At 50.5% G+C, this 282,928-nt stretch overlaps 10 protein-coding genes across 19 annotated transcripts; 5 read left to right on the top strand and 5 right to left on the bottom strand.

The window, feature by feature from the left end:
* Positions 1-28,630: 28,630 nt before the first annotated feature.
* On the top strand, positions 28,631-33,205 carry LOC144247569 (complement C1q-like protein 4). Its single transcript, XM_077788601.1, has 2 exons — positions 28,631-29,149; positions 33,026-33,205. The coding sequence occupies exons 1-2, from the start codon at positions 28,634-28,636 to the stop codon at positions 33,203-33,205; spliced, it is 696 nt and encodes a 231-aa protein (XP_077644727.1). The 5' UTR covers positions 28,631-28,633.
* A 2,230-nt stretch (positions 33,206-35,435) lies between these two features.
* On the bottom strand, positions 35,436-39,851 carry PFDN5 (prefoldin subunit 5). 2 transcript variants are annotated; one of them, XM_077788599.1, is made up of 6 exons: positions 39,745-39,851; positions 38,543-38,645; positions 37,564-37,595; positions 37,322-37,396; positions 36,728-36,833; positions 35,436-35,677 (listed from the first exon to the last, which is right to left on the bottom strand). In XM_077788599.1, the coding sequence occupies exons 1-6, from the start codon at positions 39,814-39,816 to the stop codon at positions 35,610-35,612; spliced, it is 456 nt and encodes a 151-aa protein (XP_077644725.1). In that variant the 5' UTR covers positions 39,817-39,851; the 3' UTR covers positions 35,436-35,609. The 2 variants fall into 2 exon arrangements, with proteins under 2 accessions (XP_077644725.1, XP_077644726.1); XM_077788600.1 differs by having other exon boundaries at positions 35,436-35,463.
* Positions 39,852-42,013: 2,162 nt separating this feature from the next.
* ESPL1 (extra spindle pole bodies like 1, separase) lies at positions 42,014-82,845 on the bottom strand. The gene is made up of 35 exons (XM_077788585.1): positions 82,726-82,845; positions 80,944-81,524; positions 78,799-79,876; positions 78,235-78,339; positions 77,858-77,978; positions 76,278-76,414; positions 74,579-74,697; positions 73,643-73,723; positions 72,737-73,063; positions 71,394-71,553; positions 70,583-70,728; positions 70,022-70,229; positions 68,875-69,009; positions 68,142-68,239; positions 67,291-67,300; positions 66,384-66,555; positions 64,342-64,473; positions 62,677-62,833; positions 61,630-61,739; positions 60,395-60,891; positions 58,715-59,530; positions 57,496-57,702; positions 56,913-57,204; positions 56,761-56,832; positions 55,443-55,692; positions 53,586-53,794; positions 52,215-52,321; positions 50,654-50,776; positions 49,857-50,018; positions 48,678-48,839; positions 47,777-47,881; positions 47,441-47,553; positions 46,044-46,127; positions 43,861-44,025; positions 42,014-42,215 (listed from the first exon to the last, which is right to left on the bottom strand). Exons 1-35 carry the CDS (start codon positions 82,843-82,845, stop codon positions 42,014-42,016), a joined length of 7,563 nt encoding a protein of 2,520 aa, XP_077644711.1.
* A 4,742-nt stretch (positions 82,846-87,587) lies between these two features.
* FIGNL2 (fidgetin like 2) lies at positions 87,588-99,076 on the top strand. The gene is made up of 2 exons (XM_021545201.2): positions 87,588-87,688; positions 96,874-99,076. Exon 2 carries the CDS (start codon positions 96,885-96,887, stop codon positions 99,042-99,044), a length of 2,160 nt encoding a protein of 719 aa, XP_021400876.2. The 5' UTR covers positions 87,588-87,688; positions 96,874-96,884; the 3' UTR covers positions 99,045-99,076.
* A 5,753-nt stretch (positions 99,077-104,829) lies between these two features.
* On the top strand, positions 104,830-105,627 carry TMDD1 (transmembrane and death domain 1). The gene has a single exon (XM_077788584.1). The coding sequence runs from the start codon at positions 104,830-104,832 to the stop codon at positions 105,625-105,627; it is 798 nt and encodes a 265-aa protein (XP_077644710.1).
* A 4,770-nt stretch (positions 105,628-110,397) lies between these two features.
* SCN8A (sodium voltage-gated channel alpha subunit 8) lies at positions 110,398-179,489 on the bottom strand. Of its 4 annotated transcripts, none has more exons than XM_077788686.1 (27): positions 179,374-179,489; positions 169,576-169,908; positions 158,749-158,866; positions 156,535-156,625; positions 155,472-155,600; positions 151,410-151,501; positions 146,567-146,788; positions 146,118-146,181; positions 145,501-145,642; positions 144,680-144,886; positions 144,151-144,438; positions 142,322-142,681; positions 140,305-140,440; positions 138,078-138,316; positions 137,733-137,906; positions 136,615-136,971; positions 134,163-134,633; positions 132,045-132,162; positions 130,807-130,961; positions 129,131-129,304; positions 124,104-124,226; positions 118,488-118,772; positions 116,460-116,513; positions 115,338-115,475; positions 114,510-114,614; positions 112,774-113,044; positions 110,398-111,636 (listed from the first exon to the last, which is right to left on the bottom strand). In XM_077788686.1, exons 2-27 carry the CDS (start codon positions 169,849-169,851, stop codon positions 110,492-110,494), a joined length of 5,934 nt encoding a protein of 1,977 aa, XP_077644812.1. In that variant the 5' UTR covers positions 169,852-169,908; positions 179,374-179,489; the 3' UTR covers positions 110,398-110,491. The 4 variants fall into 4 exon arrangements, with proteins under 4 accessions (XP_077644812.1, XP_077644814.1, XP_077644811.1 ...); XM_077788688.1 differs by lacking the exon at positions 124,104-124,226 and adding an exon at positions 124,806-124,875 and having other exon boundaries at positions 118,488-118,633; positions 169,576-169,905; XM_077788685.1 differs by having other exon boundaries at positions 169,576-169,905.
* A 2,733-nt stretch (positions 179,490-182,222) lies between these two features.
* Positions 182,223-184,437, top strand: TMT1A (thiol methyltransferase 1A). Its single transcript, XM_021545209.2, has 2 exons — positions 182,223-182,985; positions 183,718-184,437. The coding sequence occupies exons 1-2, from the start codon at positions 182,476-182,478 to the stop codon at positions 183,952-183,954; spliced, it is 747 nt and encodes a 248-aa protein (XP_021400884.1). The 5' UTR covers positions 182,223-182,475; the 3' UTR covers positions 183,955-184,437.
* A 1,541-nt stretch (positions 184,438-185,978) lies between these two features.
* Positions 185,979-196,558, top strand: TMPRSS12 (transmembrane serine protease 12). The gene is made up of 5 exons (XM_077788583.1): positions 185,979-186,036; positions 187,491-187,761; positions 190,825-191,096; positions 193,081-193,223; positions 195,709-196,558. Exons 1-5 carry the CDS (start codon positions 185,979-185,981, stop codon positions 195,955-195,957), a joined length of 993 nt encoding a protein of 330 aa, XP_077644709.1. The 3' UTR covers positions 195,958-196,558.
* A 2,436-nt stretch (positions 196,559-198,994) lies between these two features.
* ATF1 (activating transcription factor 1) lies at positions 198,995-211,173 on the bottom strand. 4 transcript variants are annotated; one of them, XM_021545211.2, is made up of 9 exons: positions 211,014-211,173; positions 205,924-205,993; positions 204,358-204,486; positions 202,663-202,763; positions 202,225-202,355; positions 201,439-201,618; positions 201,202-201,361; positions 200,248-200,388; positions 198,995-200,128 (listed from the first exon to the last, which is right to left on the bottom strand). In XM_021545211.2, exons 3-9 carry the CDS (start codon positions 204,484-204,486, stop codon positions 199,963-199,965), a joined length of 1,008 nt encoding a protein of 335 aa, XP_021400886.1. In that variant the 5' UTR covers positions 205,924-205,993; positions 211,014-211,173; the 3' UTR covers positions 198,995-199,962. The 4 variants fall into 4 exon arrangements, with proteins under 4 accessions (XP_021400886.1, XP_021400885.1, XP_021400888.1 ...); XM_021545210.2 differs by having other exon boundaries at positions 205,880-205,993; positions 211,014-211,145; XM_021545213.2 differs by having other exon boundaries at positions 200,031-200,128; positions 200,235-200,388; positions 205,880-205,993; positions 211,014-211,138.
* A 2,055-nt stretch (positions 211,174-213,228) lies between these two features.
* DIP2B (disco interacting protein 2 homolog B) lies at positions 213,229-280,466 on the bottom strand. 3 transcript variants are annotated; one of them, XM_021545214.3, is made up of 38 exons: positions 280,354-280,466; positions 252,702-252,773; positions 248,276-248,422; positions 247,897-248,022; positions 244,982-245,194; positions 242,579-242,722; positions 241,314-241,433; positions 239,958-240,155; positions 238,980-239,071; positions 238,495-238,605; positions 237,183-237,306; positions 236,574-236,683; positions 235,486-235,588; positions 234,478-234,542; positions 233,870-233,963; positions 233,034-233,153; positions 232,515-232,629; positions 231,827-231,966; positions 231,486-231,622; positions 231,114-231,194; positions 230,871-230,998; positions 230,035-230,149; positions 228,881-229,082; positions 228,451-228,560; positions 228,266-228,346; positions 227,592-227,715; positions 227,125-227,246; positions 226,049-226,160; positions 225,503-225,612; positions 224,072-224,202; positions 223,249-223,417; positions 222,130-222,300; positions 221,055-221,116; positions 220,868-220,925; positions 220,306-220,380; positions 219,015-219,192; positions 217,301-217,424; positions 213,229-216,627 (listed from the first exon to the last, which is right to left on the bottom strand). In XM_021545214.3, the coding sequence occupies exons 1-38, from the start codon at positions 280,433-280,435 to the stop codon at positions 216,375-216,377; spliced, it is 4,719 nt and encodes a 1,572-aa protein (XP_021400889.1). In that variant the 5' UTR covers positions 280,436-280,466; the 3' UTR covers positions 213,229-216,374. The 3 variants fall into 3 exon arrangements, with proteins under 3 accessions (XP_021400889.1, XP_077644815.1, XP_021400890.1); XM_077788689.1 differs by having other exon boundaries at positions 238,513-238,605; XM_021545215.3 differs by lacking the exon at positions 244,982-245,194.
* Between the last annotated feature and the right edge of the window lie 2,462 nt (positions 280,467-282,928).

Raw genomic sequence — 282,928 nt, 5'->3', positions numbered from 1 at the left:
CCAAACTCGATCCTGATCCCAATCCCGATTCCGGTCCTGATCCTGATCCTGATCCTGATCCTGATCCTGATCCTGATCCCGATCCTTATCCCGATCCTGATCCTGATCCCAAACCTGATCCCAAACCTGATCCTGATCCCAAACCTAATCCTGATCCCAAACCCGATTCCGATCCTGATCCCAAACCTAATCCTGATCCCAAACCCGATTCCGATCCTGATCCCAAACCTAATCCTGATCCCAAACCCGATTCCGATCCTGATCCCAATCCTGATCCCATCCCGATCCCAAACCCCATCCCAGTCTCAATCCTGAGCCTGATCCCAATCCCAATCCTAAACCTCATCCTGATCCCAAATCCCATCCCTGATCCCGATCCCAATCCCAAATCCCATCCGCATCCCAATCCTGATCCCATCCCGATCCCAAATCCCATCCCAATCCTGATCCCATCCCGATCCCAAATCCCATCCCAATCCCAAATCCCATCCTGATCCTGAACCTGCTCCTGATCCCAATCCCAAATCCCCATCCCGATCCTGAACCTGCTTTTTACTCCAATTCTGATCCCAATTCCCAATCCCGCTCCCATCCCGCTCCCCATCCCGATCCCAAACCCCGATCCCAAATCCCGATCCTGATCCCAAATCCCGATCCCAAACCCCATCCCAAATCCTGATCCCAAACCCCATTCCCAAATCCCCATCCCGATCCCGTTCCCACTCCGATCCCAAATCCCGATCCCAAACCCCATTCCCAAATCCCGATCCCAAACCCCATTCCCAAATCCCCATCCCGATCCCGTTCCCACTCCGATCCCAAACCCCGATCCCAAACCCCATTCCCAAATCCCGATCCCAAACCCCATTCCCAAATCCCGATCCCAAACCCCATTCCCAAATCCCGATCCCAAATCCCGATCCCAAATCCTGATCCCAAACCCCGATCCCAAATCCTGATCCCAAATCCCGATCCCAAATCCCGTTCCCACCCCGATCCCAAATCCCGATCCCAAATCCCGATCCCAAATCCCGTTCCCACCCCGATCCCAAATCCCGATCCCATTCCCGCTGTTCCAGCCCCACCTGTGGGGCCGGGGGTGGCTCCGCTGGGGCGGCGCCGTCCTGGGGGGATCCCGGGAATTCCGGGGGGGATCCCGGAGCCGATCCCGTGGTTGATCCCGAGGATTTTGGGGCTGATCCCGTCGGGAATTCGGGGGCTGATCCCGTGGTTGATCCCGAGGATTTTGGGGCTGATCCCGAGGATTTTGGGGCTGATCCCGTCGGGAATTCGGGGGCTGATCCCGGGGCCGATCCCATTGGGAATGCCGGGGCTGATCCCGTGGTTGATCCCGAGGATTTTGGGGTTGATCCCAGGGTTGATCCCGAGGATTTTGGGGCTGATCCCGTTGTTGATCCCGAGGATTTTGGGGCTGATCCCATTGGGAATGCCGGGGCTGATCCCGTGGTTGATCCCGAGGATTTTGGGGCTGATCCCGTGGTTGATCCCGAGGATTTTGGGGCTGATCCCGAGGATTTTGGGGCTGATCCCGTGGTTGATCCCGAGGATTTTGGGGCTGATCCCGGTGGTGTGGATCCCGTTGTTGTCGATCCCGCGGATCCGGGGCCGGAGCTGCAGCGGGAGCGGCTGGAATAGCTCGGCCGGGGGTGGGAAACTGCGGAGAGAGGGACTGGGAGCACTGGGAGCACTGGGAATGGACTGGGAGCACTGGGAATGGGACTGGGAGCACTGGGAGCACTGGGAATGGACTGGGAGCACTGGGAATGGGACTGGGAATGGCACTGGGAGCACTGGGAATGGCACTGGGAATGGCACTGGGAATGGCACTGGAGCACTGGGAATGGCACTGGAGCACTGGGAATGGCACTGGAGCACTGGGAGCACTGGGAATGGCACTGGAGCACTGGGAATGGCACTGGGAATGGCACTGGGAGCACTGTGAGCACTGGGAATGGACTGGGAATGGACTGGGAGCACTGGGAGCACTGGGAATGGCACTGGGAGCACTGGGAATGAGACTGGGAATGGACTGGGAGCACTGGGAGCACTGGGAATGGACTGGGAGCACTGGGAATGGCACTGGAGCACTGGGAATGGCACTGGGAATGGCACTGGGAGCACTGGGAATGGCACTGGGAGCACTGGGAATGGCACTGGGAATGGGACTGGGAGCACTGGGAGCACTGGGAATGGGACTGGGAGCACTGGGAATGGCACTGGGAATGGCACTGGGAATGGGACTGGGAGCACTGGGAGCACTGGGAATGGACTGGGAGCACTGGGAATGGGACTGGGAGCACTGGGAATGGACTGGGAGCACTGGGAATGGGACTGGGAGCACTGGGAATGGACTGGGAGCACTGGGAATGGCACTGGGAATGGACTGGGAATGGACTGGGAGCACTGGGAATGGCACTGGGAGCACTGGGAATGGCACTGGGAATGGCACTGGGAGCACTGGGAATGGCACTGGGAGCACTGGGAGCACTGGGAATGGACTGGGAATGGACTGGGAGCACTGGGAATGGCACTGGGAGCACTGGGAATTCTGGACCCACCTTGCCTGAAGCCTGGGCAGATTCCCGAGGGTTTTTCCCAGGGTATTTCCCAGGTTTTTCCTTGGAATTTTCCCGTGTTTTTCCCAGGGTATTTCCCGTGTTTTTCCCAGGGTATTTCCCATGTTTTTCCCAGGGTATTTCCCATGGTTTTCCCGGGTTTTTCCCAGGGTATTTCCCGTGTTTTTCCCAGGGTATTTCCCAGGTTTTTCCTTGGAATTTTCCCGGGTTTTTCCCAGGGTATTTCCCGTGTTTTTCCCAGGGTATTTCCCAGGTTTTTCCTTGGAATTTTCCCGTGTTTTTCCCAGGGTATTTCCCATGGTTTTCCCGTGTTTTTCCCAGGGTATTTCCCGTGTTTTTCCCGTGTTTTCCCGTGTTTTTCCCGGAATTCCGGACCCACCTGTGCCGAAGGCGCCGATGCTGCCCCGCAGCCCCTCCAGGTCGCAGCCGAAGCGCCCGGCCCGGCCCAGCTCCTCATCGAACTTCCGCTCGCTCACAAAGTGCTGGAAAAACGGGAATTCCGGCAATTCCAGAGGGAATTCCCACCGGAATTCCCACCCGGAATGGGCTTGGGAACAATGGGAATTCCCACCGGCCCGGCCCAGCTCCTCATCGAACTTCCGCTCGCTCACAAAGTGCTGGAAAAACGGGAATTCCGGCAATTCCAGAGGGAATTCCCACCGGAATAGGGCAGGGAAAATGGGAATTCTCCATGGGAATGGGGCTGGGTACAATGGGAATTCTCCATGGGAATGGGGCTGGGAACAATGGGAATTCCCACTGGCCCGGCCCAGCTCCTCATCGAACTTCCACTCGCTCACAAAGTGCTGGAAAAACGGGAATTCCGGCAATTCCAGAGGGAATTCCCACCGGAATTCCCACCCGGAATGGGCTTGGGAACAATGGGAATTCCCACTGGCCCGGCCCAGCTCCTCATCGAACTTCCACTCGCTCACAAAGTGCTGGAAAAACGGGAATTCCGGCAATTCCAGAGGGAATTCCCACCGGAATTCCCACTTGGAATGGGGCTGGGAACAATGGGAATTCTCACCAGGATTCCCACCCAGAATGGGGTAGAGAAAAATGGGAATTCTCCCTGGGAATGGGGCTTGAATTCCCACAGGATTTGGGCCAGAATTCCCACTGAATTGGGATCAGGAATTCCCACAGGATTCAGGAATTCCCACAGGATTGGGGCCAGAATTCCCACAGGATTTGGGCCAGAATTCCCATGGATTTGGATCAGGAATTCCCACAGGATTGGAGCCAGAATTCCCATAGAATTGGAATCAGGAATTCCCACAGGATTGGGACCAGGAATTCCAACGGGATTGGGGCCAGAATTCCCAGAGAATTTGGGCTTGAATTCCCACAGGATTGGGATCAGGAATTCCAAGGGGATTTGGATCAGGAATTCCCATGGATTTGGATCAGGAATTCCCACAGGATTGGGATCAGGAATTCCAAGGGAATTTGGGCTGGAATTCCCACAGGATTGGGATCAGGAATTCCAAGGGGATTGGGGCTGGAATTCCCACAGGATTGGGATCAGGAATTCCCACAGGATTGGGGCCAGAATTTCCATGGAATTGGGATCAGGAATTCCCACAGGATTGGGACCAGGAATTCCAAGGGGATTGGGGCTGGAATTCCCACAGGATTCAGGAATTCCCATGGGACTGGAGCCAGAATATTCACGGGATTGGGATCAGCAATTCCAATGGGATTGAGGCTGGAATTCCCAGTGGATTTGGGGCCATAATTCCCAAAGGATCGGGGTCGGGAATTCCGGGAATTCCGGGAATTCCGGGCTGACCTTGATGTCGGCTCGCAGCTCCTGCAGCTGCTCCTCCGACATGGCCGGGGCGGCCTCGGTGAGAGCGCGCAGAGCCTCGGCCCGGCGCTGCCGCAGGGAGAGCAGATCCACTGGAAAAATGGGAATAAAAACCGGGAATTGGGATAAAACAGCAGAGCCTCGGCCCGGCGCTGCCGCAGGGAGAGCAGATCCACTGAAAAACGGGAATAAAAACCGGGAATGTGGGATAAAACATCGGGAATGTGGGAAAAAACACCGGGAATGTGGGATAAAACATCGGGAATGTGGGAATAAACATCGGGAATGTGGGATGAAACAGCAGAGCCTCGGCCCGGCGCTGCCGCAGGGAGAGCAGATCCACTGAAAAACGGGAATAAAAACCGGGAATTTGGGATAAAACATCGGGAATGTGGGAATAAACATCGGGAATGTGGAAAAAATGGGAAAAAACACCGGGGATTTGGGATAAAACAGCAGAGCCTCAGCCCGGCGCTGCCGCAGGGAGAGCAGATCCACTGGAAAACGGGAATAAAAACCGGGAATTTGGGATAAAACATCGGGAATGTGGGATAAAACACCGGGGATTTGGGATAAAACATCGGGAATGTGGGAATAAACATCGGGAATGTGGAAAAAATGGGAAAAAACACCGGGGATTTGGGATAAAACAGCAGAGCCTCAGCCCGGCGCTGCCGCAGGGAGAGCAGATCCACTGGAAAATGGGAATAAAAACCGGGAATTGGGATAAAACACCGGGAATGTGGGATAAAACACCGGGAATGTGGGATAAAACACCGGGAATGTGGGATAAAACATCGGGAATTTGGGATAAAACATCGGGGATTTGGGATAAAACATCGGGAATTTGGGATAAAACACCGGGAATGTGGGATAAAACACCGGGGATTTGGGATAAAACACCGGGGATTTGGGATAAAACATCGGGAATTTGGGATAAAACACCGGGAATGTGGGATAAAACACCGGGGATTTGGGATAAAACATCGGGAATTTGGGATAAAACACCGGGAATTTGGGATAAAACAGCAGAGCCTCGGCCCGGCGCTGCCGCAGGGAGAGCAGATCCACTGGAAAAACGGGAATAAAAACCGGGAATTTGGGATAAAACACCGGGAATGTGGGATAAAACACCAGGAATTTGGGATAAAACATCAGGAATTTGGGATGAAACATCGGGGATTTGGGATAAAACATCGGGGATTTGGGATAAAACATCGGGAATGTGGGATAAAACACCAGGGATTTGGGATAAAACATCGGGATTTGGGATAAAACACCGGGAATTTGGGATGAAACAGCAGAGCCTCGGCCCGGCGCTGCCGCAGGGAGAGCAGATCCACTGGAAAATGGGAATAAAAACCGGGAATTTGGGATAAAACACCGGGAATTTGGGAATAAACACCGGGAATGTGGGATAAAACACCGGGAATTTGGGATAAAACATCGGGAATGTGGGATAAAACATCGGGGATTTGGGATAAAACACCGGGGATTTGGGATAAAACATCGGGAATGTGGGATAAAACACCGGGAATTTGGGATAAAACACCGGGAATTTGGGATAAAACAGCAGAGCCTCGGCCCGGCGCTGCCGCAGGGAGAGCAGATCCACTGGAAAATGGGAATAAAAACCGGGAATTGGGATAAAACATCGGGAATGTGGGATAAAACACCGGGAATGTGGGAATAAACACCGGGAATGTGGGATAAAACACCGGGGATTTGGGATAAAACATCGGGAATGTGGGATAAAACACCAGGGATTTGGGATAAAACACCGGGAATTTGGGATGAAACACCGGGAATTTGGGATAAAACACTGGGAATTTGGGAAAAAACACCAGGGATTTGGGATAAAACACCGGGAATTTGGGATGAAACAGCAGAGCCTCGGCCCGGCGCTGCCGCAGGGAGAGCAGATCCACTGGAAAAACGGGAATAAAAACCGGGAATGTGGGATAAAACATCGGGAATGTGGGAATAAACACCGGGGATTTGGGATAAAACATCGGGAATGTGGGATAAAACATCGGGAATGTGGGAATAAACACCGGGGATTTGGGATAAAACATCGGGAATGTGGGATAAAACATCGGGAATGTGGGATAAAACACCGGGAATTTGGGATAAAACATCAGGGATTTGGGATAAAACACCGGGAATTTGGGATGAAGCAGCAGAGCCTCGGCCCGGCGCTGCCGCAGGGAGAGCAGATCCAGTGGAAAATGGGAATTTGGGAATAAAAAGTGGGAATTTGGGATAAAAATCAGGAATTTGGGGAATTTTCCTCACTTGCTTCTGCCTTGACTTTGTCCATCTCGGCCAGGAGAGCCACCTCCCGATCCATGAGGCTGCAGGGGAATGGAAAAATGGGAAAAATGGGAAAAAAACAGGGAAAATGGGGAAAAATGGGGGGAAATGGGGAAAATAGAGGAAAAAATGGGGAAATACGGGAAAAAAAACAGGGAAAATGGGGGAAAATGGGGGGAAAACGGGAAAAATGGGGGGAAATGGGGAAAAATGGGGAAAATGGGGAAAATAGAGGAAAAATGGGGAAATACGGGGGAAAAAACAGGGAAAATGGGGAAAAACAGGGAAAATGGGGGGAGAAAAGGAAAAAAATTGATGGAAAAAGGGGGGAAGGGGAAAATGGGGACAAAACAAGGAAAAATGGGGCAAAAAAATAGGGAAAAAAGGGAGAAGGGGGGAAAAGGAGGGAAAGAAGGGAAAAATAAGGGGGGGAAAGAGGAAAAGAGGAGAAAATGGAAAAAAGAGGGAAAAAAGAGGGAAAAATGAGGGAAAAATGAGGGAAAAATGAGGGAAAAATGAGGGAAAAAAGGAAAAACTGGGTCGGGAAAGCGCCGCAGGAATTTCGGGAATCGCCGCCAGGGGGCGCCGGAGCCGCGGGAAAATCGGGAATTGCGGCCGGGAAGGAGCAGGAGGAATTCCCAAAAAATCACCCCAGAATTCCCAAAATGCTCCAAAAAATCCCCCCCAAATTCCCCAAAAAATCCCCCCCAAATTCCCCAAAAAATCCCCCCCACATTCTCCAAACCCCCCCAAAATCTCCCAAAAACTCCCCAAAATACCCCCAAAATTCCCCCACATCCCCCATAATCCCCAAATTTCCCCCAAATCCCCCCCAAATTCCCGATTTTCCGGGATTTTGGGAATTCTTGACCAGCTCTGGATCTCTCTGAAAGCCACCTTGACCCTTCTCAGGGAGCCTCAATCCCAAAACCTCCAAAATTCCCATTTTTCCCCCAAAATCCCCATTTCCCCCCAGAATTCCCACATGCCCAGAATTCCCAAATTCCCCTTTTCCCCGGATTTTGGGAATTCCTGTTGCTCCCCGTTGGAATTCTCCATCCCAAACCCCCCAAAATTCCCATTTTTCCCCCTTGAATCCCTGCTTTTCCCCCCTAAAATTCCCATTTACGCCCCCAAAATTCCCGTTTTTTCCCCCAAAATCCAATTTTTTCGCCCGGAATTCCCGTTTTCCTCCCCAGAATTCCCGTTTTTCCGGGATTTTGGGAATCCTGACCAGCTCTGGATCTCTCCAAAGGCCACCCGGACCCTCCTCAGGGAGGTCTCGACCTCCTCCCGCAGCAGCGCCCGGAACCGCGCCAGGGCCACGGAGCAGCGCTGCAGATCCTTCAGGGAGCGCTCCAGGCTGCAGCCTGAGGGAAAATTGGGATAAAAACATGGAAAAATGGGAATAAAGAGAGTAAAACATGGAAAAACATGGAATAAATGGGAATAAATGGGAATAAATGGGAATAAATGGGAATAAATGGGAATAAATGGGAATAAATGGAAATAAAGGGGAACGGCGGCAGGGCCACGGGGCAGCGCTGCAGATCCTTCAGGGAACGCTCCAGGCTGCAGCCTGAGGGGAAAATTGGGATAAAAACTTGGAAAAATGGGAATAAAAATTAGGAAAATGGGAATAAAATGGGAATTTGGGAGTAAAAACATGGAATAAATGGGAATAAATGGGAATAAATGGGAATAAATGGGAACGGCGTCAGGGCCACGGAGCAGCGCTGCAGATCCTTCAGGGAACGCTCCAGGCTGCAGCCTGAGGGGAAAATTGGGATAAAAACATGGAAAAATGGGAATAAGAACTGGGAAAATGGGAAAAAATAATGGAAAAATTGGAAAAATGAGAAAAAGAGACAGGAAATCATGGAAAAATGGGAATAAATGGGAATGAACTGGAATGAGCCTTCAGCAAGCGCTCCAGGCTGCAGCCTGGGAAAAATGGGAATAAAAACTGGGAATGAATGGGAAAAACATGGAAAAACATGGAATAAATGTGAAAAAATGAGAATAAATGGTAATAAATGGGGAAAAGCATGGAATAAATGGGAATCAATGGGAATCAATGGGAATAAACAGGGAATGAATGGGAATGAATGAGGAAAAACAGGAATAAACAGGGAAAAATGTGGGAAAACATGGAATAAATGGGGATAAATGGGAATAAACATGGGGAAAATGGGAATAAATAGGAAAAAATGGAAAAAAGGGGAAAAATAGGAATAATTTCCCCCTGATTCTCCCCATTTTCCCCCTTTTTATTCCAATTTTTTTCTCATTTCCCCACATTTTCCCCCCATTTATTCCCATTTTTCCCCATTTATTCTCATTTTTTACCTTTTTTTTCCCTTTTTTCCCCATTTTTCCCGTTTTTCCCATTTTCTCACCCATTTTCCTGCCGCCAGGGTCACTCCGGGCTGGGGTTGGGGGCTGGGCTGGGGCAGGAAAAGCCGAAATTCCGTTCCCGAGGCCTGGGAAAAGCCAAAATTCCCAGAAAATTTCACCCCCAAATCCTGCATTTCATCCAGAATCCCAACATTTCCCCAAAAATTCCCAAACTTCCCCCAAAATACACAGATTTTACCCCAAAATTCCCAAATTCCCCCCAGAATTCCCAAATTCCTCCCCAGATTCTGAAATTTCCCCGAAATTCCTGAACTTCCCCCAAAATCCCCAAATTCCCCCAAAAATCTCCAAATTTCCTCCCAAAATCCACAAATTCACCCCCAAATCCCAGATTTCCCCCGAATTTCCCCCGAATTTCCCCAAAATTTCCTGATTTCCCCCCAAAACCCCCAAATTCCCGAATTTCATTCCAAAATTCCAAATTTTAACCAAAATCCCCACAAATCCTGAATTTTTTCCTCCAAAATTCCCAAATTTACCCTGAAATCCCCAAAATTCCCCCTAATATTCCCAATTTTTCCCTCAAAATCCCAAATTTCCCCCAGAATCCCCAAATTACCCCTAAAATTCCCAAATTATCCCCAAAATTCCCGAATTTCCAGGACCTGGCAGCGACTCCAGGGAGGGGCAGCGGTTGCTATGGAAACCGTTGATGGAAATTCCCAATTTTCCCAGGTTTTTTTCCAGGTTTTTTTCCAGGTTTTCCAATTTTTCCTCCTGCCCGGGGCCGGGCGGGGCCTTGGCTTTGGGTTTCTTCTTCTTGTTCTGGGGGGAAAAAAGGGGAAAATGGGAAAAATGGGTGAAAAATTGGAAAATCGGGAAAAAATGGGAATAAAAGGGAAAAAAATGGGAAAAAAAGGGAGAATAATGGGAAAAATGGGGGATTTCTAGGGGGATTTTTTTCGGATTTTAGGGGAATTTTGGGGGGATTTTTTTGGGGATTTTTTAAATTTTTTTGTGGAAATTTTTAGGGGTTTTTTGGGAATTTTTGGAGGATTTTTGGGAGATATTTTGGGGTTTTTTTTGGCAGATTTTTTGGGGGATTTTTTGGGAATTTTTCAGGGGATTTTTCGAGGGATTTTGGGGGAATTTTTTGGAGGATTTTTGGGGGGATTTTTTTGGGTAATTTTTGGGGATTTTTCTGGGGAATTATTGGGGAATTATTTGGAGGTTTTTTGGGATTTTTGGGAATTACCTTTTTTTTCCCAGTCACCGTCCATTCCTTGAGCACTTCGCTGGCATTCCCTGAAAAAAAACGGAAAAATTGGGAATGAGGGGGAGGAAAAAAAGGAGAATTCCCAAAATTCCACCCCAAATTCTCTTGAATCCCAAAAATTCCTCCCCCAGATTCCCTCCCCAGCTCCCCAAACCTCTGAATTTCATGCCCAAACCCTGGAATTCCCTCTCAGAATTCCAAAAATTCCCAGATTTTCCAGGAATTCCCAAATTTTCAAGGAATTCCCACCCTCCACGAAACCCTGCACAGTTTCATCCCAGAATCCCCTCCAAAATTCCCTCCCAAATCCCCCCCAGACTCCCTCAAATTCCCTCTCCAGCCCCTCAGCGCCTGGATTTCCCTCTCAGCATTCCCAGAATTCCCGGAATTCCTGGATTTTTTGGGAATTCCCACCCTCCATGAAGGCCTGCAGAGTTTATCTCAAAATCCCCTCCAAAATTCCCTCTCAAATCTCCCTAAATCCCCCCAAACCTCCCCAAATTCCCTCTCCAGCCCCTCAAATCCCAGAATTTTCTATCCCAAAGCCCAGAATTCCCAGATTTCCTTCTCGTAATTCCCGGATTTTTGGGAATTCCCACCCTCCATGAAGGCGTGCACAGGTTTATCCCCAAAATTTCCCCTCAAATCCCCCCTGAACCCCCCCAAAACCCCCTTAAACCCCCCCAAATTCCCTCCCCAGCCCCCCAAACTCCGGAATTCCCTCTCAGCATTCCGGGAATTCCCGGAATTCCGGGATTTTTTGGGAATTCCCACCCTCCATGAAGGCCTGCACGGCTCTGTCCACGGCGTTGTCGAAGTGCTGCAGCACCAGCACGATCTCGGTGTTGCTGCGGTTGGGAACCACGGCCCGCACGGCCTGCACCTGGAAAAACAGGGAAAAATGGGAAAAAAACATGGAAAAATGGGAAAAACAGGGGAGATCCGGGGAGAAATGGGAAAAAAAACAGGGAAAAACGGGGAAAAAATATGGGAAAATGGGGAAACAGGGGAGATCCGGGGAGAAATGGGAAAAAAAACAGGGAAAAACAGGGAAAAAACATGGAAAATGGGAAAAAAAACAGGGAAAAATGGGAAAAAACATGGAAAAATGGGGAAAACAGGGGAGATCCGGGGAGAAATGGGAAAAAAAGCAGGGAAAAACAGGGAAAAAACATGGAAAAATGGGTAAAACAGGGGAGATCCGGGGAGAAATGGGAAAAAAAACCAGGGAAAAACAGGGAAAAAACATGGGAAAATGGGAAAAAAAACAGGGGAAAATGGGAAAATAGGGGAGATCCGGGGAGAAATGGGAAAAAATACAGGGAAAAACAGGGAAAAAGCATGGAAAAATGGGAAAAAAAACAGGGGAAAATGGGAAAAATAGGAAAAAAACATGGAAAAATGGGAAAAACAGGAAATCCAGGGGAAAATGGGAAAACAGGGGAAAGAAACATGGGAAAAATGGGAAAACCAGGGGAAATCCAGGATAAAATGGGGAAAATAGAGAAAAAAACAGGGAAAAAAACATGGGGAAAATGGGAAAACCATGGGAAAAACCATGGGAAAAACCATGGGAAAAACCATGGGAAAAAACATGGGAAAAAACATGGGAAAAAACATGGGAAAAACAGGGAAAAGACATGGAAAAAAATATGGAAAAATGGGAGAAATAGGGGAAATCCATGGGAAAATCCATAGGAAATCCATGGGAAACTGGGAAGATCTATAGGAAATCCATGGAAAATCCATGGGAAATCCATGGAAAAATGGGAAAATCCATGGGAAATCCATGGAAAAATACAGGGAAAATCAGGGGAAAATCCATGGAAAAACAGGGATAAAACATGCGAAAAATCCACAGGGAAAACATGGGGAAAACATGGAAAAACAGGAGAAAAATCAGGGAAGAACACGGGAAAATTAGGAGGAAAACCATGAGGATAATTCCTGGGGAAAATCCCTGGGAAATTTATGGAAAATCCCGGAAAAGGAGATGCTTGGCACCTTCTCCTTCATGTTCTCGCAGGCGCCGCCGTGCGCCCTCACGGCCCCGGAGCGAGCGTCGAACAGCACGGCACAGCAGGGACCTGCGGGAAAGGGAATGTGGCAATTCCCAAAATTCCATGGGAAAGAACTCCCAAAAATCCCCAGGATTCCCCGGGAATGCTGAGGAAAATTCCTACAAAATTCCCAAAAATTCCCTGGGAATGCTGAGCCCAAAACTCAGCACGGCCCCGGAGCGAGCGTCGAACAGCACGGCACAGCAGGGACCTGCGGGAAAGGGAATGTGGCAATTCCCAAAATTCCATGGGAATGCTGAGAAAAATTCCCAAAAATCCCCTGGGAATGCTGAGCACAAAATTCCCACAATCCCAAATTCCCACAAAATCCGAATTTCTCTTCCCAAATCCAATTTTCCCTAAAAATTCCCTTTTTTTCCCCCGTAATTCCCAAAAAAATCCAATTTTCATCCAAATTTTCCCCCGTAATTGCCCCCAAAATTCCCATTTTCCCCCAATTCCCCCCAAATTTCCCATTTTTTTCCCCCAAAATTCACATTTTTCCCTGTTTTTCCCCCAAAATTCCAATTTTCCCCCTAATTCTCCTCAAAAGTCCCATTATTCCCCCTAATTCCCAAAAAATCCAATTTTTCCCCCAATTCCCCTCAAAATTTCCAATTTTTCTCCCATTTCCCCCAAAAATTCTGTTTTTCCCCCTAATTCCCCCTTTCCTCCCCCAAAATTCCAATTTTTTTTTTTTGGGATCATCCCTTAGGCTCCATCTGGTGAAGCAAATGGGAAAATGATCCCAGAAAATCCCAAATTTCCCCTCGGGAAAAGGGCTGGAATTGCCTCTCAATAATTCATTGAAAAGCAAATAAAGACAAACGAGGCCCCTCCAGGGAAATCTTCCCCAAATCCCATAAAAAAAAAAATGGAAAAAGCTCCTGGAAAAAAAAGGGAAAATCCAGGGAGAAAAGGGAAAATCCAGAGGAAAAAAAGGGGAAAATCCTGGGAAAAAAAGGGGGAAAATCCTGGGAAAAAAAGGGAAAATTCCCTGGAAAAAGCTCCTGGAAAAAAAGAAAAAATCCCTGGAAAAAAGGGGGAAAATTCCCTGGGAAAAAGGAAAAAAATCCCTGGAAACAAAATGGGGAAAATCCAGGGAGAAAGGGAAAAATTCCCTGGAAAAAAGAAAAGGGAAAAATCCCTGGAAAAAAAGCAGGAAAATTCCATGGAAACTCTGGGGTTCAAAAAGGGGATTTGGGGGATTTTTTGCCTTTAAATTTGGGTTTTTCAGGGTAATTTTGTCTCAAAATTGGGGAATTTTCCCAATTTCCCCCCTTTTCCCTCTTTATATCCTAAATTTTCCCCCATTTTTCCCTGATTTTTCCAATTGTCTTCATTTTGCCCCATTTTTCCCTATTTATTTCCAAATTTCCCCCCATTTTTTACCAAAATTTCTCCCAATTTTTCCCCTTCCAGCTCTGAAAATTCCCCCCTCCCCTTTAACCCTTTCCCAACTCCATTAAAAATTCACATATTTGGGATTTTTTTTGGGCTCAAATTCCAAATTTTGGGGTTTCTGGGAGCTCCTACCTTTGGGTTGCTGCTTCTTGGACATCTTTGGGTGCAATTCCAGAGGTTTTGGAGGAGAAATTTGGGATTTTTGGGGATTTTTGGGATGTCCAAATGAGATATCCTGGGAAAAAAAGAAAAAAAAAAGAAAAAAAAAGAATAAAAATGAAATGTGAGAAAGAGAAAAGAATAAAAAATTGGGAATGAAACAAAAAAGTCCTGGAATTTTAAAGTCTTGGAATAAAAAAATCCTGAAATTAGGAAAAAAAATGGATTTAAAGAGAATCCAGAAACTCCTCAGATCCCACAAAATAAAAACTCAGAGAGCCTTAAAATGCCTCAGATCCCAAAAAAAGAGCCCCAAAACCCCAAAGAAATCCCAAAAAAACCCTCAGAGAGCCCAAAAATGCCTCAGAGATCCCAAAAAACTCCTCAAGAGACCCCAAAAATTCCTCAGACTTCATCAAAAAAACCCTCAAAGAACCCCAAAAACTCCTCAGACCCCCAAAAAAACCCCTCAAAGAGCCCTAAAATTCCTCAGAGACCCCAAATCCCCTCACAAATCCCCTCAGCCTCCCCAAATCCCCTCAGTGCCCCAAAATCCCCTCAGAGCCCCCAAATTCCCTCACAAAACCCCTCAGAGCCCCCAAATCCCCACATAAAACCCTTCAGACTCTCCCAAATTCCCTCAGCAGCCCCAAACTCCCTCTTAAAATCCATCAGAACCCCTAAATCTCCTCACAAAACCCCTCAGAGCCTCAAATTCCCTCACAAAACTCCTCAGATCCTCCCAAATCTTCACCAGCACCCCCAAATCCCCTCAGACACCACAAATCCACCCCTTAAAACTGCTTAGATCCCCCGAATCCCCTCAGCACCCCAAAATCCTCACAAAACCCTTCAGACCCCCACAAATCCCCTCACAAATCCCCTCAGAGCCCTCAAATCCCCTCACAAAACTTCTCAAACCCCCCCAAATTCCCTCAAAAAACCCCTCAGAGGCCCCTAAATCCTCACCAGGACCCCCCCAAAATCCCCTCAGCACCCCCAAATCCCCTCACAGAACCCCTCAGAACCCCCAAATCTCCTCACAAACCCCCTGAACTCCCCCTCACCCCCTCACAAAACCCCCTAAACCCCCCCAAATCCTCTCCAGACCCCCCCCAAACCCCCTCACAAAACCCCTCAGACTCCCCCACATCCCCTCAGCACCCCAAAATTCCCTCACAGAACCCCTCAGAGACCCCTAAATCCTCACCAGGAGCCCCCAGATCCCCTCAGCACCCCCAAAACCCCCTCACAAACCCCCTAAACTCCCCCTCACCCTCTCACAAAACCCCTCAGAACCCCAAAATCCCTTCACAAAACCCCTCAAACCCCCTCAAATCCTCTCCAGGACCCCCCAGATCCCCTCAGCCCCCCCTCCCCCTCACGAGACCCCGCAGTTCCGCCCGCCCCTTCCATCCCATCCCCTCGGCCGGGCTCGCCCAGGTGACCGCCGGCCCTCCGGGGCTCCCGGGGGTCCCGCCCTCACCGGGGGCTCCGGGGGTGTCCCGGGGGTCCCTCACGTCCCCCCCGGCCTCACCCGCGACGTTCCGGGCGGGCGCCGCGGCCCGGCAGAGCCCTCAGAGCTCGCCAGCCAATCAGAACTCGGGTTTCACCCTCCAGCCAATCAGAAAGCGTCACCCTCAGGATTTTCACCAATCAGCGCGCGGAAAAGCTCGGTTTGTCCCGCCCTCCTCCCGCCGCCATTCAGAGCGAAGAAAGGAGGAGGCGCGAGGCAGCCGTTAGCCAATGGCAGAGCGGTTCTGCCGCTAAGCCACGCCCATTCATTACAGACAACCAATCATATCACCGGATTTCTAAACCACGCCTTTTATGGGTGGAGCGGCGGATGCCGAACGTGGACGGAAATTGCCGAGAGTGACGGAAATGCCCGAGCGCACTCCGGAAATGGCCGAAGCCGCTCGCGACGCGAAGATCCGAAGGTCGCGGGTTCGAATCCGCGGCCGGGAACGGCGACATCGGGGACACCCCAAAAAATGGGGGGACACCCCAAAAACTGAGGGGACACCCCAAAAACGGGAAGGGATCGGGGTGGAATGTGGGGCCTGCAGTGGTCAGACCCCCCCTCAATGCGCCCCCAGCTTCATAAACGACCCCCAAACCCCCTCCCCACATGAGCCCCCCAAGTACCCCCCCATTTTTTGGGGTTCCTTCCCATTTTTGGGGTTCCCCCCATTTTTGGGGTTCCTCCCATTTTTGGGGTTCCCCCATTTTTTTGGTTCCTCCCGTTTTTGGGGTCCGATTCCCCCAGTTTTTGGGATCCAATTCCCCCCAGTTTTTAGAGTCCAATTCCCGATTTTTTGGGGTCCAAGCCCCCACAATTTTTGGGATCCAATTCCTCATTTTTGGGGACCCAACACCCCCCATTTTTTAGGGTTCAAGTCCCCATTTTCAGACCCCAACCCCCCTCAATTTTTGGGGTCACATTCTCCATTTCTGGCACCCGAACCCCCTGATTTTTGGGGATTGATTCCCGATTTTTAGGACCCAACCCCCCCAGTTTTTGGGGTCCCATTCCCCATTTCTGGGACACAACCCCCCCCCAATTTTTAAGACCCAAACCCCCCCCCCATTTTTGGGGTTCAATTCGCCGTTTTTAGGACCCAACCCTCCCCCACTTTTTGGAACCCCAATCCCCCCCAGATGTGTCCGAGCCCCCCAAAATGTGTCTGGACCCCCCCAAAATGGCTCCGAGCCCCCCAAAATGTGTCTGGACCCCCCCCAAAATTACTCAGCCCCCCCCAAGCTGTGTCCGAGCCCCCCCAAATCCCACCCCCCCGTCCCTGACATGTCAGGAAAGATGCGCCCCCCCCCCCAAAATGTGTCTGGACCCCCCAAAAATGGCTCTGAAACCCCCCAGATGTGTCTGGACCCCCCAAAATGTGTCTGGACCCCCCCAAATGACTCAGACCCCCCCAAAAATGGCTCAAACTCCCCCAAAATGTGTCTGGACCCCGCCCCAATGACTCAGGCCCCCCCAAAATGTGTCTGCACCCCCCCAAAAATGACTCAGACCCCCCCAAAAATGACTCAAACTCCCCCAAAATGTGTCTGGACCCCCCCCAAAATGACTCAGACCCCCCAAAAATGACTCAGAACCCCCCCAAAATGTGTCTGGACCCCCCCAAAATGCCCATCCCCCCCCCTGTGGCTGCCGTGTCGGGATTGATGCGCCCCCTCCCCAGTGCCCACAGCCCCCCCAAAATGTGTCCGGGCTCCCCAAAAATGGCTCAAACTCCCCCAAAATGACTCTGATCCCCCCCCCACTGACTCAGGCCCCCCCAAAATGTGTCTGGACCCCCCCAAAATGCCCATCCCCCCCCCCGTGGCTGCCGTGTCGGGATTGATGCGCCCCCAAAATGTGTCTGCACCCCCCAAAAATGACTCAGACTCCCCAAAAATGGCTCAAACTCCCCCAAAATGACTCTGATCCCCCCCCCACTGACTCAGGCCCCCCCAAAATGTGTCTGGACCCCCCCAAAATGCCCATCCCCCCCCCCGTGGCTGCCGTGTCGGGATTGATGCGCCCCCTCCCCCCGGCCCAGCCGAGCGCGCCCGGGGGTCCCGCGGGACCGGGGGGAGGGGAGGGAGGGGGAGGGGCAGGAAACGGGGGGGGGCGAAATAGGGGGAGGGGGACCCCGAAAATGGGGGGAGGACGGGAAAATGGGGGGGGTTGGGTGGGAAAAGTGGGGGGTTGGACCCCAAAAATGGGGATGGGAGGGTAAAAATGGGGGGGGGGGACACAAAAATGGGGGTTTGGGTCTCAAAAATGGGGAATGGGACCCCAAAAATGGGGGGGGGAGACATAAAAATGGGGGGGGGCACAGAAATGAGGAATGGGACCCCAAAAATGGGGGGTTTGGGTCCCAAAAATGGGGGGTTGGACCCCAAAAAATGGGTATGGGAGGGCAAAAATGGGGGGGGGTGTCCTAGAAATGGGGGGGGGGCACAAAAATGGGGAATGGGACCCCAAAAATGGGGATGGGACCCCAAAAATGGGGGGGGGGGATCCCAAAAATGGGGATGGGACCCCAAGAATGGGAATGGGACCCCAAAAATTGGGGATGGAGCAGAAAGTGGGGAGGGGAGCACCCAAAAAATGGGAAAAGACACCCAAAAAATGGGAATGGAGCCCCAAAAACGGGGACGGACCCCCAAAAATGGGGAGGGGAGCACCCAAACTCGAGTTTTTGGTGATCCCCTCCCCATTTTTGGGGGTTCTTTCCCATTTTTGGGGTTTCTTTCCCATTTTTGGGGTCCAGCCCCATTTTGGGTGGGTCCATCCCCATTTTTTCTGGTCCCCTCCCCATTTTTTCTGGTCCCTTCCCCATTTTTGGGGAGTTTTCCCCCCATTTTTTGGCTTTTCCCCCCATTTTTTGGTCCTTTCGACCCATTTTTGGGGGGTCCTTTCCCGTTTTTTTGGGGTTCCATCCCCATTTTGGGGTCCCTGCAGCCCATCCCCCAATCTCCCCTCCCCCTCCCCTCCCCCCCCCGATCGATCGGGAGCGAATCCCGGGATTTGGAAATGTCAGGATTTGCCTCGATCGATTTTGGGGGGGCGGGACCCTCCCCCTGCCCCTCCCCCACCCCCAGCCCCGCCTGGGGCGATTTGGGGCGATTTTGGGCGATTTTGGGGCGATTTTGGGGCGATTTGGGGCGGATTTTAGGACAATTTGGGGGGTTTTTGGGGGAATTTGGGGGCGATTTTAGGACAATTTGGGGGGATTTTTTGGGGGGAATTTGGGGGCGATTTTGGGGACAGGATGGGGAAATTTGGGACATTTTAGGGCGATTTTAGGGGGATTTTGGGACGATTTTCGGGCGATTTTAGGGCAACTTGGATTTTGGGGGGAATTTAGGGGGATTTGGGGGGGATTGGGACACTGCCCGAATCCCAAAAAATTCCATCCCAAATATTCCAAATAATCCATCCTGAATCCCAAATATTCCAAACATCCCACCCCAAAATCCCAAATAACCCATCCCAAATATCCCAAATAACCCATCTTGACATCCCAATTAACCCATCCCAAAATCCCAAATATCCCAAATCCCAAAATCCCAAATATCACGCCCCAAATAAATGGAATTTAACCAGTTTTTGGCGGGGGGCAAAAATCCTAAAAAAAAAAAAAAAAAAACAAAACCCGGGAACCCCCCCGCCCTAAAAAATTCCATATCCCAAATAAAAAAATCCCAAATATTCCATCCTAAATCCCCAATAAATTGGATTTAAATCGGATTTTTGATGGTGGGGGGGGGGGGCAAAAATCCTTAAAAACCCCCAAAACCGGGACCCCCCCCCCGCCTTAAAAAATTCCTGAATCCCAAATCCCCAAATCCCAAAGAACGAGCGGAGAATCCCAAATGAACTTTGGGATTTCACCCGACCCCATTTATCTCCCGCCGTCGAAATAAATCCTAAAATTCCCCCCCGGGACCTCCCCCCCCCCGCCCTAATTGGAGCTGTCGACACCTCCTGAATCCCAAAATCCCAAAGAATGAATCCCAAATCCCAAAATCCCAAAGAATGAATCGCAAATAATGAAATTATAAAGAATAAATTTCAAATAAACGGCGCTGTCCGCGGGTTTAACCCGATCGTGACCGCGGAAATCCCAAAAAAAAACCCCAAAAATCGGGACCCCCCCCCCAGTCCTAATTGGGGTTTCCGGATCCCAAAATCCCAAATCCCAAAAAACCAATTCCAAATCCCAAAGAATGCATCGCAAATAATGAAATTATAAATAATAAATTCAAAATAAACGGCGCTGTCTGGGAGGTTTAACCCCATCGTGACCGCGGAAATCCCAAAAAAACCCCAAAAATCGGGACCCCCCCCCCGCTTTAATTTGGGATCCCAAAGAATAAATCCCAAAATCCCAAAGAATGAATCCTAATCAATAAATCCCAAATAATGAAATTATAAATAATAAATCTTAAATAAACGGCGCTGTCCGCGGGTTTAACCCGATCGTGACCGCGGAAATCCCAAAAAAAACCCCCAAAAATCGGGACCCCCCCCCCCCCGCTTTAATTTGGGATCCCAAAGAATAAATCCCAAAATCCCAAAGAATGAATCCTAATTAATAAATCCCAAATAATGAAATTATAAATAATAAATTCAAAATAAACGGCGCTGTCTGGGAGGTTTAACCCCATCGTGACCGCGGAAATCCCAAAAAAAAACCCAAAAATCGGGACCCCCCCCCCCGCTTTAATTTGGGATTCCGACACCTCCTGAATCCCAAATCCCCAAAAACCAATCCCAAAATCCCAAAGGATGAATCGCAAATAATGAAATTATAAATAATAAATCTTAAACAAACGGCGCTGTCTGAGGGATTTAACCCCATCCTGACCGCGGAAATCCCAAAAAAAACCCCCAAAATCGGGACCCCCCCCGCTTTAATTTGGGGTTCCCGAATCCCAAATCCCAAAAAACCAACCCCCCAAAAAAAGAAGGAATCCCAAATATTGAATCCCAAATATTGAATCCTAAATATTGAATCCCAAATTTCGAATAAAATGGGATTTAACCACGGGGGCGCGGGGGGGTGGCGGGAATCCTAAATCCAGTGACCCCCCCCAGTGTCCCCAAATTGTGCCAAAATTGTGCCAAAATTGTGTCACAATTGTGCCCAAATTGTGCCAAAATTGTCCCCAAATTGTGCCCAAATTGTCCCCCCCAATGTCCCCATTGTCCCCCCAATGTCCCCCAATGTCCCCCCAATGTCCCCCCAATGTCCCCCCAATGTCTCCCCAATGTCCCCCCATTGTCCCCCAATGTCCCCCATTGTCCCCTCCAATGTCCCCCAATGTCCCCCAATGTCCCCATTGTCCCCCAATGTCCCCCCAATGTCCCCATTGTCCCCCAATGTCCCCCAATGTCCCCATTGTCCCCCAATGTCCCCCAATGTCCCCAATGTCCCCAATGTCCCCCCAATGTCTCCCCAATGTCCCCCAATGTCCCCCAATGTCCCCATTGTCCCCCAATGTCCCCCAATGTCCCCATTGTCCCCCAATGTCCCCCAATGTCCCCCAATGTCTCCCCAATGTCCCCCAATGTCTCCCCAATGTCCCCAATGTCCCCCAATGTCCCCCAATGTCCCCCAATGTCCCCATTGTCCCCCATTGTCCCCCAATGTCCCCCAATGTCCCCCCAATGTCCCCCCAATGTCCCCAATGTCCCCCAATGTCACCCCACTGTCCCCCCATTGTCCCCCCAATGTCCCCCCCATTGTCCCCATTGTCCCTTTGTCCCCCATTTTCCCCCTGGTGCCCCCCCCGAGCTGTCACTGTCCCCCCTCCCCGAATTGTCACCCCCCGATCTGTCCCCTCGTGTCCCCCTCCCCGAATTGTCACCCCCCGATCTGTCCCCTCGTGTCCCCCCCCCGATCTGTCACCCCCGAATTGTCCCCCCGTGTCCCCCTCCCCGAATTGTCCCCCCCTCGATCTGTCCCCCCCGAATTGTCACCCCGGATCTGTCCCCCCCGTGTCCCCCTCCCCGAATTGTCCTTGTCCCCCCTCGATCTGTCCCCCCCGAATTGTCACCCCGGATCTGTCCCCCCCATGTCCCCCTCCCCGAATTGTCCTTGTCCCCCCCCGATCTGTCCCCCCCGAATCGTCCCCCCGTGCCCCCCGCTCAGTCCCGGGGGCCCGGCGGTGGCAGCTGCGGACCGAGGAGGCGGCGCGGCCACCGCGGGGGGACACGGGGGGGACACGGGGGGACTCGGGGGGACACGGGGGGACACGGGGGGACTCGGGGGGGCCGCGGCCGATGCGTTATTCATGGGCTGGGCCGGTGCCACCCCCGGGGGGACACGAGTGTCGCCTGTCCCCAACCCCCCCGGGGCTCTGGGGGGGGGGCAGAGGTGACGAAAGGGGGAGGGAAACTGAGGCAGGGATGGGAGAGGGAAACTGAGGCAGGGATGGGGAGGAGGGAAACTGAGGCAGGGATGGGGAGGAGGGAAACTGAGGCAGGGATGGGAGGGGGAAACTGAGGCAGGGATGGGAGGGGGAAAATGAGGCAGGGATGGGAGGGGGGAGGGAAACTGAGGCAGGGATGGGGAGGAGGGAAACTGAGGCAGGGATGGGAGGGGGAAACTGAGGCAGGGATGGGAGGGGGAAAATGAGGCAGGGATGGGAGGGGGGAGGGAAACTGAGGCAGGGATGGGAGAGGGGGAGGGAAACTGAGGCAGGGATGGGGGGAGGGAAACTGAGGCAGGGATGGGAGAGGGGGAGGGAAACTGAGGCAGGGATGGGAGCGACCCCCCCCCAGGTGGGGGTGAGACCCCCCCGGGCCTGGTGGCATCAATTGAGGGACCCCAAAAATGGGGCTGAGTCACCCCAAACCCTGATGCCACCAAATCTGGGACCCCAAAACTGTCCCCAAAATCCCCAAACCCCGGTGCCACCAAATCTGGGACCCCAAAACTGTCCCCAAACCCCCCAAATCTGGTGTCACCAAATGAGGGACCCCAAAACTGTCCCCAAACTCCCCAAAACTGGTGTCACCAACCCAGGGACACCAAAACTGTCCCCAAAATCCCCAAATCTGGTGCCACCAACCCAGGGACACCAAAACTGTCCCCAAAATCCCCAAATCTGGTGCCACCAACCCAGGGACCCCAAAACTGTCCCCAAAATCCCCAAATCTGGTGCCACCAACCCAGGGACACCAAAACTGTCCCCAAAATCCCCAAATCTGGTGCCACCAACCCAGGGACCCCAAAACTGTCCCCAAAATCCCCAAATCTGCGATGTCACCAACCCAGGGACCCCAAAAATGGGACTGAACCCGAGTGCCACCAAATCAGGAACCCCAAAATTGTCCCCAAACCCCCAAATCTGGTGCCACCAAATCTGGGACCCCAAAACTGTCCCCAAAATCCCCAAACCCCGATGCCACCAAATCTGGGACCCCAAAAGTGTCCCCAAACCCCCCAAAACTGGTGCCACCAAATCAGGAACCCCAAAATTGTCCCCAAACCCCCAAATCTGGTGCCACCACCCCCAGCCCCCCCTCGGGGGACAGCGACAAAACCGGGACCCTCCCCCCCCCCCCGTCCCCACCCCCCTAATTAGCGCTGCCCTTTCTCCTCCCCGCTAATTAATCCCCCAATTAAGGCCGGGGTGGCTCGGGGGGGGCGGGGTCACCGCTGTCCCCAACCCCCCGGGGCGACGGATCGGCCCGAGGGACGGGAAATGGGGAAAAAATGGGAAAAATGGGAAAAAATATGGGGGAAAAATGGGGGGAAAATGGGGAAAAATATGGGGAAAAAATTGGAAAAAATATGGGGGAAAAATGGGGGGGAAATGGGGGGAAAATGGGGAAAAATATGGGGGAAAAATGGGGGGAAAATGGGAAAAAATATGGGGAAAAAATGGGGAAAAATATGGGGAAAAATGGGGGGAAAATGGGAAAAATATGGGGAAAAAATGGGGGGAAAATGGGAAAAAATATGGGGAAAAAATGGGGGAAAAATGGGAAAAAATATGGGGAAAAATGGGGAAAACTGGGGGGAAAATGGGAAAAAATATGGGGAAAAAATTGTAAAAAATATGGGGAAAAATGGGGGAAAATGGGGAAAAATATGGGTAAAAATGGGAAAAATATGGGGGAAAAAATTGGGAAAAATGGGTAAAAAATGGGTAAAAAATGGGCAAAATATGGGAAAAATATGGGTAAAAATGGGGAAAATATTGGTAAAAAATGGGGAAAAAATGTGTAAAAATAGGAAATTTATGGGTAAAAAATGGGGAAAATATGGGTAAAAATGGTAAAAATATGGGTAAAAAATAGATAAAGATATGGGTAAAAATATGGGTAAAGATATGGATTAAAATGGGTTAAAAATGGGTAAAAAAATCGGTAAAAATGGGTAAAACAATGGGTAAAAATATGGGTAAAAATGGGTAAAAATATGGGTAGAAAATGGGGAAAAAATGGGGAAATAAAGGGAAAAAATGGGTAAACAATGGGTAAAAATATGGGTAAAAAAGGTAACAAAATGGGTTAAAAAAAGGTAAAAAATGGGTAAAAAAATGGGGAACAAATGGGGGAAATATGGGTAAAAATATGGGTAAAAAATGGATGGGAAAAATAGAAACTAGGTAAAGAAATAATAAGAAATAGAAAAAATGGGTAAAAAATTAATGGGAAATAGAGAATGGTTGAAAAAATAAGAAAAAAATCAGAAAATGGGTAAAAATATACATGGGAAATAGAGAAAATGGGTAAAAATGGGTGGGGAAGACAGAAAATCAGTGAAAAAAATTAGAAGAAATAGAGAAATTGGGTAAAAAAATTAGTGGGAAATAGAGAATGGATGAAAAATAAGAAGAAATTGGGTAAAACATGGGAAAAATAGAAAATGGGTAAAAATATATATGGGAAAAGAGGAAATGGGTAAAAAAAGTAATAGGAAAATAGAGAATGGGTAAAAAAATAAAAATAAATACAGAAAATGGGTAAAAATGTACATGGGAAATATAGAAATGGGTAAAAATGGGTGGGGAAAATAGAAAATGGGTAAAAAAATAAAAATAAATACAGAATTTGGGTAAAAATGTACATGGGAAACATAGAAATGGGTAAAAATGGGTGGGGAAATAGAAAATGGGTAAAAAAATAAAAATAAATACAGAAAATGGGTAAAAATGGACATGGGAAACATAGAAATGGGTAAAAATGGGTGGGGAAATAGAAAATGAGTAAAAAAATAAAAATAAATACAGAAAATGGGTAAAAATGTACATGGGAAACATAGAAATGGGTAAAAATGGGTGGGAAAAATAGGAAAATGGTACAAAAATGAATGGGAAATCCAGGATTGGGTTAAAAAAATTGGGAAATTTAGGAATGGGTAAAAATGCAGGGAAACACAGAAAATTCAATCAAGAGCGCGTGAAAAATGCAGAGAATGATTAAAACCACAGGAAACGCATCAAAAAGCCGCAGAAAACACGGAAAAACACGCGGAAAACACGGAAATTTAACGAAAAACAGAAAATTCATTAAAAATTACGTGGAAACGGAGAAAGATGAAATAAAGCCCCAGAAAATTCCTAAAAAACACCAAAATTTGCATGTGAGTAACTGGGAAGTGCAGGAAATGCGCAGGAAATGCAGGAAATCAACAGGAAGTGCAGGGAATGAACAGGAAGTGCAGGGAATGGACAGGAAGTGCAGGGAATGGACAGGAAGTGCAGAAAATGTGGGGAAATAAACAGGAAGTGCAGGAAATAATGAACAAGAAGTGCAGGGAATGAACAGGAAGTGCAGGAAATAAGGAACAGGAAGTGCAGGGAATGGACAGGAAGTGCAGGAAATGTGGGGAAATTAAACAGGAAGTGCAGGAAATAATGAACAGGAAGTGCAGGGAATGGACAGGAAGTGCAGGAAATAAACAGGAAGTGCAGGAAATAAACAGGAAGTGCAGGGATTGCACCCAAAAAGGGCCCGCGGGGAACTCGCAGGGTGAGCACACTCAGAGCTTACACACGGGATCACACACGTGTACAGAGCTCACACACGTGTACAGAGCTCACACTCACACGGGATCACACACGTGTACAGAGCTCACACACGTGTACAGAGCTCACACTCACACGGGATCACACACGTGTACAGAGCTCACACTCACACGGGATCACACACAGAGCTCACACAGCTCACACGGGATCACACACGTGTACAGAGCTCACACTCACACGGGATCACACACAGAGCTCACACTTACACAGAGCTCACACACAGGATCACACACACGAGATCACAGAGCTCACACTCACAGCTCACACACGGGATCACACACGTGTACAGAGCTCACACTCACACGGGATCACTCACAGGATCACACACAGATCACACACAGAGCTCACACTCACAGCTCACACGTGGCATCACAGTCACAGCTCACACACACAGCTCACACTCACACAGGATCACACGCAGAGCTCACACACACAGAGCTCACACACGGGATCACACACACACAGGATCACACGCAGAGCTCACACTCACAGCTCACACACGGGATCACACACACACGAGATCACACGCAGAGCTCACACTCACAGCTCACACACGGGATCACACACACACAGGATCACACGCAGAGCTCACACACACACAGAGCTCACACACGGGATCACACACACACAGGATCACACGCAGAGCTCACACTCACAGCTCACACACCTGTGCACACTCACACCTGCACACTCCCCATGCACACTCCCCCCGTTTGCACACACCCCCCTTTCCACACTCCCCCCCTTTGCACACTCCCCCCCCGTTTGCACCCTCACCCCCCCTTTGCACACTCCCCCCTTTGCACACTCCCCCCGTTTGCACACTCCCCCCTTTGCACACTCCCCCCCCCTTTGCACACTCCCCCCTTTGCACACTCCCCCCTTTGCACACTCCCCCCTTTGCACACCCGCCGCGCCCCCGCGCCGGCCGCCCCCGCCCCCGCCGTGCCCGGGGCCGTCGGGCGGAGCGGGGCTCGCGGCGGGCGGCGGCACCGGCCGCAGGTACCGGGGGGGCCGCGACCACCGGGGGAGGGGGCCGGATTGGGGGGTCCGGTATTGGGGGGGGGGGGTCCGGTATTGGGGGGGGGGGTCCGGGATTGAGGGAGGGGGTCCGGGACAATCCCGGGACAATCCCGGGGGAACCGGGGGGACAATCCCGGGACAATCCCGGGGGAACCGGGGGGACAATCCCGGGGGACAATCCCGGGGGAACCGGGGGGACAATCCCGGGGGACAATCCCGGGGGACAATCCCGGGGGACAATCCCGGGGGACAATCCCGGGGGACAATCCCGGGGGACAATCCCAGGGGACAATCCCGGGGGACAATCCCGGGGGACAATCCCGGGGGGACAATCCCGGTGTTGGGGGGGGACAATCCCGAGACAATCCCGGGACAATCCCGGGACAATCCCGGGGGACAATCCCGGGGGTGCCGCTCCCCGCGTGTCGCTCACGGGAACTTGGGGAGAAGTTGCCCCGCGCGTCGCGGCGGGGCCATCGCGGCTCCATCCCGGTTCTCTCCCCGTTCTTTCCCGGCTCCATCCCGGTTCTCTCCCCGTTCTTTCCCGGCTCCATCCCGGCTCCGGTCGTGGCTCCTTACCGGCTCAGGTGGCGGTTCCTTCCCGGTTCCTTCCCGGCTTCGGTGGCGGCTCCATCCAGACTCCGGTGCCGGTTCCATCCCGATTCCGGCTCCCTGGCGGCTCCATCCCGGCTCCGGTTACATCACCGGCTCCCACCCCGGCTCCGGTCCTGGCTGCTGCAGGAGCTCCGCTCCGACTCCGTGTCCGGCCGCGCTCCCGGTGCCGCTCTCGCCCCTCCGGCACCACCGGCTCCGGCTCCGTCCCCTCCGCCAGCGCCGCTGCCGGTCCCGTCCTCGGCCGCAGCCCCGGCCCCGCTGCCGGTGCCGCCGCCGGCTCCGCCCGCAGCTCCGGCCCCGCTCCCGATCCCATTCCCGATCCCATTCCTGGCTCCTGATCTCATTCCGGGCTCCTGATCCCATTCCCGATCCCATTCCCGGGCTCATCCCAGCTCCCGATCCTATTCTGGGCTCCTGATCCCATTCTGGGCTCCTGATCCCATTCCCAATCCCATTCCCGGCTCCTGATCCCATTCCCGGCCCCGGCCCCTCTCTGGGTTTCACCCGCAGCTGCAGCCGCTGTCCCCATCCCTGTCCCTGTCCTTGTCCCCATCTCCAGCTCCATTCCCAGCCCCATTCCCTGACCACATCCCCATCCCCATCCCTTTTCCCATCTCCATCCCCTTTCCCATTCCCATTCCCTGTCCCTGATCCCATTCCCATTCCCTTTCCCTTTCCCATCCCCGTTTCCATCCCCATCCCCTCCATCTCCAGCCCCATCCCGTTTCCATTCCCAGCCCCATTCCCTTTTACCAGCCCCATCCCTGTCCCTGATCCCATTCCCAGCCCCATCCCTGTCTCTTTTCCCATCCCCATCCCCGTCCCCGTGCCCTCCGCACCCCCGGCCCCATCCCCATCCCTGATCCCATTCCCAGCTCCATTCCCTGTCGTCTCTGATCCCATTCTCTGTCCCTGATCCCATCCCCATCCCCATCCCCGTTCCGGTGCCCTCCCCGTCCCCTGCTCACCCCCGGCCCCATTCCCTGTCTCTAATCCCATTCCCTGTCTCTGATCCCATCCCCATCCCTGTCCCTTTCCCCATCCCCGTCCCCATCCCCGTCTCCTGCTCACCCCCGGCCCCATCCCCATCCCTGATCCCATTCCCGGCCCCATTCCCATCCCTGATCCCTTTCCCCATCCCCGATCCCATTCCCCGTCCCTTCCCCGTCCCCGTCCCCTGCTCCCCCCGGCCCCATTCCCATCCCTGATCCCATTCCCATCCCCATCCCCATCCCCATTCCCATCCCTGATCCCATTCCCATCCCTGATCCCATCCCCATTCCCATCCCCATCCCCATCCCCGTCCCCGTCCCCTGCTCCCCCCGGCTCCCCGGGCGGCCTCTCGCCGCCGCCGCCGCTCGCCACCATCGCCGCCAAGGGCGAGCGGGCGCTGCTGGCGCTGGCCGCGCCGGGGCTGAGCCGCGGCAGGCGGGTGGCCGGCGTGGCCATCGGCGTGGCCATGCTGCTGCTGCTGCTCGTGGCCATCCCGCTGCTGGTGCACGGCTCCAGGGCGGCCGCGCACTACGAGATGCTGGGCAGCTGCCGCATGGTCTGCGACCCGTACCCCGAGCCGCCCGCCGCCTCCGCCGCTCCGTTCCTGCCGGGAGCCAAGGGCGAGCCGGGCCGCAAGGGCCGCTCCGGGCTCCGCGGGCCGCCGGGGCCGCCGGGCCCGCGGGGACCCCCGGGAGAACCGGGCCGGCCGGGTCCGCCGGGCCCGCCGGGCCCGGGGCCGGGCGGGTACATCCCGTCCTTCTACAGCCCCAAAATCGCTTTTTACGCCGGCTTGAGGAAACCGCACGAGGGTTACGAGGTGCTGCGCTTCGACGACGTGGTGACCAACGTGGGCAACTACTACGAGCCCTCGAGTGGCAAATTCACCTGCCCGCTGCCCGGCATTTATTTCTTCACCTACCACGTCCTGATGCGCGGCGGGGACGGCACCAGCATGTGGGCCGACCTGATGAAGAACGGGCAGGTAACGGGAGCCCGCGGGACCCCCGAGCCGCCACAGCGCTCTGCAGTCCGGCTTTGCAGCCCGCCGGGTTTTAGCCCCGGTTTGCAGCCCCCGGTTTTTAGCCCCGGTTTGCAGTCCCGGTTTTTAGCCCCGGTTTTTAGCCCCCCGGGTTTTAGCCCCGGGTTTTAGCCCCGGTTTTCAGCCCCCGGTTTTCAGCCCCCGGTTTTTAGCCCCGGTTTGCAGCCCCCCGGGTTTTAGCCCCGGCTTGCAGCCCCGGTTTTTAGCCCCGGTTTGCAGTCCCGGTTTTTAGCCCCCCGGGTTTTAGCCCCCCGGGTTTTAGCCCCGGTTTTCAGCCCCCGGTTTTTAGCCCCGGTTTGCAGCCCCCCGGGTTTTAGCCCCGGCTTGCAGCCCCGGTTTTTAGCCCCGGCTTTTAGCCCCGGTTTGCAGCCCCTCCGGGTTTTTAGCTCCGGTTTTCAGCCCCCCGAGCCCCCAGCCCGGTTTGCAGCCCCGGTTTTCAGTCCCCCGGGTTTTTAAGCCCCGGTTTTCACCGCCCAGGCTCCCAGCCCGTTTTTAGCCCCGGTTTTTAGCCCCGGTTTGCAGCCCCCGCTTTGCAGCCCCCGCTTTGCAGCCCCCCAGGTTTTAGCCCCGGTTTTTACCCCCCGAGCCCCCAGCCCGGTTTGCAGCCCCGGTTTTCAGTCCCCCGGGTTTTTAAGCCCCGGTTTTCACCGCCCAGGCTCCCAGCCCGTTTTTAGCCCCGGTTTTTAGCCCCGGTTTGCAGCCCCCGCTTTGCAGCCCCCGCTTTGCAGCCCCCCAGGTTTTAGCCCCGGTTTTTACCCCCCGAGCCCCCAGCCCGGTTTGCAGCCCCGGTTTTCAGTCCCCCGGGTTTTTAAGCCCCGGTTTTCACCGCCCAGGCTCCCAGCCCGATTTTCAGCCCCGGTTTGCAGCCCCCGGTTTGCAGCCCCCCAGGTTTTAGCCCCGGTTTTTACCCCCCGAGCCCCCAGCCCGTTTTGCATTCCCGGTTTTCATCCCCCCGGTTTGCATCCCCCGGTGTTTAGCCCCGGTTTTCACCCCCCCTGTTTTTTTACCCCCCGGTTTTTACCCCCCGGTTTTCACTCCCAGGTTTTCACCCCTCGATTTTCACTCCCAGGTTTTCACCCCTCGGTTTTCTTCCCCGGTTTTTACTCCCCGGTTTTCACCTCTTGTTTTCACTCCCCGGTTTTCACCTCTTGTTTTCACCCCCCGGTTTTCATCTCCGGTTTTTAACCGCTCTCTTTCCAGCCCCTGGTTTCACCCCCCGGTTTTCAGCCCCGGTTTCTTTCCCGATTTTCACCCCCCGATTTTCATCCTCGGTTTTCACCCCTTGGTTTTCACCCCCCGGTTTTTAACCCCGGTTTTCACCCCCCGGTTTTTGATCCCGGTTTTTACACCCCGGTTTTCACCCCCCGGTTTTTAATCCCGGTTTTTACACCCCGGTTTTTAACCCCGGTTTTCACCCCCCGGTTTTTGATCCCGGTTTTTACACCCCGGTTTTCACCCCCCGGTTTTTAATCCCGGTTTTTACACCCGGTTTTTAATCCCGGTTTTTACCCCCCGGTTTTTAATCCCGGTTTTTACACCCGGTTTTTAATCCCGGTTTTTACCCCCCGGTGTTTAATCCCGGTTTTTACACCCGGTTTTCAGTCCCGGATTTTTCAGCCGCCTCGGGGTTGCAGTTTTGGCCCACCGTGGTTTCCCTGTTTGGCTTTGGGTGATTTCAGATTCTCATCCGGGTTCGATCCGTTCCTGATTTCCCATCCTCGGTTCTGCTCCATCCCAAATCCCCAAATTCCCATCCCATTTCCCCCATCCCAAATCCCCAAATTCCCATCCCATTTCCCCATCCCAAATCCCCAAATTCCCATCCCATTTCCCCATCCCAAATCCCCAAATTCCCATCCCAAATCCCCATCCCAAATCCCCAAATTCCCATCCCAAATCCCCAAATTCCCATCCTGCTCCCCCCATCCCTGATTTTCCATCCCCAGTTCCTCCACCCTGCCCAGTCCCCACGTCCCATTTCCCCCATCCAATCCTGCCCAAAATTCCCATTATTTCCCCAATCCCTATTTCCTATCCCCAGATCCCATTTCCCCATCCAATCCTGCCCAAAATTCCCATTATTTCCCCCATTCCTGATTCCTCAGATCCCATTTCCCACACCTAATCCTGCCCAAAGTCCCATTATTTCCCCCCAAATTCCCATTTCCTCCATCCAATCCTGCCCAAAATTCCATTATTTCCCCCATTCCCTATTTTCCCACTCCCATATCCCATTTCCCACACCTAATCCTGCCCAAAATTCCCATTATTTCCCCCAAATTCCCTATTTCCCATTTCCTCCATCCAATCCTGCCCAAAATTCCATTATTTCCCCCATTCCCTATTTTCCCATCCCTACATCCCATTCCCCCCAAATCCTGCCCCAAATTCCATAATTTCCCCCCCAAAATTCCATAATTTCCCTCACAAATTCCATCATTCCCCCCCCCAAATTCCATCATTTTTCCCATCCCAGGGGAGGCACAAGGGCTGTGCCCCCCCCGCTCCCTTTGTTCGCTCATCCCGGATTTTTCCATCCATTTATTCCCAAAAAAAAAAAAAAAAAACCAAACCGGGAAAACCAAAGCGAGACTGACCCGGGCTGGTCCCGGGGGGCTCCGGGCTCGCGGCCAGCGACCCCCCCGAGGGGAAAGGGAGGGGAAAATGGGAATTTGGGGGGAAAAATGGGAATTTTGGGGAAAAAATGGGGGGAAAATTTGGGGAAAATGGGGGGGGGGAAATGGGAATTTTGGGGGAAAAAAAGAGGGAAATGGGGGGAAAAATGGGGGGGAAATGGAAATTTTGGGGAAAAAATGGGGGGAAAATTTTGGGGAAATGGGGGGAAATGGGAATTTTGGGGGGAATTGGGGGAAAAATGGGAATTTGGGGGGGGAAATGGGAATTTGGGGGGAAAAATGGGGAAAATGGGAATTTGGGGGACAATGGGGGGGAAAATGAGAATTTTGGGGGAAAAATGGAGGGAAATGGGGGGAAAATGGGGGGAAATGGGGGAAAAATTGGAATTTGGTGGGAAAAATGGGGGGAAAAATGGAAATTTGGGGAGGAAATGGGGGAAAAATGGGAATTTGGGGGGATGGGATGGGGAAATGGGAGTTTTGGGGGGAAATGGGAATTTTGGGGCGATGGGATGGGGGGTGCCAGCCCTGTGCCCCTGCCAGTGGGTGCCAGGTGAGGTGGGTGCCAGGCGGGGTTGGTGACAGGGTGTGTCGGTGCCAGGTGAGGTGGGTGCCACCCCCGTCTGTGCCTGTGCCAGGTGCGTGCCAGGTGTCAGGTGAGGTGGGTGCCAGGCAGTCCCAGTGCCCTGTGCCCGTGCCAGGTGAGGTGGGTGTCAGGAGTGTTGGGTGCCACCCCCGTGCCCCCCGTGCCAGGTGCGTGCCAGGCGGTGTCAGGGCCAGGTGCATTGGGTGCCAGGTGAGGTGGGTGCCAGGTGAGGTGGTGCCAGCCCCGTGCCCCCCGTGCCAGGCGGTGTCAGGTCCAGGTGTGCCGGGTTCCAGGTGAGGTGGTGCCAGCCCCGTGCCCCCTGTGCCAGGTGCGTGCCAGGCGGTGTCAGTACCAGGTGAGGTGGGTGCCAGGTGTGCCGGGTTCCAGGTGTGCCGGGTTCCAGGTGAGGTGGTGCCAGCCCCGTGCCCCCCGTGCCAGGTGGTGTCAGTTCCAGGTGTGTTGGGTGCCAGGTGAGGTGGGTGCCAGTCCCGTGCCCGTGCCAGGTGCGTGCCAGGCGGTGTCAGGGCCAGGTGCATTGGGTGCCAGGTGAGGTGGGTTCCAGGTGAGGTGGTGCCAGCCCCGTGCCCCCCGTGCCAGGTGCGTGCCAGCGCCATCGCGCAGGACGCGGACCAGAACTACGACTACGCCAGCAACAGCGCCATCCTGCACCTGGACGTGGGCGACGAGGTCTGCGTGCGCCTGGACGGCGGCAAAGTGCACGGCGGCAACACCAACAAGTACAGCACCTTCTCCGGCTTCATCGTCTACCCCGACTGAGCCCCGGGGCACCGGGATCCCACCGGGGCCACCAGGAACCGGGACCACCGGGAACCGGGACCCGCCCCCGGAACCGGGACAGCCCCGAGACCCCGCCAGAACCACCCCGGGACCCCGCCTGAGCCCCAAATCCAGCCCCTTCTCCGGCTTCATCGTCTACCCCGACTGAGCCCCGGGGCACCGGGACCACCGGGACCACCGGGACCACCGGGATCCCACCGGGAACCGGGACCCGCCCCCGGAACCGGGACAGCCCCGAGACCCCGCCAGAACCGCCCCAGAACCTCCCTGGAACCGGGACAGCCCCAGGACCACCGGGAACCGGGACCCCGCCTGAGCCCCAAGCCCAGCCCCTGCTCCGGCTTCAGCATCGACCCCGAGCGACCCCGGGACCCCCCTGGAACCGAGACACCCCCGGGACCCCCCTGGAACCGAGACACCCCCGGGACACCCCCGGGACCCTCCCCGGGACCCCCCCCAGGACCCCCCGGCCCCGCCACCGCCGGTGACAGCGGTGACATCCCCGCCCCCAGTGTGACACCGGACACGCGACACCCGCCCCGCACGGCAGCACCCCGAGGGGTCGCGGTGTCCCAGTCTGTGCCAGTCTGTCCCAGTCTGTCCCAGTTTGTCCCGGTTTGTCCCGGTTTGTCCCAGTCTGTCCCATTCTGTCCCCAATAAAAGCATCGGGGTGGCTCAGCCTCTGCCGGGGGGTGACACAGGGGACAAGGGGGGGACCCAGGGGACCCAGGGGTGACACAAGGTTCAGCCGGGGGAGGGGACCCGGGGGTGACACAAGGTTCAGCCAGCCAGGCGGCTGGTGGCACCTCCAGGCTGGCCAGAGATGTCCCCGCAGCTTTTGTGTCACCTCCGCAGTGTCACGCCTTGTCACCTCCCCCCTGCAGTGACAGCGGCGGTGACAGCGGCGGTGACAGTGACAGTGACAGTGACAGACACCCCCCGGCTGTGCAGGGACAATGCCACCCCCGTGGGGACACCGCTGCCACGGGGGGGGGTGGCAGCGCCGCCCTGAGCCGGGTGGGACACAGGAACCCCCCGGCCCTGTCCCCAAGTGCCACCAGCCCTGTCCCCAAGTGCCACCAGCCCTGTCCCCAAGTGTCACCAGCCCTGGCCCCAGCTTGTCCCCACCCTCATCCCCAGCCCTGTCGCCTCCTGTCCCCATCCCTGTCCCCTTCCTCGTCCCTTTGTCCCCCCATCCTTGGCTCTGTCCCCATCCCATTTTCACACCTGTCCCCGTCCCCTCCTGTCCCCATCTTTGTCCCTTTGTCCCCCATCCCTGTCCCCGTCCCATTTCCATCCCCGTCCCCTCCTGTCCCCCATCCCCAATCCTGTCCCCTCCTGTCCCTGTCCCCAACCCTGTCCCCGTCCTTGTCCCTTTGTCCCCATCCCATTTTCATCCCTGTTCCCAATCCTGTCCCCTCCTGTCCCTGTCCCCAATCCTGTCCCCATCTTTGTCCCCATCCCTGTCCCCTCTGTCCCTGTCCCCTCTGTCCCTGTCCCTGTCCCCAATCCTGTCCCTGTCCCCAATCCTGTCCCCATCTTTGTCCCCAATCCCGTCCCTGTCCCCATCTTTGTCCCCATCCCTGTCCCCTCTGTCCCTGTCCCCTCTGTCCCTGTCCCCAATCCTGTCCCCATCCCTGTCCCCATCTTTGTCCCTGTCCCCTTTGTCCCTGTCCCTGTCCCCATCCCTGTCCCCATCTCTGTCCCTGTCCCCTCTGTCCCTGTCCCCATCTTTGTCCCCAATCCCGTCCCTGTCCCCTCTGTCCCTGTCCCCTCTGTCCCTGTCCCCATCTTTGTCCCCGTCCCTGTCCCCTCTGTCCCTGTCCCCAATCCTGTCCCCATCCTTGTCCCTGTCCCCTCTGCCCCTGTCCCCATCTTTGTCCCCGTCCCTGTCCCCTCTGCCCCTGTCCCCATCTTTGTCCCTGTCCCCTCTGTCCCCGTCCCTGTCCCCATCTTTGTCCCTGTCCCTGTCCCCTCTGTCCCTGTCCCCAATCCCGTCCCTGTCCCCTCTGTCCCCTCCCGTCCGTGTCGCTGTCGCCACCTCGTGGCCGCTGCCGGAAGGACGCGGCTGCCGCGGGGAGGTTGGGGGGTCTCCAGGCCCCCCCCCAATATTTTGGGGTATCCCCCCCAAATTTGGGGTCCCCCCATATTTTGGTGTCCCTCCCATATTTTGGGTGTCCCCAGGCCCCCCCAAGAACCCCCAGACCCCTCGGAGCCGTCTCTCCTTTATTCCAGGGCTGCTACAAAACAGAGGGGGCGGATCGGGATTTTGGGGGGGCTGCACCCCCAAATCCCGGATTTTTTTGGGGGGCCGCACCCCCAAATCCCCAGCGCAGTTTTGGGGGGGCTGCACCCCGAAATGTCAGGATTTTTTGGGGGGGGGTTAGGCCTTGGCTGCTCCCGGAGCCGCCGTCAGCGCCTGCAGCTTCTGCGCCAGCATCTCCAGCACGGCTGGGGGGGGCAGCGTCAGGGACACCCCAAAAACGGGGGGACCCCCAAATCGGGCACCCCGAAACCGGGGCACCCCGAAAACAGGCACCCCAAAAACGGGGAGGGGTCAGGGGGACGTGAGGAGAAGCCCCGGGAGCGCGTCAGGGACACCCCGAAAACGGGGAGGGGAAAGGGAAACCCCAAAAACGGGGAGGGGAAAGGGACACCCCAAAAACGGGGAGGGGAAAGGGAAACCCCAAAAACGGGGAGGGGAAAGGGAAACCCCAAAAACGGGGAGGGGAAAGGGAAACCCCAAAAACGGGGAGGGGAAAGGGACACCCCAAAAACGGGGCACCCCGAAAACGGGAGGGACCCCAAAACCAGGGAAGGGTCAGGGGGACCCCAAAACCAAGAGGGGTTGGGGGGTGGGGGGGAAATGGGGTCAGGAGGGAACCCCAAAAATGGGGAGGGGGAAAGGGGGGGGACCCCGGGGGTTTCCTGGGGTGTTTTGGGGGGTCAGGGAGGATTTGGGGGGTCCCTGAGGGGTTTTGGGGGCTCAGGGAGAATTTTGGGGGGGGGGTTCCTGGGCAGTTTTGGGGCTCAGGGAGGATTTGGGGGGTCCCTGAGGGGTTTTGGGGGCTCAGGGAGAATTTTGGGGGGGGGGTTCCTGAGCAGTTTTGGGGCTCAGGGAGGATTTGGGGGGGTCCCTGGGCAGTTTTAGGGGGTTTGGGGGGTCCCTGGGCAGTTTTGGAGGCTCAGGGAGGATTTTTGGGGGGTCCCTGAGGGGTTTTGGGGGGTCAGGGAGGATTTTGGGGGGTCAGGGAGGATTTTGCGGGGGATCTCTGGGGGTTTTGGGGGGTCCCTGAGGGGTTTTGGGGGGTCAGGGAGGATTTTGTGGGGGATCTCTGGGGGTTTTGGGGGGTCCCTGAGGGGTTTTGGGGGGTCAGGGAGGATTCTGGGAGGCTCAGAGAGGATTTGAGGATCCCTGAGGGGTTTTGGGGGGTCCCTGAGGGGTTTTGGGGGGTCCCTGAGGGGTTTTGGGGGCTCAGGGGGGATTTTTGGGGTGCCCACCCTGCTTCATGGCGTGCTTCTCCTGCAGGGCCGGCTGGATTTTCTCCATCTGCCGCGTCAGGAATTCGATTTTGCGCTTGAAAAACGCCCGGGCGTCCTCAGCAGACTGGGGAAAAACGGGAAAAATTGAGAAAATTTGGGAAAAGTTGGGGAAAAATGGGGAAATTGGAATGAAAATGGGGGAAAATAGGGAAAAAATTGGGGGAAATGGGGAAAATTAGGGGAGAATGGGGGAAAATGCGAAAATTGGGGGGAAATTTGAGAAAATTGGGGAAAATAGAGAAAAATGGGGGGGAATGGGAAAACTGAAGAAAAATTGGGGGAAAATGGGGAAATTGGGGAAAAATAGTGGGAAAATGGGGGAATTGGGGAAAAATAGTGGGAAAATGGGGGAATTGGGATGCAAATGGGGAAAATGGGGTGGGAAATGGGGAAAATTTAGTTGAAAAAGGGGAAAACGGGAAAAATGTGGGGAAAGAGGGGTTGGAAAGGGGGTGGGCAAATGGAGGAGGGAGGAAAGGGGATGGAGGGGTGGAAATGGGGGTCCCCAGCCCCCCAAATCCCCCCAAATTTCCCCAAATTTCCCTTGCTCACCTTCTCCACGTAGTAGCCGGTGCCGACGTCCACCAGGACCGTGCGCACGTCCTGCAGCTTGCCCGGCACGTACATCTGGGGGGGTCATGGAAAACGGGGGGCCACGGGGGGCTGGGCGGGTTTTGGGGGGCTCCCGACCCCCCCCAGGGGTTTGGGGGCGTTCAGAGCCCGGTTCAGGGGGGTCTGGGGGGGTTCGGAGCCCCCCAGAGGGGTTTGGGGGAGCAGGAGGAGCACAAGGATACGGAGCTGGTGAGCGGCACAAGGAGGTCCTTGCCTGAGGAAAGGGGAGCAGGGTGGCAAAAGCAGCCCAAAATCCCCAAATCTGAGCCCAAACCAGCCCAAAATCCCCAAATCTGAGCCCAAAATCCCAAAATCTGAGCCCAAACCAGCCCAAAATCCCCAAATCTGAGCCCAAAGCAGCCCAAAATCCTCAAATCTGAGTCCAAATCAGCCCAAAATCCCCAAATCTGAGCCCAAACCAGCCCAAAATCCCAAAATCTGAGTCCAAACCAGCCCCAAATCCCAAAATCTGAGCCCAAACCAGCCCAAAATCCCCAAATCTGAGCCCAAACCAGCCCAAAATCCCCAAATCTGAGCCCAAAATCCCCAAATCTGAGCCCAAACCAGCCCAAAATCCCCAAATCTGAGCCCAAAGCAGCCCAAAATCCCCAAATCTGAGCCCAAACCAGCCCAAAATCCCAACATCTGAACCCAAATCAGCCCCAAATCCCCAAATCTGAACCCAAATCAGCCCAAAATCCCCAAATCTGAGCCCAAAGCAGCCCAAAATCCCAAAATCTGAGTCCAAACCAGCCCAAAATCCCAAAATCTGAGCCCAAATCAGCCCAAAATCCCAAAATCTGAGCCCAAACCAGCCCAAAATCCGACCCCAAAATCCAATCCCAAAATCCAACCCCAGAATCCCACCAGGGTCTGTGGGGGTTTGGGGACCCCCCTCCGGGATTTTGGGGACCCCCCAGAAGATTTGAAGACCCTCCTGAAGATTTGGGGACCCTCCTGAAGATTTGGGGACCCCCCAAAATTCGTGACCAGCCCACAGCATTCACAACTCCCCATCCCAAAGTGGGATTTCGACACCCTGGATCCAGATCTGGGGACCCCTCCCCAGGATTTTGGGGACCCCCCTCCGGATTTTGGGGACCCCCCGGGATTTGGGGGACCCCCTGGCGTGGGGATTTGGGGTTTTTGGGGTGCCCTCACCCTCGTTGCCCTTGTGAAGGACGTTCAGGCACTCCTTGGCCTCCACGAACTTGGTCTGCACCACCTTGAGCTGCGCCAGGGACGAGGACAGGAACTCCACCTCCTGCGGGATTTGGGGGGATCCCCAAAATTTTGGGGGGTCCCCGAATTGTTGTGGGGGTCCCCGAGTTGTTGTGGGGGTCCCCAAATTGTTGGGAGACCCCCGGGGTTGGAATTTAGGGGAGGGGGTCCAAGGGATGAGACCCCAAAAGGATGAGGAGGAAGAAATGAGATTTTTTTTGGGGGGGGTCCTCAAATTTTTTGGGGGGGTCCCCAAATTGTGGGAGGGGGCACCCAGAGCCCCCCCAGACACCCCCAAATTCTCCTCCAGCCCCCCATGATCTGCCCCAGCTGTGATCCCCAAGCTTGGGACCCCCAAAAATCCCTCAGAATTCCCCAAAATCCCCTCAGGACCCTCCAGGACCCCCCAAAATCCCTCAAGACCACCAGGACCCCCTCAGACCCCCCCAGAATCCCCTCAGGACCTCCAAGGACGCCCCAAAATCCCCTCAAGATCCCCCAGAATCCCCCGAGATCCCCTCACGACCCCCCAAAACCCCTCAGAATTCCCCAGGACCCCCTCAGGACCCCCCAAAATCCCCTCAGGACCCTCCAGGATCCCCCAAAATCCCTCAAGACCATCAGGACCCCCTCAGACCCCCCAAAATCCCCTCAGGACCCTCCAGAACCCGCCGAAAATCCCTCAAGACCTCCTGAAATCCCCTCAAAACCCCCAGGACTTCCTCAGACCCCTCCAGAATCCCCTCAGGAGCCCCCAGAACCCCTCGAGATCCCCTCAGGACCCCCGAAATCCCCTCAGACCCTCCCCAGGACCCCCCAGAATCCCCTCAGGAGCCCCCAGGACCCCCCGAGACCCCTCAGAACCCCCCGATATCCTCTCAGAACCCCCAAAAGCCCCCCAGGACCCCTCAGAACCCCCCGATATCGTCTCAAAACCCCCCTAGGACCCCTCAGAACCCCCCAGTACCCCTCAGAACCCCCCAAAACCCCCCAGTACCCCCCAGTACCCCCCAGAACCCCCTCACGCCCCTCCCCACACCCCTCCCACCCCTTCCCCTTCCCCACCCGCGCCCCCCCCCACCCTCCCCCCCCCACGGGACCCCTCCCCACGACCCCCACGCCTCCCCCAGAGCCCGCTGAACCTGCTCCAGCTGCCCTTTGAGCAGCTCCAGCTGCGGCAGCCCCAGCTCGGCCACGCTCACGGCCTGCGCCATCTTGGCCCGCCCGCGCCGCCCTCAGCCGGGCCGCCGGCACAGCGCCCCCTGGCGGCGCGGAGGAGCCGCCGCCTTCCCGCCAAAACAGCGCCCCTGGCGGCGCTCCCGCCAGCACAGCGCCCCCTGGCGGCGCGGAGGAGCCGCGGCCTTCCCGCCAAAACAGCGCCCCCTGGCGGCGCGGAGGAGCCGCGGCCTTCCCGCCAAAACAGCGCCCCCTGGCGGCGCGGAGGACCCGGCTAGACAGCGCCCCCTGGCGGCGCGGAGGTTTTGGGGGGAGGTTCAGGGTGGAATTTTTTGGGGGGGCTCCAGGGAAAATTTGGGGGTTCAGGGGGATTTTTTGGGGGGCTCCAGTAGGGATTTGGGGTACTAGGAAAAATTTGAGGGGGTTCAGGGAGAATTTTTGGGGGGATCCAGGGGGATTTTTTGGGGGGCTCAGAAGAGATTTGGGGGGTCCAGGAAAAATTTGGGGGGTTCAGGGGGAATTTTTGGGGGGATCCAGGGGGATTTTTTGGGAGGATCTAGGAGGGATTTGGGGTACCAGGAGAGATTTGGGGAGTTCAGGAAAAATTTGGGGCTCCAGTAGAGATTTGGGGGGTTCAGGGGGAATTTCTGGGGGGCTCCAGGAGAGATCTGGGGAGTTCAGGAGAAATTTGGGGGTTCAGGGGGAATTTTTGGGGGGGGATCCAGGAGGGATTTGGGGTACCAGGAGAAATTTGGGGCTCCAGGGGGATTTTTTGGGGGAGTTCAGGAGAGATTTGGGGGGTTCATAGGGATTTTTTGGGGGCATCCAGGAGAAATTTGGGGCTCCAGAATAAATTTGGGGGTCCAGGAGAAATTTGGGGAGCTCATGAGAGATTTGGGGGGGGTCCAGGAAAAATTTGGGGGCATCCAGGAGAAATTTGAGGGGTTCAGGGGGAATTTTTTGGGCCTTCAGGAGATTTCAGGGTCCAAGAGAAATTTGGGGGATTCATGGGGATTTTTTTTGGGGGGGTTCAGCAGAAATTTGGGGGTGCAGCAGGAATTTGGGGGTGCAGCAGCTTTATTGTTGCGAAACGGGCGAATAAAAGCAAATTTTGGTACAAAATTTTGTTAAAATTTCAAAAAAATCCAAACTGATCCAACTCCTCCCTCCCAACCCCCCCCCCCCCGTTTCCCTTCAGACACCCCAAAAATCCCCAGGGGGTGGGGGAACCCCAAAAACAACCGGGGACCCCCCAAAATTCACATCAGGTAATGGGGAGACCCCAAAAATGCTGAAGGGACTCCAAAAGCATCAAAGGGACCCTAAAAGTGCCAAAGGGACCCCAAAAACACCAAAGGGACCCCAAAAGTGCCAAAGGGACCCCAAGGGAACCCAAATCCTCCCTCCAACCAATGGGGGGGACCCCAAAATTACCAAAAGGACCCCAAAACCAGCAAAGGGACCCCAAAATGCCAAAGGGACCCCAAAAGCACCAAAGGGACCCCAAAGGGACCCCAAAACTTCACTCCAGACAATGGGGGACCCCAAAGATGACAAAAGGACCCCAAAGGGACCCCAAAAATGCCAAAAGGGACCCCAAACCCTCGCTCCTGACAATGGGGGGACCCCAAAGATGCCAAAGGGACCCCAAAGATGACAAAAGGACCCCCAAAACACCAAAGGGACCCCAAAAGCACAAAAGGGACCCCAAAAGCACCAAGGGGACCCCAAAGATGCCAAAGGGACCCCAAAAGCATCAAAGGGACCCCAAAAGCACCAAAGGGACCCCAAAGATGCCAAAGGAACCCCAAAAGCCCCAAAGGGACCCTAAAAACACCAAAGGGACCCCAAAGATGCCAAAGGGACCCCAAAAGCCCCAAAGGGACCCCAAAGATGCCAAAGGGACCCCAAAAGCATCAAAGGGACCCCAAACCCTCGCTCCTGACAATGGGGGGACCCCAAAAGCCCCAAAGGGACCCCAAAAGCACCAAAGGGACCCCAAAGATGCCAAAGGGACCCCAAAAGCACCAAGGGGACCCCAAAGATGTCAAAGGGACCCCAAAAGCACCAAGGGGACCCCAAAGATGTCAAAGGGACCCCAAAAGCCCCAAAGGGACCCTAAAAACACCAAAGGGACCCCAAGGATGCCAAAGCACCAAAGGGACCCCAAAGATGCCAAAGGGACCCCAAACCCTCGCTCCTGACAATGGGGACACCCCAAAACCCCCGGACCCCTCAGCGGAGGCGCACCGGGAGCCCGTAGGCCACGGGCGCGGCCCCGATCAGGGATTTGAGTCTGGGGGCGCCCCGGGCCTGGGCCAGCTGGGCCAGCAGGGGGGTCCCGGGGCCGCCCCCCAGCCACCCCCGCAGCAGCGCCCGCGCCAGCCGGTCCAGGTCCCGGTCCGTGACGTCCCAGAGCGTGCCCAGCGCCAGCGGGCTGGGGAGCAAAGGGGTTAGAGACCCCAAAAACAGAGAGACCCCCAAAAAAGAGAGACCCCAGCGCCAGCGGGCTGGGGAGCAAAGGGGTTAGAGACCCCAAAAACAGAGAGACCCCAAAAAAGAGAGACCCCAGCGCCAGCGGGCTGGGGAGCAAAGGGGTTAGAGACCCCAAAAACAGAGAGACCCCAAAAAGAGACCCCAAATACAGAGAGAGACCCCAAATACAGAGAGCGTGCCCAGCGCCAGCGGGCTGGGGAGCAAAGGGGTTAGAGACCCCAAAAACAGAGAGACCCCCAAAAAAGAGAGACCCCAGCGCCAGCGGGCTGGGGAGCAAAGGGGTTAGAGACCCCCAAAAACAGAGAGACCCCCAAAAAAGAGAGACCCCAGCGCCAGCGGGCTGGGGAGCAAAGGGGTTAGAGACCCCAAAAACAGAGAGACCCCAAAAAGAGACCCCAAATACAGAGAGAGACCCCAAATACAGAGAGCGTGCCCAGCGCCAGCGGGCTGGGGAGCAAAGGGGTTAGAGACCCCAAAAACAGAGAGACCCCAAAAAGAGACCCCAGCGCCAGCGGGCTGGGGAGCAAAGGGGTTAGAGACCCCCAAAAACAGAGAGACCCCCAAAGAGAGACCCCAAAGAGAGAGAGAGACCCCAAAGAGAGACCACAAAGAGAGAGACCCCCAAAAAAGAGAGACCCCAAAGAGAGACCCCAAAACAGAGAGACCCCCAAAGAGAGACCCCAAAGAGAGACCCCAAAGAGAGACCCCAAAGAGAGAGACCCCAAAAAAGAGAGACCCCAAAGAGAGACCCCAGCGCCAGCGGGCTGGGGAGCAAAGGGGTTAGAGACCCCAAAACAGGGAGACCCCCAAAAAAGAGAGACCCCAAAGAGAGACCCCAAAACAGAGAGACCCCAAAGAGAGACCCCAAAGAGAGACCCCAAAGAGAGACCCCAGCGCCAGCGGGCTGGGGAGCAAAGGGGTTAGAGACCCCCAAAAACAGAGAGACCCCAAAGAGAGACCCCAAAGAGAGAGAGAGACCCCAAAGAGAGAGAGAGACCCCAAAGAGAGACCCCAAAGAGAGACCCCAAAGAGAGACCCCAAATACAGAGAGAGACCCCAAAGAGAGACCCCAGCGCCAGCGGGCTGGGGACCAAAAAACGGGTTAGAGACCCCCCAAAACCAGAGAGACCCCAAAGAGAGACCCCAAATACAGAGAGACCCCAAATACAGAGAGACCCCAAAGAGAGAGACCCCAAAGAGAGAGAGAAATCCCAAATACAGACCCCAAATAGAGAGAGAGAGGCCCCAAATAGGGACCCCAAATAGAGACCCCAAATAGAGATCCCAAAGAGAGACCCCAAATACAGAGACACCCCAAACCCCAAACCCCCAAACCCCAAACCCCCAAACCCCAACCCCCAAACCCCAAACCCCACACCCCACATCCCAAACCCCAAATCCCCAACCCCAAATCCCAAACCCCAAATCCCCAAACCCCAAACCCCAAACCCCAAACCCCAAACCCCCAAATCCCAAACCCCAAATCCCAAATCCCCAACCCCAAACCCCACATCCCACACCCCACATCCCAAACCCCAAATCCCAAACCCCAAATCCCTAACCCCACACCCCACAGCCGCACTCACCACCCGGCCAGGACGAAGCTGAGCACGGTGCCCGAGGGCTCCAGGAGCCCCCGCGGTGCCAACGCGGCGCTGGAGCAGCCGAAGAGCAGCGCCACGGCCCGGCACGGCCGGCGTGCCAGGCTGTGCCCGTCCAGCAGCCGCGCCCCCGCGCCGTGCCCGGCGTAGCTGGGGGAGAGAACCCCAAAATTTACCCCAAATCTGACCCCAAAACCAGCCAGGAGTCCTCAGAACAAACCTCGGAAATCTGACCCCAAAATCAGCCCCAAAATCAGCCCCAAATCTGACCCCAAACCCGGCCGTGCCAGGCTGTGCCCATCCAGCAGCCGCGCCCCCGCGCCGTGCCCGGTGTAGCTGGGGGAGAAAAACCCAAAAATTGCCCCAAATCTGACCCCAAAACCAGCCAGGAGTCCTCAGAACAAAGCTGAGAAATCTGACCCCAAAATCAGCCCCAAATCTGACCCCAAACCCGGCCGTGCCAGGCTGTGCCCGTCCAGCAGCCGCGCCCCCGCGCCGTGCCCGGCGTAGCTGGGGGAGAAAACCCAAAAATTGCCCCAAAACTGACCCTAAAACTGACCCTAAACACAGCACCCAAAACTGACCCAAAACCAGCCAGGTATCCTCAAAAAAAATCCTAAAAAACCCTCCCAAATCTGACCCCAAAACCAGCCCCAAAACTGACCCCAAATCAGCTCTGAACCCTGACCCAAGTCAGCCCCAAATCTCCCCAAAATTCCCCCCAAATCCAACCGGAAATCCCCCAAAATCCAGCCCCAAATCCCCCCAAAATCCAACTCCAAATCAGACCCAAATCCAACCCCAAATCAGCCTCAAAATCCAACCCCAAATCAGCCCCAAATGCCCCCAAAATCCAGCCCCAAATCAGACCCAAATCCAACCTCAAATCCCTCCAAAATCCAGCCCAAATCCCCCCAAAATCCAACCCCAAATCCTGAACCCAAATCAGCCCCAAATGCCTCCAAAATCCGACCCCAAATCAGCCCCAAAACTGACCCCAAATCAGCTCTGAACCCTGACCCAAGTCAGCCCCAAATCTCCCCCAAATCCCCCCCAAATCTCCCCAAAATCCAACTGGAAATCCCCCCAAAATCCAGCCCCAAATCCCCCCAAAATCCAACTCCAAATCAGACCCAAATCCAACCCCAAATCAGCCCCAAATGCCCCCAAAGTCCAGCCCAAATCCCCCAAAATTCAGCCTCAAATCAGCTCCAAAATCCAAACCTAAAATCCCCCCAAAATCCAACCCCAAATCAGATCCAAATCCCCCCAAAATCCGACCCCAAATCAGATCCAAACCCAACCCCAAAATCTCCCAAAATCCAACCCCAAATCAGCCCCAAATGCCCCCAAAATCCAGCCCCAAATCAGACCCAAATCCAACCCCAAATCCCTCCAAAATCCAGCCCAAATCCCCCCAAAATCCAACCCCAAATCCTGACCCCAAATCAGCCCCAAATGCCTCCAAAATCCGACCCCAAATCAGCCCCAAAACTGACCCCAAATCAGCTCTGAACCCTGACCCAAGTCAGCCCCAAATCTCCCCAAAATCCAACTGGAAATCCCCCCAAAATCCAGCCCCAAATCCCCCCAAAATCCAACTCCAAATCAGACCCAAATCCAACCCCAAATCAGCCCCAAATCCCCCAAAATCCAGCCCAAATCCCCCAAAATTCAGCCTCAAATCAGCCCCAAAATCCAAACCTAAAATCCCCCCAAAATCCAACCCCAAATCCCCCCAAAATCCAACCCCAAATCAGCCCCAAATCCCCCCAAAATCTGACCCCAAATCAGCCCCAAATCCCCCCAAAATCTGACCCCAAATCAGATCCAAATCCAACTCCAAATCCCCCAAAATCCGACCCCAAATCAGTCCCAAATGCCCCCAAAATCTGACCCCAAATCAGACCCAAATCCCCCAAAATCTGACCCCAAATCAGTCCCAAATCCCCCCCAAAATCCGACCCCAAATCAGTCCCAAAATCCGACCCCAAATCAGTCCCAAATGCCCCCAAAATCCAACCCCAAAATCCCCCCAAAATCTGACCCCAAATCAGCCCCAAATCCCCCAAAATCCGACCCCAAATCAGTCCCAAAATCCGACCCCAAATCCCCCCAAAATCCGACCCCAAATCCCCCAAATCCACCCCAAAATTTGGGGGTCTCACATGTAGAGGTCGCGCTCGCCCAGCGCCTCCTGCAGCTGCTGCGGGCTCGGCGCCGCCCCCGACACCCCGCGCCAGCCAGGCTGGCTGGAAATCCGGGAAAATCGGGAAAAAACGGGGAAAAATCAGGGAAAAACGGGAAAATGGGGAAAATGGGGATGGGAGAAGGGAAACGGGGGAAAATCCGGGGGGAAAAATGGAAAAACCCAGGAAAAAACAGGGAAAATCCAGGTCGTTTTTGGGTCCCCCCTGGGGTATTTTGGATTCCCAGGTTGGTTTTTGGGTGGATTGTTTTTGGGTTTTAGGTTAGTTTTTGGGATTTGGGGTTAATTTTGGGGTTCCCAGTTTGATTTTTGCATTCCCAGGTTGGTTTTTGGTGTTTTGGGTTAATTTTTGGGTTCCTACATGGATTTTTGGGCTCTCAGTTTGGTTTTTGGGGTTTTAGGTCGGTTTTGGGATCCCGGGTTAATTTTTGGTTTTCAGGGTTCCCAGGTTGGTTTTTGGGTTGATTTTCAGGGTTTTAGGTTAAGTTTTGGGGTTCCCAGGTTGGTTTTTGGGTGGATTTTGGGGGTTCGGGTCAGTTTTGGGGTCCCACCTCTGGAACCAGGCCCGGAACCGCTCCTCGGTGCCGCCCAGGTTTTTGGGTTGATTTTTTTGGGTTTTGGGTTAATTTTTGGGATTTTGGGTTATTTTTTGGCATTCCCATGTTGGTTTTTGGGTGGATTTTGGGGGTTCGGGTCAGTTTTGGGGTCCCACCTCTGGAAGCAGGCCCGGAACCGCTCCTCGGTGCCGCCCAGGTTTTTGGGTTGATTTTTTTGGGTTTTGGGTTAATTTTTGGGATTTTGGGTTATTTTTCGGGGTTCCCATGTTGGTTTTTGGGTGGATTTTGGGGGTTTGGGTCAGTTTTGGGGTCCCACCTCTGGAACCAGGCCCGGAACCGCTCCTCGGTGCCGCCCAGGTTTTTGGGTTGATTTTTTTGGAGTTTAGGTTAATTTTTGGGATTTTGGGTTATTTTTCGGGGTTCCCAGGTTGGTTTTTGGGTGGATTTTGGGGGTTCGGGTCAGTTTTGGGGTCCCACCTCTGGAACCAGGCCCGGAACCGCTCCTCGGTGCCGCCCAGGTTTTTGGGTTGATTTTTTTGGGTTTTGGGTTAATTTTTGGGATTTTGGGTTATTTTTCGGGGTTCCCATGTTGGTTTTTGGGTGGATTTTGGGGGTTCGGGTCAGTTTTGGGGTCCCACCTCTGGAACCAGGCCCGGAACCGCTCCTCGGTGCCGCCCAGGTTTTTGGGTTGATTTTTTTGGGTTTTGGGTTAATTTTTGGGATTTTGGGTTATTTTTCGGGGTTCCCATGTTGGTTTTTGGGTGGATTTTGGGGGTTCGGGTCAGTTTTGGGGTCCCACCTCTGGAACCAGGCCCGGAACCGCTCCTCGGTGCCGCCCAGGTCGCGCTGGGGGTTCAGCACGTAGAACGCGCGGCGGGGGTCCACGCCCCGGGCCAGCACCGCCCCCGCGCCCTGCGGGGACACACGTGTGGCACAGGTGTGGCACAGGTGTGACACAGGTGTGCCCAGGTGTGTCCCAGGTGTGCCCCAGGTGTGTCCCAGGTGTGCCCAGGTGTGTTACCTGCTCTCCCAGGCCGTATCTGAGCAGGAAGCGCAGCCCTGGCAGGGCCGTGTGCCCAACCCCAGGTGTGTGTACCTGTCCCAGGTGTGTCCCAGGTGTGCCCAGGTGTGTTACCTGCTCTCCCAGGCCGTATCTGAGCAGGAAGCGCAGCCCCGGCAGCCGCGTCACCGGAAGGTTCCGGAGCGTCCCGGAGCTCTCCCAGGGCAGCCGCTGCAGGTGCTGGAGACAGAACGGGGCCAGAGGAGGAGGAGGAGGAGGAAGGGGAGAGGAAATGGATGAGAATGGGAAGGAAAAGGAAAAGGAAAAGGAAAAGGAAGAGGAGGAGGAAGAAGGAAAAGGACGAGGAAGAGGAAGGAGAAATAAGGGAAAGGGAATTGGGAGTTGGGGGAGGAGGAGGAGGAGGAAGAGAAGGAGGAAGAAGGAAAAGAAAGAGGAGGAAAGGGAAGAGGAAGAGGAGGAGGAAGAAGGAAAAGGAAGGAGGAATAAGGGAAGTGGGAGTAGAGGAGGAAGAGGAAGGTGAGAGCAAAAGGATGAGGAGGAAAAGGAAAAGAAAAGGAAGAAGAGGAGCAGGAAGAGGATGAGGAAAGGGAGGAAAAGAAAGGGGAAAAAGAGGAAGAGGAGGAGGAAGAAGGAAGAGGAAGAAGGGAAAAGGAAGTGGGAGTAGGGAGAAGAGGAGGATGGAGGAAAAGGGGAAGGAAGAGGAGGAGGAAGAAGAAGGAAGAACAAGGAAAAGAGAAATGGGAGCAGGAGGAAGAGGAGGAAGAGGAGGAAGAGGAGGAAAGGGAAGAGGAAGAGGAGGAAGAGGAGGAAGAGGAGGAAAGGGAAGAGGAGGAAAGGGAAGAGGAAAAGGAGGAAGAAGAGGGGGAGGAAGAAGATGGAAGCATAAGGAAAAGGGGAGTGAGAGCAGGAGGAAGGGAGGAAAGGGAAGAGGGGGAGGAAGAGGAGGAGGACAAGGGAAGTGGGAGCAGGGAGAAGAGGAGGAGGAGGAGGAGGGAGGGGAGGAAGGCTGGCTCACCCTGTCCAGCAGCAGCAGCAGGGACCCCGCGCCGCCCTCGGGCTGCTCCCGGCGCCGCTCCAGGGCCTCGTCCAGCAGCAGCTGCGCCCGCAGCGGCCGCGCCGGACACAGCGCCGCGGCCAGCGGCCGGACAGCGGCCGGACACAGCCCCGCCAGCAGCGCCTGCCAACACAGGGACAGTCCCAAAAAATCCCGGATGGGAATTCCCAAAAAAAATCTGGGATCTGAACTCCAAAAAATGGGATCAGAACCCCAAAAAATGGGATTACAGCCCCACCGGACACAGCGCCGCGGCCAGCGGCCGGACAGCGGCCGGACACAGCCCTGCCAGCAGCGCCTGCCAACACAGCCACATTCCGTGGGAATTCCCAAAAAAATCCGGGATTGGAACCCCAAAAAATGGGATCTGAACTCCAAAAAATGGGATCTGAACTCCAAAAAATGGGATCTGAACTCAAAAAAATGGGATTACAGCCCCACTGGACACAGCGCCGCGGCCAGCGGCCGGACAGCGGCCGGACACAGCCCCGCCAGCAGCGCCTGCCAACACAGCCACATTCCGTGGGAATTCCCAAAAAATCCGGGATGGGAATCCCAAAAAATGGGATCAGAACTCCAAAAAATGGGATCTGAACTCCAAAAAATGGGATCAGAACCCCAAAAAATGGGATTACAGCCCCACTGGACACAGCGCCGTGGCCAGCAGCCGGACACAGCCCCGCCAGCAGCGCCTGCCAACACAGGGACATTCCATGGGAATTCCCAAAAAAATCCGGGATTGGAATCCCAAAAAATGGAATCAGTAACCCAAAATGTGGGGTTAACACCCGAAAACCCAGCTCCAAAATCCCAAACACCAAACCCTAACTCCCAAACCCCAATTCCCAAATTCCCAAACCCCAAATTCCAAACTACCAAACCCCAAACCCCAAATCCCAAATTCCCAAACCCCCGAATCCCAAACACCAAGCCCCAAATCCCAAACCTCAAACCCCCAAATTCCCAAACTCCCAAACCCCAAATCCCTAATTCCCAAACCCCTAACCTCAACCCCCAAATTCCCAAACTCCCAAACCCCAAACCCCTAAATCCCAAACCCCTAAATCCCAAACCCCTAAATCCCAAGCCCCTAAACCCCAAATCCCAAATTCCCAAACCCCAAATTCCCAAGGCCCGTACCCGGAGCAGGGCGGGCTCGGGTCTCTCCCAGCCGCATTCCCGGAGCTCCTGGAGCAGCTGAGCCAATTCCTGCTCGTCCAGGACGGAATTCCGGGGGTCCCGGGGCAGCAGCAGCCCCCGCCAGCACCCCAAAACCTCCTGGTCCAGCCTCTGGATCAGGCTCTGGAAAAGGGAAAAATGGGAATGGGATCCCCACCCCAAAAATTCCGGGAAAAGGGAAATGGGAACAGGACCCCCACCCCAAAAATTCCAGGAATGTCAGGGAAATCCCAAAAGGAATCCCTAGAGGAATCACAGAGGGAATCCCAGTAAAAATCCCAAAGGGAATACCAGCAAAAATCCCCAAAGAAATCCCAACAAAAATCCCAGGGAATGTCATGAGAAATCCCACAGGAATCCCTAAAGGAATCCCAGGAAAAATCCCAAAGGAATCCCAGGGAATGCCAGGGAAATCCCATGGGAATTCCTAAAGGAATCACAGGGGGAATCCCAGAAAAAAATCCCAAAAGGAATCCCAGCAAAAATCCCAAAGGGAATCCCAGGGAATGCCACGGGAAATCCCACAGGAATTCAAGGGAAAATCCCACAGGAATTCAAGGGAAAATCCCAGGCGAAATCCCCCAGGAATCCCAGGGGGTTTTGGGGCAGGCCAAACCCCCCATTCCCGAGGGATTTTCCTGGATTTTGGGGATTTTCCCGGATTTTGGGTCCCACCTGCATGCGCAGGTCCAGGCAGGAGCGGCATTCCCGAGGGATTTTCCCGGATTTTGGGGATTTTCCCGGATTTTGGGTCCCACCTGCATGCGCAGGTCCAGGCGGGAGCGGCGCTCCCACCACTCCTGGCGCTCGGTGCAGGCGTTGGCCTCGCGCTGCTCCCGCTGGATCCGCTCCAATTCCTGCAGGATCTCGCTCAGGGGGGCCTGGAATTGGAGAGGTGGGATTTGGGATCCAAATTTTGGGATACAGAGGGGTTTGGGGTCCAAATTCTGGGATGGGGAAGGGGTTTGGGATCCAAATTCTGGGATGGGGAAGGGGTTTGGGATCCAAATTCTGGGATGAGGAGGGGTTTGGGATCCAAATTCTGGGATGAGGAGGGGTTTGGGATCCAAATTTTGGGATGAGGAGGGGTTTGGGATCCAAATTTTGGGATGAGGAGGAGTTTGGGATCCAAATCCTGGGATGAGGAGGGGTTTGGGATCCAAATTCTGGGATGGGGAAGGGGTTTGGGATCCAAATTCTGGGATGAGGAGGGGTTTGGGATCCAAATTCTGGGATGAGGAGGGGTTTGGGATCCAAATTTTGGGATGAGGAGGGGTTTGGGATCCAAATTTTGGGATGAGGAGGAGTTTGGGATCCAAATCCTGGGATGAGGAGGGGTTTGGGATCCAAATTCTGGGATGGGGAAGGGGTTTGGGATCCAAATTTTGGGATGAGGAGGGGTTTGGGATCCAAATTTTGGGATGAGGAGGGGTTTGGGATCCAAATTTTGGGATGAGGAGGGGTTTGGGATCCCAGCCCTGGGATAAGGAGGAAGAAGATGAGGAAAAGGATGAAAACGAGGATGAAGATGAGAATGACGACGTGGATGAGGGTGAAGATGAGGAGGATGAGGAAGATGAGGACAAGGAGGATGATGGTGAGGACGAGGAGGATGGTGAGGACGAGGAGGATGATGAGGAGGATGAAGATGAGGACGAGGAGGATGATGGTGAGGAGGAGGATGACGGTGAGGAAGATGAGGACGAGGAGGATGACAGTGAGGATGATGACGGTGAGGATGAGGAGGATGGTGAGGAGGATGATGACGGTGAGGATGAGGAGGATGGTGAGGAGGATGATGACGGTGAGGAGGATGATGATGGTGAGGGTGAGGAGGATGGTGAGGAGGATGAGGATGAGGAGGATGGTGAGGATGATGACGGTGAGGATGAGGACAGTGAGGATGAGGATGGTGAGGAGGATGAGGAGGATGGTGAGGATGAGGAGGATGGTGAGGATGAGGAGGATGGTGAGGATGAGGAGGACGGTGAGTATGATGGTGAGGAGGAGGAGGATGGTGAGGAGGATGAGGAGGATGGTGAGGATGATGGTGAGGAGGAGGAGGATGGTGAGGAGGATGAGGAGGATGGTGAGGATGATGACGGTGAGGATGAGGAGGATGAGGAGGATGGTGAGGAGGATGAGGATGATGAGGATGGTGAGGATGAGGAGGATGGGGAGGATGATGACGGTGAGGATGAGGAGGACGGTGAGGAGGATGATGACGGTGAGGATGAGGAGGATGGTGAGGATGATGATGATGGTGAGGATGATGACGGTGAGGATGAGGATGAGGAGGAGGATGGGGAGGAAGCTGACCTGGCCGCGGCGGGTGTCGACGCGCACGCTCAGCGGCTCTGCGCCGCGCTCCAGCCGCGTCAGCAGCAGCGCGTCCCCGGCCAGGCACAGCTGGCACACGGTCACGCCTGCGGGGACACCCCAAATTCGGGGAAACTGCCCCAAAATTCCACCCCGTGGAATCCCCAAAACCCAAATTCCAACTATTGTCACCCCACGGAATCCCCAAAATCTAAAAAATCCCCAAAACCCAAATTCCAACCATTCCCGCCCCATGGAATCCCCAAAATCTAAAAAATCCCCAAAACCCAAATTCCAACCGTTCCCACCCCACGGAATCCCCAAAATCCCCGTGGCACCGGCCAGGCACAGCTGGCACACAGTCACACCTGCGGGGACACCCCAAATTCGGGGAAACTGCCCCAAAATTCCACCTCGTGGAATCCCCAAAACCCAAATTCCAACTATTGTCACCCCATGGAATCCCCAAAATCCCTGTGGCACCGGCCAGGCACAGCTGGCACACGGTCACACCTGCGGGGACACCCCAAATTCGGGGAAACTGCCCCAAAATTCCACCTCGTGGAATCCCCAAAACCCAAATTCCAACTATTGTCACCCCACGGAATCCCCAAAATCTAAAAAATCCCCAAAACCCAAATTCCAACCATTCCCGCCCCATGGAATCCCCAAAATCTAAAAAATCCCCAAAACCCAAATTCCAACCGTTCCCACCCCACGGAATCCCCAAAATCCCCGTGGCACCGGCCAGGCACAGCTGGCACACAGTCACACCTGCGGGGACACCCCAAATTCGGGGAAACTGCCCCAAAATTCCAACCCGTGGAATCCCCAAAACCCAAATTCCAACTATTGTCACCCCATGGAATCCCCAAAATCCCTGTGGCACCGGCCAGGCACAGCTGGCACACGGTCACGCCTGCGGGGACACCCCAAATTTGGGGAAACTGCCCCAAAATTCCAACCCGTGGAATCCCCAAAATCTGAATTCCAACCATAGCCACCCCACGGAATCCCCAAAATCGAAAAAATCCCCAAAATCTGAATTCCAGCCATTCCCACCCCATCCGAGGACACTAAATCCCCTAACTAGAAATACGGGATTTCCCAATCCCCAAACTGGGAATTTGGGATTTTATCCCCAAACTAGGAATTTCCAATCCCCAAACCGGGAATTTGGGATTTCCCAAACTGGGAATTTGGGATTTTATCCCCAAACTGAGAATTTCCAATCCCCAAACTGGGAATTTGGGATTTTATCCCCAAACTGAGAATTTCCAATCCCCAAACTGGGAATTTCCAATCCCCAAACTGGGAATTTCGGATTTCTCAATCCCCAAACCGGGAATTTTGGGGTTTCCCAGCACTGACCGCTGGGAATCTTCTGGAGCTGCTCCCGGAACCGTTCCCGCTCCGCCGGCCCCAAACCCGCGGAGCTGAACTGGAAAAGCTCCTCCAGCTCGGCCAGGTGGGACTGGGAATCCTGGGAATCCTCGGAATTCCGGGAATCCTGGGAATCCAGGGAGAGGCCCTGGAGCTGGTCCGAGATGTCGCCTCCGGCTGCCGCTTTCCTCTTCTTCCTGTGGAGTCATCCCAAAATCCCTCGGGATGGGGCCGGGGGCAGCGGGAGGGGGATTTGGGATTCGGGATGGGGATTTGGGATGGGGGATGTGGGATGGGGAAATGGGATGGGGATTTGGGATGTGGGATGTGGAATATGGGATGGGGTTTTAGGATGTGGGATTTGGGATGGGGATCTGGGATGGCGGATCTGGAATATGGGATATGGGATGGGGGGGCAGGATTTGGGATGTGGGATATGGGATTTGGGATGGGGATTTGGGAGATGGGTTTTGGGATAAGCCCCATTCCCTGTGGGATGCTGGGATGGGGATGTGGCACAGGGGACATCGGAATGGGGACATTGGAATGGGGACATTGGGAAGGGGATGGGGACACTGGACAGGGACGGGGACACTGGGATGGGACAGGGACACTGGACAGAACACTGGGACTGGGGAAGGGACACTGGACAGGGACAGGGACGCGGGACAGGGACATGGGACAGGGACACTGGACACTGGGATGGAGATGGGACACTGGACAGGGATGGGACACTGGACACTGGGATGGGACACTGGACAAGGACAGGGACACTGGACAGGGACACTGGGATGGGGATGGGACACTGGGCAGGGACAGGGGACAGGGAACACTGGACAGGGACAAGGACAGGGACACTGGGATGGGACACTGGGAAGGGACACTGGGAAGGGACAGGGACACTAGACAGGGATAGAGGACAGGGACATTGGACAGGGACAGAGGACAGAGGACAAGGACATGGGACAGGGGACACTGGGATGGGGATGGGACACTGGACAGGGACAGGGGACACTGGACACTGGGATGGGGATGGGACACTGGACAAGGACAAGGACAGGGGACACTGGACAGGAACACTGGGACAGGACACTGGACAGGGACGGGGACAGTGGGATAGGGCAGGGACACTGGACAGAACACTGGGATGGGGATGGGACACTGGACAGGGACAAGGACAGGGACACTGGACAGGGACACTGGGATGGGACACTGGGAAGGGACAGGGACACTAGACAGGGATAGAGGACAGGGACATTGGACAGGGACAGAGGACAAGGACACGGGACAGGGGACACTGGGATGGGACACTGGACAGGGACAGGGGACACTGGACACTGGGATGGGACACTGGACAGGGGACACTAGACACTGGGATGGAGATGGGACACTGGACAGGGACACTGGGATGGGACACTGGGAAGGGACAGGGACACTAGACAGGGATAGAGGACAGGGACATTGGACAGGGACAGAGGACAAGGACATGGGACAGGGGACACTGGGATGGGGATGGGACACTGGACAGGGACAGGGGACACTGGACACTGGGATGGGGATGGGACACTGGACAGGGACACTGGGATGGGACACTGGACAGGGATGGGACACTGGACATGGACAGGGGACACTGGACACTGGGATGGGGATGGGACACTGGACAGGGACAGGGGACACTGGGATGGGGAAGGGACACTGGACAGGGACACTGGGATGGGACACTGGACAGGGACAGGGGACACTGGACACTGGGATGGGGATGGGACACTGGACAGGGACACTGGGATGGGACACTGGACAAGGACAGGGCCCGGCAGGTGCCACCCCGAGGCGCCCCTGACCCACCGTGCCCGGGCGTGGACGATGGCCAGCAGCTGGTGGCGCAGGGTGACGCCCAGGGACTCGGCCAGCAGCCCCGCGGTGGCCAGCGGGTCCCTGTCCCCGAGGGCCACCGCCAGCAGCTGGCACAGGCGGCCGTAGAGAGAGCCCGGCGGGCAGTGAGCCACCCAGGCCAGCGCCTCGGCCAGCAGCGCCCGCACCGCGGCCAGGGAGGGCACAGCGGTCAGCGAGGGGTCAGCGGCCAGAGAGGGGTCACCTGTGAGGGGACAGAGGGGACAGTGGTCAGCAAGGGGTCACCTGTGAGGGGACAGAGGGGTCAGTGGTCAGAGAGGGGTCAGCGGCCAGAGAGGGGTCACCTGTGAGGGGACAGAGGGGACAGCGGTCAGTGAGGGGTCAGCGGCCAGAGAGGGGTCACCTGGGAACAGAAGGGACAGTGGTCAGCAAGGGGTCACCTGTGAGAGGACAGAGGGGTCAGCGGCCAGAGAGGGGTCACTTGTGAGGGGACAGAGGGGTCAGCGGTCAGCAAGGGGTCACCTGTGAGAGGACAGAGGGGTCAGCGGCCAGAGAGGGGTCACCTGTGAGGGGACAGAGGGGACAGTGCTCAGAGAGGGGTCACCTGTGAGGGGACAGAGGGGACAGTGGTCAGTGAGGGGTCACTTGTGAGGGGACAGAGGGGTCAGCGGTCAGTGAGGGGACAGTGGTCAGTGAGGGGTCCCCTGTGAGGGGACAGAGGGGTCAGCAGTCACAGAGGAGTCACCTGGGGACAGAGGGGACAGTGGTCAGTGAGGATAGAGGGGACAGAGGGGACAGTGGTCAGTGAGGGGTCACTTGTGAGGGGACAGAGGGGTCAGCAGTCAGTGAGGGGACAGTGGTCAGTGAGGATAGAGGGGACAGAGGGGACAGTGGTCAGTGGGGTCAGTGCCAGTGGTCAGTGAGGGGTCACCTGGGGGACAGAGGGGACAGTGGGGTCAGTGGGGACAGGAGGGGTCAGTGGTCAGTGGGGTCAGGAGGGGTCAGTGGTCATTTGGGACAGTGGGGTCAGTGGTCAGTGGGATGAGTGGGGTCAGGACAGGAGGGACAAAGTTTGGGGGCAAGAAAGGAAAAGTTTGTGAGGAAAAGTTTTGGGGAAGAAGAAGGGAAAATTTGGGGGGAGAAGGGAAAATTTGGGGATGAAGAGGTCAAGTTTTGGGGAAAGAAAAAGTTCAGGAGAGGAAACTCCTAAGAAGGAAAATTCCTGGAAAAGGAAGGGAAACTCCTGGAAAAGTCAGGCCAAGCCCCAAAATCCCAAAACCCCCCCAAAATCCCCCAAATCCCAGCTGCTCACCGGGCTGGGATCCCTCTGGATTTGGGGGATCCCCCTTGTCCCAAATTCCTGCCATTTCCTTGCTGGCTCCACCTGAAAAAGACGGGGCAGTTTTGGGGTGAAAAAAGACAATTTTGGGGTCCCCAAGGTGAAATTCCCCCCCCAGAATTCACCTGGGGGCAGCGGGGGGAGCTCGAAGCTCATTTCTTCCTCTTCCTCTTCCTCCTCCTCCTCCTCCACGGCCCTCAGGGGGTCCATCTCCTCAATCCCAGAGAATTCCCAATTCCTCTTTTCCTCCAAAATTCCACTTTTTGGGGTCCCCCTCTCCTTCCTTCCCCGGCGGGGACCCCTGTTTTCCTTCTTTTCCAGAGTTTTTTGGGATTTTCCCTTTTCCTTCTTTTCCACGTTTTCCGTTTTGGGATTTCTTGGTTTTTCTGCATTTTCCATTTTGGGATTTTTTGGATTTTCCACATTTTCCATTTTGGGATTTTTTGGTTTTTCCACATTTCCCACTTCGGGGTTTCCCCTTCTTTCCCTCTTTTCCATTTCAGGGTTTCCCCTTTCTTCCACGGTTTCCATTTTAGGATTTCCTGGTTTTTCCACCTTTTCCATTTTAGGATTTCCCCTTTTTTCCACCCTTTCCATTTTGGGATTTCCCATTTTTTCCACATTTTCCACTTTGGGTTTCCCCCTTTTTTCCCTCTTTTCCAGAGCCGTTTGGGGGCTGCCATTTTCCTGCTTTTCCACATTTTCCACCTGGTTGATTCCCCTTTTTTCCCTCTTTTTGGGGGTCCCCGGCTCCTTCCGGGGCCGCCCCCGCCGGGGCCGAGCTCCAATTCCTGGAGAATTCCCAGGGGATTTTTGGGGCTGAATCCTTCTCTGGGCACAGGAATTTTTCCGGGTGGTTTTGGGGGGATCTGGGGGAATTTGGGGCTCCTCGGGGTCGCTGTCACTGAATGTCACCTGAAAAAAGAGGGGGGGACAAAGGGGTTCAGCCTGGTATTTTCACCCCAAAATTTCCTTTCCCCCCCCAAAATTTTCCCTCCTCCTGATCTCCCCCCAAATTTCCCTTCCTAAACTTTTCCCCCCCAATCATTTCTCCCCCTAAATTTCCATCCCAAATTTCCCTCCTCCCTATTCCCCCCCTCCAAAATTTTCCCTTCTCCCATTTTTTCCCCCCCAATTTCCCATCCCGAACTTTTCCCCCCAATTTCCCTTCTCAAACTCTTCCCCCCAAATTTCCCATCCCAAACTTTCCCCAATAATTTTCCCCCCAAATTTCCATCCCCAATTTCTCTTCCCAAACTTTTCCCCCCCAGATTTCCCATCCCAAACTTTTCCTCCCCAAACTTCCCGAAATTTTCTCCCCAATCATTTCCCCCCCAATTTCCCTTCCCAAACTCTTCCCCCCAAATTTCCCATCCCGAACTTTTCACCCCCAAAATTTCCTGTCCCAAACTTTTGCCAATCATTTCCCCTGTAAATTTCCATCCCCAATTTCTCTTCCCAAACTTTTCCTCCCCAAATTTCCCATCCCAAACTTTTCCCCCCAAACTTCCCTTCCCGAAATTTTCCCCCCAATCATTTCCCCCCCAGTTTCCCTTCCCAAACTCTTTCCCCCAAATTTCCCTTCCCAAACTTTTCACCCCCAAAATTTCCTATCCCAAACTTTTGCCAATCATTTCCCCCCCAAACTTCCATCCCCAATTTCTCTTCCCAAACTTTTCCTCTCCAAATTTCCCTTCCCAAACTTTTCACCCCCAAAATTTCCTATCCCAAACTTTTGCCAATCTTTTCCCCCCCAAATTTCCCATCCTGAACTTTTCCCCCCCAAATTTCCCATCCCAAACTTTTCCTCCGCAAACTTCCACCCCCCAAATTTCCCATCCCAAACTTTTCCTCCCCAAACTTCCCTTCCCAAAATTTTCCCCCCAATCATTTCCCCCCAAATTTCCCCCCCAAACCCCAAACTCACCCTGATCCGGGACTTGACCCTCCCTGGGATTTTGGGGGCCCTGCGGAGCCGGGAGCTGCCCCCGGGGGGGGAGGGCTCCTCGCTGAAGATGGTGAAGGGGGTCCTGGGCCCCCCGAGCAGCGCTTTTGGGGGCGCCCCCGATTTGGGGTGAGGGGTGCAGGGCCCCCCCGGCCTCAGCACAATGGGGGGCACCTCGGGCTCCGAATCCCCCAGGGCGAAAACGTCCCCAATTTTGGGGGGTTTCGCTTTCGGGGTCTTCCCCACCTTGGCTTTGGCGGCTTTGGCTTTTTGGGGTCCGGTTTTTGGGGGTGCTTTGGGGGTTTTTTGGGGTTTTGGGGGCTCGGGGGTGGGTGGGGGACGGGGGGTCCAGGCCTGGGCTAGGATTTCGTCCGTGGAGCAGCCGCGGGCATCGGCCACGCGGCCGAGGGTGGCCACGGCTTTGGCCAGCAGCAGAGTGGCCACGGCCACGCCCAGGCCGGACACGGGGGGACATTGGGACCCCAAAAGGGTCAGGCCCCGCTCCAGCTCCTGGTCCCAAACTGGGAGGCACTGGGACGGACTGGTCAGGCTCTGCAGGGCCAGCGTGGAGTAGGTGGTGGCCACCAGCTCGGCCAGCGGGCCCAGGGCAGTGTCCCCAAAGGGGTCCCTGTCCCCAGTGGGGTCCCCATCTCCAAAAGGGTCCCCGTCCCCAAAGGGGTCCCTGTCCCCAGTGGGGTCCCCATCCCCAAAAGTGTCCCCGTCCCCAAGGGTGTCCCCGTCCCCAAAGGGGTCCCCATGGCCAGGGTGGCCCTGAAGCTCCCTGATCCCACAGGGGTCCTGCAGGTCCCTGTCCCCAAGGGTGTCCCCATTCCCAGAAATTCCCCTGTCCCTAAATGTGTCCCCAATCCCAGAGGGGTCCGGCAGATTCCTGTCCCTGCTGATGTCCCTATTCCCAGGAATTCTTTTGTCCCTAAAGGTGTTCCCATTCCCAGGGACATCTCCATTCCCAGGGACATCTCCATTCCCAGAAATTCCCCTGCCCTTAAAAGTGTCCCCATTCCCAAAGGGATTCGGCAGACTCCTGTCCCCATTCCCAAGGATACCCCCATCCCCAGTGACACCCCCACTCCCAGGAATGTCCCCATTCCCAGAAATTCCCCTGTCCCTGACCATGTCCCCATTCCCAGGGATTCTTTTGTTCCTAAAAGTGTCCCCATCCCCAGGGACACCCCCATTCCCAGGAATGTCCCTGACCGTGTCCCCATTCCCAGGGATGTCCCCATTCCCAGGAATGTCCCCATCCCCAGTGACACCCCTATTCCCAGTGACACCCCCATTCCCAGGAATGTCCCCATTCCCAGAGGGATTTGGCAGACTCCTGTCCCCATCCCCAGTGACACCCCCATTCCCAGGGATGTCCCCATGCCCAGGAATTCCCCTGTCCCTGACCATGTCCCCATTCCCGGGAATGTCCCCATCCCCAGGGACACCCCCAGTCCCAGGGATGTCCCCAGTCCCAGAAACTCCCCTGTCCCTGACCATGTCCCTATTCCCAGGAATGTCCCCATTCCCAGTGACACCCCCATTCCCAGTGACACCCCCATTCCCAGGGACACCCCCATTCCCAGGGACGCCCCCATTCCCAGGGACGCCCCCATTCCCAGGGACGCCCCCAGCCCCAGGAATTCCCCTGTCCCTGACCATGTCCCTATTCCCAGGAATGTCCCCGTCCCCAGGGACGTCCCCGCGCCGCAGCCCCGCCGCCCGGACGCAGCGCCAGGCCCGCCGCGCCAGCCGGGCCCCGGCGCCGGCGCACCGCGGCAGCGCCCGCCGTGCCAGCGCCAGCGCCGGCGCCGCCTCGCCGGCCGCCGCGCACGCCCGGGCTCGTGCCAGCTGCCAGCGCAGCCCCAGCGCCGCCAGCGCCGCGTCCGAGCAGCAGGAGCAGCCGCATCCCCGGGCGTGCCTCAGGAATTCCGGGCTCTTCCAGCATTTCCCGTCCTCCTTCAGCTCCGGCGAGGCCGTCAGGGCGTCCGGCGGCTCCGGGAGCGCGGGCGGAGGAGCCGCCAGGACGGGACCCTTCAGGAATTCCTCCTCGTCCTCCCCGTCGGGAAGGGGAGCCGCGGGTTTTCTCTTCTCCAGGCGGCCCTTCCGGAGCTGGATCTTGGCACGGCGATGAGATTCCCAGAGGGGTTTGGGTTCTGGAATGGGAATTTCGGGGAGGATTTGGGGCTTGGGGTTGTGCGGGGAATGGTTCCCGGTGGGGTTGGAAGCTGGAAGGGATGGAAGGGAAAATTTGGGATTTTCCAGCCTCAAAAGCTGGATCGGACTGTTCTCAATGGACTTTAACTCTGGAGGATAATTTGGGATTTTCCAGCCTCAAAAGCTGGATCGGACTGTTCTCAATGGACTTTAACTCTGGAGGATAATTTGGGATTTTCCAGCCTCAAAAGCTGGATCGGACTGTTCTCAATGGACTTTAACTGTGGAGGGGATGGAAGGGAAAATTTGGGATTTTCCAGCCCAAAAACCTCTTCTCAATGGACTTTAACTCTGGAGGGGATGTTTGGGACTCTCTTCCCAGTGGGATTTAACCCTGGAACGAATAATTTGGGATTTTCCAGCCCAAAACCCTGGATCGGACTGTTCTCAATGGACTTTAACTCTGGAGGGGATGGAAGGGATTTTCGGGATTCTCTTCCCAGTGGGATTTAACTCTGGAAGGGATTTTTGGGATTTTCCAGCCCAAAATCCTCTTCTTAATGGACTTTAACTCTGGAGGGGATGGAAGGGAAAATTTGGGATTTTCCAGCCCAAAAAAGGGGCCCAGAAACCCGGATCCAACAGTTCCCAGATGGATTTTAACTCTCTGCAAGAAGGATGGGAATATTTGGGAATATTCCCATTCCCAGACTGGGATTCCCCCTCCCAGTGCTCACCAGTTTGGGGCTGGAGCAGGAACTGGGCGTGCTGGAGGTGGGACTGGCTCAGCTCCAGTTCCCCCTGCTGCAGCTCCAGCTGCGACTGCAGCACCAGGAACCACGTGCACCTGCGGGGAAAAACGGGGGAAAAGTGGGAAAAAATAGGAAAAAATGGGGGAAAAAACAGGGGGAAAAATGGGGAAAAAATGGGGGGGAAAATGGAGGGAAAATGGAGGGAAAATGGAGGAAAGTGGAGGGGAAATGGAGGGAAATGGAAAAATGGGGGGAAAGGGTGGAAAATGGGGGAATCATGAGGGGAAATGGGGGAAAATGGGAGAAAAAGTAGGGGGAAAATAGGGGGAAAATGAGGGAATGAGGGGAAATTGGGGGGAAATGGGGAAAACTGGGGGGAAATGGGGGGAAAATTGGGGGGAAATGGGGGAAAATTGGGGGGAAATGGGGGGAAAATTGGGGGGAAATGGGGGGAAAATTGGGGGGAAATGAGCTCCTGCCCTGCCTGGGATGTTCACTCGGCTCCTGAGCCGCCAGTCCTAAAGGATCCTGATCCCAAACCCAGTGACCCCAAACCCAAACCCAGTGACCCCAGTGACCCCAATGACCCCAAACCCAAACCCAAACCCAGTGACCCCAGTGACCTCAATGACCCCAAACCCAGTGACCCCAGTGACCTCAATGACCCCAAACCCAAACCCAGTGACCCCAGTGACCTCAATGACCCCAAACCCAATCCCAGTGCCCCCAATCCCAATCCCAGTGACCCCAGTCCCAATCCCAGTGCCCCCAGTGCCCCAGACTGACCAGCGGGCGGCCTGCAGGTGTCCGGCCAGACTCAGCCCCTCACTGCTGGTCACCATTCCCTGGTGACCCCAATGATCCCAATGGATCCCAGTGACCCCAATGACCCCAAACCCAATTCCAGTGACCCCAATGACCCCAATCCCAATCCCAGTGACCCCAAACCCAATCCCAGTCACCCCAATCCCAATCCCAGTGCCCCCAGTGACCCCAATCCCAATCCCAGTGCCCCCAGTGCCCCAGACTGACCAGCGGGCGGCCTGCAGGTGTCCGGCCAGGCTCAGCCCCTCGTTGCAGAAGGCCCTGGCCCTGCTCAGCACCTCGCAGTGGCCCAGCAGCGTCACCAGGCGCCGGCAGCAGCCCAGAGCGTCCCCCAGCGCCTGCCACTTGTGCACCAGCGCCGGGCCTGCGGACAGCGCCGTACTGGGAGCACTGGGAGGGACTGGGAGCACTGGGAGGGACTGGGGACCTGGCACTGGGGGCATTGGGAGGGACTGGGAGCACTGGGAGGGACTGGGGACAGCGCCTGGCACTTGTGCACCAGCGCCGGGCCTGCAGACGGCACCGTACTGGGAGCACTGGGAGGGACTGGGAGCACTGGGAGGGACTGGGAGCACTGGGAGGGACTGGGAGGGACTGGGGACAGCGCCTGCCACTTGTACACCAGCACCGGGCCTGAGGACAGCGCCGTACTGGGAGCACTGGGAGGGACTGGGAGCACTGGGAGGGACTGGGAGGGAATGGGGACAGCGCCTGCCATTTGTGCACCAGCGCCGGGCCTGCGGACAGCGCCGTACTGGGAGCACTGGGAGGGACTGGGAGCACTGGGAGGGACTGGGAGGGACTGGGGACAGCGCCTGCCACTTGTGCACCAGCGCCGGGCCTGCGGACAGCGCCGTACTGGGAGCACTGGGAGGGACTGGGAGGGACTGGGAGGGACTGGGAGCACTGGGAGGGACTGGGGACCTGGCACTGGGGGCACTGGGAGGGACTGAGAGGGACTGGGGACCTGGCACTGGGAGCACTGGGGGGACTGGGAGCACTAGGAGGGACTGGGGACGTGGCACTGGGGGCACTGGGAGGGACTGGGGACAGCGGGGTACTGGGAGGGACTGGGGATGGGGAGGGGGGGATGGAGCAGGGAGGGGTCCTGGGGGGATGGAGCCATTCCCAGTGACCCCAGTCCCACCCCGGTGACCCCGATCCCACCCCAGTGACCCCCATCCCACCCCAGTGACCCCAGTCCCACCCCAGTGACCCCAGTGGCCCCGATCCCACCCCAGTGACCCCAATCCCACCCCAGTGACCCCAGTCCCACCCTGGTGACCCCGATCCCACCCCAGTGACCCCAGTCCCACCCCAATGATCCCGATCCCACCCCGGTGACCCCAGTCCCACCCTGCTGACCCCAGTCCCACCCCAATGACCCCCATCCCACCCCAGTGACCCCAGTCCCACCCCAATGATCCCGATCCCACCCCGGTGACCCCAGTCCCACCCCGGTGATCCCGATCCCACCCCAGTGACCCCAGTCCCACCCCGGTGACCCCAGTCCCACCCTGCTGACCCCAGTCCCACCCCAATGACCCCAATCCCACCCCAGTGACCCCAGTCCCACCCCAGTGGCCCCGATCCCACCCCGCTGACCCCAGTCCCACCCCGCTGACCCCAGTCCCACCCCGCTGACCCCAATCCCACCCCAGTGACCCCAGTCCCACCCCAATGATCCCGATCCCACCCCAATGACCCCAGTCCCACCCCAATGGCCCCAGTCCCACCCCGGTGACCCCAGTGACCCCGATCCCACCCCGGTGACCCCAGTCCCACCCCGCTGACCCCGATCCCACCCCGCTGGCCCCAGTCCCACCCCAATGGCCCCAGCCCCACCCCGGTGCCCCCGGTGCCCCCACTGACCGCCGTCGGGGCCGGGCTCCTCGGGCGGGCGGCCGCGGGCGCTGCCCAGGACGCGGCTGCCCAGCAGGGACACCAGGACGCTCCGCAGCAGCTTCTGCGCCTCCAGCAGGGCCACCTTGGGGCTGCTCCAGCCTGGAATGCCGCGGGATCAGCACGGAATTCCCGCCCGGAATTCCGACGGGGGGTCCCCAGCCCTTCCTCCTCTTCCTACAGAATTCCAGCCTGGAATTCCACTGGGGGGTCCCCTCCTCCTCCCCCAGAATTCCAGCCTGGAATTCCACTGCAGGATCCCTTTCCCATTTCCCCATTCCCGTTTCCCTGCCCTGTTCTCGTTTCCCCGTTCCCATTTCCCGTTCCCATGTTCCCGTTCCCATTCCCCTGCCCCATTCCCATTTCCCATTCCTGTTCCCATATTCCCGTTTCCCCATTCCCATATTCCCCGTTCCCGTTTCCCGTATTCCCGTTTCCCCATTTCCATTTCCCATTCCCATACTCCCGTTCCCATTCCCATTTCCCTGTTCCCATTCCCATATTCCTGTTTCCCACTCCCGTATTCCCGTTTCCCCATTTCCATTTCCCATTCCCATACTCCCGTTCCCATTCCCAAACTCCCGTTCCCATTCCCATATTCCTGTTTCCCACTCCCGTATTCCCGTTTCCCCATTTCCCGTTTCCCCATTTCCCAATTTCCATTCCCGTGTTCCTGTTTCCATATTCCCCATTCCCTTTCATGCATTCCCATTTCCTATTTCCCCATTCCCATTCCCATTCCCATTTCCCTGTTCCCATTCCCCCATTCCCATTTCCCCGTTCCCATTTCCCATTCCCATTCCCATTTCCCTGTTCCCATTCCCCCATTCCCATTTCCCCGTTCCCATTTCCCTGTTCCCATTCCCCCATTCCCATTTCCCCGTTCCCATTTCCCATTCCCCATTTCCCTGTTCCCATTCCCCGTTAACCGTTCCCATTTCCCATTCCCCCATTCCCATTTCCCATTTCCCCGTTCCTGTTCCCATTCCCCATTCCCCCGTTCCCATTTCCCCTGTTCCCATTCCCTGTTCCCTGTTCCCATTTCCCTGTTCCCCCGTTCCCATTCCCCCATTTCCCATATCCGCATTCCCATTCCCCCGTTCCCATTTTCCCCGTTCCCGTTCCCATTTCCCCGTTCCCATTTCCCCATTCCCATTTCCCATTTCCCCATTCCCATTCCCCATTCCCGTGTCCCTGTTTCCCATTCCCATTCCCCGTTCTCATTCACCGTTCCCATTTCCCATTCCCCATTCCCATTCCCCCGTTCCCATTTCCCCATTCCCATTTCCCATTCCCATTCCCCGTTCCCATTCCCCATTCCCGTGTCCCCATTTCCCCGTTCCCATTCCCCATTCCTATTTCCCCATTCCCATTTCCCATTTCCCCATTTCCCCATTTCCCCGTTCCCATTTCCCCATTCCCATTTCCCATTCCCATTCCCGTGTCCCCATTCCCCATTCCCCGTTCCCATTTCCCATTCCCCATTTCCCCGTTCCCATTCCCGTGTCCCCATTTCCCCATTCCCATTCCCCATTCCCATTCCCGTGTCCCCATTTCCCCATTCCCATTCCCCGTTCCCATTCCCCATTCCCGTGTCCCCATTTCCCCGTTCCCATTCCCATTCCCCATTCCCATTCCCCATTCCCTGTTCCCATTCCCATGTCCCCATTTCCCCGTTCCCATTCCCATTCCCCGTTCCCATTCCCCATTCCCCATTCCCGTGTCCCCATTTCCCCATTCCCATTTCCCGTTCCCATTCCCTGTTCCCGTGTCCCCATTTCCCCGTTCCCATTCCCATTCCCCATTCCCATTTCCCCGTTCCCATTCCCCATTCCCGTGTCCCCATTTCCCGTTCCCATTCCCATTCCCCCGTTCCCATTCCCCGTTCCCATTCCCCATTCCCGTGTCCCCATTTCCCCATTCCCATTCCCATTCCCCCGTTCCCATTCCCCGTTCCCATTCCCCGTTCCCATTCCCATTTCCCGTTCCCATTCCCATTTCCCCGTCCCCACCGTGCCGCCGGACGCGCTCCCGGAGCGGCGCCGCCAGCAGGGCCGGGGGCAGCTCCAGGACGGCGGCGGCCGCCTGCAGCGCCTGGGCCCGGGCCAGGAACCAGCCCCGCGTGGCCCGGCGGGCACGGGGCACCCGCAGCGCCTCCAGCAGCAGCGGCACGCCCTGCTCCGCCTGGGAAACGGGGGAAAAAATGGGGAAAATGGGAAAAAACGGGAAAAAGAACGGCGAAAATGGGATCTGGGGATCATAGGCAGTGATCGCATCCCAATCCCATCATCCCAGTCCTTTTATCCCATCCCAATCCCATCATCCCATCCCAATCCCCTTCCAGCAGCAGCGGCACGCCCTGCTCTGCCTGGAAAACGGGGGAAAACGGGGAAAAAAATGGGGAAAATGGGAAAAAACGGGAAAAAGAACGGCGAAAATGGGATTTGGGGATCATAGGGAGTGATCGCATCCCAATCCCATCCTAATCCCATCCGAATCCCCTTCCAGCAGCAGCGGCACGCCCTGCTCTGCCTGGAAACGGGGGAAAAAACAGGGAAATGGGAAAAAACACGGCGAAAATGGGAAAAAACGGGAAAAAGAATGGCGAAAATGGGATCTGGGGATCATAGGGAGTGATTGCATCCCAATCCCATCATCCCAGTCCTTTTATCCCATCCCAATCCTTATATCCCATCCCAATCCCCTTCCAGCAGCAGCGCCACGCCCTGCTCCGCCTGGCAAACGGGGGAAAACGGGGAAAAAAATTGGGAAAATGGGAAAAAACGGGGGGAAAAACGGCGAAAATGGGATCTGGGGATCATAGGCAATGATCGCATCCCAATCCCATCATCCCAGTCCTTTTATCCCATCCCAATCCCATCATCCCATCCCAATCCCCTTCCAGCAGCAGCGGCACGCCCTGCTCCGCCTGGAAAACAGGGGGAAAAACGGGGAAATGGGAAAAAACACGGCGAAAATGGGAAAAAACGGGAAAAAGAATGGCGAAAATGGGATTTGGGGATCATAGGGAGTGATTGCATCCCAATCCCATCATCCCAGTCCTTTTATCCCATCCCAATCCCATCATCCCATCCCAATCCCCTTCCAGCTGCAGTGGCACGCCCTGCTCCGCCTGGAAAACGGGGGAAAAACGGGGAAAATGGGAAAAAACACAGGGAAAATGGGAAAAAATGGCAAAAAATACGGGGAAAATGGGATTTGGGGTCATGGGGGTTGAGCCCATGCCAATTCCATCCCATCTCATCCCAATCCCAGTCCTTTTATCCCAATCCCAATCCCATTCCAGCAGCAGCGCCATGCCCTGCTCTGCCTGGAAACGGGGGAAAAAAATGGGGAAAATGGGAAAAAAACTGGGAAAAAATGGGGGAAAAGAAGAGGGAAAAACTGGGGGAAAAAAGAAGGCAGGGAAAAAACCCAGGAAAAAAAACAGGAAAAGAGCAGGGAAAAAGCAGGGGAAAAGCAGGGAAAAAACAAGAAAAAAGCAGGAAAAAAACAAGACAAAAGCAGGAAAAAAGCAGGAAAAAGGCAGGAAAAAAAGTAGGAAAAAACAGAGAAAAAGCAGGGAAAAACAGAGAAAAAAGCAGGAAAAAAAAAGGGGAAAAAAGCAACTGGGGGATAAAAAGCCTGGAAAAAAGCAGGATTAGGGATCCCAGGTGGCTCCCCTCCCCCCAAGCCCCCCAGCCCACCAATCCCGATTTTTTTTTTTGGGAAAATCCCGTTTTTTTGCCTTTTTCTGGAGGCAGCAGAGCTGGCTGCGCAGCAGGAGCCGCGAGTGGTGCAGGAGCAGCCGGGAATCCTCGGAGCCTTCGGCCTCATCCGGGCAGGATTCCAGCTCCTCCAGGAAAATCTGGGAATTCCGGCCGGGATCAGGGATTGGCAGCACCCCCAGAGACACCCCGGGGGGGTTTTCCCAGGATTTTCCCAGGATTTCTGGAGGTCCCAGGACTTGTGAAGGACATTCCCGGATTTTTCCCAGGATTTGGGAAGCACATTCCCAGATTTTTCCCAGGATTTGGGAAGCACATTCCCGGATTTCCCAGAATTTGGGAAGGATATTCCCAGGATTTGGGAAGCACATTCCCAGATAATTTCCCAGGGTTTGGGAAGTGCATTCCCAGATAATTTCCCAGGATTTGGGAAGGACATTCCCAGGATTTGGGAAGCACATTCCCGGATAATTTCCCAGAATTTGGGAAATTTGGGAATGCTGGCAGTACCTGGGCGGGGCCGGGGCAGCACAGCTCCAGCAGGATCCGGCACAGGGAATTCACCATTCCCAGATAATTTCCCAGTATTTGGGAAGCGAATTCCCAGAATTCCCAGATTTTGGGAATTCCAGCCGTACCTGGGCGGGGCCGGGGCAGCGCAGCTCCAGCAGGATCCGGTACAGGGAATTCACCATTCCCAGATAATTTCTCAGGATTTGGGAAGGACAATCCCAGAATTCCCAGAATTCCCAGATTTTGGGAATTCCAGCCGTACCTGGGCGGGGCCGGGGCAGCGCAGCTCCAGCAGGATCCGGCAGATCCGGCACAGGGAATTCGCCGTTGCCGCCGGATCGCCGAGGCGCCGGCACAGCGAGCGCAGCAGCAGGAAACTCTCCAGGGCCTGCAGGGGCTGGGAACGGGAAAATCCTTGGAAAAAGCCCAAAAGAATTCCAGGGAATCCCGGGAATCCCAGGAAAACGCTCCCTTGCTCTTCCTCAGCCTGAATTCTCTCTTCCTTCCTCCTCCTCCGCATCCCAAATTCCTCCTTTCTCCTCCTCATCCCAAATTTCTGTTTCCTTCTCCTCATCCCAAATTCCTCCTTCCTCCTAATCCCAAATTCCCTCTCTCCTTCCTCATCCCAAAACTCTCCTCCCTCCTCATCCCAAATTTCCTCTCTCCTTCCTCATCCCAAATCCTTTCTCCTCCTCCCTCCTCCTCATCCCAAATCTTTCTTCCTCCTAATCCCGAATTTCCTCCTCTTCATCCCAAATTCCCTCTCTTCCTCCTCATCCCAAATTCCTTCCTCCTCCTCATCCCAAATCTTTCTTCCTCCTAATCCCGAATTTCCTCTTCTTCATCCCAAATTCCCTCTCTTCCTCCTCATCCCAAATTCCTTCCTCCTCCTCATCCCAAATTCCCTCTCTTCCTCCTCATCCCAAATTCCTTCCTCCTCCTCATCCCAAATTCCCTCTCTTCCTCCTCATCCCAAATTCCTTCCTCCTCCTCTTCATCCCAAATTCCCTCCCTCTTCTTCCTCATCCCAAATTCCTTGTTCCTCCTCCTCATCCCAAATTTTTCCCTCTTCCTCCTCATCCCAAGCTCCTTTCCTCCTCTTCATCCCAAAACTCTCTCTTCTTCCTCTTCATCCTCCCAAACTTTTCCCCCTCTTCCTCCTCATCCCAAATTCCCTCCCTTTACCTCTTCGTCATCCCAAGTTTTTCCCTCTTCATCCTCATTCCAAAATTTTTCCCTCTTCCTCCTCATCCCAAGCTCCTTTCCTCCTCTTCATCCCAAAACTCTCTCCTCTTCCTCTTCATCCTCCCAACCTTTTCCCCTCCTCCTCATCCCAAACTCTCTCCCTCCCCCTCCTCCCCATCCCCCAGCCCCAGGAATTTCGGGAATTCCAGGAATTTCGGGATCACCTTGTCCTGGAGGCAGTAGAGCTCGGCCAGGAGCTGCAGGGAGCTCAGGGTTTGCTCGAGACTCCGAACCTCGGGAATTCCGGGATTTTCCAGCAGCTTTTTCCACAGGGAAAAGGCTTCATCCAAGGGTTTGGACAGAACTGGGGACACACGGGTCAGGCAGGGATGGGGATTCCCAAAAAAAAGCTGATCCCAAAGTGGGATCATCCTGGAGAAGTCGGTCCCAACCTCCCAGGATCCCAAAAAATCCCTTCCCAATCCAACAGGATCCCAAAAATCCCTTCCCAACCTTCCAGGATCCCAAAAATCCCTTCCCAACCTTCCAGGATCCCAAAAAACCTCTTCCCGATCTGCAGGATCCCAAAAAAATGCTTCCCAATCCAACAGGATCCCAAAAAAGCTCTTCCCAATTTAACAGCATCCCAAAAACCCCTTCCCAAACTTCCAGAATCCCACAAAATCCCTTCCCACCCCTCCAGGGTCTTCATCCATCCCAGAAAACCTCGTCATCCATCCCAAAAATCTCTTCCCACCCCTCCAGGGCCTCCATCCATCCCAGACCATCCCGAAATTCCGGGCTCACCGCGCTCGGAGCCGAGGGTGCAGCGGATCCCGAAATCCCGCGGCTCCGGCCGCTCTCCCTCGGGATCCGGATCCCGATCCCAGCCCGGCTCCGGAGCCCGGCCCCGCTGCTCCCGAGCCACGCTCTGCCACGGGAAATCCTGGGAATGCCCCAAATCCCAAAAAATCCCACCCGGGTAATGCCCCAAATCCCAAAAAATCCCACCCGGGTAATGCCCCAAATCCCAAAAAATCCCACCCGGGGAATGCCCCAAGTCCCAAAAAATCCCACCCGGGGAAAGGCAGGAATCCCAAAAATCCTGGGAAAATTGCACCCAGGGAAAGGCAGGAATCCCAAAAATCCTGGAAAAATCACACCTGGGGAAAGGCAGGAATCCCAAAAATCCTGGGAAAATTGCACCCAGGGAAAGGCAGGAATCCCAAAAATCCTGGAAAAATCACACCTGGGGAATGCCCCAAGTCCCAAAAAATCCCACCCGGGGAAAGGCAGGAATCCCAAAAATCCTGGGAAAATTGCACCCAGGGAAAGGCAGGAATCCCAAAAATCCTGGAAAAATCACACCTGGGGAACGCCCCAAATCCCAAAAAATCCGAGGAAAATTGCACCCAGGGAATGCCCCAAATCCCAAAAAATTTCCACCCAGGGAACGTCAGGAATGCCCCAAATCCCAAAAATCCTGGGAAAATCACCCCCAGGAAAGGTTTAGGACATAAAGGGAACTTTGGTATTTTCCCAAATTCCCCAAATCCCAGGAAAATTGCCAGAAAATTCCCGGAAAACCCCCGGCACCTTTTCCATCAGGGCCTCGAGGGTGCAGATGTGCAGCCAGAGCAGGGCCTGGGCGCGCTCGTCCAGGAGCCGATCCCGGATTTGGGAATTGCAGCTTTGGGAATTCTGGGCCAGCGCCTCCAGCAGCCTCAGCGCCTCCTGCACCGCGTCCAGGGCGGAGCTGCGGGGACAGGGATCCCCAAAATCCCGGGAATTCACCCCAAAATCACGGGAACAGAGCTCGGAATGGCAGGAGTGGGATGGGGGATTTGGGATAAAGGGAATGGGATTGGGATCAGCACTGGGATCAGGATTGATGAGGGATTGGGATCAGGATCAGGGCTGGGATCAGGACAGGATGGAGGAATGGGATCAGGATTGGGATCAGGATCAGGACTGGGATAGAGAATTGGGATCAGGATCAGGTCTGGGATGGAGGATCAGGATCAAGGTTGGGATCAGGATCAGGATTGGGATAGAGAATTGGGATCAGGATCAGGACTGGGATGGAGGATCAGGATCAAGGGTGGGATCAGGATCAGGACTGGGATCAGGATCTGGGATCAGGACTGGGATGGAGAATTGGGATCAGGACTGGGATGGAGAATTGGGATCAGGATTGGGATCACCAGGACTAAAATCAGGATTGGGATCAGGATCAGGACTGGGATGGAAGACTGAGATCAGGATCAGGGCTGGAATCAGGATTAAAATCAGGATTGGGATCAGGATCAGGGTTGGGATGAAAGATCAGGATCAGGGTTGGGATCGGGATCAGGATCAGGGTCGTGATCAGGATCAGGATCAGGATCAGCACCCACCAGTCGGTGTGGCCGCTGAAGCTCTGGCTGCACAGGAGCTGGGCTGGGATCAGGATCAGGGTTGGGATCAGGATCAGGGTGGGATCAGGATCAGGATTGGGATGAAGGATCAGGTTCAGGATCAGGATCAGGATCAGGATCAGGATCAGGATCAGGATCAGGATCAGCACCCACCAGTTGGTGTGGCCGCTGAAGCTCTGGCTGCACAGGAGCTGGGCTGGGATCAGGGTTGGGATGAAGGATCGGGATCAGGGTTGGGATCGGGATCAGGGTTGTGATCAGGATCAGGATTGGGATGAAGGATCAGGATCAGGATCAGGATCAGGATCAGGATCAGGATCAGGAGCAGCACCCACCAGTCGGTGTGGCCGCTGAAGCTCTGGCTGCACAGGAGCTGGGCTGGGATCAGGATCAGGGTTGGGATGAAGGATCGGGATCAGGGTTGGGATCGGGATCGGGGTTGTGATCAGGATCAGGATCAGGATCAGGGTTGTGATCAGGATCAGGATCAGGATCAGGATCAGGATCAGGAGCAGCACCCACCAGTCGGTGTGGCCGCTGAAGCTCTGGCTGCACAGGAGCTGCCCCAGCTCCAGCAGCGCCGCCGCCCTGGGCAGGCTCCGGCCGGGGTCCGGCATTCCCGGGGGGTCGCGGCCGCCCCCCGGATCCCGGAATCCCGGCGGATCCCAGGCTCCCTCGGGGTCCCAGAGGCCCAGCAGGTCACAGAGGACGTTGTAGCGCTCCGGCCCCGTGGGGCCTCGCAGGGATTTGTAGGCCTGGAGCTCGGCCAGCAGCAGGAGCAGCACGGTGTCCCCGGACAGGGCTCGGGAATGGGATCGGGATTGGGACTCCAGGGCGTCCCGCAGGGTCCTGGGGAACGGCGGGATTTGGGTGGGGTTACGGCCTGGGAGGGAGCTCCGACCCCATCCCACCCTCCCTGGCCTCGGGAGGATCCTGAGTCCCCCTCCCAATCCCATCCCATTCCCTCCATCCCATTCCAATCCCATTCCCCCATCCCAGCCCATCCCAATCCCACACCATTCCAATCCCATTCCAGCCTCGGGAGGATCCTGAGTCCCGCTCCCAATCCCATCCCATTCCCTCCATCCCATTCCAATCCCATTCCCCCATCCCAGCCCATCCCAATCCCAGCCCATCCCATCCCCTCCACCCTAATCCTCTCCTCCAAATCCCCAATCCTCATTCCCCCATCCCAAACCCCAAATTCCCATTCCCCATCCCAAATCCCCATTCCCCAATCCTCCCATCTAAGATCCCCATTTTCTGATGCCAAATCCCCATTCCCAAACCCCAAACCCCCAATCCCCCAGCCCCAATCCCAAACTCCAAACCCCCAATCCCCCACCCCAAACCCCCATCCCAAATCCTTATTCCCAAACCCCAAATCCGCATTCCCTGATCCCAAATCCCAATCCCAAACCCCCTCACCGCAGCCGCAGCTCCTCCGCTCCCTCTTTGGCCGCCTCCATCTTGATCCTGGCCCAGAGCGCCACCGGCTCGGCCACCAGGGAGCCGGGGATGGGCTGGGAATGGTGGGAGAGTGTCCCCAAATCCTTGGGAATTGTCCCCAGTCCCCAGAAACGTGTCCCCGCTCCCCAGGAATGTGTCCCTGGGAATTGTCCCCAATACCAGGAACGTGTCCCCAGTTCCCAGGAACGTGTCCCTGGGAACTGTCCCCAAACCCCAGGAATTGTCCCCAGGAACATGTCACAGGGAATTATCCCCAATCCCAGGGAATTGTCCCCAGTCCCAGGGAATTGTCCCCACCCCCAGGAACATGTCCCCAGTCCCCAGGGAAGTGTCCCCAATCCCCAGGAATGTGTCCCTGGGAATTGTCCCCACTCCCAGGAAGTGTCCCCAATGCCAGGAATTGTCCCCACCCCAGGGAATTGTCCCCAATGCCAGGAATTGTCCCCACTCCCAGGGAATTGTCCCCAATCCCACGAATTGTCCCCACCCCAGGGAAGTGTCCCCAATCCCCAGGAATGTGTCCCCAATCCCAGGGAATGTGTCCCCACACCTCAGGAACGTGTCCCTGGGAATTGTCCCAATCCCAGGAATTGTCCCCACTCCCAGGGAAGTGTCCCCAATCCCAGGAATTGTCCCCAGTCCCAGGGAAGTGTCCCCAGTCCCAGGGAACATGTCCCCAGCCCTCAGGAATGTGTCCCTGGGAATTGTCGCCACCCCAGGGAAGTGTCCCCAATCCCAGGAATTGCCCCAATCCCAGGAATTGCCCCAATCCCAGGAATTGCCCCAATCCCAGGAAGTGTCGCCACCCCAGGGAAGTGTCGCCACCCCAGGGAAGTGTCCCCAATCCCAGGGAAGTGTCCCCAATCCCAGGAATTGCCCCAATCCCAGGAAGTGTCCCCCACCTGGCCGTGTGTCCCCAGGGCCAGCAGCCACTGGGCCACGGCGTCCAGGGCGCGCTCGGGCCGGCCGCGGCAGCGCCAGGCCTCCACCTGCAGCCGGAAGCACCTGTGGAGCTGGGGGGGACGGAACGTCGGGAATCCGGAGCCTCGGGGGTCCCCGGGATCCCAGATCCCCAGGGATCCTGGCATTCCCAGTGATCCCAGTGTGCCCAGTGATCCCAGTATCCCCAGGGATCCCAGTACCCCCAGGGATCCCAGTACCCCCAGTGTGCCCAGGGATCCTGGCATTCCCAGTGATCCCAGTATGCCCAGTGATCCCAGTATCCTCAGGGATCCCAGTACCCCCAGTATCCCCAGGGATCCTGGCATTCCCAGTGATCCCAGTATGCCCAGTGATCCCAGTATCCTCAGGGATCCCAGTACCCCCAGTATGCCCAGGGATCCTGGCATTCCCAGTGATCCCAGTATGCCCAGTGATCCCAGTATCCTCAGGGATCCCAGTACCCCCAGTATGCCCAGGGATCCTGGCATTCCCAGTGATCCCAGTATGCCCAGTGATCCCAGTATCCTCAGGGATCCCAGTACCCCCAGTATCCCCAGGGATCCCGGATCCCCAGAGATCCCAGTGTGCCCAGGGATCCTGGCATTCCCAGTGATCCCAGTATGTCCAGTGATCCCAGTATCCTCAGGGATCCCAGTACCCCCAGTATGCCCAATGATCCCAGTACTCCCAGTGTGCTCAGGGATCCTGGCATTCCCAGTGATCCCAGTATGCCCAGTGATCCCAGTATCCTCAGGGATCCCAGTACCCCCAGTGTGCCCAGGGATCCTGGCATTCCCAGGGATCCCAGTATGCCCAGTGATCCCAGTATCCTCAGGGATCCCAGTACCCCCAGTATGCCCAATGATCCCAGTACTCCCAGTGTGCTCAGGGATCCTGGCATTCCCAGTGATCCCAGTATGCCCAGTGAGCCCAGTATGCCCAGGGATCCTGGGATCCCAGTATCCCCAGTACTCCCAGTGATCCCAGCATGCCCAGGGATCCCAATGTGCCCAGGGATCCCAGTAGCCCATACCAATACCCCCAGTAGCCCATCCCAGTACCCCCAGTAGCCCACCCCAGTAGCCCCAGTATCCCCCCCAGTACCCCATCCCAGTACCCCCAATATCCCCAGTGCCCCCTGTACCCCATCCCAGTACTCCCAGTACCCCATCTCAGTACCCCCAATATCCCCAGTGCCCCCTGTACCCTATCCCAGTACTCCCAGTGCTCCCAGTACCCACAGTAGCCCATCCCAGTATTCCTAGTGCCCATCCCAGTACTCCCAGTGCCCATCCCGGTACTCCCAGTGCTCCCAGTACCCACAGTAGCCCATCCCAGTGCCTCCAGTGCCCATCCCAATATCCACAGTGCCCATCCCAGTACCCCCAGTAACCCATCCCAGTACTCCCAGTGCCCATCCCAGTACTCCCAGTAACCCATCCCAGTACTCCCAGTGCCCATCCCAGTACTCCCAGTGCCCATCCCAGTACTCCCATTGCTCCCAGTACCCACAGTAGCCCATCCCAGTATTCCCAGTGCCCATCCCAGTGCCCCCGGTGCCCATCCCAATATCCACAGTGCCCATCCCAGTATCCCCAGTGCCCATCCCAGTGCCCCCAGTGCCCATCCCAGTATCCCCAGTGCCCCGTACCCGCTCCGGGCTGACCCCGGCCCAGCCGTAGCCGTGTCCGGCCAGCACCGCCCGGCACAGGGGCTCGCACACGGCTCCGGCCGCTTCCGGAACCTTCCGGGCCTGCAGGGCCTGGCCCAGGCGCAGCGCGGCCGCAGCTGCGTCCGGAGGGACAGAGTGACCACGGGGACAGCGAGGGGACACCGAGTGACCAACGCCCCCGGACACAGAGTGACCACGGGGACAGCAAGGGGACACCGAGTGACCACCACCACCCCCGGACACAGAGTGACCACGGGGACAGCGAGGGGACACAGAGTGACTACCACCACCCCCGGACACAGAGTGACCACGGGGACAGCGAGGGGACACAGAGTGACCACCACCACCCCCGGACACAGAGTGACCACGGGGACAGCGAGGGGACACAGAGTGACTACCACCACCCCCGGACACAGAGTGACCATGGGGACAGTGAGGGGACACAGAGTGACCACCCCCGGACACAGAGTGACCACGGGGACAGCGAGGGGACAGTGAGTGACCAACCCCGGACACAGAGTGACCACGGGGACAGCGAGGGGACACAGAGTGACCACCACCACCCCCGGACACAGAGTGACCATGGGGACAGTGAGGGGACACAGAGTGACCAACCCCGGACACAGAGTGACCACGGGGACAGCGAGGGGACACCGAGTGACCAACCCCGGACACAGAGTGACCACCACCACCCCCGGACACAGAGTGACCACGGGGACAGCGAGGGGACACCGAGTGACCAACCCCGGACACAGAGTGACCACCACCACCCCCGGACACAGAGTGACCACGGGGACAGCGAGGGGACACCGAGTGACCAACCCCGGACACAGAGTGACCACCACCACCCCCGGACACAGAGTGACCATGGGGACAGCGAGGGGGCACCGAGTGACCACCACCACCCCCGGACACAGAGTGACCACGGGGACAGCGAGGGGGCACCGAGTGACCACCACCACCCCCGGACACAGAGTGACCACGGAGACAGTGAGGGGACACTGAGTGACCCCTGGGGACACCGCAGTGACCACCCCCCAGACACAGAGTGACCCCCTGGACTTGAGAACCGTGGTGGCACTGACCACTGGGGACAGGGGGATGGGGACAGGGGGTGGCACTGACCACTGGGGACACAGGGATGGGGACAGGGGGTGGCACTGACCACATGGGACACAGGGATGGGGACAGGGGGTGGCACTGACCACTGAGGACGGGGACAGGGGGTGGCACTGACCACTGGGGACAGGGGGACGGGGACAGGGGGTGGCACTGACCACTGAGGACGGGGACAGGGGGTGGCACTGACCACTGGGGACAGGGGGTGGCACTGACCACTGGGGACGCGGGGACGGGGACAGGGGGTGGCACTGACCACTGGGGACAGGGGGACGGGGACAGGGGGTGGCACTGACCACTGAGGACGGGGACAAGGGGTGGCACTGACCACTGGGGACAGGGGGATGGAGACAGGGGGTGGCACTGACCACTGAGGACGGGGACAGGGGGTTGCACTGACCACTGGGGACAGGGGGACGGGGACAGGGGGTGGCACTGACCGGTGACATCGAGGAACTTGCCCCTCTCGGCCTCGGGCAGCCCCTCCAGCCCCTCCAGCATCCAGGTGACGCTCTGGACACAGCTGGAGGTCACCTGGGCCAGCTCCGGCCACTCCGAGGCCTGTGGGGACACCGAGGGTCAGCCGGGACCCCAGAGCCCCGGGGGACATGGCAGGACCCCCCAGCCCCCAAATTCTGACCCCACATCCCAGGGAAGAAACTTCCAGAACCCCCAAAAGAAGGCTCCATCCCCAATTTCCAGCCCCACATCCCATGGAAAAGGCTCCCAGAGTGGATCCACCCCAAAATTCCAGCCCCACACCCCCCGGGAGAAGCGCCATCCCAAAATTCCAGCCCCCAGGGATGCAGATCCATGCCTGGCAGCGCTGGAAGATTTCATGGATGGCGTTGGAGAAGAGCTGGAGGCCCTGGAACAGCAGCTGCGTCACCAGCACCTGATCCTGGATGGAGTCTGCAGGGACCTGGGAAAAACGGGGTTTGGGAATGCTGGGAATGGGGAAAATGGGATTTGGGAATGGGGGAAATGGGGAAAATGGGATTTGGGAATGCTGAGAATGGGAAAAATGGCATAAATGGCATTTGGGAATGGGGAAATGGGATTTGGGGTCCAGGAAAGGGGAAAAAGCAGGATGTAGGGATTCAGGAACTCCAGGAGCTGCTTCTGGGATGAAGAAAAATGGGATTTGGGACTCCCCAAACTCCAGGAGCTGCTGCTGGGATGGAGAAAAGTGGGATTTGGGGTGGAGGGAAGGGGAAAAGTGGGATTTGGTGTTCAGGAACTCTGTGAGCTGCTGCCAGGATGGAGAAAAGTGGGATTTGGGACTCCCCAAACTCCAGGAGCTGCTGGGAGCAGCACGGAGCGACCCAGAGGAGGAATTCCAGGGAATCCCAACCTTCCTCCTCTTCCTCCTCCTCCTCACCTGGGCCAGCAGCCGCCGCAGCGCCCGGGCGTGGCCCTGGCAGAAGCCACAAATCCCGGGAATCTCCTGGCGGCCGAGGGGCAGCTCCCGGCTCCGGCCCAGCACCTCCCCGAGCTGCGCCAGCACCAGCTGGGAACATTCCAGCAGCGCCCACAGGATCCTTCCGGAACATTCCCGAAATTCCAGCGCCGCCGCCGCCCGCCGCAGGGCCGGCCCCACGGCCGCCAGGCCGGCCGCGCCTTTGGTCAGCGCCCGGCTCAGCTGGATCCCGGCGGCCAGCAGCTCCAGAGGGGCTTCCAGGGCATTCCCAGTTCTCAGAGGATTCCCAGTTCCCAAAGAATTCCCAGCTCTCAGAGGATTCCCAGCTCCCAAGGAATTTTCAGCTTCCAGAGGATTTCCATCTCCCAGGGAATTCCCAGCTCTCAGAGTATTCCGATCTCCCAGGGAATTCCCAGCTCTCAGAGCATTCCCAGCTTCCAGAGGATTTCCATCTCCCAGGGAATTCCCACCTCCTAGAGAACTTTTAGCTCCCGGAGAATTCCCGGCTCTCAGAGGATTCCCAGCTTCCAGAACATTCCCATCTCCCAGAGTACTCCCACCTCCCAAGGAACTCTGATCTCCCAGACAATTCCCATCTCCCGTGGAATTCCCATCTCCCATGGAATTCCCAACTCCCAGGAAAGTTCTGGCTTCCTCCAGAGCCTCCAGGGCCTGGCGGTGCCGCCGGGCCTGGCAGAGGAGGCGGCAGCGCTGCAGGGAGAGCTCCAGGAAGCACAGGGAAAGCCGGAGATCCGGGGGATGATCCGGGGGATGATCCCGAGCCTCATCCCGCAGGGAATGCCGGAGATCCGGGGGATGATCCGGGGGATGATCCCGAGCCTCATCCCGCAGGGAATGCCGGAGATCCGGGGGATGATCCGGGGGATGATCCCGAGCCTCATCCCGCAGGGAATGCCGGAGATCCGGGGGATGATCCGGGGGATGATCCCGAGCCTCATCCCGCAGGGAATGCCGGAGATCCGGGGGATGATCCCGAGCCTCATCCCGCAGAGCATCCAGCAGGAATTCCTGCAGCTGCCTGAGGGACAGGGAAAATTTAACCCAGTGAAAATGTCATTTAACACAGTGAAAACTGCATTGGACAGAGCGAAAACTTTAACAGAGTGAAAATCTAGATTGAAAATTTAACAGAGTGGAAATTTAACACAGAGAAATTTTCACGGAACAGAGTGAAAATTGGACAGTGAAAATTTAACAGAGGGAAAATGTAAGAGTGAAAATTGGACACAGTGAGAATTTCATTGGACAGAGTGAAAAAGGAAAAGAGTGAAAATTTAACAGTTTTTCATTGAATTTTGAATTTTTTTGAGGTGAAATTTGAATTTTTTGGAGGTGAATTTTTTGGAGGTGAATTAACCAAATTTTCCCTGCTCACCTGGCCAGGAAGAATCCCTAAAGAGGGTGGATTTTTGAATTTTTTGGTGATGAATTTTTTTGAGCCGAATTTTTGAATTTTTTGGAGATGAATTTTGATATTTTTAGAGTTGAATTTTTTAATTTTTTGGGGGTGAATTTTTGAATTTGTTGGGGGTGAATTTTTGAATTTTTTTGGAGATGAATTTTGAATTTTTTGGGGGTGAATTTTTGGAGATGAATTTTTGAATTTTTTGGGGGTGAATTTTTGAATTTTTTTGAGCCAAATTTTCGAATTTTTTGGAGATGAATTTTGAATTTTTTGGGGGTGAATTTTTGAATTTTTTTTGAGCCAAATTTTTGAATTTTTTTGGAGATGAATTTTTCATTTTTTTGTGGTAAATTTTTGAATTTTTTGGAGGTGAATTTTTCATTTTGGAGATGAATTTTCAATTTTTTAGAGGTGGATTTTTGAATTTTTTTGGAGGTGGATTTATGAATTTTCTGGGGATGAATTTTGAATTTTTTTGTGGTAAATTTTTGAATTTTTTGAAGGCGAATTTTTCAATTTTTTGGAGATGAATTTTCAATATTTTGGAGATGAATTTTCAATTTTTTGGTGATGAATTTTTGAATTTTTTGAAGGTGAATTTTTGGAGGTGAATTTTTCAATTTTTTTGAGGCGAATTTTTTAATTTTTTGTCAATAAATTCACTGAATTTCCCCTCTCACCTGGCCAGGAAGATCGGGCACGCCGCCCGCTGACTCCGGTAGAGCGCGGCGGCCGTGGCCGCGTGCCGGGCGGTGTCCGAGGTGAGGAACGGCGGCCGGAACGATTCCGGCGTTGGCCATTCCCGATCCCGGCCTTCCAACAGCACCAGGAACCGCAGCGCTCTCATCCTGGCCGCCAGCACCGCCCTGCCTTCCTCCCGCGGCCGTTCCGGGCCGGCCAAATTCGGCGCAGCCCTCCACAGCACCCCGAAAGCGCCGCGGGCCACGGCGGCCCAATCGCCGTCGCGGCGGCCGCGCCGCAGCCGCGCCCGCAGCAGCTCGGCCGCGCCCCAGGCGTGGCGGCCCGCCCAGGGCGCGGCGTTCCGCAGCACGTGGAATAAAATCTTCTCCAGGTAGAGCTGCGGAGGGTCGGGCAGCAGCGCCAGGTACCCTTGGGCGGCCTCCTGGGCCAGGGCCAGCAGCCGGGCGCCCTGGGCCGGCGAGCCGCCGGGCCGGGCCAGCTCGGCCGTGCAGGCGCGGAGGGCGCGGTCGCAGGCGGCCAGGCGGCGGGAGCGGGGCGGGGAGGGGTTCCGGAGGCTTTCCTGGGGGAAAAAGAGGGAATTCGGGGTTATTTCCTGGGAAAAGAGGGGTTTGGGATCAGAGCTGGGATCCTCGGAGTGAATTTCCTGGGGAAAAAGGGATTTGGGATCAGGATAAAACCCTTCAGGGTTTATTTCCTTGGAAAAGAGGGATTTGGGATCAGAGCAGGGATCCTCAGAGTGAATTTCCTGGGAAAAGAGGGGTTTGGGATCAGAGCAGGGATCCTCAAAGTGAATTTCCTTCAAAAAGAGGGATTTGGAATGAGGATAAAACCCTTCAGGGGTAATTTCCCAGGAAAAGAGGGATTTGAGATCAGAGTAGGGATCCTCAGAGTGAATTTCCTGGGAAAAGAGGGGTTTGGGATCAGAGCTGGCATCCTCAGAGTGAATTTCCTGGGGAAAAAGGGATTTGGGATCAGAGATGGGATCCTCGGAGTGAATTTCCTGGGGAAAAAGGGATTTAGGATCACTGCAGAAACCGTCAGGGGCCATTCGCTAGGAAAAGAGGGATTTGGGATCAGAGCAGGGATCCTCAGAGTGAATTTCCTTCAAAAAGAGGGATTTGGGATCAGGATAAAACCCTTCAGGGGTAATTTCCCAGGAAAAGAGGGATTTGGGATCAGAGATGGGATCCTCAGAGTGAATTTCCTGGGGAAAAAGGGATTTGGGATCACTGCAGAAACTGTCAGGGATCATTCGCTAGGAAAAGAGGGATTTGGGATCAGGATAAAACCCTTCAGGGGTTATTTCCTTGGAAAAGAGGAATTTGGGATCAGAGCTGGCATCCTCAGAGTGAATTTCCCGAGAAAAGAGGGGTTTGGGATCAGAGCTGGGATCCTCAGAGTGAATTTTCTTTGAAAAGACTGATTTGGAATCGGGGCCGAGACCACCAGGGGTCATTTCCTTCAAAAAGAGGGATTTGGGATCACTGCAGGGATCCTCACGGGGTATTTCCGGGGAAAAGAGGGATTTGGGATCAGGATAGGGACCCTCAAGGGTTATTTCCTGGGAAAAAAAGGGATTTGGGATCAGAGCTAAAACCTTCAGGGGTTATTTCCTTGGGAAAGGGAAAACTGGGATCAGAGCTAAGAGCCTCAGGGGTCCCACAGTGGGATCCCGAGGTTTTCCTGAGGAAAAGCGGGATCAGAGCCCCGGATCCCGAGGTTTTCCTGAGGAAAAGCGGGATCAGCCCCTCCTGGCTCACCTGGATCTTCTCCAGGCGCTCCTCGATGCCGGCCCAGCCATCCGTGTCTCCGTCCTGTCCAGCATTCCCGTCTTTTCCATTATTCCCGTCTTTTCCATCTTGTCCATCTTTCCCGGCCATCCCGGGGGCTTCTTGTGTGTGATGTGGGGCTGGGGGTGCAAGGAGAGGTGTGGGACCCCCAGAACCCCCAAATCCAGAGCCCCAAATCCCCCAGACCCCCAAATCCACAGAACCCCAAAATCCCCCAGACCCCCAAATCCAGACCCCCCAAATCCCCCAAAACCAGACCCCCAAATCCAGAGCCCCAAATCCCCCAAATCCAGAGCCCCAAATCCCCCAAATCCAGAGCTCCCAAATCCCCCAGAATCCCAAAATCCACAGAACCCCCAAAACCCCTCAGACGCCCCAAACCAGACCCCCAAATCCCCCAGAGCCGCAAATCCAGAGCCCCCAAATCTCCCAGACCCCCCAAAACCAGACCCCCAAATCCAGAGCCCCCAGACCCCCCATCCCCACTTCCTGACGCCCCCAGCCCCATTTCCAGCCCCACTGAGGGTCCCCAGCCCCACCCCTCGCCCCCCATAGACCCCCAGCCCCCCCTTCCCTCACCCCACAGCCCTCCTGCCTCTCCCCGTCCTCACCGACCCTTCCCGGCTCCCTGAGGGGGTCTCGGCACCCCAAATTGCCCCAAAATTGGCCAAATTTGCCCCAAATTCCCCCCAGTCCGCCCCCCAACCCTCACGCTGCGCCGCTGCTCCGCCAGAGGGGGGAGCCTCCCGCGCGCGCGTTCAAACCGCGGCTGCAGCCAATCAGCGCGCGGCACCGCCCCGGCGCCCAATCAGCGCGCGGCACCCTCACGCAGCGTCCAATCAGTGTGCGGCACCCTCACGAAGCGCCCAATCAGCGTGCGGCACCTCCCCGCCGCGGGACCTCACGGGAGTTGTAGTCCGCGCTGGGGCATGCGCGGTTCTGGGCAATGGTGGGCGGGGTCAGCGCGGTGGGGCGTGGTCTGGGGGGAAGGCGGGGGTTTGGGGTGGTGACGTCACGCGGTGTCACACGGTGTCCCCTCAGTGTCACACGGTGTCACACGGTGTCACAGAGTGTCCCATAATGTCCCTCAGGGTCCCCGTGTCCCCTCGGGGGTGGCACCGTGTCCCTCAGTGTCCCTCTGTCCCCTCCATGTCCCCGTGTCCCTCTGTCCTTGTGTCCGTCTGTCTGTCTGTCCCCTCTCTGTCCCTCTCTGTCCCTCTGTGTCCCTCTGTCCCCTCTCTGTCCCTCTGTCCCTCTGTCCCCCCTGTCCCTCTGTCCCCCTGTCCCCTCTCTGTCCCTCTGTCCCTCTGTCCCTCTGTCCCTCTGTCCCTCTGTCCCCCTGCCCCCGTGCGCTGCAGTTCCCGCCGCTGCCGCCAGGCGGAGCTTTTGGGGCGCCCCCAAGAACAGAGGCCGGAATTGAGCGGATAAAATTTAAATAAACTGAAATAAATGAAAGTGTAAATCAATTAAATGAAAATGTAAATCAATTAAAATAAACGAAAATGTAAATAAATTAAATGAAAATGTAAGTAAATTAAAATAAATGAAAATGTAAACAATTAAAAATGTAAATAAATTAAAATAAATAAAAATGTAAATAAATTAAAATTATTCCTCTCGACTGAAGCGCCTCCAGGAACATTCCAGACAGGCAATGTTTAATTTAATTTAATTTAGGATCCATTCTCACCCTAATATCTCCCATTTAGTTCAATTTAATTTAATTTAATTTAACCTAATTTGATTTAATGTAATTTAATTAATCTAGGATCCATTCCCACCCCAATACCCCCCATTTAATTTAATTTAACCTAATTTGATTTAATGTAATTTAATTAATCTAGGATCCATTCCCACCCCAATACCCCCCATTTAATTTAATTTAACCTAATTTGATTTAATGTAATTTAATTAATCTAGGATCCATTCCCACCCCAATATCTCCCATTTATTTTAATTTAACTAAATTTAATTTAGGATCCATTCCCACCCCAAAATCTCAAAGGTTCCTTCCCAGGAGATCTCCAAGGTCCCTTCCAACCATTCCAGATTTGAGACTCAAACCAGGACACCTCCAAGGTTCCTTCCAAGGAGACCTCCAAGATCCCTTCCTTGGAGACCCCCAAGGTTCCTTCCAAGGAGACCTCCAAGGTCCCTTCCCAGGAGACCCCCAAGGTCCCTTCCCAGGAGACCCCCAAGGTCCCTTCCCAGGAGACCCCCAAGGTCCCTTCCCAGGACACCTCCAAGGTTCCTTCCCAGGAGATCTCCAAGGTCCCTTCCAACCATTCCAGGTTTGAGACTCAAACCAGGACACCTCCAAGGTCCCTTCCCAGGAGATCTCCAAGATCCCTTCCCAGGACACCTCCAAGGTTCCTTCCTGGGAGACCTCCACAGTCCCTTCCAACCCTTCCACCGCCCCAGGTGCCCTCAGTGGAGGTCAGCTCCTGCTCCTGGCGCCGTGGCCGCGCTCGCTCTGCTCCGCGCCACCATCCCGACCGTTCCACCCGTCTGGGCCTTCTCGAACTTGGATGAGTTGGAAACCCACCCAAAACCTCGCTGGGTCCTCTCGAACTTGGAATTTGGAAACCCACCCAAAACCTCGCTGGGCCTTCTCAAACTTGGACGAGTTGGAAACCCACCCAAGACCTCGCTGGGCCTTCTCGAATTTGGGCGAGTTGGAAACCCACCCAAGACCTCACTGGGCCTTCTCCAACTTGGAATTTGGAAACCCACCCAAGACCTCGCTGGGTCTTCTTGAACTTGGAATTTGGAAACCCACCCAAAACCTCTCTGGGTCTTCTCAAATTTGGGCGAGTTGGAAACCCACCCAAGACCTCGCTGGGCCTTCTCCAACTTGGAATTTGGAAACCCACCCAAGACCTCGCTGGGCCTTCTCCAACTTGGAGTTGGAAACCCACCCAAGACCTGCTCCGCTGTTGGCCGGGGGAGCGGGCCCGGCACATTCGCGGGGTCCAACGCCGGCGGCTGAGACGAGGGGGTTTGGGATGGATTTTGGAGTTACAGATGTGCTCTGGAGGTCACAGAGCCTCCATGAGGAGGATTCTGAAAATCGTTAAAAATCTCCCCTCCTAATGACAAAATTTGGGAAGATTTCTGAAATTAAAGCCATGGAGAGCCTCCACCAGGAGGATTCTCCGAATTTCTGAAGATTCACCCCATCTTAATGACAAAATTTGGGAAGATTTCTGAAATTAAAGCTCTGTTCTGGAGGCCAGAGATCCTCCATGAGGAGGATGCTTCAAATCTTTAAAATTCTCCCCTCCTAATGACAAAATTTGGGAAGATTTCTGAAATTAAAGCCATGGAGAGCCTCCAGCAGGAGGATTCTTCAAATCCTTAAAGATTCTCCCTTCTTAATGACAAAATTTGGGAAGATTTCTGAAATTAAAGCCATGGAGAACCTCCAGCAAGAGGATTCTGAAAATTCTCCCCTGCTAATGACAAAATTTGGGGACATTTCTGGAGTTAAAGTCCAGCTCTGGAGGCCGGAATTGGGATTGGGGATTGGAATTGGGATTGGAATTGGGATTGGAATTGGGATTTGGGAGTGGAATTGGGATTGGGGTTGGAGGTGGGATTGGGAATTGGTTTTGGGGTGCGGGGTCAGGCTGGGGGGCACAGGGATTTTGGGGTGCAAGGTGGGAGGGGACAGGGTCGGGGGTTTTGGGGTGCGGGGTGCAGGGGATGGGAGCACAGGGATGCGGAGATTGAGGTACAAAGATCCTGGGGTGCAGGGGATTTGGGGTACGGGGATGTGGGGGTGCAGGGGATGGGGGCACAGGAATGCAGGGGATTGGGGTACGGGGATCTCGGGGTGCCAGGGATGGGGCTACTGGGATGTGGGGGTGCAGGGGATTGGGGCACACGGATCCCGGGGTGCAGGGGATTTGGGGTACAGGGATTCTGGGGTGCAGGGGATTGGGGCACACGGATCCTGGGGTGCAGAGGATTGGGGCACACGGATCCCGGGGTGCAGAGGATTGGGGCACACGGATCCTGGGGTGCAGGGGATTTGGGGTACGGGGATCCCGGGGTGCAGAGGATTGGGGCACACGGATCCTGGGGTGCAGGGGATTTGGGGTACGGGGATCCCGGGGTGCTCAGGGGCTCCGGTGCCGCGGCTGCCGGGGATGCCGGGCTCCGCTCGGTGTCTGCCGGGGATGTTTGGGGCTCTCCGGGCTGGATCCGGGGCCGGGGATGTTTGGGGGTCTCTCCGGGCTGGATCCTGGGGGTCTGCTCGGTGTCTGCCGGGGATGTTTGGGGGTCTCTCCGGGCTGGATCCCGGGGATCCGCTCGGTGTCTGCCGGGGATATTTGGGGGTCTCTCCGGTCTGGATCCGGGGCCGGGGATGCTTGGGGCTCTCTCCGGGCTGGATCCCGGGGATCCGCTCGGTGTCTGCCGGGGATGTTTGGGGGTCTCTCCGGGCTGGATCCCGGGGGTCCGCTCGGTGTCTGCCGGGGATGTTTGGGGGTCTCTCCGGGCTGGATCCGGGGCCGGGGATGTTTGTGGCTCTCTCCGGGACGGATCCGGGGCCGGGGATGTTTGGGGGTCTCCGGGCTGGATCCGGGGCCGGGGATGTTTGGGGCTCTCTCCGGGCTGGATCCGGGGCCGGGGATGTCTGTGGCTCTCTCCGGGCTGGATCCCGGGCTCCGCTCGCCCCCCGCCATCCCCCGCTCCGCCCCGCCGCGCCTCGGGGGCGGGCTGCGGGGCCGGTGGGCGGTGGGAGGCGGGGGGCAGCCCCAAGCCAGGCCCCGGCCGCGGCCGCGGCCCCGGCCCCGGCCCCAGCCCGGCCCCAGCCCCCGCCGCCCGCCCGGGGCCGCCGCGCCGCCCCGCATTGTCCGGGCGGCAGCGCAGGATGCGGCGCCCGGTTCGGCCTCCCGGGCTGCGCTAACGGCCCCGCCGGCATGAGGAGGTGAGTGCGGGCCGGGCCGGGCCGGGCCACCCCGGGGCCACCCCGCGGACACCCCGCGGACACCCCGCGGACACCCCGCGGATGCGGCCCGGCCCGGCCGAGCATCCCCGGCGGCGCCGCGGGCGGAGCATCCCGAGAAGCGGCGAGCTCCGGGCGAAGCTCCGGCGAAACCGAGCGGGACCGCGGAGCCGCCAACGGGGAATTTTGGGGGTGCCTCGGCCCGCGGCCACCCCATTCCTCCTCCTTTTCCCCCCCAAAAAAAAATCTGCGCGTCCCGGGAGGTGCGGGGCGCGGCGGGGGCTGAGCCGGCGCTGGGTTTTAAAGCCGAGCGCGGCTCGGAGGTTGCGCGCATCGCGCTGTCCGTGTGTCCGTCCGTCCGTCCGTGCGGACATCCATCAGCCCTCCCCGGCTCCCCTCCCTCACCCCGGGAACAATGCCGCCTCCGCCGCCGCACGTCAAGCGCACGCCGGAGCGCTCGCCTTCAAAACACTCGCGCCTCTGAGGGGCTTTCAGCGGAATATTTCCCCGAAAATTCCCTTTTTTTTTTTTGGGGTGGTTTCGTTCTTTTTTAATTTTTTTGTTAGAAGCGGGAGTTTTTCACTCCGGGGGGGAATAACATGGGGGTGGGTTTAAAGAAATCGCTTTACGCTGTCGAGAAATCCGCCTGGGTTTGGAGGCGCCATGTGCCGCTTCACGTCGCTCCCGGCACCCCAAAATTGACTCCGGAACCCCAAAATTGACTCCGACATCCCAAAATTGACTCTGGCACCCCAAAATTGACTCCGACACCCCAAAACTGACTCCGACACCCCAAAATTGACTCCGGCATCCCAAAATTGACTCCGGAACCCCAAAATTGACTCAGATGCCCCAAAATTGACTCCGGAACCCCAAAAATGACTCCGGAACCCCAAAATTGACTCTGGCACCCCAAAATTGACATCGGAACCCCAAAATTTACACCGGCACCCCAAAATTTACACCGGTATCCCAAAATTGACTCCGGAACCCCAAAATTTACACCGGCACCCCAAAATTTACACCGGTATCCCAAAATTTACACCGGTATCCCAAAATTGACTCCGGCATCCCAAAATTGACTCTGGCACCCCAAAATTGACTCCAGCACCCCAAAATTTACACCGGTATCCCAAAATTTACACCGGTATCCCAAAATTGACTCCGGCATCCCAAAATTTTCCATCCCCGGCTGCTTTTGGGACAGAATTTCGGGCGCGGAAAGTGAATTTTTGGACAGAATTTGGGGGTTTGACGAGGACGTGGCTCTGATGGCTCCGGCTGGATTTCCTGGTGGGAATTTTGAGGAGGATTTTGGGAATTTGGAGGAGGTTTTTGGGAATTGAGGAAGTTTTTGGGAATTTTGAGGAGGTTTTGGCACATACTGGGCTGTGTTCCCTGCAAAGCTGTGGAAAGGGAATTTTAATTTTTTAAAATATATTTTTTAATTTTTCTTTTATTATTTTCTCTTTTATTTTGATTTTTTTTGTTTATCTTTTGTTTTTCTTTTTTTTTAAATATTTTATTTTTTAATCTTTTATTTTTTTCTCTTTTATTTTATTTCATTATCTTTTCTTTTTATTTAACCTGGTGGATTTTGGGGGTTTTTGGGGGAGCGGCCACCGGCTCTTTCCCAAAATTCCTCTGCAGCAGGGAAGGGAAAAACCTCTGGAATTCCTGGAGAAGGGAAGGGAAAAAAACCTCTGGAATTTCTGGAACAGGGAAGGGAAAAACCTCTGGAATTCCTGGAGCAGGGAAGGGAAAAACCTCTGGAATTCGTGGAGCAGGGAAGGGAAAAAACCTCTGGAATTTCTGGAGAAAGGAAAGGAAAAAAACTCTGGAATTCCTGGAAATAAAAAAGGATTTCAGCCTCTGGAATTCCTGGAGCAGGGAAAGGATTTCAGCTTTTCCATTTGGGAATTCCCAGAGCAGGAAAGGGATTTCAGCCTCTGGAATTCCTGGAGCAGGGAAAGGAAAAAACCTCTGGAATTCCTGGAGCAGGGAAAGTATTTCAGCTTTTCCAGTTGGGAATTCCTGGAAATAAAAAAGGATTTCAGCCTCTGGAATTCCTGGAGCAGGGAAGGGATTTCAGCTTTTTTCCATTTGGGAATTCCTGGAAATAAAAAAGGATTTCAGCCTCTGGAATTCCTGGAGCAGGGAAGGGATTTCAGCTTTTTTCCATTTGGGAATTCCTGGAAATAAAAAAGGATTTCAGCCTCTGGAATTCCTGGAGCAGGGAAAGGATTTCAGCTTTTTTCCAGCTGGGAATTCCTGGTGCAGAGGCAGCCGGGAGTCAGCTCCAGCTCTCCCCAGTGCCAGCAATTCCCAGCTCTGAAAATCGATTGATCCCCTTGCAAATTCTGCCACGCTGATTCCGGGAATTTCGGATTTCCCTTCGGAATTGGCTCACGAGAGAATTCCCTCCTTTTTTCTCCGGACTCCTGAGTGGGATCCTGGATCTTTTCCTGGCCCAGAGGCTGCCCGGGAGCTGGGAGTCAGTGCCAGCAATTCCCAGCTCTGAAAATCGATTGATCCCCTTGCAAATTCTGCCACGGTGGTTCCGGGAATTTTGGATTTCCCTTTGGAATTGGCTCATTGAGGCATTTTCCTCTTTTTTCTCCCGACTCCTGAGTGGGATCCTGGATCTTTTCCTGCCCAGGATGAGCCGGAGTCAGCTCCAGCTCTGAAGTTTCTCTTTGCTGGTTTTCCAGCTGAGGGTCCCCTGGGGTCGTGTCCCAGTTCAGCCAGTCCCGATGTCCCCAAAATCGGCGCTGGGGCAGCCCCGGATCTTTGTGGTGGCGCTGGCACGGAGGATGCCCAGCAGAGGTTTTGCCCCTGAGCTGCCCCTGAGCTGGGCAAGGGCAGAAATGTTCCTTTGGTGCCAGGGGTGCCAACCCTGGAGCAGGATGTTGGGGTGTCCCAGAGCAGGATGTTGGGGTGTCCTCCCCAGACAGGATGTTGGGGTGTCCCAGACAGGATTTTGGGGTGTCCCGGAGCAGGATGTTGGGGTGTCCTCCCCAGACATGATGTTGGGGTGTCCTCCCCAGACATGATGTTGGGGTGTCCCAGACAGGATTTTGGGGTGACCTCCCTGGAGCAGGATTTTGGGATGTTTCTGGAGCAGGATTTTGGGGTGTCCCAGAGCAGGATTTTGGGATGTGTTTCTGGACCAGGATTTTGCACTGTCTTCCCCAGACAGGATTTTGGGATGTTTCTGGACAAGGATTTTGGGATGTTTCTGGAGCAGGATTTTGGAGTGTCCCAGAGCAGGATTTTGGGGTGTCCTCCCCAGACAGGATTTTGGGGTGTCCCTGGAGCAGGATTTTGGGATGTGTTTCTGGACCAGGATTTTGGGGTGACCTCCCTGGAGCAGGATTTTGGGATATTTCTGGAGCAGGATTTTGCACTGTCTTCCCCAGACAGGATTTTGGGATGTTTCTGGACAAGGATTTTGGGGTGTCCCAGAGCAGGATGTTGGGGTGTCCCTGGAGCAGGATTTTGCACTGTCTTCCCCAGACAGGATTTTGGGATGTTTCTGGAGCAGGATTTTGGGGTCACGGGTGGGTTGTGTCACTCCCGGTGTCACGGGTGGGTTGTGACATGCCGGGTGTCACGGGTGGGTTGTGTCACTCTGGGTGTCACGGGTGGGTTGTGTCACCCCTGGGTCACGGGTGGGTTGTGTCACTCTGGGTGTCACGGGTGGGTTTTGTCACGGGTGGGTTGTGTCAATCCTGGTGTCACGGGTGGGTTGTGTCACTCTGGGTTGTGTCACTCTGGGTTGTGTCACTCTGGGTGTCACGGGTGGGTTTTGTCACTCTGGGTGTCACGTGTGGGTTGTGTCACTCCGGATGTCACGTGTGGGTTGTGTCACTCCCGGTGTCATGGGTGGGTTGTGTCACTCTGGGTTGTGTCACTCCCGGTGTCACGGGTGGGTTGTGTCACGTGTGGGTTGTGTCACTCCCGGTGTCACTCTGGGTTGTGTCACTCTGGGTTGTGTCACTCCGGGTGTCACAGGTGGGTTGTGTCACTCTGGGTTGTGTCACTCCCGGTGTCACAGGTGGGTTGTGTCACTCTGGGTTGTGTCACTCCCGGTGTCACGGGTGGGTTGTGTCACTCTGGGTTGTGTCACTCCCGGTGTCACAGGTGGGTTGTGTCACTCTGGGTTGTGTCACTCCCGGTGTCACGTGTGGGTTGTGTCACTCTGGGTTGTGTCACTCCCGGTGTCACGGGTGGGTTGTGTCACTCTGGGTTGTGTCACTCCGGGTGTCACGGGTGGGTTGTGTCACTCTGGGTTGTGTCACTCCCGGTGTCACGGGTGGGTTGTGTCACTCTGGGTGTCACGGGTGGGTTGTGTCACTCTGGGTTGTGTCACTCCGGGTGTCACGGGTGGGTTTCGTGAACACCAGGACGCAGCTCTGAGCTGTGCCGCGGGAAGTCTCGGTTGGATGTCAGGAGAAAGTTCTTTATGGGAGTGATGAAGTTCTGGAATGTTCTGCCCGGGGGTGGTGGCGTCACCGTCCCTGGGCTGTTCCAAAAACCTGGGCGTGGCACTGGGTGCCAGGCCTTGCTTGAGGTGTTGGGCTGGGCTGGACCCGATGACCTCGGAGGTCTCTTCCAGCCCAGAAATTCCCGGAATTCCAAGATTCCATGATTCCGTTTTGGAAAAATCCTCCAAGATCAGCAGAGGAGGAGCCAGCAGCAGCTAAGCTGGCGTGACAGTGGTGAGGTGACCACAGGGATGGGGGTGACCAACCATGGAGATGTGGGTGACCATGGAGCTGTGGGTGACCACGAAGCTATGGATGACCACAGACCCTGGGTGACCATGGAGAACTGTGGGTGACCATGGAGCTGGGGGTGACCACAGACCCTGGGTGACCATGGAGAACTGTGAGTGACCATGGACCCTGGATGACCATGGAGAACTGTGGGTGACCATGGAGCTGGGGGTGACCATGGAGCTGGGGGTGACCACGGAGCTGTGGATGACCATGGACCCTGGATGATCACAGAGCTGTGGATGACCATGGACCCTGGATGACCATGGAGAACCATGGATGACCACGGAGCTGTGGGTGACCATGGACCCTGCATGACCACGGAGCTGTGGGTGACCAGCCATGGAGCTGTGGATGACCATTGATCCTGGACCCATGGACCAAGGTTGCAGGAAGTTCTGGATGACCAGAGAGCTCCAGATGGCCCAAAGCTGTGGATGACCATGGAGAGCTGTGGATGACCATGGGGCTGTGGGTGACCACGGACCCTGGATGACCATGGAGAGCCATGGGTGACCATGAAGTGCGAGAGCCTTTTACACCGGTGTACAAACACGTAGTGAGTGTGTAACCCGCACACAAGGCCCGGGGACAAGCAGGAGAACCTTTTACACCAGCGTGCAAACCCTTAACGAGTGTGTAACCCACACGCAAGGCCCAGGAATGAGCAGGAGAACCTTTTACACCAGCGTGCAAACCCTTAACGAGTGTGTAACCCACACGCAAGGCCCAGGAATGAGCAGGAGAACCTTTTAAACCAGCGTGCAAACCCTTAACGAGTGTGTAACCCACACGCAAGGACCAGGAATGAGCAGGAGAACCTTTTACACCTGGGTGCAAACCCTTAACGAGTGTGTAACCCGCACACAAGGCCCGGGGACGAGCAGGAGAACCTTTTACACTCAGGTACAAATGTGTAACGGGTGTGTAACCCACACACAAGGCTTGGATGAGCAGGAGAACGTTTTACACCCAGGTACAGATGTGTAACGGGTGTGTAACCCACACGCAAAGCTCAGGGATGAGCAGGAGAACGTTTTACACCCAGGTACAGATGTGTAACGGGTGTGTAACCCACACGCAAAGCTCAGGGATGAGCAGGAGAACGTTTTACACCCAGGTACAAGCGTGTAACGGGTGTGTAACCCACACGCGAGGCCCCGCGGCTTTCCCCGCTGGGGCTCCACGCGGAGCCCTTGGACCCCCTCAGCAAAGCCCCACAAAAGGCCGGCTCCGACTCGCCGCTGAATTGATTAACGAGATTTCCATAATTAGGGCGGGCGGGAACAATGGGATTCTCCCTGCCCAGCCCCCCCGGCCGCCTTTGTCTTCTTCTGGGGAGAAGGGGCAGCAGCCGGGTGGGAACGGGCCCGGCCATTTGCTGCCTGGACAGTAATTTTCTCACCCTGCCAAGGGGAGCATTGAACCATCTGTCCCGCTCCGCCGCCCTGGCAACTCCTCCCTCCCCCCCTTCTCTGCGTTTTCCAGCTTTTCCCTGGATTTCCAGGTTTTTTTGGTTTTTTTCCTTCCTTCTCGGAGGGTTTCGAGCTTTCCAAGCTGCGCCCGTGCGTTCGCCCGAGAGGATCTGGGAGTTGGGGTTGGGGATGTTGGTTGTGGTGGGTTTCCAACCACACCTCGTGGAGTTGCCCGCGTTCCTCCAGGAGCTGGAGAAGCGATTCCACACCCCTGGGATTGTTTTTTTGCTGTGTGGGGCTCATCGCTGCTGCTCCCTGCCCCCAAAATCCTGGGAATGCCACTGGGGTTTGCTGGTCGTGCTGGTGGCCAGCCGTGGTCAGACACCTCAGCCACACACCCTGGTGTCCCCAAATCCCCCAGCGCTGGGCACTCGCAGCCTGACAGCTCCAGGGGACAGGAGCAGCAGCATTCGGCGAGGATTTGGGGTGGGATTCCATCCCCACGAGGATTTGGGGTGGGATTCCATCCCCATGAGGATTTGGGGTGGGATTCCATCCCCACGAGGATTTGGGGTGGGATTCCATCCCCGTGAGGATTTGGGGTGGGATTCCATCCCCATGAGGATTTGGGGTGGGATTCCATCCCCGTGAGGATTTGGGGTGGGATTCCATCCCCGTGAGGATTTGGGGTGGGATTCCATCCCCGTGAGGATTTGGGGTGGGATTCCATCCCCATGAGGATGGTGAGGGCCTGGGATGAGGATTTGGGGTGGGACTCCATCCCCGTGAGGATTTGAGTTAGAATTCCATCCCTATGAGGATTTGGGGTGGGATTCCATCCCCACGAGGATCTGGGGTGGGATTCCATCCCCATGAGGATTTGAGTTAGAATTCCATCCCCATGAGGATTTAGGGTGGAATTCCATCCCCATGAGGATTTGGGGTGGGATTTCATCCCCACCAAGATTTGGGGTGGGATTCCATCCCCATGAGGCTGGTGAATGAGGACCTGAGCGAGGATGAACACTCCTGGTGTTATAATTCCTTAAAAAAAATTTATAAATATCAAGGAAAACGCCTTGTTCACACCACAAATCCTCATTCTCATTCCTGGCAGAACCACCCAAATGCTCCTTTTCCCCTTTGGAGCTCTGGGGCACCTCCAGGAGGATCCCCTGTGCCTTTATCCACCGGGAGCACTTGGACAACGCCGGAAAATTCAGGAGGAGGAGGAGGAGGAGGAGGAGGAGAGATCAACCCACAGGGGGGCTGAATCCTCCAGTGGAAGCTCGATAGCCAAAGTGGAAGCACAAGTGCCCCGTAAATCAATTAAAGCATTAAATAATCTGATTGTGCAGAGCTGCGGGCAGCGAGGCAGCGGGGCAGGAGGTCCCCCCCCGACACTCCCCGAAATTATTGTCGTCGCTGCTAACGAAGGGATGGGAGCACGGCCAGGCTAGGGAGGATTTATTGCCCAGATAAACCTCGGGAGGTTTTAAAGGAGCGAGCGGTCGGTTGTAGCCACAGGTTTTGCATTTCGAAGCAATATGAAACTTTCTGGCTCGGCCAATAGATGCTGCAAGGTTTATTTTGGTTTTTTCTGTCACTTTTACTTATTTCTGCTCCAGTGAGGGTGCTTTTAGGCTAAGAGTCTGAAGTCTAATAGGCTTCTGTCTCTCGTGGTTTGTTTTTATTATAATTTTTTTATATGCACATTTGTTTTTATTATAACCTCTAAACTCTTATTTTAGAATAAACTTAGTTTCTTCTATACCACCACACCCCTACATTAAAAACATTTCACTATCTTATTAATAATTTCTCACTTACTTAAGGCATATTCTTACAAGAAATGTAGAAACATTATCAGAAACACAAGGTTATGATTTTTCTGCCTAATTGTACAATTGATTTTTCTGCTTAGTGGTGCAATTCTGCCAATTGTATTTTTATCAATCCGAACCTCTCTTCAAGGCTGCAAATCAAAACCTTCCGTGTCCGTGGGAGTTTTTGGTTGAAAATCAATCAAACCCTCCTGTGTCTGTGGAAAATTTTTTTTTTGAAAATCAATCAAAGCCTTCTGTGTCCGTGGAAGTTTTTGGTTTGAAAATTGATCAAATCCTTCCGTGTTTGTGGAAGTTTTGGTTTGAAAATCGACCAAACCCTCCCGTGTCTGTGGAAGTTTTTGGTTTGAAAATTGACCAAACCCTTCTGTGTCCGTGGAAGTTTTTGGTTTGAAAATCAATCAAACTCTTCCTTGTTTGTGGAAGTTTTTGGTTTGAAAATCGACCAAACCCTTCCGTGTCCGTGGAAGTTTTTGGTTTGAAAATCAATCAAACTCTTCCTTGTTTGTGGAAGTTTTTGTTTGAAAATTGACCAAACCCTTCCGTGTCCGTGGAAGTTTTTGGTTTGAAAATCAATCAAACTCTTCGATGTCTGTGGAAGTTTTTGGTTTGAAAATCAATCAAACTCTTCGTTGTCTGTGGAAGTTTTTGGTTTGAAAATCGACCAAACCCTTCCGTGTCCGTGGAAGTTTTTGGTTTTTTGGTTTTTCCCATTCTCACACCCCGAGGCGCTGCACGTGGGGCTGGGAGGGGACAGTGGGGTGGGGACAGGGGACACTGCCACCACCCTCAGGAACCCATGGAGCAGGAGGCAGAGACACCAACCTCAGCAGGAGGTGGCCAAGGGGGTTTTAGGGTGGAAGAATTCCTCGGCAGGAAGGAATTCCAACGCGGGAAGCGTTGGCTTGGACGTCAGGGACGCGTCGGTGCCACCACGCTCTGGTGCGGGTGACGAGGACTGCTCAAAGCCTGGGAGATGCTGGAGGTCCTTGCTGACCTCGGTGGTCCTGTGGTCACCCAGAGCCCGGGGGTGCGGTGGGCCCAGCGCCGGGCAGCACGGCGGGATGCGGGGACGCCGCGTGCGCCGCTGCCGTGGCGCTGCTCTCACCCGCGCTCTCCCGTCCCCGCAGGTCTGTCGAAGATGCACTGGTCACCAGATCATGCCCAGTCCCTGAACCAGTGGCCGGAGCAGCACCTGGACGTCTCGTCCACCACCTCCTCGCCGGCCCACAAGTCCGAGCTGTACCCCAGCACCCGCCAGCGCTTCAACTACGCCTGGGCCAACGACGACATCTCGGCGCTGACGGCCTCCAACCTCCTCAAGAGGTACGCCGAGAAGTACTCGGGGGTGCTGGACGCGCCCTACGAGCGCCCGCCGCTCGGCGCCTACGGCGATGGCGCCTTCGGCCCCGTTAACGGGCAGAAGGACGGCGAGCCCTGGCCGGGGGCGCACGGCTCCGACGGCTCCTACGCCCTGACCCCCATCCACGACGGCCTGGCGGGCGCCAAGGGCGTGGTGCCGCCCGCCGCCGGCGGGGCCGTCGGGCTGGGCGGCTCCGCGGCGGCGGCGGCCAACCTCGGCGACGCCGCCTACGCCGGGGGCTCCTGCGGGGCGGCGGCCGGCGGCTCCGGGGCGCTGGGGGCGTCTCAGGAGTACCCCTCCGGTTACGCCGGCACCTACCTGCCCTCGGGCTACTGCGCCCAGCCGGCGGCGGCGCTGCCCCCTCCGCACCCTGCCGGCCTCCACGGCTCCGGGCTCCTGCAGCCCCCGCACGCCTCGCCCGCCCTGGTGCCGGGCTACGGCTCCTCGGGCGCCGTGTACAACTACGCCGCCGGCGGCTACCCGCCCCAGCCGGGCTACGGGGGCATCCACCCGCCGCACCCCTCCGCCTCCTACCTGCCCTCGGGCATCGCCGCGCCCACCCCCATCCCGGCCCCGCCGCCCTGCGCCCGCCCGCCGGGGGTGCCCGGGTACGGCTACCAGGGCGCCGGGCTGGGCGCCCTGGCCGTGCCGCCCCTGGGCACCGAGGCGGCGGGCGCGCTGAAGAGGAAGGCATTCGACGGCGGCGGGGAGGACGACGGCGAGGGCAGGTACAGGAAATACGGCTACGAGCAGCCCAAGTCCCCCTACGCCCTGTCGGACAACGGCGAGTGCCGGGGCAACGGCTTCGGCAGCAGCGGCGAGTCGCCCCAGGTGGCCTTCAAAGCCGGCAAGCGGGCGGCGGGCGCCGGCGGCGCCGAGGAGCCCGGCGGCAAGTACGGCGGGCAGCAGATGAAGGGGATGGCGTCGCCGGCCTACGGCGCCAGGGACGCTGCCCTGCGGCCGGCGGAGCCCTTCGAGAAGTTCAGCCCCCCCGTCGCCAACGGGGAGCGGGCGGCCGAGCCGGGAGCCCCCTTCCCGCTGCGGCCGCCCCCCAAAGCTCTGGAGGAGCGGCCCAAGAGCGTCGACCCGCTGCTGCTGGAGCTGGTCAACGCCAAGGTGGTGGAGCGCGGCCCGCCGGTGCAGTGGGCGGACGTGGCCGGGCAGGCGTCGGTGAAGGCGGCCATCGAGGAGGAGCTGCTGTGGCCCATCCTGCGGCCTGGCTCCTACGGCGGCGCCGGGCACCCGCCGCGGACCCTGCTGCTCTTCGGGCCCCGTGGCACCGGGAAGACGCTGCTGAGCCGCTGCATCTCCACCCAGCTGGGCTCCACCCTGCTGCGCCTCAGCGGCGCCGCGCTGCTGTCCACCTGGAAGGCCGAAGCCGAGAAGATCCTCCAGACCGTGTTCTTGGTGGCCAACTGCCGGCAGCCCTCCGTGGTGCTCATCACCGAGGCCGAATCCTTGCTGGCGGCGCGGGCGGGCGAGGACGGCGGCCAGGCGAGCGGCCTCAAATCCCAGCTGCTCTCCTACCTGGACGACGTGGCCGCCTCGTCGGAGCGCGGCGTGGTGGTCATCGGCACCACGGCGCGGCCCGGCAGCATGGACGAGGCGTCGCGCCGCCGCTTCGGCACGCGGCTCTACGTGGCACCGCCGGACGGCGAGGCGCGGCGCCACATCCTGCGCCGGGCCCTGGCGCAGCAGAGCTGCCGCCTGAGCGAGCGCGAGCTGGCGGCCCTGGCGCAGCGCACCGAGAGCTTCTCCGGCGCCGAGCTGCTGCGCCTCTGCCAGCACGCCGGGGTCGCCGCGCGCCGCGCGCCGCCGGGACCCCCCGGGCCCTACCAGGAGCTGGAGAAGGCGTTCTGCAAGGTGCGCCCCGCCGTGTCCCAGAAGGAGCTGGACTTGTTCCTGGAGTGGGATAAGATGTACGGCACCAGGCACTGAGGGCGGTCGCACCCCGAGGCCGTGGGGGGACAGACCCCAGAGTTGCAGGGATGGACCCCGAGGCCATGGGGGACAGACCCCAAAACTGTGGGGACAAACCCCAAAGTTGCAGGGATGGACCCCGAGGCCATGGGGGACAGACCCCAAAACTGTGGGGACAAACCCCAAAGTTGCAGGGATGGACCCCGAGGCCATGGGGGACAGACCCCAAAACTGTGGGGAGAAACCCCAAAGTTGCAGGGATGGACCCCGAGGCCATGGGGGACAGACCCCAAAACTGTGGGGAGAAACCCCAAAGTTGCAGGGATGGACCCCGAGGCCATGGGGGACAGACCCCAAAACTGTGGGGACAAACCCCAAAGTTGCAGGGATGGACCCCGAGGCCATGGGGGACAGACCCCAAAACTGTGGGGACAAACCCCAAAGTTGCAGGGATGGACCCCGAGGCCATGGGGACAAACCCCAAAGATGAGAACAGACCCCAGAGCTGTGGGGACAAACCCCAAGGCTGAGGATGAACCCCAAGGCTGAGGATGAACCCCAAGGCTGAGGATGAACCCCAAGGCTGAGGATGAACCCCAAGGCTGAGGACAGACCCTGAGGCTGTGGGGACAGACCCCAAAGCTCTGGGGACCGACCCCAAGGCTGAGGACAGACCCCAAGGTTGCAGGGATGGACCCCAAAGCTGTAAGGACGGACCCCAAGGCTGTGGGGACAAACTCCAAGGCCACGGGGATGGACCCCAAAGTTGCAGGGATGGACCCCAAAGCTCCAGGTATGGACCCCAAAGCTGCAGGGATGGTCCCCAAGGCCATGGGGACAAATCCCACACCTGCAGGGATGGACCCCAAGGTTGCAGGGACAGACCCCAAAGCTGTGAGGACAGACCCCAAAGATGAGGACAAACCCCAAAGCTGCAGGGACGGCCCCAAACCTGTGGGGACAGACCCAAAGGCTGAGGACAAACCCCAGGGCCATAGGGACAGACCCCAAGGCCACAAGGACAAATCCCAAACCTTCAGAGATGGACCCCAAAGCTGCAGGGAAGGACCCCAAGGCCATGGGGACAGACCCCAAAGATGAGGACAAACCCCAAGGCCATGGGGACAAACCCCAAAGCCGCAGGGCCGGACCCCAGAGCTCCAGGTACGAACCCCAAGGCCATGGATAGACCCCAAAGCTTCAGGGATGGACCCCAAAGCTTCAGGGATGGACCCCAAAGATGAGGACAAACCCCAAGGCCATGGGGACAGACCCCAAAGCTACGGGGGCAGATGTGGGACGTGCACTGGGGTCCGTGGGGGCTCTGCCTCTCTCGGGGTGGCCGGATCCTCCCTCAGCTCCTCCTCCTCTCCTCTCCTCTCCTCTCCTCTCCTCTCCTCTCCTCTCCTCTCCTCTCCTCTCCTCTCCTCGGGGCGTTTCCCCACCACGCTCCTCCCGGCGCTCGGGATGAACGAATTTATTGTTCCTGCCCCTCCGGGCCCGGAGCGGCGGCGCTGGCGGCGTTTTGGAGGTGCTCCGGAATGTTCTGGGAAGTTCAGAGAAGGTCTGAGATGTTCTGAAATGTTCTGGGATGTTCAGAGAAGTTCTGAGATGTTCTGGGATGTTCAGGGACATTCCAGGACATTCAGGGATGTTCCAGAATGTTCCAGGACATCCAGGGACATTCCAGAATGTTCTGGGGCTTGCTGGGACATTCCAGGGATATTCCAGAGTGTTCCAGGACATTCAGGGATGTTCCAAAATGTTCTGGGAGGTTCAGGGACATTCCAGGACATTCAGGGATGTTCCAGAATGTTCCGGGACATCCAGGGACATTCCAGAATGTTCTGGGCCTTTTTGGGACATTCCAGAATGTTCCAGAAGGTCCAGGGGACATTCCGGAACATCCCAGGACATTCAGGGATGTTCCAGAATGTTCTGGGAAGTTCAGGGACATTCCAGAACGTTCGGGGACATTCAGGGACGTTCTGGGACATTCCAGAACGTTCCAGGACATTCAGGGACATTCCAGGACGTTCTGGGACATTCCAGGACGTTCCAGGACGTTCAGGGGACATTCCAGAACGTTCTGGGACATTCCAGGACGTTCAGGGGACATTCCAGAACGTTCCAGGACATTCAGGGACATTCCAGGACGTTCTGGGACATTCCAGGACGTTCCAGGACGTTCAGGGACATTCCAGAACGTTCCAGCACATTCAGGGACATTCCAGAACGTTCTGGGACATTCCAGGACCTTCCAGGACCTTCCGGAACCTTCCGGGACCTTCCCGCCGTCGGGATCCGCGCCAGGGCCCAATTCCGGAGCTCCCCAGAGCTTTATGGTGGATTTATAATTTTTGTTTTTTAATTGTTTGATTTTATTATTGCCAACAGGAATACCTCGGGCGTCTTCGGAGCCCCTTCGCGCCTCGGTCAGGGAAAGGGGGGGGAGAGACCCAAAATTGGGGAATTTCACCCCAAAAAGAAGGAAAACGCCCCCCAAACCCCGCGGGTTTGGGAGGAAAATGCTGTAGATTGTCGAATATCCTAGACTCGGGTTTTTCTTTTTGTGGGATTTTTTTGTGTCCGTTCGTTTTTCTTTTTTAACTACTCAGGAAAACAAGAATTACCTCAAAAAAAAAAAAACTGAAGAATGTTTTTTTTTTTTTGTTTAAAAACGCTTTTTATCTTCTCAGAAAATTAAAAAAAAAAGATTTTTTAAAAGAGTTTTTCCGACCTGGGACAAAGCTGCCTCCTGCGTTTGCTTGCAAAGGGGGTGAAGGAAGGAAGAAAGAAAAGAAAAATAAAAATTAAACTTGAAGCTGTAACAAAGATGAAATTTGAATGTATTTCAGGTGCTTTCCACGTATATTATGCCATAATTTTATTTGAATTTTTTTTTGTTTTCTCAACACCGTTTCTCGTAGCGTTTGGTGGAGTTACGTGTCTTCAACGGGAGCTGTCGCTGGCACCACTTTTTTGAGCAAATCGGGCAAATTCCTCCCTCGAAAAAATAAAATAAAAATAAAAAATAAGAATAAAAAAAAAAAAATTGAAAATAAAAACAAAAATAGAAAATAAAAATAAAAATTGAAAATAAAAATAAAAAAACAAAAATAAAAATAAAAATTGAAAATAAAAATAAAGATAAAAATAAAAATTGAAAATAAAAATAAAAAGGCAGCGGGGTTTTTAAATTTTAATTTTTATTATTTTTAATGCTCTAAAGCCCCCCCGAACCTCAGGGTCTGCGCGTGCAGAGAGAAAAAATCCCTCAGGGGGTTCCCCCCGAGGTGTCCGGCAGGTTTTTCCCAAATTTTCCCAATTTTTCCCTATTTTTCCAATTTTTCCCATTTTTTCCCAATTTTCCACCAATTTTTCCCAATTTTCCCAAAATTTTCCAAAATTTTCCCAATTTTCCCAATTTTTCCAATTCCCCCATTTTTTCCCAATTTTCCCCAATTTGCCCCAAAATGTCCCAATTTTTTCTCCAATTTTCTCCAAATTTTCCCAATCTTTCCAAATTTTTTCCAATTTTCCCCTATTTTTCCCAAATTTTCCCAGAATTTCCCAATTTTTCCAATTTCCCCCAGTTTTTCCCAATATTTCCCATTTCTTCCCAATTTTCCCAAATTTCCCCCTTTTTTTTTCCCAATTTTTTCCCAATTTCTCCCAAATTTACCCATTTTTTGGCCAAATTTTTCCCAATTTTTTCCCAATTTTTCCCAATTTCCCCCCATTTCCCCCACTTTCCTTTCTCATCCAGGGCATTACCCCTTTGCCCTCCACCTCCAAAAAGTGGTGCCGCCTTCCCGAAGCCTTTTCTTATTAATTATTATTAATTATTATTATTATTCCCCTCTTTGTACCTCTGTGTAACCATTTCTACCTCATTCTTTGCGAGGGATTGTACACGGAATATTTAATTCACGTCGGAGCTCCAGGGCTGGCATGGTCTACCTCAAGAAATGCTGTATTTTAAAAAAAAAAGGAAAAAAAAATACAAAATAGGAAAAAAAATAGAATATTTCACAGTATTAAAGAGAATTCCTGAAAAAAATTCCTGTCCTTGGGGTGCTGCGGGAATTTTTGGGGGGATTTTTGGGAATTCAGGGGGGTTTGGGGAGGGTGGGAATGGGGTGGGAAGGTGGGTGGGATGGGTGACCTCAAAAATCAGGAACATTTCTTTATTAAAAAAGAAAAAAAAATACACAAAAAATCGAATATTTCACATTATTAAAGAGAATTCCTGTCCTTGGGGGCTGTAGGAAATTCTGGGGGGATTTTTGGGAATTCAGGGGGGTTTGGGGAAGGGTGGGAATGAGGTGGCTGACTTCAAAAATCGGGAAAATTTCTTTATGAAAAAAGAAAAAACCCACAAAAATCAGAATATTTCACATTATTCACGAGAACTCCTGTCCTCGGGGGGCTGCGGGAATTTTGGGGGGAATTTTGGGGGGATTTTTGGAGACCCCAGAGGGGTTTGGGAAGGGTGGGGATGAGGTGGGAGTGGGGTTTGGGATGGGTGACATAAAGAAATCCAAAAACGCTTTGTGAAAAAAGAAAAAAAATACGCAAAAATTGGAATATTTCACATTTTCCAAGGGAATTCCCGTCCTTGAGGGGCTGCGGGAATTTGGGGGGGTGGGCGGGGCTACCGGGGTGGGCGGGGCTCCCGGGGTGGGCGGGGCTCCCGGGTGGGCGGGGCTATGGGGTGGGCGGGGCTCCCCGGGGGTGGGCGGGGCTCCCGGGTGGGCGGGGCTCCCCGGGGTGGGCGGGGCTCCCCGGTGGGCGGGGCTACCGGGTGGGCGGGGGTCCCGGGTGGGCGGGGGTCCCGGGTGGGCGGGGCTCCCGGGGGTCGCTGCGAGTTGGGGACCCCCGATAGGGCCCGGCTCTGCCGGGGGTCCCGCGGGGGAGTGTCCCACCGGGACCGGCACCGGCACCGGGACACGGGACACGGGAACGGGACACGGGAATGGGACATGGGACCGGGACACGGGAACGGGACACGGGACCGGGACACGGGACACGGGAACGGGACACGGGACCGGGACCGGGACACGGGACACGGGACATGGGAACGGGACACGGGATAGGGGACACGGGACCGGGACACGGCACCGGGACACGGGAACGGGACCGGGACACGGGACCGGGACACGGGAACGGGACACGGCACCGGGACACGGGACCGGGACATGGGACCGGGACATGGGAACGGGACCGGGACACGGGACCGGGACACGGGAACGGGACACGGCACCGGGACATGGGACCGGGACATGGGAACGAGACACGGGAACGGGACACGGCACCGGGACACGGCACCAGGACACGGGATACGGGACATGGGACCGGGACACAGGATATGGGACACGGGACCCGGCACCGGGACACGGGAGCGGGACCGGGACACGGGACTGGCACCGGGACACGGGACAGGGACACGGGAACGGGACACGGGATACGGGATACGGGACACGGGACCCGGCACCGGGACACGGCACCGGGACACGGGACCAGGACACGGGAACGGGACACGGCACCAGGACACGGAACCGGGACACGGGAACGGGACACGGCACCGGGACACGGTACCGGCGCCGCTCTGTGAGGTCAGCGCGGGTTCCACGTTCCCGGAGCGGCCGGAACGGAGCGAACCCCCGCGGGCACCGCCGGGCATCCCGTGGCACCGCCGAGCACCGCTGGGCATCCCGGGCACCGCCGGGCATCCCCGGGAACCGCTGGGCATCCCCGGGAACCGCTGGGCATCCCGGGCACCGCCGGGCATCCCCGGGCGATGCGGGCACCGCTGGGCATCGCCCCGCTGCTGCTGCTGCTGCTGCTGGCCGCTGACCCGGTGGCTGGTGCCGGTGCCGGTGACTCGGTGGCCGGTGCCGGTGCCGGTGACTCGGTGGCCGGTGACCCGGTGGCCGGTGCCGGTGCCGGTGACTCGGTGGCCGGTGCCGGTGCCGGTGACTCGGTGGCCGGTGACCCGGTGGCCGCCGGTGACTCGGTGGCCGCCGCCGTGGGCCGGCACAGCGTGGCCCGCATCGCGGAGCTGCTGGCGACCCCCGAGTGCCGCCGGCTGCGGGCGGAGCTCAGCGGCCCCGAGCCCGAGGAGCGGCCGGACGAGCCGGTGGCGACCCGGCGGGAGGAGGAGCTCGCCCGCCGCCGCCGGTGGGAGGACGGCGGCGCCCGGGGATGCTCGGAAGAGCTGCGGGCCTGGTTGGCGACCCGGGGCGAAGCGACCACCTGGGACCGCCTGGTGCGAGCCCTGCGCCGCATCGGCCGCTCGGACATCGCCCGGGAGCTGGGCAAGAACCTCAACCAGGACCGGGCGCTGGAGCTGCGCAGGAACGTGCAGGGCTACCGGAGGAGCGTCCAGCATCTCGGCTCGGCGCAGCTGCGGCCCGGGAGGGCTCCGCCGCCCGCGGTTCTGCTCTTCCAGCGCCGCTCGCCGCCCCGCTACGGCCGCGGGCTGCTGGGCTGGCTGCGCCCGGTGCTGCTGGGCGCGCTGGGAGCCTTCCTCGGCTCCGCGCTGCTCGCGGCCGCCGCCGGCTATTTCTGCCACTGGAGGAGGCTCCTGGGCGCCTGAGCATCCCAGGAGCTGCCCGAGGGAAAATTAGACTCAGTAAATGTTCGTGGGGTGATTTCTGCCACTGGAGGAGGCTCCTGGGCGCCTGAGCATCCCAGGAGCTGCTGGACGGAAAAAGGGACTCAGGAGAGGTTCGTGGGGTGATTTCTGCCACTGGAGGAGACTCCTGGGCGCCTGAGCATCCCAGGAGCTGCTGGACGGAAAAAGGGACTCAGGAAAGGTTCGTGGGGTGATTTCTGCCACTGGAGGAGGCTCCTGGGCGCCTGAGCATCCCAGGAGCTGCTGGACGGAAAAAGGGACTCAGGAGAGGTTCGTGGGGTGATTTCTGCCGCTGGAGGAGGCTCCTGGGCGCCTGAGCATCCCAGGAGCTGCTGGACGGAAAAAAAGAAACACAAAAAATTTTCATGGGGGAATTGGTATCCAAAAATGGGCTCTGTGTGATCTCCTGGGCATGGAGGGACTCGTCCTTCCTCATCTCCGCGCTCCTCACGGGTTTCTGTCACTGGAGGAGGCTCCTGGGCACCTGAGCATCCCAGGAGCTGCTGGACGGAAAACGAGACTGAGTAAATGTTCGTGGGGTGATTTTCATCCAAAATCGGGCTCTGTGTCTTCTCCTGGCCATGGAGGGACTCGTCCTTCCTCATCTCCGTGCTCCTCACGGGTTTCTGCCGCTGGAGGAGGCTCCTGGGCGCCTGAGCATCCCAGGAGCTGCCCGAGGGAAAAAAAGACTCAGTAAATTTTCATGGGGGAATTGGTATCCAAAATCGGGCTCTGTGTCTTCTCCTGGGCATGGAGGGACTCGTTCTTCCTCATCTCCGTGCTCCTCAAGGCCACCGCCGGGTATTTCTGCCACTGGAGGAGGCTCCTGGGCGCCTGAGCATCCCAGGAGCTGCTGGACGGAAAAAGAGACTCAGTAAATGTTCGTGGGGGAATTGGTATCCAAAATCGGGCTCTGTGTCTTCTCCTGGGCATGGAGGGACTCGTCCTGGGGTCATCCTTCCTCAGCTCCGTGCTCCTCGCCGGCAGCGCGCCTCACCTGCCCGGGACCCCCATCCTCACCTGCCCTGGACCCCCACCCTCACCTGTCTAGGACCCCCATCCTCACCTGCCCGGGACCCCCACCCTCACCTGCCCGGGACCCCCATCCTCACCTGCCCGGGACCCCCACCCTCACCTGCCCGGGACCCCCACCCTCACCTGTCTGAAACCCCCACCCTCACCTGCCCGGGACCCCCATCCTCACCTGCCTGAAACCCCCACCCTCACCTGCCTGGGACCCCCATCCTCACCTGCCCGGGACCCCCATCCTCACCTGACCGGGACCCCCATCCTCACCTGCCTGGGACCCCCATCCTCACCTGCCCGGGACCCCCACCCTCACCTGCCCGGGACCCCCACCCTCACCTGACCGGGACCCCCACCCTCACCTGCCCGGGACCCCCACTCTCACCTGCCTGAGACCCCCATCCTCACCTGCCTGGGACCCCCATCCTCACCTACCTGAGACCCCCATCCTCACCTGCCTGGGACCCCCACCCTCACCTGACCGGGACCCCCATCCTCACCTGAGCCACCTGACACCTTTAACACAAAAACCTGACACCTTTAACACCAAAATCTCACACCTTTAACACCAAAATCTCACACCTTTAACACCAAATTTTGACACCTTCAACACCAAAATCTGTCACCTTCGATGCCAAAATCTGACACCTTTAACCCCAAAATCTGACACCTTCAACACCAAAATCTGACACCTTCAACACCAAAATCCGACACTTTTAACCCCAAAATCTGACACCTTTAACCCCAAAATCCAACACCTTTAACCCCAAAATCTGACACCTTCACCCCAAATTTTACAGGTGGGGGAGTGCAGGAACTCCTTGGTGTGGCCGTGAATTTTGGCTCCACCTCCCCAACGACTCCCAAACCCCCAAATCCAGAACAATTCCACCCAAAAAAAATTCCATGAAAAAAAAAAATAAAATTCTGAACGAATCCCTGAGGCTTTTTACCCCAAAACCTCCACCAACTTTTGCCTCACCCAACGCAAAACCACCCAAGAAAAATCCTTCCCCGAACGGCCCAAATTTCATTTTTTTCCGAGCAGAAAATTGCAAAACCTCCTCCCTCCCTTTCCCGAAAAGGACCAAACATGAAAAAGAAATAAAAATATTCGGAGTTGGAAGGGATTTTTTATTGGAAAGTCGTTGAGCAGCTTCATGAGTTGCCAGCACAAACGCCAACGCACCGAGCCTAAGGACAATTATGAAATTTCAGCCAAATCTTGCATAGAAGTGGTCGACTTATTGCACATCGGAACCCAAAAAAGAACTTTTTTTTTGTCGGTTTTTTGTTTTTTTTGCTGCTGCAAATACCACTTGCAATAAAGCTTTTGTTAAAATCTATTTTTTGAAGGGTTTAGGTTTTCATTTGGAATTATTTCGTGGGTTTTTTTTTTTTAATTATTTCCCTTTTGGTGGGGGGGGGGGGGGGGGCATTTCCTGGCTATCTAAAATCTAAGGAGAACAGAAAAGTCTTAAAAAAATAAAAATAACCATGGACAATGGCATAAGCCAGAAGCCATTCTATAATTTTTTTTTGTAGTTCTTTTTGTATTTACAAAAAGGCATGCCAATAAAATAAAATGATATATTACAGTATTTATAATATTCTCTTAAAAAGTTCAACCACACTCTTCAGCTATTTTTTTTCCTTTTTTTTTATTTTTTTGGTTTTTTTTTTATTATTTTTTTTGTGCTGTTTACAACATAGCCTGTACAATATGTATTTTTGTTGTTGTTGTTTTATTTGTTGTTAATTTTTATTTTTTGTACATCCCATCCTGGGAGGTGCCAAGGTGGCACAGATGGCTGCTGGATGGCTTCCTGCTTGGGTTTGGTTGATTTTGGGTCATTTTTGGCGTTTTTTGGGGTTTGTGGAATTATGAAAAATGAGATTTCATCCTCCCATCGAGCTCTGGTATATTTGGGTTTTTTATTTTTTTATTTTGTATTTTTATTTTTTATTTTTTCCCCCCTGGTTTGGGTGTCACCCCTGCAGTGACCCCTGGCTTGGTGCCACCACCTGAAGGGTTTGGTTGATTTTGGGTGATTTTTGGCGTTTTTTGGGTTCATGGAATTATGAACAATGAGATTTCATCCTCCCATCGAGCTCTGCTGAATTTTTTATTTTTATTTTGTATTTGTTTTTTATTTTTTATATTTATATGGGGCCCAAAACCCCCCCAGGGCCCCAAGGTCCAGTTCTGCACCCCCAAAATTCCTCCTGGCCACACCCCAGGGCCATGTTGGAATTTAGGGTTTGGATTTTTGGAATTTAGGGTTTGGATTTTTGGAATTTAGGGTTTGGATTCTTGGTATTTAAGTTTTGTATTTACAGTGACATGGATAAAAAGCCATTTCCCCAAATTTATCCTCTCCCCTTTGGGGAGGTCCAGAGCAGCATTCTGGAATTTAGGTTTTGCATTTTTGGAATTTCGATTTTGCATTTTTTTTTAATTCGGAATTTAGGTTTTGGATTTACAGTGACACGGATAAAAAGCCATTTCCCCAAATTTTTCCTCTCCCCTTTGGCGAGATCCAGAGCAGCATTTTGGAATTTTGTTCTGTCTCAATGTGCAAAAAAAAAAAACCCAAAAAAAAAAAAATACAAACCGTGGCAGAATGGAAAAGAAAATCCAAGTGGTTGAACAGACACACACAATTCCTCCACCTCTTGTTCTGGTGGAGTTTTTGTGGATTTTTTTTTGAGGTTTTGTTGGGTTTTGAGCGTCACTAAAGGTTTTTTTTCCGTGGAATTTCTGGAATTTATGGCTTCAAACCTCTCAGTGGCCTGGTGAGTGCGTGTCCCCTGCTTGTGGTTCCTCATGCACGGTCCCTGCTCATGCCATCATGCAAAAATCTGCCAAAATCGGCCAAAATCTGCCAAAAACGCTTCTAGTTAATGAGCACTTTTTGGTTTTTTTGGGGGGGCTGGCTCCAGGCTGAAGGCACCCGACTCCCCCATCTCCCAAACAAAGAAAAGCCCATGTAGGAGATAAAATGTAAATAATAAATCTCAAATAATTAATTTCAAATAAATAAATTACGGCAGCTCGGTGGGTTTAATGAGTGCTTCATTTCTTTTTTTTATCCTTTTTTTTCTCTGTTGTTCTGCTTGTTTTAACTCTTTTTTTTTCCCCATTTTTTCCCTTTTTTTTTTTTTTTGTTTTTTGCCTGCTTAACTAAATGCAAATCTCGTTTTGCACGAACGAACCCGCCGACATGGCGACGTCTGGGTTTTCCTTCTGAGAATAACCAAGAAAATGAGAAAATAAAATCAATAAAATCCACTTGGGGCTGCTTTGGGAAAGGAGTGAATCCCAGCAGCGGGTTTTGGTTTTTTTTGTGTGTGTGTGTTGTTTGTTTTTTTGGTGTGTGTGTGTGTGTGTGGATTATTTTGCTCGTTTGTCCTAAGTTGCATTGACTGATGTGGAACATGCAGTATCCACCTGCCCAAACGATAGAAAAATCCTTTTTTTCCCTTTTTTTTCCTGGCGTTTCCTCCGTTGCCAGGGTCCTTCGCACGGGTGGAAGGTCACTGCTTCGGATGCAACAGAAGCAGACCAAGTTTGGTACAAGATCTTCAGGTAAGTGTCTCCACAGCTCTTCTGTATTGATACGTTTCAGGAAGTCTGTAAACAAAAAAATTTTTAAATATTTTTTCTCTTTTTTATTTCTTTTTTTTTTTTTTTCCGCTTGCAAATATTTTAATCCTACTACTTTTATTTTTTTTGTTGTTAATTTTGTTGGTTTTTTTTTTCCTCTCTCCGTGTGTGTGTGTGTTTTGTGTGTGTGTCTCAACACTTGGCCACCCTGGCGTCCTTTTGCCTCTTTGCCTTTTCCCTCCTGCCCTCCTCCGCCCGCTGCTGCTTCTCCTTCTCGGGCTTGGTGACGCTGTCGTAGGAGGGCAGCGAGGCCGTGGACGGCGTCCCCTCCTTCTTCTCCCTGGTGGCCGCCCCGTTGTCCAGCTTGGTGGCCGCCCTCCGGCCGCCGAAGCCGCGCCGCGCCAGACGAGCCCGGTACGCCCTCTGGATCACCACCGCCGACACCTCCTCCTGCTTGCGCCGCAGCGTGGTGGTGATGGGCTCGTAGGACACTTTGGAAGGGTTGGAAGCCACGAACCTCTCCTCCATCTGCTGCCTCAGGATGTCCAGCTCGCCGCTGTCCCCCAGGACGCGCTTGGTGAAGGCGAAGAGGATGTCCAAGCAGTGGATCCTGTCGCCGCTGACCATGGGCAGGTCCATGGCGATGAGTTCGATGGTGTTGGGCTTGGGCACGCGCAAGGGGTGCTCCAAGGCGTCGGCGAAGTCCGCCAGCTTGCTGTACTCGATGAACTGCGTGGCGTCGGGGTCGAACTTCTCCCAGATCTCGTAGAACGTCTCGAAGTCGTCCTCGCTGAGCGGGTCCGCGCTCTCCTCCGTGGCCACGCTGAAGTTCTCCAGGATGATGGCGATGTACATGTTGACCACGATGAGGAAGGAGATGATGATGTAGCTGACGAAGAAGAAGATCCCCACCGAGGGGTTGCCGCAGTCGCCCTTGAAGCCGCTGCCGGGGTGCTCCTTGTCCAGGTCGCAGTCGGGCGGGCGGTTGAGGATGGGCAGCAGGAGCCCGTCCCACCCGGCCGACGTGGTGATCTGGAACAGGCAGATCATGCTGTTGCCGAAGGTCTCGAAGTTGAACATGTCGTCGATGCCGGCCTCGTGCTTGACGTAGGCGAAGTTGGACATGCCGAAGATGGAGAAGATGAACATGACGAGGAAGAGCAGGAGGCCGATGTTGAAGAGGGCGGGCAGGGACATCATGAGGGCGAAGAGCAGCGTGCGGATGCCCTTGGCGCCCTTGATGAGGCGCAGGATGCGGCCGATGCGCGCCAGGCGGATCACGCGGAACAGCGTGGGCGACACGAAGTACTTCTCGATGATCTCGGCCAGGAACATCCCTGCGGGGACAGCGTTGGTCACGTCAACCAATGGTGCCGTGCATAATTGCAATTAAAGCCCAAAAAGAGACTAAAAAGCACAAGAAGTGCATCCCATAAACCCCCCGTGCAGCACTTAAACCCCCCGTGCAGCACTTAAAAATTCCTTCTACTTTGTGACTATTTTTAACATTTAAACTTTTGTGACTTCTTGTTTGGTTGTTTTTCTTATAACATTTAAACTTTTGTGATTTTTTGTTTGGTTTTTTTCCTATAACACTTAAACTTTTGTGACTTCTCTGGTTTTTTTTCCTATAGCATTTAAACTTTTGTGACTTCTTGTTTGGTTGTTTTTCCTATAACACTTAAACTTTGGGGCTTCTTTGGGTTTTTTTTCCTATAACATTTAAACTTTTGTGAATTCTTTTGTTTTTTTTCCTATAACATTTAAACTTTTGTGATTTCTTGTTACGTTTTATTTCCTATAACATTTAAACTTTTGTGACTTCTCTGTTTTTTTTCCTATAGCATTTAAACTTTTGTGACTTCTTGTTTGGTTGTTTTTCTTATAACATTTAAACTTTTGTGACTTTTTGTTTGGTTTTTTTCCTATAACACTTAAACTTTGTGACTTCTTTGGGTTTTTTTATCCTATAGCATTTAAACTTTTGTGACTTCTTGTTTGGTTGTTTTTCCTATAACACTTAAACTTTGGGGCTTCTTTGGGTTTTTTTTTCCTATAACATTTAAACTTTTGTGAATTCTCTGTTTTTTTTTCCTATAGCATTTAAACTTTTGTGACTTCTTGTTTGGTTTTTTTCCTATAACACTTAAACTTTGTGACTTCTTGTTTGGGTTTTTTTTCCTATAACATTTAAACTTTTGTGAATTCTTTGTTTTTTTTTTTCCTATAACATTTAAACTTTTGTGACTTCTTTGGTTTTTTTTCCTATAACATTTAAACTTTTGTGACTTCTTTGGGTTTTTTTTTTGCAAAGATAAATCATTCTATGGTTTAAATTTAAAATCGCCGCTGTTCTCAGCTGCCTGCAGAGCCTCAAACGACTCAGACCCACAACATCCAAAAATGCCTGAGGCACATTTTGAGTTCCCACACGAAACCTTCTGAAAGTGGAATGTGTGTCCTCCAGGACTCACCCACGATGGACAGGATGACCACCACGAAGTCGAAGATGTTCCAGCCGATGGTGAAGTAGTAGTGCCTCAAGGCGAACATCTTCAGCACGCACTCGCAGGTGAAGAAGATGACGAACACGAAGTTGATCCAGTAAAGGATGTCCTCCATCTGCTTGCTCTGCGTGTCCGTCTCCACCATCATGGTCACCATGTTGAGGCAGATGAGCATCATGATGACGATGTCGAAGGCTTGCTGGGTGACGAAGTCGAAGACGGCTCCTTGGATGCGGTTCTGCGGAGCAGGGGAGACAAGGAACCGAGTTTGAGCAACCACCACGAAGTGTGGAATGGTTTGGAAATGTCCTTCAGACAATCCCATTCCACCTCCTGCCCTGTCCAACCTGGCTTTAGCTACTCCAGGAGCAGGAGAAACGAGGAACTGAGTTTGAGCAACCACCATGGAGTGTGGGGTGGTTTGGATTGGAAATGTCCTTCAGATGATCCCATTCCACCTCCAGAACAACAACCATGGAGGTGTGGAATGGTTTGGACTGGAAATGTCCTTCAGGTGATCCCATTCCACATCCTGAACAACAACCATGGAGGTGTGGAATGGTTTGGACTGGAAATGTCCTTCAGATGATCCCGTTCCACCTCCAGAACAACAACCATGGAGGTGTGGAGTGGTTTGGACTGGAAATGTCCTTCAGGTGATCCCATTCCACCTCCTGCCCTGTCCAACCTGGCTTTGGATGCTCCAGGAGCAGGAGAAACGAGGAACTGAGTTTGAACAACCACCATGAAGTGTGGAATGGTTTGGAAATGTCCTTCAGGTGATCCCATTCAACCCCCTGAACAACCACCATGGAGGTGTGGAATGGTTGGACTGGAAATGTCCTTCAGGTGATCCCATTCCACCTCCAGAACAACAACCATGGAGGTGTGGAATGGTGTGGACTGGAAATGTCCTTTAGGTGATCCCATTCCACCTCCTGCCCTGTCCAACCTGGCTTTGGATGCTCCAGGAGCAGGAGAAACGAGGAACCGAGTTTGAACAACCACCATGGAGGTGTTTGTTGGTTTGGACAGGGAATGGTCTGGACTGGAAATGTCCCATTCCACCTCCAGAACAACCACCATGGAGGTGTGGAATGGTTTGGACTGGAAATGTCCTTCAGGTGATCCCATTCCACGTCCAGAACTACCACCATGGAGGTGGTTGTTGGTTTGGACATGGAATGGTCTGGACTGGAAATGTCCTTCAGGTGATCCCATTCCACGTCCAGAACTACCACCATGGAGGTGGTTGTTGGTTTGGACATGGAATGGTCTGGACGTGGAATGGTTTGGCACCACCCCAGCCCCAGCAGAGGACGATTGGTCCAAACAGCACCCAAAGGACTCCACCCAACCCCTTTTTTGGGGGGGCTTTTTGAGGGATCCGAAATCTTTGAGGAACCCGGGAGATGAGCTCAGTTCTCCACCATCGAAGCCCTCAGGGCTGGATGGTCACCAAAGGTTCTCCGGCGAGTTCCTGGAGGTTCCTCCTCCCCACCTGCGAAATTTGGGGATTTTTTGATTCACGTGATGACAAAAACCAACCCCAGGACAAATTTTCACCTTGGCAGGTGACACCGAGTCACGGTGACAAGACCAGGGGGATGTTGAAGCCCAACACGAGACGGAAAATTTATTTTTTTTTTGGAGAAAAAGCTCTTTTGAAATCCTCTCCAGAGCTTTGTCCCTCATCTACTCACCAGAGGTCGGGGGATGGGTTTTTGGGGCTTCTTGGAGCCCAGTTTCTTCATGGCGTTGTAATACTTCTTCTGCTCTTCTGTCATGAAAATATCCTGACCTCCAAAGTAAAGGGGGAAAAGGGAAAAAAACCTGGTTACAATCAGCATTAAAAAGGCCTGGGTTGCCTCAAAATCGAAATTTAGAGGAGATTAATATTCCCTATCTATTGAAATTTAGAGATTAATATTGCCTATCAATTGAAATTGAGAAGAGATTAATATTCCCTAGAAATTGAAATTTAGAGAAGATTAATATTCCCTATCAATTGAAATTGAGAGGAGATTAATATTCCCTGTCAATGGAAATTTAGAGATTAATATTCCCTATCAATTGAAATTGAGAAGAGATTAATATTCCCTAGAAATTGAAATTTAGAGGAGATTAATATTGCCTATAAATTGAAATTGAGAGGAGATTAATATTCCCTATCAATTGAAATTTAGAAGAGATTAATATTCCCTATCAATTGACATTTAGAGATTAATATTCCCTATCAATTGAAATTTAGTGATTAATATTCCCTATCAATTGAAATTTATGGGAAATTCAAACTTCCTATAAACGAAATTGATGGGAGATGAAAATTTCCTATAAATGAAATTTATGGGAAATTCGAACCTCCTATAAAGGAAATTGATGGGAGATGAAAATTTCCTATAAATGAAATTTATGGGAAATTCGAACCTCCTATAAAGGAAATTGATGGGAGATGAATTCTGTCTTTAATTCATTAAAACCCCCCAAAATGCCCCAAAACGCAGGGCAAAAGTTCCCTTTGGGTCACTTATCTTCTTCTTCTGTTGGTTGAAGTTGTCGATGATGACGCCGATGAAGAGGTTCAGGGTGAAAAAGGACCCGAAGATGATGAAGATCACAAAATAAATGTACATGTAAATGTTGTCCTCGTACTTGGGCTGCTCTTCTTGCTGAAAGGGACAGAAAAAGAACCAAAAAAAAAACAAATTTACATTTTTGAGACATCCTAAAAACGCGATCGGTTGGGTTTGCAAACGATCAAAGGTTAAAAAGCTGCTGAATATTTTTATTTTTACACTTTCCTGGCACGGGCAGACTTGTTTCAAAGCTGCATTCAGTGCGGGATAAAAAATAAATCCATTAAAAAATGGATTAAATGAAATGAAATTAAAATTTTTTTGGTTATGTATAAAACCCATGAGAATGGAAAAAGGGGGGAAAAAATTGAAAACGAAAAGGAAATGGTGGCATTTTTCCAGCATGCAAGAAGGAGAAAAGTGTCTGAGGAATGAATTCCAACCCAGACATAATTCCTGAATCCCAAATTCCCGAATCCAAAATTCCTGAGCCCATAATCCAAAATTCCTGAATCCCAAATTCCTGAATCCCAAATTCCTGAATCCATAATTCTTGAATCCAAAATTCCTGAATCCATAATCCAAAATTCCTGAACCCAAAATTCCTGAATCCCAAATTCCTGAATCCCAAATCCACAATTCCAGCTGTGATGCCCAGACTTCCCTATAAACATAAAATTCCTGCCTAATTCCTTTTATTTGAATGATTAAATGTATAATTCACTGCCTTCTACTCCTATTTTGTTTCTTTTTTTCCTATTTGTTTTTTCCTACATTTTAAATTTCTATTCCCATTTTTTTCTACTTCATTTTTTTTTTGTTCCATTTCAACTCTAATTGGGATAGACCAAAAAAAAAAAACCAAAAAACAACTTTTTGAACCCGCCCTTTTTGGGATTTTCTTCAGCATTTTTGAACTCATCAGAGCCCCCAGAGCAAAGGAAACCATCCCAAAATTCAATATTTGCTATAAAAAAAAATCTGCAATTTTCCCTCTGGATTTTAGCCAAGCAGAAGATAGAAATCAGGAATTTGGGGATTTTGGGATTTTGGGATTTGGGGATTTTTGCAGGTTACCTTTCTGGAATCGACAGCTGCATACATGATGTCCATCCAGCCCTTGAATGTAGCCTGGCAAAGAAAACACAGAATTCACCCAAAATACCAGAATTCACCCAAAAGATCAGAAATAAAAAAGAATTCACCCAAAAGATCAGAATTAAAACAATTCACTCAAAATATCAGAATTAAAACACAGGATTCAACCAAAATACCAGAATTAAAACACAGAATTCACCCAAAATACCAGAATTAAAACACAAAATTCACCCAAAAATCAGAATTCACCCAAAATACCAAAATTAAAACACAAAATTCACCCAAAATACCAGAATTATGCCAGGGACCCCCTGGCACTCTTGATGTCCCTGTAGAATAAACTTTAATATTTTAATATTTCTCTTTCTGAACCTCACGAGGGTGAGGAGGGGATTTGGGGCCCCTCCTTGAGCTCCATCAATGAGGGAAGAGAAGAAATAAAAAATGGAAAATTCATTGCAGCCCCACCCCTCAGTTTGGGGTATTTTGGAGGTGCAAATCCTCAGTTTGGGGTATTTTAGAGCTCCAACTCCACATTTTGGGGTATTTTGGAAGTGCAAATCCTCAGTTTGGGGTATTTTAGAGCTCCAACTCCACATTTTGGGGTATTTTGGAAGTGCAAATCCTCATTTTGGGGTATTTTAGAGCTCCAACTCCACATTTTGGGGTATTTTGGAAGTGCAAATCCTCATTTTGGGGTATTTGAGAGCTCCAACCCCTCAGTTCGGGGTATTTTGGAGGTGCAAATCCTCATTTTGGGATATTTTGGTGCTGCAATTCCTCAGTTTGGGACATTTTAGTTCTCCAACCCCTCACTCTGGGACATTTTAGTTCTCCAGCCCCTCACTCTGGGACATTTTAGTTCTCCAGCCCCTCAGTTTGGGCTATTTTAGTTCTCCAGCCCCTCAGTTTGGGACATTTTAGTTCTCCAACCCCTCACTCTGGGACATTTTAGTTCTCCAACCCCTCAGTTTGGGACATTTTAGTTCTCCAGCCCCTCAGTTTGGGACATTTTAGTTCTCCAACCCCTCACTCTGGGACATTTTAGTTCTCCAGCCCCTCAGTTTGGGACATTTTACTTCTCCAACCCCTCAGTTTGGGACATTTTAGTTCTCCAGCCCCTCAGTTTGGGACATTTTACTTCTCCAACCCCTCAGTTTGGGACATTTTAGTTCTCCAACCCCTCACTCTGGGACATTTTAGTTCTCCAACCCCTCAGTTTGGGACATTTTAGTTCTCCAGCCCCTCAGTTTGGGATATTTTAGTTCTCCAACCCCTCAGTTTGGGACATTTTAGTTCTCCAACCCCTCACTCTGGGACATTTTAGTTCTCCAGCCCCTCAGTTTGGGATATTTTAGTTCTCCAGCCCCTCAGTTTGGGACATTTTAGTTCTCCAGCCCCTCACTCTGGGACATTTTAGTTCTCCAGCCCCTCAGTTTGGGACATTTTAGTTCTCCAGCCCCTCAGTTTGGGACATTTTAGTTCTCCAACCCCTCAGTTTGGGACATTTTACTTCTCCAACCCCTCACTCTGGGACATTTTAGTTCTCCAGCCCCTCAGTTTGGGACATTTTAGTTCTCCAGCCCCTCAGTTTGGGACATTTTAGTTCTCCAACCCCTCAGTTTGGGACATTTTACTTCTCCAACCCCTCACTCTGGGACATTTTAGTTCTCCAACCCCTCAGTTTGGGACATTTTAGTTCTCCAGCCCCTCAGTTTGGGACATTTTAGTTCTCCAACCCCTCACTCTGGGACATTTTAGTTCTCCAGCCCCTCAGTTTGGGACATTTTAGTTCTCCAACCCCTCAGTTTGGGACATTTTAGTTCTCCAACCCCTCACTCTGGGACATTTTAGTTCTCCAGCCCCTCAGTTTGGGACATTTTAGTTCTCCAGCCCCTCACTCTGGGACATTTTAGTTCTCCAGCCCCTCAGTTTGGGACATTTTAGTTCTCCAGCCCCTCACTCTGGGACATTCTAAAGCCACCAACCACAGAAAGCCAAACTCACGACTTGCAGCAGAGCCAGGTATCCGGCGCCGACGTTGTCAAAGTTAATTTTGACGTTCTTCCAGCGGATCTCAGTGGAGTTGGGCGGCATCAGCGCCTCGCAGTCTGTCTTGTTGTTTACAACCTCTATCTCAAAGCGGTGCTCAGCTGTTTCATTAAAGCAGTAATGATATTTCCCGGCAAACAGGTTAACCCCCATAATGCTGAAAATCAGCCAGAAGATAAGGCAGACCAACAAGACATTCATAATGGAAGGGATAGCGCCAACCAAGGCATTGACAACCACCTGTGTTGGGAGGGGTGGGAAAAAGTTTCAGTGTAAGACACGAGGCAGGAGACGGCGAGCATCAGTAGGGCCGGCTGGCCGGGGGGACGGCGGGGAGGCCGCTGGCGCGCCGGGGGTTAACCCGGCCGGCACCGGGGGGGGGTCCCGGAGCACCCGGGAGGGTCCCGGGCCAAAATGGGAATTGTTCCGCTGCGGATAGTGTGTATTGTTTATTATGTATTATATATTATATATGGTATATTGTATATGTGTGTTATATATTATATGTTGTATATTATATATGGTATATTGTATATTGTGTGTTGTGTATTGTATATTACATATCATATATTATATATGGTATATTGCATATTGTGTGTTGTGTATTGTATATTACATATCATATATTATATATGGTATATTGTATATTACGTATTATATATTATATATGGTATGTTGTATATTGTGTGTTGTATATTGTGCATTATATATTATATATTGTATATTATATATTATATATTGTATATTATGTGTTGTATATTGTGTATTATATATTACGTATAAAATATTACATATATTGTATATTACATATTATATATTATACACTATACATTATATATGTTATTGTTATATATTATGTGTTGTATATGGTGTGTTATATATTATATATTGTATATTACATATTATGTATGTTATATATTATATATTTCGTATTGTATATTGTATATTGTATATTATATATTATATATTGTATATTATGTATTGTATATTGTGTATTATTCTAGATTCTGTATTCGATATTATATATGATGATAAGATTAGATTATATTATATAATAAGATTAATAGGTTAGCTATTATATACTGTATATTCTGCATTCTATATATTATACATCATATGTCAGCTATTATATATTGTATATTCTGTATTCTATATGATAATATTAGATTATAATATTATATATCACAATGAGAGTAATATGTTTGCTATGATATATTGTGTATTTTGTATTCTATATTGTATATCATATGTCAGCTATTTTATATTGTATATTCTGTATTCTACATTATATATTGATATATATATATATATTATATAATACATATAGATTCCAAAATAATTTCCCAAGCCCCGTTGTTGGCTTTATGGCGTCTGCACTCTCTGTTTTTCACCAAAAACTGAAAAATTGAATTGCCCAAAGGCAGAAGTGGGGCTGCGACCAAGGGGCTCCTGATGGAGCCGCGTGCGGGGCCCCAAAAAATGGAGTTTTTTTGGGATTTCATTGAGGTTTTTGGGATTTCATTGAGTTTTTTGGGATTTCATTGAGTTTTTTTGGGATTTCATTGAGGTTTTTGGGATTTCATTGAGGTTTTTGGGATTTCATTGAGTTTTTTTGGGATCTCGTTGAGTTTTTTGGGATTTCCTCGGCCTCTCCTGCCATTCCCCCGTTCCAACCGAGCCGTTTTCACTCGGGGCCTGGCCCTGCTCCGGCGCGGGCTCAGGACCAAGCCCGGCATCACGGACGGACACCGAGATCATCCAGCGGCCGCAGCCGTGCCCGGGCGGAGCTGGGCATGCACCCGGCGGGCGAGCCGGGACACCAAAGCCACGTTCCTCCTGCAAAGGGCAGCCAACGGGGCTGGGTGGGGTCACAGAGGTTTGGTCACAGAGGGTTTGGTCACAAAGGTTGGGTCACAGAGGTTGGGTCACAGAGGGTTTGGTCACAAAGGTTTGGTCACAGAGGTTTGGTCACAAAGGTTTGGTCACAGGGTTTGGTCACACAAGGTTTGGTCACAGAGGGTTTGGTCACAGAAGGTTTGGTCACAAACGTTGGGTCACAGAAGGTTTGGTCACAAAGGTTGGGTCACAGGGTTTGGTCACAGAGGGTTTGGTCACAGAGGTTTGGTCACAGAGGTTTGGTCACAAAGGTTTGGTCAGAGGGTTTGGTCAGAGGGTTTGGTCACACAGGGTTTGGTCACACAGGGTTTGGTCACAAAGGTTTGGTCAGAGGGTTTGGTCACAGGGTTTGGTCACAGAGGGTTTCGTCACACAAGTTTTGGTCACAGCGGGTTTGGTCACACAGGGTTTGGTCACACAGGGTTTGGTCACAAAGGTTGGGTCACAGGGTTGGGTCACAGAGGGTTTGGTCACACAGGGTTTGGTCACAAAGGTTGGGTCACAAAGGGTTTGGTCACAGAAGGTTTGGTCACAGAGGGTTTGGTCACAGAAGGTTTGGTCACAGAGGTTTGGTCACAGAAGGTTTGGTCACAGAGGGTTTGGTCACAGAGGGTTTGGTCACAAAGGTTTGGTCACAAAGGTTTGGTCACAGAGGGTTTGGTCACAGAGGGTTTGGTCACAAAGGTTTGGTCACACAGGGTTTGGTCACAAAGGGTTTGGTCACACAGGGTTTGGTCACAGAGGGTTTGGTCACAAAGGTTTGGTCACACAGGGTTTGGTCACAAAGGTTTGGTCACACAGGGTTTGGTCACAAAGGTTTGGTCACAAAGGGTTTGGTCACAGAAGGTTTGGTCACAAAGGTTTGGTCACACAGGGTTTGGTCACAAAGGTTTGGTCACAAAGGTTTGGTCACAAAGGGTTTGGTCACAGAAGGTTTGGTCACAAAGGTTTGGTCAGAGGGTTTGGTCACAAAGGGTTTGGTCACAAAGGTTGGGTCACAGGGTTTGGTCACAGAGGGTTTGGTCAGAGGGTTTGGTCATGGAGCTCCTCCTTTCCCAATTTTAGCTCCTCACTCTGTCTTCTGTTCCAGCTGCTGAAGGATGCCAGAAGTTCATCCCAGGCCCAGGAAGGAACAGGTGAGATCCCCAAAAATCTCTCTGCTCTCAGTGTCCCTTCACCCCAAAATGATGCTCAGCTGCTGCACCAGCAGCACTTTTTGGGTCCCATCCTCCTACAACCTGATTGATTCCAGCAAAAATAAAAAAGGGACACCATCCTCCTGAACTAAGGTCATTTTTGGTCCTCTGAACGTGCAGAACTTTGCCGCAGGAGCGCCAGGAGGAAGGTGGCTTCCGTGTGCGGGCGGACAAGAAGTCATGCGCGTGTCCCCGCGGCGCGGCCGAGCGCAGCAAACTCCTGGAAACGCAGATCGCCACCGAGGAGAGCAAAGCAAAGAACTCCACGCTCCGTCTCCTTCAAAAAGGAATTTCCAATTCTGGAATCCTCTGCTTGGGTGGGGCACTGACACTTGTCCCCAAAAAAAATTGGAAAAAAATCAGAATTTGGTCTAGGCAGCGGGCAGGGCTGCGCTTGTGATGTTGCCCTGATTTTTGAAAGTGTTTTCTTTGATGGTTCTTTTGAAAGTTTTAAAGTTCTCGTGAATCTTTTTTAGCCTTCTGATAATTTTTACGTATTTCTACCAGACTTCTCTCCCACTGTTCATGTAAATAATTCTTGTTTTTTTCTCTGTGGAAAGAGAGAATCGGCAAACTGGTTTGACCAGCGCCGTTGGAAAAAGGAACAATTTCATCCTCCAATCCGCCGTCACTTTTAGAATTCTACAGATTGCAAAGTAAAAAACAAAATTGGCCCTCTCTCCCTTCAACTCACCAAACTTCTGCACACTCATTTTGTGCCCAATAAAAACAGTTGTAACGATCCATTTTCCCACTTCGAGCACGAGAATTTCCTGATTGTACATCAGAAATCTTCTCCCTAATGTGGTTTAAAATTCGTTTTTAATTTCTCCAGGTTTGGTGCTAGGCCTGATCTTTGTGATCAAATTTCTGGCCGGGCCCCAAACCCAGCCCAGCGAAAGCTCCACCTTTGCCTGAATGGAATTTTTTTCCACTCGAATGGAAATTTTCAATTTTCAATTTTTTCCATTCGAATGGAAACTTTCAATTTTCAATTTTTTCCATTCAAATGGAAATTTTCTATTTTCAATTTTTTCCGTTCGAATGGAAATTCTCAATTTTCAATTTTTTCCACTCGAATGGAAATTTTCAATTTTCAGTTTTTTCCACTCGAATGGAAATTTTCAATTTTTTCCGTTCAAATGGAAACTTTCAATTTTCAATTTTTTCCGTTCAAATGGAAATTCTCAATTTTCAGTTTTTTCCACTCGAATGGAAATTTTCAATTTTTTCCGTTCAAATGGAAACTTTCAATTTTCAATTTTTTCCACTCGAATGGAAATTTTCAATTTTCAATTGCTCCAGAAGGATCCAGGTGGAATTCCTCCACTCAAACCCTGAGGTAAAACTGATTCTGCCATTCCCTTCCTTATTTTATTATTTAAAACATCCGATTTTCTCTCTGCTTATGAGCTAACTGGGATTTAACACCAAACCCCACATTTTGTTCTAAGCAATCCACTGATGCGAAACACCCTTTATTTCATTTTTTTACTGCACAATTATATTTTTTTTTTTGGGTGTGTTCTTAGGAGACTCTTTCAACCCCAAACGAGGGAATAAAAAAGCACCAAAATGTCCAATTATTGCCCGGCTGCAATAATTGAAACGCCGAGGGAGTTTTGCCAATTCGAGCTTCAGTTCAATGCTTTGCTTGTGCTTCGTTCTGCTTCCAGAGCGACACGACGGGGGCCAAAAAAAGGTGGAAAAAAAGGCAAAAAAGGGGACAGAAAAGCAAAGTTCCACTGCTGGACAAGGCTGCCAGTCACCAGCAGACTGGACTGAGAACAACAAGGTGCAACGAGAGGAAATGAAACCAAAATTTTCAAAGAGCTCAGCTCCACCCCGTCCCTTCCTGCAGTGACCCACCAGAGGCAGCAGCTTTTTCCCCACCCCAAAAAAATAAAAATAAAAGTGGGGTTTTTTTGGGTTTTTTTTGGTTTTTTTTCGAGCCAACCCCCACCAAGAGCAGCCAAGACCTGCAGAGCCTGAGGTGGTTCCAATTCTGCTTCTTTTGCACCTGGTGATTCTCCCTAGATTTCAAAAACCAACCAAAAAAAAAAAAAAAAAAAACAAAAACCAAAAACCAAAAAACCCAAAAATAAAAAACAAGTTCCAGCTGAGAAGCCCCGAGGTCAAAGCCAGGCCAAATGAGAGCAGCCAAGTGTCGACATCGGCTACAAAATGAGCGCTTTGGGCCAGTAATTAATGTAATTAATTAACGTAATGAGGCAGCTCCCTTCGTTGGAGGGGAGGTGCAGCAGGGCGAGGGGGGACGTCCGCGGAGGGGTGACCGAGTCAGCAGCCGCATCGTGATTCTCTTTTGGAATTGATTTTCCGTCGTTTTCTTTTATTTTTTTAATTGTTTCGATCGGTTCTAGCATGCTTTTTTTTTTTTTTTTTTTTTTTTTTTTCCCCCAAAAAAAGAAAAAATGCTGCCCGGGCATGCAGAAGGATCAGGTGCTGATGAGCATCTTACCCTCATCCCCTCAAATCGGGACAACGCTCTTAAAGGCCTCAAGGCTCTTAGGGTCCTAAGGGATTTTATGGCACCTAGTTCCGAGTAGCCCAGGGCATTAGCTATAAGGCTGACTAAAGAGACCTACACAGAAAATAGAAAAAAAAATAAAAAATAGAGAGAGAGAAAAAAAAAAAAAAAATAATAATAAAAAAAAGAAACCAGAAGGAAAAAAAAAAAAAAAAAAGGGAAAAAAAATTAAAAGAAACGGACAAAAAATTAAAAAAAAAACGGCAGAAAAATGACATAAAAAGAAATTTAAATAAAATTAAAAAAAAAAAAGAAAAAAAAAAAAGGTTCCAGACTGTTAGATTGGATGTCCTAACCTCGATTGCCCAGCCCAGGAGGCACCTGGGCCTCCCCCAAAACCAAAAAACCAAACAAACCAACCAAAAAACAAAAACCAAAATCCCGAAGCCATGACACCAGCTGCCTACTTCACTTGACTGAACCGACCTGGAAGGAAATCAAGAAATCAGGAAACAATAAAGAAGGAAAGAACGCAGTTGAGAAAAGAGAGAGAGCAGGAAGGGGAGAGAGAGAGACCGGCGAGAAAAGAGACACACACGGAGAGGGGCTGTGGGAGGAAGAGGCCAAACCACGAGGGGAAAAAATCCCCAAAAAACCCCAAAAATCCCCCAAAAACCCCCCAAAAAACCTTACCCTGCCCTCGCCCGCCTGCGGCGTCCCGGCGGCGCCCAGGAAATCTAAGCCAGACAAATGTTAAAGGCACCTATGAGAAAGAAATACAGAGAAATCCAAATTTCTCCAAATTTCTCGGCAGCCGCGCGGGGCGGCCGCCTGGGGCTGAATCCATCCCAAAAATGGATTTTTTCCTCTCCGGAGATGAGCTTCGTTCAGCACAGAATTCCCTGGTTTGTGCTAAGAGCAGATGGGAATTTATTGCTACAAAAGAGCCTTCGTTGCTTTTTTTTTTTTTTTTTTTACTGCGTAATTTTGGGGTTTTTTTGCACTTTCTCGGAGACTTTTTCAATGCCAAATGGGGGAAAAAGTCAATTTTCTTTTCAGTCCCAAATGGGGAAAATTTCAATCCCAAATGGGGAAAAATTCGATTTTCTTTTCAGTCCCAAATGGGGGAAATTTCAATCCCAAATGGGGAAAAATTCGATTTTCTTTTCAGTCCCAAATGGGGGAAATTTCAATCCCAAATGGGGAAAAATTTGATTTTCTTTTCAGTCCCAAATGGGGAAAATTTCAATCCCAAATGGGGAAAAATTTGATTTTCTTTTCAGTCCCAAATGGGGAAAATTTCAATCCCAAATGGGGAAAAATTCAATTTTCTTTTCAGTCCCAAATGGGGGAAATTTCAATCCCAAATGGGGAAAAATTTGATTTTCTTTTCAGTCCCAAATGGGGGAAATTTCAATCCCAAATGGGGAAAAATTCGATTTTCTTTTCAGTCACAAATGGGGGAAAATTTCAATTTTCCTTTTCCCAAATGGAGAAAAGTTCAATTTTCATTTCAATCCCAAATGGGGAAAAGTTCAATTTTCTTTTCAATCCCAAAAGGGGAAAACTTCAAATTTTCATTTCAATCCCAAATGGGGAAAAGTTCAATCCCAAATGGGGAAAAGTTAAATATTCTTTTCAATCCCAAATGGGGAAAAGTTAAATTTTAATTTCAATCCGAAATGGGGGAAAGTTCAATTTTCCTTTTCCCAAATAGAGAAAAGTTCAATTTTCCTTTCAAACCCAAATGGGGGAAATTCCAATTTTCCTTTCAATCCAAAATGGGGAAAAGTTCAATCCCAAATGGGGAAAAGTTAAATTTTCTTTTCAATCCCAAATGGGGAAAAGTTCAATTTTCCTTTTCCCAAATGGAGAAAAGTTCAATTTTCTTTTCAATCCCCAATGGGGAAAAGTTCAATTTTCCTTTTCACCAGATTTCCAGGAAATTCAGTTTTAAACCAATTTTGGGCTGCTGCTGAGTTTAAAACCCAATTTCCAAATTTCTAAATCATTTTGGATCCATTTTCCAAGGATTTCCCCATCCCAGTCCTGGTTTTATCCCATTTTTCCCTACAATTTTCCCATTTTTCTCTACAATTTTCCCGTTTTTTGCTACCATTTTCCCCATTTTCTTGCTGTTTTCAAAATTTTCTCTACAATTTTCCCCAATTTTTGCTACCATTTTCTACTACCATTTTTCCCATTTTTCACTAACATTTTTCCCTTTTTTTCCTCTACCATTTTTCTCATTTTTTTGCCACCATTTTCCCCATTTTTCACTACCATTTTTCCCTTTTTCTGCCACTGTTTTTCCCCTTTTTTGCTACCATTTTCCCATATTTTGCTACCATTTTCCCCATTTTTCTCTACTATTTTTCCCTTTTTTTCACTACTATTTTTCTCATTTTTCGCTACCATTTTCCTCATTTTTTGCCACCATTTTCCCATTTTTCTCGACCATCACGCTTCAGACAGATCAGAAAGAGACATTAACCCTTTTTAAGAAAAAAAAAAGAAAATAAATCCATGTACAGCAACAAACAAAAACCCTCCTAGAACAGGTGGGGTTAAATTCTCCCAACTGGATTCAATAAATCATTCTTTTATATTATTAAAAATATCTTCTATATTCAATATCTTGTTCAATATATTATTCAATAGATAAAAATATCTTCTATAATCAAGAAATAAAATTCTTCTATATTTTTAATAGAAAAAAATATAGAATAAGTATTAAAATATAAAAAGAAAAAATTAAAATGTTTTATAATAAATAAATAAAATTATATAAATATAATTATCAAATAAATAAATAACCAAATAAATCAATCAAATAACTAAAAAGCCTGTGTGGGCCTTTAATAAATAATCAAATAAGAAACAATCAAATAAAATAATCAAATAAATAATTAAATAAATCAAATAAATCAATAAATAATCACAAGAAATCAAAAGGCTGTTTGAGCCTTTAATAAAGCATCAAATATTAAATAACCAAATAATAAATAACCAAATAATAAAAATCAAACAAAAATATCCAAATAATAAATAACCATATAATAAATAATCAAACAAAAATAGCTAAATAATAAATAACAAAATAAAAATAATGAAATAAAAATAACCAAATAATAAATAACAAAATAATAATTTAATAAAAATAACCAAATAATAAATAATTTTTTCAATAACCAAACAATAAATAAATGAAAAATAACAAAATAATAAATAATTTTTGAGGATTATCCCTGAGGATTTCCAAGAAAAGGCAAAGCAGGTGCCGGGGTCAGCAAAGGGAATCCCAAATTGCAGAAAATCAAAATTCTGAATTATCACCCAGGGAAATCTCCAAAATTCCAGATTCCTGAAAATCAAAATTCTGAATTATCGCCCAGGGAAATCTCCAAAATTCCAGATTCCTGAAAATCAAAATTCTGAATTATCGCCCAGGGAAATCTCCAAATTCCAGATTCCTGAAAATCAAAATCTGAATTATCACCCAGTGAAAACTGGAATGAGACTGGAATTGAACTGGAATGAAGCTGGAATAAAACTGGAATTAAACTGGAATGAAGCTGGAATAAAACTGGAATAAAACTAGAATTAAACTGGAATTGATCTGGAGTTGACCCGGAATGCAACTGGAATAAAACTGGAATAAAACTGGAATTGAACTTGAACTGAACTGGAATTGAACTGGAATTAAACTGGAATTGAACTGGAATTGAACTGGAATAAAACTGGAATGAAACTGGAATGAAACTGGAAATAAACCCAGCTTTCCCATGGGAACACCTCCAAGCACAGGAAAATGTCCAAAAAATTCCATTTTCAGCAGGACAAAAGAGCAAAACCCCAAAGCTGCACAGGAACCCCCAAGGGCTGAAGGTTTCATCCCGGATTTTTCCTGGATTTGGGAACTCCCAGACTTTGGGATTATTAAATTGTGCCTCAGTGGGATCAGAGCAGGAAATCCCAAGGGCTGAAGGTTTCATCCCGGATTTTTCCTGGATTTGGGAACTCACGGATATTTTGGGATTGTTAAATTGTGCCTCAGTGGGATCAGAGCAGGAAATCCCAAGGCCTGAAGATTTAATCCTGGATTTGGGAAGTCACAGATATTTTGGGATTGTTAAATCTGTGCCCCGGGGTGATCAGAGCAGGAAATCCCAAGGGCTGAAGGTTTTATCCTGGATTTTTCCCGAATTTGGGAACTCACAGATATTTGGGATTGTGCCCCAATGGGACCAGAGCAGGAAACCACCAAGGGTTGAAGGTTTCATCCCGGATTTTTCCTGGATTTGGGAGCTCCCAGCCTTTGGGATTGTTAAATTGTGCCCCAGAGGACCAGAGCAGGAAATCCCAAGGGCTGAAGGTTTAATCCTGGATTTGGGAACTCACGGATATTTGGGATTGTGCCCCAATTGGACCAGAGCAGGAATCCCCAAAGGCTGAAGGTTTTATCCCAGATTTGGGAACTCCCAGCCTTTGGGATTGTTAAATTTTGCCCCAGGGTGATCAGAGCAGGAAATCCCATTTTATCCTGGATTTGGGAACTCACAGATATTTTGGGATTGTTAAATTTTGCCCCAGGGGATCAGAGCAGGGATCCCCAAGGACTGAAGGTTTAATCCCGGATTTTTCCTGGATTTGGGAGCTCCCAGCCTTTGGGATTATTAAATTTCTCCCCGGGGTGATCAGAGCAGGGATCTCCCAGGCCTGAAGGTTTTATCCTGGATTTGGGAGCTCCCAGCCTTTGGGATTGTTAAATTTTGCCCCGGGGTGATCAGAGCAGGAAACCACCAAGGCCTGAAGGTTTCATCCCGGATTTTTCCCGGATTTGGGAGCTCCCAGCCTTTGGGATTGTTAAATTGTGCCCCAGAGGACCAGAGCAGGAACTCCCACGGGTTGAAGGTTTTATCCTGGATTTGGGAGCTCCCAGCCTTTGGGATTATTAAATTTCACCCCAGAGGACCAGAGCAGGGACCCCATCAGAAGAAGGAGCCGAGGATACGTACAGCCACGATGAGGAAGTCCAGCCAGCACCAGGCGTTGGTGAAGAACTTGACGAAGCCGTAGGCGCACCACTTGAGCAGCATCTCCAGGATGAAGATGTAGGTGAAGACCTTGTCGGCGTACTCCAGGATGGTCCTGATGGTTTTCCTCTGCTCGATGTAGATGTCCTCAAAAGCCTGCGGAAGCACCAGGTGGAAGTGCCACCATGTGGGGTTTATTTGTGTAGAGCTGACATAGGAGTTATTTTTGTTTGTTTGTTTATTATAACGGTAATTTTTATTGATTTATTGGTATTTTTATGTGTTCTATTATGTATATTATATCTAGTATATAATTATAATAGATATAAGATATATTCTATAATATATAATAAATTATATATAATAAATTATATATAATAAATTATAATAATATATTATAATCATATACTATACTATAATAAAATATAATAAAATATAATAAAATATAATAAAATACAATATACTACAATATTATAATATAATATATAATATATTATATATAATGAATTATAATAATATGCTATAATCATATACTATACTATAATAAAATATAATAAACTACAATATACTAATGTAATGTAATGTAATGTAATGTAATGTAATGCAATGTAATGTAATGTAAGGTAATGTAATGTAAGATAAGCTTTTGTATTTTTGTACTTGGGTAGGAATTTCCTCAGTTTACCTTTTCCCCAAAATTTCCTGTATACACTCAAATATCCCCTGAACTACACATATTTTACTCCACCCCTAAACTCCATATACTTTACTCCACCAATGAACTACACAGATTTTACTCCACCCCTAAACTACACATATTTTATTCCACCTCTGAACAACACGTATTTTATTCCACCAATGAACTACACAGATTTTATTCCACCCCTAAACTATACATATTTTACTCCACCCTGAACTACACATATTTTACTCCACCTATACACTACACATATTTTACTCCACCTCTAAACTACACATATTTTACTCCACCAATGAACTACACAGATTTTACTTCATCTCTGAACTACACATATTTTACTCCACCAATTAACTATACATATTTTACTCCACCTCTGCACTACACATATTTTACTCCACCAATGAACTACACAGATTTTATTCCACCCCTAAACTATACATATTTTACTCCACCCTGAACTACACATATTTTACTCCACCTTTGAGCTACACATATTTTACTCCACCAATGAACTACATACTTTACTCCACCAATGAACTACACATATTTTACTCCACCCCTGAACAACACAAATTTTACTCCACCCCTAAACTATACATATTTTACTCCACCCTCTGAGCTACACATATTTTACTCCACCAATGAACTACACATATTTTGCTCCACTTCTGAACGACACATATTTTACTCCACCCCTAAACTATACATATTTTACTCCACCCCTGAACTCCACAGATTTTACTCCCCCTCTGCACTACACGTATTTTACTCCGCCCCTGAACTATACATATTTTACTCCACCAATGAACTACATACTTTACTCCACCAATGAACTACACATATTTTACTCCACCCCTAAACTATACATATTTTACTCCACCCCTGAACTCCACATATTTTACTCCCCCTCTGCACTACACGTATTTTACTCCGCCCCTGAACTCCACGCTTTCCTCACCAGAGCCCCGCTGCTCAGCAGGATCATGAAGATGATGAAGGTCTCGAACCAGTTGTGCTCCACGATGAGGAAGCACGTTTTCCTCAAGGTCCACCACGACTTCCCCAGCCCCTCCTCGATGTTCACCTGGCAGCACTTGCAGCGCTGCATGCAACCTGCAACAGGGACAGCTCCGCTCAGAAAACACAGATTTGGGGTAAAAAACATTAAATTCTCACTGTCAGAAGAAGCTTTGAGGTCACCAAGGTGAACCATGATGAGTAAATTCAAATTTTTGTGTTCTGGAGGATTTTGGGGTTGTTTTGCCACTTCTGTCCAGAATGAAAATCAGTTTGGGAACAGCTCAGGTCCTTCTGTTTGGTGAGGTCCACTCTCTTGAGGACACAAAATGGAAAAATTGCTGATAAAATAGAATAAAATAAAAAACCTTGAACCATTTAAAACATCTTTGCCTTGGGAATTCCTGTGGTGGATCAGCACCAAGACACCGAGGCCAGCTGCAACACATGCAACCTGCAACAGGGACAGCTCCGCTCAGAAAACACAGATTTTGGGTACAAAACATTAAATTCTCACTGTCAGAACAAGTTTTGAGGTCACCAAGGTGAACCATGATGAGTCAGTTTGAATTTGAATTAAAATTTTTGCATTCTGGAGGATTTTGGGGTTGTTTTGCCACTTCTGTCCAGAATTCAAATCAATTTGGGCACCAGAATTAACATCAGCTCCTTCTGTTTGGTGAGGTCCACGCTCTTGAGGACACAAAATGGAAAAATTGCTGATAAAATAGAATAAAATAAAAAACCTTGAACCATTTAAAACATCTTTGCCTTGGGAATTCCTGTGGTGGATCAGCACCAAGACACCGAGGCCAGCTGCAGGGAAGGAAAATTACTCTGCTCCTGAGGACTTAAGGCATCAGCTGCACTAAAAATCCTCGTTTTTTTTACCACCAAAAAATCCTCATTTTACCACAGAAAATCCTCTTGTTTTACCACAAAAATCCTCTTGTTTTACCACAAAAATCCTCTTGTTTTACCACAAAAAATCCTCTTGTTTTACCTCTGATTCTTCAGAAATTCCCCCCGTGGGGCTGGGGAGGTCCTGGCATGGGTGGCCCAGGGAAGTTCTGGGTGGGCCTGGATCCCTGGAATGAGCCCGCACATTTTGGGGACATTTTGGGGACATTTTTGGGGACCATGGCACCCCAAAAATCTCTTCCTCCACCCCATCCTCACCTTCTGTGAAACAGGCATCGGGGTCCAGGTACTCCTCCGGGGCCTCCACGGGCACCTCTTCCACCTCAGGCTTGATGTCGATGGTGCTGCCCTCGGAGGAGCTGCTCTCGTCCAGCTTCTGCAGCACAAAATATCAATTATCAAACCCCAAAAAATACCAAATTCACCATGAAAAAATAACAGAACCAAAATAAATACCAAGATATCCAACTTCAGTTGTCACGGAAGTTGTTTCCAACCCAATTAATAGTAAATATCAAACCCCAAAAATACCAAATTCATGATGGGTCAGCTGCCATGGAAGTTGTTTCCAACCCAATCAATACCAAATATCAAACCCCAAAAATACCAAATTCATTATGAAAAAATAACAGAACCAAAATAAATACCAAGATATCCACCTTCAGCTGTCACAGAAGTTGTTTCCAACCCAATTAATAGCAAATATCAAACCCCAAAAATACCAAATTCATTATGAAAAAATAACAGAACCAAAATAAATACCAAAATACCAAATTCACGATGAAAAAATAACAGAACCAAAATAAATACCAAGATATCCACCTTCAGCTGTCACGGAAGTTGTTTCCAACCCAATCAATATCAAATATCAAACCCCAAAAATACCAAATTCACGATGAAAAAATAACAAAACCAAAATACCAAACTTCAGCTGTTGTGGAAGTTGTTTCCAATCCAATCAACAGCAAATATTAAACCCAAAAAATACCAAAATACCCAAATAATACCAAATTCACGATGGCTCAGGTGTCATGGAATTTGTTTCCAACCCAATCAATGTCAAATATCAAACCCCTGAAAATACCAAATTCATGATGAATAAATACCAAAAACCAAAATAAATACCAGAATACCAAATTCATGATTAATAAATACCAAAACCAAAATAAACACCAAAATACCAAATTCACTATGAATAAATACCAAAACCAAAACAAATACCAAAATATCAAATCAATGATGAATAAATACCAAAACCAAAATAAAAACCAAACTTCAGCTGTCATGGAAGTTGTTTCCTCACTTTAATCACGGAGATCTTGACCCAGCTGATGTCTCGCATTAACAGGACAGGTGGGATTAAATATTAAATTAAATATTTTAATTATGAAAATTAAAAGCCCCCTGTCCATGGAGGGGCTTGCAACTGGATGATCTTTAAGATCCTTTCAACCCAGGCCATTCTATGATTATATATTTTTATTTTATTATATATTATGTTCTACGATTATATATATTTATTCTATATATTATATTCTATGATTATATATATTAATTTTATTATATTATCTATATTTATATAATCATTCTATGATTATATATCTTTATTTTGTTACATATTGTATTCTATGATTACATATATTTTATTATAGTACCTCTATTTATCTAATAATTCTTTGATTATATATCTTTATTTTATTATATATTATATTCTATGATAACATATAATTTATTGTAGTATCTACATTTATATAATCATTCTATGATTGTATATCTCTTTTTTATTATATATTGTATTCTATGATTATATATATTTATTTTATTATAGTATCTATATTTATTTATATAGTATCTATATATAGTATCTATATATTTATCTAATCTATGATTATATATCTTAATATTATTATATATTATATTCTATGATTATATATCTTTATTTTATTATAGTAATTATATTACTATAATAATTATAGCATACATAATAGTATACTATATTACTATATTACTATATGACTATATTACTATAATATAGTAATATTATAGTAATATTTATATAATATATAAATATTATATATTTATTATCTACATTTATATAACATTCTAAGATTATATTTATATAATATATAAATATTATATATTTATTATCTACATTTATATAACATTCTAAGATTATATATCTTTATTCTATGCATATTTTTATTATATAAACATTTGCAGCTTTCTACAGAGCACAAGAAATTCCCCTTTGAGCGCCAACACAACATCCCAACCCAACCCAAAATTTAACACTGGAGCCACCCGGCTCTCCCTGCCACGACGTTTCCAGGCGTTAATGAATTAAATTAAATTAGATTAATTAGCTCCCGGCCCCACCTCCTTGCTGCCGTCGGGGTCGGTGTCGCTGCTGAAATCCTCCGTGTGGAGGTTCTCGAAGTCGGACTCGCCCACGGCGATGGGGACGCGCACGGTCAGGTTGGGGTTGTTGATGAAGGACATGTGGTCCTCGTCGATGATGTACTTCTCCACGCTGCTCCCGATGCCGCTGGTGGTGCCGTTGCCGTTCTTCAGGAAGTCGACGTCGCGGTTGATGTCGGCGCCGGTGTGGTTGGCGATGCAGTTGACCTTCTTGTCGTAGAGCTCGTCCAAGGGCTTCACCTCGTCGGCCTCCCTCTGCTTGAAGTGGGCCTGCATGAACTCCCGGACCTTGGCCTTGGTCCAGGCGATGCCCTTCTTGATGCGGATCACCGAGATCTGCAGGTTGTTCATCTCGCCGTCGTCGTCCGTGGCCGCCAGGTTGTCGGCGCTGAAGGAGCTCAGCAGCAAGGCCAAGAACAGGTTCAGCACCTGGAAGGGAAGAGCTGATGCTGGGCTGACACACGAGGGGCAATTCCCAAAGCTCTCAAACCCTGCTGAGATGACTCCAAAACCGGCTCTGCTGTCCCACAAACCCATCCTGGTGCCCAGTTCAAGGTGTGACCTCCTGATGCTGCCAAACCCTGCTGAGATGTCTCCAAAACCAGTTCTGCTGTCCCACAAACCCATCCTGGTGCCCACATTCAAGGTGTGACCCCCTGATGTGTGGCAAGCACATTTCTCTCCTTCTCAGGATTTTCATAGAGGTGCACAGAGAGAAATGAAATAAATCCATTTCTATTTCTGCTCCTTGTTTTTTCCATGTGGAATGTGTTTGGAGAATTGTTTACCTGGGGTGATGGCTTGGTTGGATTCTGATGAGGATTGTTTGGGCCTGGTGGCCAATCCAGTCCAATCCAGTCCAATCCAGTCCAATCCAATCCAATCCAATCCAATCCAATCCAATCCAATCCAATCCAATCCAATCCAATCCAACCCAACCCAACCCAATCCAATCCAATCCAATCCAATCCAACCCAACCCAACCCACCTGTGTTTGGACTCTCAGAGAGGGTCACCAGTTGTGTTAGAGTCAGAGAAAGTAGTTTGTAGTTTTAGTATCCTCCTTTTATATAGTATATTGATGTATTTTAGCATAGTTATAATAAAGAATAATTCAGCCTTCTGAATTGAGCCAGCCATTGTTGTCTCTTCCCATTGGGTTCACCAACATTTACAACACTGATGCCCCCAGAAGTTCCCAGAACGGGAGCCCTGGTGCAGCTCTGAGGAGTCCCAGGGGTCCCTGGATTGAGCCCCTCGCAGGATCTGGCCTGCAGATGTCAGAGATTTCATCCCCACGGGATTTCAACTCAGCGTTACTGATTTAATCCCATCTCTGCCTCAAAGAAAACGGGGGAAATCTTGGCATTTTGGGCGATCCCTCCCAGCTCTACTCCCTCACCCCACATTCAGCGACCACCCCCAAGGTTTATTTTGGCCAAACCTTTTGGCGAGACAGGAGCTCTCAGAGAGGGCTCACAACTGCTCGGAAGGATCGCCACCGCTCATGTGACTTCATTCTTGCTCACATTTCTTTCCTCCACATTTTCTCCATGAAATGTAAGGCCAGAAGGAAGCATCACGTCCAACCTCCCACACAGGAGGCCGTGCAGTTTCACAGCCCATTCCTGCACCTCGTGACTGAGCCAGTGGGCAGATTTTAGAGGAAACCCCCATTCCTCCTTTTAACACTTCAGGACCTTCCCCTGTGCACCAAATTATTGCATTTTCTGGCAATCAAAATGCCAGGTTTTGCTTCTTTTAGCTTCTTTTTCCCCTTTCCCTCTGCACCAAATTATTGTGCTTTCTGGCAACTAAAATACCAGGTTTTGCCTCTTTTACCTTCTTTTTCCCCTTTCCCTCTGCACCAAATTATTGTGTTTTCTGGCAACTAAAATACCAGGTTTTGCTTCTTTTAGCTTCTTTTTCCCCTTTCCCTCTGCACCAAATTATTGTGTTTTCTGGCAACTAAAATACCAGGTTTTGCTTCTTTTAGCTTCTTTTTCCCCTTTCCCTCTGCACCAAATTATTGTGTTTTCTGGCAACTAAAATACCAGGTTTTGCCTCTTTTAGCTTCTTTTTCCCCTTCCCCTGTGCACCAAATGATTTTGTTTTCTGGCAATTAAAATTCCAGGTTTTGCTTCTTTTAGCTTCTTTTTCCCCTTCAGGTCAGCTCTGTGCACTTTGACTTAGGCTTCCATAACTTTTTCCTTGCAAAATGTTTCATTTACGGATCCGAGCAAAAAACACCTTTAACACGGCGCCACCAAAATCTACTACTGATAGACCAAAAGGGACCTCCAGAGAGCAGGACCGGGAAGGAACCATCACTCCCTCATCCTGGGCGTCTCCCCAAATCCTACCCCACCCCGAGGCAACCAAGAAATCCCATCAGGAACCATTTACTGACCACCAAATTTCCGATGACCATGACCATCATGAAGACAATCAAGCACATGGCCTGTCCTGCCACTTCCATACAATCCCACATGGTCTCAATCCACTCCCCACACAACACACGGAAGACAATAAGGAAGGAGTGGAAGAAATCGTGCATGTGCCAGCGGGGTAGCTCACACTCCGGATTGATCTTGCAGACACACTCCTTGTAGCTTTTGCCGAAGAGCTGCATCCCCACCACGGCGAAGATGAACACGATGATGGCCAGCACCAAGGTCAAATTCCCCAAGGCACCCACTGAGTTACCAATGATTTTGATCAGCATGTTCAGAGTGGGCCAGGATTTGGCCAGTTTGAAGACTCTCAGCTACCAAAAAACAACAAAAAAACCAAAAACAGATAAATAAATATGAAATAAAGAGGAAAATAAAGCAGAACTTCCTAAACCACAACTATCTTGTGTTTTACATAAAGGTTAAGTCCATCCTTCTGCTACTGAGGTTACAAGGAGCAGAGAATGCTTAACCCTTCTGGAAATTTGGGGTTGTGTGTTTTATACTTAGTTATTCCCCACACGCTGATCTCTCTTCCCAAAGGAAAAAATCACCCTTCCCTGCCCAAATGCAGCAAGCTGCTGCTCAGATCTTGTAAAGAGCAGTGACAAAGAGACCATAAAAAAATGGCACCACTCCGTCCTCCCCAAACCCAGAAAAAAGTGATCTTCCCTTTTTCTGAGGGGAAAAATTCCTTATGTGAAGGAAAGAAAAGACCATAAAAAATTGGCACCACTCCATCTCTGTCCTCCCCAAACCCAGAAAAAAGTGATCTTCCCTTTTTGTGAGGGGAAAAATTCCTTTTGTGAGGGGAGCAGCTGGAATTGTGTCAGGGAAGGGACAGGTTGGATATTGGGAAAATGTTCTTCTCGCCCTGAGCAGGGAATGGTCACTGCCCCAGGGCTGCCACAGCTCAAAGGATGTTTGGACAACACTCCCAGGGATTGCTGAGGTGCAGGGCCAGGAGCTGCACTGGATGCTCCTCGTGGGTCCCTTCCAACTAAGGTTCCGTGATTCTAAGCTTTGCAGTAGCTCCACAATAATAACTTTGCAAAAGAGCCGGAATTTGGGATACCAATCGGAAAGATCGCAGCACGGAAAGTCCCTCCACATCTGCCAGACTCAGCTCCATCAAGCTCAGGGAGACAATAAACCCATCAAAGATGTTCCAGCCTTCTTGAAAATAATAGTACGGATCCATTGCAATGAGCTTCAGGAACATTTCTGCCGTGAAAATCCCAGTGAAAACCTGGAGTGGGGGAGGAGGGACAGACAAAGAACAGGCAAAGGATCATTTTTGGTTTATCTTCTCAACTTCAGGCTAAGTCTCACCAATGCAACTGACTCAAAGTCCAAGCCCACATCAGCAATCAGCCCAGCTGGAGCAGGTCCGTGGGGAGTGTCGAGCAGATCTCCTTACCAGGTTTCCTACGGAGAGCACGTGCTCGAACTCGGGGGTCATGGGGTGGTGCTCCATGGCCATGAACAGCGTGTTCAGCACGATGCAGATGGTGATGGCCAAGTCAACAAAAGGATCCATGACAATTAAGTTCACGATCTCCTTCAGCTTCATCCAGTACGGGTGGCATTCCCAGATCAGGAAGGTGTTGGCAAATTTGTACCAGCAAGGGGGACACTTCCTCTGGGACTCTTCCAGCTCTGCAGGTACAAAAAAAAAAAAAAAACAGAGTTCAGGATTTGTGGGAGACTGAAGAATCACAAAACTGAGCTTTGTGACAATGGAGGTGACATAAAAGAAGAGTTGGGTCAAGTTTGTGGGCAGGCTGGACATCAGGAAGAAATTCTCCATGGAAAGAGTGGTCAGGCTTTGGAAGGGGTGGCCAGGGAGGTTTGGAGTCCCCGTCCCTGGAGGTGCCCAAGGATGTGGCACTCGGTGCTCTTGGTCACAGGTCAGACCCAGTGACCTTGGAGCTCTTTTCCAACCTCAGAGAGTCTCAGATTCCAGGATTTCATGATTGTACTGAGCTCCGTGACTTCTCCTTTGTCCCCACACAACACCTCCACCTGGTCACCACAGCTGCTTCAGCCCCACCAGGATGATCCCATGCAAATTATTCCAAATGAAGGGCTATATTTAACTGGGAATTGAGCAAGGTAAAGCGCTTAAAACCAAAGTTACAGATTCCAAACTGCCTTTGGTGCCAGATTTTAAATAACTGAGATGAATTCCGTGCTGAGCACAGACACGGTCTAAAAGAGGAAAGAGGTGACATAATGCTGCGAAGGATTTTCAACAGGAATAACCTGATTAAGGCTAACTACATCCAATTACAGAAATCAAACACAGAAATTCTGCGTCCATCTTTTTCTCCCATTGGCTTATCTTAAGTGCTTAGGGGAAAAAAAAACCACAAGCGAGGAGTTGCTGGTTGACTTGGTGGCTCCAGCCAGGCCGTGCAGCTGTGCAGCCTCACCTTTTTTAATTTTTTAGGGGAAGGGAAAGGACCACTGTGCTCTCCTTCCCATTGGTTCTCTGGTTGCTTAGTGTTGAGTTGCCTTGGAATTTCTGAAGTTAAAAAGAGGCCCGTGGCACTGGAGCCCGTAGGCGTTGGCGCAGGAGGGGAGCGGCAGCAAAACCCTGCTCTGTTTCTAAGTATATTTAATTTTCCTACAATTTCCTTGCAGGAGACAGCAGGAATTTGAGATCATCAACCGCATGTGGCTGCTGTTCACGAATTCTCGCTGGCTCCTGCATGACATATTGGGAAATCTCATCTCTGCGTGCTGCCCATTCCAGAATTCCCACCAGGCAGCAGCGCCTTTAGGTTGGATGTTAGGAAAAAAATTTTCACTGAAAGAATAATAAAAAATTTGCACTGAAAGAATAATAAAATACTGGAATTGTCTTCCTAGGGAGGTGGTGGAATCACCACCTCTGGATGTGTTTAAAAAAAGACTGGACTTGGCACTTGGTGCTATAGTCTGGTTGTGGTGTCAGGGTTGGACTTGATCTTAGAGGTCTCTTCCAACCTCATTATTCTGTGATTCTGTGATTCTGTGATTCTGTGATTCTGTGATTCTGGCACGTTGCAGCTCCAATCCTTCTCTCCCACGGCCTGGAGCAAAGGAAGGTCCCTCCAGAGCCTGGAGATGACAAAAAACCCGGACCTGGCACTGCCTTACTCCTCTGATCTCCTCACTGCATTCTCTTCACCGTAAACTTACAACTCTTCGTTGCCTTTGCCTCCATCTCTGTGCAATTTGGATGCCAAAACCAAGTAAAATAAGTTCTAATCAATATTTATTTGTTAATAAAGACCCAAAAGAAGCAGATTTAGGCAAAACCATGCAAGAATGTGTACTGCTCTAAAGCAGGGGGAGCTGGATTCCACTAGCCCAGCTTGCTCCAAGCTTTGCCCAACCTGAAATTGGACACTTCCAGGAATGGGGCAAATTCTCTGGAAAACCCTGTGGTAACACATTCATGTTTTGCCACACAACCCCACCCTCACAGGGAGGAATTCCATCCCAATATCCCATCCAAATCTGCCCTCTGCCAGTGGGAAGCCATTCCCTGAGTCCTGTCCCTCCAGCCCTTGGTGCAAAGTCTGTCTCCAGCTCTCCTGGAGCCCCTTCAGGCACTGGAAGGGGCTCAAGGGTGTCCCTCTAACCCCCATCACACCTACCCTCCACAAGGGTGTTGGTCAGGCCGGTCATGACGCTGTTGGTGCGATCCTTCCTTCCGTAGGACGCGTTCACCTGATCCATTGAGACCAAGAGAGACCCACCAGGCTTCTTCCTGATTTCAATCTCAGTGGTCCCCTGAGAAATGCAGATGATGATGGTTAATACGGACTGGAGTCTTCTCTGTTACCCATCTCAGCCCAGACATGCAGCACTTGGCCTGCATTTCCATATTCTATATTCCCTATATTCTGTGCACTTAGCCTGCATTTCCATATTCTATATTCTCTATATTCTGTTCACTTAGCCTGCATTTCCATATTCTATATTCCCTATATTCTGTGCACTTGGCCTGCATTTCCATATTCTATATTCCCTATATTCTGTGCACTTAGCCTGCATTTCCATATTCTATATTCTCTATATTCTGTTCACTTGGCCTGCATTTCCATATTCTATATTCTCTATATTCTGTTCACTTAGCCTGCATTTCCATATTCTATATTCCCTATATTCTCTGCACTTAGACTGCATTTCCATATTCTATATTCTCTATATTCAGTGTATCCCTCTGTCCTTCCCACCTTCCTACAAGTTACAAGTGGCCAGACCAAAACTCAAGCCCTTTCTTCTGTTGGATCAGTGCTCTGCAGCTTTAGACGAATTGAGGACTGTATTTTAGAGAACGTTTCTAATTACATAGAATGTCATTAATTCTCTGTACCAAAACCAAACAGATGGGCATGCTCAGCAGACCATGCTGGCCAGACCATGCTGGCCAGACCACGATGGCCAGACCACACTGGCCAGACCAGACCATGCTGGGTCCGACCAGACCAGACCTTGCTGGCCAGACCACGATGGCCAAACCATGCTGGCCAGACCACACTCACCAGACCAGACCATGCTGGCCACACCAGACCACACTGACCAGACCACGCTGACCAGACCACGCTGATTAAACCACACTGACCAAACCACGCTCATCAGACCAGACCATGCTGACCAGGCCAGACCATGCTGACCAGACCTGACCGGGCCATGCTAACCACACCAGACCACACTCACCAGAGCACACTGACCAGACCACACTGATCAAACCACACTGACCAAACCACGCTCATCAGACCAGACCATGCTGGCCAGACCAGACCATGCTGACCAGACCTGACCAGACCATGCTGGCCACACCAGACCACACTGACCAAACTATACTGACCAAACCACACTCAACATATCAGACCACACTGACCAGAGCACACTGACCAGACCACACTGATCAAACCACACTGACCAAACCACACTCATCAGACTGGACCACGCTGACCAGACCATGCTGACCAAACCACGCTCATCAGACCAGACCATGCTGGCCAGACCAGACCATGCTGACCAGACCTGACCAGACCATGCTGGCCACACCAGACCACACTGACCAAACCACACTCAACATACCAGACCACGCTGACCAGACCACGCTGATTAAACCACACTGACCAAACCACGCTCATCAGACCAGACCATGCTGGCCACACCAGACCATGCTGACCAGACCTGACCATGCTGACCAGACCATGCTAACCACACCAGAGCACACTGACCAGAGCACACTGACCAGACCACACTGATCAAACCACACTGACCAAACGACGCTCATCAGACTAGACCACGCTGACCAAACCACGCTCATCAGACCAGACCATGCTGGCCAAACCATACTGGCCAAACCATGCTGGCCAAACCATGATAGCCAGACCGGACCATGCTGACCAGACCAGACCATGCTGGGCCAGACCAGACCAGACCCTGCTGACCAGACCTGATCAGGCCACGCTGGCCACACCAGACCACACTGACCAGAGCACACGGACCAGACCACACTGACCAGACCAGACCACGCTGACCAGACCACGCTGACCAAACGATGCTCATCAGACCAGACCATGCTGACCAGACCACACTGACCAGAGCACGCTGACCAGAGCCCACCCATCAGCCCACCCCACGCCCAGCAGCTACCTCGGGCAGGATGCGGCCCCCAGGCATGCTGGAGGGCGGCCCCCCGATGAGGGACACGACGCCGTTGCAGTCCACGGTGCTGTTCCTCTTGATGCTGCGGCGCAGCGCGGGGAAGATGCGCGAGGAGCGGCTGCCCTGGCTGTAGCCGCTGTAGCCGCTGTAGCTGCTGCGCCGGTCGCGGCCGCGGATGGGGATGAAGAGCGAGTCCCTCCTGCCCTCGCTCTCCTCCACCGTGCTGTGCTCGTCGTCTGCGAACTCATTCTCCGAGCCTGGGTCGCGGAAGCGTCCCTTGTAGCTGAAGATGCTGCTCTTGCTGTTGTGGCGGGAGAGGAACGGGGAGCCCGGGATGCTGAGGAGAGACTGCGGAGGAAGAGGAGGAGGAGGAAGAGTGAGCGTTGAGAGGCTGAGAAGAGACTGAGGAGGAGGAGGAGGAAGAGTGAGCGTTGAGGAGAGGCTGAAGAGAGACTGAGGACGAAGAGAAGGAAGAGTGAGTGTTGAGGAGAGGCTGAGGAGAGACTGAGGAGGAAGAGGAGGAAGAGTGAGCATTGAGGAGAGGCTGAGGAGAGACTGAGGAGGAAGAGGAGGAGGAGGAAGAGTGAGCATTGAGGAGAGGCTGAAGAGAGACTGAGGAGGAAGAGGAGGAGGAGTGAGCGTTGAGGAGAGGCTGAAGAGAGACTGAGGAGGAGGAGGAGAAAGAGTGAGCGTTGAGGAGAGGCTGAGGAGAGACTGAGGAGGAGGAGGAGGAAGAGTGAGCATTGAGGAGAGGCTGAAGAGAGACTGAGGAGGAAGAGAAGGAAGAGTGAGTGTTGAGGAGAGGCTGAGGAGAGACTGAGGAAGAGGAGGAGGAGGAAGAGTGAGCGTTGAGGAGAGGCTGAAGAGAGACTGAGGAGGAAGAGGAGGAGGAAGAGTGAGCGTTGAGGAGAGGCTGAAGAGAGACTGAGGAGGAAGAGGAGGAAGAGTGAGTGTTGAGGAGAGGCTGAGGAGAGACTGAGGAGGAAGAGGAGGAAGAGTGAGCATTGAGGAGAGGCTGAGGAGAGACTGAGGAAGAGGAGGAGGAGGAAGAGTGAGCGTTGAGGAGAGGCTGAAGAGAGACTGAGGAGGAGGAGGAGGAAGAGTGAGCATTGAGGAGAGGCTGAGGAGAGACTGAGGAGGAAGAGGAGGAAGAGTGAGTGTTGAGGAGAGGCTGAGGAGAGACTGAGGAGGAAGAGGAGGAAGAGTGAGCGTTGAGGAGAGGCTGAAGAGAGACTGAGGAGGAAGAGGAGGAAGAGTGAGCGTTGAGGAGAGGCTGAAGAGAGACTGAGGAGGAAGAGGAGGAAGAGTGAGCGTTGAGGAGAGGCTGAAGAGAGACTGAGGACGAAGAGGAGGAGGAGGAAGAGTGAGTGTTGAGGAGAGGCTGAGAAAAGACTGAGGAAGGACAGAGTGAGTGTTGAGGAGAAACTGAGGAGAGACTTGGGGGAGGAAGAGGGAGGAAGAGCGAGCATTCTTAAGATTTTCTAAAGCCTTCTGAGTTTACATTCTGCTAGAAAACTTTCTCACACAATTTTCTACAAACAACAAATTGTTTTGCATTCCCTCATAGGGGTGGAGATGTACTAGTAGTTTGTCCAATGTTTTTGGAGAGGTGGCACATCCACTCTCCAATCCACTGTCACCTTTGGAAAAGTACAAAGGTTGGAGGCAGAAAATAAACTTTCTTTCTTTACTTTGCAAATAGCAGTGGCTCGTGTTGCGCTTTCACGTGTCCTACAGCCACAGCGCCAACAGGGAATCTAAACCAGGACATTTCCCTGACCCCGAGCAACCCCAGACATTAGTGAGGGAACACAAACCTGGTTCATGATGGAAAATTTCCTCCCCAGCCTGTTATCGGGCAGCCTGAACGCTTTCCTCCTCATGCCATCCTCCGACTCCGACTTGAACACCTTCTCGTTGTCGCACTTCTCGTCCCCCTCCGACAGCTCCCTGTCCTTCCTCTTCTTCCTCCTGTTCCGCCGCTCCTTGGCGCTCTTGGAGCTGAGCTTGGAGATCTCCGAGGAGCTCCGAGACATCCTCCCCCCACCGTCATCCTCCACAGCATCCTCAGACACCGTCCCCGCCGAGGTGACCATGGCAGCAGCCTGGCAAGGAAAAATAAATGGCAAAAACCACATCTTTCCACCTTTCTGTTTGAAGAAACAGCTTGGCTTAACGCACCTGAGTAAACGACTTTTTGGGGCAGGACTGAGAGGTTTGTTCTCTCCTCGGAAGAAACTTGCAAGCCAGAATTTGTTAGAATTTTTATAGTGTGTAAAATCAGCTTTTCTCTGGCAGCCTGAGCCTCTTACACAGAGGAATTGTTTTATTTTTATTTTTTCTCACCTGTGCTTCTTCCTGCTGCTTTTTCAATTGCTCCAACATGGCCTTGAATTCTGCCTCCTTCTGCTCTGCCTCCTCCAGGGTCGCCTGGTTCTGCTCCTCGTAGGCCATGGCCACCACGGCCAAAATCAGATTCACCAGGTAGAAGGAGCCCACAAAGATCACCAGCACAAAGAAGATCATGTAGGTTTTTCCTGCCGCTCGTAAAGTCTGGAAAAGAATGGCAGAGGGATTAGAAAAAGGGAAAAAATCAGCAACCTCGGGCTTCCCTGAGAGGAGATGCAAGAGCTGATCCCAGGTTTCTTGACCTGAATGTTTCTAAGAAAATCCTGAATATTCCAAAGCTCAGCGTTTTCCCTGCAGAGACCCGTGAACACAAAAGGTGACATCCACCTTCCTCCCTTAAGGGAACGTCCAAACTGAAAATAATTCAGAGGCACAGCGTGAGACCCAACTCTCAGGCTCCCTTAAAACAAACCAAATGAAGAAAAAGCTGCTTCAGCAAGGTCCCCAAAGCACCCTCAGGTCAGGAGAAATCTCTCTCCAAAGAGGCTGAGCACCCTCTGTGAGAGGAGCTGAATGCCCACAGCCTCCTGCAGCCACTGCTAAGGCTCCTCCCAAATTAATTCCCAGCTCAGCTGGACCCACCATCCCTTCTGGAATTTAAAACCCATCACCTGCTGACAGGTAATGTCCCCTTAAAAAAAACCTCACTGCGAAGGTTTACTCGTGCTCTTTTGGAGAGAAGGAGTAAAACAAAGCTTCTCACATTTCCCTTTCCTGTCTCACCCCCAAATTCTCCCCAAAGAGAAGCGTTTACTTACTAATTGATACAAGTTCTCCCAAAAGTCCTGAGTCATAAGGCGAAATAAAGCCAGGAAAGCCCAGCTGAAGGTGTCAAAGCTGGTGTAGCCGTAGTTGGGGTTCCGTCCTGCCTTCATGCACGTGTATCCCTCTGGACATTGGCTGGGGAGGGACAACAGCCAGTTCAGGGCTCTCCCAAAAAACAGCAGCTCTTTTCCCATTTGGGAACAGCAGGCAGGATTTTAGCCCTGCTCCCCCTCGCTGCAAGGAGCAGCTTTTCCCTAAACCTGAGCCCAAGGCAGCAGCTTGGGCCACGAGGGTCCCCAGAGCTGGAGGCTGGGGTGGAAAACCAACAGGATGGGGCAAATTCCCACTCCTGAACCTCCACCCATCCTCCTCTGATTGGATTCAGAGGGAAAAAATGCCACTGAAATAATTGGATTCATTGGTGCCCCCTGACAGGGCAAATGTCCCTTCCACTGCATCAGCAATGGGCTCGTAATTAAGTTAAGAAATTTGAAAATCTGGTGAAGTAGCACCAGAAGCAACAGAGGAAGCAACAGGGAATATTCCAAAGGTTTGGCCAGCTTCAGGTAACATCAGGGAGAAATGATTATTCCCAAAGCTCAACACTCACCCTGCATCTGAGCTGTTACCACACAGCAAAGGGTCGGGGGCACCAGGAATGATGTAAAAATTGGCTGAAGATGAAAAAGAAGAGGTTACATTCACACACATGTGGAGTTAGAGGATTTACTAGACTGTAACACTATTAAAACCTTCACTTTAAAGCCCAGTTAGAGGATTTAATAGATTGTAACACTATTAAAACCTTCACTGAAAAGCCCCCCCCACAAAAGCACTGCTGAGGAATCTATCAGTAAAAATATGTTTTGGATAAATTATTTAGCTGAAAGCGCACATCCAAACCCTTCTGAAGGATGAACTCATCTAGGAACACCTCAATAAAGTGAGATCCAAAATAAAAAAACTTCTGCACGTGGGGTTTTCAGTGCTGGAACTCCTGGGCAGCTGCATCAAGCCAAGCCAGGAGGTTTTCGGGAGCCTCGGTGCAGAAATACCTACACATATTGTTGGTGTACTCCTCCCAGTCGAAGCCCTTGGAGCCGTTATCCAGGAAGGTCTCATTGACATTAATTGGCCAAATCACACATTTGTTCCTTAAATTGCCCATGAAGAGCTGGAGCCCGATGAGGGCAAAGACACTGAGGCAGAAAACTGTCAGGATCATCACGTCCGACAGCTTCTTCACAGACTGGATCAGGGCGCCCACGATGGTCTTCAAGCCTGTGGAGAGGGAAATGAGACTAGAAATTACTCCTGCAGAAGGAAAACACGCTGAAAATCCAGATTAATGCACTACCTAAGAGTGAATCTAGGGTGGGAAAGGTTGTGGTTTGAATGGTGGAGGTTCCTTGTGGAAGGAAAACACACTGAAAATCCAGATTAATGCACTAAGAGTGATTCTAGGGTGGGAAAGGTTGTGGTTTGAAGGGTAGAGGTTCCTTGTGGAAGGAAAACACACTGAAAATCCAGATTAATGCACTAAGAGTGATTCTAGGGTGGGAAAGGTTGTGGTTTGAAGGGTGGAGGTTCCTTGTGGAAGGAAAACACACTGAAAATCCAGATTAATGCACTAAGAGTGATTCTACAGTGGGAAAGGTTGTGGCTACAAATGGTAGAAGTTCTTTGTGGAAGGAAAACACGCTAAAAATCCAGATTAATTCACTACCTAAGAGTGACTCTATGGTGGGAAAGGTTGTGGCTATGAGTGGTGGAGGTTCCTTGTGGAATTCCAGCCAGTTCAACACTGGGCTGGAGGCAAGGAACGCTCAGAACCAACCCAAACCCCAACCTTTGTCCCTGAGGAATGCAGAACATGGGGAATCGCTCTCCCCCACACCGAGGGTTTATCAAGTGAGGATCAAATTGGGCTTTGCTGCCACCAAAATCCTCGTGGATGCTGGAGCCGAGCTCGCTGGCACAGGCTGCAACAACTGACAGGGATCAAATGCCTTTGACTCTCCACATCTTGGGTTCCTCCTGCTCGACTCAACTGTCTCAGCATTTCCCTTCTCCTTCAGGAGCACAATTTTCCCCCTCAGGAGCACAATTTTCCCCCTCAGGAGAATTTTCCCCCTCAGAAGCAGAATTTTCCCCCTCAGGAGAATTTTCCCCTCAGAAGCAGAATCTTCCCTTTCAGGAACAGAATTTTCTCCCTCAGGAACAGAATCTTCCCTTCAGGAGAATTTTCCCTTTCAAGAGCAGAATCTTCCCTTCAGGAGCAGAATTCTCCCCCTGAGGAGAATTTTCCCCCTCAGGAATAGAATTTTCCCCCTCAGGAACAGAATCTTCCCTTTCAGGAGCAGAATTTTCCCCCTCAGGAGCACAATTTTCCCCCTCAGCAACAGAATCTTCCCTTTCAGGAGCAGAAATTTCCCTTTCAGGAGGAGAATTTTCCCTTTCAGGAGCAGAATTTTCCCATTCAGGAACAGAAATTTCCCTTTCAGGAGCAGAATTTTCCCATTCAGGAACAAAATTTTCCTTTTCAGGAACAGAATTTTCCCTTCAGGAGAATTTCCCCCCTCAGGAACAGAATCTTCCCCCTCAGGAGCAGAATTTTCCTTTTCAGGAGCAGAAATTTCCCTTCCAGGAGCAGAATTTCCCCCCTCAGGAACAGAATTTTCCCTTTCAGTAACAGAATTTTCCCATTCAGGAACAGAATTTTCCCTTTCAGGAACAGAATTTTCCCTCTCAGAGGTGGTTTTGGTTGCATCCAGGGCAGGGTTTCACCCCCAGCATCGCTGCTTTGCCATTTCCTGAGGCCACGAGGATCCTTAAGAGGCTGAGGACCAAAAGGAAAAGATTCCAAAAGGAATCCTAATCCTGCTGCTTTCCCACTGAGAGGCAGAACTCCTGAGCGGGGAGAGCTCAGAATTAATTTTTAGGTGACAGGTCTGAACTAGCTAGGATTTTAAACACTGAATTAGGCTCCTCTAGTCAGCCTTTTTGGTGTGATTCTGTGGTTTATAAATGAGCAGTGAAGGGAGGAAAGAGGGAAAAAAAAAAAAATAAATCACTGCTGGATTTGGGGTCAGCCAGATCCAAGGTGCCAGATGAGACCACATGAATATTTTGCAATAAATCCTGGACCAGAAACCTCCTCCTCCTTCAAAACCCTTGTAGAACAACAGTGCTTAGACCCATCCCAGGAACATAAAAATTCAGGTGTGCCAGGAGAAGTTTGGAAGCAGGAGAAGCAGCAGAAATCCCAGCCCAAGTACTGGGAACACCGAGAGAAACACAACTCCAACAATTTCCACCCCCGTGCTCCATGGCTCCAGGTTTCCCTGGATCCTGTGGAATGCAGGTGCGTTCCCAGGTGCTAATTAAAATATAATCAGTGCCAATATAGAGAATTTCTCGAGGCCATCATGCTTTCCCACAGGTTTTCCACCAAAAAAAGACCAAAGAGATATTTTGGTGGTTCAGCTCATGGGTGTCACAGTTTGCTGCTGTCACACAGACCCGTGGAGAAAACAGAATTTTGGCCGTGGCATGCCAAATTTTGGTGGTATTTCCCATTTTTATCTTGTTTCAAACGCATTTTTATTCCACTTATTGACAGAAGGTGCAGATGGCACTCAAAACACTAAAATGAGTCACTCAGCACAGAGTTAGAATTCCCATTTCGTGTGCTGAAGCAGAAGAGGAGCCCCTTTATATTTTAATATTGAGTGCATTCTAAAAAATCACCTTTTCCTTGCAAAATGATAGTGGTAAAGCCCACAAAGAGCACTTTATTCTTTCATATTTAATATCCCAAAAGGCCAATTATTCAAATGCTTTACACTCCTCCTGCTGTCACAAAATGGAGGGGGCCAAGATTTGTGCTGCTGAAACACACCTAGACAATCCTCCCCCAAAACCAGATAAAAAAACCTTAAAGTTTTGCCATTTTAGGTAGGATCAGGATCCCCAACACCCAAACAGGATCCCCTTGGCTGTGTGTGGCAGATCACCCCTTTTATTCGATCAAAATACGCAGCAAATTGTCCCTCTAATAAAAATGATATTAAAAATGTGCTGAACTTAGCAGGGCTCAGCTCCACCCCCTGCTATTTGAAATAAAACTCTGTAAGTTTGGAATTTTACAGGGAGAATAATCCAAATCTGAGCTGTTCTGCTCACTTTGAAATAAAACTCTGTAAGGTTTGAATTTTACAGAGAGAATAATCCAGTTCTGCTCAGTTTGAAATAAAACTCTGTAAGTTTGGAATTTTACAGAGAGAATAATCCAAAACGGAGCTGTTCTGCTCAGTTTGAAATAAAACTCTAAATTTTGAATTTTATGGGGAGAATCATCCAAAACTGAGCTGTTCTGCTCCCTTCCAGGGGAACACACAAGGCATGCTGTCACACCAGCTCCTCAAAGCTGCATCCCCTCCACGCTGCTCCAATGAAGAAAGCAAAAAACAGGCAAAAAAATTGTTTTTTAACATCGATGCTTCTCTGAGCGAGCCAGAGCTCTCTGGAGCAGGCTGAGAGAAAGGCAAACCACCCCTCAGCAGCAATTCCCAAAGGTTTTCTTTTTTGCTCTTAGATGTCACCAGAGATGAAGGAAGGCTCAGTAGGAACATCCAGGGTGTTCTCAGTGGGTGAAGGAAAGCATCACCACCACCACCACCACCATCATCATCATCATCATCATCATCATCATCATCATCATCATGCACAACAGGCAGGTGCAGCTGATGGGGTTGGCAGTCTGGGATGGGATAAAAGGGATGTCCCTGGCAGAAAAAAAACCAGCACTGCAGGATCAGGGAATGCATCAGGGAAAAAACCACACAGGAACTTTGTTTTGAGACCAAAACTCATCATTAAAGGAGAATTTGTTTCAGGTGCCTGCCTTGGAACAGGTTGAGCACCTGGGAACCAGAAAGCTGAGTGCCTGTAAGACCATAATTGAGGAATTATGTGCATGAAGCTTTTCTGTACAAGAATTCAGGATCAGGAAGTGTTCCAGGCCAGGCTGGTCAGAGCTGGGATTCAAATTATCTGGAAAAAGTTGAGCTTTAAGGTTCTTCCCAGCCCAAACCAGACAGAAATTGTCATTTTCTCAGTCCATGGTGTCCCAAAGGAAGGGCCACTGCTCACCCAGCTGAGTTACAAATCCAGAGCAGCTTTGGGAAGGGTGGTCCTGACAAAAGGTTTTCATCTCGGTTGGGTTTTGCTCTGTTGCTTTATAAAATTATTCCTAAAGCAACTCCAAAACCACTGACAATAACAGGGCGAGTCCCTGAGCCTGCAGCTGTCCAGCCTGAGAGGAGCCTGATCCTTTTAATCTGGAATTAAACTTTGCAGCCTGGCTTTAGTCTCGGAGATCAGTCTGAAATGTGCACACAAAGGGACAGAAAATGTGGAGTGGCAGCCTGTTCATCCCGTAATTTGGCAGCCCAGGAGCCTTGATTTCAAACTGCTTTGTTACACAGACTGCAAATCCCATCCAAAAAATAAAAACAACAAATCCCAAATCTGAGGAATGAGCAGTGCAGGAGGGGAAATACAGAGGGGAGACGCACACGAGCCCAGCCTTTAACGCTGACCGCTTCTCACCTGGGATGACAGAGATAGTTTTCAAAGCTCGGAGAACTCTGAAAGTTCTCAATGCTGAGACATTCCCAAGGTCCACAAACTCTGTGACATATCTGCAGTGAGGGAGGTCGCACACAAAAAAAAAAAAAAAAAACCAAAAAAAAGAAAAAAAAAAACAAAACAAAAACAAAAAAAAAACACCATGACAACGCCACACACCAAAACCCAACAACCACTACAGACAAAGCAATACGTCACTCACAGGGGCCTGCACCCGACAGCTAAAAAACACCGAGCGGGGCCGCCTTACCTGGAATTACAGAAATAGTTTTCAAAGCTCTCAGAACCCTGAAAGTGCGCAGAGCTGAAACATTGCCTAGGTTTACAAACTCTGTTATATACCTGCAGAATTAAACCAGAGTTAATGGCACCGCTGGGCTCAGCCTCCTGCGCAGCCCTTGGCTGCTCGTGAGCCAAGCGGACATTTTAAAGAGTTGGCAGATTTTTAGAGGGTTTTAGTTAGAGATGAGCCTTGCCTGGAGTTAATTACAATAAATGAGTAGGCCTCGATGGAGTTAAGAGTCAGGAGTTTAATAAGGGATTGCTTGTCAGGACAGTGTTGAGTTAGCTGGGTTTATAACGAAGAATATAAACTGATAAATTGCTTTTAGGAGCATGAAACAATTGTGGGGCTCCTCTGTTCTGAAACCAATCGAAAACAAGGAATGGGAGTTCCACCAAGAGTTCATTTGTGATATTGGCATTGAAAAGGCAGAAGGGTCAGAAGGAGGAAAAAAATTCATTGACAGTTGGATATTGGTACCAGATCAACATCCATATTTTTAATCAATCACTTTTTAACTTGAAACTGATAGAGAGTTTTTGTCCCTCACAGCTGGATGTTGGTACTGGATCAATATCCATATTTTTAATAAATCACATTCTAACTTTAAACTGTTTGAGAGTTTTTGTCCCTCACAGTTGGATTTTGGTACTAGATCAACATCCATAGTTGTTTAATAAATCACTTTCTAACTTTAAACTGATAGAGAGTTTTTGTCCCACACAGTTGGATATTGGTACTGGATCAATATCCAGATTTTTTTAATAAATCACTTTCTAACTTTAAACTGATAGAGAGTTTTTGTCCCTCACAGCTGGATATTGGTACTGGATCAATATCCAGATTTTTTAATCAATCACATTCTAACTTTAAATTATTTGAGAGTTTTTGTCCCTCACAGTTGGATATCAGTACTAGATCAACATCCGTATTTTTAATAAATCACTTTCTAACTTTAAACTGTTCAGGAGTTTTTGTCCCTCACAGTTGGATATTGATACTGGATCAATATCCAGATTTTTTTAATAAATCATAAGGAAAGCAGCTCGTGATTTCAAACACTCCAGAAGTGGCATCGAAATGAGAGCGAGAGAGACAAAATGAGGGTAAAATGAGGTTTAAAATGAAGTTTAAAGTGAGTTTTTTTAAGACAAAATGAAGGTAAAATGAGGCGTGCTGATTTCTATATGTATAGAACTTTACAATAGGTTAATGTATATTTATTCTGCTAATTTTACATTACACTTACAGCTAGTTGTACTTCGTTTTTGTCCAAAAATATAAAAAGAATTTTTAAGTCGCTCTGCCCTCTCTGTTTTAAGGTTTCAGGTAAATTCCCTTCACTTCATGTTTTTTTTAAGAAAACATAATAATCTTCTGCTTTGATTAACATCCTTCCACTTAATTAACATCCTTCATTTTAATTAGCATCCTCCATTTTTAATCCTTTATGAAAAAGCAAAGAAACGTTCAACATTCAGGATTTTTCCTGCTGCAAAAAGGACTCGAGGGCTTCAAAAAATTCAAGCGTTGGGAGCTGCTGGTTGTTGGCTTTTCATGGAGAATGTCTAATTCTTTGTATATAATTTAAATAAATAATGAAAGATAGAGAAACAGCAAAAATTCAGGCGTTGGGAGATGCTGGTTATTGGCTTTGCATGGAAAAATTTTAAAAAAAAGGGAAAATATGGAAAAAAACGGGAATTTAATGCCCCCCAGTATCAGCCCAAACAAGCACAAGAGAAAAAAAACATGAAGGAAAATCAAATTTTTCCTCTCTGACACTGCAGCTTGGTGGGAAATGGGTTAAAATTGGTTAAAATTAGTTATTAATGGTTATTAATGGGTTATTAATGGGTTATTAATCAGAATCCAAACTCCAGTCACAGCCCAAGGAAGGGGTGGGAGAGGCTGGAATTTAAATTTAATATTTGGTTCCTAAAATTGTTTATTAATTGGTTATTAATGGGTTGTTAATCACAGCCCAAGGAAGGGCTGGGAGAGGCTGAAATTTAAAATATTTGGTTCCTAAAATTGGTTATTAATTGGTTATTAATGGGTTGTTAATCACAGTCTAAGGAAGGGGTGGGAAAGGCTGGAATTTAAATTTCATATTTGGTTCCTCTGGTGTAGGAACCACCAAGAACCTCGCATCAATCAAGGCAATTTGTAGAAAATCCTATATTTTTTTTTTTTATTTTTGCAACCCCACGAACTTTGTGCTGTTGCAGAGCTGAAATCCCATCAGGGCAAAATTTCCTTGGAAAAATCAAGGGGGTTCACTGAGGTTTTCCTCAATTTCTTTTTTCCTGACTTTTTTCCCGACTCAATTTCTTTTTTTCCTGATTTTTTTCCCCTTTTTTCCTGACTCCATTTCATTTTTCCTGCCTTTTTTCCCTGACTCAATTTCTTTTTTTCCCCGCCTTTTTTCCTGACTTTTTCCCTGACGTTTTCCCTGACTCAATTTCTTTTTTCCTGATTTTCCCCACCTTTTTTCCTGCCTTTTTTTCCCACCTTTTTTCCTGACTGAATTTCTTTTTTCCTCACTTTTTTCCTGACTCAATTTCTTTTTTCCTGCCTTTTTTCCTGCCTTTTTTCCCGCCTTTTTTTCCCGCCTTTTTTTCCTGACTCAATTTCTTTTTTCCCGCCTTTTTTCCTGACATTTTCCCTGACTCAATTTCTTTTTCCCTGACTTTTCCCATTTCTTTTTCCCTGCCATTTCCCTGCCTCCATCCCTTTTCCCCTGACATTTCCCATCCATTTTTCCCTGACATTTTCCATTTCTTTTTCCCTGATATTTTCCCTGCCTCTATCCCTTTTTTCCTGACATTTTCCATCCCTTTTCCCCTGACATTTTCCCTGCCTCCATCCCTTTTCCCCTGACTTTTTCCATCCCTTTTTCCCCTGCCATTTTCCCTGATTTTTTCCTGACCTTTTTCCCTGCCTCCATCCCTTTTTTCCCTGCCATTTTCCATTAATTTTCCCCGCCATTTCCCTGCCATTTTCCCTGCCATTTCCCCTGATTTTTCCCCGCCATTTCCCCTGATTTTTCCCTGCTATTCCCCGGATTTTTCCCTGCCATTTCCCCTGATTTTCCCCTGCCATTTCCCCTGATTTTCCCCTGCCATTTCCTGGATTTTTCCCTGCCATTTCCCGGATTTTTCCCGGATTTTTCCCCGCCATTTCCCCTGATTTTTCCCTGCCATTTCCCTGCCATATTCCCGGATTTTTCCCTGCCATATTCCCGGATTTTTCCCTACCATTTCCCCTGATTTTTCCCCGCCATTTCCCGGATTTCCCCTGCCTTTTCCCGGATTTTCCCCTGCCTTTTCCCAGATTTTCCCCTGCCATTTCCCCGGATTTTCCCCTGCCATATTCCCAGATTTTCCCCTGCCATTTCCCCGGATTTCTCCTGCCTTTTCCCAGATTTCCCCCTGCCATTTCCCGGATTTCCCCCTGCCATTTCCCGGATTTTTCCCGGATTTCCCCTGCCATTTCCCTGATTTCCCCCTGCCATTTCCCCGGATTCCCCCTGCCATTTCCCGGATTCCCCCTGCCATTTCCCCGGATTTCCCCTGCCATATTCCCGGATTTCCCCTGCCATTTCCCGGATTTTCCCCTGCCATTTCCCGGATTCCCCCTGCCATTTCCCTGATTTCCCCCTGCCATTTCCCGGATTTCCCCTGCCTTTTCCCGGATTTCCCCTGCCTTTTCCCCTGATTTTCCCCTGCCATTTCCCGGATTTCTCCTGCCTTTTCCCAGATTTCCCCCTGCCATTTCCCGGATTTCCCCCGCCATTTCCCAGATTTTTCCCGGATTTTCTCGGATTTCCCCCTGCCATTTCCCAGATTTCCCCCTGCCATTTCCCGGATTTCCCCCTGCCATTTCCCAGATTTTCCCCCGGATTTTCCCAGATTTCCCCCGCCATTTCCCGGATTTTCCCCGGATTTCCCCAGCCTTTTCCCAGATTTTCCCGGATTTTCCCGGATTTCCCCAGCCTCCCCCGCCCGGGGTGCCGGGGCCGCCTACGCCATCATGATGACGCTGAAGTCCAGCCAGTTCCAGGGGTCCCTCAGGAAGGTGAAGCCGTCGATGCAGAAGCCGCGCGCGATGATCTTCACCAGCGACTCGAAGGTGTAAATCCCGGTGAACGTGTACCTGCCGCGGGGAGGCACGGCCAGAGAGAAGTTAAATGCAGGAAATAAATAAAATTGAAATAAATAAAATAAATAAATAAATAAAATAAATATAATAAAAGAAATAAAATAAAATAAAATAAAATAAAATAAATAAAATAAATAAAATAAAATAAAAGAAATAAAATAAAATAAAATAAATAAATAAAAGAAATAAAATAAAATAAAAGAAATAAAATAAAATAAAATAAACAAAATAAAATAAATAAATAAAAGAAATAAAATAAAAGAAATAAAAGAAATAAATAAAAGAAATAAAATAAAATAAAATAAAATAAAATAAATAAAATAACATTTAAATGAAATGAAATTAAAATAAAATAAATTAAATAAAATAAAATAAATAAAATTTTTAAAATAAATAAAATAAAATAAAATAAATAAATAAAATAAATAGATAAAATAAAATAAAATAATAAAATAAAATAATATAAAAAATAAAATAAATAAAATTAAAAAACGCCTAAAAAACCCAAAAAAATTTAAAAAAAACCCCACAAACCCTAAAAAACCCCCCCCAAAAAAAACCCCAAAAAAACCCCCCAAAAATAAAAAAAACCCTAAAAAACCCCCAAAAAAACCCAAAACCAAAAACCCTCAAAAAAACCCAAAAAACCCCAAAAAATCATAATAAACCCCCCCAACCCCCCCCCAATAAAAACCCCAAAACCCCCAAAAAATCAAAATAAACCCCCCAAAAAACTCCCAAAAAATAAAAATAAAAACCCCCCAAAAAACCCCAAAAAATCAAAATAAAAACCCAAAAAAACCCCAAAAAATCAAAATAAACCCCCAAAAATCAAACTCAAACCCCCCAAAACCCCCCGAAGAAGTTTCCGAATGGGTTGGGGCAGACAGGACCAAAAACCCGGGACGGAATCCGGGCCCGGACTCACTCCACGTTCTTGGACCACTCCGGGGGGTTGCTGAAGGTCATGAAGACGCAGTTGGTGAGGATGGTGCACATGATGATCATGCTGAACACCGTGCAGCCAGTCAAGGAACGCAGGAATTCAGGAATTCCGGGAATTCCGGGATTTGGGGATCTGGGGATTCCAGGGATTTGGGGGATTTGGGTATTTGGGGATTTGGGGTCATGAAGACGCAGTTGGTGAGGATGGTGCACATGATGATCATGCTGAACACCGTGCGGCCAGTCAAGGAACGCGGGAATTCGGGAATTCCGGGAATTTCGGGATCTGGGGATCTGGGGATTCCAGGGATTTGGGGTATTTGGGGTATTTTGGGGATTTGGGGTCATGAAGACGCAGTTGGTGAGGATGGTGCACATGATGATCATGCTGAACACCGTGCGGCCAGTCAAGGAACGCGGGAATTCGGGAATTCCGGGAATTTCGGGATTTGGGGATCTGGGGATTCCAGGGATTTGGGGTATTTGGGGGATTTTGGGGATTTGGGGTCATGAAGACGCAGTTGGTGAGGATGGTGCACATGATGATCATGCTGAACACCGTGCGGCCAGTCAAGGAACGCGGGAATTCGGGAATTCCGGGAATTTCGGGATCTGGGGATCTGGGGATTCCAGGGATTTGGGGTATTTGGGGTATTTTGGGGATTTGGGGTCATGAAGACGCAGTTGGTGAGGATGGTGCACATGATGATCATGCTGAACACCGTGCGGCCAGTCAAGGAACGCGGGAATTCGGGAATTCCGGGAATTTCGGGATTTGGGGATCTGGGGATTCCAGGGATTTGGGGGATTTGGGTATTTGGGGGATTTTGGGGATTTTGGGGTCATGAAGACGCAGTTGGTGAGGATGGTGCACATGATGATCATGCTGAACACCGTGCGGCCAGTCAAGGAACGCGGGAATTCCGGGGATTCGGGAATTTCGGGATCTGGGGATTCCGGGGATTTGGGATTTCCGGGGATTTGGGGATTTTGGGATTTCGGGGTGAAGGGAAATTTCCAGCTGATCCCTCCCAGCAATGCGGGAAATGAGGGAAAATGGGATTATTTCTGGTTTTTATGTGTTGTGTCACATGCTGCAGTATCGATGTGCTGATTGTACTGGTTTATATTTAATTGTATTTTTAGTATTATATTGATTATTGTATTATTATTATATTGACTATTGAATATCATTATTATATAGAATACTATTATTAGATTGAATATTATTATTAGATTGAATATTATTATAGTGAATATTACTATTTTATTGAATATTACTATTATATTGAATATTATTATACTGAATATTATTATTATACTGAATATTATTATTATACTGAATATAATTATTATACTGAATATTTATATACTATATATTTTTAATATATTTTTATACTGTATTATTATACATAACATATTCTTATATACTATACCTATATAAATATATACTAATATTTATATACCAGATATTTTAATATACTGTATTATATGTACTGTTTATATGCTACATAACATGTATACTATATGCTATATACAATGTATTATATACAAAATTTATATCTATTTTTATATACTGTGTTATTATATTATACTGCATTATAATATTATTTATAGCCTACATAACATATATTTATATACTATATATTTAATATACTGTATTATTATACTATTTATATCCTACATAACAGATATACTATATGCTGTATGCACTAGATTATATACAATATTTATATACTATATATTTTTAATATACTATGTTATTATACTATTTATATCCTCAATAACATATATACTATTTAACTATATATACATATATAATTACATATAGTTATACTATATAACTATATATACATATATAGTTACACATAGTTATACTTTATATATATAACTATAAAAAACATCATATATAAATAAATAATATAAAAAAATAATTATACCTATATAACGAAATAATGATATATAAATATATACTATATAACCGATATATAGCATATATTATACATAACATATATGTGTTTCCCCCAGTAAAAATCTGGATTTTTTGAGGTCACATCTCCATTTTTTCTTTTGGAAACGGAACCAAAAAAAAGAGATTTTCCCAACAAATGGAAAAAAAACAGGGAAAAAAACCAACGGAGCCGAGAGGTTTCCAAGGATCCCGCCGAGGAAATGGAGTAATTAAAAAAAGGATATGAATGTATCAAAATTTTAATTGCTATTCTTCGAAAGAGATTAAAAGGACTTAAAATGTACAAGGCAGGAGTGGCGCTGAATCGGAAGAGCGTTTTCCCTCGGTTTAGTACTACAAAGGTCTGCAGGGAAAAAGAGAAAGAAAAAGAGAATTAATGTGGGAAAAGCACAGCAGGAAGTGCACAAATCAGACAAAATTCCAGAGAAAAAACAGCATTTTTTGTGGTTTTTTTTTTAATATTTCCTGTGTGAAGTTAAGGAAAAAAAGAGAATTAATGTGGGAAAAGCACAGCAGGAAGTGCACAAATCAGACAAAATCCAGAGAAAAAACAGCATTTTTTGTGTTGTTTTTTTTTCAATATTTCCTGTGTGAAGTTAAGGAAAAAAAGAGAATTAATGCGGGAAAATCACAGCAGGAAGTGCACCAATCAGACAAATCCAGAGAAAAAAAAAGCATTTTTTGTGGTTTTTTTTAAATATTTCCTTTGTGAAGTTAAGGAAAAAAAGAGAATTAATGCAGGAAAATCACAGCAGGGATTGAACAAATCAGATAAAATTCCAGGGTAAAAAAAAAGCATTTTTTGTGTTTTTTTTTTTTTTTTTAATATTTCCTTTATGAATATAATGAAAAAGAGAATTAACGCGGGAAAATCACAGCAGGAAGTGCACAAATCGGATGAAATTCCAGGTAAAAAAAAGCATTTTTGTGGTTTTTTTTTTAATATTTCCTTTATGAAGCTAAGGAAAAAAAGAGAATTAATGCAGGAAAATCACAGCAGGAATTGCACAAATTTACCCAAAACTCCCCACAGGTGAACTATCACACACCCCAAAAAAATCACAATAAAATAAACTGCTGGAAATCTCGAATTGACCCAAAATTCCCCACAGGTGAATTATCACACACCCCAAAAAATCACAATAAAATAAATTGCTGCAAACCCCTGGAAAAGCCTTTCCCCATAGAGCTGCCTCAGATGGGAGGTTCATTTCTTTATTAAAAACCCGTGGGGTGAAATTCAGATTCATTTCTTTATTAAAAACCCGTGGGGTGAAATTCAGATTCATTTCTTCATTAAAAACCCGTGGGGTGAAATTCAGATTCATTTCTTCATTAAGGACCTGTGGGGTGAAATTCAGATTCATTTCTTCATTAAAAACCCGTGGGGTGAAATTCAGATTCATTTCTTCATTAAGGACCTGTGGGGTGAAATTCGGATTCATTTCTTCATTAAGGACCTGTGGAATTAATTTCAGGTTCATGTTTTCCCACAGAACATTTAGGATAAATTTCAGGTGCATTTTTCCTAAATAACCTTTTAGGATAAATTTCAGGTTCATGTTTTCCCAAATAACCTTTCAGGATAAATTTCAGGTGCATTTTTTCTAAATAACCTTTCAGGATAAATTTCAGGTTCATGTTTTCCCAAATAACCTTTCAGGATAAATTTCAGGTGCATTTTTTCTAAATAACCTTTCAGGATAAATTTCAGGTTCATGTTTTCCCAAATAACCTTTCAGGATAAATTTCAGGTGCATTTTTTCTAAATAACCTTTCAGGATAAATTTCAGGTTCATGTTTTCCCAAATAACCTTTCAGGATAAATTTCAGGTGCATTTTTTCTAAATAACCTTTCAGGATAAATTTCAGGTTCATGTTTTCCCATAGAACATTTAGGATAAATTTCAGATTCATGTTTTCCCACAGAACATTTAGGATAAATTTCAGGTTCATGTTTTCCCACAGAACCTTTCAGGATAAATTTCAGGTGCATTTTTCCTAAATAACCTTTTAGGATAAATTTCAGGTTCATGTTTTCCTACAGAACATTTAGGATAAATTTCAGGTTCATGTTTTCCCACAGAACATTTAGGATAAATTTCAGGTGAATTTTTCCCAAATAACCTTTCAGGATAAATTTCAGGTTCATGTTTTCCCACAGAACATTTAGGATAAATTTCAGGTTCATGTTTTCCCACAGAACCTGGGCCGCGCTCCACGCGTTCATGGGGCAGAATTTTGCTGGCCCATCTCCTTGCAGCGAGCAGCACCAGGAGCGCCGGGGGCAAACCACCAGGACCAGCCCAGCCAGAGGCAGAAATGCCATTTTTGTGCCCAAATCCCTTTCCCTGGCACCATTCCCCCATTTTTATCCTCGCCAGGATGGCCCCAGAGCCCAGCAGGGCTCGGTGCCAGCGCAGCCTCCCCCTGGAGACCCATCTTAGCAAACCTGTCGCCTTCCTCGTCAATGAAACACCTTTGGGCTCCTTTGGGTAAATTCGATCAATTATTTGCAGAGGAGATCAAAACTGGGATTGTGGCTCAGCACGAGGAGAGTTTGTCACAACCATCGACACATCCCCACCAAAAGCACTTCACAGCAGCCCTGGGCAGCCCTGAGGTGGCAGCATCCAGAACTCCTGACCAGATGGCAGCACCAAGAACTCCTGACCAGATGGCAGCACCAAGAACTCCTGACCAGGTGGCAGCACCAAGAATTCCTGACCAGATGGCTGCACCAAGAACTCCTGACCAGATGGCAGCACCAAGAATTCCTATCCAGGTGGCAGCACCAAGAATTCCTGACCATTTGGCAGCACCAAGAACTCCTGACCAGATGGCAGCACCAAGAACTCCTGACCAGATGGCAGCACCAGGAATTCCTGTCCAGATGGCAGCACCAAGAACTCCTGACCAGATGGCAGCACCAGGAATTCCTGTCCAGATGGCAGCACCAAGAATTCCTATCCAGATGGCAGCACCAATAATTCCTGACCAGATGGCAGCACCAAGAACTCCTGACCAGATGGCAGCACCAAGAATTCCTGACCAGATGGCAGCACCAGGAATTCCTGACCAGATGGCAGCATCCAGAATTCCTATCCAGATGGCAGCACCAAGAACTCCTGACCAGATGGCAGCACCAAGAACTCCTGTCCAGATGGCAGCACCAAGAACTCCTGTCCAGATGGCAGCACCAAGAACTCCTGTCCAGATGGCAGCACCAGGAATTCCTGACCAGATGGCAGCACCAAGAACTCCTGACCATTTGGCAGCACCAAGAATTCCTGACCATTTGGCAGCACCAAGAACTCCTGACCATTTGGCAGCACCAAGAATTCCTGACCAGCTCTCCTCGGCACGGACGAAGCTCCAAAAAAGGCCCCGAGTTTTGCAGAATTGCCACGGCAGAGCTCGGGCACAGCCAGCTCCAGGGATCGGCTCCGGCCCTTCCTGGCACCTTCCTGGCACTCCTTGGTGAACTTCTTCAAAAATCGTCACTAACTTTGTAAATGTCTTTAAAAATCGTCACTAAACTTTGAAAATGTCTTTAAAAATCATCACTAAACTTTGTAAATGTCTTTAAAAAGAATCACTAAACTTTGTAAATGTCTTTAAAAATCATCACTAAACTTTTTAAATGTCTTTAAAAAGGATCACTAAACTTTGAAAATCTCTTTAAAAACCATCACTAAACTTTTTAAATGTCTTTAAAAATCATCACTAAACTTTTTAAATGTCTTTAAAAAGGATCACTAAACTTTGTAAATCTCTTTGAAAAGGATCACTATGTAAATCTCTTTGAAAAGGATCACTAAACTTTGTAAATCTCTCTAAAATGATCACTAAACTTTGTAAATCTCTCTAAAAAGGATCACTAAACTTCGTAAATCTCTTTAAAAATGATCACTAAACTTTGTAAATCTCTCTAAAAAGGATCTAAAAAGGATGTGTGGCTTCATGGAGATGTGTGGGTCTCAGATTCAGTCAAAGAAAGAAACTGAGAATTTTGAGCCAGGCAGAAACCTGGGAAAGAGCTGGGAAAGAATGTAAATAATTCTTTATCTCTCTTGTTTTTCACATCGTTTATAGTTAAATTCTATCACTGTGTGTCAAGCACTCTGCACCAATGCTGTGGCTTGTTTTCACTTCAGAACTCGGTGAATGGATTTGGTCCTCACGAAGCTCTGTATAAGAGCTGTGTATTTTGAATAAATGGGAATTTTTACTCTCACAGCCTCCTGCTCTGGATCTCTTCATCCCCGTCCTGCCTCAACAGCGACAGAGGTGGAACAACCCCAAATTCAGCTGGGGTGGAGGGAACGGCCCCAGCAGAGGCTGGGAGCCCCTGGAAAAGGCCTGAGCCAGGAATTTGGCACCGCCTGCCATAAAAACCACGGAACCCCCAAATCCTCTCCAAGGCCACCGAGGGCATCTTGTGTCCACTCCCCCTTGGACACCTCCAGGGATGGGCACTGCAAACCTCCCCGGGCAGCCCCTTGGTCGCCCCGATTCTGAGGATTTTCTAAACCTTCTGAGTTTATATTCTGTTAGAGAACTTCCCCACACATTTTCTACAAACAACGTGTTGTTTTACATTCCTGGAGGAAGTTGATGTACTGGTGGTTTGTCCAATGTCTTAGGAGAGGTGGACAATTCACTCTCCAATATAAAATATAAAAGGTGTGAGTTAAAAAATCAACTTTCTTCTTTTTTACCTTGCCATCGCAGTGTTTCGTGTTGTGCCTTCTCGTGTCCTGTAGCAACACCCCTTCCCAGGCCTGACTGCTGCCCTGATTTTTAAAAGTGTTTTCTATTATAGTTCTTTTGAAAGTTTTAAAGTTCTGATAAACCTTCTGATGATGTTTAGATATTTCTCCAGGAGTTTCTCACGCGCTGTTCCTGTAAATAATGATTGTTTTGCCACCTTCTCTGTGGCAGGAGAGAACTGATGGACTGCTGGTTTCACCAGTGTGGTTGGAGAGGTGGTAATTCCATCCTCCAATCCGTGGTCACCTTTGGAATTCTAGAAATACCAGATGTTTGATTAAAACTTTCTCTTTTGAACTGCTGTGTACTCATTTTGTGTCCAACAGTGACACCTGACCACCCTTTCCAACAAGAAATCCAAATTTTCATCCCCCCTGCCTACCACACATGAACTCCACGTCCTTCCTGCTGAGCCCTCACCAGTTCTGTGACTTTTTCCCCATTTTCTCCCTTTTTTTATCTTTTGGTTCCTTGTTTTCTCCCCGTGCTCTGCCCAGGTTTCTCCTTTCAGACCACAGGACTTGCTGAATTTCTGCCTGTAAATCCCAGCACAACCCTCACAGCAGAGAGGTGCCACAATTCCAGTCTGCCCATGGATTATGACAATTCCGAGATCCACCATTCCCCTGGGTGCCCCATAAAACCCTGAGTAAACCTCCACCTGCTCCCATCAATAGCAGGAAAAGCCCAAAAGCCAATAAGTGTTTGGCAATTTAAATCCCCTCTTACTTTTCTGCTCTGCTGCTGACATTAAAACTCCATTTCAAAATGGCTGCAAGCTCTTAAAACATTTTCTGGATCGGGGCCAAGAACACCCTTAAGAGCTTTTAAGATGTGCTGAAGCAGAGCTCAAAAACTCAGAGGAAAGGTGATACCTGAAAAAAAGGGATTTTTGCAGTCAGTTTAAGAAGATGGTTTTGTCTGGTTGGACTTCCCAAATCCTCCGTTTGTTGTTAGAGCTGTGAAAAAAAACTCCATCCTCTTTTAAGTTTCCATCAAGTTCATTCAGGACCCACCAAAACCTTGGAAATAGGTTTCATAAAAAGGTTTCATAAAAAGAAGGTTTCATAAAAAGAAGGTTTCAGGAAAAGAAGGTTTCAGGAAAAGAAGGTTTCATAAAAATAAGGTTTCAGGAAGAGAAGGTTTCAGGAAGAGAAGGTTTCAGGAAAAGAAGGTTTCAGGAAAAGAAGGTTTCCTCAAAATCAATCTGCAAAATGATGACTGTGCTCGGGAGAGCAACAGAACCAACTGGGGGATGGCAAGAATCACATCCAGCTCCAGCAAGATTTCAAACATCCCTGCTTCCTGCGGGTTTGCCACCGAGCAGCTCTGCAAGGGCTGAGGAGTGAGGGGGAGTGGGCAGGAGATTTTTAGAAGCTTCAGGAACAGCCTCAGAACATTTGGGAGCACGTTCCTGCAGCAGTGACACAGGGCAGAGCGGTGCCATCCTGGTGGCACCCCCAGCGAGCCACTGGGGCTGCTGGAAATGGAATTTACAGCAATTTTGGGCACTCTGTGAGCTGGAGAGTTACAGACACAATCAGCCCTGAGAGCAGCTCTGGGGAGAAGGATTTGGGGTGCCCCAGGACCCCCCAAAGCAGTGGCACGAGGTGGAGCAGGGAGAGCAGTGCCATCCTGGTGGCACCCCGAGTGAGGCATTGCTGGAAAAGGAATTTACAGCAATTTTGGGCACTTTGTGAGCTGGAGAGTTACAGACACAATCAGCCCTAAGAGCAGCTCTGCAGAGAAGGATTTGGGGTGCCCCAGGACCCCCCAAAGCAGTGGCACAACAGTGGAGCAGGGAGAGCAGTGCCATCCTGGTGGCACCCTGAGTGAGGCATTGCTGGAAATGGAATTTACAGCAATTTTGGGCACTCTGTGGGCTGAAGAGTTACAGACACAATCAGCCCTGAGAGCAGCTCTGGGGAGAAGGATTTGGGGTGCCCCAGGACCCCCCAAAGCAGTGGCACAAGGTGGAGCAGGGACAGTGGTGCCATCCTGGTGACACCCCGAGTTAGGCATTGCTGGAAAAGGAATTTACAGCAATTTTGGGCACTCTGTGAGCTGGAGAGTTACAGACACAATCAGCCCTAAGAGCAGCTCTGCAGAGAAGGATTTGGGGTGCCCCAGGACCCCCCAAAGCAGTGGCACAACAGTGGAGCAGGGACAGTGGTGCCATCCTGGTGACACCCCGAGTGAGGCATTGCTGGAAATGGAATTTACAGCAATTTTGGGCACTCTGTGAGCTGGAGAGTTACAGACACAGTCAGCCCTGAGAGCAGCTCTGCAGAGAAGGATTTGGGGTGCCCCAGGACCCCCCAAGCTCCTCCCAGCAGGGGAGTGGGGTCTGTCCCTCTGCCCTGCTCAGGTGAGACCCCACCTGCAGAGCTGCCCCCGCCCCGGGGGGATGTGGAGCTGCTGGAGAGAATTCCTGATTTTTGAAGTTTTCTGCGCAAAGAAATCCACTCTGCCTCCTGGGCAGAAATAATTCTCCCAACCACGAGTGGGCTGCAGTTATTTAGGGGATGGGAGCAGAGATTCCACATTTGGCATTCCCTGATCCCAGCTCTGCACGCCTGGATCCACAGCACCAAGAGCCACGCTCAGCAGCAGCTCCAGCACACTCTGCCTTCCTCCAACACCTGGAGAGGATGGAGAACACGGCTGCCAGGGAATCCAACCTCCGCTCTTCACTCCTTCCCTTCCACACCCACTTTTCCTGCTCCTCTGGAGCCAACTGGAGAGGCAGAGCGGGAGGAAAAAAAACCACCATTAAGCACTCAAGACTTGGAAAAGGCAACGAGACGCTGGAAATAAGAATAAAAAGCTGATTTTTGGGATGGCTCTGACTCTTCCCTCTGCGTTGGGGACTTCACTGAAATGCAGACCCGGGAATGGTGCCGTGACCTTGCAGAGTCGCCACCTCTGCCTGCACGGCCGCGCTCCCGAGGAACGTTCCCGAGCCAGCCGTGCCTCCCGGAGATTCTCCTGGGCCAAGGTGACATTCTGGACCCACGGGGCCCGTTTCCAAAGCTGGCGTGTGACTCCACAAAGCTGCAAGTCACTCCCCTGGATCCTCAGGTGCTTCTCTGGCAGCCGGAGGTGACCTCGGAATCCCAGCCCAGCCTCAACCCTCGCGTGCGCCTGGATTGTTCCTTTCCCCCCAAAATCCATCCACCTCAACCTATCCACAGCCTCAGCTCGCAGAACATCCAGGGACCTTCTGCTGCCTCACAGCTGCAGCCTCGGCAGGAGCTTCACCTCGCTCCGCAGCAGGGATGAAATTCGAGGGAATTGGAAATTTGAGGGAATTAAAAACGGCCCCAACCTGGCAAAGATCACGTCCAGAGGGAAAGAACAGGGTGAGGAGGTGTTCACAGGAATGGGCTGGGCCACAAGTGGATCAGAAGGAAAGAGAAGATGGAAAAGCATTCAAAATGGAAACCTGGTAAGGGTGTAGGAATGAGAGAGGAAGATGGTCCTGATGTCTTAAGAAACACTGAAGGATTTAAGGCCATGCTCTGCTCCCATGGCTGGGGTTGAATCTTGGTTTTCCTGAATTTTGTTCGCACATGTGACCGAGGAAGTTCATGTACTTGCCTTTTGGATATATTAATTGAAATTGTTTGGGTTTCCATAATAAAAATGGGCAACTATTGCTCCTGCCTTGTTGTTCAGGTTAGGAACTGGGAGGCCTTCACAAGTTGTAAAACACAGAATGAAAAAATTCTTTCTGGTCCTTACACAGAGACAAAAAGGAGCTGAAGCAGCTCCCAGATATGCTTTAAAGATCAGTTTAAAAACAAAGAATGAAAAAAATTCTTTCTGGTCCTTACATAGAGACAAAAGGAGCTAAACCTGTGAGCAAAGGGATTCCAGACTCTCCTCAGTCATGACTTACCCCTCACTACAAGACAGGGCCTAGAATGTGCCCAGAGCTGGGAACAAGCTCAACTTGATCCTGGAGGTCTTTTCCAGCTTCAAAGATTCTGGGATTCTGGAATTCTGTGACAATATTTTCATATTGCAGAATGAAACTGAGCAGAGCATATTGGACAAAACCATTGCTGGGCTAAAACCCAGGACTCGTGGCTCCCTGTGGCAGTTCCTGTTTCCAGCTCACGCTGTTTCTCCTTTAAAGATCAGTTTGCAGGTGCTGGGAGGTTCAGCTGCTCTGCTAAAATGCAGTTCCAGTTTCCTCAGACAAACCAAGATCACCCTGTCCTGCTGCAGGGAGAAGGAACCGGCTGCTTCGCCCCTGTGCACGCTGCAAAAGCAAAGACCTGTGATGCAAAAAAATCTTGGAAAACTTCCCGTGATTCAAGCAGATTCGCAATTCCTGATGATTCAGAGAAGGGCCTTTTTTTATTTGCTTTAAAAAAAAATTTCTCTGTGGAAAGTCACTGCCTGTTGGGAGGAGCACAAAGGCAAGGCCGTGCTGGGATGGACACAACAGGAAGGGAGCAGAGGGTTCAGGGGTGCTGGGGACAGCCAGACCCTGCTCGAGGTCAGCAGGGCTGGGGAGGGGTTTGCTCCCATCTCCAGAACCTTCCCTGCATCTCAGCCTGCCAAGGATTCCACAGAGCCCTCCCAGAGATGTGACAGATGCCTTCAGAGAGGGGGGTGCAGCTCATTCCTCGCTCTAAAAATGAAAGGTTTATTAATAGCCTCGTGTTGGGAGGCAAACGTGGAGAGGGATGCAGCAGGAGGGATAAGGGGGTTCCCTGTGCCTCCTCCTTCGGGGGGGAACGTGGAGAACCACGGAGCTCTGCCCACTGCCCCTTCAGCCAAAAAAAAAGCCATGAGTCAGGAATCAGCCCAGCTCTCCCACTGACAGCACCCCAACAACTCAGAGACACAGAGAGAGGCTTCAGAAACCTGCCAGGGGGATCACAGACACCTCCTAACACTCCTCTGGGGGGTAAAAGGGGTCAAGAGACCTCGGGGGTTCTCCTGTGAAGCTGAAGTGCCCAAGGTCAGGCTGGACAGGGCTTGGAGCAGCCTGGGATTAGTGGAAAGTGTCCCTGTCCCTGGCAGGGGTGGCACTGGATGATTTAAGGTCCCTCCCGACCCAAATCCTGCCATTCCATCACCAGAACCAGACTGGTTTAATAAAGAGAAAATATTTGAATAAATGAAGTTGAATGAATAAAGAATAAATAAACAGAGAAGCATTGCTGAGGATGACCACGCCGCCTTGCTCCCACAGCAGCTCCTGAAGGAACACATCAGCTGGGCACACACAGATTCCCAAATTTCACAGCCCTGCTCCGAGCCAGGACCTGCCCTCAGCACACTCTGGACACAAGAATTAATTGCCACAACCAACCAATTAAATTAATCAGTGTGAACATGATGAAGAAGGGTCAGGTACACTCGTCCCTCCCCAAATGCAGCTGATTCCACGTGAGCAATGCCCTGGCAGTCTCAGTCACCTCTGAGCGTGGCACAAAGGTGTGTCCCAACAAAAACCCAGCAAACCTTGGTCACCCACGGCCGGGATTTCACACGCAGGCAGCTCCGAGCTCCAAGAGCCACATCCCAGCTCCTGTCACCCACCCACTCCATCTGCAGCTCCCCCAGAGGCACAGCTGAGCCTCGTGGAGATGTGACAGCTTCAGCTGGCTCAGGCAGATTGTGGCAAAGATTAAATTGAATTAAATTAAACGCTGCGGAACCTCGGCTCCTCAGAAAATCAGTGACCACGCTGCTCAATCCATCACCGGTGGATCCCTCCCCTTCACCCCAGCTGAGTTTGCCAACCACCCCCGGCAACATCATCTCTCCAAACACCTCAGCGCCCATAAATGCTTCCTGCCACCTTGGTCCCAGGCAAATTAAAATTAAGATGAAAGCGAGTTAATTAGTCTCCTTTTCTGCCATGATTCCACGTCCCAGTGCATCATAACCATCAACTCCAGACTGAATTCCAGGTAAGTGATGAAACACACACTTACTGTTACCCCTCAGTGAAATCCTTCTTATTGCCCTGATGGTTAAAACTGGCACATGAGCACAACTTGGATTATTTTTAGTTTCCAGAGCTTGTTCTCCTAACTCCATCCTTAAAGACTGAGGTGATAGAGGTGATGTGATCACCTCTATTATTAAACCTCACAGAAAAACACACAAGAAAGCAAAACAACCAAACCATCCAAGACTCCCTTCCTTTTTATCTTCTCTTTAAACCATACCCAAAAAAATTAAAAAAAAAAAAGGGAAAGGGAAAAAAAAAAATAAAAAAAAGCTCTTTAGCAACTCCTTCCTTTGCAGACTCACTTTCTGGGTCATATAATAAGGGTCAAAGTCCTCCAGCGGCACAGCAACCAGCCCTTTGGGGATGTCCCCGTAGATAAAAGGCAAATTCTTGCCCGCCTCGAGGTCACTGTTGGGTTTGGGTTTGCTGTCCTCGTCGTCATCGCGGTGGCTGCTGTCCTGCTTGGAGCGCTGCTTCTTCTTCATCTCAGCGATGTGCTTCTCGATGTTGGCCAGCGACTCCGGCGTGAAGGGCTTGAAGCTCTCGGGGCCCGGTGGTGCGAGCAGCCGCGCTGCCATCTTTTCATCCTGCAGCAGCTTCTTTCCAGGTGCTGCGGCCCGGGCAGGTCAGCTCTGCTGGGGAGAGAGAGGAGCACCAGGTGAGAACGGGCACGGGGAGCCCTGCCCACCACGGCCCCGCCACGGCGATGCCCGGGGAGGCTGAGCGTTCATTAACCAGGCTCCTGCGTTTATTAAAAGGATCTCCTCAGTGAGTACACCTTGGGCAGTACAAGAGCCCAGTCATGGCTCATTGTCCACCCAAGATGATCATGAGTTTTTCATACAATTATAAATTTTGAAGCTCTGAGGTTGTAGGTGATGCTCCTGGGGTTTATTAAACCAGGCTCCTGCGTTTATTAAAAGGATCTCCTCAGTGAGTACACCTTGGGCGGTACAAGAGCCCAATCGTGGCTCTTGTTGTCCACCCAAGATGGACAATGGTCACAACTTTTTCATTATAAATTGTTATTCATATTTTTCAAGCCCTGAGGTTGTAGGTGATACCCTGGGAGGCTCCTGGGGTTTATTAAATCAGGCTCCTGCATTTATTAAAAGGATTGCCTCGGTGGATGCACCTTGGGCAGTACCAGAGCCAAGCCAGGGCTCCACCCAAGGTGGACTTTGAGTCATGAGTTTTTCATACAATTATAAGTTTGGTTCATTTACATATCAGGTGATGCAGTCCCATCCTCACAAATTGCTCCCCTCAATTTGTTGTTTTTGACACTTTTTGGGCCTGAGGCTGCAGCGGTGTCCTTGGTTTTAGGCTGGAAAAGGATTTTTTTGTCTGACTGAACTCTGAGGAGAACTTGCTAAAACACTTTATATGAAATCCAGAGCTCTGCACCAATACAGAACCTGGAAAACATGAAAGCTAAAACTGAAGGCATCAGAGTGAGGAGCACAGCTGCTGGTTTCATTCCCAAAACGAGCTCCCGGCACGGAGAAAAAAACATTCTGTAAAGGAACTTTGCCCTCAAAGCCACTACTTTCCTGCAAAAACAGCTTGACCAGTCACTGCACTCAGCAAAACTGATTTTTAGACAAAATTCCAAGCCAGCCCAAGTTGGAGCAGGGTACCAGCAGGTTCCTCACTGTGCTAACAAGGGATTGAGCAAAGCATTCCCTGCTGCACACAGGAGCAGCTTGGGGCTGGGTTTAAAACAGCACCAGCACCAATATGAGCACGCTGAGCATTCCCAAAAAATGCTCCTTGCTGCCCTGTCAGGTGTCCCTGCAGTCGTGAGAAGTTCCCTCACGACTTCACCGAGCGCAAGGAGAATTCTGGAGGTTGAATTCTGGAGGTTGAATTCTGGAGGTTGAATTCTGGAGGTTCTCCTGGCAGGGCCAAGCCCTCGCCAGGCTCACCTGCCTCACCTGCTCTGAGACAGGGAGACAAACCCCATCTTTTTATTTTGCAGATTTATTTAAAGCAAATGCTCCCTGGGAGGTGGGCAGGCCCTGGCACAGGTGCCCAGAGAAGCTGTGGGTGCCCCCGGATCCCTGGCAGTGCCCCAGGCCAGGCTGGACAGGGCTTGGAGCAGCCTGGGACAGGGGAAGGTGACCCTGCCATGGCTTTAAGGATGAGCTTTAAGGTCTCTGCCAACCCAACCCATTGCACAATTCTATCAGTTATGAGGGTTTCTATTAATCCGAGGCCATAAAACCAAAATAATTTCAAAACACGTCCATCAAGCACAAGAGTAATCCCTGAAAGTTCAATTTTCCCTGATGATTTGGGTTACACACGGGGTCTTGTTGGCATCAGAAATGCCACAAAGGACAAAAGCAAAGGCAGAGCTGCAGGGCACAGGGGAGAAGAAACTCCAGAGCCTCCAGGTGCTCTGGCAGGGTTTGTCCCATCCCTGCATGGGATGGTAAATGCAGGTGAACCCAATGGGAAGAGATGACAATGTCTGGCTCAATTATTTCTTTATTCTAACTATGCTAAAATACATCAATATACTATATAAAAGGAGGATATTAAAACTGCATACTGCTTTTTCTGACTCTAACACAAATCGTGACCCTCTCTAGTCCAGCCCCAGGTGGGTCAGATTGGCCCAAACAATCCTCACCAGAATCCAACCAAGCACTCACCCCAGGTAAACAATTCTCCCAAGGCATTCCACATGGGAAAAACAAGGAGCAGAAATAGGAATTGTTCTCTCTTTCTTTTCTCTCTGTGAAAAATCCCGAGAGGGAGAGGAAGAAATGTGCTGGCCACAGGGCCCCTCGCTCCGAGGAGAAGCAGAGCTGTGGGAAGTTGGTTCCCCCAAAAGCAGCACCCACCAGCCCAGCTCTGCAGCTCCAGAACCAGCTCCAGAACCAGCACCAGCACCAGAATCAGCACCAGAACCAGAACCAGCACCAGAACCAGTTCCAGAACCAGCACCAGAACCAGAACCAGCTCCAGAACCAGCTCCAGAACCAGAACCAGCACCAGAACCAGTTCCAGAACCAGCACCAGCACCAGAACCTGTTCCAGAACCAGCACCAGAACCAGCTCCAGCACCAGCACCAGAACCAGTTCCAGCACCAGAACCAGCACCAGCACCAGCTCCAGCACCAGAACCAGCACCAGAACCAGCTCCAGCACCAGAACCAGTTCCAGAACCAGCACCAGAACCTGTTCCAGAACCAGCACCAGAACCAGCTCCAGCACCAGAACCAGCACCAGAACCAGTTCCAGAACCAGCACCAGAACCAGCACCAGAACCAGCACCAGAACCAGAACCAGCTCCAGCCTCGCCAGGGATCCCTCGCCTTTCGGAGCTGCTGCTCTCGCTCCAGGAGAGGCCAAGGGAGGAGAGAGGGATGACAGAAAGCCTGCACTGATGCAACAGCACCGCAGTGCTGCAGGCTGGAAGAGAACCCAGCCCCGCCACGCTGCTCGGGGAGGGACCCAACCACCAAAGCCCAGAGGAAAGGCACGGGAACCGGGAGGGGGTTTGGCACGGGAGGAATCCCAAAGCTGCCTGGGGTGAGGTCCCTCGAGCAGGGAAAAAGAGAAGCAGGGAGGTCAGAGCTTTTAAGGCAACACGCAAAGACGGCATCCAAATAAACATGAAAGATCTGGAGAAAAGAATGACTTTCAGATTCCTTGGAAACGATGGCACAGGGTTGAATTGTTAAAAATTCGGCTAATTCAGCACGAGGTCAAGCAGCCCCAGCCTGCCCAGGCCAGGAGGATTGTGCTGAATTCACGTGGGAGGAGTTCGGGGAAGCCGAAACTGAGAACCACAACTCTCCGGAGTGCAGCGGGAATAAATAAAACCCAATAAATCACCCAACAGCTGGAAATTCCAGCCCTGACCAGAGCATTTCCACAGCTGGAACACCCCTTCTGAGGGAGCTCAGGTTATCCCTGGCTGTCACACAACCTTTCACACCCCCGGTACTCACACCAACCTGAAGCTGCAGCAGGCACGGAGGGCTCCAAAGCTCTTTCCAGCTCAGGTTTTATTTGGAGATCCAAAAAAACCTGGAGAACAGATCTCCCTCCTTATGTAATTCCAGAGCACAGCAGGGCCAGGGTTCTCTTCCTAAAAAACCTGACTGGGTATTTCTGGAGTAATAATAGTAAAGACTCCAAAAAGATGGCAAGAAGGGGAGAGAAGAGGCAGGATCTTGGTCACATTATCTCTGAGAAATCACCAAATGGCCTGCTGATATTAAGGAAAATTAATTTATTCTATTCTTGCAGCATTTGCATGCATTTAATTACCAAATTTCCCACATACTGTGAAACTATAGAGCAGCATTGGGGATGTGGTCTAATTGAATGGCACAGATAAATATGTAAGGCCTGAATTTAGAAACCAAAGTAGCTCAGGGACACAGCATAAAAAAGGGAAAAAAAAAAAAAAAAATGAAGGCATGGAGGAATTTGTGCAAAATTACACAACCCACAACTGGAGGCCCCAGCTCAGCTGACTTTAAAGGAAAAAACACAACCAAAACCAACACCACTCCCCAAATCTGGTTCACAGCTGCACGTGGCAGCAGTTCCTCCACGTTTTGGCATTACTTTTTTTGGAATTTTGGAATTACTTACAGGGTTTTTTCTTGTGTCCTGTCAACACATTACAGCAACCCGAGGGTCCCTCTCCTTGGGATGTTTTTGCCTGTCCTGACTTCATTTGTTTTCCCAATAAATTATCCCCCATTAAGGTAGTGGATGAAGTAAGATGTGTGGCTCTTCTTCCTCAAGGAGGAGCTTCCACAGCTCTGCCTGGCAAAGCTTCTGGAAGCTAAAAAACCTTGGAAATGTTCTTTTCCAACCAGGGATGGTCCTGCTGGATATATCCTAGGATTTATTTTATCCCTTTTTCACATCAAGTTTTTCAACCCGTACCAAGAGGAACCTTCTGAAAATTGTGTTTGTTTTTTTTTTTCCAATTTTTATCCGTGGAAAAGTGCACAGGGAACAGCGCCAGGCTGCCAAAATCAGCAGGGACAGAGACTCAGCATCCAGGTGAGCTGCAGAAGAGGGGGACAGGGTGAGGGATCCGTGGATACCTGCACTGGGAATGACATTCCCAGCCACAGGGAGCCAGGAATTCCTCCTGGGAGCTTGGATTTGGGTGCACAAACACCCACACCCCCCAAATGCCAAAGATTTTCCACCAGAATCTGCTGCACCGAGGTGCCCAGTTGCTAAGAACTTAATTATTTTCTCTAAACGCTCCCAGCAGTCCATTTGCTGCTACATTATGAAATATTCCCAATAAATTATTCAAGTTGATCATCCAAATAAATTAAAAAACACTTTTGGGGCAATTTCCCTGCTTTAATACACTTCCTCCTTTATTAATTACCACCAGCCAGCCATTCACAGCGTGTCTTTGGACTTTCTGTGTGAATTTTTATGCAACCCACATGGACACACGTGCCTCTTGATTCCAGTGTGAGGAAGGAACAAGGAAAGCCCTCATGGCACATTTGATGCTGCAAAGTGGAAGAAAAAGGAGAAATTTCCACTCCCAACAGCATTTTTTGCTTGGTGCTGGGTGTTTCCCCACCCTTCGTGGAAGTTCTTGCTGAGCTTGGCTCAACAAAAGAGGTCAAGGGCAGATTTAGGACAGGGCAGGGAAGTGCTCATGGTCTTGAAACGGCCTAAATTTGGACAAACACATCTCTAAAGGTAAAAATTTTAAAAATAAACAGAAATGTACAGAGGAAAAAGAAACAACAGCAACAGGGAAATGTCAGAATCATGGGGTGGTGGAATGGTTTGGGTTTGAAGGGACCTTAAAGCTCATTCTGGTCCTGCCAGGGGAACTTCTGCCACCCCAGGTTGCTCCAAGTTGGCTTGGAAGACTTGGCCACGCAGGAAACATTATTAATTAACAACACTTTAATGAAGACCGACTAAAGACTGATGCCTGCAGGGTCCTCACTCCACCCCAGCAGCTCTGTGGTTTCAGCAACACCCCCAGTAAGTTACAAGAACGAGTTAATCCCAGTTAATTAATTAATCCCCACTTCCCTACTCTGTCCTTACTCAAGGCCGACTTGGGTTTATCTCCCAGCTCACACAGAACTTGGGAGGTTCACAAATTAAACAACCTGAAGTGCTTCGACTTCCCCCTTTTCAATTCAATCTCCTGAACAAAGAACTGTTCAAAATAGCTTTTGTGCAAGAGTTCAGCCTCTAACCCAAATTTAATTCCTTGTTCACTTCATTCAGCCCATCCATGACCCATAAAACAGGAGTCAGGGAATGGTTATTTCACACTATAATTTTGGGGGAATTAATTGCTTCTTGTGGAGCACTCGGATGGTTTGAGTACAAAGGGGACAAATATGAAAGGGGGGAGAATGAACAACCCCTTTCCAGTGCTGAGTTAAAAATTTCTGCTCTGTGCTGGAACACAACCCAGGTTTCCCTGTGGAGTGACACTTCTCTTCCCTCCTCATCACCCCCTCAATATCTGATCAAACATCTCCCTCCACTAATGTCAGCTACTCCTGCTTGTCTTGACACCACCATCCTGCCACTCAAAAAGTTTTTGATTTCACTCAGAAAGTTCCTCTCCCACTGGAACGGCCACATTTGCATCCAAGCTCCTTTTCCAGGGCGTTTTCCCACCTGGGTGACAGAGATCTCACACTGAGGAGGCTCAGCCTGGAGAAAATCCCCCCTGAGCCTCCCTTTCTCCCTCCCCACAACCCTCTGCTCCCTTCTCCAGCAAGGAAAGGGTTTATTTCCACAACTTTAAGACCACCTGTGTAACTATTCCTGTAATTTAACACCACTACCTGGACAATTCAGCAGCAACAAACATTCCTCCCCAGATCATCTCTCAGCAGAGTTCATGATAAACTCCTCACACTTTCTGGGGCAGAAGCACAAGGAGCATGGAGTGGGACTTTCAGAGGGTGGCAAGGTCTCTGGATTCTGCAATGCTCTGTTCAGGAAGGAGCAAAGCCCCAGCTTTGGCTGCTCTTTCTCCTCAAAATCTCCCGTTTTCTGGAGTGCTCCATCAGGAGGGAATAACAGGATGAGGCTGAGGGAATTTAGAAGTTGCTCTAAATTTGGAACAGCATTTCAAGACAGAATCCCAGAATCCCTGAGGTTGGAAAAGCCCTCAAGCCCATCCTGGGACCGACCCCCACCTGGTCACCCAGAGCATTCTGTGCCACGTCCACTCGTTCCCTGGACACCTCCAGGGATGGGGACTCCACCAGTCTCTGGACACTCTGACAACTCTTTCTGTGAAGAAACCCCTCCTGAAAAGGAGACAGTTTTGCCTAAGCCACAAGAACACGTGAAGTGCCAAAAGCCAGGCTGGAACCTGAGCTAATGTCAGGGAGGTTTTGTAACACGCTCCTGCAGCAGGAAGCCACTTCTTCCCTACTTGCATTCTCCACCTCTGCACAGAAATAGGCTCACGAGGCACAGGAGGAGCAGTCCAAGCATTCCTGAAGCCCACCAGAGTCCAGCCAAATCCCACAGGGAGCAGCTCTCCACCCCACCATGAACCATCAGCCTTTCCTCCCTGCGGCTCCTCAAACTTCTCCCCCCGTGCTTGCTCCCAGCTCATTTTGTTGTTTCACTGGCCCTGCTCTAAGCCAGCCCTTTCTCTGAGCTCAGCCATCAATTATTGATCCCGGTGCGTCCGTGGATGTCAATGGAGGCGCTGGGGAAGGCGATCGATGCCCCGGGGCCAGCAGGACCACGGGGCCACCACTCAGCCATTGAACACCAGCAGCTCTCCAGCGAGATGGAAAGCCAGACCAGGTCACTTCAATGGAAATCACGCTCAGGCAGCCCCAGCAGCAAGCACAGCCCCGGCCCCAAACGGGAGGAAGATGATTCTGTGATTTATGTTGGGAAGAGACTTCATTCCCATTCAGTGCTGACTTTGTTTCTGCTTTATTTAACAGAACCAAGGCACAGCCATGCTCCATTTCCTGAGGCACGTGATCCTTCGCCCTCCTGCCTGTTAGAAACCTCCTCCCACCCAACAGCCACAGGATTATACTTGTTCCACTGAGCAGCACGGTATCTATACCATGATCTACATCTAAGCCATACATACAAGCTTATATAACTGATTAAATGATCTGAGATGGCTCCAGGTCCTCCACCCTGGGTGAACAACGCTGCAGGAGCACCCGAACACGGTAAAATGACCCAAGAAACCTTCGGTCACGTCGTTAGTTTTACATAAAACACCAAAGAGGAGAACAGGGACTTTCTAAGCACACAGAGGGTGGGAAAGCCCAGCAGGGACAGAGCCAGCAGGGAAAGGTCCCAGCGGAGGGCAGGGCTTTGTTACTCCTAAAGGCACCAACCCCAGGGCTATGCAGAGATCCCAAACAGCTTCACCAACTCCATGTGGCCGCCCCTCAAGAGCTCGGGAGGGCAGAGATGGACAGAAATGGGCACGGGGGGTGCCCCATGGGCCCCCCCAGCCTCGCCCACACCTTCTGGCCCGGGCCACCCGCTGGAGGAGCCGACCCCAGAGCATCCCAGAACCTCCATCACGGGAGAACAGGAGCATTTCCAGGCCCCATTCCTCCAAAGCAGGACTGTCGGGAAAAGGGGAAATCACGCTTTCCTCCCTTTCCACCTCTAAAAGCAGCGGCGGCAGGGGGACAGGGACCCCCCAGCCCCGCTGCTCCCAACTGAAGCCTCCCGGTGTGCAGAGAGGACGTCCCGGTCACGGCTCCCGGTCCCGGCCCCGGCTCCCGGTGCGGCTGGAATGCTGCAGTGTGTGCCAGGCTCGGTTCAGGCGGTTCGCAGCCGGCACCGGCACCGCCGGAGCCGCGGAATCCGCCCCAGCCTGCGCGGCCCCTCGGGGGGCTCCCGCTGCGGCACGGCTCGGCTCGGCGCGGAGCGGGTGATGCTCCCGCACCCCTCCGAAACACGGCTCGGGGGTCCCGAGGGTGCTGCCCCTCGCCCGACTTTCCCACTTCACCCCGGCTCATCTGCAGCCGCGGAGCATCTCCCGGTGTCCCCACCCCCACAGCAGCCGGGCATCGGTTTGCACCAGAGCGCAGCGGGAGGAGGGGAGGAAGACACCCAGATTTTTTAATAGAAAAATCTCGTGAATGTGCAATTCCCTTCCCAGCAGGAAGGGGAAAAAATAATATAAACCAAATCTGCCCTCGCCATCCACCCCCCTACCCCAAAAAGAAAAAAAAAAAAATCTGTGGCGGAAGGAAAGAGGGAAGGAAGAGGCACAACCACGATGCTGACCCAACATCTGGGTCAGCTGGAACGCCGAGCATCCCTCTGCCCCCTCCAAAAAAAACCCCCTGCCCTCCAAAATGCCCCCTGCCCGGGCAGGGGAAGCTGTGCCAGCCGAGCGGTGGGAGCAGCGGCGGCGGAGGGACAGAGCAGCGCTGCAGCGAGGGCCGAGGGGGAAGGGACAGCGAGGAGAACTCGGGCTCTCCCTTCCCACAGCGCACAGAGCACGGCCCCGAATTTGGGGGCTGGCAGGAGGGTCCCGCGGCCCCCCGGGCTGCGGGGCGGAGGGGGGATGGAGGCAGGGATGGAGGGAGGGATGGAGGGAGGGATGCAGGCAGGGATGGAGGGAGGGATGCAGGCAGGGATGCAGGCAGGGATGCAGGCAGGGATGCAGGAGCGGACGGAAGGATGGAAGGACGGGGCTCCAGGTCGAGGGTGGGCGCAGGGGGCGGTTGCCCCTTGCCAGAGGCAGCTCGCCGGCCGGGGGACGCTGGTGCCGGGCCCGGCACCGTCCCCGCCGGGGGTCTCGGGCTGCCGCGGACGGACCCTCCCGGGCCGGGGCAGCGGCTGCCGGGCAGCGCCGAGTGAGCACCCACCCGACCCTTTTCCCGGGCTGCGGGGTGGCCGGGCATCCGCCGAGGGGATGGCCGAGAAGGGGCAAAGCTGCGGGACCCTCCTCAGGCGGCGGGTTTGGGGCTGGGGGCTCCCCGCTGTCAGGGGCTCCGGCGCCCGCGGGGCTCTCTGCGGCAGAGCCGCCGGGGCAGCGGCGCCGGGGCGCTTTGGGGGGGTGTCCCCGGCAGCGAGGGGCGCGGCGGGCGGGGGTCGCGGGCTGCACTCACCGTGTCGGGCGGGCTCAGCGCGGCCCCGGCGCGGCGCTGCCGGACTGCGGCGCGGGGGGAGCTGCGGGAGGGACTGCGGGTGTCGCCATCTTGGCGCGCGCCCGGCGCTCCCCCGCCCGCGGCCCGGCCCCCGCGCGCCGCGCGCGCCCGCCGGGGGGCGCTGCTGAGCCGGCGGCGGCGCGGCGGCGGCGCGGGGAAACCCGGGCACGGCACGGCACGGCACGGCACGGCACGGAAACGGCACGGAAACGGCACACGGGCACGGCACACGGGCACGGCACACGGGCACGGCACGGCACGGGCACGGGCACGGCACGGCACGGAAACGGCCCGGCACACGGGCCCGGCACACGGGCACGGCACACGGGCACGGCACGGCACACGGGCACGGCACACGGGCCCGGCACACGGGCCCGGCACACGGGCCCGGCACACGGGCACGGCACACGGGCACGGCACACGGGCACGGCACACGGGCACGGCACGGCACACGGGCACGGCACACGGGCACGGCACGGGCACGGCACACGGGCACGGCACGGCTCGGCACACGGGCACGGCACGGCACGGCAACGGCACACGGGCACGGCACTCGGGCACGGCACACGGGCCCGGCACATGGGCACGGCACACGGGCACGGCCCGGCACGGCCGGGCACGGCACGGAAATGGCACGGCACACGGGCACGGCACACGGGCACGGCACACGGGCACGGCACGGCACGGCACAGGCACAGCACGGCACGGCACACGGGCACGGCACGGCACACGGGCACGGCACACGGGCACGGCCCGGCACGGCACGGCACGGCCGGGCACAGCACGGAAACGGCACGGCACACGGGCACGGCACACGGGCACGGCACACGGGCACGGCACACGGGCACGGCCCGGCATGGCCCGGGAATGGCACGGCCCGGTCATCGTCACCAGCTGTGTGTCCATCAGCATCAGCATCCCCGTGTCCATCATCATCATCCGTGTGTCCATCAGCATCACCATCCCTGTGTCCATCCTCATCACCAGGGCTGGCGTGGTCATCGTCATCATCCTTGTGTCCATCATCATCAGCATCCCTGTGTCCATCATCATCATCATCAGGGCCCATGTGTCCATCATCATCATCAGGGCCCATGTGTCCATCATTGTCATCCCTGTGTCCATCATCAGCATCATCATATCCCTGTGCCCATCATCATCATCAGGGCCCATGTGTCCATCATCATTATCAGGGCCCACGTGTCCATCATCCTATCCCTGTGTCCATCATCACCATCCCCGTGTCCATCATCATCATCAGTGCCCACGTGTCCATCATCCTATCCCTGTGTCCATCATCATATCCCCGTGTCCATCATCACCATCCCCGTGTCCATCACCATCCTCACCCCCGTGTCCACCAAGGTCACGCCGTGTCCAGCACCGCCCTCCTCCTCATCCCGGTGTCCGTTCCCGCCGGTGTTCCGTGCAGGGCTCGCTAATCACAGCTTGGACTCCATCCTGGAGTCTTCCACAAAGGATTCTGCGATTCGCCCCGTTCCATCTCCTGCAGCTGCCACGAGGTGGAGGCATGAAGACACAGCCGGGATCGCTAATGAAGCACCTAATTACTGCCGCCTTTAATTGGCTTTATTGCCACCAGAGGGAGGCGGAGACACGCCGGTGGCTTTCCCGGGACAGCAGAACTCCAAGGCACCCCAGCAGAACCGCTCCGAGGTTATCGGGGACCACACCCCGAGGTTTTTAGGGAGCACATCCCGAGGTTATTGGGGACCACACCCCGAGATTATCGGGGACCTCATCCCGAGGTTATTGGGGACCACACCCCGAGGTTTTTAGGGGGCACATCCCGAGGTTATTTGGGACCACACCCCGAGGTTTTTAGGGACCACACCCCGAGGTTTTTAGGGACCTCTCATCCCGGGGTTATTGGGGACCACATTCCGAGGTTATCAGGGACCACACCCCGAGGTTATCAGGGAGCACATCCCGAGGTTATTTGGGACCACACCCCGAGGTTTTTAGGGACCACATCCCAGGATTATTGGGGACCACATCCCGAGGTTATCAGGGACCACACCCCGAGGTTATCAGGGAGCACACCCCGAGGTTTTTAGGGACCACATCCCAGGATTATTGGGGACCACACCCCGAGGTTATCAGGGACCACACCCCAGGTTATCAGGGACCTCAGATCCTCCTGGCACCTGGAGCAGAGCTCTCACCTGTCAGTGGCTGATCCATGCTGCCACCAAATCCTTTGGGAAACTGTCGACTGCAAAGCTGCCAAATTCTTCCAAAATCTGTTCCTGGAGTGGTCAGTGTTGATTAGACCCGAATAAAAACCCAAAGTCCACATGCTGCGTGCAGAACTAATGAATTCATTAATTGTTTTATCTCTGTCCGTGATTCCCATCAGGCTGGGAGATCACTGGCAGCTCCTTTTCGCCCACCAAAAGATTTAAGGTGTCCTCGAACTGCAAAGGCTTAAAACTGCTGTTCAGAGAAAGCACAGAGCTGCTGAGCAAACCCAGCAGCTCCCAGGGGCTGGAAAATCAACTCCCTAACAGCTCCTTGAACTGAAACCTTGGGAAATCAACTCCCTAACAGCTCCTTGAACTGAAACCTTGGGAAATCAACTCCCTAACAGCTCCTTGAACTGAAACCTTGGAAAATCAACTCCCTAACAACTCCTTGAACTGAAACCTTAATCAAACCCCTGACAAAATTCCTGCAGCGATCCAGAGCCCGGCTGAGCTTCCCAGGGCAGCAGAGGTTGCTTTAAGGGACACGAGCGTACCCGGAATGGAAGGAGGGCACTGGCAGAACTTTGCCCGGGCTCACAGCGAGTTGTGCTGCCCAGCTTGTCCCGGCTTGGGAAGAAACCAGCAGCTCCTCCCCTGGGCTCTGCTCGCTGCTTGGCTGGACCTGCACTGTGCAGACCTCGCCTGTGAGCGGACTGGGAAATCAGCTGGAGAAAAGCGTCCTCAGAGCCAGCCCAGCAGCTGAATGGACTCGGAGAGGACACGACCGCAGCTCTGAGCAGACTCCCGAGCTGTGCCACACGCAGGAGGAGCGGTTCTGGTCGGCGTGGAGCTGAAAATGCCAGAGGCTGCTGCCAGCGTGCTCCTGCTCCGCGCTGGCCTGGCGCTGCTCGCCTGGCCTGTCTACCTGCTCTCCTTCCTGGGCATCTGGGAGCCCTTCTGCAGGAAGGTCTTCTTCCCTTTCTTCTTAGAAAAGCTTTCTGGAGTTCGAGACAAGAAATTCAAGCAGCACAAGCAGGAGCTGTTCCGCACCCTGCCCCACTTCAGGGGTCCCTCCGGGGAGCTGCGGCTGCTGGAGATCGGCACCGGCAGCGGCTCCAACTTCCAGTTCTACCCAGCGGGCTGCAGGGTCACCTGCACCGACATCAGCCCCAGCTTCCAGGAGGGGCTCTGCAGGCAGGTGGGGAAGAACGGGCACCTGCGCTTCCAGCGGTTCCTGGTGGCCGCGGGGGAGGACCTGGGCCAGGTGCCCAGCGGCTCGGTGGATGCTGTGGTCTCCACGCTGGTGCTCTGCTCCGTGCGCAGCGTCAGCGGCACCCTCGGCGAGGTGCTCCGGGTGCTGCGGCCGGTGAGTGGCTGCCAAAAATCCTGCCAGCGGCTCCGACACCTGCTCTGGAGGTGCCAGCTGCAAGGGAAGGGGGAAAAACAACAAAAAAACAAAAAAAAAACCCCACAGAAAACCATCAAAAATCCACCAAAAAAGCCCTAAAACAAAAGTAAACATAATTTAAGAAGCAAGGGGAAAAGAGTTGGTTTGAGCTTAAAATCCAGACCAAAAATAAAAATAAAGTGAAAGAGTTGGTGTGAGCGTAAAACCCGGATCAAAATTTAAAAAGCAAGTTTAAAAGGGTTGGTTTGAGCTTAAAATCCAGACCAAAAATGAAAATAAAGTGATATGAATTGGTTTGAGCTTAAAATCCAGACCAAAATCAAAATTTAAAAAAAAAAAAAAAAAGTGAAAAAGAGTTGGTTTGAGCTTAAAACAGACTTTCAGCCTTTAAAGTGGCATTTTCATGGAACCATGGAACGGTTTGGGTTCAGAGGGACCTTAGAGATCATTTAATTCCGAAAAAAAACCAGTCATGTTAGGAACTAATTGAAACAAAACCACAACAAACTATTGCTGGAGTAAAAAGAGGGATCAACCAAGCCGGTGCTTTGTGCTTTTTGAATGGGCATTTTGAATCTTTGGGCCTTTCCTCCTTTCATTAATTGCAGCTAACAGAGGGAAGGGGAAAAGGAGAGGGAAAAGGGAAGTGCTGTGACCCCCACGCCCGCTGTAAAATCTCTGTGTTCCCAGGGAGGAGCTTTCTATTTCTTGGAGCACGTGGCCGCCGAGCCTTCCAGCTGGACGTATTTTTGGCAGCAAGTCTGCTTCCCAACTTGGAAACTCGTCTTTGCTGGCTGCTGCCTCACCAGAGAGCTGTGGAAGAATCTGGAAGAGGCCAAGTTCTCCGAGCTGAGGGTGCAGCACATCAGCGTGCCCATGCCCTGGATGCCCATCGAGCCACACATCGTGGGCTATGCGGTGAAGTAACACCCGTCCTGCCAAAATTTTTGTGTTCCCCCCCCCTCCCAAAAATTCCTCGTGGTGACCCACGCACCCTGCACGGCACAGGGTTCCATCAGCAACACAGTGAAAGACTTGAGTCAGAAACCAAATAGGTGAGAAGGCCAATTTCCTGAATCACACCACCAACAAAGCTGGGAAAGCCCTTTTGGAGCAGAGGCCAGCAGGTAACTCGGCACCAGCAGCGTGCTCACCACGAAACCACGTCCCCACGGTTTTTGAACACTTCCAGGGGTGGTCACTCCACCCCTACCTGGCCAGCCCGGGCCTTTCCTTCCCTGAAGAAATCTTTGTCTTACCTAATTAAACCTCCCCGGTACACCTTGAGGCTGTCTCCTTCCCGAAGCCCTGGCACTGCTGACCTTGCCTTGCTAGAGCTCAGCGCAGCCAGGGAGGATCCCAGGAGACAAAAACCAGCCTGGGAAGCAGAAAATAAATGTATTAATGGAAGGGGACTGCTCTCTGTGCCTGGCTGACTGTGGAGCAGGGATCCTTCAGGTGCTCCATCACACCTGCTGCCCCCTCCCCAAACTCCCTCACGGCTGCCCTGATGGGACCTGAACCCCCAAACCTGGCCCTCTGCTCAGCTGAGGGTGGGACCCCTGAACCTCTGCTCCAGTGGGAGTGAGACCCCTGAAACTTGGCCCAGGTGAGGGTGCGACCCTTGATCCTTAGCTCAGGTGAGGGTGGGACCCCTGACCCTTGGTCCAGGTGAGGGTGGGACCCCTGAACCTCTGCTCCAGTGGGAGTGAGACTCCTGACACTTGGCTCAGGTGAGGGTGGGACCCCTGAACCTTTGCCCACATGAGCATCAGACCCCTGACCCTTGGCTCAGGGCTGAAACCTTGACTCTGAGGTGAGAGCGAGACCCCTGACCCTTTGTCCACATGAGGGTGAGACCCCTGACCCTTTGTCCACATGAGGGTGAGACCCCTGACCTTTTGTTCAGGCAAAGCTGAGCCCCCTGACCCTCTGCTCAGGTGAGGACAAACCTCCTCATCCTCTGCTCAGGTGAGGGTGAGCCCCCTGACTCTTTGTTCAGGTGAAGCTGAGCCCCCCGACCCTTTACCCTGCTGAGGGCTCCCTGAGGGCAGCTCCGGCTCCTCCGGCCGCTCTCCCGCGCCGTCCCCGCCGCCCCAACAGCCCAGCCCCGCTGGCAGAGCCGGAACCGGAGCCGGTACCGGAGCCGCTGCCGGGGTCGGTGCCGGTATCGGAGCCGCTGCCGGGGTCGGTGCCGGTATCGGAGCCGCTGCCGGGGTCGGTGCCGGTACCGGAGCTGCTGCCGGGGTCGGTGCCGGTACCGGAGCCGCTGCCGGGGTCGGTGCCGGTACCGGAGCCGCTGCCCGGGTTGGTGCCGGTACCGGAGCAGGTACCGGAGCCGCTGCCGGGCCGGTACCAGAGCAGGTACCGGAGCCGCTGCCGGGGTCGGTGCCGGTATCGGAGCCGGTACCGGAGCCGCTGCCGGGCCGGTGCCGGTACCGGAGCCGCTGCCGGGGTCGGTGCCGGTATCGGAGCCGGTACCCGGAGCCGCTGTCGGTACCGGAGCCGGTACCGGAGCCGCTGCCGGAGCCGCTGCCGGGGTTGGTGCCGGTATCGGAGCCGGTACCGGAGCCGGTACCGTACCGGCTCCGATACCGGAGCCGCTGCCGGAGCCGCTGCCGGTACCGGAGCCGCTGCCGGTACCGGCCGTTGCCCGCGGGGCTCCCGCAGCATCCTCGCCCCGCCGGCCATGCGGGCTCGGCCCGCGCTGCTGCCGCTGCTGCTGCTGCTGCTGCTCGCGGGGCCCCGGCCCGCCGAGCCTGCGGACGGTACCGGGACCCGGCGGGGCGGAGGGAGCGGGGCAGAGCCGGGGGGGGCGGCAAAGGCTCCGGTTTATACAGAAATCGGGTTAATTCGGCACAGCGGTGCTGAGCCAGCGTGGTTAACCGCGGGTTGTGCACCTGGCTCGCATAAACACGCCCTGTTTCACCTGGGCTGAGAAAAGCCCCGGGATGTGTGAGGAGCGAGTCCTGCAGAGCAGAGATCCCTGGAGTGGTTTTGGATGGAAAGGTGGGACCTTGCAGCCCACCCAGTGCCCCCCTGCCGTGGCAGGGTCACCTTCCCCTGTCCCGGTGCTGCAAACCCCGTCCAGCCCGGCCTGGGACACTGCCAGGGATCCAGGGGCAGCCACAGCTGCTCTGTGCCAGGGCCTCAGCACCTTCCCTATACTGGGATTTCTTCCCAAAATCCCGTCCAGCCCTGCCCTCTGGCAGTTCTCCCTTGCCCTGGCACTCCAGGCCCATTTCTATGCTCGGTCTCCATCTCCCCTGCAGCTCCTTCAGGCACTGCAAGGCCACAGTTAAGTCAGTCCGAAGCTTTTTCTCCTCCAGGTTGAACAATCCCAATTCTCCCAGCCTTTCCTCAGAGCAGAGCTGCTCCGTCTCTCTAAACATCTCGGTGGCCTCATCTCCAACAGGTCCATGTCCTTCCTGTGCTCTGGCGATGCTGGAGATTTAAAAACCCAAAACCAAACCAAATTTTAAAAACCCAGCAGCAACAAAAAACACCCACAAAACCCCCAAACACCCAACTGAACAAAAATCCCGAGACAACAGGAAAAAAAAGACCAACCCACAAACCCACAGCACCCACAAGCGCTGCCCCAAAAGCTGAGCTTTGCCCTCCAGGCCTCTGTGAAAAATGCTAATCACTTGGTTTTGGAAAGTTTAATAATAATAAAATGGTTATAAAAATTGTAATACAATTAGAGTAATAAAATTTAGAGTTAGGACAGTTACAAGACGATAAAAAGCAAAGAATTATGGACGTCTGGATGCTGTCGGACACTAAGTCATGAAAAACATCCCTTGAAAGCAATACACTGTTGCATATTCATATATCCTTCATGGTTATGCATACATTTTATTTAAAACAAGAACTCTGTTGTATGTCAACTGTTTCCTTTAATCCCCATGGCTCTTCGAGTCTGAGCAAGGCCTGAAGAAATTAACTTCTTCTGTTAAAAAAACATACATTCCTCTTCTCTGGAAGATTTAGGTGTTCCTTGAAGCAAGTATTAAAGAAAACCCTTCACACAGAGCTTCTATTTTACCATTATGTTGTAACCTAAAACTATATTTAACACACCACTTAAGAGAATTAATACAGCATTGTTACTGTCAAGGCAGGGTGGGAATGAAGAGACCCAGAGCAGGAGGCTGTGAGAGTAAAACTGGTTTATTCAAAATACACAGCTCTTATACAGAGCTTCGTGAGGACCAAATTCATTCACCGAGTTCTGAAGTGAAAACAAGCCACAGCATTGGTGCAAAGTGCTTGACACACAGTGATAGAATTTAACTATAAACAATGTGAAAAACAAGAGAGATAAAGAATTATTTACATTCTTTCCCAGCTCTTTCCCAGGCTTTTGCCTGGCCAGAAACTCTCCGTTTCTCTCTTTGAATCCGAGTCCCACACAGCGTAACTTTCTACCGTGACGCATACAACACTCATTGCAAAAGCCGATAACAAACCCCGCATCTCTCCCATCTCTGACATTGCCCTCGTCCCTCAGCAGGCCCCGTGTTTTGCAGAGTGCCGGCAGCAGCCGCAGCTGGGCCGCAGCGTGGCGTCCTGGATCGTGGGGGGCCACGAGGCCCCGGAGGGCGCGTGGCCCTGGGTGGTGAGCCTGCAGGTGCTGCGCGGCGCCGGCCGCTTCCTGCACCTCTGCGGCGGCGTCCTGCTGGGCCCGAGAGCCGTGCTGACCGCCGGCCACTGCGTGGACAGACGGACGTACGTACGGGGCTGGCCCTGGGCGCCGGCTGACCCCTGGGCGCCGGCTGACCCCTGGGCACTGTCTGACCCCTGGGCACTGTCTAACCCTGGGCATTGTCTGACCCTGGGCACTGTCTGATCCTTGGGCACTGTCTGACCCTGGGCATTGTCTGACCCCTGGGCACTGTCTGACCCTGGGCATTGTCTGACCCCTGGGCATTGACTGATCCTTGGGCACTGTCTGACCCTGGGCATTGTCTGACCCCTGGGCACTGTCTGACCCTGGGCATTGTCTGACCCCTGGGTATTGTCTGACCCCTGGGTATTGTCTGACCCCTGGGCATCCCTGACCCCTGGGCATTGTCTGACCCTGGGCATTGTCTGATCCTTGGGCACTGTCTGACCCTGGGCATTGTCTGACCCCTGGGCATTGTCTGACCCTGGGCATTGTCTGATCCCTGGGCATTGTCTGACCCTGGGCATTGTCTGATTCCTGGGCACCAGCTGACCCCTGGGCTTCAGCTGACCCCTGAGCACTGTCTGACCCCTGAGCACTGTCTGACCCCTGGGCATTGTCTGACCCCTGGGCATCCCTGACCCCTGGGCATTGTCTGACCCCTGAGCACTGTCTGACCCCTGGGCATTGTCTGACCCCTGGGTATTGTCTGACCCCTGGGCACTGGCTGACCCCTGGGCACTGGCTGACCCCTGGGCACCGGCTGACCCCTGGGCATTGTCTGACCCTGGGTATTGTCTGACCCCTAGGTATTGTCTGACCCCTGGGCATTGTCTGACCCTGGGCATTGTCTGATTCCTGGGCACCAGCTGACCCCTGGGCTTCAGCTGACCCCTGAGCACTGTCTGACCCCTGGGCATTGTCTGACCCCTGCGTGCCACGGCTGAACCCCCTGAGTTCCACAGCTGAACCCCCCGGGCATCACAGCTACCCCTGGGCACCCTAACTAATCCCTTGGTACCACAGCTGACCCCTTAGTACCATGGCTGACCACTTGGTACCATGGCTGACCCCTGGGCATCACAGCTGAACCCCCTGGGCACCATGGCTGAGCCCTTGGTACCACAGATGACCCCTGGGCACCACATCTGACCCCTTGGTGCCACATCTGACCCCTGGGCACCACATCTGACCCCTGGGCACCACATCAGACCCCTGGGCACCACATCTGACCCCTTGGTGCCACATCTGACACCTTGGTACCACATCTGACCCCTGGGCACCATGGCTGAACACCCTGGGCACCACAGCTGAGCGCCCTGAGCCCCCAGACTCCCCAGCTCATCAGCTTTAACACAATTTCCTTTTTTCTTGTTGATCAGAACCAATAATTCAGCACTGAAAGTTGTTTTTTTTCTTTGACAATGTGGTAATAACTGCTCAGAACAGGTTTTGAACTGCACTTACAGCAGCTCTGCAGCACTTCAGCTCCCAGCACGGGTCTCTTTTCCAGCCTTTAGCACAGTTGCACAATCTGCATCTGTCAACATCCACTGTGTTGACTTAACCACGACCTGGGGAAAGTGAACAGTAAAATCCTTGAAACTTGGAATTTTGTCCTTTATCAGGACTTTATTACATCAGCTCCTTGTTTGCATTCAGCAGACATTTATTTGCAAAATAATGCCTCTTTAAATCATCAGTTTAATTTCTACCTTAATTTTGGAGGCTAATTTGAATTTTATAGCTCATCCCAGGCCAAATTCAAAGCTCACTTAATATTTTTTCAGCATACTTGACTAGAAATTAGGTCTGAATGACTCCACTCCTATTTCTGAATTTATTAATTTGATAGTCATTATTTTGCTTCTAGATAATGGAGTTCCCAGATCTAGGTACAAGTAGAGTCTTTATGAGCATTGTGGGGGATGAGCCTCCTTTTATCCAACATAAAACCACATTTTCAGCTTTCTCAGATTATTATCTCTTCGTGGCCTCTGCTGAGATGGGGTGGGAGGGAATATCTGGGTGTCACCTTAAATCTTTAATCTGAATTTTCCTTAACATCAACAGGCAAAGGGAGTGTTCACATGGGCAGAATGGTAAGGAGGCAAATTTGTTCCAGGAAATATTTAACTATGGGATTTCCAATGTATATTCCTCAAGGTGCATAAGCAGAAAACAGGGATAGATGGGATAAGGGAAGAAATTCCTCCCTGTGAGGGAGGCTCTGGTATAGGGTGCCCAGAGAAGTTGGGATCCCTGGAAGTGTCCAAGGCAAGGCTGGACAGGGCTTGGAGCAGCCTGGGATAGTGGGAGGTGTCTCTGCTCAGGGCAGGGTGGGATGAGATGAGCTTTAAGGTGCCTCCAACCCAACCCATTCCTGGATTCCACCATGAAAACAAACACTGAAACTGATCTCAAACCTACCTGAATTCTCATCTTAAAAGATGAGCTTTAGGGTGCCTCCAACCCAACCCATTCCTGGATTCCATCATGAAAACAAACGGTGAAACCAGTGTAAAACCCACTGGAATTCATATCTTAAAGATGAGCTTTAAGGTGTCTCCAACCCATTCCTGGATTCCACCATGAAAACAAATGGTGAAACTGATTTAAAACCCACCTGAATTCTCATCTTAAAAGATGAGATTTAAGGTGCCTCCAATCCAATCCTGGATTCCACCATGAAAACAAAGGGTGAAAGCAGTGTAAAACCCACTTGAATTTGTATCTTAAAGATGAGCTTTAAGGTGCCTCCAATCCCACCCAACCCAAGCCATTCCTGGATTCCACGATAAAAACAAACGGTGAAACTGAACTAAAACCCACCTGAATTCTCATCTTAAAAGATGAACTTTAAATTGCCTCCAATGCAATGCAATGCAATGCAATGCAATCCAATCCCACCCAACCCAAGCCATTCCTGGATTGCACGATGAAAACAAACGGCGAAACTGAACTAAAACCCACCTGAATTCTCATCTTAAAAGATGAACTTTAAATTGCCTCCAATGCAATGCAATGCAATGCAATCCAATCCCACCCAACCCAAGCCATTCCTGGATTCCACGATGAAAACAAACGGCGAAACTGAACTAAAACCCACCTGAACTGTCTCGTAGGGACCCGTGGTCCTGGCGAGCCGTGCTGGGCGTGCACAACCTGCAGAAGCACGGCCCCCAGACAGCGAGGAGGAGGATCAGGAGGATCATGGTGCACTCGGAGTTCAGGAGGGAGACCTTTGAGAACGACGTGGCGCTCTTCGAGCTGAAGTCGGCCGTGCGCTACAGCCGCTCCATCCAGCCCGCGTGCCTGCCGCCCGCGGCCCTGCTGCCGCCCCTGGAGAACAGCTCCGACTGCTCCATCAGCGGCTGGGGACGCACCAGCGAGAAGGGTACGGGGCTCCGGGGCTGCTGAAACCCTCCCGTCGCCACCCTCGCCCTCTGCAGCTCCCCCAGCTCATAAACTCACTTGGCACCCGGATTTTAGGGGCCTTTCCTGACCTTTCAAAGGGGGAATGGCACCAAACTGCAAGAGGGCAGGTGCCGGAGCTCACCCTAGGTCGGGGTGGTTCTGTGTGCTGGAAAAGTCTCTCCTCCAGCCCGTGCTTTAAAGAAAGGCTCAGCAGTCTCTGCTGTCTGGTCTCAAGGCAGTTTATTGCAAGTTATCTGAAAGATTTTCTTCTGGGGCTGCTGTGGTTTGATCACAGCTCAGGCAGAGGCACACACACACCCTGACATCCTCTCTGACCCTGACTGCTTCTTCTCTCCCCGCCCAGGGCTGCTGCTGTCTTTTATATGGTACATTACGTGTTAAATGTTTACAGTTTTTCCCAATGCCTATTGCCTATATTAAATGGTGCTTTTCTATCTTTTATATGGCACATTACGTGTTACATGGTTAGAGTTTTTCCCCAATGCCTATTGCCTATATTAAATGGTGCTTTTCTATCTTTTATATGGCACATTACGTGTTACATGGTTAGAGTTTTTCCCCAATGCCTATTGCCTATATTAAATGGTGCTTTTCTATCTTTTATATGGTACACTACGTGTTACATGGTTACAGTTTTTCCCCAATGCCTATTACCTATATTAAAAGGTGATTTTCTACTCTAAACCATTCCGTGAGTGCCAACATCACCAAGAACAGGGAGGTAAGGAAGAAGAAAGAGGGAGGACAGGGCAGGCCCAAATCCCAAATCCATCTTAAAACCTCTGACCCCCATGTACAAAACCAAAACCCCCCTGTACAGCACTCAGAAATTCTTCCCTCTACTTTGTGACTGCTTCTACTCTAATATCTAAACTTTTGTGACTTCTTGTCCTTCCTGCAAGGTTGGTAAATCATTCCATGCCTCAAACCCAAAATCACAGCTGTTTGCAGCTGCCTGCCAGGGTCTAAAATGCTTCTGACCTGGACCAGGAACCTCTAAAATTGTCTGAGGGACATTTTGAGTTCCCACAGACAGGTTCAGAGTAGATACTGGTAAGAAATTCCTCGCTGTGAGGGTGCTGAGGGCCTTGGCACAGATTGCACAGCTGTGGCTGCCCTGGATCCTTCTGAGTATCCCATAAATTGGTTGGACAGGGCTTGGAGTAACCTGACAGTACAAGGTGTCCCTGCCCATGGCAGGGGGTTGGAACTGGAAGATCTTTAAGGTTCCTCCCAGCCCAAACCATTCTCTGATTCTGACTGGATTTGCCCAGGCCATGGTCTCCTCACAATGTTATTTAACTCTGCAGTGAGGATCTGCTCTCAGGGGTTTTCCATCACAAGCAGGTCAGACCCACACAGCTGTAACCACAGGAAGAGATTTCCCAGCCTTTCTTCCAAGTATAACATGAAAAAAAGGAAAATAAACTCAGCTGATTTCAGATTCGTGGTGCAGGTCAACGTGGGCTGCTGGAAAAAGCTATTTTATTGAAAAGCAACAATTCTGATGCCACATGTTGTGAACTCGAGGGTTCCCGTGGGATTTATGAACGACTACACCCCCTCCAATTCTCTCTTTACTCCCACTGGGCACAAATTCAATGCCCGTTGGTATGTGGGGGTTTTGGGGTCAGCTGAGGTTGTATGAGCCTGGTTGATAAGTCACCTCTGCCATTCTGAGCAAGGCATGTGTATTATTATTGGTGCTTCTGAGGAAGAATTGCAAAATCTACATCAACTTTTAAGCCACTCAAATTCCAATCCATTGGCAACAGGGAGGGTCTGTGTCACACGCGTGTCTAAACATGTCCAGGGACACACCTAGGCTGGCAAAACAAACAAAAAAATTCCAAAAAAATCCCCAAAAAAACCCAAAAAAAACACAGTAAAACTGCCACAAACCCCAGCATATGTCACCTTTCTAAATTCTGTCTCCTCTCAAGGTAAACTCTCATCTGTGCTGAAGCAAGCCCACGTGGGAATCCTCCCTCCCAGCCTCTGCAACAGCTCGGAAGGGTACGCGGGGCTGATGAACGACAAAGCGCTCTGCGCCGGCGCCTGGGCCGGGGGCACCGACTCCTGCCAGGTGAGGACTGTGCCACCTGCCAGGTGAGGGACTGTGCCACCTGACAGGTGAGAGGGGCTGTGCCACCCTGACAGGTGAGGGGCTGTGCCACCTGACAGGTGAGGGGCTGTGCCACCCTGCCAGGTGAGAGAGATTGTGACACCTGCCAGGTGAGGGATTGTGCCACCCTGCCAGGTGAGGGACTGTGCCACCCTGACAGGTGAGAGGGGCTGTGCCACCCTGCCAGGTGAGAGGCTGTGACACCCTGACAGGTGAGGGGCTGTGCCACCTGACAGGTGAGGGGCTGTGCCACCCTGACAGGTGAGGGGCTGTGCCACCTGACAGGTGAGAGGGGCTGTGCCACCCTGCCGGGTGAGAGGCTGTGACACCCTGCCAGGTGAGAGGCTGTGCCACCCTGACAGGTGAGAGGCTGTGCCACCCTGCCAGGTGAGGGACTGTGCCACCTGACAGGTGAGAGGGGCTGTGCCACCCTGCCAGGTGAGGGACTGTGCCACCTGACAGGTGAGAGGGGCTGTGCCACCCTGCCAGGTGAGGGGCTGTGCCACCTGACAGGTGAGAGAGATTGTGACACCTGCCAGGTGAGGGATTGTGCCACCCTGCCAGGTGAGGGGCTGTGCCACCTGACAGGTGAGGGGCTGTGCCACCCTGACAGGTGAGAGGGACTGTGACACCCTGTCAGGTGAGAGGGGCTGTGCCACCCTGACAGGTGAGGGACTGTGCCATACCTGCCGGGTGAGGGGCTGTGCGACCTGACAGGTGAGGGGCTGTGCCACCATGCCAGGTGAGAGGGGCTGTGCTACCTGCCAGGTGAGGGGCTGTGCCACCCTGCCAGGTGAGAGGGGCTGTGCTACCTGCCAGGTGAGGGACTGTGCCACCCTGACAGGTGAGAGGGACTGTGCCATACCTGCCGGGTGAGGGACTGTGCCCCCTGACAGGTGAGGGACTGTGCCACCTGCCAGGTGAGGGACTGTGCCACCCTGCCAGGTGAGAGGGGCTGTGCTACCTGCCAGGTGAGGGACTGTGCCACCCTGCCAGGTGAGAGGGACTGTGCCACCCTGCCAGGTGCAAGGGATGCAACATATTTATGCCACAAAGGTGGCAGTAAATTCTGTCTGATACACTTCCTGCTTCTCCGCAGTTTTCCCCGAGCAGGTGACACAAGGCACAGGATGTGTGTTCATCACTCGGAGCTCCCACACCATGGAGATGAACCTCCCAGTTAAGTGAGGAGTGAAGGTTTAGTTTAGGCATGAAAAGGTGCAGAGAAAACGAGAATTCGAGTGAAGGTTTAGGTTTAGGCATGAAAAGATGCAGAGAGAAAACGAGAATCTGAGTGAAGGTTTGGGTTTAGGCATGAAAAGGTGCAGAGAGAAAATGAGAATCTGAGTGAAGGTTTAGGCATGAAAAGGTGCAGAGAGAAAACGAGAATCTGAGTGAAGGTTTAGGTTTAGGCATGAAAAGGTGCAGAGAAAACAAGAATCCAAGTGAGGGTTTAGTTTTAGGCATGAAAAGGTGCAGAGAGAAAACGAGAATCTGAGTGAAGGTTTGGGTTTAGGCATGAAAAGGTGCAGAGAGAAAACGAGAATCTGAGTGAAGGTTTGGGTTTAGGCATGAAAAGGTGCAGAGAGAAAACAAGAATCTGAGTTAAAAGATACTGAAGCACTGCAGGTCTGGGGCTGTGGTCGGTGCAGTCCTGACCAGAATCAGGAGGAATTCCTCCATGGAAAGGGTGGGCAGGCACTGGAAGGTGCTGCCCAGGGAGGTGCTGGTGTCCCCAACCCTGGAGGTGTCCAAGGAACAGCTGGATGTGGGTGAGAAGCACTCTGGTCTGGTGACAAGATGAGGGTCAGGTTAGACCTGATGGTCTTGGAGGGCCTGTCCAGCCTCAAGGATGCTGATCCTGCCTTTCAGCAATAATGCTTTTTCTCTTTTTGAGCCTGGCCTCACAAGCTCTCAGAGATAAGCATTATACCCTTGATAGCTCAGCTACCTCAGGTGGCAGAAAAGAAGCAGGATGTCTCCTGTGACAGTGTTGGAAACCAAAAGTTTTAATAAAAGGCCAAAATGAAAAAGCTCTTTACAGAGAAAAGCAAGAGGTTCTTGCTCCTGCTAAAACACTTCACAAAACTATTAACTTCTTTTGTTCTCTTCTTTTTCTAGCAAATTGCTTAGGTGGGACTTTTTGGCTCCTGTCCAACTGGGTATCCTTAAGTTTGAGGTGAAGTCCCCAAGGTTCTATGAGGTGTCTTTTAACCAAATTGAGGAGAGAAACTTCTGGGTTTTTTCCTTTTTAAGGGGACAAAGGGTAAACGGGGGGGCACATTCCCACACTGAGCTGCCCAGGTGCTACTGCCCACACCTTGCTGTCCTTGTGACTGTCCGGTTAATATTTAAATAAATGTAAAAACCAGATTGCTCGCTGCCCGAAGTGTTTCCTGGAAGGAAACCCTTACACGCTGCTGGTTTTTGTGGTGTTCACTTGCAGGGTGACAGCGGGGGCCCCTTGGTGTGTTACCACCCTGGCAGTGCCAAGTACTACCTGGTTGGCATCGCCAGCTTCGGGGTGGGCTGCGGCCGGCCCAGGTACCCCGGGATCTACGTGCGCCTGTCTCAGTACAGAAAATGGATCAAAGCCAAGGTCCTGCTGACCAACCAGACTCAGAACCCCAGCGGGGGCACCACACTCACCATCCTCCTGGCTCTGCTCCACACGCTGCTCACGCAGGCTTTGTAGAGAGGCAAACCACCGTGTGCTCCTCCTGGAGGTCTGGCCTGCCTGGAAAAGCTCGGAGAAAGCGGCTCCCTCCCTCCTGACAATAAATCCAAGAGCCAAAGGATGTGCACTTACTTTGCAGGAGTCATGTTTGCCATTGTATTTTTTGTTTCCTGCCTCTGATATCCGCACTGACAGGAGAGGAAACAGTACCGGCCTCGGCGCTAATAAGGAAAATTGAATATAGAAGTGTTATCGACTGGAAACACTTTCTTCCCACCCTATTTCTGTGCTTTTCCAGCCACCAGAAGGGTAAATACACTCAGTGACCAGGGTTTGGGGAGGGCAGATGCTCCCTCTGCCGGGTAAAAACCAGCAGAGCACGCTAAAGTTTTAATTAACCATTTAATTAACCGAACCTTAACTGTGGCTCAGCTTACTGAAAACTAAGAAAGTAAAAATAAACCTGCAGGAAGGTAAAAGCTGTTCTGCACTCATGAGTTTTGGCACTGGCAGGTGTGTACAAGTGCCACTTAATCCACTAAAATTGACTGTTATTTATTCCTGGCTGTCGTATGACTCGATCCCACACAGGTTTTCACACCTGGTCACCACCACTGCAGCTCTGATTTCATTAAAAATAAATAGGGACCAGCAGAATGATAATATTTTAGCGACTTTATTTACCAAGATCAAAATTTGCAACCATTAATTGTTTCAACAAATATTTACAATTCATGGAAAGCACGAACTGTTTGGAACCAACCAGCAGAACAGCATCAGCTGCTGCATCTCTTACCCTCAGGAATGAGATTTTACTCTTTAAAATCGAGATTTGAAAGTAAATCCAAACTAAGAACTTCATGATCAGTGCTTAAAGAGCGAACTCGTGTTACTGTTTCATATTCCCAAGATGAAAAATCAGCTGTTCTTTCCAGCACACTGTTTTCAGAGTATAAAAATTGACTCCTGGTGTGTCTGGCAGGACAGGTGCTTCCCTTGCTGGATGGATACGAGAAGAATTGGCCACCAGGTTTTTACAGTTAACACGTGATAGTTTTTGTTTATTTTTGTTCCATCTTACAAAAGGAAAAAAGAGGATCAGCTACCACAGAGTTCCCAGAGCAGTTCAGAACTGTAGCTCAAACAAACCCTCTCCCACACGGCTGAGGAAAGGCCCAATTCTCTGAGGGGCACATTCCAGGCTGTTCAATTCTCCTGAAATTCCACCCAAGAAACACCAACACCTCTCCAGGAGCAGCTCCCTCAGCTTAGGACTTTTCCCAACCTCATTTCTGCTTTTTTCCTGACATGATGGCAACCAGGAGTCACACTCCAGCCTGGCCTAAAGGAAACGCACTGGGACTCGTGCCCACAACAATCAGAGACTTTGGAACTCCACGGTGAAAAAAAAAAAAATCCTTTTCTAGCCCACTAACCAGGAGATTGTGGAATGCAGATTCCTCATGGCAAAGAGCTCTGCTTGCTGCAGAATTCCCAAAGGAGTAAAATCAAAAATACTGACCGACCATGGGATAAGCATGACACACCCAGGGAGGGAGCAGAGCTTGGAATTCCACCTGGACCTGAGCTAGGGAGCTCCAGCAGCGAGGAACAGCACAGCCCATGGTGTAATTCCTGCTGACAGAACTGGAAGCAGGATGCAATCCCACCTATGGAAATGGTTTGTTATTCATGCCAGAAGCACTGCAGTCACATACAGCACCTGCCCAGGACCACGGCCTGGCCACCAGGACCATGGCCTGGCCACCAGCATCACAGCCTGGCCACCAGGATAACAGCCTGGCCACCAGGACCAGGGCCTGGCCACCAGGATCACAGCCTGGCCACCAGGACCATGGCCTGGCCACCAGGATCACAGCCTGGCCACCAAGACCACGGCCCGGCTGCCAGGACCACGGCCTGGCCACCACAACCATGGCCTGGCCACCAGGACCATGGCCTGGCCACCAGCTGGCCGCCAGGACCACGGCCTGGCCACCAGGACCACAGCCTGGCCACCAGGACCATGGCCTGGCCACCAGCTGGCCACCAGGACCACGGCCTGGCCACCAGGATCACAGCCTGGCCACCAGGACCACGGCCTGGCCACCAGGACCACAGCCTGGCCACCAGGACCATGGCCTGGCCACCAGCTGGCCACCAGGACCACGGCCTGGCCACCAGGATCACAGCCTGGCCACCAGGACCACGGCCTGGCCACCAGGATCACAGCCTGGCCACCAGGACCATGGCCTGGCCACCAGGATCACAGCCTGGCCACCAAGACCACGGCCCGGCCACCAGAACCACGGCCTGGCCACCACAACCATGGCCTGGCCACCAGGACCATGGCCTGGCCACCAGCTGGCCGCCAGGACCACAGCCTGGCCACCAGGACCACAGCCTGGCCACCAGGACCATGGCCTGGCCACCAGCTGGCCACCAGGACCACGGCCTGGCCACCAGGATCACAGCCTGGCCACCAGGACCACGGCCTGGCCACCAGGACCACGGCCTGGCCACCATGACCACGGCCTGGCCACCAGGACCACGGCCTGGCCACCAAGACCACGGCCAGGCCACCAGGACCACACCCTGACCACCAGGACTACAGCCTGGCCACCAAGATCATGATCTGACCACCAGGATAACAGCCTGGCCACCAGGACCACAGCCAGGCCACCAGGACCGTGTCCTCACCATGTCCTGCCCACCTGGACCACAGCCAGAGAGCTCTGGGCATCTCCAAGAATGGAGATTCCCCAGGTAAAGGAGTCCTGATCACGTGAAATGTTTGATTTTCACCTGAAACAAATTGTACAAACTGGACTCTCTGACACAATGAGATCTAATGTGCAGATATTGTCAATTCTGGGGAGTAAAAAACCCTAATTTCTTTTTTTTTTTCCTCTTCCCCCCCACCCCCCATACTCTTTAGGATCCATTTTTTTTTCTGCAAGTTGCCTACAGACATACAAAATTAATTCAAGTATCTCCTACACCAAAGAGGATCTCATTTGACTTTGTACTATCCATAAAAATATATCCTTGAAAATCTGGTTCACAAAATATTTCATTTGGTTACTAAAATGAAAGATATAAACTGTCAAAATACGTATAGAAACTCAATTTCAGGTTTTGTAAAGATCACAATTTAGCTACAAAATATACCAACCATCTCCCTGTTTGCAATATAGAATTTGCTTACAAAGATACCATTACTTTACAAAAGAGCTCCTACCTTACAAAGTGAGGCTGGAAATTGTAATTTTGCACTACTTCCAGCAATAAACCAGAGATTAGAACCTCATAACCCTTTGGTATAGATCATCCATTTTTTACTACATCATTTTTCTTCTATTTGGTTTCATGTTCCAAAGCCCAGGAGAATCCCCAGCCAGGACAAGCACTGAGTGTTTAATTGTAGATATGCTCAATTTAATTTTCAAAAATCGATGTTTCTCATGCCCAGAACTAAGAACAAACTCTTGCAGAACGAAAAACTTTCAGAAGTTTAATCTCAGAAATTCTTCAGAACTTTTGTCACCAGTCCTTGTCCCTCACACTGTGCTTTAAAATCACTGATGTGTTGAATTCTCTAAGAAAATCAACACGATTTTCTGTGCCTCTGACATTTCCAGGACCAGGCCTCTTGCCCCCTTCTGATCCTTTCCCAATGCGATAAACACAGCAAACATGGAAAAAAAAAATCATCCCAATTTTTTAAATTGTCATCTGAGAAAAGAGTAAAAACATAATTTATACCTCGAGCAAAGTATCAGCTTTTTTCTCACCTGCACCTGTAAATATCACCTTACAGGTTAAAATAAAAATATTTACAGACAAATAACTGAAGGAAAAAGGCTTGAAAAAGAGTAAGAAAACAAAACATACACTGGTTATAAATGTTACTAATAATGTCAGCTATGGCAAGGATTCTGTTTCATTTATGGTTTTTTTTTTGTAACCAAATTTTGCCTCCCTTTTTAGAGGCATTCATAGGAATTTTCAAAGAAACTCTCATCACCTGCCTCGCCACACGTGACTGTCCTTCTGCTGTAGCTGCAATCTTGAATTTAGCAGTTTCCAGTTGTGCCAGCAGGAATTTTGGTGAGGTTTTCTTGTTTCGTCTTTGTACTTTGTCACCAACATGTTGTAAAGAAAATCTATAGTCTTTGAGCTGTGAAATCTAGGTAGAAAAGTTTCATTTTTGACCTTTCATCTAGTTAAAAAAATTCAGTATAAAAAAAAAACCAAACTCCTCTGATATTTCACCAGTTCCCAAAGGTTTTTACCTTCTCTTCTTACACACTTTTATGACAGTAAAGATCTTTCAAAGTTTTTAGCTCTTCAATTAGAGTTTTGTTCTGATTTTCCAGGACTGCCACTCGATTTTCCAAACATTTCACATACTCCTTCTTCTTCCTACGGCACTCCCGGGCAGCTTCTCTGCAAGAGAGAAGCAGAATTCTTCATTTTAGGCGTGAGATCAATTTTTTGAACAACACTGATCAATAGAGAGAGCTGGAACTGCAGTGAGCAACAAAACCGAGCCAGAACTGCCCGAGGAGAGCAGGAAACTCAGCAGGATCTGGCAACACACATGGCAGCCACTCTGCAGGGGAATCCCAATTTTGCTTTCTCCACACTGAGACCCAAGGGAGCACGTCTGGCTCAGGATTTCCCATGTTTGGGTCACAATCTCCCACAAGCCCAGGTGTGCTGAGGTGGGGAAGGAGGCCAAGGATGCCTGGGCTGTGCCAGCCATGGTGTGGCACAGCACCGGGGCAGGGATTGTCCCCTGTGCTGGACACTGCTGAGACCCCTCAGTGCAAGAGGAATATGGATGGGCTGGAGGATATCCAGAGCTGGGAAGGGGCTGGAGAACTCCTGAGGGAACTGGGAACGGGGCTCAGCCTGGAGAAAAGGAGGTTCAGGAGAACCTCCTCCCTCTCCAAACTCCCTGACACGAGGGGCAGCCAGGGGCAGGGGGTCAGGCTCTGTTCCCAGGGAACAGGGACAGGACAAGCGGAAACGGCCTCAAGCTGTGCCAGGGGAGGTTCAGCCTGGACATGAGGAGGAATTTCTTCATGGAAATTGGTCAGGCATTGGCAGGGGCTGCCCAGAGAGGTCTGGAGTGCCCATCCATGGATGTGTCACTCAGTGCTCTGGCGCAGACCTGTCACAGGTTGGTCTTTATGATCCTGGAAGTGTTTTCCAACCCCAACTCGGCAAGCCAGCAGCTCAGGTGCAGGCACATACCTGTTCTTCATCAGCCTGATCTCTCGTTTCAGCTGTGGGTCGTCTGTCTTGCTGCTCTGGGACGTCAGAGTGACAGGGGAGGTCATCACCACGGTCTGGGGCAGGGAGGAGGTGGTGGGCGTGGTGCGGATCTGGTAGGTCTGCATGTCCCCAGAGGCAGCTAGGGGACACAAAGGGGATCAGCAGGTGACACTCACGGTGCCGGGGGTGTAACCACGTCCCACAGGGGGTACTCACTCTGCACCACCACCTGGTTGCTGGGCACCAGGATCTGCTGCCCGTCCGAGGTCTGGGCGTACTGCAGGATGGTGGTCCCGGGCTGGGAGGCGCCGGCGTTGGCCATGGTCAGAGTCTGCAGCCCCTGCACCCCGTCTGCCCCCGGCCCTGCCAGCTGCAGCCCGTTGGCCGCGATGGCGACTGCGAGGGAAGGCACATGCACAAGGGGATTTGTAGCTGTACAGCAGAAAACACAGGGAAATCACAGTGTCCTAGAGGGACCTTACAGGGGCACCTCCACCAGCCCAGGCTGCTCCAAGCCTGTCCAGCCCAGATCCAGGGGCAGCCACAGCTGCTCTGGGCACCTGTGCCAGGGCCTCACCACCCTCACAGGACGTGTGAAGCACCACAAACACCAAGTGGGAACATCAAAAGAACAAATCTTAATTTTTTCTACCTCTCTGATACAACAGAAGCCTTTTAGTGTGGCCTATAATATACATATATATTAAAAAAAATATATATATATCTCTGTGTGTCTTCACTGATGTATTGGGTTAAAATCCAGCAAAGAACACTGCTGTGTGCTCCATACCAACACTCTTAAATGTCCTGATGTGCAAAAATTAAAATTACAGAGTACTGAGTTTATCTGAAGTCTGTAGATACCAATTACTTCTATGTACTAACTTCAGTGACTACTAGATAATAACCAACTTTTGTCCTTCATCATACTCAAATGCTTAACAAAATCTGTATTTTGAGGCAAGCAGAAGAAAAAGTGTGAGGATATTTTGGGTAACGTACTGTACTGTCCAGTGCTTGTCTGGTAGATGGGTGTGGGAACGGACATGGAGGTGACAGTGGAGACCCCAGGGCTTTCCTCATCTCCTTTTCTATCCTGTGCATCTTCAGAAGAAAGATCTTTCAAAATTTTTCTGTGGAAAAAAAAATGACATTTGACTGCACTCCTCATTTCAGTAAAATGATACAAGTGAGTAAAATTACAGCTGGTGAACATTCTGCCCTTTACAAAATCCTGCCGAGGCCAATCTCCAGCTCGTGGAGTCAAAGTTTCCTCACAGTAACGATGGCTCAGGAAGTTCAGTGCATGAACAGATTCACTGCGTGTTTCAAGGGAAAGGAAACAACCTGGTGGGCAGCAGAATATTGCAAACCATGGGAAGGGGCTGTTGTTTTGGTGTTTTCAAATAAAAGCACCAAGTGTTTTTATCCCAGCCGTACCGGTAGGATGGACGACGAGCCAAGATGCCTCGAGCCTTCTGCGAGGAGCCGATGCTGTCTGAGGAGTCCTGAGAATCCTCACTCTCAGACAAGGAAGAAACCTGGTGAGAAACGGAACAGCAAACCACTGATGCACAGGACAAACACAGAAAGCACCTGGAATCTTGTATGTAGAGGAGGAGCTGTGGAGTTTGTTGGTGAGAGTGTTAAAGTCCGATGAAAATAATATTTAAGGCAGCAGCATATCAGGGAGTAAATATGCTAAGTGCTATCCACAATTCTCATTATTCTACTGTGTGCTTGTCCAGTTCAAAGTGTTATTTTGTCACTGATGCACCTTATTAGTGAACAAAACATTTATTTGTTCTTATCTGTGTGCCAGTAACCGAATGCAGAGCTCTGGGAAAAGCCTCTCACTGAATTGCAGAGACAGAGCAGCCCATGATCAGCAGGGAAAAAAAAAACCTGCTTGTGTTGTACTTTGTTTTTGCCCCCATCAAGGCCACAATGTTCATAAATTACAGAAGAGGAGTTAATCCAGTCAGGGAATTTTTTATTTGTTTATTCCCTCAGAGGGAGGGAAAAGGAAAGAGACTTTACAGACACAGGAGCACCAGCAAGCAGCCAATGCAGATGTTTGAGCTTTCAGCAGTGCCACGTTCTCCTCCCCCTGCTCTGGTGTTACAGCAGTGACAGCTCACAGGCCCTGCTGGGTTTGCTTCTCATGATTTATCAATTTAGTGAGGTGTGAGGAGAGGATGGCACAAGATCAGGGACAAATCCCTGGGGTTTAGGGCAGCTCCTCCCTTGCCAGCTGCCAGTGGTTTCCCAGTGGAACTCCAGGTCCCCAGGGGCTCTGCAGCAGGGACTGAGAGGAGCAGGAGCAGACTCACTGAACTCCCTGGGTACCTCCTGGGAGGGACTCGCACAAAAATCCCATGGCAAGGGAGTAAGAGACACAGGCAGAGACCTGGGTACCACCAAAAGGGAGTTACAGCACCAGAGAGCACCCAGCAGCTCATTCCCCTTCACACAGCTCCACCTTGCCCAAACACTCCTTTTAATCCATTTAACAATTATTAAAATGGATTTTAATTTTAACTACTGAATGATTCTGTTAGTCCCCACTCCCCTCCTTTGGGTGTCAGACCCCACCTGACTGCCAGGGCACCAGGATTGGATTGGATGGATGCATGTGGATTGGATTTCTGTGTAAAGGGAGGTGACATCAAATGGTTTGGATGTGGATTGGATTTTTGCATGAAGGGAGGTGGCATACAATGGTTTGGATGTGGGTTTTTGTATGAAGGGAGGTGACATCAAATGGTTTGGATGTGGATTTTTGTATGAAGAAAGGTGACATCAAATGGTTTGAATGTGGATTGGATTTTTGTATGAAGGGAGGTGGCATACAATGGTTTGGATGTGGATTGGATTTTTATATGAAGGGAGTGGATGTGGATGTGGATTGGATTTTTCTATGAAGGGAGGTGACCTCAAATTTCGTTTTACTACACAGGTGACTTCCCAGCAGGAAGAATTTCAAGCCCAAATGAGGGATCCCGTGGGGTTGGTCACTGTCTCTCACAGCAGGGCACAGAGGCAGCTGCCTCAGAGAAGCCTCCACACATCTTTTCACATCTTCTCACCTACAGAACTGCAGATGTGGGGTGTTCAAAGCCATTCTGGAGTTACCTGCACGGTTTGCACCTGAGGGGAGTGGATGACAGAGGAGGACTGAGCTGTCTGGATGACTCCCTGGACCTGGACTTGCTCTCCAGGAAGCTGAACCACTGTGAGGGGAGCAGAACCTCTGAGAGACATCTACAACAGACCAAAAACCATCAGTAAAACCTTGGTGCCACAGGGAACCTCTGAGAGACATCTACAACAGACCAAAAACCATCAGTAAAACCTTGGTGCCACAGGGAACCTCTGAGAGACATCTACAACAGACCAAAAACCATCAGTAAAACCTTGGTGCCACAGGAAACCTCTGATCTACAACAGACCAAAAACCATCAGTAAAAACCTTTGTGCCACAGGACTCAGGAAGTGCAACACGTGTAGGAAAACCATTAGCAGCTTATTTTAATTCTAATTAAATCACAGAAGTACCTCTAAAGATGCACATTTTTAAAGACATTATTTGCATATGAAAAAGGCTGAAACAGTTCGTTATTTCCTTTTTTTGGAGAAAAAATCAAAGTGGCATTATGTCACATAATCAAATATGTGATATTATGTAACATAGCAAAAACATGAAAATGCTTCAGCTTCTTAGAGGGTTTGTAGTTTTGATGTTGAACTTGCATGAGGATTTACACTTTAAATCAATTTATATTGTTCATATTGCCATATATTCCCAAAACAAAAATAATTCAAGTTATACATGTAGATTGTAAGGAAATAACCACTTTTGTAATGAAATTCCTTCAGTACTTTTATTAATCTGAAATACACAAGAAGATTAAGGGATCATTAAAATACACACAGCTGAATTTCCATTTAATGCTACTTTTGTATCATAACTCACAATATAAAGGGACAATCAGAACTTTATATAAAAACAGATCAGAAAATCAGCCTGGAAACAAACTCCAGGACAGCAACTGATATTCTCTCCTTTCCTAAATCTAAATTTTGCATCAAAATCCCAATTGCCTCCATAGGATAAATAGTGGAAGAGCTGCAAAACATTGTTTTTTTCCCAGGAAAACCCTCCTGGAAGGATTCACTCACCATTTCTAAGGGATTCAGGTTAAAGCTCTGACAGGGATGTTACCTTAGAGGAAAAATCTCAAATTTGCAAGTTCATCTGGTTTATTAGATTAAATATATTCATGTTGGGCTAAAATCCAAGGGTTTCCATGGTGCTGAGTACCCAGGATTGCTGCTACTACAAAAGGAGCTGGAAATGCTTTTTCTGAGGAAAAAATGAAACCAGGCCCTCATTTTATTCCTGAGCAGCTCCTGTGGTCAACTAACCCCAAATCTGGGCCGCACTTTTGCATTGTACAAACACAAAAAAATTAGCTTTTAACCACTTTGAAATTAATTTTATGTCACCCACCATCAACCAAACACATTTTTCTTAGCATCTTTCTGTTTTTTTTTTCTTCTCTGAGTGCTTCCAAGAATGGATCTACAGTTGGTAGCACACAAAAGCGGCTCTGAGCTCCCTGAAATGTTTGCTGAGATCCAGCCCAGGCTTTACCTGTTGAGCAATATGAGAGAGCTGAGCTGCCTGGAGGGTTGTACCTTGTACAGCTGAGGGCTGGGACGGAACAGAGCTGCTGCTGCTGCCCTTGTGCACCTCTTCCATCATCAGCTAGGAGAAAAGCAGTAAAATCCAGTTAGTCACTTGGACAGCAGTGCCCAGTTCCAGCAGTGCTGCTGCTGGTGCTTCTGGGCTCACTGGGATGTGCTGAATGAGCTCTCTGCCCTTTTCTGCTGTTATTAAGGCACAGCCTGAATTTTTGTCACTTCCCATCGACGCCCTGAGCCCTTCTGTGCCTCCTCAGTGGGGAGGGACACGGTGGGACCTTGGCCTGCTCATCCCTGGGGGTTTGGGCAGGTGAAGGACACACCTGAGGCCTGGGAACAGCAGGAGTCCAGGATGGGAACAGAACAGGTTTGGTCTGTGCTGTGAAGGACACAGAATCACAGATTTGTTTGGGGTTTGGACCTTAAAGCCCATCCAGTGCCACCCCCTGCCATGGGCAGGGACACCTTTCACCACCCCAGGCTGCTCCAAGCCTTATCCAACCCAGCTTTGGGCATTTTGAGGTCTGGAGCAGCTCCAGCTTCTCTGGGCACCCTGTGCCAGGGCCTCACCATCCAATATAATCCCTTTAATATCCAATTCCTAATATCCCATCTAACCCTGCTTGCTTTCCACTTGAAGGAAGATTCAGGAAGAAAATCAAGATTCTTCATACTTAAAGAATATCTTTCTCTAAGTAAGATAATTTCCAAAAATATTTTAGCCAAGCCACCAGCCAAACCTATTTTAAACTATCTGAAGGTGTATAAAAACAAACCAGGGACTTAAAAGTGAAGAGAACACAGTTTTGAATTTTAAGAGTCACTCTGTCTTGATGTAATGCAGTCAGCAACACTTCTCTCATGTCTAAGATTTTATATTTAACTGTTCAGCGTCTTGCCAGCATCCCCCCTCGGATTCTGGGGGATTCAGGGATGCACAAATGCAGTTTCAGCTGGGGGGAGTGGGCGGACCAGCCTGGAGCATTAAAAGCTGATGGGTGAGTGTTAAACATTTTGTCACAGAAGGTTTGAAAGTGTTGAAAGGACAGTTGCTATGAGACTGGAAATTACATTTCTTTCTGTGGAAATGTGAGTCATTGATTTTTCCCTGCTGAGCCCAACCACAGCACGCAGCCCGGTGAAGGCTCCTGGGGGGAAGAGTCCACCAAGAGCAGAGTCCTGCTCCTGCACCCTCACTGCTCGGAGGGGTTGTGCTGCAGGACCCCCAAAATGGCACCAAAGCAGGGCTTTGCAGGGAGAAAACTGCTGGCTGGTACAAGAGACTGTGACTGATGGAGCAGCTCTGCTGGGAGGATTGGGATTCTTCAGCTGGAATGGAGAAGCTTCAGGGTGACCTTCCTGCGCCTCTCCAGTACCTGAAAGAGCTGCAGGGAGGATGGACAGAGAGCACCTACAAAGGCCTGGGGTGCCAGGACATGGGGAGGGGCTTCCCCCTGCCAGAGGGCAGGGCTGGATGGGATTTGGGGAAGGAATTCCTCCCTGCCAGGGTGGGCAGGCCCTGGCACAGGTGCCCAGAGAAGCCCCTGGATCCCTGGCAGTGCCCAAGGCCAGGTTGGATGGGGCTCGGGGCAAGCTGGGATGGTGGAAGGTGGCCCCGTCCATGGCAGGGAGGTGGAATGAGATGTTCCTTAAGGTCTCTTCCAGCCAAAACAAATCCAGGGTTCTGTGTGTCCTTCGCAGCCCAGCCCAAACCTTCCCCAGCCTTCCCAACATCCTCGTGGCTGCAAACATCAACCATTCAAGATTATCAGCAGAATTAATGACAAACCTGCAGTGGACACAACTTTGTCTGTCCTCAAACAGAGTTTTAGCTTTTATAAAGGAAAAATCTACATTTTGCACCCTGCAAAGTGTCCCATGTAACCAGGGCCCCTCAAACCGAAATCCAGGCAGCAGCAAAAATGACAATAAATTTCCAGTGCTACAGAAACTTTGTTCATTTCTGTAGTGCAAAACCACAGCCTGCCCTCCCTGCTCTCTCTGCTATTAGTTTCTCTACATTACTGTCCCATGAAAGACTCAAAACAGCCTCCAAGAAACAGTGAAACCTATAAATCACCCCAAAGAAACACCCCAGGGGGAAAGTACAGAGGGTTTTGCTGACCTTTCTCCCACTGGTGTGAAGTTCTGCTTACAGGAATAAAAGATAAAGTATTTCCCATTAGAAATATGAGTTTTGAGTTTAGTTCATCTCTGCTTGCTCTGGAATATTTAATTATTCACCCAACATCAGGCAATAAAAAGATTTAGCAAGGATTGCTAAATTCATCCTGCACCTCACAGCTTCTGGGCTGTCACACAAGACTCCCATGCTTTTAACTTTATTTAGCTGGAAAACTGGGAATTTCCCCCTGGAATGGGGGAAAAACCTCAACCTGCAGGTCTCAAGCTCTAAGAAGAAGCACCAAAAAGGATAATACCCGAGTCACCCCCTGTGTAAAACTGCTCTGACAGCTGAATTTAATTTATTTAGCTGAAAGCAGGTGCTCTCTTTGGGGTGAAGGCAGAATTTTGCTGTCACAGAGCACTGACAAGAGGAGCAACACCAAGGCTTTATTGGCCCAGTCTGTACAAACACCACTTTTTGAGAACCAGACAGGCAAGGGTGACGATTTTCACAGTAAACCCAAAGTCTCCGTGCAGCTCCACCTCCAAAAGTCATTTAACTGAAAGGATTTTGCAACAGCAGCTCATGAAATTTGCTTCAAGAACTCCTAAAATTCTGGGCATCATCTCCCTCCAGCCAAGAAAACTCATCCTATTTCAAACCTGAGCCTCAAATCCACCTTCCTTTGAAACATAAACAGGAATGTCACAGTTCCATCAGGACACATTTCACAGACACCCTCCGTGTGCATGAACCACCAGGCAAAGCCACCAGAAACACCTGACGTGCTCAAGGAGCATCAATTAAAAAAGAAAAACCCATCCCCACAACTCCCACTGATTCCCTAATTCTGTAAATTCCCTGAAATGCTACAGAGGAAGAAACCAAGTTCTGTTTTGCAAACTGAGTAGAGGAAGGGTCTGAATGATGTTTCATCACTGAAATATTGTAAGAGCCAATGGATTATGTTTTTATAACATCAGAAATCAAGAATATTTGACACAGAATTTTATTCTCAAATAGTGACAGAAGTCGAATTCTGACATTTAGAAATTGTACAGAGAAAATTCAAAACGTTTTCTTGAACGATGCTTAAGTAATCTGGGGGAGTTTGGGGTCCTCAAAATCAGCTGCTTTCAGCAGTGAAAATATTATTTACCTAAATTTGCCATTAGGACACTTGGGAGAAAATTTGCTCACCCAGAAAACGGACAGAACTCCATTTTTTTCCCTCAGAAATCAGTAAAAGGGCAGCACATCCGACCAGAGAGCAAGTGAGCAGTCTCTAGTCAAGGTGCCCAGTCAGTGCTCCAGATTCCATTCCACAAACACACAAAATTATTCCTTAAAACTCCAGGAGCACTTTCCTCACAGGATTTCTTCCACTCCCAGCCTGTACAGGAACATCCCCTTGACAGGAGCTTCAGAAATAAACGCTGCAGCCTAAAAACGTCAATATTCTATCCGCATCAGGGATCTGATGGCCGGGAGAGAAAAACACCCCAGAGATCATTTATATCATCATTTCTATCACTTATACCGCCCCGGATCCTCACTGAGCACTGGAAGCCAAGGCTCAGACACGGATCTGGGGGAAAATTCACAGAGGACAGGTAACGACGCCCATTGACGGCGGTTTAATTAGAGATAAAGTAGAGTTGGTCAGCGGGCAGCGCTCGGGGACGCGGCTCCCGGTGGCCGGAGCCTCTCCTCACCCCCGAGCACCTTTCCCTTTCCCTTTCCCTCGTTACCGAGGGGAGCGGGACCCTCCTCACCCCCGAGCACCTTTCCCTTTCCCTTTCCCCGTTCCAGAGGGGAGCGGGACCCTCCTCACCCCCGAGCACCTTTCCCTTTCCCCGTTCCAGAGGGGAGCGGGACCCTCCTCATCCCCGAGCACCTTTCCCTTTCCCTTTCCCCGTTCCAGAGGGGAGCGGGACCCTCCTCACCCCCGAGCACCTTTCCCTTTCCCTGTTCCAGAGGGGAGCGGGACCCTCCTCACCCCCGAGCACCTTTCCCTTTCCCTGTTCCAGAGGGGAGCGGGACCCTCCTCATCCCCGAGCACCTTTCCCTTTCCCTGTTCCAGAGGGGAGCGGGACCCTCCTCACCCCCGAGCACCTTTCCCTTTCCCCGTTCCAGAGGGGAGCGGGACCCTCCTCATCCCCGAGCACCTTTCCCTTTCCCTCGTTACCGAGGGGAGCGGGACCCTCCTCACCCCCGAGCACCTTTCCCTTTCCCTGTTCCAGAGGGGAGCGGGACCCTCCTCACCCCCGAGCACCTTTCCCTTTCCCTTTCCCTGTTCCAGAGGGGAGCGGGACACGGGGGGACTCGGGGCTCCCCTCCTCACCCCCAGAGCACCTTTCCCCCATTCCCGGGGGGAGCGGGACCCTCGTCAGTCCCAAAGCACCTTTCCCTTTCCCTTTCCCCGTTCCAGAGGGGAGCGGGACCCTCGTCAGTCCCAAAGCACCTTTCCCTTTCCCCCATTCCCGGGGAGAGCGGGACCTGGGGCTCCCCTCGTCACGCCCTGAGCACCTTTCCCTTTCCCCCATTCCTGAAGGGAGCGGGACCCTCCTCACGCCCAGAGCACCTTTCCCTTTCCCCGTTCCAGAGGGGAGCGGGACCCTCCTCACCCCCGAGCACCTTTCCCTTTCCCCGTTCCCGAGGGGAGCGGGACACGGGGGGACGCGGGACCCGGGGCTCCCCTCGACACCCCCAGAAGCTTTTTCCCCCCGTCCCCGGGCCCGGCAGCAGCCCCAGGCCGCAGGGCAGCGCCTCAGGCCCGGCGGCGGGGGGAACTCCCCGCGGTTTCGCAGCGGCCGAGGCCGCGGCCTGCGCCCGTCCTCCCCTCACGGCCCGCGGGGGCGGAGGGTGGCGCGGGGGGAGAAGCGGCGGCGGCGGGCGGGCCGAGGGAGCGGGGTGGGGTGGGGGGGACGGGGCGGCCTCCTGAGCCCGAGCTTACCTCAGAGCCCCGCGGGGCCGCGCCTGGGGAGCGCCGGAGCCGCCGCCGGGTCCCGGCCCCGCTGCCGGCCCGGTCCCGCCTCAGGGAAGCGGCGGCGGCGGCGGGGGCGGGCCGCGACCATAGAGTGCGCGCCCAGGGGCCCCCGCCATAGAGCCCCAGCGGCGCGGAGCGCGGGCGCCGGGCTAGAGCGGCCGCCTGGAGCCGGCCCCGCCCGGCCGCGCCACGGAGCGGAGCGGCGGAGCGCCGCCGGCGGGCACGGCGCGGCAACAGCGCCCCCGCCGGCCGGAGGCCGCGCCGCGCTCTGGGGCGGGAGCGCCGCGAAAATCCCGAAATTCCCGAAATCCCCGAAATTCCCAAAATTCCTAAAATCCCCGAAGTTCCCGAAATCCCCAAAAATCCCGAAATTCCCAAAATCCCCAAAATTCCCCAAATTCCCGAAATCCCCAAAAACCCCGAAATTCCCCAAATTCCCGCTATTCCTAAAATCCCCGAAATCCCCAAAAATCCCGAAATTCCCCAAATTCCCAAAATCCCCCAAAATCCCGAAATTCCTGCTATTCCCGATATTCCTAAAATCCCCGAAATTCCCGAAATCCCCAAAAATCCCGAAATTCCCAATATTCCCAAAATTCCCGCTATTCCCAAAATCCCCGCTATTCCCGATATTCCCAAAATCCCCAAAATTCCCAAAAATCCCCCAAATTCCCGATATTCCCGCTATTCCCGAAATCCCCCAAAATCCCCCAAATTCCCCAAATCCTGCAATTCCCGAAATTCCCGCTACTCCCAGCACAGCGGGTGCAGCCGGGTTTCAGCGGCAGGGCCGCGTCTCCGTGGCCGTTCCTCACCCGCTCCCTGCGGATTTTTAGGAAGTGGCACTAAAGGGCTTCGGCCCCTCTCGGGGTTATTTATTCCACAGAGGGTTTTAGGATCACAGCGTGAAAATTCATCTGCTACGCTTGGCTTTCGGCAAATATTACAATGAATATTAGATGTGTCACGTCAGAAAGTTATGCTGTATTAATTCTCTTAAGTGGTGTGTTAAATATAGTTTTAGGTTACAACATAATGGTAAAATAGAGCCTGTGTATGTAGGGACAGTTTTCTTTTTAGGAATGAGGTGCTCGCTTCGAGGAACACCGAAATCTTCCCAAGCAGAGGAATTTATGGTTTTCTTATCAGAAGAAGTTAATTTCTTCAGGCCTTGCTCAGACTCGAAGGGACATGGGGATTAAAGGAAACAGTTAAAAAACAACAGAATTCTTGTTTTAAATAAAATGTATGCATAACCATGAAGGATATATGAATATGCAGCAGTGTATTGTTTTAAGGTGATTCCTTTGTTCACAAGGGATGCTTTTCATGACTTAAGTGTCTGAAAGCATCCAGACATCCATAATTCTTTGCTTTTTATTATCTTGTAATTCTCCTAACTCTAAACTTTATTACTCTAATTATATTATTATTTTTATAACCATTTTATTGTTATTAAACTTCTAAAATTTTAAAAACCAAATTATTGGCGTTTTTCACAACAGTGAGGATTTGGGGGCTCCCCTCATGGGACAGTTCCTCAGCCATCACTGGGGAGAAGAGGAAATTCAGTGTTCCCTGAAAAGCACCAACTGCAGCCAAGCACCTCTAGGGACAGGAATGTGATTTTTTACAGGATCTGGGAATTCCTGAGCTGGAAAAATCCCTCCGAGGCCACGGAATCCAACCTTGTTCCCAGAGCACCGAGTGGCACCTGCAGGGACGGGCACTCCAACCCTCCCTGGGCAGCAATAATTCCAATTTGTAATTCCAATTTGTAATTCCAATTTGTAATTCCAATTTCCATGGGGAAATCCCTCCTGATTTCCCTGGGATAAATCCCAAACTCACCCCCCAGCTGTCCCCTCCTGTCAGGGAGTTGTGCAAAGCCAGAAATTCCCCCTGATCCCCCTTTTCTCCAGCTGAGCCCCTTTCCCAGCTCCCTCAGGATTCTCCAGCTCCACTCCCTGCTTTGATCCCAAAAATTCAGATTCCCAAAGTTACAGGTGCAGGACACTGCCCAGCCCAGCTCCTTCACACCCCCAGAGCTCCAACACTTCTCCACACACAACTGACAAAAATACAAAAATTTTAAGATACTTACAAGTTCTCCCTAAGCCCAGGATCAATTTTAACCCATGTTTTCTTCCTTAAAAATAAAATTCCTTCATGGAAACAGCGCTGGAAGGACTCAACAAGCAACCAGGCATCAATATTTATTAACACAAGACAAAGGAAACACAATCAATGCGTTAATGGGACACTGTCCAGCCAGGTGTTAAATTTAAAAATGTAGCTAATCTAATTTTAAATAAATAAAACCTTTATACATAATTACAGAATGCCGGAGTCTGGATTGGACAATGGGAAAGAGGTTGACAGAAATAAAAGCAAAAAAAAAAAAAAAAAGAAAAAAAGCATCTAGGGCTAAAATTGATCTGGTTTTTATAACATTATTTTAGGACAGTTAGTAGGACACAGCTGACTTGATTTAAACCAGAAATGAAGTGCAAATTCTAACAAAAAAGGACAAAACTGCCCCGTTCCCACAGCGTTTGCTCAGAGAAGATTCAGAAGCAGCGAGACACACACAATACACTTCAGTCCAGTGGGAAGAATTCCCAGTTTTTCAGTTTTAATGCAGTTAAGCTGGAACCCCAGGGGCAGAAAAAAGGGAATAATGTGCCCTGTGCAACCCCAGCAGCTGCAGTCACACTGGAGGAGAGGCTGGTTTCTTTTGGGAAAAACACCAAAACATTCAGCCCTGCCCACCTGCCAAAGTCTGGAGTGAAGGATTTTGCTTTGCTCCCCAGAAATATGGAAAGATCATCCCCAGCTGCAGAGGAATGACCTGGGGAAGGCTCAAATCCTGAGCAGAGCTGGAATTTTGGGGATTCCAGAGCTCCATCCTTCCTGGATTGATAGAAAATTCTCAAAGCACTCGGGGAATTCAGGGAAGCCAAACTGAGCAGCGTCCCTGGAACCTTCTCTCATCCCACGGGCTGTGTCCTGCACTTCTCCAGCACACAGAAATGCAACGTGCTAGGAGATTTGGAGCACACAGGGAACTTGCAAGATAAAAAACTCAAACCATAGGAAGCTATCAGTACCTATCCAAACCAAAAAATAAGGGGAAAAAAAAAAAAAAAAAAAAAGATCAATCCAGTCACAATCAAAAAATGCCATTTCAGGAATTTCACCTGCCACATTTGATGGAATTCATTCACATGTTGTTTTATTTGTGAACAATCACGAATAAAAATAAAAGACAATCCTGGAATTGGACTTAAAATCTACTTCAGTGGATAAAAAAAATGTTTGTTCAGACAATTTATCTAAAGGCTTGAGTAAAGAAGAAGGTCCAAGACCACCAGTTTTCCCTGGAAAGGTCACACTGGAGTGAAGCTGCTTGGCCAGGCCTGGGCTGTGCAGGAAACACAAAAACGGTGACAAAGAACACAGAAAACCAGGAATTTTCTGGCTGAAAATGCACTTTACACCCAAAATAAGCTGCAGAACCAACTGGTTTAGTCTTTGACCTGCCACTGTCCCCACTTTGTGTTCAATTTGTTAAAACTAAATATATTGAAGATTTTGTGCATGTTCTGCAGTGTTGGCTGATACTGTGGAAAACACAGACAAGGTTCCCAAATGTGCCCCTGAAACCCAAAGTGTTTGCAAAGAACCTTAAGTCCAGACCTGCCACAAAACTTCCAGTTCCTACGCCCCCACCAAATATTTTTCAAAAATACCATTTGAAACTTCTGAGTTTTAAAGCTCCTGCTCTGTGAGGAGGATGCAGCTGGAGCTTTTCAAGGACACAGCTGGGGTTTGCTCGTGGATCCACTGGACTCTGCTCCAGTAACTGCCACAGGATCTTCCAAGTCCACACCATCAACCTTGTAAAAACTGCCTAAAAACTTCACGTGAGGTAATCTGGAACATTTGAAAAGTTTATTTACACTGTATTCCACATCTGACTCAAAAAACCAAAAAAAACCAAAAAAAAAAAACCCTGTTGCAGGATCTGGTAGCAGCTCCCAAGGCTTCCAAAATCATACATTAGCACCCAGAGAAGTGTAATTGCTGTTAAAAGATGAAGAATTAAAAAAAAAAAGAGATCATTTTGAGTCAAAGCTCAACCATCAGCTCTCTCCCAGCCCTGCTCCCCAGCAGGAAGAGCTTGGACCTGCTGCTTTCAGGTTTCTCTTTCTTCCCATTCCCTAATGCTGGAGTTGACACAGGCTGGGATAAGAGTTTTCACAATGGTATTTAAAAATGTGTTTGCCAGAATTACTTGTTCCTCCAGCAAAAGAAAAATTGTGTCTGACTTAAACCTGGAATTCTTGCAGGGAATGCTTTGAGGAGAGCATTTTTTGGTTGCTCCCAGTTTCCACTAAAGCCTCTTCACAGTAGTTCAGGGAGCTGGAGGAATCCCAGAGGAATGGCACAAGCAGGGAATTCACCTGGATTTCCTTTCCACACCTGGAGCCACAGGATGAGGCTGTCCCTCAGTTCCTTCCTTGCCCTGCCATTTCTCCCCAATTCCGTGCTGAATTCAGCCTCCTGGAGAAAGATGTGCCTCAAAACCAAAGGGTTCTGGCCAGAATAAAGACACAAATGAAATCAGAAACCTGGGGAAGGCGGGAGCATCTCACATTGTGTCTAAGCCAATGCCAGGATGCTGAGGACCACAAAAGTCACCTGTCCTTAAAAACATCAACCTTCAGCTGTCCTCACTAGCCAAGTTAATTTGCTATCTAAGTGAATTATGTATAATAATATTTACATATTTAAAATATAGGCAAAAAATCTGTTTAAATTCCAGAAATCTCTATATGAATAAGTAACTCTGATTCTGTAAGTTATTGATTTGGTCATGGCACAATTGTCAATAAGTTGTGTGATCCCGTGGGATGAACGGCTCCAGATACAAATGAGATCATGGAGTAGGGAACTGCAGAACTCTGATGACCCTTTTCTTAATAGTTTATTATCTTAACTAAATAAACCCACCCCTTATAGAATCCTAACCCGGGATTAGATAAAAATACAAATATATACAACGGGTGAAAAAGTAACACTACTGTAAAGGCCTTGGGGATTTGGTAGCTCACACTCTTTCCCCCTTTGCAGTTCTCTAAAGCTCATGGTTCAGTAAACTGTTACAAACGTTTGCTGTTGCTTCCCCCATTTCCTTCACCCCAGCAGGACCAGAACCCCCAGGACAGGAGGCAGGGAATGTGGCAGCAACCTCAAACTTTAGCTCAAGTATTAGTAATTTTCACCAGCTTCACTTCCATAAGCACCCTGATCACTCTGCTGCCCTCACATGTTGTAGGCCACGTAGATGGGGTCCAGCTGATCTGCCAGGAAACTGTCCCGGAGGTGCATCCGCTGCTTCTCGCCTCGGGAATTGATGGGGATGACTCCAGGGTCCACCACCACCACCACCCCCACAATCAGGTAATGCTCCTCCAGGACCACGTTGGTGACCAGAGGAACCAAATCCAGAGCCTCCTGCTCGCAGCCACACAGCTCCACCACCACCACCAGCAGGTTGGTCCAGGTGAACACGGCACTGAAACGACAGGGGAAAAACGACACAAAACCCAGGTTACTGCCACGAAGATCCAAAGTTTCCTGTGCTTTATCCTTAGATGGATACCACCTCCTTTTTGGGGTGTATTTCCAATCTAACTGCAACATGATTTGGTCCTGACGTGACAAAAATCAGACTTATCTCAGCAATACCTGTATGAGACAGGAACCCAGTGCTGCTGTCACCAATTCAGAAATGGCTCTTTACACCTCAAAGAAGGAAATCACCATTTCTGTGTTGAACTAAGGCTTGTCAGAAAACATAGAATCTGTTCTCATCTGCAGATGTGAAATCAGGTGTACAAACTGCTGATGGCAACACAAAAAAACCTGAATTTCCCGACTTTTTTTCCAGACAAAACCCTGCATCTTTGCCTAGACTGCAGCATTTCAGCTGGTTTAGGATGGCTCCACTGCCCAGGACTGTTTTACCATTCAGTAAAGCTCAGAAATTGCTCTATACACCCCACAGAAGGAAATCACCATTTCTGTGTTGAACTAAGGTTTGTCTGAAAACACTGACAAGATGTGAAATCAGGTGTACGAACTGCTGATGGCAACACAAAAAACCCTGAATTTCCCTACTTTTTTTTCAGACAAAACCCTGCATTTCAGCTGGTTTAGGGTGGCCCCACTGGCCAGGAGTGTTGTACCATTCAGCAATGCTCCTGTGGGTCCGGGACACCGAGGTCTCGATGTCGATGGGGTGGTACCGCAGCCCCCGCAGCTCCAGGGTCTCATCCAGGGCTCCCACAACGTACAGGGCATCGTGGCGCTCTGGGGAGAGAGCAGAGGAGGGGGAATAAATGGAATTTTGATTTTAAAAATTGCTGTATAAGCTAAAGAATCCCAGAATGGTTTGCAATGGAAGGGACCTTAAAGCCTGCTAGGGACAGGGACACTTTCCACTGTCCCAAGGTGCTCCAAGCCCTGTCCAGCCTGGCCTTGGACACTTCCAGGGATCCAGGGGCACCCACAGCTTCTCTGGGCACCCTGTGTCAGGGCCTCATCACCCTCACAGGAAGGAATTCCTTCCCAAAATCCCCTCTAACCCTGCCCTCTGGCAGTTTGAAGCCATTGCCCGTTGTCCTGGCACTCCAGGCCTCTCTCCATCTTTCCTGCAGCTCCTTGAGGCACTGGAAGGCCACAATGAGGTCACCCAAAGCTTCTCCTCTCCAGCCTGAAGGCAGCTGTGCAGGTGAGGTCTCACCTGAGCAGGGCAGAGGGGCAGCCCCTCCTCCCCTGTTCAGGAGGTTCCTGGGGCATGTCCAGCTCCTAAACCCCTTCTCCCCAGGGCTGCTCCCTCTGCTCATCCCCAGCCTGGATCAACCCAGGCGCAGCCCTTGGTTAAATCACAGGAGAGTCCCATGGGAACGCCCAAGCTGTCCATGTGAGCTGTGCCGGTGCCCTGGTTAACTCACACAAGATTCCCATGGGAATCTGTGCCCAGATGCAACCCTTGGTGAGATTCCCATGGGAATGCCCAGGCTGCCCGTGTCCCTGTGAGCTGTGCCCAGGTGCAAGCCCTGGTTAAACCACATGGGAACCCCATGGGAATGCCCTGAGAGCCGTGTCCAGGTGGAACCCTTGGTTAAACCACATGGGAATCCCGTGGGAATGCCCTGAGAGCTATGCTCTCCCATGAGAATGCCCAGGCTGCCCGTGTCCCTGAGAGCCGTGCCCAGGTGTAACCCTTGGTTAAACCACATGGGAACCCCATGGGAATGCCCTGAGAGCCGTGCCCAGGTGTAACCCTTGGTTAAACCACATGGGAATCCCATGGGAATGCCCAGGCTGTCCATGTCCCTGTAAGTTGTGCCCAAGTGGAACCCTTGATTAAACCACACAAGATTCCCATGAGAATGCCCAGTGAGCTGTGCCTAGGTGGAACCCTTGATTAAATCACACAATATTCCCATGGGAATGCCCTGTCCCTGTCCCTGTGCCATCCCCACCTCCGCTGGCCGCTGTCAGCTTGGTGCGCCGCACGAAGCCCAGGTAGCCCAAGCCCCTGTGAGCTGTGCCCAGGTGGAAGCCCTGGTTAAACCACACCAGATTCCCATGGGAATGCCCAGTGAGCTGTGCCTAGTTGGAACCCTTGATTAAACCACACAAGATTCCCATGGGAATGCCCCTGGTTAAACCACACAAGATTCCCATGGGAATGCCCCTGTGCCAGCCCCACCTCCGCTGGCCGCCGTCAGCTCGGTGCGCCGCACGAAGCCCAGGTAGCCCAAGCCCCTGTGAGCTGTGCCCAGGTGGAACCCTTGATTAAACCACACCAGATTCCCATGGGAATGCCCCTGGTTAAACCACACCAGATTCCCATGGGAATGCCCCGTGTCCCTGTCCCTGTGCCAGCCCCACCTCCGCTGGCCGCCGTCAGCTCGGTGCGCCGCACGAAGCCCAGGTAGCCGGTGCGGGCCCAGAGCGTCTGCGCCGCGTCGCCGAAGCTCAGGCGGGTGTTGAAGTGGTCAGCCTGCAGGGTCTCGTTGTCGTAGATGGTGTAGTAGCCACTGGCCGTGTGGGGGCTGTTCACCCAAATCTGTGCAGGGAGGGAAAAAAGGGTCAGACCCCCACGCTGCCCACCGGGAGGAATCTGCCCAGCGGAGGGGAGTGGCAAGCACGTTTCTCTCCCTCTCAGGATTTTCATAGAGGTGCACAGAGAGAAATGAAAGAAAACAATTTCTATTTCTGCTCCTCGTTTTTCCTATGTGGAATGTGTTTGGTGAATTGTTTACCTGGAGTGATGGCTTGGTTGGATTCTGGTGAGGATTGTTTGAGCCTGATGGCCAATCCAATCCAATCCAATCCAATCCAATCCAATCCAATCCAATCCAACCCAATCCAATCCAATCCAATCCAATCCAATCCAACCCAATCCAACCCAATCCAACCCAATCCAACCCAATCCAATCCAACCCAATCCAATCCAACCCACCTGGGGCTGGACTCTCAGAGAGGGTCACCAGTTGTGTTAAGAGTTAGAATCAGAGAAAGTAGTATGTAATTTTAGTACCCTCCTTTTATATAGTATATTAATGTATTTTTTATATAGTATATTAATGTATTTTAGCACAGTTATAATAAAGAAATAATTCAGCCTTCTGAATTGAGTCAGACATCGTCATTTCCTCCCATTGGGTTCGCCTGCATTTACAATAGAGGGGGTAAAGGAATTGTAACAACAAGGTTCTGGTTTTATCTGTGTTTTATCTGTGATTTTTCAGATCAGAAAAATTCAGCTTGAACTTCCAAATACTCTGCAGAATCTTAGAAATGCACTTTGAGATGTAGTCTTGCAGTAACTGTAACTGAGGATTCACTGCGTAAATAAATTATGGATTTTTAACACGTCAAGTTCAAAACTGGATAATAATCCATCAACACAAATGAATATACTGGTGTGTAATCAAAGTAAGAAAAGCCAAATGTAAATTATACTCTTTGGGAACCAGTTTGCAAGATTCAGGGTAGAACAAGCTTCTTCTCAAGTGGGATTTCTTTAAACTTGACAGTGAAATAATACCCAAATTCTGAATGCTCCAGCGATAATTCATTTTACAAAGGCCTGTCATCTTACAAAAACTGTCCCCCAGCAGAGAAAAGCCCAAGGAGCAGCAGGAAAAGGTCCCCAAGGAGCAAAACCTGCACTTACCTCCCCAAGGTGAGAATCTCCCAGAGGCCCTTTTGTCTCTGGATTGACAATGACCACTTTGACTCCAGGCAGAATCTACAGAGCACAAGAAGGAAAATGTTTGATTATCTCCAGCAGAATAAACCACACAGGTTGTTAATCAGGGCAGGATTTCACCCGTGGACATCACAAACTGGGATAAAACAGGCCAGGACAGGTACAGCAAGGCAAGATCAGGGTATGGATGTATTCCGTGGCTCCAGGGTCACACAGTTAAGATATTCTGACCTTGATTTTGAAGAATTCAGTTAAAAAACTACAGGAAAACCTCTTTCTGTTAAGCTATGAGGGAGTAAGAGCTACAGTAAATCCCAAATACAGCCTGATTTCAAGAATACCAGAGCCAACACTTCTGATATGGTTCTGCAAAATGGACCAATTCCCCCAACAGTTCCAGCAAAACACACTCCTAAATCAACAGGTAACTCCTTAAAAACCCAACTGGCTTTCCAGAGGGACAGTGCCACCAAGTGCCACCCCCTCCCATGGCACAGGGCTGTCCTTTGGGGACACGTGGAATTACCTTTCCAGACTCGGAGAGCAGCAGGCTCTGTGGAGCTCCTCGTTCCACCAGACGGACTCTGAAGGTCAAGGAGAAACATTGTCAGGGAAAAAAAAACAGAGCTGAAGTGTCTGGAGTGATGTGAAAACTCAGCACCACTGCAGGGTTTTATACAGCTCATGAATTGGTTGAAGTGAACTTACAGTACCTGTCATGTCTCAAGGATTTCAGGTCTACATACACCGTGGTGGGATCTGGCCCCGATGTTCCCTGAGGAGTTAATATTTAAAAACCATCAATAATAATTGATGTATTTAGAATATATGTAATATATTTTAAAATACATCAATATTTAAAAGACATCAATACTTAAAAACACACCAATATTTAAAAATACATCAATAATAATTGATGTATTTAGAGCAGTCAGGGTAACTTCTGCCCGAGCCCAGAAACATTTCCGAGGATTTCTTGCAGCAGAATTCCTACTCATATTCAGCATGCTCATATTACTCAATAAACGCATATTGCAGCTGCACCCTTCAGGAAGCAGGTGACTTTTTGGAACACCTGTGTGGGAAGGAGCCTTAGGGAGAGGGGAGACACCCCAAGGCCTCTGAACCACCAGCCTGGAGCAACCAAGGACTGTTTATGTGGGAATAAACAGCTCAAGATTCACATTCCACTTGTTTTGAGCATCTGTGATACGATTTGGCAGCTGAAAATGAGAGAAGCTGCTTAAATCTTGTGCCAGCTGTTCTCCACAGGGCAGATGTTGGGCTTCAGAAATGTGTGCAGATGGGTGTGGCAAGTACATTTCTCTCCCTCTCAGGATTTTCATAGTGGTGCACAGAGAGAAATGAAAGAGAAAACAATTTCTAATTTCTGCTCCTTGTTTTTCCTGTGTGGAATGTGTTTGGAGAATTGTTTACCTGGGGTGATTGCTTGATTGGATTCTGGTGAGGATCGTTTGAGCCTGGTGGCCAATCCAATCCAATCCAAACCAATCCAACCCACCTGGGGCTGGACTCTCAGAGAGGGTCACGAGTTGTGTTAAGAGTCAGAGAAAGTAGTATGTAGTTTTAGTACCCTCCTTTTATATAGTATATTAATGTATTTTAGCACAGTTATAATAAAGAAATAATTCAGCCTTCTGAATTGGGTCAGACATTGTAATTTCTTCCCATTGGCTTCGCCTGCATTCACAATAGAGGGGGAGTGTGGAACCCAACCCAGCCTGGCACCTGGAACGTGGTGCCAGTGCCAACGAGGAGAAGCCTCACCTGTAAGCAGATGGCCACGTTGACCCGTGAGCCAAAGGTGGTGCTGACGGCTCGGGAGGAGAGCCCGATGTCCTTGAAGAGCTTGGAGAAGGAATGGGTGAGGGAAACGCGCGGCCGCTCCTCCGCCACCACCACGCAGGTCCGGACACAGGACAGGTTAATGCCTCGGGCCTGCACACAGACATGGGGCAAAGGCTGCAGGGCTTCCTCTGCCCCCTCTCAACAACTTCTGTTTGCTTCTTAGCCCTTGGAATGACTCGGGGAACGCAGGACAAACTCAGGCTTTGGGTTCTGAGTTACCTTCCCTCTTTCTGGTTCTGCTTGTAATTGTAAATTGTGCCTGACCAGAGGTTGGAAATGCAGCCAGAGCAAGACTGAGCTGACAGAGCTCCCTGCTCTGCCCCAGCTCTCAGCACAGCTGCTCAGCTGAGATTACACCTCTGAGTCACTGCTTGTACAGCTGGAAACCAAGCCCAGGCAAAATAAAGTCATCCACTGGGATTGCACTGACTTTTCAACAGCACTGGCACCTGAATCCATGATTGTTCATTTCTGTAGGGAATGCTCTGAGCAGCACCAGGCTGGAGCTCCCACGTGCTGCTCACCTGGTGCCACAGCCCAGGCACTGCAGAGCTCTGTGCCAGCCAGAGCTCTGATCTCACAGAGCCACTATTCCAGGGAATCCCAGGGAAAAAGCCACCTCGGGCATGGCACGGAGCTGTTTCCTCCCTTCTCTCATCTCCAAGGAGAACACTCCTCCATTGAGCAGCTCTCCTGACATGTGCTTTCCACCCTGTGCTGGTCTGAGCTCCACTGCAGACTGTTACATAAGGAATCTGCTGCAGAGCAGCACTGGGATCCTCCTGCTCAGGGCATCCCCTGCCAGGTGCTCCCTGCTCCTCCCCAGCCCTCTCCTCTCCCAGGGAGATTTGCTTTTGGAGATTTGCTTTTGGAGATTTGCTTTTGGAAATTTGCTTTTGGAAATTTGCTTTTGGAGCACCTCTGGAGAGGCCTGGAGATTTGTGCAACAAGAAAATTTGTACTTAACAATCAGATCACTTTGCTTTACTACCAGTTTCCTTAATTTACATAACGTAACGCTCAGGAAATGTTTCTTACCTTTAACATTTCAACTTGGTTTCCAAGTCCCTTTGTACACAGTTCCATGACTGAATAGGAACAGAAAGTGTCCCTTATTTTATACTGGCTGACAGTAGATAACCAGAGAAAAAGATTGGATTCCAGCTCCATAGGAGGAATTAAAATTGACTGATGTCCAGAATACACACTGTGAAGAACATTAAGGGAGAAAACATTTTAGTGAAGCTTGTAGTTATCTTTAAATTAATATTTACTCTATCTGCACATTACATTCCTGCTAGTCCAAAGGCAGGTTGGGGGACTGCAGCTGAGGCAAACTGGAGCAGCAACATTTTAAAAATGCAACTTACTGTACAAGAATAACAATTTATCCACACACTGACAGTGAAGGAAGAGAACTGGCTCAACCCCACAGAGAACAAAAATCTCCCTTATTGCAACACGTAATCAAGGAAGAAAGGGAAAAGAAACATTCTGAAGCCAGGAAGATTTGGCAGCACAAACACACGTAATCAAGATGGGAAAACATCTCACTAATCTGCAGCAAAAGGGAACACAGACCATGTTTTATATGGGGCAATTCAGACATCATGCAGGAGTAGGCTGTAAAATAAAGATGACTAAAATTCTGAGGTGGTTACTGAATGTAAATGAGTTCTTATTTTGTGTAAGTAATAAGATAAATTATTTCAAGTGTACCAGACTAATAGATGAGTACATAGATGCTGTTGTCAGCTCCAAGACAAATTCCCCCCTCACTGTAAATTACGTTTTTCTGTAATTACACCCATTTACGACCAGCCAAGAGTTAAGCTGCCCCTCTCCCCCCACTAAATCCTACCTGCAAAGGCACCAGAGCACAAATCCCAGGCCGCAGTAGGGGTCCAGACAAATGGCAATCTGCCGGGAGGAGTAGAGCTCACACTGCAGCTTGATGGCCCTGCAGAGGCCACTGACAGCAGCGTGGGACATCTGCAACACAGGGGACACTGCTGGGGACATCCTCTGCCTGCCCCCAGGCCCTGGCAGGGGGCTCAGAGACCTGACACAAACCCAAAACCACCTATAGCTTCGAGTCTACCCCTTAGAAACAGCTGCCGAGTTTGCATGAAGAATTACAAGCCACAAAATTTGGAGTGGTGTGATATTTAGGGTTAACACCAAGTGAAAAAGTAGAATTTTTGAGTTTTTAGACTGAAATTCAAGGAGTCAAGATAGAAAGATTTAAGCGTGTCATAGCCTTCTTCTCCTTCTTCTTGTCCTCCATGTCTTAATGTAATAGTAACACTTTTCTATTAGTTTAAAGTAGAAACACACTGTCTAACATAAATTATTAGCACAATGTTGTGAACATAAAACACGTAATTTTTGATATAAAATGTAAATGCCACCCAAAACAATGCGCAGAATGCCATGGCCTTCTTATTAGACAGAGCTCAGCAAATCAAAGAAAGAATGTTACAGATAAAGAAAAATAAAGAACCTTGAGAAGCTGATGCTACACATTTCAGACTCCTTCTTTAACTGCATGGGATGGGAAACGAAGGCTTTGGCAATCTTAGGGTCATGCCAACACCAGGGCACCACCCAGGCATCCCCCAGGTGAGAGCAAAGGCAGTTTTTGGAGAGCTGGTGGGCAGGCAAGGCTGGGACTGGGTTCCTGAGCTTCCACAGCAGATGCAGAGACTGCAGAGCTCTGACACCAACAGCTAAACTTGGAACTCAACCTCAACATGAGGAAGAACTTTCCACGGAGGTGGCAGAGCACTGGAACTGTTGCCCGGGGTGGTTGTGGATGGAGTTTTCCTCTCTGGAGACATTCCAAACCCACCTGGAGGTGCTCCTGTGTCACCTGCTCTGCGTGACCCTGCCTTGAGCTGAGGGATCTCCAGAGGTCCCTTCCAACCCTGACCATCCTGGGATTCCAACTCCAAACACACAGGAGCCTTAACAACAATCTGAGGCTTTCCTTTTTAGTTTCTTATCCTCTTTTTACTGACTGCATCCCTCTTCTGCTCTTGGTGGGGCTCAGAGCTCTGCTGCTCTCCCAGGACAGCTCCTCAGGGGGAGGCAGGAGCAGAATTCCTGATCCCACTGTGCAGACCTGTTTCTTTCCTCAGCAGAACTCGGTGAACTGAAGCCCACAGCTTTGTTAGAAGAAAATCAGGGTCTTTGTTTAAGCTACAACGTGGAGGTGGAGGTCAAGGGGAGGTGGCTCAGGAGGTCAGGCAATACAAGACACGAATGCCCACCTCCTAACCCGTTACTATACCTTTACTCCTGTGAGCATGCCCGTTGTGGAAACACTAAAATCTAGATATGCCAACATTTCGGGTGTGGGTGGCTTATAGATCTGAGCCAGCCTCTTCCTGGGCAAGTCATCTGTGCAAGAGAGAAACAAATGGGTTAATTTTGGTTACTTGACTGGTATTTGAAAGGAGAACTCAACTTTTGAAACACCAGAGATGGAAGATAAAAGCTTTCTATTAATTCTCTTTCCAGAAGAGACAGGCTAGAGTATGGCAAAACTCTTGCCAAAGCTCCCACATAGAAAATTATTTATTTTCAGGAAAAGGGAGAAAAGATCAACTCTCTCTTGTCTTAAGGAACTAAGGTTGTCTCCAGCAATCACTACAATCATTTCCCAAGCACAGCTCAATCCTGAAGAGTTCTCAGTGAACAAGGGCACATCTTGGACAGCCTTTGTACACATTCAAACAAATTTTCGAGAGCCACACAATGAAACGGGGGCCAGTCCCTTTGGAAGTCACCAGCCACCCCTCCAAGGACTTCCAGGAGCCTCTGGGCAGGGACTCACCTGTGTCGATGATGGTTGGCCAGGTTTTCACATCCACAGCCCCAGCTGCCTCTCTGGACTTGAGCAGCCTCATCAAGGTCTGGGTTGTGAGGATGCAGGCGGCTTTGCTGACCTGCAGAGATGAAAACTCACTGAAGCACAGAGGCAAGAGCATGTCCCAGCAGCACTGCCCCTGCAAGTGCTGACTGCAGAGACGATTTTATCATCTACAGCCAGTTTCTTCCACAAACCTGAATTCCTTTCTCTGCCTTTGGCACACTCTGCTCTGCTGCACCATCACTAAACCCCCAGTGCAGCCCAGCCTTCAGAGACCCTGTCAGAACCTCTAGAGCAGCTGAGAAGGTGTCACAGCAAGATCCAGCTTTCTTCCCCATGCTGTCTCCTGGCTACTGGGCTTGGGAAGTCACTTAACTTAACAGGATTTGGACTTCCTCAGCATTAAGAAGTGTCAAGGTGAAATTCTGGATGGCAACACCATGTTGGTGCTCTCAGAAAGAACCTGCACTCCCTCTGGGGTTCTCTCTGGCATTTTATGAAGGAGAACACTGTCCCTCAGCTCCAAGGTGTGCCTCCATCCCTGTCACACAGGCACCATGAGCTTGGTCAACTGTGCCACCCCTGGAGCATGAGGCTGGAGCAGTCAGTGTGACTCCTGTGTCACCTCTGGAGCCTGTGATCACTCCAGCCACAGTCCCTGTGACACACGTGTCACCCCTGGAATGGTCACTGTGATTCCTGTGTCACCTCTGGAGCCCATGATCACTGCAGCCACAGTCCCTGTGACACATGTGTCACCCCTGGAGCACGAGGCTGGAGTGGTCAGTGTGACTCCTGTGTCACCTCTGGAGCCCGTGATCTCTCTAGCACAGTCCCTGTGCCACACGTGCCACCCCTGGCGTGGTCAGTGTGACTCCTGTGTCACCTCTGGAGCCTGTGATCTCTCCAGCACAGTCCCTGTGCCACACGTGTCACCCCTGGCATGGTCAGTGTGACTCCTGTGTCACCTCTGGAGCCCGTGATCAGCCACAGTCCCTGTGCCACACGTGCCACCCCTGCAGCCCACCCGTGTCACTCACCTCCACGATCATCCTCACTGTGGGCAGTGTTGCCACCAGGCTCTGGGCGTGGGGCGGGCGCACGGTGACAGGGACACAGCCCGAGTACAGGCAGCCGTAGAAGGCTGTGATGAGCTCAATGCCTGCAAGGACACCACAGCTGCACTGGGGGACACCGGGGGACACCGGGGAGGGTCCCCCAGGGCACTGCTGCTCCTGCCCTGGGATTTCCACAGCACAGCTGAGCAGCAGCAGCAGCCCAGCAGCAAGGGCAGCACGAGGATGCTGGGACAGCTTGGGGTAGGGTAAAGGAACCACACGGGAAAGCATCTCCATCATAGAGGAAAGGAGCATCAAACGACTCAAAAGTCAGCCAGCACACACCAGTGAGCACCTCTCACTAGCACTGAGGGCCTTTCCCTGAGTGCAGATCCCAGGGAGGTTCCAGAGCAAGGCCAGGCTGCGTTTCCCCAGGGGGACTCACTCACCAGGAGGATAAAGAAGCACCACGTTGTCTCCTGCATTGAGATGGCCTTTGTCACACAGCACTGATGCGATTCTCTCAGCCTTTTTGTGCAGCTGAAGGCAGGTGGCCGTGCACACAGTGGTTCCCTTAAAAGGAGACAAAAATGCTCTAAACAGGGGCTGGCACGACACAAACTGGCTGCTCTGAGGTAAACCCAAGCTTGCTGGCTAGCAGGAGGCTACAGCTATGAGTTATCTCTACCTAAAGGCTGCTGGCGCCCAGTGAGCCACTCATCCACTACAGTAACAAAGGACAGAGATGGAGTTAGGTCTGCTCTAGAAAATTCTACCTTCCAGGGAGTCAGTTCAGGTCTTCTTGCACCAGAACCTTGCCAGAATATACTCAACACCATTGATAGGGATGGTGGCACCAAGGGATACACCATTAACTGATACAGGAACCAGTGGGACCTACAAACACGCTCAGTTTTAAAATGAAGTGTCAAACCACGAGAGTCATTTGCTGAAGGGACCTAGAGGGTCAAAGGGTCAAGTTTTAAGTTACAAACCTATGGGCAAAATTTGATACAGAGGTTAAAGAGAGGCACTGCAGAGGGCAAAAGAATTTAAAGACTCTCCAACTGGCACTGGCACAACATGTGGACCTTAAAACCCAGCAACTCAGCACTGACTGTACCTTGGCATTCAGTAAAAGGAAGAGTGGGTGGTCAGGAGTTGCTTGAGCTCTCCACTGCAACACTTCTGTCAGGAACTGGTGCTGGAAGAGACAGACAGGAACTCAACACCAGCTTCTCCTTCTGTGCTGCTCTGCACCCAGGAGGGAAAACTCCTTCCCACTCTCAGTTACAAACTCTGCTTTACCTTTTTAACCAAATCATTGTCTTCTATTTGACCCAGATCTCTCCCAGAGGCCTGAGCGATTCTCTTCCCAGCAACCAGGTTCCCCACCATCACAGAGGCAGGGCCCACACCTGTGGAGAGACAGGAGCCCTTTGGGAAGGAGCAGAGCACAGGGAGCCCCTGCAGATCCCACTGCTCCTGGGAATGAGCCTCACTGATGGAGTTCAGCAGGCACTGCTGGTTTCTGTTCATCAGGAGGGAGAATTCAGTGAGTTCAAAGGTGGGAATTAAAATTCCTGACTAACACATGCAAAGAGAGGCCTGGAACAGCCACGGGGCACAAGCCAGGCCCTGGTCCCCAGCAGGACAGGGAGTGGGACATCACCCGGGTTCCTGGGGCTGAGCACTGAGCCCCAGTTCAACACCACCAAACAAAAGGGCTTCAGCTCACCTGGCTGTTTCTGCCTGGGCTTTGGCAAGTTGGTCACACAAGTGTGTGGGCACATGAGGATGTTGCAGGGGTGCAGAGAGCCCTCCAGAAAGTGCTGTTTGGTCTGGGAGATGTGGATCCCTCCCAGCGGAGTTTTTGGCAATGTGTTGGCTGGCACGAGAGCAAGGCAGTAAACACCCACTTGGTGAATGCTGTCAATTGCCTAGAGAAAGGAGAGAGGGTCACTGGCATTCCTGGCACTGCTGGGCACAGGCTGCTGATGCACGGACACACTGCAAGACAAATCCCTGGGCTTGTGAGTCAATCACTGGCATCCCATTTGACCTCTGTGCCACCAGCGAGTCCTGCAGTGAGCCTGAAGTGCTGGGTACATCCCTGCCTTTACAGCCCATTTCATAGACACCAAATCCATTTTTAAATCTTTCGTGACCAAGATCCCAAAATACCCACGGCTGCCTGATGAATCACACGATTCTGATCTCGGGATTGCATCCATCTGTCTCCTCTGAACCATCACACTCTGTTCCCTCCTGCCCGCCTCAGCATTCAGGCATCTGATCCATTATTCAGAGCACCAGGTACTTCCCTGATTTTCCACCCCAGCTTGCACACTTCACTCCCTGAATGCCATTCCTGGAACGACACACACGCTGTGCAGGCAGCTCTCAAAGGAAGGACTTGCTACTCATTCTTTTAGGGCCACACTCATTCAGCTGTTCTGGCCTTTCCCTGCCCACCTGGTCCCTGCTGAAAATGCATCTCCAAAGAAAAGGGTGGCTTTAAAGCCAAACTCTGAGCTCCACATGATCCTGAATAAAAGCAGAACTCCAAAGCTTGAGCACGGATCTGCTTTGCAACTCTGAGGGGCAAGAGCCCCTCTGTTCTCTGGGATTCATGGAATCCCAGACTGGTTGAGGAATTTCTCCTCAAAATTTAACTTCAATTCCTCCTCTTTCACTTTGAAGCCATTCCCCTTGTCCTGTCACTCTAGTTCCCTCAGGACACAACAGAACAGCTCGGACACAGCTTGTGACCCTGCACAAACATTTTGAGCCAAGAGGGATGCAAAGCTTGTGGCACCTCCATCCCTGGGGCCATCAGTGGCCTCTGCTCTGCCCACTCCCCAAAATCAGTAGGATTTCCCCTGGCTGTACCTGCAGCACCCGACTCATCCACTGGAAACTGTCCTCCTCAGATGCATCTGGCCTCTGCTCTGCCACCACCACGATCCTCTCGTCGTAGAACACCGACACGGAGAACACAGCAATCCTAAGGAAAAGGCAGAGCCACACTCCAGCTCCACTCCTCAGCAACAGCAAGCCAAGGAGAGATCAACGACAGAGTTTGTTCACAGAATTCACACTTACTAAAATATCCATGGGGCAAAAACAAGAGGAAAAGCATCAGACAATTAACGTTGAATCAAAAGGAAAGACTGGAGAGTGTTTAAGGAGTTAATTCCACTTTCTGATGGAATTTCCATATGGCACAGTCCCCCGTTCTCCCAACCTGCTGTCACATTCTTGTTCCAACTTCTGGCAAAGCCCAAATGAAAGGAGATTTAAAGGCACCTACAGGATGGTTTAAAATCTCTCACTAAATCTCAGAGATAGAAGCTCCAGCCTTGCCTGAAGAGCTAGAAAATTATATCCACAACTGATAAATAAAAATCAGGTATCTTTGGACATTAATGAAACTCTTCCTTGCTGCATCAGCCAGCAGCTAACGCTGCAACTCTGCAGAGACAGAGAATTAATTTCTCCATGTGACTTATCTTGTTACTTGACTGCTCTCCCTAAAGCACAGACTTGATGAAAAGCCAGGCTGGGCAGTGGGAAAAGGATCTGTGTTGGGCAGGATCAGGGCAATTACTACCTAAATCAAAAATATGTTCATTTGAACTGAGCTACCAAAGAGAAATCCAAGGAAATACTAAAGCTTGTGCTTTGCTTTATGACATGCAGGAGGCGATGGGGTTTCTTGTGCTGACCTTCCTCTGTAAACTGTTTTTATTGACTCCACGGCCAGCCCAGTGGCCACGATGTCATCGGCGTTGTGCCTTCTCCCGCTCACCGTCAGCAACCCATCCATCTTCCCAACCACGAACACCAAACTGCCCTGCAAGACAAGAAGGCAGCTGTGAGGAACTCCCAGCGAGCTCTCCTCACACATCCTCCCTCCCCAGCAGCTTTTCTCTGGCCAGAACAGTGCAGGCTCTGAGTGCCTCACGTACAGGTCCAACAAATCCCAGCAAGCCGGAGCGCACGAAGGGCACTTCCCCCACTGGAGAGCCAGAGGAGTTCACAGGGATCACCTGCAACACAAGGGAGGTCATTGGAGTGAAAAACCTCCCCAAACCACCCCAAAATTGTGGAGAAAAACCACCCCAATAACTGCACTTAAAGTGAGTGAAGGGAAGAGGAAAAGGCAGGGAAGCCTCGGTACAGCCAGGGTGGGAGATGTTTATGGAGGGGATTCTGAGTGTCTCTAACTGCAAGGAGTTTTCCAGCACATGTTTATAAAAACCATCATTAACACTTCAGTTACAACACCACCAGTTTTACAGAGAAAATGGGGCAGGAAAAATGCATTCTGCTAGACATACCTCAAAAGTGTTCTTTGTCACCCCTGCCAGCCCATAGTACATCATTCCTCCTGCTCTGGAGCTCACACAGATTTCACCAATCTCATCTGTTTTACAGAGCTGGGGTGGCCCATCTGGTTTCACTATACACATCATGCCTAGGATAAATCAGGCTTTGTTAGAAACAGCTCCCAGATTTCGCCCTGTGTGAGAACTGACACGTTTAATCGTGACAGAAATGACTGAGCCTGGCACTGCCCCACCTCTCCCACACTGAGGCTGACACGGGAGAGAATATTGACCCATTCTGCTCCTAAAACATCCCCAAAACCATCTCACATCAGCTTCCTGCCTGTTTTTACCTCCTGGCATCACGTGCCCAACGTCCTGGACAGTGAGAGCAGAGTTTTTATCTTCAGTGTTGACCCGAATCACACCGAAACTCAGCCCGTTCATGGACAGGATGGCTCTGCCTGGCAAAGGGGCCCCGGGGACTCCAGGCCTGGGGAGGACATAAAATGAATAAATACACTCAATCAGGCACCCAGGCTTGAAGTTAGACTCAGATGGAGATGGCCCAGCAACAGAAAGAGTCTCAGTGTCTCTGCTTTGCATAATCATTTCAAACTGTGGTGGCACTAAAGATCCCCACCCCAATTTTCAATCCCTAAGGAATTGTGTTCCTGGGCACTGCCAGCTCATTATCCATGGCAAACCCCAGCTCCCAGGCCACATGACTGCAGGGCTGCTTCTCACAGAAGGCAGCAATGGACAGAAACAGGGTATGAAAATGTCCAAATTATCTCCAATCTCAGACTCAGAACACCTCCCAGGCTGTGGCAATCAGGAGGAGGAAAAGCAGAGCTCAGGCACTGCTGAGCTGTCACACACCTCAGAAATCACTTGGATCTCAGGAGGGAGGTTTAAAGCTCAGCAGGTTGAGTACCTGAGCACACAGAGTAAATGTCAGAGGAGTTTATTACAGGCTTAAATCAACTCTGACCAAGCCAAGTGTGAAGAAAGGCCAGGCTGGATGAGTCAATCTGTTACCTGCGGATCGCGACGGTCATCGCTTCGGGGGAGGTGGCACAGGGACAAATCGCCTCTGGTTTGAGCCCATGGCTCTGGAACAAGCTCAGGAAGGCATCACAGGAGGAAACAGACCCTAGGAAGAAAGACAAGATGCCACTAGGACCTCACAGATATTGATTTCATGCTCATCTACAGGAAGGGTCAGGAGGAGGATTTGGGAAACTCCAGGAGGAAGCAGCCTCAGGTTGTGCTGGGGAAGTTTAGGTTGGACATTAGGGAAAATCTCCTCACTCAAAGCATGGTCAGGCATTGGAACAAGCCCAGACTGGATATTCAGACATGGGATTCTGCCCAGAGCAGTGGTGGAATCACAATCCCTGGAGGGATTTAAAGGACATGTGGATGTGGCATTTGAGGACAGGGTTTAGTGGTGAACATGGAGCTAGGTTAAGGGCTGGATTCAATGATCTTAAAGGTCTTTTGCAGCCTGAACAATTCTCAGGGCTGGGCAGGACTGGGGCAGGGCTGGGCACTCACAGGGGTTGGCGCCGTCGGTGACGATCAGCATCCGCAGGGAGCTCAGGCTCACGTCTCTTTGGTCCCGATGGGCCATCATGGCCCAGTGCAAGTCTCGACACTTCACCAGAGCAACTTTTGCTGCAGCCAACACAAAAACAGCACCTCAGGACAAATCAAAGCTTGCCAAGAGTTGTTTTTTTTTTTGTGGAACTCGCATGGTCTGAGATGCCCAAATGAGGGAATTCTCACCTAAGCAAGGAAGCCTGAAATCACTGACAAAGCCAACGCACAATGGCATCTGCTGTGGCACTGCCACCACCTGAGCCAGGGTCTGTCATCATCACAGCTCCTCCTCCAAAGGCCATAAATCTTTAGCACCCTCTGAAAGCCCTCGGGGAGGCCAGGCATCAAGGGCTCCTGCTGCACTCTACCATTTTCTTGGTTTCGTAAAAGAAACTGGCTCCAAATCACGAGATCCCCACCACTGATATGGCATTAGGACTTTGTGCACAGAAATAAATGGCCAGGTCCCCTGTCCTCCCAAGCTGTCACATTCCTGTTCCAACCTCTGGCAAGTTACCAATGCAAGGAGTTTTACAAGTATCCACATGACTGGGGGCTTAAAATTTCCCACTGAGTTGTACAGACACGAGCTCCAGCCCTGCCTGAGGATCTAGAAAATCATATCTAACACTGCAAAATAAAAATAATTACCTTTGTACATTAGTGAAACTCCTGGCCCTTGAGATTTGTCATGGAAGAGCAAGAAGGGTTTAAGGGATTTGGGATTTTAATGCCCTTCACTCTTGGTCCCTGAAAACTCCAAGCTGAAGTTGTGGATCTCCCCGAGTTACCTTTGTGGGCGTGAACCCTCTGCACCCATGAGAGAGGACAGGTTTTCATCACAGAATAGGGCACGCTGATGGTGTGCAGCTTGTTCATTACATTCTGAAAAACAGGAAAAAGATTGTTAGGAAAGGATCACAAACCTTTCACTGAGTTATTAGAAATAAGGACCACCCTCAGTGCCCAGCAACTTCCACCCCATCAAGAGTTCACGGAGGTTTAGTCAGGATGATTCTGCTGCTCCCCCAGAGAACTGCAGCTCTGGCAGGGAGATAAATGTGATAAATGTTTGTTTTAACAGGCAATGCTCCCAGCCATGGACTCAAATGCTACTGTTATCACAGAATCACAGAATTATGGAATGGGATGGGTTGGGAGGGACTTTAGAACTCATCCAGTCCCACCTCTGCTATAGCAGGGACACTTTCCACTACAGGTTGAGTTGTTCCAAGCCCCATCCAACCTGGCTTTGGACATTTCCAGGGATTCAAAGGCACCCACAGCTTCTCTGGGCACCCTTTGCCAGGCTCCTTCCACCCTCACAGGGAAGAAATTTTTCCTAATATCCCACCTAATCATTAATGTTCCATTGGAGAGAGCTCTGGAACCAACTCACCGTTAGAATGCCATGCCACAGCCCTGCATCCTTCTTAAAATCCAACACATTCACTATGGTTTCACCTGGGGAAAGAAAGGTGAAGCTGTCAAGTGCCAGCAGAGCTGGAATGTGCACATGGAGGAGCATCCCTGACCTGCAGCCCTGTTTGATTACAGGCGTTACTGATCACAGCTCCCTGGCATGCAAAACAACAACTGCACGTCCATTCCTCAGCAGCAACACGTCCAGAAAGCTGCAAGGAAATGATATTTGGAAATCCAGCTGCCAGCTGGAAATCCCACTGCAGCCCGAGATGTCCATCAGGAGGACAGGGAGGATCTGAAGCTCATTATGCACGAGCAGGGGAGGGAAGGGGAGCCAGAGATCATCCCAGCCCTGACTGACAGCACTGATGGGAGCTCCAGTGATGGATTCTGAAAGGCAAACTTTGCATTTTAAAGCTCTGTGACCTACAGCTCTAGAAATGGTTTCCCTCATGGATGTAGGAATTAGCTTGATTTACAAGGCAGACCAGAATAAACCATAACCTACAGCAAAACCTTCTGGAAAACCACCAGCACCTTCCAATCTCCATTTCTGGGTTACCCAAAAAACCTCACAGGACCAGAACAGCCCCAGCCCCAGAAATTTTGGGATTTACACACTATCAGCAATCAAACACATTTCTATGGGAAGACATTTCTATGTGCAGTGAGAGGGGATTCAAGCTTGCTGGAAAATGTTCCATTTTTCATTCATTTGCTCCTCTTTTGGTTCATCAGAACAGACTCAGTAACTTCATATAAATGATATAAATCTCCCTTTTTATTCCTCTTCATCATGGCTGTGAAAATGATGCAGTTTGGATAAAAAAAATCACAGCTAATTTTCACTTTTTTGGGGGGGAGAATTAATCTGCACTTTCACATTGTATTTCTTTTTGGATGTAAATATTGGTTACTCAGAGAGAGGTGTTGAAGATATGAGAGGAAACCACTGAATTTGATGTTCTGTGGCCTCACCCACCTTCAGAGTAGTTGCAGGCCTGAGACAAGGCTTGGCAGTGAGCCAGCATGGCCACACGGGACACGGTGACACCCATGACACTGCCCTCCTTGCTGGTCTTGTACTGCACAGGAGAGAAGCGAAAGGAACTTAAGGAAGAGAGAAATTAAGGAAGTTCAATCACAGAAGCCACGTGAAAATTGAAGTTTTCTCTCTGTGTGAAAGCTTAGACCCGAGGAGATGGTTATTGTGGTGGCACACGTGGAAAATCTCCATGGAGATGGGAGGAAAAATGAAGGTGTTTGTATTTATTTCACTGTCACTGCTGCTCACCACATCTCTTCCTGCTCCTGTAACACACTGAAAAGCCAATCTGTGATTCCAGGATGGCTGAACCACCACTGGAACCGCTGCAATCCTGTGGGAAATGGATTTGTAAAGATTTTTTTAAATTTGATAGAAAGCTTACATAATTTTAGAGAATTAGAACTGTGAAAGATGCATTGTAGCAGGACCACGTAGGAAAAACCAGAGGTGATTGGTGTTAGAAGTAATTGCAGCATTGTGTAGCTAACAAGCTGAAAAAGGTATTGTAATTTATAAGGTATTGTAACCAGAAAATAAGTTAGCTTCTGATAGAATACCATTGAGTTTTACATCTCTTGTGTCTCACTATTCATCAAGACTGATAACAGAATAAAATCTTTTAAAACACCCCTCAATAAAAGCTGAGAAAACCAACACAATCCCTATAAATCACCTCCTGGCAGAGAACAAAAATCAGCATTGCTGCAGGAACAGAGAATTCCAACTGCTGCTGGCTCAGGCACTGGCAGAATTGGGTGTTACCAAGCACCACCTCAGAGCTCAGAGCTCCATCCCTCATTTTTTTTGGAACAAAAACAATTCTCCAACTTATTCCAGGCAGTGCTCAAGGCCACGAAGGGATTCAAACCTGAACTGAGCTTCACAGCAGGATGTTCAGGCTTGTTTCAGTGGCAGGAAAGTGGGAAGTTTAAGGGAGTGAGGTGAAACCATTCTCTCTCTGGTGGTTAGAACATTAAATTCAGCTCACGGAAGGTATTTTCCATTCCCCATTCACCACTTACCTCAATGTATGCTGGCTCAGTTCCTGCTGCTGAGATGTTGGGCTGCCAGTCCTTGGGAGATTTGGAGAGATATTTTGAATCTGTCACAACCCATTTGAGTCTGGGCCAACCTGGAGCCAAAATTAAACGGTACATTAATATCAGTTTATTTATTGAGGGATTTATATTCTGCAAGAATACACTAAACCCCATCATTTGTCCAAGTTCAGTTACACAAGCAAAATCCCAAGCCAAGGCCAGCTACCAGCCAGAAGGTTCATCTCATTTCTCATCAGGGATTTCAGTGGGCAACAAGGTACTTCCTCTCCTCAGGGAAGATCCCTGCAGCATTCCTAAATAAAGCTTGTGAATAAAGCTGCCTTGGAACCTGCCAAAATGTCACTGAAGGGACCTGAGCACCACCCTGGCTTGGGAGGTGGTTCCTTGTGACCCCCAGAACACCAGAGCAGCTGTGTCAGACACCACAAACACAAATCCTACAACGTTGTGCTGATGGGATCAGGAGTTTGCCCCTTTACTCCCCAAGTGCCTTCAGAGTCCTGACAGCTCCTTTCAGATGGTTCAGCTGCAGCAAAAGTACAATCAAAAGCCAGTCTGTAACCAGCTCACCTTTAAACTGCACGATTTCTCCGTTCTGGGTTTTTGGGAGCCCTTTCAGACACACTTCAGTGGTGAGGGCCAGAGCAATCCCACAGCTCCCCAGCAGGAAACCAATCTGCTGCCCACCAGCATCCTGAGGGAAGAGGGGAAAAGTCACTCCTGCTCAAAGTCAGCTTTCCCCTAACCAAAATCCAAGGTTTGATACTGCTCTGGGGACTGGGGGAAGGGATGGCAAGGAAAAGAAGAATACAACTCATTCCCACACAGGATCACAGAATCACAACTGGAGGGACTTGGGCTGCTGGAAGGTGTCCCTGGCCATGGCAAAGGATGGAACTGGATCATCCCTAAGGTCCCTTCCAACTCAAAGCATGCTGTGACCCCATGAAATAGGGCACTGGCAAGATGAAAATGCACTGGATGTGAAATCCAGGGGAAACAAGAGCTCCTGCCCAGCACCCAGGCATGGAGCTCACCCCATCTCCTGGCATTATGGAAACCCAGATGCTGCAAAGAGGAATTGAGAGGCAGAAAAAAAAAAAAGAAAATCAAAACATGTAATTACACTGGCATAACGAGACCTCTCTATCCCCTGGAGCCAATTTCTGTTGCACAATGATAAAATGAGGAGGCTCACTCAGAAACTGATTGGGCAAATCCTGGAGAAGTTTTAATTTTGCATTTGGTTGCTATAGCAGTCTGTCACAGTGCAGAGAATGAAATCAAAGCTCTGTGAGTCCCTGAGTGCCCCCTGAGCTCACTGCCACCTCCCAGACCAGCTCCCAGCTCGTTCCCCACCTCTCCTGCCATAATGTTTGCCATGATCCCATTGTTTTTGTTTCCTCTTATGAAATCTTAGTTTCACACAGCTCTTGACACAGCAATATCATGGCAAGAGTGCAAAAATTCTTGTAAGGGTAAATGAAACACTTGGCTGAGCAAATAATTTACAAGAAGTGTCTCAGTGTCCTCAGGAACACCGAGCACCTCCGTGGCCAGCAAAATCAGAGCTCAGCAAGGCTGGACTGAGCCCCCTCCCATCAGCCAGGGGGCAGTTCCACACTCTAATCTGCTCTGTATAAATTGTTTGTGATAAGGAAGTGAAGACTGCATCATTTAGGAGAATTGACCATCTCCAGCTGCTCAGCACAGCTCTGATCAATATGTTTTTCCATTTTTAAATGCCAGCCCAAGCTCCCAAAAGTCCTTGCTGGTCCAGAGCTGCTCAGGCAGCAGCTGGAGGCTGTGAAATGCTGTCAGAGGCTGATGGCCTGACTTGGTTTCCATCCCACATCAGTGCTCCAAGTTCCATCAACGTTACCTTTCTGGTAAGAGGTACCTCTATAGGCACTGGGATCACTTCAGCCAGGAGACAGCCATAAAATGCCACCATGAACATCACGGGGTCGTTGTTGGGATACACAAGGGCTACCTGCAACCCACAAAATTTCAAATTTCAAAATGCACATCTAGAGTGACTGGAACTCAGAACACTCGGGGTTATTTCACACTCTTCCTCACACAGAATCCAATGTGCCTGCGCTCCTCACACAGTGCCCAGGCACGTCAAGGTTCACACACAGCCAAGACACAGAGATCAAACCCTGCACTTCCCTCCGAGGTGTGTGCTCTTCCTCAGATGTTTTCAAAACTCAGAGCCAAGAAGCTGCTCAAAGAGAGCCCTGAAAAACCACACCAACGTCCCAGGCAGGCTTGTCACTGTGGTTAGAGTCTCACTGTGGTGTCTGTGGAAAGTTCCAGCCTCCAAACCCCTGGTTTCACCCCGGAGAGCCCCAAAGTCCTTACCCTGTCTCCAGGCTTTAACACGGGCTCGTTTTTGGTCCCCAGTTTATTAAGCAGGGTGTAAGCCAGCTTGAGACTTCTGCTCCACAGTTTGCCTGGAACACAGGGAACAGAGACTTGCAAAGCTCTGGATCAAGCAGACAGGAGAGCAGCTCACACCTTGGATTTTCACACTTCCCTGCTCTGCCCACCAGCCTGCCGAACACCAGGAGGGTTTTTACAACCCCTCGAAACCCCGTGCTGCCTCCCCTGCTGCTCTGTGGCAGCAGCTGAGCAGGGGAGGCTGAACTCACTGTGAGTGAGGGTATAAACTGGCTGAACTCACCCTAAGTGAGGGTATAAACTGGCTGAAGGGTATAAACTGGTTAAACTCACCCTAAGTGAGGGTATAAACTAGCTAAACTCACCGTAGGTGAGGGTATAAACTGGCTGAAGGGTATAAACTGGTTAAACTCACCCTAAGTGAGGGTATAAACTGGTTAAACTCACCGTGAGTGAGGGTACAAACTGGTTAAACTCACCGTGAGTGAGGGTATAAACTGGCTGAAGGGTATAAACTGGCTGAACTCACTGTAAGTGAGGGTATAAACTGGTTAAACTCACCGTGAGTGAGGGTATAAACTGGCTGAAGGGTACAAACTGGTTAAACTCACCATGAGTGAGGGTATAAACTGGCTGAAGGGTATAAACTGGTTAAACTCACCGTGAGTGAGGGTATAAACTGGCTGAAGGGTATAAACTGGCTGAACTCACTGTAAGTGAGGGTATAAACTGGTTAAACTCACCGTGAGTGAGGGTACAAACTGGTTAAACTCACCCTAAGTGAGGGTATAAACTGGCTGAAGGGTATAAACTGGTTAAACTCACCGTGAGTGAGGGTACAAACTGATTAAACTCACCGTGAGTGAGGGTATAAACCGGCTGAAGGGTATAAACTGGTTAAGCTCACCATGAGTGAGGGTATAAACTCCCTGAACTCACCGTAGGTGAGGGTATAAACGGGTTTTCCTGTCACGTCCAGCGCCGTCAGGCAGGGACACTTGGCCTGCGTGGTGCCCCAGCGCTGCAGGGCTGCCTCCAGGGCGGGGGGCCAGTTGCAGACCACCCCCAGGGGCTCCCCCTTCACCGGCGTCATCTGCCGGCCCTCGGGCTTGGGCTGGTTGGGGTCGGGCTGGGGAACTGAGAAAAGCACAATTGCTTCCACTGTCTATTGGTATTTCTAGTATATTCCATTAGATATACTTTATATACATGTATATATACATGTATCTATAGTAAAAAATAATTATATATATGAAATTCAGTATTATTTCCAGTATATATTGGTATTTCTAATATAATACATTATTTTTTTTATATATGTATATATATATAGTATATATATAAATAATTGTATATCTGAAATTTAATATTATTTCCAGTATCTACTGGTATTTCTAATATCATCCATTATATACACTTATATATATATATATATATATAAAATAATTATGTATCTGAAATTCAATATTATTTCCAATATCTACTGGTATTTCTAATATAATCCATTATATATATATATATATATATATATATATATATATATATATAAATATAAATAATTATATATCTGAAATTCAGTATTATTTCCAGTATCTATTGATTTTTCTAATATAATCCATTATATATTTTTTGTTTATATATATATGAAATAATTACATATCTATAATAATTAAATATAATTTTATATATATTTATACATATAATAAACAAAAATATAACCGATATATTGTTTCTAATATAATCGAATATATACTCCCCATCTTTGCCCATTTGTCACTTGACAGTTCAGCCTGAAATTAACTGAAAATAAAGCTAAAGGAAACGAGGAAAAGCATTCAAGAGCCATTTCCATCCCATTTCCTGGGAAGTCACACAGAACAAGACATCACAAACTGAGGCTTCTCACAGGAGGTGTTCAACACATCAGTAAGGGAAGGAACCCACAATGCAGAAAAGAAAACAAAATCATTCTGGAATGGAATTACCAGTGACAACAATCCCCTCTGGGAAATTAATTAAAGAAGCTGAAGCAAACAAAGGGGGGGATTAAAAATCTATTTAAATATTATAAATTATCTATTTTTAAATATTCTTCTTTTATATATTTTTAAAAGAAGTTTCGTGTTGAGGAGGTCCCCCAAAGCTCAGTGAATTTCTTCCAACCCTGGTTTTGTGTCAGGCTGCTCATGGAAGTGAATCTGAGCCAGCCTTGAGAGCAACAGCCCAGAGAACTCAGCTCCCAATTTTAACATCAATTTTAACAAATGCACACCAAACCATGATTTGTGCTATTACCTTCCACAATTTCTTCAAAATCATCCACAAAGAATTCTTTCAGGGGTGGTCTTTTAGGTCTTTTCAAGGTGTTCAGCAGCTGTTGAATTTTTGTGGAGACTCTGCTGCTCACAGGAACACCTGGAGGGAAAGAGCAGAGCAGTGAGAGCCACCTCCAGCCCTTCCCTGGCCACCTCCAGGGATTTGGGGCTCCTCCACCTCCCTGGGCACTTCAGAGCCTAAGCACCCCACCCACGAAGAAATTCCCCCCGAATTCCAACACCACAACTGAATATCTTAATGCCAACACCAAAACCATGCAGAGTTTGCGAAGAGCTTAAATGAGATGATGGCTCAGGAACGATTGAGGGAGCTGGGGGTGCTTAGCCTGGAGAAAAGGAGACTCAGAGGTGACCTTATCACTCTCTGCAACAAATATCAACAAACTTGATATTCCCATTGAACATTTTTATTTGCCTCAGGCTGCACCAAGGGAAATATAGGCTGGATATTATGAAAAAGTTCTTTACAGAAAGAGTGACAAAGTTCTGGAGTCACCATCTCTGGATGTGTTTAAAAAGCCTGGATGTGGAACTGGGCGCCAGGGTTAAATTTAATGAATTTGATATTCCCATTGAACATTTTTATTTGGATTGTTAGGACTCCAAGTGTTGACAAACATTTATCAGAACTGTGGATCCAGAGAAGACCAATGGAAACATTTGATATTATCACTCTTTACAACTCTGACCTTATCACCTTCTACAACTCCCTGAAAGGTGGGGTTGGTCTCTTTCTCCAAGCAGAACTGCCAGAATGACAGGACACAGCCTCAAGCTGCACCAAGGGAAATATAGGCTGGATATTATGAAAAAGTTCTTTACAGAAAGAGTGACAAAGTTCTGGAGTCACCATCTCTGGATGTATTTAAAAAGCCTGGATGTGGAACTGGGCGCCAGGGTTGAATGTAATGAATTTGATATTCCCATTGAACATTTTAATTTGCCTCAGGCTGCACCAAGGGAAATATAGGTTGGATATTATGAAAAAGTTCTCTACAGAGTGACAAAGTTCTGGAGTCACCATCTCTGGATGTGTTAAAAAGCCTGGATGTGGCACTGGGTGCCACGGCTGAGTTGAGGTGTTGGACTCAATGGTTTGAAGCTCTCTTCCAACCCAGAAATTCTGTGAATTCTGAGCTCAGTCAGGCTTGGGAGAACACAAGGTGGGATTTAAGGCCTCTCTGGAGCCTGCTGAGGCTCCCGGGTGCTCCGAGGGCTCCGTACCATCTGCAGTGTCCATCAGGCTGGAGCGGTTGGATCCCTTGTGCATCCCCTTCACAATCCCAGAGGGAGGGAGGTCGATGGCTGCCGGCCGCGCTGAGGGGGTGGAGGTAGTTGCTGTGACATCTGGAGGGACTGAGAAACTTTCTAGAAAAAGAAGAAAGCTGCTAAATACACCTTTTATTATCCCCTCAAAGAGCAAAGTGTCAGTCAGCTGCTCCCAATAATCCTAAGGATTGAATGGGTTTGGATGTATGGGAACCCTCATTAATGCTAAACTGATTCCTAAAGGTTCAGCAGCTCTGGGAGAGGAACAGCATCTGCTCTGGAAACCAAAAACCAAAGGCACAAGGTTTTGTCCAGGTCAGGAAAGTGCTTCAGCAAAACAGAATTCCTGTTCTTGGTTTCTAACCTTGAAGCTCAATCTCTTGACATTCAGTACTGTAAAAAATAAAATAAATAATTTTTTTAAAGTTTGAGATTCACGTGAGCTCTGAAACATCCAAAGTCCAGAACAAATCCCTCTCTCACCTATGCATTGATCTCTCTTGCTAGAATTCTACTATTTAGCTTTTTTTGTGAGTGAGGGCTTTTGAAAACAAAACACGTGGGAATTTGATCAGCAAAAATTGTGTTGGGTTTCAATCCCTTCCAGCTGGGTGGTTACAGAGCTCGTCCAGCAGCTACAGAATAAATCAAATAAACAGAGGGAGCTGGGTCTTACTTCTGCTTCAAGTTACAAGACACTGTCCTGTCTTTCAGCTGAGGCTGCAACTGCATCCTGCGGGAATTCTCCAGTCAACTGTCTCAAAAAAGGGATTTTTGCTACTGTGGGGTTTCTTTACACAACCCAGCAGGTTCAGTCATCTGATAGGGCAAGAATATTCTATTCTGGCTTAACAACACCAGCAACTGTTGCTTACAAAGGAAAAACCCAACAATCTGAAACTATTGGTTGGGTTTTACAGATGGTCTGAGTCAAATCCCAAATAATTCCCACTGACAGGGTTTTGTGATTGATTCTGTGTTCATTTCCCTTTTTCTAAGGAGAAAAAAGAACTCATTTCTGCATCCCTTTGGAGACACAGTGGCAAGGAGTATTTCTCATGCACTGAACTTCTAAAATCACTGGGAAGGACGTGGATTTGTACAATCCAAACCTCTGCAGGACTTTTTATTGCTCGAGAGAAAGAGATGTACAGGATTGTGTATGTGAGAGTTCTATTCATTTAAACCAGGTGTTAACACGGGATGAATGTGGCAAATAAAATTCTGACAAAGATTCAAAGCTTCTATTTTGCATAAGACACTAATTAGATTAGACAGTAGACATTCTGGAGGTAAAAAGCTGTGTTACCTTAATTCATTGCAAAAGGTAATGTGGCCTTCTGCATGCTCCAATTAAAAACAGCCTCTCTGCTTCAAAGACATTAATTATATTGGCTACATTTTATGGGCAATCTCCTCAGTTTTCCATTTCAGGAAACAATTTGCATCCCAGCAAATAAACAAACAAAAAATAACAGCAATAAAAAGACAAATAAGTGAAAGATAAAATCACCAGCACTTCTATGCACTGCTTGCCCCAACCCAGTTAAGCAGAAGCAGAGAGCACATGAAATACAGACAATGTCCTAGGGTGCAGGAATTTCCTCACCAGCAGCTAAAAAGGACAAACATACACAGAGCAAAAACAAACTTGGCCATTTCATACAGAAGCATCAGCAGCAAGGAGCACCTCAGAGCCTCAGAAAACTGAGCCTGGGGTATCCAGATCTGTAGATTTTGCTCCGTCTCCTCAGTACCTGGATGCTCTGGTTGTTCCTCAGACAGCCATGGAAGGGCTGGGCTAAAGTTTACTCCTCTAACCCTGGTTTTTAATGACAGTTTTTAATGATTTGTTCACACACACGGCTGGATTTGGTTCTTTTTCTTTCCTGATCTAACGCAAACAATAAACCATGTGGGCTCAGAGCAAAATGAGGATGTTAAACACAGCATTTCCCCACTCCACAGGCACAGACAGCCCTAAGGGATTCCTCAGGACACAGATGAAAATGCCACTTGCACCGGGCAGCTTTGTGCCCACGGGAGCTCCCAAGAGCTGGAGACAAAAAGCAACACAGGACACAGAGAGTTGTGCCTCCTGCTCTGTCCACACTGTCCCTGGATTCTTCCCTGCTTCCAGAAGCTCCTGCTCCCCACTCTCCCTTTTACAACCACCTCAATCTTCTGAAATTCTTCAGGAAAACAACAACGTGACGGTGAAGCTCCAACCAATCCTAGCAAGTTCCATCAACACCAGCTAAACCCTTGCTCTGAGTTTCCCTCCTGCAAGGGACAGCTCCAGCTTTACCAACACAGTCTGAACTCGAAGCGATCGTTCTGTTCGTACCCAGCTCCTACCTATTCGAGTATTGGCAAATACATCAGCTAGTGACCCACTGGTCCCTTTGCCTTCTCCATGGGAAAGTGTAGAGGATGCTGATGAGGATGTGGATGACCCCTGAACAGATCGGTTGATCCAAGACTCAGCATTCTGTAAGCTCTGGTGCAATGCAGCAGAGAGAGCAGCTTGGCGCCTGAGCGAGCCCTCGTCCTCGGAGGCGGAAGACGTGTCTGTGTGGAAGCAGAAAGAAAATCTAGCTGCTTAGGGAAAAGCACATGGCACTGAACATGCTCTTTCCAATCACATATCAACAGCACAGCCTTTCACAGGAAGATCTGTTTGCCACAACGGCCAAACCAGAGGTTAAAGCAGCAGAATTGTTGGTGGGAACACACTCACCCCTGTTTGATTCACCTCCTCAGACAACATCCTTCCCCTGGGGTCTCCAAGCCTAGAACTTAACTCTCATTACTTTTCTGTTCACATTCCACAATATCAGGTGCTGTTTTGCCTAACTCTGGTTATTCTGAGCTGGAAAGTGAGGGGTCAGGGTTGTTGTCAAACTGCAAAGTCCCAGGGAACAAAGAAAACGCAGGAAACAACTGTGCCAAGGCCACAGCAGAAAATGCTTTTGTCTGGGCTCTAAATGGGGCCCTTTCAATTGCAGAAAACAAACAAAAAGCCCAACGCCAAAACAAAACAGAATTCTACAGCAAGGAACCGCTTCCTGTGTGTCCCAGAGCACAGATACCTCAGCTGTCCCAAAATTGTGAACTAATTATTTAATTACCACGAAGCAAACACTCAGTTCTTGAGATGCTGAGTTGTACAGTGCTAAATACAAACACACAGGTGGCTTTGGCCTAAAAATTTAGGTGTTCTTCGAAGTGATTTTCTGCCTACACTCGAGTGGTAAATCAAGGCACTAAATCATGTTCTGCCCACTTGCCAGAGTGGGACGGAGTTAGGAGCTGAGGCACAGGCTGACTCCAGCCGTGCTCGTGGTGTGACTCCCCCAGCACAGGGTGTGCTGCAGTCCTGGACAAGTGAGCACAGAGCTGAGACCCAAGCAGACACCAGGAACATGCACCAGCCCCCCGGAGAGAGGAAGGGAAAAGGGAAGTGTGATAAAACAGGAAACAGGGAGGAGGAGGAGGAGGAGGAGGAGTGACGTGGCCTAGCAGAGCAGTTTCAGAGCTATGAATTCACCAGGAGATGTGGATTCATAACATTTCGGATGACTTTTGTCAATCCAAATGGCTGCGATGCTTCTGCACAATGAGACACAACACACAAGTGACTGCCAAAAATCACACGGACTCGTTTGTCACCAGTGCATCCAGCTGCTGGAGAACAGAGGGTTATTGATTGTGCTGCACATGCATGGTGACAGACACCGTGTCACCCAGGGGTTCTGCTGCAGCCAGCACGTGGCAGGGCTCAGAGAAGTCCTGCAAGTCGTGGAATCCCACCAGACCCCTCCGAGGTCCTTGCCCACAAACAAACATTGCTTGCAAACCCTCCTCTTGTGTGCTGAGCATTAAACATTAATGAAATCAAAATGTGAATTATCCATCAGAAACAGGTGTAAGGGAAGAAGCGGCCTCAGTCCAGACCTGCTCAGCTCTGGCCAGTTTGAACCACATGGAACATCCCGAGTTGGACCCACAAGGACCATCCAAGGTCCAAAGCTGGACCCACAAGGACCATCCAAGTCCAAAGTTGGATCCACAAGGACCATCCAAGGTCCAAAGTTGGACTCACAACAATGATCCAAGGACCAAAGCTGGACCCACAAGGACCATCCAAGTCCAAAGCTGGACCCACAAGGACCATCCAAGTCCAAAGTTGGACTCACAACAATGATCCAAGGACCAAGGTTGGACCCACAAGGACAATCCAAGGTCCAAAGTTGGACCCACAGGGACCATCCAAGATCCAAAGTTGGACCCACAAGGACAATCCAAGGTCCAAGGTTGGACTCACAAGGACCATGCAAGGTACAAGGTTGGACCCACAAGGACCATCCAAAGTCCAAAGCTGGACTCACAAGAATGATCCAAGGTCCAAGGTTGGACCCACAAGGACCATCCAAGGTCCAAGGTTGGACCCACAAGGACCATCCAAGGACATCCAGGACATCCCAAGGATCCCACCAGTGGCCCTTTAGGAACTCCTGGAACAGAGGTCACTTCCCAGCCCTGACAGACTCCCTGGAGAGCTGCAGCACTGGGAGCCCTGCAGCCCCTTGGTTTGGAAGCCAGCACAGCTTCGGTGTCATAGAAGCTGACAGGATTCTAAGGGTTTTTAATGCAGAAAAGCTGATTTTTTTAATGTTACAGTCTATTTTTATATAATTTTTAAAGTTGTTGGTTTAATTGGCTAGTAACTCTTTTGCTACTCAATTTATTGGTTAGAAGGTGTTTGTATGTGAATGTGTTAAGGATTTTTCTTTCCACAGAGGTTTACATATTTTCTTTAAGGATTCTTATGGGTAAAATTTTCTTCTTCATAGGTGTAAACTGTTTTTTTACAATAATAGATTGTTACATAATTTTTTAAAATAATTTTTTTTCATGGGAACTTAACAGCCTAGCTGTTAGTTTTACTTAGCTGAAGTGGTGGGCTTAAGTTACGATTTTATAAATATAGTGTAATTATATAGAAATGTAATTATAATTATTATAATTATTTAATAAATGTTTTATTTAGGATAAAATCAAAATAAACAATAAAATAAATAATAACTGTTTAAAAATAAAACGAGAACTGTTTTTAAATAAATTAAAATTAATAAATAAATACTATAAAATTTAACTAAATAAATGAAAGTATAAATAAATAAATAAATAAATATATAAAATTTAAGATTTTATTTTAAATAAAATTTTATTTTAAATAAGGTCTTTACCTATATGCCACAGAGGCTCACCTGGGGGAGTGCAGGCATCTGCTGGGGACTGGACGAAGGTGGAGCGGCGCTTGGTGGGCATGGGCAGGGCCATCTTCTGCTCCTTGTGCTTGGCCAGCGCCGCCTGGACCGCCTCCGTGTGGATATCTGCGAGAGGGAAGTGCCTCAGCACCAGCACAGCACCAAGGGGATGCCTTAAAATTTTAATTTTTTCTATTTTTCAAATCCTGTACTACGTTATTGCATAGCTCTGAACTCCACGTGAAGTGTCTTCACATTTTAGTTAGGCAAAACAATCCCTGTGGGCCTGTGATCCAAGGACACCTTCAGGCCCCAAAAACCATGAATAAAAGTGAAGTTCCACGAGGAGGAATGCAGGGATTCTTGTCCCTGCCCTTACCAGATCGATAACGTTCATCCCTGGCTCCCCCTGAGCGAGCTCGGTGGAATTTGGATGAGGATGAGGAGGATGATGCTGCTGGGGCTGGAGCTGAAGATGGGACGGGCATCTGAGGTCTGGATTCCTTCTGTAATGCTGGATCAACCCCTGGAAAACAGGGAGAGGGAAATAAAAGGAGCTTTTTTGGACCACACTTCTCCCATGGCAGGGCTGTGCATGTCACAAAGCTGGTTTGTCACTCAGTGTCCCAGTGATCAGCTTGTTATCGACTGCAAAACCAATAATAAACCAGCAGCAAGAGCCTTTGCTGTTCTCATTAATCACAAACCCAAGGAGACCTCCAGATGTCTGGTTCTGGCTTTCAGCACATCCAGTGCATGGCTTTATATCCAAGAAACGTTTGTTTTTCTCATTAAAACAGGAAGCAAAATAGATAATCTGATAAAGAGTATAAGTTTACATCATTCAGCAAGAGTAACTTGGAATTGTTGCTGCTGGAGGTTCAATTCTAAAATGAATCTGTGTGTCAGAGGGAAGTTTTGAAAACTAAAACCCAGAGGTCACCCAGCTGTAATTTCCTCCAGGCTGTCACCTGGAGTCAGGCAAAACCAAGAGAACCATGTCATCTGTATGTGCTGCTTCAGGATTCTCACAAACTACCAAAGGGTCAGAGAAATGGAGTGGAAACCACAAATTCTGAGCTTCCAATCCACCTTTGGTGTGTGGTTTTAGGTAAACAACTTCGGGGGAGAGCCTTGAGCTCGGGGATTCAAAATAACAGCAAATCACTCAGAATTAGCTGCAGGAATCTCCACAGATCACAGAATTCTTCAGGTTTCAAAAGCCTCAAAACCACTGAGTCCAAGCTGTGCTCCATCCCCACCTTGTCCCCAGCCCAGAGCACCAAGTGCCACCTCCAGTCCTTCCCTGGACACCTCCAGGATGGGGAATCCAAACCTCCCTGGGCAGCTCCAATTCCTGACCTCCCTTTGCATGGAGAAATTCCTCCTGATGTCCAACCCAACCCTCCCATGTGGCTCCACCATCCTGTCAGGGAGTTGTGGAGTGAAAATCCCCCCTGAGCCTCCTTTTCTCCAGGCTGAGCCCCCCCAGCTCCCTCAGGAGTTCCCAGCCCCTTCCCCAGCTCTGTTCCCACCTCTGGACACACCCCAGCCCCTCAACATCTCTCTTGTAGAAAGATATTTTTAAAATTGCTCATCTTCCTTCATCTCCTTTTAAAATCCAAAAGAGCAAAATATTACTGGAATATTACTGAATGCTAGAGCAAACTAAGAACCCACTTAGCTGTGGATTGTTCATGATTCTTTACCATGCCAAAAACTGAGAACCTTTATTTCTAGTTAAGCAGGAGATCTCCTGCTAGCCAGAAATCCTCAAACCACACTAGTGGGACAAACAATTATTTCTTCTTTCCACTGGTGTTTTTTTGATATTGTAACACATATCAGAGTCCTGTATTTGCTTATCAAAACTCATCCATCCCCTGTGCAAATGTGCAGGTGGCAAAAAGGCTGAAAGGAAAAGGAAAAGAGATCTCTGTGCAGGACCTGGGCTCCAGAGCAAGATTATGAATTCAAAATCTCAGCTCACCCACATCCAAAAGCATCAACTTGTGCCCTTCCTGTCACTCTGGAACACATTCCATTGATAACCAGCTTAACATCTTTGCAGCATTTATTTGCCTTCACCAAACCCAGCCTGGTTTTATTCTGATCCAAAAAACAACACGACTTCACAGACCAAACAGAAAAGCTTCATGTTTTCTGATCACTTGAGTATTTATGAATTCAGGCACCCACTAGATGTCAGCAGCAGATTTAACACTATTTTAAATGAATTATTAAATTCATATTCAGCTCTCTTTCGTAAGTCTTGTAGAAGCCTCTCATCTCTCCGTGGGGCATCACAGGGCAAACATGACATTCCAGTTAGGAAGGGATCAGAGGTGGCTCCAAGTGACATGACACACAGAGAACAAGCTCTTTGTTTCAATATTTTGCTCTGACATAATAACATGTTCCAGTGGCCTCACAAAGCGTTCAGACACAGAGGAAGGAGTTTAAATCACTGATGGTTACACAACAAAGCAGCACAAGTGAGCCGAGCCTGGCAGGTGACAGGTGATTTATTTAGAGCTCCCTTCAGAATAATCCTGCTTCAGCTGCACTTTCTGCTGGCAGAAACATGACAAATATGACAGAGAGATGAAAAATGAATTATTTCAGATTGGCTTGAAGGATGCCATGGATTTGTTGACTGTCTTTAGTTTCTGATGAGAATTGACTGCTTTGTGATTCCTGTGTTTTGGTGAAGGGCCAACGATTTAGAGATTCAGAACTATTAGAAGATCAACAAGGATAAATGTTTGCATGAATAACAAGGAGAGCAAAGGCCACATGCTGCAAGCAGCTGCAAACCTGTCACTCCACTGCCTGCAAACAGAATGCAGCAGTAGTGCTGGGGCTGGACCAGCTATTCCTTGAAGATTTTTTTTTTTTTTTTCAAGCTACATACCCATAAAAACATGGAAATAAGCAACTTGAGCCTCCAGGGTTTCCAGGGCAGCCTGAACCCACTCCCAGAACCCAGGAACACCTGGCCCAACTCCATGGGCTTCATTTGCTGTGCTTGCTGCTGACCCCATCATGGAAAACTCCCTGGAATGATGGACTTCAGATTTTGGGATCTGCAGACTGCAGAGACTTTACAGAAGTTAACAGTTAGATGGATTTAATGGATATTGCAGCAGGAAAAAAATGCATATTTCGGTAATGAACAGTGCTGCCTTAACTCCTGAATAAGGAGGCCGTGTGAATGGAGGGCAGATGGAGCAGGAAGAATTTCCTCAGTGATCCTGCTGACGTGCCCTGACAGGCCACCTTCCCTCCTTCCTCTCATTTCACAGCCATGAAATGGAGACACTGCACCAGCCAGCACCAGCCCAGTGCTCCCAGAAACGGCACGGAACGCCAGCACCGAGTATTTTGTTGTTGTGTTGTTGTGACTAAATGAATTTTCTTCTCATTACCAAGGTGACCTGATTCCGAGTCCCTCACGCATGACTTCCACGGGGTTTTTACAACAGGAGGTTCCCAGACACCGGGTGTGAGATGGATGAAAAGCTGCAGAGCTGGGCCGGAAGAGCAATCAAACCTCTGGTTAATTGGTGACCTCCATCCTCCCACTGGCAGCTCTCAAAGCCCCACAATTAACACAGCAGAGCCCAAATGCTTTTTTCACCTCCTAATTAAACACTTTCTGAGACAAATCAAACACGGTGCCAGGGTTGGGGCCAGGATTGTATCATCTTCAGACTCCAGAATACTCGGGATAAAAGCAGGGCTGCCAAGAGTTCCTGAACTACCCAAGGATTCCCCATTTCCTCCTCAGGTTGGAGATCACCACTGGAACAAATGCTAGCCTGAGGACTGTAAAACCTGCTCAACAAATGCCTGCTTATCAAGAGGGATTAGTCATGTGTATATTAGTTTTTGGTTTCTTTAAGTAACAGAAATAAATTTGATAAATAGGCAACAACCAAGTTGCTGGGATTCCCATCATATCCTGCTGCAGGGAGTCCTCAGCACTTGGAGAGTATTTGCAACAAAATCTCCATTTTGAAGGCTAAATTACATTTTTTGCTTGCCTTGCTCCCTTCACCACCTGGCTCAGACACTGTATAAACCCCAATCTCAAAGAGCCCCACCTTGAGAGGAATAAACAAGCAAATCCAACCTGAGAGCCAGCTGGAGAGCAGAACTGGGCAGTGGTTTGGGGTGGGAGAGTCAGGAAGTTGCCACATGACAACTTTATTTTCCCCCACCAAGTCCCTGAAGGGAGCTGCTGTCATTTTCCCCCAGTCCCGTGGTGTTGATGGGCAATAAATGCACTTTGAGCTTTTACTTCTTTATCAATTTTTTTTTTTTGGCAGCAGACCAGGCTCAGTAAATTCCAGTAGGTCCATTCAGGACTCCCTGTCATATCCAGTCACCGCCCAAAATCAGAACCAGACACATCAGTTTTTAATGGCTGAACATCTCAGCATATCAGTAACAATTATTCTGGGTAAGCCCCAAAATAATGATTAGACACACATTCAGCCATGTCCTTTAGTTTACAATTATATATAATTATCCCAGATGCAACCAGCTGAGCTGCTCTGATCTCTGAACCAAAGGAAACAATTGTACCCAAAGGACGTGACTTCAGCAAGTCTGGCAAAATAAAGCAACAAATAATAAAAATCCTAATGTTTCTCCAACAAGGCATTAAGATGGCTGAAGGACACAGCACAGACATTTTGGAGAATGTTTCCAGAATGGTTCTTGAGGACCTTCATGACTGATCTTTGAATTCCCAGGAGCCAAGGGAGTGGGAGATGATTCCAGGCAAAACAAGGACCTACCTTGGGTTTGTGGAACATATGGAGCCAGCAGCTTTGCTCTCTTCTTCTCATACCCCTTCTGTGTAATGTCCCCTAAAAACAAACAAAGAAACCTCATTTAATCACATTGGAATTTTGCAATTTGAGGTCTGCTTGCCTTTTTTTTTTCAGTGCCATGAAGGTTTCACCTGAACACAGCTGAAGAAAACCTGAAACTCAATCAATCTGAGCACATTAGGATTTCAAAGCTCCATATTACAGAACTTGTGCAGTTTCCCTTGGGATCAGAGACCTACACTAGCCACTATTTAAATGCAATAACCTGGATCACAGCAGCTATCTAAATGGAATATCAAAACAGTGAAAAACTAAAAAGGGAAACTGGGAGTGCATGAAAATATTCTGCAACCACAAAACAACTTATGTGAACAAAGTGGGATAATTCCCAACCAAAAGGGTGAAGGGGAAACTTAGAGCCTCATCTTCAACTAAACAAATAGCAAACAAAGCGAGTAGCAGCTGCTTAAGGGATCTCCAAAACCGAGGCAAGGATGGACATGATCCAGGTGCCAGGGCCTCACCACCCTCACAGGGAGGAATTTTTTCCACATGTATAAATTATTATATAATAATTATATAAATTAAACTTCCCCTCTTTCAGTTTGAACCCATTTCCCCTGTCCTGTCACTGCAGTTCCTGATGGATTGTCCCTCTCCAGCTTCCCTGTAGCCCTTTCAGACCCTGGAAGGTGCTGTGAAGTCTCCACACCACCTTCTCTTCTCCGTGCTGAACGTTCCCAGGTCCCCCAGCCTGTCTCCATAAGGGAGGTGCTCCAACACCTTTTTTATCAACCTCGTGGCCTCCTCTGGACCTGCTCCAACAGCTCCACATCCTTCTTATGGTGGGGACCCCAGAACTGGACAGAAGGCTCCAGGTGGGCTGTCACAAGAGCAGAGCAGAGGGGAGAATCCCCTCTGAGTGATTATTATTAGAGTGATTACTCTAGAGACCAGAATAAGCATTTGTAAACTTTTCCCTCTTTTAAAAAACTAATCTGTCTGATCCTGGAGATGCACCATCTGGCTGCTGTCTTTTGTTTTAATTTCTCACATTACATCAGAACCACAAGAAAGACTGGAACCTTGGAGGGATTAAAACAAACAGCCCTGCAGCACTTCCAGCCTCCTCGCAGCCTGGCACTCACAACCTCCCATCTCCCAGGGACGGGGAGCCATCAGACACACACCACTAAGAAAACAGAATTATTTGGTATCAGGCTAAAGTCAAGCCACAGTTACACGATGACAAGAAGTGAGCGATCACAAACAGGATGTTTTTTTTGTCGAGAGGGAGAGGGAGCAGCCTCAGTCCCGGAGCAGCTCCGGCCGCAGGGTTGCCCCAAACAGGATCCTCCTGCCAGTCCCCTCCACACCACAAAAGGGGATTACAGGCTTCAGGCTCTGAGCCTCCCAACACCACCAATGTCTGCTCAAACATTCCAGCCGAGTGCCCAGCTTGGTTGCAAAGGTGATTAGTGAGATTCCTGGAAAGGGAATGGACTCCACTCCTCAGTGCTGGGCACTCAAACATCCACGGCACAACACAGACCAGGAGTTTCAGAGCTGGAGTGGGACTCAGATTGACACAGGTTTAGGTAAAATACTGGGGAGAAACTCCTCCCTGTGAGGGTGCTGAGGCCCTGGCACGGGTTGCCCAGAGAAGCTGGGGCTGCCCAGTCTCTGGAAGTGTCCAAGGCCAGGCTGGCAGGGCTTGGAGCAACCTGGGATAGTGGAAGCCCCCCTGCCCATAGCAGGGGTGAAAGAGGATGAGCTTTAAGGTCTCTTCTAACCCAAACCATTCCATGATTCCATCCTTCTCTGACTCGTGCTGCTCAGGGCAGGGTGTGCATCTGCACACAGAATTTTATCTCACTCCTCCAACACTACGTTTGAGTCAGGGCCCAACAAGCCCAAACAAATCCAGCAGCTGAAGAGAAGAATGTCCAGAACGCAGGGAAATGCCAAGCCAAGCAGCAATGGCAGTGCCTGGCTGCAGAGCAGGGCTCAGGTGATGCTCACCCCGCTCAGGACAGGGCAGGAACCTGCAGGGAGAGGGACACGTCCAGCTGAGCTCCAGCTGCCCAAGCACCACGTGCTCAGTGATGCAGGGCCTTCAAAACCCACCAGCTCTGCCTCCACTTTCAGAGGCCGTTTTCAGAGAATTGTGGAATGTCCCGAGTTGGAAGGGACCCACAGGGATCATCCAGTGCAGCTCCTGGCCTTGCACAGACCCCCCAAAAATCCTGGCATCCCTGGCAGCGCTGTCCCAGCGCTCCTGGAGCTCTGGCAGCCTCGGGGCTGTGCCCATTCCCTGGGGAGCCTGGGCAGTGCCAGACTCTTCTGGGAAAGAAAAGAAAGATTCTTCTTTTCCTGCTATCCCTCCAGTGGTTCCCTCGTGTCCTGTCCCTGGTCACAGGGAGCAGAGATGGGAGCTGCCCCTCGGGATGAAGCTGCAGCCCCCCATGAGTCTTCCCTCAGCCTCTTCTCCCCTCTTCTCTTCCCCAGAGCCCTCATTCTCTCCTCCAGACCCTGCCCCATCCCCTTCTCCCTGCTTTGGACCCTCTCCAAAGCTTCAGATGTTTTTGGCAGAGCTGAGGCCAGCCCAGAGCAGAGTGTGACCTCTCCTGACCAGTGCCACTGGCCCTGGTAGCCCCCAGGACAAGGTGACCCTTTGGGCTGCCAGAGCACTCGTGTCCCTTTGGGATCCAGGGGATGGAAAACACAGGAAAACCCTGCAGGAAAACTCAGGTACACAGAAAGGGGAGGGATTTCTCCTTATAAGCCAACCCACAGGTTGGTTCAGAGCTTGTTATTCTGTGATTAATTTCTGCACACGATTTAATTGTACTCTTCACATTGGTGGTTACACACTACGTATAATGAAACATTTGCCACAGAAAATTGTTGGAGTTACTAAGGAGCACAACACATACAAATAATGTAAGTGAATAATGAACAAATACCAGAACTTTATGTAGTAGTAGCACCCCATTCTGTTTCACAAGCTGGAAGCAGAGAATTCTCTCTAATTACTTGTTCCATGTTAATATCCCACCAATAAAACAAACCCATCCACACTGGAATGGAAGCAGAATGGTTCCTGGGCTTGATTTGGAACTCTGAAGCCGAGGTGAGATCCTTCTGAGAAACAAGAAACTAACTCAGGCCACAACACTGCCTGCAACCTCAACTGCCATGTGGTGCACATTGTTGATATTATTGTTGTAAAAAGGATTCTCTGAGCATAAGCCAATAAAAAAATAAAGCCTAATGCTACTTGGCAAAAGCAGGGAAGTTCCAAGGAGAAAAATTCAAGCAATAAATATAAAAAAGCTGATAGATTCCTGAGTCTCCCCAGCAGCGCTCTGTCTTCATAATGCTGAATTTCCAATTCCATCTGAATTTTTACGTTGTTATAACATAAAAAAATAGAACAACCATTATTTTGACAAACAGATTGACAGTCTCAAACACCCGCACAGGATTTGAAAATGCAAAGCCTCAATTTTGAGACCAGCCCTACTGAAGTGGAACTGGGCAGCAGGGACTGCAAGGTTTGGGGAAGGAGATAAATCCGAGTTCTTTCTGGAGCCCCATCCATGCAGGTGTGAACCAAACCACAATTTCTTGAAATAAAGCTCCAGCAAGACACAGGGATTGTCCTCTTGGGAAAGACCTCATGTGCAGGCTTGGCTGGCAAGTGTAGTCACCTCCTGGACGTGATGATTTGACTACAGCAACCACAACTGTCATTACCAAATTGCCACGGCCTTTGACACACGGCACAGGTGGAATGAAATTATTGAATAAAACCTCTTTTCTGGTCATGCAGAGTCCAAATTTGGTACCAATCCACTGACACAGACACAAAAGAATAGCTAAGGGAGAAGCTTTCTTTCACCCTGTTCCTTTTCTGCTGAACTACAGGAAATGGAAATGGCGAGATCTGGACACAAACGTGGATTTCCTCGTGGAACATCATAAATTACAGCCACAGGAAGTGCACCAGGACAATAGGGCTGCAAACTCTGGAACCATTCACTCCTCTGACATAAACCTGGTCAGTCATTCCACAAATAAAACACTCTGTGACACTTGGGGTGTTAAATTCTCCCTAGAGAGCTCAAAACCCACCCTGAGAACCACAACCCCTCTCCAGGCAGATGCAAGACAGGGCACCACAAAGAAACACCAGCAAAGCAAATGATAATTTGGCTATAAAATGGTGTTTGTTCATTCGCAAGGAAGAAATTAAAACACAAACAGTGTCAAGACTCTTCCTGGCTCCCTCCCAGCCACCACCCATTTCTGTTCCGTTCACTCGGTATTTATCTGTATCCGCAGTGAGCTGAGGCTGTGCCTCCCCAGGCTGAGGCCCTGCCCAGGAAATGGGGTTCTGCTCAAAGGGAAGCAGCTTTAGGGGCTTTAGAGGAGAGATGAGGGTGAGCTGAGCTGCTGCTGTGCTGGAGGAAGAGGCTCTTCTTCCTTCCTGTCACCTCTGCTGCAGCGACGTCTGCAGCTTCCCCAGGTAACCAGTGGCCTGGAACAAAGCAGGTGTAAAAATCCCCCACGCCGTTAAAATCATCATCTGATTCTCCTAATTTCTTGGGAGAAAATACAGAATCGATCCTCATCGTGCAAATCCAGCTGGAATGTTCTGATGATTGGGAGCACAAGGGAAAGGATGAACTCACAACAACAGCAGCCAGGGAAGCCCAGGGTAGGACACCTGTATTCAAATCAAATCCTGCCCCAGAGAACACCTGATCAGGTGGATGGCACACCTGTATTCAAACCAAATCCTGCCACAGAGAGCACCTGATCAGGTGGATGGCACACCTGTATTCAAACCAAATCCTGCCACAGAGAGCACCTGATCAGGTGGATGGCACACCTGTATTCAAACCAAATCCTGCCCCAGAGAACACCTGATCAGGTGGATGGCACACCTGTATTCAACCCAAATCCTGCCCCAGAGAACACCTGATCAGGTGGATGGCACACCTGTATTCAAACCAAATCCTGCCCCAGAGAACACCTGATCAGGTGGATGGCACACCTGTATTCAAATCAGATCCTGCCCCACAGAAGAACACCTGATCAGGTGGATGGCACACCTGTATTCAAATCAAATCCTGCCCCAAGAAGGACACCTGATCAGGTGGATGGCACACCTGTATTCAAATCAGATCCTGCCCCACAGAAGAACACCTGATCAGGTGGATGGCACACCTGTATTCAAACCAAATCCTGCCACAGAGAGCACCTGATCAGGTGGATGGCACACCTGTATTCAAATCAAATCCTGCCCCAAGAAAGACACCTGATCAGGTGGATGGCACACCTGTATTCAAATCAAATCCTGCCCCAAGAAGAACACCTGATCAGGTGGATGGCACACCTGTATTCAAACCAAATCCTGCCCCACAGAAGAACACCTGATCAGGTGGATGGCACACCTGTATTCAAACCAAATCCTGCCACAGAGAGCACCTGATCAGGTGGATGGCACACCTGTATTCAAACCAAATCCTGCCCCACAGAAGAACACCTGATCAGGTGGATGGCACACCTGTATTCAAACCAAATCCTGCCCCAAGAAAGACACCTGATCAGGTGGATGGCACACCTGTATTCAACCCAAATCCTGCCCCAGAGAACACCTGATCAGGTGGATGGCACACCTGTATTCAAACCAAATCCTGCCCCACAGAAGAACACCTGATCAGGTGGATGGCACACCTGTATTCAAACCAAATCCTGCCCCAAGAAAGACACCTGATCAGGTGGATGGCACACCTGTATTCAAATCAAATCCTGCCCCAAGAAGGACACCTGATCAGGTGGATGGCACACCTGTATTCAAATCAAATCCTGCCCCAAGAAGGACACCTGATCAGGTGGATGGCACACCTGTATTCAAACCAAATCCTGCCCCACAGAAGAACACCTGATCAGGTGGATGGCACACCTGTATTCAAATCAGATCCTGCCCCACAGAAGAACACCTGATCAGGTGGATGGCACACCTGTATTCAAATCAGATCCTGCCCCACAGAAGCCCCGGGAGCCTCACTCCCCACCCGGGTGACGCCAGGCTGCTTTTCAGCAATTAGTGCTGATGATCTGTTCTAACCAGTGGTGCTCAATCAGTGCAAGGTGGTAACACCCGCTAATCCTGCTAGCTCAGACAATGCTCCTCTTTCAACATCCCCGCTCCCCTTCCCCCATGGAACGAGAACACTGAATCATTTACTGTCTAACAAAACCATAATTACTACAGTGGAGAAATTAAGGAAAATGATCACGTAGGGCACAGCATCTCCCCAACAAAGCCTCCAAACACTGGGCTGCAGCAAGGAAAAGATTCCAATTGGAAAGCAGTTTGTGTGTATTTAAAAAATGTTTGTATACTTAAAAAAAAAAAAAAAATCTGTTGATGTTTCCAACAGTTTGTTCTACCAGAGAATCCTGGTGGTGCTTCCATTAGCCCCAAAACACAGGCAGCTACTCTACTAAAGGCAAACACGACAAAAAGATTATAACAAAAATAATTGCATTTTTCAATTTTCACTGATTCATCTGGATTTCACTCCTAGAAATGACATGACGACTTGGCCTTTCTTGCCTACTCCCCTGTTGATGTCCAGGCCCTGTGGTTTTATCATCTCAAACGTGCCCTGAGAGAGCAGAACAGAGTCTGGGTCTGCAGGGCTTGGGTCTGGAGTACCAGCATGGAGACAGTGAAGACCAGAAGTGCTGCTGAAAGTCCAGAATGTTCTTTTGCTGCACGTCACCTCCAGATAAAGCCTTTCAAGTGTGACTGGAGTGGCAGGTAGGACATTTGAGAAATCCGAAGTGAAGACTAAGTGCACTTGTGGCCTGGGCAAAAAATGGGCACAACACTTAGTAAGGAATGCTGTCATCACTCATTTACGTACTGAGAGCTGGTTCTCACCTTTCTTGAAGAAATTCCTCCCTGTGAGGGTGGGGAGGGCCTGGCACAGGTTGTCCAGAGGGGCTGTGGCAGCTCCATCCCTGGAAGTGTCCAAAGCCACACTGTACAGGGCTTGGAGCCACCTGGGATAGTGGAAAGGTGTCCCTGCCCATGGCAGAAGGTGACACTGGATGGGCTTTAAGTTCCCTTCCAACTCAAGCCAGTCTGGGTTTCTGTGATTTTCCTGGAGAACTGGCAACTTCTAGACATCCCACACCCTCCCCAGCGGTTTTACCAAGGGTTAAAACTGAGACATCCTCAATTTCAGGCTTCAGCAAGCCTAAAAACAACATTTAAACCCTTTTTTTCTAAGGCTGTGTGCTCAAATAGACTGTACCTGTGCAATGGCCTTAAACTCCTCCTACCACTCTTAGCTATAACTGCAGCACAAAAACTACATTTGAAACAAGTTTAGACAACTGCCTTGTTCTGAGGCCAAATGATGATGCAGCTTCAAAGATTCCCTCCTCCTTCCTTTGGGTGAAGCTGTATATCAGGTTTCCTTCTTGGAGATATTAGCAAGGTCTGTGAACTAAGAGTCTTCCAGAAAAAGTCTGATTTCTTGAGAGGAATAACACCTTCCTCACTGTACTTGTCACCAACCAACCAGCCCAGGTTTGGGCTCTGGAGTTTCCTTTAACAGCACCATTGTATTCCCACCAGGAGCATGAATAGGGCACTGAAAAGCCAGCAGGGCTCACAAAGCTGTGTTTGTTGGGCACGAGCATTAAACTGCTCCAGCTTTGGTGTTAAAAGTTTCACAGACAGATCAGCTCCAGATTAATTTACACACACAGAACAAGCCGACTTGGCCGCAGCACTGTGAGGGCTCTGTTTTGCAACTCCAAAACCCTTTTCTAAAGGCTTAGGAGCGTTGTTTCACCAAATTCAAACTATTTTAATCTCAATATTTATTATTTCAAAAAGGATTCCATTCAAGATGAGGTTTCTGTGGCATGGCTGCCCTGTGTTCAAGGTCTGGGTCATTCCAGGTCACAAGGTGATCTCCCCAGGTCACTCGCTGGGTGCCATAAACCTTAAGGGTTTTTTTTTTTGTTGTTGTTGTTTTAACTTTGAGCAGTAAATCCAACTCTGGAACTACACTGAAGAATCTCTTTCTCTTCCAGCAGCTTTTCCGAGTTGCAGCAGATCCAGTGTCCTCGCCTCACCCGTCTGGGCTGTGTATTTCCAGCTGTAATCTTCGAGGCCATATGTGGTGCATCACCAAGCGGGTGAGCTAAGGACAGGGCTCAGTGCCCCCTGCACACCTGGGCTGGGGCCATCAGTGACAAGGAGATGTCCCCAGCTCCATCTCAGCCACAAACCCTCTCTCCCCCACACAAAGACACATCTGGTAACTCATCACGGGCATTTCTGCTGAAAGTAGCACTATCCAGGGTCAGCAAAATGAGTTCTCAGGGGCTTCGGGAGCTAGGACTGGGAATAAAAAGCCTCTCGTGGGTGTCACTGTGCTCTGGTGGATTCTTCTCTCACAGCAGACATGAGGATGTGCTCACCCTGAGCATGTGTGGCTCACACAGCATCACCGTGTCCTGGTATCTCTATTTGAAGTTCATTTAAAGCACTTCCTCAGGTACATTGGTCCAAGAACCTCTTCTTCACCTCTAATAAGAACTAAAGAGCCAGAAAGACTTTGCCTTTCAGATCCTCAGCTGGGACAACGGGATGTAAAATGACCTTGTGCATCAGGAGGAATTTCTTCATGGAAAGGGCAGTTAAACACTGAAAGGGGCTGGAGGAGGTTTGGAGTGCCCATCCCTGGAGGTATCCAAAAAATGACTGGATGTGGTGCTCTGGGCTGGGGACAAGGTGGGGATCAGTCCCAGCTTGGATTCCAGGACCTCAGAGGGTTTTTCCAGCCTGGGTGAGTCTGGGATTCTGTGATCAGCCACACAAATCATGCTGCCAATGCACTGCTAAAATCAACCTTTCCAAAAGGTACCACGTTTTTTAAAAGGCTCCAAAGACTCTTGAAGATAAACTCTTAATCAACTCCATCAGTTAATTGTGTTAGCCCTGATAACCTGAAACACAGGTTCTGCTCAACTGCCTCCAAACAGCACCTAAAAATCCAATCATCAAAGTCAACTTTATATGAGATAGTCTGTTGTGAAGTGTATCCATATAAATGTCATATTACCCATAAAATTTATGTGCAGCACATGCACATAAACAGTTGAATCCCATATACAAATAAAAAAATCTTGCATATTAACCCCATCCTAGGGATAAAAAGTAAAAATCCTTTAAATAGCTACAGCTTCTCTTTGGAAGGAAATGCATTTTCTCTCCTGAATGCAACAAACCCAAGACTTTGTGACAAGCAGGATTTTACAAAATCTGTTCAGGAGGAATGTTATCATCTATTTTTAATATGCAGCCAGTGAGAACCATGTGAGCAGAGAGGCAGGAGCACTGCAGGGTTTTAGCACCAGCCCTGCACCAGAACAATCTGCAGGAAGGGACACAGACAGTGTCACCCAAGAACCAGCAGGACAACTCCCAGGGCATTCAACAACCCAGCTGAAGTGATTGTGCCCTGAATAATTCTTTTTGCTGACTAACCTCCTGCTCACAGACACCAGCAGAAATTCCCAAATATTCAATCCCCGGCGCAAGTGCAGACCTCGCACTCTCCCAGCAGACTGAAAAGCAAATTTTCCCAGGAAATGACTAAACTGTGACAGCCCTGTGATTCAGCACTTGATTCAGGCAGGTCACCCTCCAGGTACACACTGAATTGTTTGAGCTGGGAGTGCTGATAACGCTCTCCCAGGAGTTGTCTGTCCAGCCCAACGACAAGAGATTACACACAACCTCTGCCTGTTCTGCACTCTCCACTTTCTACAAGGGACAGGCAAGTGTGGACAGATGATTTTCCAAATCAAACCTGGTTTTAGCCCAGGAATTAAAACAATGACAAAACCATGCTGGCACCCAAAGAAATTTAAACAGGAGTTACTGTGGGTTTTAATCCTGTGAGTGACTCCTATCAGCCACCTTTTCTTGGCTCTCAGGTGTCAATATTTAATAATTCTCTTGGCTTCAATTTTTAACATAATACAAGTGCCACAGGGACTCCTTGCTGGTAACTCTCCTCCCATCCTGACTCCACAGCAACGCCTCGTCCAACCGTACCAAAAGGCAGTTTGGATACACAGCCAGCCCACTTCACTCCAGCTGGACCCGAAGTTACTTTTCCTAAATAAATCCTAGATTCTTGAATAAGATGCAAGGAGGAGAAAGAAATTAAGAGCAATTATTGCCCTATCTAGTGATCAAACACAGCTGCTCACAAACTCCAACCTGCCCTTAAACACAGCACAGAACCTAACCCAGTTGGCACCTCACCCTGCACAGTAATTATGTATTTCCAGATGGGATAATGCTATTCCAAGTCACAGCGATGAGGTCGATGATTATGCATGATGAAACAAAGAAAGAGAACTTGATGGAGGCACTGGCACTTAGAAGATCCCTCCTCCTCAAACAAAACCCAACTAAAAAAATAGAACCAACCAAGCACAGTGAACAATCAGTCGCAAGAATGAATCTTTCAAAAAATCAAGAGGTGAGACACATATCCCACACCCTTCCTGCCCTGGTTTTCCCTAGGAGCCAGTACCAAGGGTGTATTTCTAAGGATGTTACTCCCATTCTATAGAAAAAGCAGCAGACAAAGTGGTGGCTGCTCAAGAGAGCAAATACGCTGTTTCTCCTAAAGCACTGAAATCTGGAACAGAACCCCGAGTCACTGCACTCCCAAGTGCTCACTCGAGGACAGTCACTATTAAACAGGATTAGTCACCAGAGCAGGATCCCACTACTTAAAGGCAAAGCAATACAATTATTAAACTTTTACCAGCCTCCAATTAGTGTGCGACACCTGTAATTTGACTGGCGGAGACTCCCACCAAATTCCCAACGCGTTCCCGACGGAGGCAGCAGCAGCCCTGGGAGCTGCACAGAGCTTTCCTACTCATTTCACTCCCTTCAAGCCTGACTAGTGGGAGCCAAAACACTTTGTTCAATACCCTTAAACTGCTCTGCACACCCCACCCCAAGCAGGATTCTGTATCCTGGGAATGGCAGGATGCCCCACGGGGCAGGACAGCTCCTCCACGCAGCCACCAGGCCAGCTTTCCTGCACTCAGCAGCACAACCCATTCAAGCTGGCTCCGAGCCTGGGAAAGCAGATTTAAATAGACAGAGCAGAAGAAAAATGTCCTGCACAGCATGGCATGAGCAGCAGATTCCAGGCCCTACGCTCGGTCCGGGCTGTGTGAAGCTTTCAGTTGTGTTTACATCAGCAGCCACGGCTCCTTGAAGAATGGCACTGCTAAGGAAACCCTGTTGGCACGTCACCAGCAGGCCTAAAAAACCCCATTATCCTGTCAGCTGCAGAGCTCTTCACAAGAAGGATCACGCGAGGGGCGACTTCTGTTCAGGGCTCTTTGGGCAGAGTCAACGTCTGCTCCAGCAGAGCTTTGTTCCTGCTGCAGAGCAGGATGTGGCCAGATCCTGCTCATGTGAAAGCCTTTGAGCTGTGTGCAAGATCAAAATAATGAGCCAAACTTGAGAGAAAGGAGAACCCAACAACCCAACTGCACTTTGCACACCCACCCCAAACTCACTGAACTTGGCTGCTTCAGGGCAGAAGAGACTTTTCTCCCAGCACACCCATTCCTCCTAATTAATAAAGCACATTAATAGTTCTTTAAAATGAATCACGTTTGGTTTTTGGTGAAAAGTGGCCTTTTTAAATTTAAAAAAAAAATTTACCATAAACAGTCAATTTACTGCCCTTGTTACACAGGATATTGTGATATCACCCCAATATTTCTGTTGTTCCAATCATTAACACCCTCACACATGGAATTTTCTTGCCTTCTATCTGTGCCTCACTGTCAAAACATATTTTCACAAAACTAGGAGGACATATATCCCTTCCACACTGACATCAGTGGAACCAAAATAAACAGGCCTAAAAGTAAAAAAGATCTTATTCACCAGCCATCTCCAAATCCACAGCTACTTCTGACAGAGAATTTTCCTCCTGTTGCCTCTCTCAGGGTGCAATATCTCTTCTTCCAACTCAAATAAACTGATTTCTCAAATGTCTCACTTGTAGAGGGAAGGAAGTATGGAGAAATCAGCAGGATTATTTAAGAGCACACAGTCAGCGACTTGACAAAAACTAAAAGAACACAAACAAAAGGGGCTCTCACATGCTGAAAGGCAACCAGACTCATCCACTGTTCATTTGACCAAAATATCATGAATTTGGAAAAGAAAGAACTTTATGTCTAATAACAGGCCAAAATTCCATGGTGTATTTGCACTAACAAGGTGCAATCCTTCCGAGATCAAACTTACTGTAAAAAAGGGTCCAAAATGATGAAATGTTTATACAAACTTCTACCCACATAACAGCAGTATGAACAGATTTCAGCTCTAACCAAGTAAAAGCTGGACATTGTCACCAAAACACTGCTTGGCACTGGAAAAGTAAGAACTGCTGGTTCTGTTTTCTGGTTAAGATTATGGGGAACTTACCCACAGAACAAGATGAGCTTCTTGAAAGTATTTCAGTGATAAATCAAAACAAATAAACCCTACTTCCATACCATAAGTGAATCCAAATGTTTTCTCCAGTTGTCCTCACATACACCACCACAGGAAGCAGCCTGATAAATCTGCTAAAAGCCTTAAGAAGCCTAAATTAAATATTCATACTCTGGAAACGATGAAGCCAGCACGAAACCCTGAATTTCCTTTGCCACTCCAGTTCTGTATTGCCCAGAGCAAGAGATGAAAGATTTCCTGAGATGGGTGATGCTGAGTGGAATCTCCATGAAGCAGGAGGACACTGCCTTTGGGAGTTCAGGGCTGAGTTTGCCACTTGGGGGTTTTCCTGAGATGCTCCCTTACCTCTCTGTTACCTAACAGAGAAAACTACCCCCCATTTCCTCCAGGTTTTAAAAATAACCTGAAAAGATTTGTTGAAAGCTCCTAAAAAATAATGTAATTGAATGATGACATCAATTACTTAATTTTAATGAGAGTGAGATCATATTTTAATTTTCCATTCTTCATTAAATTCCAAGCAAAGGTGACTGCAGTTTCTCCCAGCAATAGCCAATGTCCCTCCAAGGTGGAAGCAGAATTACTTTCAATAACAAACTAAACTTTATTGCCTTATTTCTCATTAGCACTTAATTCTACAGAATTAGCTTGGGTTTATTACTATGCAAAAAAACAGGTAAATCCTCCAACTTACTCCTTGAAAACAGAAGCCCAGCTTTGAACTCTCTGGTTCTCACAACAGGAAAAAAATCCCGCCAGCTAAATCCTCCCTAGGCACGGACAAAGCAGAATTCAATACACAGCTCTAAAATACGCAAGAAAAAACCCAAAACCTACAAAAAAAGACAACATTTAACAAATGCAAGCCCTGAAAAAGCAAGGTAAGAATTGCAGAGGAGATGGAATTAGACTTGTCAGTCATTTGTGGGGACCCCGAGGTGTTCGGTTCCACATCACCCCGATGAAAAAGGCAGGATGGACACATGGATGGACACATGGATGGACACATGGATGGACACGCAGATGGACACGCGGATGGACATGCGGATGGACACGCGGATGGTGCATGAGGCAAAGATGCTCCTTCAGCTCCTGGCAGAGCTCCTGGACATCTGGGGTCTAATTCCAGCTCTGTTTAGGCTGCTAAGGAAGGCAGGGACTTTCCAGGCCCTTCCCTCTCCATCACTCCAGGAGCCCCACCTCTTCCAACCCTGGAGATCCTACAGAACACGGTGGTTTTCCTGTCTCAGGACCCCACCTCTTCCATCTTTGGAGATCCTACAGAACATGGTGCTTTGCCTGAGGACCCCACCTCTTCTAACCTTGGAGATCCTACAGAACATGGTGGTTTTCCCACCTGAGGACCCCACCTTTTCCAACCCTGGAGATCCTACAGAACACAGTGGTTTGCCTGAGAACCCCACTTTTTCCATCCTTGGAGATCCTACAGAACACAGTGGTTTGCCTGAGGACCCCACATCTTCCAGACCTGGAGATCCTGCAGAACACGGTGGTTTGCCTGAGAACCCCACTTTTTCCATCCTTGGAGGTCCTACAGAACACGGTGGTTTTCCCACCTGAGGATCATCCCAATTGCAGCCTTGCTGCACTGACCTACAGCCCATTCCAGCATCCGTGTGCTTGTCCTTGCTCCAGTCTATTCCACACCCCTGGAATTGTTCAAGGCCAGTCTGGACAGGGCTTGGAGCAACCAGGGAGAGTGGAAGGTGTCCACGGCAGCAGGGTGGAATGGAATGAGCTTTAAGGTCTCTTCCAACCCAAACCATTCCATGATTCCAGTTCACTTCCTACTTGGTCTCTCAGCCTCACTTTAATAGGAGTTTCTCCACCACAGCCTGTGTGACCTTTCCAGCCTCACCACTGAAGAGAAGAAAATTCAACATTCCCTTTTATTCCTGCTAGAAATGACAACATAAAAAGTACTTGGACAGGAACCATCTGTTCCTGTGCCTAATGGAGCCATAATCACAGGATAACAGCCATTCCACACAACATTCCACTGTTTATAAAACCAGGGTGTCAATGTAATAATATTAATGGGGAGCTGCTTGTGTCTTTTGGATAAAATATGATATTCACAGCAGGCTTTGCTTTCAGCTGCAAACACCACAGCCTTTTACAGCAAAGCAAAGCACCACAGACAGCCTCACAATCAGGGGCTGGAGGGGCAGGAAGGGCTAAGGATGTGTTGACAGTAATAATTTAAGATGAAATATTCTCCCATGAAAGAGAAACTAAAGGAATAACAACCAAATAGAAAATCTGCAATTAAGCAAAAATCTCTGAAAGAGAAGGACTGCGGACACAGCTCCGGGTTGGATCCTTGCCCTCCAATTTGTTCTCCAAGACTTCTCTGCTGACTCCATGTGTTTCACAGAAGTAAAATTCATGCCACGATGCCACGTAACAGTCTCTCAAGAGAAATGATGATGTTTGGGAAATAAAACAACCACTTCTCTCCAACATCGCTTGCACAACAGGATTATTTCTTTCTTAGCACTGGGATTCTACAAGCACAACACAGAACTGTATAAAAAAAACGCAGAAACAAAATAAATTTCTTGGAGAATCCCAGCTGAGATCTTCCTACCAGACACAGCACTGACCTGCAGTGACAGCCAGTCTGAGCATCCATAAAAACACCTGCAGGCTGCAGTACCTCAGGTGGACCCAGGGAACTCTGGAGAGCTGTTTCCTCTAGCCCTAATTCTGCTGGAGGAAGACACAACAAAATTCCTCCTAGGACTGCCAGGTCACAGGCAGGTGGTCTCCAATTCCATGAAAATACACAACCACACAGAAGCCACAAATGCAGGATGTGCTCACGACTCAGCACTGTGGCTCTCTGAAGTGTGATACCTGAATCAGCTGTGCTATGCACAGGGCAGGATTGAATATTTCATGTTAAAAGCTTTAAAAAGAGGAACAACAAAAAAAAACCCTGGCCCAGAAGTGCAGGCTGTCAAAATCAACGCTCAACTGACAGACAGTGCTGAGAAGCCTGGCATGACAGCCATAAATCACTCCAAAATCTTCTTTTCATGCAGAGGAAAAGGAACAGTAAAGAGCCGAACATGAAATCTTGCCCATTTTTAATTTGCTTGGTTGCACCTGTTTAAAATTGACGTTTATTTGGATACTTGAGCTTGTCTCTCCTTTTTACTTCTGCACGCAGCAAGCTGAGAATGAGGAATTGATCACATGGAGGAACCAGTACATCCCAGAGGCTGCAGCTAAGGCAGCCTGACCAGTGGAGACGTGTCCTGCCCTGGGAGCAGAGGGAACGTGTGGGCCCAGATGTTCCACAGGGGACCAGTTCCACGCAGAAGATCCTTCCCCGTGGTCTGGTTTCACTGGACGGGGTCAGTGCTCTCCTGACAGACCCACAGGTGGAAAATCCTGAGAATTCAACACAAGATCTCCAAATTCAAACACAACAAGGCCTCGGGAGCTAATGGACACTGACATGAAGTGTGTGATCACTTCCAAGTCTTCACTCCCTCCCAGAGAGGCCAAGGAAGGCCCTGGGGATGCAGCAGTGCCCAAATGGACTCAGGTTTCATTTAATCTCTAACAAAGGCTTGGAGCAATTGGCACATTGCTTGGCCTTGCTGCCTTCCTCCTCTTCAGATGTGCTTCCATCCACAGATAAGGAGAGGTGGCTTTGAATTCTCACCCTGCACAATCAGAGGCAAAGGACAGCACAGGAAACCCAAGTCAGCTTTTCCCCTCAGCGAGGGAACTCCCAGAACAGCCAGCAGAGTCCTTCTTGTTGGCATGCCCAACACAGCGGCACAGCAGACAGCAGACAACGTGCTCAGAGCTCCACCATTAACTGGTTTAGTGAGTTAAGACACAGATCTGTCTGCAACTGCTCGGGGCAGAATGTGCTGAAGGAGCAGAATGCACCTTTCAACTAAGAATCCATGAAACAGCTTCAAACGTTCCCTTTGAATGGTGGAAACAATCCAAGGACTGCAAGCTTACCCCAGTGTGACATTACCTCTTGGGGACTTCTTGTCACACTTCACCCACAGAAAACTATTCTGAAATAGCTCTTCCTGACAGCAGAATTACAGAAAAACCAGCTCTGACATTTCCTGGGTTTCTCTACTTCGCTAGTTCCCTTCCTTCTCCCTTTCTAGGACTATTTTACAGACTCCTCTCATGGTGTCAAGGATTCCACTGCAATACTGTGGATTTCTTTGCACCTGCATCCAAACCCAGGAGCAGCTGCACCAGCAGAACCCCAAGGTTGCCACTGCAAAAAGCCACGCACACATTCCTGGCTGCACCAGGGTCAGATCCGCCACGCCTGAAGCCAAACTCAGCTCTCAGAGAAGACTATTTTCTCCTTCTCCACTCTCTCCTTTTATCCTTCTGCCCAAATCATTGTGCCTCTGCTGGAAGAGGAGCCTGCAGTGCCATCCACCACCTCTGTTTCACACCATTTCACCTGGTCTGTCATTTTAAACATTCCCAGAAAGGTCTTCTGTCATTTTAAACAACAGAACATGAGTAATTGCTTTTCTAGGAGAAGAGGCCAAGTTCTGGCATCCTGGAGAACCTTTTTATGACCATCATCCCCTTATTTTGTGTCTCCCTCCCTTGTGCTTTGCTGAATCCAATAAAATAGCTGAAAGGTGAGAAAGAAAAAACATCACTTTTGCTGCAGACTCAAATTGATGAGTGTGAGCCTCCATAAATACATCCCTGAGAGCTGCCAGAATGTGAACCTTGATTTCCATTTGTCTTTTCCCATTGATTCAACCCAGGAATCATCTGCACATCCCACAGGGAAGTGAGAGGGTTGGACACCGTCAGCTGTGCCACTGCACACCGAGAGCTGAGCAGGATCCCTACAGGAATGGGAATCCTGCAGGGAAGGATCGTGGTGTGCAGGACAAATCTCTGCAACCCTCTTGTGCCAGAGGATCCCATTTCCCAGGACAAAGCCCAGAGGAGAGCAGGCAGTGCATGAGAACACTGCAAAGCAAACAGAATGTGTTTGGACAGGAACCAAAATCCAAACCCCGAACTCTGGTACTAACACTTCAAAATCAGCCACAGGTAACAAGGGACATTTCAGCCCCCCCTGTACAGGAGCTACAGCAGAATTGGAATCAGAGGAAGCAGGGAGGAGAAAGGTCCAAATGTTCTTTTTTTCTTAAAGTCACACCTGGAAAAATGGCTTTGTTCAGATTAATTAAAAATCAGCTTATCCATCATAAAAGAGAGGAGACCCACACCATGAGGTAATTACCCCCCAAGACACAGGACAGGAATCACAGGAACATCAGGTATGACTTAGCTGGATCCAAATGCTTTTCCTTACAGCTCCCATGCTACAAGCAGCGACTTCTAAAAGTGTTTTACCAAAGCTCTGTCCAATGAACAAGGATTTGATACACAAAAGGCAAAGGGTAATTACATCTTCCTGTTTGCTCTTCTTGCCAGAGATTTTTTTGAAGGCCTACTGCAAAAAGAATTGCCTTGAAAGCCTTGCAAGGCAACACCAGCTCCAAGGTTATAGATTTTTCTGATTTTGGGGAAAAATATGAGAGCAAATGAACTCAGGTCTCTGTGCTTGTGGTTAAAATTACTAAAACAATGATCCCAAGTCCTAAACACTAATGGCAACTGGCCCTACACAATTTTTACATGCTGCAATTTCAAAACAGGACTTAACAAGTAAAGTGTATCAAATACAGGAATAACTACACAGAAATGTTTGCTCAAGGTTTCTAGGTGTGGCTGCAGCCAAGACATTAATAGGATTATTTGTATCTGACTCATTTGCTTCGCCTTCATCCACAATTCTCCCTATTTGGGACTCAGTAATTGACTTCTTTCTGCACCACACGTCTTTTTAAAATCAGGACATCTTCAAGGAGGACTGGGAAAATTTAAAGCAGAGGGGAGAAATCCCACAAATACAGCAGGTTTATCTCATGGTCAACCAAACCTGACCATCACCATCATGGAAAAGCTTCCTGAACATGCAGCACGGTGAGACATCCACTCCCTGGTAATCAGACTGGACATGTCACAGTGTGAGTGACAAATCCCCTCAGCCACAGAGGGGCTGATGTCCCCTGCTCTGTGTCCCAGCTGCTCACCTCACCCTGTGCATCTCCCCCTCTTCCTGCTTGGGAACTCAAAATAACAATACTTCCCCCTTTGCACTGCGGCAACTTCCAACCCCAAATTGCGTAAGAATGGAGGTTTTCATTCCAATTACAATAAGAATTGTTCTTTTTTTAATCCACAAGGGATCACTTAAAGTTTCTGCCCTAAAAATAAACACAGGTCTCAGTCTTAAAAAACATTTGCACAAGCACTTGGCCATTCGGAGATCTTTTCGTAACACAAGGGGCTTCAGTCTCACATTCAGTATTTTGCCAGGATTGACACAAAAGCCCAAGAACACTGTCTCAAAATAATTTATAATTTGGTTCTTTCAATGAAACGCAGTGAAAAGCTTGGTATTTTCTGAAGAAACACAGCTTAGATTCCTAAAGGTTTCATCCCGTGCCCTCTGCAGTTTGCCAAAGTTCATGGCTTTTGGTGGCGCCGCGGCACCTGAGCTCCCCGAATGGAAAGAGTGAGGTGCCAAGAGGTGAGAGCAGCCTGAGCCAACGCTGCTGCCAAGGGCTTTGTTATGAAACCTGGGGTGCAGCTCCTGAGGACACACAACAGAACAGAGGTGCTTTTCTCCAGCCTGGAGATGCAGCACATCCGAAGCGAACTTCTCCCCTTTCCTCAGCACGCACCACGAGCAGCCCTGCAGATGCCATCAGGACCTTGCTCCAACACCCCATGGGACTCTCAGCAATTTCCTGAATGCCAGAAATGGAGCACCTTTAATAGGCATTTTCCACTTGTATTCAATTAAGGGAAAAAAAAAAAGGCTGCACAGTTTAATAACTGCAGATCTGCTTATTCTCTACCAGCACTGCAGAGGATCAGGGACTTTCATCTCCCGCTCTGATCACCTGATTCCCTGACCCCACTCTCCATCACAGGGTGAATAATCACAGCCTGGAATCTGCCATCTCACTTCCCAACTCCTTGGAGGAAACTCTCCTTGTCCTCACCCCAGTGACAATGCACATTGTGAGCAGGAATGTCAGAGCAGGAATGGCCAGAGCCTTCCTCACACCACGGCCCAGAGTGACCTTGGACAACTGTTAACCCCGCTCTTAACTCTTGCTAGAAAGGGAGCACAAAACCTCAAAGCCTCCTTACCCTCCTCGGGGCTTCTTCTGGCTGGTCAGCTCCTCTCTGGGGTCAGAGAGAAGTGCACACTTAAAATGACAGGGAAAATTGATGCTAGAGATGCAAGCACCAGGCAGAGCAAGCAGGGGTATCAGGCCACCCCTGAGCTACCCTGCTGCTGCTGCTGCTCTCAGGGAGCAAATTCCAGAAAAGGTGCTTCCAACTGAAATGGCTCCTTGTATATTAATTAGCACCCAAAATAAAGAGCTGATGCATTAAAGGAAACACAAACCTCCTTCAAGCACGTCCTCACCTGACGGCCCTTTCTGGAATCACACACAGGGACAGGGCCTGAAACCAAATCTTCCTTCCAGCCCTCGATTTTTTCTGCTGTCTCACTCCCTTCTTTGATCACATCCTCCAATTTATGGCAAACCAAGTGTCCCATCAGAACTTCCTTTGCTCATATGTTCCAAACCTAGAACTTCCAAAATCTCCCCTAGCTTGTCCTACACATGCAGCATCGGGTGTGTGTTGGGTGTTCCCCCCTGTGAAGGGGATAAAGCAGAACTTCCTCCAAAAGTTACCTGTGCTGCTCTCAGAGAAATGGATTATAAACCTCTGTTAGAGAAACACCAGTGTTCTCAAGTAAATTTCTCAATTTCAGCAGTGAGCTGAAATCCAGGAATACAAACACTGACTCATCTTTGCAGTTTATGCTTTATCTCCAATAAAAGGCTCACTTGTCCAACTCCTTTAGGACTAAGCCACAGGAACAACATCTCTCCTAAGAGCAAAAGACAGGAAAAACATCCCAAACAAATCTTTTCCACTGCTGCACTTTAGACCTGATGTTTGACATTAGTCCTGATCCCAGAGGCAAAATGGGAGCTCTCCGTGCACTCAGTCACCCAGCTCCCACGGCTACAGCCATCCTAAATGGAATGCATTATTCCTGCATTAAAACATATGTTTTTCAAGGCAGCCAGCCATCCGGCTGTTCCGAGGGAGATTACAGAAGACCTAATTTTATCAGGCAGGGATACAATTCTCCTGGTTGTTTTTGCTCCCTAGGGACATGGAGCTGGTGAAAGCCAGGTTGCCTGACTGCTGGGGAACAATTCCGAGAGGCTCCATCACCAATCACTCAGGCAGGAACTGGAATTCTGGGTCCATAAAATGTATTAATGGATGCCCTGTAGGCTCTGTGGGCTCCCATCCCTGTGGAATTCAGAGGCCAGGAAGACCTAGTTTGCATCAGCAATTCTCAAGTCAACAAGAATTAGAAAGAGTTTATGTTGGCAGAGAAGTGCTAAAACTTGTAAGGGTTTTTTTAATTTCCTTTTTCTTTTTATCAGCTTATGTTACACTAAATAAAACAAGGTGATTGCCCACAGCAAGGAAAGTTATGTTACTATTACATTACTATCTTTGGTATAAAGTCAGTGTAACTTAAACTTAAGTCCTGCCTATGTTTACTTCAAGTGGTGTTTCACAAACTCTCAGCTTTGAAGTTTGAAAAGAACACAAACTGATGGAAACAGGCATTTTACTCCAAATATCAGGCAAGAGTAACAACCCAGCACATGATTCAAGATGAGAAATACAGGTGTGAGGCTTCTCCCAAGGTTTTTCATGAAATGCAATGGGAAAATTTGTGTAGCAGATGGAATGCTGCTGCCTGCAGAGCATCCGTTTGCTATAAATCACTGTTTCCTCACACAGGGTGCAAATGTAAGAGTCTTCCATTCTAATTAATAGAAGAGACATCCTGGCCTGATGACTTGTCCCTGATTTCACAAGCTCTCCAAAAAAATTTTGGATTGAATCAGCCTCAACAGAGAGAAATGCTTCAATTCCTCTCTCTATGAATCGATGTCCAAAAAAGCAACTGAGCAACTCAGAGAGATTCAGGAAATGCTTTTTATAACCGATACACATGGTTTAAAGAAAACCGTCCTAAGGAATTATCTGCACATTGTATTTGAAAGAAATGCAAACAGGAACTCTCCAGCTTCTGCCCATCCCTCGGGAATGCTCACCATGAGTTCACTCTTTGGCTCCTGAAACTTGCCACTGAATAAACATGATAAATCCAGCGAACAGAAAACTTCATGACAAACACTCATCAGAGAGAGGGAATCAGGAAGGAGCCATCACCCTTTCCACAACATCACCAGTGAACCAGAAACACGGGGGGTGCTCCACACTCCCTTCCCTGTGGAGCTCCAAGGATTGCTGCATGTTGGGAAGAGCAGCAGCTCTCTGCAGCTCCTCTGCCACCCATCACATTTCCTACTCAATATTTCATGCTACAGCATTTAAAATAGCAAACTGGAGATCAGTTATCTAGGACACCACAGCAAACTCCAAATGTGGCTTCGGCGCAGCTGTGCCAGGCCAGCAGGTCTGGTGAACACTGCCAGCCTGAGCACCCAGCTGAAATGGCAAATATCACCCATCCTGGAAGCACTAACAGTCATAAAATCCACCTGGGAACCTTTGCTACCAGATGTCCCCTCCACCCAGATGAGGAAACTGGTTTTAACTCCAGCAAAGCTTCACAGGAGCAACCAGGGAGGACGTGCAGGACTCTCTTTAAAGCCTCTAATTTCCTCCTCTCCCCAAGGCAAAGGGTCAGAGCTGCAGCTTGGAAAAAGAGCCCTAAACTCTCTCCTCATTTCCTAAGTATAAAAGGGACAATGCAAAAATATGCACATTCTTTAACCTTCCTGGTTCTTTTTTATTATTCCAGTCTGGATGCTCTTTGCACCTTCCTCCCCTTCCCCATGTTTACATGCTTCAATCATGCACCAACAGTAAACCCAACTCCCACTCACAGTAGCCAAAATATTTCATCCAGTATTTGTGTTTAACTCCCTCTCTCCAAACCATTAATCACTTAAATCATTCTGCTTTGACCATCTGCAGAGCAGAAATCTGTGATCATCTTGTGGACCTTCTGTTTGCTGCACTGGTGATAGATCTGGTACTTTGCTGCTCTTGGTCACGCCTGGAGCTGGATTTCCTTTTCCTGTGACACAGACACTGCACGGAATCCATGTGCTCCATGCTTACATCACTTTTTCCTGGGCTGTGAAGCTAAAGAAAATACAATTTCATCCACAGTGAAAGTAGATGAGGGATCTTTATTGGGATCTTTGCAGAGCCAACCAAGGCTGAGCACAGCCAGCCCCCAGTGACAGCTCCAGGAGGGTTTGAGGCATTTCAAAGCTCCCAAACTGTACCTGCACACAGGGACTGTGTCAAAGCCCTGCACAGATTTCTCAGCAGATCTGGGACCCATCTGCTGCCAGTCCTGCAGGTAAATTAAGGAAGCAACATTAAAGCTTTCCCAGTGCTGGTTTTGCCTAATGCAAGACTTGTGGGTGAGATGCTGCATAAATGCACAAAAACCACCTGTAAGTCCTGTTAGCTACAGGCTGATCAGATCCAACTTGCTTATGTTTATAAAGCTCTTCTTCAAATTTTCTGTGCTTTGCCCACAGTTCCTCCCTGAGTGGGGGAAGAAACTGAAGTGAAACCTTTCTGCTCACTCAGCACAATCCATACAGCCAGTCCCTACTCAGACAATTACTTCCTTTGACTCTGTAATTTAAATTCTGTGCTACAGCTGCTTAATCTATAAAAAAGATCCTCACCTACTTTGACAGGCGCCTGGCAATCAAAGATTGCAACCTGAAACACACAATTTTTCAAAGATCAGAGAAATACCCTGATTCCCTAAGAAATTTTCAAGCCAAACAAAATAAAGGCTCTACCCACTTGCTTGAGTCAACATGTTTTCTTCCAGTAAGGTTCTATCCTATTTGGCTGGCCTTCAGTCCTGAGTTTCCACCGTTTTGCTGATACTCCTTTTTCCACACAAGCCACCATCCTTCTGTTTTCCTCAGCTTCTGAAAATCCTCACACAGAGCTCTGCTCTGCAGACAGAGCCTCAGCTCTCCAGTGAGAGACAATCAGCTTTAAAAGGAACAAACCCAGGTGCACGGAGCCATTCACAGAAACACCCACTCAGGATCACAAACCAGACAGCAAACGTGTGTTTAGCTAGGAAAGTAAACAGAAACCAGCTCCTTCTGCCCACTAGGCAGGAGGGATAACCCTGTCACAGGAGCCAGAAGAGGCTGAAATGACCTCCAAGGCCTGAGCTGCTCACAGGAGCTCCTGCTTACTACCAGGTGGAATTCCCTGCCCTCCCCTGGACAGTTGGGTATCCCCAGCTGCTGTTCTCTCCACTGGCACCCCTTTTCTAGTTAGAAACACCAGGCAAGACAGAAACCGCAGTGACACAAAGCCCAGCAGCCGGATCAGCTCTTTAAGTGGGTGTTTAACCCCTGCAGAGCCAGGCTGGGCCCTGCAGTGGGGCTGTCCTGCTGTCTCAGCCAGAGCTCTCAGCTCCAGGAGAGCACATTTCCCCACACAGGCAGCACAAGAGTCACAAAACGTGTCTTGTGTGGAACAAACCCTCTGAACGTGCCTAATTAGAGCCTTGGAGTCGGGATATTCCAGAGTTTCCCAGCTCCATTAACAGCTGGGATGAGGTCGATGTGAGAGGAGCTGCTGGAATGTTTCACCCAAGGTGTAAAAACACCCAAGCCCGGTGGTGAAGCACTTTAATATTAACATTTTTCACCGAATATGAGATGAATTCAGACATTCACTCACTCTGGGAGCATTCTAAGGAACAGCATCGTGTGGTGGATCTGAAGTCACCTTCACCCAGTGCTGCAGCTCAACCCAAAGGTGAGACTGAGCTGCCACACTTACAGACATGTGAAAATGGGGGGAAAGTTAAAGTTAAATAAAGTTAATATCCCCAGCACTTTCACTCATCAAACAGAAACAGATGTAAATACAAAGACAGCCCTTCCCATCATTAGTGATGCATAATGTGGGTGTTACTGACAGATGAAGAAAAGCACCAGAAAGAAAAATATCCCAAAAGTGCAAAAAGAAGGAAAACATGAGTAATGAGCAGGTTCCAGATCTCCCACAGCTCCATGACCCAATTCTCAGCTGATATGTTGTTACTTGAACGTTCTTCCTCAGAGGTATCAACACTAATCCCTTCTGTGAGGCAGTGGAAGCTCTCCCTGAGTTTAGCCTCAGGTTTAAATGCCCTTCACATTGGCAGAAGACAATGAATTCTTATTTTTGATGGCACTTAGAAATGAATGAGTTGGTCTCAAATCCATCACCAAGGCCCAAGACATAGAGCGAGATGCAATTTCTGTTGGTTAATGAACAATTAATGTTAACTGAAACATGTCCCACTCCTTTGCACCCAGGGATGGGATGCCTGTTACTCCTGCACTGACCACAAGGCTCAGGGAGGAATAATCCAGAGGTATAATTAGTCCTGTTGCTCCTTCTGCACAGATTGCTCCTTAAGAAACTCTCATGGCTCACCATTGCAAACTCTGATTTCTATTTCCAGCATACATTACAGTAATCCTGCTCCACTTTGCATCCTGCTTGCTGACGCAGCACCTTTCACAACCACAACGCCAGATAAGGTTTTAATACTATATTTCCCCTTGTTTTGTTATAAATTCTCTACTCTGTGGTGGTTAGTAGTAGCAAATGCCTGGGTGAAATTCACTGCCAGGCTCAGCACACCGAGTGTTTGTGCTCCCAGCCCCTGGAGCCACTCCACACTGCCCATCAAGGACAGAGCCATCTCCAGTTCCTGTTGTCAGGGAGCCTGGGCTACTCCCAGCAGCTCCTCTCCTCTCCCAAAAACGAGATGTTCCTATGCAAAAAAACCTGACAGAAATATTCACACAGACAACAGCCAGAGACAATCGAAGCTGCAACAAGGGGGTGGCAAGAAAAGGACCAAGTGTTCTTATCTGAGCAACAACTGAGCAGTGGCACATGGAGCCCTGCTGCCATTTTTAATAAAATGCTTCTATTCAATATTGTTTACTGTCAACAGCCCATGGTTATATTCAGCTGAACAATGCACACACATGCCTCAAAATCCCTCCGCTTAAGCCTCAAACTAGGGCGTATTTTTCAAGAACTCCACAATGACATTACCTCACTCCCCCTTCCCACAGCTCGGTTATCTCAGCAACAACATCCCCTGAAATATGTTCCCAAGAGTTTGGGGACGCAGTCACCCAGAATTCTCTGTACTCGTGGGTTTTTTTTGACAGCAAAAGTGATTTGCACAAACAAATCCCTGATATACATATTAAGAAATCCAAGTATTAAACTCACAAAGGGGCAGTGGATTTAATATGCAGAGAATTACTTACATAACCCACAAAACTTCACTCTGTAGCACCAGAGTTGAAGCTATAGGAGCAGCTCGTTAAAGATTAGTGGGATGTCACAACAGAGCTCATTTATTTTTAAGTTTGCAGTACAATCTATCACAGAGCTAATTTATTTTTTAAGTTTGCAGTACAATCTATCATGGGGTCAAATCATAACGGGCTTTCAGTGCCACAAGTAACAAACCTCAGAAAATCCAAGCAAACGCTTGAAACATGTAACAAATTCTTTTCAAAACCTACTTAATATTACATTTTGAGCAACACCACCATTCCTCATTCTTTGTTATCACAGAGTCCCCAAAAGCAAACACTCGATAAAGTTTTATCACTTTAGTTAAATGTCTGCAGCAAGTTTATCTGGAAAAGAGTTAACAAAAGCCCCAGCCAGCCAGCATCAGGGGTTTAGCTGTGTTAGGAAAGCAGTGCCATGGCATTTTCTGCTGGCAAAGCCTTGAGTGCCAGTGTGGGCAGCGGGGGCTGACAGCCCCCAGCTCACCCTGGGAGTGAATTCCTGATCTCCAAAGAGTCAATAAGTCTCTTTTATACACTGCTAGCTCTGGGATAAACAGGGCAAGATGTGTCTGCAACTTAATTGTTCTTAATTTTTAGCGCTAAGAGAGACATGGATGGTTCTTGTAGGGTCCCTTGCAGCTCAGGATATTCTGATTCTCTGGTTATTCCAAGCACGCAGCGAACCCTCCGGAGAAGCCACTTGATTTTGGCATCAAGTTCCACACCGTGATGGGGGCAGGAAAATTAAAATTATGCAAATCTGAGCTACCTGCTCTGCAACCTTCCCCCTCCGCCTCAGCTCCATCCCTCCGGCTTCGCAAGGGAGATTCACAACAAAGCTGCACCCAGAGCAGCATTTTAAACGCTGGGGAACAAAGACAAACCCATGCAAAAAAAAAGGAAACAACAACAACAAGGAAAAAAAAAATCCAGCAAAAAGCGCATGCTCTGAACCGATTATGGCACAAGAACTTATTGAGAAAGTGGGAATAACGCAGGGTTTGCCGTCATTATTGTGCCCGAAGTTCCCGCGACTCCCCCGCCCCGCAGCTGCCTGTCCCGGGGGCTCTCGCTCCCACTCCGCATCCTCGGCTCGGGAGCTACGCAAAAAAGGCCACAAGGAATAAAAACCCTCCCGAGGGAGGGACGGGGGGTCAGCTCAGCCACCCCCGACAGGTGACGGCCACGCCGGGGCTCCTCGCCGGCTCCCTCGGGGTCCCCGCAGCGAGGATGCTCCCAGCGCTCCTTCCCCTCAGCCCCAGCCCGGCCCTTCGTTCCCCGGCCGCTCCCCTCACACACACGGACGGCGGAGCCGGAGCCTCGCTCACCGCACCCGGCAGCCCCGGCCCCGCCGCCCCCCGCCGCCCCCGGCCCCTCACACGGCGGCGCCCCGCGGGCAGGGCCGGGCCGGGCTGCGGGGCGCTCCTCGCTCGCTCCCTCCCTCCCTCACCTTCCGAGAGCTCCAGCTCCAGCTCGGCCAGCTGCTCGCGGACCTCGCGGGGCAGCGAGGACACGGCGGCGGGCTCGGCCATGGCGGCGCGGGCGCGGCGGGGCTCAGCGGCCGCGGGGCGCGGGGGGAGCGGCAGCGGCCGCAGCCTCCGCCATGGCTGAGCCCGGCGCCGCCGGCACGTGACCGCGCGGCGCGCGCGCCCCGGGCCCCGCGGCGCCCCCGCGCGGCCCCGCCCCGCGCTGCAGCCGCGCGCTCGCTCCCGGCACGGGCGCCGGTTCGGTTCCCGGCCCCGCTCCCGGCCCCGGCGCCGGTTCGGTCCCGGCCCCGCTCCCGAGCCCGGTCCCGGCCCCGCTCCCGGCACCGGTTCGGTTCCCGGCCCCGCTCCCGATCCCGGTTCGGTTCCCGGCCCCGCTCCCGGCACCGGCGCCGGTTCGGTTCCCGGCCCCGCTCCTGGCAGCGGCGCCGGTTCGGTCCCGGCCCCGCTCCCGAGCCCGGTCCCGGCCCCGCTCCCGGCCCCGGTTCGGTTCCCGGCCCCGCTCCCGGCCCCGGTTCGGTTCCCGGCCCCGCTCCCGATCCCGGCACCGGTTCGGTTCCCGGCCCTGCTCCCGGCCCCGGCACCGGTCCGGTCCCGGCCCTGCTCCCGATCCCGGTCCTGGTCCTGCTCCCGATCCCGGCACCGGTTCCGTCCCGGCCCAGCTCCCGATCCCGGCACCGGTCCGGTTCCCGGCCCCACTCCCGATCCCGGTTCGGTTCCCGGCCCCGCTCCCGGCCCCGGCACCGGTTCGGTTCCCGGCCCCGGTTCGGTTCCCGGCCCTGCTCCCGATCCCGGCACCAGTCCGGTCCCGGCCCTGCTCCCGTTCCCGGTCCCGCTCCCGATCCCGGCACCGGTTCCGTCCCGGCCCCGGTCCGGTTCCTGGCCCCGCTCCCGATCCCGGTTCGGTTCCCGGCCCTGCTCCCCGATCCCGGTCCCGGTTCCGTTCCCAGCCCTGCTCCCCAATCCCGGTTCGGCTCCCGGTCCCTGTTCTACTCCTGGTCCTGCTCCCTATCCCGGTCCCAGTTCAGTTCCTGGCCCTGCTCCCAATCCCGGTTCGGTTCCTGGCCCTGTTCTGCTGCCTAACCCGGTCCCGGTTCGGTTCCCAGTCCCTGTTCTACTCCCGATCCCGGTCCCAGTTTGGCTCTGTTCTGCTCCCACTCCCAGTCCTGGTTCTGCTCCCAATCCCAGCTCCTTGCCCTGCTCTCGGTCCTGGTTCTGCTGCCAGGCTCCGTCGCCAATCTTGGTTCTGTTCCCGGTCCTGGACCCGTTCCATCCCCGTCCCCGCTCCTGTTCTACTCCTGCTCCCCAGTTCTGCTCCTGATCCCTGTTCCCATTTCTGCTCCAGGGCCTGTCCCTAGTCCTGGTTCTACTCCTGCTCCGCAATTCTGCTCCTGATCTCCGTCCCCGGTCTTGGTTCTGCCCCGCGCCCCTTCCCCGGTCCCAGTTCTGCTCCAGGATCCATCCCCGGTCCTGGTTCTACTCCTGCTCCCCGATTCTGTTCCTGATGCCCATCCCCAGTCCCAGTCCTGCTCCTGTTCCCGGTCCTGGGTCCTACTCCCGATCCCCAGTCCTGCTCCTGTTCCCAGTCCTGCTTCCGTTCCCGATCCCCGGTTCTGTTCCTGTTCCCCGTTCCTGGTTCTGGTCCCGATCCCCGGTTCTGTTCCTGTTCCCCGTTCCTGGTTCTATTCCCGATCCCCGGTTCTGTTCCTGTTCCCCGTTCCTGGTTCTGGTCCCGATCCCCGGTTCTGTTCCTGTTCCCCGTTCCTGGTTCTATTCCCGATCCCCGGTTCTGCTCCTGCTCCTGGTTCTGCTCCTGCTCCCGGTTCTATTCCCGATCCCCGGTTCTGCTCCTGGTTCTGCTCCTGCTCCCCGTTCCCGGTTCTATTCCCGATCCCCGTTCCCGCTCCCGGCCCCGTGCCCACCCCGAGGCGGGCAGCGTGCGGGGCGAAGCCTCTCCGCAGCTGGGTCCAGTTTGGGCTCCTGGAGCTCCTGGGCCAGGCTGGGTGGTTCCGTTTCCCTCCCTGGGATCTTCCAGAACCCTCTGGAGCCAATCCCGGGCCCAGGGATTGGGACCCCGTGGGACCCGAGCCCCCAGCAGAGCCCAGGTTCTCCCTTCACCCCCACCAGCAACTACTAAAAACATTTCAACCTCCACAGACACAAGGAAGAGCTCAGGGAATTGTGGTTTAAGGGTTTTTTTCTTTTTTTTTCTTTTTTTTAGTTTGTTTTCTTTTTTTTTGTTTTGTTTTTTTTTTTTTTTCTCTTTTAAATCAGCTTTATTTTTCTAACTGTTATTTCAATTTCCCATAGCACCTTGGCAATGTCAAAAACAAATACAAATACATGTATTATCATTTGAACACTTAAAGCATGAACCTACTTTACACAAATTTTGTTTTGGACATTTTGACAACAGGAATAAACCAGAACAGACAGTCTAAAAGCCAGATAAGTTGCTTTTTTTGTCCTTTCCTACCACTTTGAAGAGAGATCGTCAATGCCAAGGGGAAGCTGGATTCATCCGGGAGGAACAAGATGTCT

Source organism: Lonchura striata, chromosome 27 (genome assembly GCF_046129695.1).
Source record: "Lonchura striata isolate bLonStr1 chromosome 27, bLonStr1.mat, whole genome shotgun sequence".
Lineage (NCBI taxonomy): Eukaryota > Metazoa > Chordata > Aves > Passeriformes > Estrildidae > Lonchura > Lonchura striata.
Note: the sequence above shows the minus strand (reverse complement) of the source record. Positions and strands in the feature narration are given on the sequence as shown.

What these genes read in the sequence shown, in the direction of transcription:
- LOC144247569 (XM_077788601.1), top strand. Translation starts at nt 28,634, where the DNA reads ATGCTGCTGCTGCTGCTCGTGGCCATCCCGCTGCTGGTGCACGGCTCC. An exon ending in ACCTGATGAAGAACGGGCAG is followed by an intron (nt 29,150 to 33,025) that starts GTAACGGGAGCC and finishes CCCCCGTGCCAG; the next exon opens with GTGCGTGCCAGCGCCATCGC.
- PFDN5 (XM_077788599.1), bottom strand. Translation starts at nt 39,816, where the DNA reads ATGGCGCAGGCCGTGAGCGTGGCCGAGCTGGGGCTGCCGCAGCTGGAG. An exon ending in TTGTGCCGCTCACCAGCTCC is followed by an intron (nt 37,397 to 37,563) that starts GTATCCTTGTGC and finishes TGACCCCCCCAG; the next exon opens with ATGTACGTGCCGGGCAAGCT. An exon ending in GAAGCACGCCATGAAGCAGG is followed by an intron (nt 35,678 to 36,727) that starts GTGGGCACCCCA and finishes TGCCCCCCCCAG; the next exon opens with CCGTGCTGGAGATGCTGGCG.
- ESPL1 (XM_077788585.1), bottom strand. Translation starts at nt 82,845, where the DNA reads ATGGCCGGGAAAGATGGACAAGATGGAAAAGACGGGAATAATGGAAAA. An exon ending in AAAAAAGGGGAATCAACCAG is followed by an intron (nt 57,205 to 57,495) that starts GTGGAAAATGTG and finishes GAAAATGTGGAA; the next exon opens with AATCCAAAAAATCCCAAAAT. An exon ending in TCGACACCCGCCGCGGCCAG is followed by an intron (nt 50,777 to 52,214) that starts GTCAGCTTCCTC and finishes CTCCAATTCCAG; the next exon opens with GCCCCCCTGAGCGAGATCCT.
- FIGNL2 (XM_021545201.2), top strand. Translation starts at nt 96,885, where the DNA reads ATGCACTGGTCACCAGATCATGCCCAGTCCCTGAACCAGTGGCCGGAG.
- TMDD1 (XM_077788584.1), top strand. Translation starts at nt 104,830, where the DNA reads ATGCGGGCACCGCTGGGCATCGCCCCGCTGCTGCTGCTGCTGCTGCTG.
- SCN8A (XM_077788686.1), bottom strand. Translation starts at nt 169,851, where the DNA reads ATGGCAGCGCGGCTGCTCGCACCACCGGGCCCCGAGAGCTTCAAGCCC. An exon ending in GGTAACAGCTCAGATGCAGG is followed by an intron (nt 145,643 to 146,117) that starts GTGAGTGTTGAG and finishes GTCCCTCCCCAG; the next exon opens with CCAATGTCCAGAGGGATACA. An exon ending in TGGTCATCGGAAATTTGGTG is followed by an intron (nt 134,634 to 136,614) that starts GTCAGTAAATGG and finishes CTTCCCTTCCAG; the next exon opens with GTGCTGAACCTGTTCTTGGC.
- TMT1A (XM_021545209.2), top strand. Translation starts at nt 182,476, where the DNA reads ATGCCAGAGGCTGCTGCCAGCGTGCTCCTGCTCCGCGCTGGCCTGGCG. An exon ending in TGCTCCGGGTGCTGCGGCCG is followed by an intron (nt 182,986 to 183,717) that starts GTGAGTGGCTGC and finishes CTGTGTTCCCAG; the next exon opens with GGAGGAGCTTTCTATTTCTT.
- TMPRSS12 (XM_077788583.1), top strand. Translation starts at nt 185,979, where the DNA reads ATGTGTGAGGAGCGAGTCCTGCAGAGCAGAGATCCCTGGAGTGGTTTT. An exon ending in GAGTGGTTTTGGATGGAAAG is followed by an intron (nt 186,037 to 187,490) that starts GTGGGACCTTGC and finishes TCATTGCAAAAG; the next exon opens with CCGATAACAAACCCCGCATC. An exon ending in CACTGCGTGGACAGACGGAC is followed by an intron (nt 187,762 to 190,824) that starts GTACGTACGGGG and finishes ACTGTCTCGTAG; the next exon opens with GGACCCGTGGTCCTGGCGAG.
- ATF1 (XM_021545210.2), bottom strand. Translation starts at nt 205,990, where the DNA reads ATGATGGAAGAGGTGCACAAGGGCAGCAGCAGCAGCTCTGTTCCGTCC. An exon ending in TCTCTCATATTGCTCAACAG is followed by an intron (nt 204,487 to 205,879) that starts GTAAAGCCTGGG and finishes GGTCTGTTGTAG; the next exon opens with ATGTCTCTCAGAGGTTCTGC. An exon ending in GCTCGTCGTCCATCCTACCG is followed by an intron (nt 202,356 to 202,662) that starts GTACGGCTGGGA and finishes TTTTTTCCACAG; the next exon opens with AAAAATTTTGAAAGATCTTT.
- DIP2B (XM_021545214.3), bottom strand. Translation starts at nt 280,435, where the DNA reads ATGGCCGAGCCCGCCGCCGTGTCCTCGCTGCCCCGCGAGGTCCGCGAG. An exon ending in GGCCTGCAACTACTCTGAAG is followed by an intron (nt 234,543 to 235,485) that starts GTGGGTGAGGCC and finishes TTCTTTCCCCAG; the next exon opens with GTGAAACCATAGTGAATGTG. An exon ending in GCCAACCATCATCGACACAG is followed by an intron (nt 225,613 to 226,048) that starts GTGAGTCCCTGC and finishes TCTCTTGCACAG; the next exon opens with ATGACTTGCCCAGGAAGAGG.